At 39.4% G+C, this 288358-nt stretch overlaps 5 protein-coding genes across 8 annotated transcripts; all 5 read left to right on the top strand.

Moving 5' to 3' along the window:
• Positions 1 to 17999: 17999 nt before the first annotated feature.
• sema3ab (sema domain, immunoglobulin domain (Ig), short basic domain, secreted, (semaphorin) 3Ab) lies at positions 18000 to 41339 on the top strand. Its single transcript, XM_004553292.4, has 17 exons — positions 18000 to 18804; positions 26815 to 26975; positions 27418 to 27480; positions 29391 to 29510; positions 30335 to 30425; positions 31199 to 31318; positions 32041 to 32183; positions 33330 to 33444; positions 33541 to 33610; positions 33727 to 33871; positions 33979 to 34198; positions 34324 to 34415; positions 34520 to 34561; positions 35014 to 35171; positions 36591 to 36658; positions 37379 to 37524; positions 38477 to 41339. Exons 1-17 carry the CDS (start codon positions 18687 to 18689, stop codon positions 39002 to 39004), a joined length of 2400 nt encoding a protein of 799 aa, XP_004553349.2. The 5' UTR covers positions 18000 to 18686; the 3' UTR covers positions 39005 to 41339.
• A 9758-nt stretch (positions 41340 to 51097) lies between these two features.
• Positions 51098 to 71701, top strand: sema3e (sema domain, immunoglobulin domain (Ig), short basic domain, secreted, (semaphorin) 3E). The gene is made up of 17 exons (XM_004553293.2): positions 51098 to 52268; positions 59933 to 60093; positions 62590 to 62649; positions 62931 to 63050; positions 64613 to 64706; positions 64978 to 65094; positions 65743 to 65885; positions 65970 to 66084; positions 66514 to 66583; positions 66661 to 66805; positions 67130 to 67355; positions 67577 to 67668; positions 68086 to 68127; positions 68362 to 68531; positions 68903 to 68973; positions 69252 to 69385; positions 69689 to 71701. Exons 1-17 carry the CDS (start codon positions 52136 to 52138, stop codon positions 70187 to 70189), a joined length of 2394 nt encoding a protein of 797 aa, XP_004553350.1. The 5' UTR covers positions 51098 to 52135; the 3' UTR covers positions 70190 to 71701.
• Positions 71702 to 83772: 12071 nt separating this feature from the next.
• On the top strand, positions 83773 to 145406 carry pclob (piccolo presynaptic cytomatrix protein b). Its single transcript, XM_076887108.1, has 39 exons — positions 83773 to 83922; positions 84134 to 84201; positions 85309 to 86353; positions 92311 to 93162; positions 94296 to 95126; positions 95284 to 96189; positions 96339 to 96959; positions 97128 to 98105; positions 98772 to 99713; positions 100020 to 100862; positions 101011 to 101865; positions 101980 to 103149; positions 103971 to 104948; positions 113146 to 114003; positions 114472 to 121210; positions 123405 to 124960; positions 125051 to 125316; positions 125701 to 126511; positions 126805 to 127843; positions 129149 to 129217; positions 129547 to 129573; positions 130647 to 130735; positions 130867 to 130942; positions 131060 to 131185; positions 132444 to 132552; positions 132776 to 132843; positions 132946 to 133178; positions 133860 to 133907; positions 134029 to 134159; positions 135110 to 135136; positions 135590 to 135683; positions 136474 to 136545; positions 136836 to 137130; positions 137450 to 137644; positions 139644 to 139785; positions 139923 to 139981; positions 140562 to 140699; positions 140802 to 140947; positions 142070 to 145406. Exons 1-39 carry the CDS (start codon positions 83773 to 83775, stop codon positions 142211 to 142213), a joined length of 23796 nt encoding a protein of 7931 aa, XP_076743223.1. The 3' UTR covers positions 142214 to 145406.
• Positions 145407 to 151008: 5602 nt separating this feature from the next.
• LOC101476728 (voltage-dependent calcium channel subunit alpha-2/delta-1) lies at positions 151009 to 232269 on the top strand. Of its 4 annotated transcripts, XM_076885730.1 has the most exons (40): positions 151009 to 151287; positions 159794 to 159875; positions 160101 to 160217; positions 177569 to 177628; positions 179961 to 179996; positions 180923 to 181052; positions 190377 to 190508; positions 193833 to 193902; positions 194523 to 194573; positions 194795 to 194894; positions 198308 to 198466; positions 200128 to 200232; positions 201180 to 201258; positions 201689 to 201738; positions 201844 to 201933; positions 202061 to 202135; positions 202214 to 202294; positions 202666 to 202740; positions 204620 to 204679; positions 207584 to 207640; positions 207908 to 207979; positions 208517 to 208578; positions 208914 to 208990; positions 211599 to 211659; positions 211738 to 211829; positions 212839 to 212920; positions 214986 to 215048; positions 215643 to 215746; positions 216233 to 216322; positions 216410 to 216477; positions 216569 to 216607; positions 216694 to 216765; positions 224816 to 224968; positions 225153 to 225205; positions 225621 to 225676; positions 225802 to 225928; positions 226568 to 226680; positions 227594 to 227676; positions 228010 to 228089; positions 230208 to 232269. In XM_076885730.1, exons 1-40 carry the CDS (start codon positions 151199 to 151201, stop codon positions 230242 to 230244), a joined length of 3282 nt encoding a protein of 1093 aa, XP_076741845.1. In that variant the 5' UTR covers positions 151009 to 151198; the 3' UTR covers positions 230245 to 232269. The 4 variants fall into 4 exon arrangements, with proteins under 4 accessions (XP_076741845.1, XP_076741848.1, XP_076741847.1 ...); XM_076885733.1 differs by lacking the exon at positions 204620 to 204679; XM_076885732.1 differs by lacking the exon at positions 204620 to 204679 and having other exon boundaries at positions 207569 to 207640.
• Positions 232270 to 241352: 9083 nt separating this feature from the next.
• Positions 241353 to 260657, top strand: hgfb (hepatocyte growth factor b). Its single transcript, XM_004553294.4, has 18 exons — positions 241353 to 241512; positions 243976 to 244132; positions 244400 to 244512; positions 245097 to 245211; positions 246880 to 247028; positions 248607 to 248727; positions 249664 to 249782; positions 252932 to 253097; positions 253194 to 253327; positions 254127 to 254220; positions 255362 to 255492; positions 256458 to 256487; positions 256979 to 257084; positions 257638 to 257712; positions 257844 to 257993; positions 258084 to 258190; positions 258350 to 258492; positions 259030 to 260657. Exons 1-18 carry the CDS (start codon positions 241461 to 241463, stop codon positions 259201 to 259203), a joined length of 2136 nt encoding a protein of 711 aa, XP_004553351.1. The 5' UTR covers positions 241353 to 241460; the 3' UTR covers positions 259204 to 260657.
• The last annotated feature ends 27701 nt before the right edge of the window (positions 260658 to 288358 follow it).

Genomic DNA, 288358 nt, shown 5'->3' with positions numbered 1-288358 from the left:
GGCTGACTAACAAAACCAAGCAGGTCGAAACTCATCTCCGGCTGATACTATGACACGTAGACACCCTAAAATCACGGCACCCTCATTAATATAGGTTGTCCACAGCATACAACGATCCCGGACGAGCCCCCACTTGTGTTACGTCCCCCCCACCATGGCGGAGGCAAAGGTAGGAAGGAGACAGCAACACTGGACAACCACAATCAATGAAGGAGGAAGACCACAGAACAGTTAAGTATCAGGCAGGATTTATTGGGTGCTTGCCTGGATAGTCAAATTTAACAACAGTAAAGAGGTGGGGGAGGAGGACTGGGCGGTTGATCCAAATCAAAGAAAGTAATAAAACAAAAAGAGGTCAGTAGCTTCCAGGGCCTAGCCTAACTGAAAGAAAAATGCAAAACAAAAGGCCTACCTAGCTACTCGATAAAAGTCAGTGAAAACATACAAGGGTGGCATCAACCGCATAACCTAGTGTGACTAACAGAGTAAAATCTACAACCAGTGTATAGGGTACCCCGGCTTACCTGTCCAGCCTCCCACCACACACAACATAAAGATGCTTGTTCGCAAATGTTTGTCAAAGCAGAAGCCAGCAGCCACCAGCTGGCCAGGGAGCGGCTCATTTGTAGTGTTCCTTGGAGTGTGATTGGCCAACTGAGCCCAGACCAGCCAATAGACACCTGCCAATCAACTTCGAACTGGCCAATCAGAGGAGGCCTGACGCCTGAAAGATAAACAGAACACAAAACAGAGCACAAAAGCAAAGCCACACCCCTTGGCACGTAACAAACACCATGACTTTATGTGGTTCTATTTCTGTGTGTGTGTATGTGTGTGTGTGTGTGTGTGTGTGTGTGCAAGCTGGTAAGCTCAACGGATTGCAGTCTAGGCCCAGTGGGCATAACATTAATGATCTCTGACAGAGAACTACGCTAATTTGATGTCATGACACAGCTCTGCTTAATAGCCGTTGATATTCTTTTATGTGTGAGTGTTTTCTGAATGAGCACTTACAAGAAACAGGTCACATGAAGTCATGAGTTGGACAGTTGGGAAGGAAATATTTGCTGCTCTGTTGGTATATTCTGAATGGTTACCAGGCAGGCTGTTCTACTGTGTACAGCACTTTGGAAAGTTGTAAATCTTTGTCATTTGGGAACCACAAGCTGTACATACTGCAGCCTTTTATATGTCTGTGGCATCTGGAACTCACAGTCAGTCAGACATACTCCATGAATGATTTACTGATGAGTCTTTTTTTATTGGTTCAATCTCAGTGGTACGTTGTTTATATCCTATCACATTCTTTTTCCTTTGGGAGGCATTTGCCTGTACAATATAGTTCCCAGTCTACACTCTTCATTCACCTGCTTCCCAATCTCTTACTCTTGCTAAATACTTTGTACTCCCAGGTTCCCCAAGGAACCTGGGAGTACATGCCCAAGGTAGCAGGCGGGCATGCCCAGTATCAGCCCTCTTCTCCTTTGAGACTGGCTGACGTCACCACTCTTCTCCTCCCAGGTGCTTTTGTGACACATAACAGTTTTACACATTAGTATGCTTGTTTTTCAATATCGCCTGTAACTATTGAAGAAAGATACACAAATACAAGTGCAATTTACCTTTAAAAAACCCCAGAGAATTAGAAATACTAATGGTAAGCAATAGTAATGTAGAAAGGGCTGATATTACTGCTCGTCTAAACTCATCTTCTGTTACTCCAATCCCCAACACAAAGCTAGACTCATTGCACACTCATCCACATGCGCTCTCATTCACACACCCTGAAGGCAAAGGTTTTCACACACACTCTTTCAAATACCATGGACTCGGAGGAAACATCGATCTGGATTAATAATTGTAAGTGTACACCCTTTTGTTTGTTTCAACGGCATTCTTCCAGCATTATTAGAGGAGATGTGATATGTCAGTGTTTGGTAAGAGATGGGACACTTGTTGGTAGTTATGCAGGGAAGGTCTATTGTCTTGTCGTTGCTAATGTCACGCTGTCGGGGAAAGGAGTTCGGTGATCACATCTTTTGTCATGGCAATAAAAAAAGTCCCATTTACAGTTTGTTGGTGTTGTTGGGGTGATGGAAACTGAGCCTGAAAATTTAGCCTGGGGGGCAGAAGACGTGCTGTATGATATCATAACAAAACCTGGTGCGTTTCTGAGTGTGTACATAACATCATCATGGTAACCAGGAGAGCAACACTGTGTGTGCATGATTTATGATGCCCGGCCAGTTAATGGAATTGTGAAGAGTTCAGTGTTCAGTAATAAACCGGAGGCTTTTATGAAGTCTATGCATTCTGATAATTAACATATTGTTCTTGAGTCTGTTGTTTATAAAGGGAAACTATCACAGTACTGAGGGCCAAGACTTTGTGTTCCCCTAGCTGCTCATTGCTTATGTTTGCAGATAAATTAAAAAAAGATCAATGGAAGCTCAGTTCTTGTCTATTTTGCATTATATATGAACACTTTACCTGTATGCAACCAAAGCTTGCTCAAATTTGATTGGTCAAAAGGATTCAAAGTATTCTTCAAGTACTGTAAATTGCAAATGGACACCAGAGCCGATTCTCCATAATCACATGCAGCTGTTTGTGGAGATTATTTACTTAGTAACCTTCCAAAAGTACAGTGTCTTACGTATTTGCTATTTTAGTAATCTTTCTACTGCACACTATAAACTTTGTTGAGCATGTACATTAAACTCTCCCTTCCACAGACACATACCCAAATCTGTAAGTCCGTTCCCATGACCCATCCCCCATTGGGTATTTTTCAGATTGTTAAAGGAATTAAAACTGCAAAAGACTATATGTTGTGTAAATTTTCCAGTCCTCTGGGCAGTATACCCCATGTTTGTGTGTGTTAACAGTGGTCTTTTAAGTCTCTAATTAAAAGCTAAGTTCAAGTGCCTTTAAGTGAGTGGCTGAAAGGCAAGGAAGCTTATTTACTGTCATGTTGCATGCTGGGGACTTGTTAAGAGTGCTGACAGTGGCTCAAGTTGGTCCAAATAGCATGCCCAAATACTCTAACACAAAAAATCCATGTGCTTCGTACACTCGCACACACAGACACGCATGTACACGCACAAGCAGAGAGCAGAGCCTCATGTGTTATAGAGAGCTAGAGATTGCTCACAGCTGCCTGTCTTCAGAAGAGCAAAGAGGAAAACTAAGACAGGGACACTTGGACCACTTATTTCAGCAGGACCACTTGTATATTTGCATGCAGTAACACAAAGTAACGATTAAAAATCAGAATCAAATAAAGCAAACACCATTATTAATGTCCCAGCGCCTGCAAAGTTCTAAATGCACTCTCTAGGATTCACAACATGCTGATTCTCCGTTCTATTTGGGCCAGCATGAACTGAAAACACTTTGTCTCCTGGCATTTGGTCTAAATTTTTCCTCTCACATGGTCAGCTGTTTCAAAGTCAGAACCATGCACACAGCACTGCTTTCTGTGGGCACAATACAACAGAGTACCTCTCATTAAGTGTAGCTGACTGTTACCACATGGAGGTGAGGGTAAAAGGGGTGAATTTAACGCATCTGCTACTTCTCAACCAGGTTTAAATGGTTCAAAAGTTATATCACTATAAAGTTCAAGTTTAAAAAAGCAACTCCATTAACACTGGACAGAAAGCATTGTCTCTTCTTTGGTTTTCTGTCACTCTTCATACAAGTAGCTAAGGCTTAGTTAGCCCTGTGTTTGCTTTTACCCACAAAATGAAATGACAGCTGACCGTGCAACCTGCACAAATGTTTGATCATTAACAGCTGTTGGATGTTTTATATAAGTCAAAAATTAATCAATATGCATTTCACTGCGTTTAAAGGGCTTGCACATACTGGTGGATTTACCATGATAGAAACATAAAACAAGATTTGGGTAATTACCACCACCGTTAATTTAGGACAGCTGTGCCATAAACCTTCCATTGGATGGTGGTCTGATAGATTTGTTAAGCACTCTTTCATTGAAATAGTTTCACTGAGACTAAATAATATTTAATCACACAGTTTAACTCCAACTTTAAACAAGCGATGAAGGGGCTCTTGAAAAATTGGCCCACTGTGAGTTGTCTCCGGGTTTGTTTCTGAAAAGTGTAAACAAAGGAAATTGCCAAGAAATGCTTTGGGGTTTTGCTATAATCTACATATTAAGCTCAAAAGATAAAATGATTTCCTTCTACGTAAGTCACAATGCTTTTATTAAACAGCAGTAATTGTTAAACTTCGTCACTGTGAGCACATTATAACAGGGCAATTAAATGTTACTACATAAAATTGCTTTAGATCATATGATAAATAAATAAATGACAACATAAATTTAAAGGGGATTTACTACATTGTTGATTTACAGTCCAGAATACACTTAAATGTGCACTGCTTTAAAGTACAAACATCAGTTAGATTGGGATAACTGTGCTTTCAAGTGATAAAGCCCTCTAGCAGGCATATTAATTGTGATGTAATGGTTCAACAGTCTGCATCATGTGGAAGTCAGGGAGGAAAAAATGATCAAAAGGACTGTAGGACTGTGTAATGATAAACCATGATCTTGCTAAAAAATACTGTTCACAACTCAACAATCACTGATCACATCCCACTGATAGGAACATCAGTCATAAAAATGCTTCTGTGAGTCATTCTAAAGGAACAAAGAGACAACAGATCAAGTGATGAAATGCATACAGTACTGAGCAAAAGTTTGTTAACAAAGAATGCTTTCAAAAAGAATGCTTTCAAAAATTGAAGTGTTATTCATTTGTTTTCATCAATCAACAAAATGCAGTGGGTGAATAAAGGAGAAATCTAAATCAAATCAGTATTTGGTGTGACCACCCAAAACATAATCAATTCCTCTAGGTACACTTGCACACAGTTTTTGAAGGAACTTGGATGGTAGAAATAACCACAGATCTTATGGGGACGTAGGCTTCCTCGCATCCTTCTGTCTCTTCATGTAATCCCAGAAACACTCGTTGATGTTGTGATCAGGGCTCTGATGGGGCCATACCATCACTTCCAGTGCTTCTTGTTCTTCTTTACGCTGAAGATAGTTCTTAATCACTTTGGCTGTATGTTTGGGGTCATTGTCCTGCTGCAGAATACATTTGGGGCCAATAAACAATCAATTATATTTCTGAAAGCATTCTTTGTTTACAACGTTTTTCACACCCGCCTAAAACTTTTGCACAGTACTGTATCTTAACTGTTTTTGAAATGTGTTCCACCTTTTAACATACACCACTGTAACATTGTACTGACCTGTAAACATCTCCAAGGTTATCCTGAAAAAAGAAACAACAACCCCACACCAGCTCAAATTTCCTTTAACTCACTTCCCGACTAATGGCTTTACGTTAAACTGTGGGCTACACGGCAGTTCTCTTTAACAGCAGCTTTTAGTACAAACATTTAGTAGTGTGTTGCTGTATTTACTAAACTGCTTTCCTCAGAGGTCCTTTTGTATATTCCTATTTAATCTCCATCAGTTTCTTTCTCATCTTGCTCATCACTACCCTGCCTTTCATTTGTACTGTTGTTTGCTTCATGTTTTGCTCGTAACACTCTTCAAATCTTTTATTCTCTCTCCATCTTCTGTTACACCACTCACTTCTTTTCATGTCAGCCACACACCATCTCTCAAACCAAAATCCTCCTGGTGCTGACACAGATGGACAATTTGCTAGTTCATGCTTCCTGACCCATTAGGCGAACTTCTCTGCGCCACCGGACGCTTCTGTTTGCAAACTGTGACAAAGTATCAGCATTACCCCTTTCTCTAGATGCACACAGCGTGGAAGAACAAGGGATCTCGGTATGTTTATATTACCCATTATACCCCCACCACGCATTATACCCATTTACTGGTGCATGCAGACAAGCCTGCGCATGCTCTCTCACACATTCACCAAACAAACAAAGGAAAACGTGAGTGCTTGTCTTTATCTATAGTAAAACTTAGTCTGTGACAGTGAAGGACACAGCCCTGTTACATTAACTTAAGTGATGACTTAGCACTTGCTAAAGTTCCCTCAAGGCAAATAATTATAAAATGCAGTCTGTTTCAGTCTCACACAGATTTCCTATTAGCTTAATAAGTCATTAATTTTAGTGGAGTGTTATTAAGATAAAGTTAATGAAGGTAAGACTAATTAAGACATGATAAATTGACATGTCGGTTACACCCATTTACATATTATCTATCGCCTCCGACTTATCTGCTTTTACTGCAGAATGCTTCCTAAATTAAAATGACATCCAGCTCATTTATCTTGGAGATTGACATTTGCAGGAAGTTTGCAGTTGGTTTCTTTGGCTGAGCTCAGTACTTTGACAGATCAGCATCTTCGGGCTTCTCCAGAACTGCAGAAATACCAGCGTCTGACTTGCTGTTTGTAATTAGCAATGACATTAGCGACACTAGCCAAGATGATGAGGAAGGAGAAAAAGGCGAGGATGTCTCTGAAGCAGAACAAATGATGAAGTGATCAGAAGATGATTAGTCTACTAGCCTGCTAACTGCTGTGTAGAGCAACGGAGTCAATAAGAAAATACCAGTTCAAATGAGAATAAGGTGTATTATTAATATTCAGATAAAACATTTTGACTTAAAAAAAATGTAAATGAGTACAATTAAACAATAGTTAAACTGTTTCGGTTAGTACAAAAGAGGCAGTACAGTGGGATTTGCCTGCAAAGACGATGTAATAATCACCAAAAAATTGCTTGTTACCATAGATAAGCAAGCATGTTCTTTAAACCAAAGAACACTGCATTTCATTTCTCTTTCAGCAGCAGACATGGTGTCAACTGAGTTCAGCTTAATGTGACTCTTTTAAGTTATAATATGTTTGACCCTATGTGACTCCTTAGCCAATGCCTTCGTCAGACGTTGTGGAAAACAGGGCCTAAGGGAGTGTCCCTTTTTTAGGAAAGGAAATTGACACGTTGTTTTAACGACTCTGATGTCCTGAGGTGAGCTTCACTTTGGTTGGAGAACCCTTCTTAAGTGTGCCATTAATTTTCACTCCTCCCTCTTATATTGCTCACCTTCTTCCACGTGGAGTGCACACTCAAGGAGAAGGTTAGGGTAATCCTGTCTGTGCAGGTGTGAGTGACAGCAGTCATTTCAAAGAGTTTCACTTACACCTCAGAGAGAAAAGGAAAATGAGAATAGAAGATATAAAGTGTAGGACTTGTTAAAAACATTTTTTTTTTCATTTGTGGATAATGTCCTGTTTAGCCCAGCTGTACTTTCTCATCTACCCCTGTGTCCGAACTCAAAACATTATATTATGCAACAACATGGTTCACAGAGGGTGAGCCAAGGATAATTCACTGATGTGTGTTTGGTTAATTGCACAAGTTAACAATTAAGCTAATGTTGTGTTCTCAATTATGCTTTGTTCACTGTGTCCTTTTCCCACTCGATTTGATTACGTCAAACAAACAAGGCAAAATATTAGCAGCGGTAGGATGACTGGCACTGGATTAGCTTGTGATGCATTAAAGGAAAGCATTTCACTATTCCTAGACTGCCAACTTTTATGCAGAGTGTTCATGCACATAAAGATGACTGTATTGTTTCCGGTGAAGGGAATGTTAAAACAGTGAACGCTGTACAGACCACCCAAAGAAAACAAAAAGCTCATTAACCACCATTTAAACCACATTACAATGCTCACAGTATCATATTTATTTACTTTACCACAATAATGAACACAACTTGCATCAATACAACTTTTGCCAGTTGGACAAAAATTGCCCTTTTGTGCCATTAGGCTGGACGCTTCAACCTTGTGTGATCATGGGCAGTGAGGCAGATACACTGGATGTAGGGGCCATAGGGGCACAGGCAGAATTAGGGTGACTGTGCATGTTGGGATGGCTTGCTGGGTTTCTTTGTTTGTGTTTGTATGGAATCAGCAGTATTACCAGAATGTGTTCGCTCACTGTAACAGGGTTGCCTTCATCTTTGTTCACCCATGGGCCACTTAAAACTATACATCTATGGGAACCATGATGAGGCAACCAAGCAGAACCACATGAGGCTTGGAAGAGGATGAGATAAAGGGATTAGAGAAAGGAAGGGTGGCTAAATGAGATTTTAGACTTGGAGAGTAGTTGCTGTGTTGTGTTTGATGCCTTGGCAAAGACTGGGGCCCGGCTAATGTGGCGTGATACACTGGGTACTGAAAGCAGGGCCAAGGGTTCCTTCCTGGGCATGAGTATCTGGGTTGGAGCATAATTGGACAGCTGGACCCTTTCCTTGCATATTTTTGCAAAAGAGGATGTTGTAAGCTTATCTTACTTTCTCCTCTCTCCTCTTCTCTAATGTACTCTTCTCCCAGTATTGATTTTACTTCAGCACAGAGAGATTGCTTGTGATCAGTGTTGTAATCGAAGATTGAAAAATTGATTTTTTTTCCCTGTTCCCTCCAAGAAACTGTTTCTCACTTGACTGTGACAAGCTCAGTAGTTACTGATACTTTAACGGGGCGTCATACAATAATACCCCCTTCCCTTCCTGCATTTTGTAGAGGTTCTCTTTAGGTAATGAAGAGCAGAAGCTTTTGCTAGACAGTGAGTGCACTATATTAACTTACAGGAATGCTGTCTTTCTACTTAGAAGTGAAACTAAACACACTACCCATTCATAATGACTTGTTTTTGTCTGCAGGGGATTCGTTTAAAAAAAAAAGCCCCCTTTTAACCAGAAATTTGATCTGTTAAAAACACAGTTTGTGTAGTTTGTGTCTACATCAGTTAAATAATAACACAACTGAAAGGCTCTGATTATGGGGAGGCATTCGTAAAGTAGAATCCTTTTTCTAATTGCTCGCCCCATCATAAAACTTATTTACAAGCAGGATGTTGAGAAACCAGTTAAAATTACATTGTTGCAGCTGGAAGAAGTTGAAGGGTGTATGTCCTACAGAATATCAATGGATGAAGGTAAATTTAGGACAAAGAGTGCATGTAGAGTGTGAGTGCAGGTCTTGCACAGAAACATGCAGGATTTGTTTTAGGCAAAGAATCATTTTCCCTTTAATCATAAAGCATAAATAATGGTAAAGGACTTGTTCCATGACACATTTAGAGTCATCACCTGGGCTGACTTGGCAGGGTGACAGTCATTCAGCCATAAGTTAAAATGAGGCGTAATTTCCTCTTGACTAATGAGCTTCTTTGAGCTTCTGACCTGAGTTATAAAATGCCAGAAGGTGTCTGAGGCAATGGCAGTGTGGGCTAGAGGAAAAGCCTTTTCTACATCACTGGCAAAACAGCAACTCATAATAATCTTAGAGAAATTCTTCTCATTGTAGGCAATGTTCAGATTAATAGTGAGTCCTTGACTGAGCCAGGCTTGTAATGGGATGCTTTTTTTTTTGCACAAATCAGGTGAAATCAGTGCTAACTGATGATTTGACAGATTATTCTTTCTTCGGACAAATATAAAGCTGATTTTAGCTTCTAACACCAAGTAAACAAAATGATCAGCGTTGTATTTATTTCATTTCTTTATTTCTTTCTTTATTTATCTTTTGGTGTCTGTTTTGTTCTCTCTTCTTTCTTAGTTCTTGTGTCACCCTCAGTGATTTAAGGTTGATTGTATTCAAGGGCTGAATGGTTCTACGTCCAACAAGAAACACTGAGTTCATGTCAGAGTCAAGGTTCTGACTGAAAATATAAATCTGCGTGGATGGACGGAGGTTCACGGATCCATTTTGTTTGACCTCGGCATAATACCAGGCGCTCCATTAAAGAAGATGCTCCAAATGGATCTATCAAGGGCCTTGCTCCCTGAGATAGTGTTGACTAGGTCAGCTAATTCAGAAATGATGCTGCTGATGTGCACATTGAGGGGTCAACTGCAAAGGCATTTTGATCAAAATGTATAATGCACTACATAATCCATCAACATGTAGACAAACCAAGGTTAATGCAACTATGTAATGTTTGCTTGGTAATGAGTACTTGGATGCTCTATCCATACAAATGACATGTGGACAACCAATCACTCATCAACAATCAGTACATTTTTTAATAAAAAAGATTACAGAAGAGGTATCTCAAATGAGTTGTTATTTATCCATCAGACAATAAGCATCAGTCTATTCTTTGAGCATAATTTATTTGACAGATTTGCAGTGATCATATTAGTGGAGAATGTTTGCTGCTTACTTTAAAACATTTCAAATGTTTTGACTTCAGTGCTGAGAGATTCTGTCTTCAGACTGCTGGAGCTACAAACATGGATGTTAGACTTAACCCAGAGTGACACGTGTTGTTGACCCCCTTCCCTTTTCACCAAAGATTTAGCAGGGGCATACTCCTGTTCAGTATTGGTTTTTAATGAAATCTGACCTTTAGCGCTAAGTCTCAGCCTCACCACACGATGATAATGGTAGCTGAGTGGTGACTGAATTTGGCTGTCATGTTGAAGCTAGAGTACATTTTCTGAGTAAAAGTAGCTCAATTCTTGTTTTTTTCCCTCATGGAGAATAAAACCCACTGGAGAATATTGAATGTTGATTATTTTTTCTAGACTTTGTGTGAGTTGGCAGAGTTGTGTAAATGTGCTAAGAATAATGTATCAGCAGGTTGGAGGAGAAACAGTAGCTCTTATGTGTTTCACTAACCATTTCGCCACTGGTACTACCCACAATGAGTGGAAAAATGTTTGGGTTTGTCACATGTTAGCTTGGAAGAGGTTATTGTTATGTCTGCTTCCAGAAGGTATACCATTACATGCGGGGCTATTACTTGGGGCCTTATGGCTATTTTTCTTTTTCTCTTTCCTCATTTTCCCTTTCTATACCATAAACTAGATAAGGTTCAGTATGTTAAATACCAGGAGTGTGCCAGAGGCAAAACTTCAAGTGCATATGGGAGTTCAGTTTGCAACGGTGTCAAGGACATGAGCCATGTGATGTTGAAATGACTATCCTTCTGAGTAAAGTCAATAAACCGCACTAGTGATGAGAATCAGCTCGTCTGTCTCCACCATACAAATGCACAGAAACATTCACTGACATTGTAACTCATTCTCCTGCTCTTTCTTTCAGCCTACTTCCTTTCTTTATTTGCTGAAGGAAAATGAATGTGACACATCAGGTTTTTAAATGTGGGTGTTTTATGCTCAAGAGTTGTTGTTTTTTGGGGTACAGTAAATCTGCAAAAACACAACCTTTCAAACCTTATATATAATTAATGTGATGAATGATAGGAAATAATTCTGGAAAGTATTTCAAACAACACAAGATACTGTAATGTTTCTAGAAAGTGTAGACTTTATATTTGGAGGTTGTGAAAAAAGAAAGCGTAAATCCAAAACAGACTCGTACTTATACATGGGTTGTTTGTCAGTGCACTATAGCGAAAGGACACCTTGCAAGCATCTTTTCAAGACTTCATCTTACAGTATTTGCAGTATTTGACCACCTAAAATGAGAAACGCTACCATACCGGTGGTTCTCAGCCCACCAGTATTACCTGCACAGGGCTGCTTCTCTAAAAATGTCTCACACACAAAACGTTTTGTAAGTGTTTTCATGCTCGTCCTGCATCTAATAAAATGAACACCCAGTGGATTGCTATTTATGTTGATAGTTACTGCTCACACAACATCATGAATTCATTGTATAAGTATAATGCACGGCTAATGTGGCCACATTACCATTAGCGCTGTATACAAACAGGCCAGAGCTGTGTTAAAATTGTAGCCTAATGGTTAAGAACAATCAGAAATTGTGACAATCCTAAAAGATCAATTTGAAACAAGAATGGGATGTGGGTTAGTGTTTTCATTTCACCCTTTGTGCCGTTGTGCAACCTAAATTCAGCTTGCTTTTTTGGATATTTTTTTCTAATGTATTAGTTTTTTTGTTTTTTCTGTGGCACACATCTAGGGGACACAAAGAGCTCATCTTACACCAAGAACAGTTCTCTATTTTGCAATAGAGAGACTGGATCCAAACTGAAATTTAATGGCTTCTTGGTTTGACCTGTTCTCCCTCGTCATTCATGACATTCCACTCAGTAGTTTTTTGGTGATAAAGAGTGTTCAAGTCACACATATGTTGTTTTAAAGTGGATTTTTCGTTAGAGGAAAGGCAGTATTTGTGTACCAGAATCAGTTCTGATCATTATCAGTGATATTTTCAGTAGAAGAACAGTTTACAGTTCCCAAGTTTATTTAAGTATATTTGAAAAAGTATTACTGGATCATAGAGCATGATAATGTTTTTCCTAAGCAATAACACTAACATTATTCTCCAGTTAATGCATTAATAGATAACTAAAACAGAAGTGGTGCATAACTTAAGCTGCACTGTTATGTCTGTTTTTTTATCTCTCAGCTGTAAAAGCTTCGCTGGGAGAAATACAGTTTAGAGATGAAGCTGATTCACAATGATAACAGATCACGGAAAAGGAAGACCAAGAGTGCTAAATATTGGCAAGAAAATGAAACTTGTTTGACATGAGGTGCTGCACAGCCTTGCCAAGGACCTTGGAATTGCTATAGCGTTAAACATCTCACATATGAGAAAAATTTGAATATTTTCTATTAATTGACTTAAGCTGATGCCTCAAAATGTATTAACGCTAAAACATTAAAGAAAAGCAAGCAAAAAAACAAAAAAACACAATCAAATGAACAAACCAAAACAAAAACTAAAAGTCTGCAGTGTGCTAACCCTTGTACTCTAACCTCCTGAAAGCAGGGTAATCAAAAAGTAACACATTACATTAAAATGCTTCTAGGCTATTTGTGAAGAAGTCATGAAAATCCTGCTCACAAATATCACACACCATGCTGCTATTCATTTATCACTGTCTGCTCTCTGTGTGACTACATTATGCATGTTAAATGTAATAGTGCACTCAAAAGATCATGATAAGAAGATTTTAGGCACAAATATATGTTAATGACTTCTGCTGCATATTTTAACCCTCCTCATGTTTACTTATCCAAAAGTGTCAGAAACCAAAAAATCTGAATAAACATTGTTTATATCTCACTATTAACTCCATTACTAACTATTTCAATTAATATTTGGTGTAATGGTGCTCTTTACCTCTCACAGATCATGGTTCAATGAGGATAATTCACTTGCATGCATGCATTTTAAAACTTTTTTAATGTGCGTTTGAAAGACCTACATATAAAACACAATTGTTTTACATGGCATTGATTATTTACATTTTTTTTTAAAATAATTTTAATTTTTTTTCTTTTTATGTAGTGATATAGATAACATGTGACATCTCTTCTGTTCTGGGTCAAACTGACCCGCTGACTTAAAATCAAGACTAAGCCTCCTGTTATGATGCGGGTCAAATTGACCCATTTTAAATTTTAAAAATCTAAAAAAAATAATTCAAAGTATTTTTTCAGCATGAAGCTTCTTCTACTTGGCTTAATAAGGGTAATCAACATATAAAATAAAAGCAGTTCCTTTCACATATGTGCAACCCCCTCTGCATGTTTATATTACACAGATACTGTTTGGGTCAATTTGACCCAGCAGTCAAAGTGGAGGTTAAAGAAGCTCAACTAAATAACAGTAAGTTTCATCAGCTTTTGACGAACAACTCAATCAAGACACATCAACGAAAAAACTCCTCAAATAAAAACAATTTGAATCCAGGAAGCACTGCTTCTGAGCGTAAATACAACCACTGTCTTTTTGATTGCAACGTAATTAATTGTGGAAATGTATATTTCAAAGTTCTCTTTCACAGAACGTTGTCTTTCTTTCAGAAGTTTTGTATGAATAGAATTTAATAATGTGCCTTTATCTTTTAAGTGTGCAATCTGAAAGCTGCAACCAGTTTTCTGGATCTGCCCCTGCCCCCAGTCCATGTGTGTATTATTGGTGGGTATGTGCATGTGATTTAGAAAGAGACTGTGGGTTTTTTTGTTTGTTTTTTTGTCCCTGTGGACATGCAGGTAGGCCTAAAGGCTGAAATATTGATGGATGATGATAAATTCATGTTTTTGTTAACTAAAAAACAAGTTTTCATTGTAGTGTTTTCGTCATCTGGCAAATTGTCTTTTTCTGCATGCTGAATGTTTCAGATGAATTAGAGATTAAATTCTTGTTATTTTTTGTCAAGTTCTTAAATGCATAAACCTTTTTTTAATATCGCTGCTCTCACAAATGCTGTTTATCCCCTACGAGTGAACAAATTCAGTTTTGTCATAGTAGAGCCTCTGCCACCACAAAAAGGGTGTGGTCATCACAGGGATGAAGACAAAACCGTTTCAGTCACTTATTCATACAGTAGCACCAGCTCAGAGTTTTTGTTGCTTTATTTTTTTCATCCATATTTTATTAAGAAAGAGTCAGTCACCAACAGCATGTGGTTTATTCCATCATAAATAGTGTATTGCGTACGCTGTCTATTTATGCCATGCTCTCATGAGTCTGCTTACATGGAAGAGTCAAAGAAGAAAATGTTTAAAACTTTTTGTGGTGACAAATATACTGAAGTACAATTGTACTCTGTCCAAACTTGTGTTTTAAATAATACTACTAGTGTTCAGCCGTGGTTCGATCTGTATGTGTTTTTCTTGTCTCCAAGATGCCCCTCGGGTAATTTTGGTGAAGACCTGAACTGATTCCAGTAGCTTCCAGAGCACTGGGATCAGCTTTTTCTTTCATACCAAGACCTGCAGCTCCACACAGCTGGCTTCCATCATTGCATGTTTGTGTATGTGTGTATTATGTCTGCAATAACCGCAGTTTCAATACATCATGCATGAAAAAGGCAGCAACCCAATATCTATGTCAGTGGGGTAAACGGCATCACTGCATTGTCTCATTTCATTTGGAACACGAGAAGACAGTTATTAAATACATTTTAATTTTCCTATGTTAAAATTTAAAGATGTGAAAAACAAATGGTAAATGAATCCTTTTCTAAATCAATACTTTAACTGGCAATAATACTTTTAAAAAGATTTCTTCCTTTATTCTGGATCTCATGTATGCCTTGCAGGCTGCCCATTTATATTGCTTACTTGTATCTGGTGTGAAGGGAGTCTCGAATAAAGCTGGATGCATTGATCTAGGGGTGCAGGCTGTTGTTGTTAAAGGGTTGTTAAAGGATAGGTGGGAGGCAGATGTGGTTGCCTTTTACTTGTGGTTTATTTTGCTGAGCCAAATCCTCTCTTTTGGGATCATGCACTCTCAGGTTCGAAGAGTGGGTGGAGGTCTGAAACGATGAATAGACAGGAATGAAGGACGTGATTGAAAGGGATTTTTGTGGGCTTGCTTTCATGTCTTCCACCCTACTGCACCTATACACCCATCAAAAACTCTCCCCATCCCTTCTTTCCTGAGTCCATTCATGCTTAATGTATATTCTTGTCCACTTGGGGAGACTGGGGGAGCTCATGCCTAGAGAGAGGCCGAAGAGGAAAGCATTTTGTAAGTGGAAATTTGTGACGATTAGGGGTGTACTGCGTAGGCGGGGGTGTGTGGTGAGAAGGGAAGTCCATTATTTGAAGAGGGTGAAGTGAATTCTGATGGGGGGGGGGCAGCTTTCAAAAAGGGTATTGACAGATCTCTTCAACTGCTGTCCCCACTTCACAGCCCTCATCAGCCCCAATTCTAAACATACCAATGCCCCTCCACAAGTTAAAGAAGTCCCCCCTCCCCTGCTGTGCCCACACGTATGAGTTGATGAACTGATGGTCAGGGTACTCTGAAGCTTCTGTCTTACTGAATACAAGTGCTGCTTCAGAACAGGCTCATTCTCCTTGAAGCACACAACTCCTTTGGGGTGTATAAACCTATCAAGGACGAGTCTCTCTTTTTATTGGACCCGTGATATTCAGTGCACTTTTCAATCATAGCTAGATTTTAACAAGTCTATAAAGCTCAATAACATGTCAACACAGATAAAGAAATGAAAAGGGTAAGGGCTAATGTTTGGGAACATGCGTGGAAAGTATGAGAATTGAGAAAGATGAGGAAGATGAAGCTTTAACATGGAATTCTCAAGTCTTCGTGACCATTTTTGGGAAGAATTCATCTGAATTTTAAAAATATTCAGTAACTTTGAGCTTTAAAAAAAGCACTGCTGATGACGCACACTGTATGAGAAAGTTACTGTTACTGTTACTCCTTTAAGAATTAACCATCAAATGCACTAAAATCTTCATCTTATCAACATGCGAGAAGTATGGCCCCCTAAAGTTGGAGTAAAATTCCTAAGAGGGCCATTCCTTGCTATTTCACCCCCAACCATCGCTCTTCCTGGTCTTAGTTATGGCAGATTGGGTTGCATGATCCTTGGAATATTAAACTACTACATCAACACTGCCAATCCCAGTAGAAAAAAGGAGAGAGAGAGAGAGAGAATCTGCCTCTTCCAGCTTCTAATCCAGTCTGTTTGCAAAGCACAGGCTTTGGCGTGACACTTGTTCCCCATAGATTCTAGTGTTCTCACTGGAGAACAGCTTACATTAGCATAACCGTGAGGCCCATCCCTTCACTACAGGATTAGTTCAGCTCTCCTCCCACTGTCTGATGGCTCTTTATCCAGATGGATACAGCCTGTTAAAGGTCTTAACCACACTATTGCCACCAAAGTCATTATCATTCACCACGAGAAGGAATCAGCTCACTGAGGGCCTGCTGTTTAGACTGAGAGTGACATCTCATTTGGGATGGTTTGAAAGAAAAGACAGGGAACTCCCCTTCAGTCTCTGATGGAGTGACCAATAAATGAAGTAACTATTTTAGATGGCTAATTTGGCCCTTAAAATTTTCTTTTGAAAAGTGTGTTTATGTACATTAGGCATTGTTTCTGGGGGACGTAAACAGCTTTTCACCAAGACCGCGACGCTATGTTTGCTCATAGTGTCAAAGTTTATTCCCACCTCGGTAAAATCCCTGGATTCCATCCTAGGACCAATAGGTTTTTCAAAGGTTTGTATTTTTTCCATATTTTATTCTATAAGAAAGTCAAAAGTTTAGCTTGATGTTCATTTGGATTCTTGGTTTCTCTTCTTTATTTGTAAAACCTGAGTTGTGACATCACTAATCAGACTGACGTGATACGAGGTATCTGTATCTGTTTGTTCATAGATATTGTTTTTATCTAAACACGGAAACACTGCAATCACATCTTCATCACTAATCAGATCATCATCATCAGACTGAATCATCTGATTCAAATGAAGCTGATGATGTTACATATTACAAATGATCCAGTTAAATGATGTAGGTGGTTTTCTTCTGTGATGTAAATCACAAAGTAAAGAGGATATAAGTATGTAAAAGTGTATTATACAACTGGCTGCCTGCGAAACTGATTATAAAATGAACGAATGCTTTTTAACATGTTGTAGATTCTCAGAGAAAGATAGCAAGAACAACGCAAGAGGGTTTGGTTGATTTATACAAAAGAAACAAACAAAAAAAACCCAACAACTTATTCATACATCCATGAGTGATAACTGTAAAAATATAAGTACAGACCTTTTGCAAAAGACAATATAAGTAAAATAAAAAGAGTTAGGGATTATCTAAAATGTAAGTTTGGGCATAAATAATGCCATGTTTGACCAAAAGGGTAATAGATCTACAAACAGTTTTGCGCTCACCTGTATTGAACCAGGGCTTATTTTTGTAAGGTGTTGAAGATGCCATATTATTCTAATCTAAAAGTCTTATCTGTATAAAAATACAGCAGTTAAAAATGAACAAAGCATAAAAAATCATTTTAAAAAATTCTCACAAAGCAGTTTGCTCAAAACACTGCACTGTAATAATCAGCTGTGTTTTGCTATTTTCTCACTCTTCATAACCTCTTGGCTTGCCCTAACCTTTTCTCTACTATCCAACTCACAGTTTTCATTTCTCTCATGCTTTCTTCACTTTCTCCCGCCTACACCACACTCCCCTTATTTCTCAATCTCTCTCCTCTCTCTCTCTCACTCCCTCTCTCGCTGTCTCTCGCTCACTCTGCGCTGTCTGCCTCAGCTGTTCTCAGTTGCACTGTGTGCCTTGTGCTGTGGGGACAGGGCAGAGCTGCGCTGAGTGGGGCTGAACTAGTTTAGAGGAGTCTTAGGTAGAGTGGCAGACAGGATCACAGTGGACAGGAAAAGAGAAAGCCACTAAAGATTATGATTATCCGGCAGACAGGCTTAACAGTTGAAACAAAGTGGAACTGTTTTTCTTTTTTTTAGCTAAAGGTAGCTGTAGAGGTAGATAATGCAGATGGCTGTTTTCACTGGGTTACATACTGGTCAGGTACCAGGGCAGAAAAGTATGGCAGTCATACCTGCTTGCTCTTCCTAGCATTTAGTGTGGGCCTACTTTGGTTAACTTTAGCATTGACTTATCGGTGTGGGAAGCTCACTTGCAGTAACACTGACCCATAACCCCCAACTCTGCTTTGCAGGTCTGAGCTGGACTCTAATTTTGTCTTTTGACCCCTGGAATAGGAAAGGGTTTTGGATCTGGCAGTGAACGAGACCTGCTGTGAATCAGCCTGGACTGACCCGTCAGCATTTTTTCACAATTATTGGAAAACAATTTTTTTCTTCTTCTTACCAGAACTTAAAGCAGATCTGAGACTTTCGGCACTGGAGTTTGGTATTTAAAGGACTCTCTGGCCCCTATAGCCCCAGGATCATGGGCTTTTTCTGGGGCAGCATTATGCTGCTGTGTGGGGTGGCTTTGCTCAATACGGGGGGCAGCGGAGCCCAGCAGACCAAGAACAACGTCCCCCGGCTAAAACTCTCCTATAAAGGTGCGTTTGTGAGTTTTTATTGTCTTCAAATGTTATTATTTTAAGTGATTTGCCCTTAAATTTTTTGTCTGAGGTAGATCTTATGTCTTAGACTCTTACCTCCTTCTTACGCAGGTTCCAATCCTTTCAGCACGTATAGTGTGCTGGTCAAGCGACTGAAAAAAGGCAGTGTCTATAGAAAGTTTCAGTAACTGTGAGTCCCTAGATGTCTGTATGAGGCTTTAGTTATGATTACTTCTGAAAATGCTATATATATAAATTAAACAACAAGTACATAAATTCTTTACAAGGTTGTAAACTTTATGACTTATCAGGTTTAGGCTCTGGCTTTAAGAGGGTTGTGCATATTTGTTTTATATGGTTTCAGTCTTTTTACAGACCTGCATTCATACTATTTGGAGTTTTTTATATCCAATTATGTTTAATTTACCTGTAGCCGGGAAACTCTGGTGTTGTCATGGAAAGCTTTTGCACCATTAAAAATATTTCTGTCTTGACTCAGTAATCAGCTGAGACTAACAAATAGGAATGAGTATAAAACATATTATATGATATAAATCCAGCGAAGAAAACAGTTTAATAAAATTAGGTAAGGTAACTTTGCCAGCTTGTTAGTAAAAGTCCACAAGTCTAATGCACATGCATAAATGAACTGGTTATTAGAGAATGCATTCTTTCTTTCTGCCTCTCTGTCCTTGTTTTGATCAACTGCTGTTGTCAGTTTTGAAATAAAAGTAGTGCCAGATATGGGCTCCCCTGCAACTGAGCTTCATCTATCCTTCTCTTGCTTCCTTTTTTCCTAAATGTCATTTTTCCACTCAATTCTCTCCTGCATGGCAATTATACTAAGGATGAATGGTGCAGGTCTGTTTCAGCAGATGGCTCTCCCAAAGAGAAATGTTTCTCGCTCAGCACTGGGGGATCCATAATTATACACACAAGTATGCACATACATAAACACACACACATGCACACACATGCAACGATGCTCGCACACTTGCGCACATAAATGCATGACCATCTGTAGATAGCAAATGATACCTGTGAGGGTATCAGTCATTTAAAACCGCATGCTGTCAGACTGGTGTAACACGCCCATGTGGCGATATCTCTATTTCAAGTTAGATCCTCAGGTAGCAGTCTGGCAAGCTTGTTTTTTGCAGTCACCTCTATAATTATTATTTCTATTAGTACTAATTTGGATTTTGCACCTCTCCCATATGAGGAGTCAGTGCTTCATTTTTTGTATTTAGTGCTTAGCATGCACTTAATAATAGGAGAGTGAGCAGGTATCATTTTCATGCTTGCACTGTGGTTGAAACATTGCTCCTGTAATACTGCAGAAAAAATTTTAACATTATCCACTGTAGGTCCCATTAGGCAAGTGACGTGGGATTATTGAATTATGAATAATGTATGCCATAATATAAATTATGTATTACCCCTGTGTAGGTGAAGTACATTTACTCGTGGAGGAAATCAGATTGTTCACTGTGGTGATTAAAGAGCAGTACCTGCCTAAACAGTCTGAGAAGTTGTCCAGTCCTGAGGAAGCAGTGTCAGATCAGTGAGATACTGCTCTGTGAGGTGAAGAAAACCTGACCCCTACAGGTCTCCGGGAACAAGGGGTGAATCTGTTTATGGTCAAATTAGATGCATCTGATTATGCAGGTCTCACATTGGCACGTGTTTTGGGATTTCTTGCAGACTTCATTCATTTGAATGTAGAATGAAAGTTTTATCTTGGAATGGTGTAGCTATACAGCAGCTTGGCCCACCACAGTATGAACCCCCCAGTGGACAAAGTTAATTACTCTGAGACACACCTACCAATTCCTACCACCCACCCCCACCCCAAGACACACACACACACACACACACACACACACAGACAGACACACACATATACACATTGCTGAAACTTCCAACAGATCTTTAAAAGCAAGGGTTCAGGGGCACAAGGGCAATGGAGCAGGGGAAAGATAACAGTGGTACCCCATGGCTACCTAAACATGAGCTGAGGTCCAACTGTATCAACAACTAAGTGACTAGTTGATGATGAAGAAGTAGGAGTAGAAGGCCATGGACCTACAGTGCTGGCAACACCATAAAGCACCATGAATGTTTTACATATGTTATACTTTGGCATGAATTGATGTTAGATCGATTCACACCCTCTGGGTAAATGGGCCCTTTAGGGATTAAACATATGGCTCTCAAGTTTATGGGTCACAAGCAGCAGAGCACATGTTGTTTACTGTCCAGGGAAAGAAAAAAAGAAGGTACTTGAGTTTTATAGAATGTGGGTGTTCTGCCAAAAGTACTCTTTTTTTTTTTTTCCCCGACCTGTCCACCCCTTTCTTTAGCTGAGCCAACGGCTTGAACAAAAGCACATACACATATCTGCAGCCACACGTACAGGCAAATGCATTCAGAGGAGCACAACAAAGTCCTGCTTTGGATAGCAAGACAGAAAAGGAGCAAAGAACTGAAAAATGATGCTACACTAGAAACCATTTAGTTTCACTAACCACAAAATATCTCTTCAGCATTCATACTTCATCTGTTTTTTTCAAATGGTGTTTTTCTTGTTTTCACTGTGGTGTGACTTTTAATCAGAGTTGGAGAATGGAGAAGTTCTCCTAAAGGCCTTTAATCCATAAGCATGTTAAGAATCTTCGGAGTGGAGTTGGGTTTCTTGGGGTGTGTACAATATAAACTCTGACTGGCCTTGAATGGCCATGGAAGGTATCCCATACATTCAGTTGAATGTTCTCAGTATTCTGTTCTAACTGGATTTGGATGATTTATTCTGCAGTGTTCATTTAGCTTAATCTATATCTGAAAGATTAACTTGGAAGATGTCTGCTTGCAAAATTTCCTGTGTCTACTGACTTACATGTGTCTGTAGTGAGATATAGAGCTACAAAGTAACTACCATCTTAAAAGGGTGTGGAATTATCAGTATGAACATGGAGGGTCTGAAGTTGCTCATATTTTAGTAATTTGGGGTCCTTTTATTTCTAAATTGTAAATACAGAAAACATGCAGAAAACTCAAATTGGGTGACCAAGACAAGCCATTCGTTCAGTTTACTGGGCATGTGTTGAAAGTCTCAGAAACCAAAATGGACTAAGAGAAAGAGGAAGACCTTGGGTTTTAGTATTCCAGTGATATGAAGGGAGTCACAGAATCAGTTTAGTGGCTGCTAATTCTGTTTAATCAATATTTCTGGATGCAGTTCCAAAACTAAATCATTTATCAGCTAGACCAGAGGTAAGCAACTCCAGGCCTCGAGTGCCGGTGTCCTGCAGGTTTTAGATTTCACCCTGTGTCAACACACCTGAATCAAATGATTAGTTCATTCCCAGGCCTCTGGAGAACTTCAAGACATGTTGGGCAGGTAATTTAGGCTACGTTCACACTGCAGGTCTTAATGCTCAATTCCGATTTTTTGATCAAATCCGATTTTTTTGTCTGCTTGTTCACACTACAAATAAAATGCGACAGCAAACGCGCTCTAGTGTGAACCCTCAAAGCAGCCCGCATGCGCAAAAGAAGACGTCACACACAACGCACTCTGTTTAGACCCAGAGCAAACAATATTGTTTGACTGATGGCCCTTAATATAAAGACTTGTTTCGGACTTTACGTTTCCCAACTTTGCTTTAAGTTATAAAGTTATTTTGTTATTTACATGGCCTAATAATTATCATTATTGCTGTTTTAGAGAGGAGCGGTGCTTCAAAGGATAGTTGCAGATTTCTGTCAGAATCTTCAGATTATACAGTACAAATAAAATGTTTACGTTTCTCCAACGTTGTCTTCCCAACAATTTCACTGGATGGCCAGGAAGTGTTCGCAATGTCTTCTCCGGCGCTGATAATTGGCGTCTGTGTTGTGACAGTGACGTAAAAGATAGATTTAATGCGACCTGACCATTCACACAGCAGTCGCTTTCTAAAACATCAGATATGTATCGGATTCAATACCACATACGAAAGTGACCCAGATCGGATTTGAAAATATCGGATTAAACTAAAATTATGTTCTTTTTTCTACAATATGCTACATTCTACAGAATTGCATTTGTTTTCATGTTTACTTGAATGTTTAAATTTAATTTTGCAAAGTTCTAACTACAAAAACAACATATTACTACATTTGATTTTGTTCAGCTCTGAAGAAATCAGTCTTGTCAAGTTTGATAAATAACTTCATTGGCAAAAAAAGAAAAAGTTCAAAACCATTTTTCTTTCAGCCAACAACAATAAAGCAAGACTAAGTGTCTGCCTTCATTTCTGTTTGACACTGAGCAAATTTCTTGACTGAAGCTGTGTTTTTTTACCCTTGGGCATAGGTGAATCAGTAACTGTATACACCTGGAGAGTGTATATGATATGTTGGGATTTGACAGTGTACAACAATACAACAAGTCGTGCGAGTAAGGAACATCAGTGAAGCTACTGAACCGGGGCCAAACATCAGTGCGTTATGCTGCCATGTGTGCGTTATTATTAAGAAGTGTATTTTTCTTAGGAAGCACTTAGATAACACTCTACGTGCCCTCCAGTTGAGAAAGATGGACAGAATGTAGGGTAAAAGAGTTTATTTTTATCAGTCTCACATGGGACTGTTGATTTTTCGCATCTATTCCATCTCTCGCTCTCCCTTTGTGTCTGTTACTTGCTTGCTTTCCAGTTCCCTAACTCATTCTTTTGCACTCCCCGTCCCTGACCCAGAAGAGAATAGTTAGTACATTTGTCTTTTACCAAGCAATGTTAAGGAAGAAAAAGAGAGAGCAGGAGGAAGTAGAAAACTGCTGGAGAAACAAGAATTTATTTTTATTTTTTTTAACTAATCTATCTGTCAGTTGTAACATAAAATCTCTAATAGGCCACACATTCTAAATAATTTCCCCCAGGGATCAATAAAGTATTCTGATTCTGATTCTCCTTTTTGCATGTCTGTCTCTTTCTCTCTGCTGTTCTATTGTTCTGCATCCAAACATTTTTTGTATAGCACAGTATCAAACTCTAAACAGGAAAGAATAAAAAAAAAACAAAAAAAAAAAAACAAGTGCCGTTTAATGTATACATAAATTTGACCTGAGGGGACACCAGTTCAGACATGTATAGGCTACTACCTCCGGTGTGGCTCGTAAACACATTTTTCTTTCCAATAATACACAGCACAGTATGCTCTATAAACATACATACACACACAGATCCACACACAATACCCACAGAGTATCTGTCTCTGGATGATTAGCTTTTAATAACTTAGCTGTAGTCTCTGTTGAATGGTCTGTTGCCATGGACACGACTCCCATAGACAATTTCCACAAACCAAAGATGTGTGCGTGTGGGTTTCTGTATGTATCTGGTGGGTGGATATTGTGATGCCATTCCCCTTGCTGTCAAACAGTGATGTGGTTTAGGGAAAAGTGAAGAGTAGTTTTCCTACTGCTACTGCTAATTATTAATGACAAATAACACAGACATCCTTTTGTGCTTTTTTACATTGAGAACGAGAATAAGTCTTCATCTTCTGGTTTGACTTTGTCTTTGTCATCCCCCACACGAATGTGTCTACGGTACAGGTAAAAAAGGGTCAGAGGTAGCAGGCAGATGTTATTGTGCAGTGCAGAGTTTACAGTTGATCAGCTAATGGTTGCTCACCATGGTTACAGAGCGGGCTCGACTGTACTTTTTTATGACTTTAATCTTCTTTCCAACTGTGTTTATGAAATAAATGTCTAATATTTCAAAATAATATGTTCAATAAAATTCAACTAGATCAATCTTGCAACAGAAAACAAATGATTTACAAAGATATGTTTCACAAACTGCAACAAAAAGCATTTATTTAACAAATAATTATGACTGTAAGTTGAACACAGTGGTTTGTATTAAAGCTTTGTGTCATTTGGGTTTAGATTCAGTCGGTTATGCACCAGAAAATATCTGTTCTCTATAATTTAATGGAAACTCATGGGACTGTTAGATCAAGGTTAGATTTTTTTTAATAAGACTGTGGAGTGGGGAGTGGAGTGAAAGATTAGTTTATTATTATTTATGATTTTTCCAAATTTCTCACAGTTTGCATTAAGGAACAGGAAACAAACGAAATTACAGAGACAGCGATAATGACAGGGTGTCAGTCTATTTGTATTACCATCCAATGAGTACTGTTATTTGCATGTGTGTGCATGTGCGCGTCCATGTGTGTGTGTGTGAATTAGGCACATGTTTATAAAAATGCCATGATACATAAACCAAAATCACATAAGGACAAGTAAGTCTTCATGTAACAGGCAACTGGATTGTCTGTTTGTAGCATTTCTTTTTCACAGGTGTCTTTCAGCACCTTTTAATACTATTTTAAATTCTTCAAACCATTCGTCCATTCATTTTCTTCTACTTATCCAGCACGTGTTGGTGGATAGCCTATCCCAACTGGGGTACGGCCTGGACAGGTTTGTCGGTCAGTTTGTCAAACCAATCTATTTTTCCTGTGATGTAGATATTGTTGCCCCCCTATCAAGAGTATACCCATAAATCCACCCCTCCAAACCCCCTTAATGTCAGCCATCTGGCTTCTTCTGTGATACAAAATATTGATTGAATTTGCATTTAGGCAAATATCTCAGACATATACACATATGGTAATGTTTCCATTAAATTTAAACTTCATACTGTACGAACCCATGCAGCCTTGGACTAGGTGAATGGTAAATAATGTATAGATTCCATAGCACAATATTCATGACCATGTAGGTTTTAACCTAAAAAATCTTAATAAAATTAGAATTTATGATTGAGAAAAACACCCTAAAAGCATTTAGTGTAATGCCCTCTATTCTTTGATGTTTTTCTTCTCGTACCAGTTTCCCTCTAGCTTGTGTCTTCTCACTCTCTTGGGTTCTGACACACTTAAGAGAAGGGGCATTCTCCCTGCTAAAGCATTCATGAGAGTTTTTTGTTGTTTGCCTCACCGAGGATGAGAAAGCAAGAGAGAGTGAGAGAGGAAGGCACCATTTCTCCTCTGCTCCCATAACTCTCTGTCCTTTTGTGTAGGTGGTCAATGGGAGGGGGGCCATGGTGTGGTTGGACTTTGTTGGTGAGAACAAAATGTGAGAAGGAGAAAGAATTAATATGTGCATGTGTTTGTGTGTGTATCTACACAGATTACACAAAAGGTGTTACAATACTACAGTCATAGTGCCACCTTTAGAGGTCGTTACAGTAATTAGATCCTCAGTGTTTGTGTCAAGTCTGGCTTTCTGCTGGGAAACCAAATGTCGCTGCTAGACTTGGCAGACCATTGCGTTAAGGTCCAAAACGTGAGCTGTAGCCTGTAATAAAGTCTGCTAATAGTTTATGTGGTTTAGAGTAGTCTTGCAGTTTGGTTTATGAAATATTAGCAGAGTAATATGACATTATAAATGCTCCACAGTTTTCCACTCTGAGTGTACAAAGTTCTGCTTGGCTGCTTTGGTGAAGGTCACTTCTCAGCGCAGACTGTCTGATTATTGGCTCCCAGATTTGGCTTTACCTGCCGAGTTCAATTTGGCTTGGCAAAGGCTCTAAACTATCTGTCAGCTAGGCCAAGCTGTATAGTCTCTAGTTATGAGAGCAATTTGTGAAGGAAAAGGGGAAGCAATAACATTTATGTAAAAAATCAAAACATATAAAGAAGTGAAAAAAAGGGGTTGATAAAAATGGAAACAGCATTCTTAGGTGATACAAGCACAAACAACTCAATATCATTTGATTAAATTGGCTCAGTGTAGCTGTGGGGAATAGAGGTATAGCAGCAAGATTTTAAGATATGGAAAGACATGCAAGTGGTCAAGCAAAAAGATACTGAAAATGTAATAGAATTTCAGAAAAATATACTGATCTGGAGAATTAGATTTGACTTTCATGCAACACAAATCCACAAACCCTTTATTTCGATGAATATTTTATGCTGATTCCTGCTTTTCTTTCCATTTTTTCTTTGCAGACATGTTGGAGTCTAACAACCTTGTGACATTTGAAGGCCTACCCAACAGCTCGGCTTACCACACCTTCCTGTTGGATGAGGAGAAAGGAAGACTAGTAGTTGGAGCCAAGGACCACATCTTCTCTTTTAATCTTCTCAATATCAGCAAAGAGTTTGCACAGGTAGCTGAAGCCTATAATTTATAGACTGCATGACTGGTTTCATGCATTCTGCGACAGACTCCATGTGTGTTTGCTGTTTCTGACCGACTTATTACCTCGCTCGTATCCGTGCATCTCCATCCAGAGTGCCAGGCAGGGGCGCAGGTGTCTTGGGAATCTCTTTTCTGTTCCTACCGAAAAGTGCCTCATGAATATTTCAGAGCAGGGCTGTTGCACACGATCACACACTGTGCCAGGCATGTAAGCTGCTCTCTGCACACCTGGATGAATAATAGAATAAACCGAAACAAAGTGGATAACAAATCGCAATGTGACCCCTTCAACTCTCATATATACACATCCATGCACACAAGCTGTTCCTCTTTCGACTGACTCTGTAAAATTGATTTTGTGTGGGGGTAATTCTTTTCTAACATGTGCAGGAACTGTGTTTATGTTGCAGATCCCTTGGCCAGCTTCTTCCACCAGAAGAGATGAATGCAAGTGGGCAGGAAAAGATCTCTCGGTAAGAGCTAAAACCATCCACCTTTTAAGTGGGTGTCAGCAGTTTGCCCCTCTACTCCCACTAATTTTTTCAAATGTCTTTGTTCTCTCATACGATGAAAAATGTGCAGTTCTGCAGGTCTCAAAGCAAATCACCCTTGGAGTTACACTGGGGTTATATGAGCTTTTTTTATATGGCATTTTAATCATAGATTATATGAGATTTTTTTCTTTTTTTCAGTTTGTTTATAGCAGTTTGTTGACAATATGTTATATGGACAACTCAAAGACTCGCTATAGATCTGATAATAATCTCAGAGCCATATTTGAGACCATAATAATTTCTCTCCTCCTTAAAAGATCTGTTTTAGCCTATAAAAACGTACTTTTAGGTATAACATTTCTTTGTTATTAATAACTACCGGTACTTCCATATATTCAGGGATCACAGACAGTAGTGTTCCAGTGTTATTGGGCTTTGTTTTTCCTCTGTTTCTGCTTTAATATTTGACAGACTAACCTCAAGGGAGGCCTTTGAAGCTGAAAGACTACTAATTTGCCAAATTTAAATAAGACAAACTAGTGTCACCCAATCCCATTACATTACTAATATAATTTCTGTGGGACTGTTTTTTTTTTAAACTAGCACATACAAAACCACAGAAACAATACATTAAATCACATTATTCATATATTGAAACCTACAGTAGCATAGTTGTGGATAAAACACAACATTTCATAATTTTAGATTATAGAGTTCTCTGGATGAAAATACTTTCTAAAATTTTGCTCCCAACTAAAGCTGGTCTTAAACAAATCCAAGTTGTTCTGGCATTTACATTCAGGGCCTTTTTTTTTTTTTTTTTTTTTTTTTTAAACTCTGTACATCTTTCAGAGCTTTGGCAAGTCAAAAATCACATTTCTCTATGTCTGGCCAAGTGCAGTTTTAGAATAGCTTTTGTGATGTGGTGAAACTTTGTGCCCCTGCTCTCTGTAAGCTATGTTATGAATTTTATCTCTAAATGGGCCCTGAAGCAAAAGGCTGGAATGTAAAATCATGGAAATGCTGGATGTGTATCAGCTGTACCTGTGATCATCAGCCCTTCTGTGTGGCTGATTTGAAGTGTACTAAAGTCTTTTGTGTTATTTTATTCTATAAACATTATGTCATGGATATATAGGGTATCCTGAGGGGTGGTCTCTGTGTTATATAGTTGGAGGAGAGTAAGAATTAATGGGAGATGAAGAGTCTGTTCACTAATCTTATTTAATGCAATCAAAACAAACAAGATGAAACGGAGAGTCAATGAGAAGCAGGAAGGTCTGATATGTGTGACAGACAAGTACAAGTTAAAAAGCACAAGTGTTACGAGTTTATCACAGCAAATGTCAGGTCAGTCAGGGTCATAGCAAAACAGTGCTGCTTCCTGCTCGTGACCTAGTATAACCAGATAACTTAGTCATGCATAATTTGTGGCAGTATTCTATTTTTTTACATTTTCTGTTGTGAAAATGTGGTGACACATTCAGCTTTATTTGAGGTCAGGCTCGCTCAGGCATGTGCTGCAAGAACACGAGGAAATGTGGCATATGGCTGCAGAGCAATGCAATATTTCATATACAGTTGTGCAACACAACAACACACACACACTGTTTTCTTCGACTTTTGAGTTCAGTATGTAATAAAAAAAAACAGAATCAGATGACAGTGTTTAGTGGGCTCTTAATTTTATTTCCAGATTTATTACTCGGCACACTGGTAGGGTTTATGGGTCACTCTCTTGGGAAATACAGCAGATTACTTTAAGCTTTGCTCTGTTTTTGTCTCCAGTCTTTTTTATGCAGGCACTGGATTTTTCTGAATGACACTCTGTTCTGAATGACACTTTAAAAAAATAATAATTTTACTGTTTTCTGTCTTTGCTACATCAGAGAGAATGCTCAAATTTTGTGAAGGTGCTGCAGCCATTCAACCAGACCCATGTCTATGTGTGTGGGACAGGAGCCTTCCACCCTGTGTGCTCCTACCTGGACGTGGGCAAGAAATCAGAGGTACAGGCACACTCTACACCTCCATTGAAGTTTCCAATTTCAATTTCTATCAAACACATAATCCCTTAGAATATAAAAGCTGAGTTTCCTGACATATCAAGTATAAGTATTTAAAGCTCTCAGTGGCCATGAGGGTTAGAGAATTGTCTTTCTAACAGATGATTATATAAGTGCATAAAAAGTGGTTTTCATTCAGCAAAATGAGGTGGAAACGCAGGGTTTCATAGTCTGACGAATTTCCAGTGCATCAGTCTAATGCGCGCTCTTTTCTCCTCCAAATGTCACTGAGTCTGACTGATGTGAATTTCCAATTCATTAAACAGCTATTTACAGATAATTAGATGCAGGAAATCCATCTATCTCGTGTGTAGAAATCATGAACAAAATATGAAATTCCTCTGTAGGGCGTCCTTTGGTGTCACAGAGTTAGAGAGAAATGAAATTTATTGTTTTAATACTTGTTCTGTAAAAATTTCAAAATGCTTCAATATTTTAAACTGAACCTATTTTACATAATGACTAACATTGATATTATATATTATATCTACAGTCTCTAACATTATCACACAAGTATTTGTCAAAAACAACTTTTGCATCGTGTCGCAATATTTCCAAAATAGTTTGGACTAAAAAACAAAAAAAACAAACAAAACATAAATACTATCCTGTGGTCTCTCTAGCTTTGCCGTTCTGGAAGTTGTGAAATGCTGACAGCAAAATGACTTTCCCAGAAAACTTTCACTTAAATGGAAACTACTTTTTCCAAAAGCTGATACTTGATGATATACTGAAGGTTCTGTGCTTGTCTGTTCAACTATGTACAGGACAGTGTTTTCAGACTTGAGCCCCACGTGGAAAATGGGCGTGGGAAGAGTCCCTATGATCCCAAGCTGCTCACTGCATCCATGCTAATTGGTGAGTTTAAGAGCGGATACCCTGCGCTGTCTGTCTGTGTTAGAGTGAGGTCATATAAAAACAAGTAAGTTAAGATACACCCACTGGTTTGCTCTGTCATTGCAGCAGATATATAGGGTGCAAAGTAAAAGCAAATAACAGAACACAGGCATTCTTCTCATTCATTATAAGTGGAGCAGCTTTGTATTTAAGCACTGGGAACCCCTCATTGGCACGATTGTAAACTTCTTTTCACCGTGACTATACATCATTTAAGTAGTGGGTGTGGGGTCAGTGACACTTTATTGAGTTTTTTCTTTGCATAGAATCTCATTTTTTTGGCAAGTGAACTATGTGAGCATGCCTTTTCTCTCTTACTCCAATCATTGCCAGTCACATTGCGTTACATCTGAGTGTTTAACCTAGCAGATGGCCATTTTCCAGCCCATCACCCCTAATCCCTGCTCCCTTTTCTCTTTCCTTTCTCACCAGCTTTATTATGTACTCGTCCTATCTCACACCTCTGTCCTGTCCCTCCTCCTCTGACCTATTCATTCATCCTTCTCTCTCCTCCCTTCTTAGCCCTGCCTACGGTGTTAATGTCAATTTCACACTCCTGATGTTCATCACATCTGTCACTGTCTGTTTTCTCTCAGGACTCCAAGTTTATCTATACTGCCAAGCCCCTGTACAATCCCTCAGTTTTATGCCTTCATCATTGGGGAAAAATCCCTAAAGATTGTTTACTCATCTGACATTACTAAGCTAACTCAGTTTATTCCTCTTAATCTCAGATGGAGAACTGTATGCAGGAACATCAGCTGATTTCATGGGGCGGGACTTTGCCATCTTTCGCACTCTTGGAAAGCATCACCCAATCAGAACAGAGCAGCATGACTCCCGATGGTTAAATGGTGAGAGAGATGAGGAAAATCCCTTCTGATTATACAGTACTTTTCTTGTTTTTAATTTTGCAAGCTGACTCTTTGATCCCAGTTGTGTTTTTGTTTGAGCTCAGCTTCCAATAGATATGATCAGAGTTCGTCACTGATCTCCTCGTGGACATGGATCTCAATGTATCATCACCTGATTTACATTTATCACAGTTTGGTACTACAAAAAAAGGGGTTTGACCTTAAAACAACTTTAAATTAAACTACCCTGAGTGCTAATATATAAGAAAAATATAGAAAAATATACAAGAAATACCTATAATAACCGGAACTATCATCTCTGTTGATGGAATGGCATACCTCAAGTTTTCAAATGTAGGTTTTACTTACTGTTTTTCACCAGTTAATATTATTCCAATTCATCATATTCTGCTTCAGCTAAGGTGCTGCAGCTTGTCTGCTCATGGCTCAAAATATTGCAGTCCAGACAAAGAACGAGAAGCACATAATTCATTTAGCTGGCCCGTCTCCAGTGGAGTTGTGAAATTTAATATTAAGTGTTGTTATTGCCTTTCAGGCTCTATAGAGGGAAGTCCCTGAGTACATGTCTGCTATTTCACAGCATCTTTAAACTCTCACACAGTATCTAGCACTTGGTTTAAAACTAGATACAGAGCAGTTTTTTCCAGATTAAGAAACACAAAAACTAACATTGACTTTGTGTGTGTCTTTGTCGCTTGCAGATCCTAGGTTTTTAGGCATTCATCTTATTTCAGAGAGTGACAACCCAGAAGATGACAAAATCTACCTGTTCTTCAGAGAAAATGCTATAGATGGAGAGCATACTGGAAAGGCCACACATGCTCGCGTCGGACAGCTCTGCAAAGTACGCACGCACACAGAGGACATGCAGGATGGCCTTTACAAAGGAAAATCCCAATATACACAATAGCAGAGAGACAAAGGCACACACACGTTCACACCAGCATTATGTGAAATAGCTCCTGTATCTGGAAAAAACACTTGACGGGTGTCTGAGTGGCTTTCATAATGGTAGCTTTCAGGAGCTGTTATCTGTGATTATTTTTAGCCTGGAGAAGAGTGGGCTTTGTTTTGCGTGGTACAACTGCCCCGGAAGACAGAAACCTGAGAGAAATGTCAAATGTCGCCAGAACCTGAGAGGCAAACACACCATCAATGGCAGCACTGTTATCCTAATGCCAAGCTTTGGCACTTATTGGGCCTTTAGCTCCAGGGGATGGTTATGTTAAAGAACTGGCCTCGTATCAAATTTCACAGCCTAAATCCATTTCTTATTCATTTAGCAGGAATTCAGTAAGCTTACTGCAGATCAGTGAGCGATGTCAGCCTCAAACCCCTGTTTGGCTGCACATCATGCCTCCTTCATGACTGCCTGATTATCTAGAATGTCAAGAATCTGCTATCTTCAACACAAGACAAGCCATCCATTATGTAAAATGGGGTATTAACTCCAGCATATGCATGTCTTGGATACACTATAATTTACTGCCATAAATCAACACAAAGTGAAATCCATTTTTATGAGCCAGAGCTTTGTGCGTCTGTGTTTTTGTGCTATGTTCATGAAGACAAACACTACCCTGTAAGGCACAGAGATGCATATTATTAAGAAGTGCACTGGAACAAACAGTTCAATATGTGCTGTCCTCTTTTTGTACAGCATCTAGAATTGCATTATTCACAAAAATATATATAAAAATATACATATAAATATAGAAATACATTTTAAAAACCCAAACATGGATGCTTATTAGACTTGTTTAATATGTTATAGAATTTCTTTGGTAGTTTATTTTGTACAGAGAGTTTACTGTGCATTCACTGAATAAAAAATAGGAAATAGAGAGACTAAATATGATAATAATAATAATAATAATAATAACATGAATGCTAGTATTGTGTCTTTAGTATGCTTTAAACAGTGTTAAAAAAGTGAAAATGAGAGTATCACTAAGCATAGACAATAAAAAAATTTTGCCATGTCCAACAGAATGACCTGGGAGGTCACAGGAGTCTGGTAAATAAATGGACAACCTTCTTGAAAGCTCGACTTATTTGCTCTGTGCCCGGGAATAATGGAATAGACACACACTTTGATGAATTACGTAAGTGATCGCTCCCAAACCTCCACATATTATTTCCTTAATTTGAAATATTTGCACAATGTCTTTTTACGTCTTGCCTTTTCTTTTGGCTTTCAGAGGATGTTTTTCTCATGAGCACAAAAGATCCCAAGAGCCCAGTTGTGTATGCAGTATTCACTACTTCCAGGTACTGTGGCTCATTTGAAGTAGTTAAATGGTTTTTAGTAGTTCATGTCCATTTAATACATGATTTGTAACTTCAAAATTACATGTGTTTTTCTGTCTCATTCTTTCTTCTATTAGCAACATCTTCAAAGGTTCAGCTGTGTGTATGTACAGCATGACAGACATCAGAAGAGTGTTCCTGGGTCCGTACGCCCACAGAGATGGGCCCAGCTATCAGTGGGTGCCCTTCCAGGGACGTGTTCCCTATCCACGACCTGGCACAGTGAGTACAATATCCTCTTTACAAGAGGATGTACTGAAGCTTGTGAGTTCTTGCTTCTTTACAACCAACAATGTAACAGACACTGTTACCTTTATTTGCCCCCACAGTGCCCAAGCAAGACATTTGGTGGATTTGACACAACAAAGGACCTCCCCGATGAAGTTGTGCAGTTTGCCAGAAGCCATCCAGCCATGTTCAACCCTGTCTACCCCATTAATAATCGACCAATCATAGTCAAAACAGATGTGGACTACCAGTTCACCCAGATAGTGGTGGACAAAGTCGAGGCAGAAGATGGCCTTTACGATGTTATGTTCATAGGCACAGGTAAAACAAATAAAAAGTATAAAGTTTATGTAATTTATAACTAAACATTATCATACTGTAGTAAGGAATCGCTTGGAACTACAAAGCAGTATTGACCTAAAATGTGTACTTTCATTATATCCTAGATGCGGGAACAATTCTGAAAGTGGTGTCCATCCCCAGAGGCTCCTGGCATGACTTAGAGGAAGTCCTATTAGAAGAAATGACCGTTTTCAGAGTAGGCTATTTTCCCATCACCCATATTATTTCGTTTTGGAGAATATCAAATCAGAAAGATCTGTTGTTTGTTTTTAATTATTTTTGTTTTATTATATTTTACAGGAGCCTGCAGCCATTACAGCTATGGAACTATCTACAAAACAGGTAGAGACTGCTTATGATTAAACTTTACACAGCTGTCATATTGTAGACATTCATGACAAACAAGTGACTCTTGTTTATATAAGTGTGTCTGAAAAACCGTCCTGAGAAAGCGTTCTCTTATTGGTGACACATCTTGCTTCAGGGTAAAAAGACAGAACAAAGACATGCTTGTCTGCGCAATTTAAACAACAGCATGTTGCCACAGAAAAATCTTGATTGTTGGGTTTGTTGCAACAGTTGGGTTGTCAACTGAAATTGCAGGATGAGACAAAATGAGCAGGATAATTGATAATTGTAGTAAAATGTATCTATCTTTCTTTTCTTGCTTTACTGAGAAACAACATCTGAGACAAAAGTAGTTAATGAAACCACACTGCCCACCCAGACTTAGTAGCAAAACTAAAGCTCCTAAGACATAAAATAACAAATATTTGAAATTTTTCTGTTTACAGCAACAACTCTACCTGGGTTCAGACATCGGGGTCTCACAGATGCCTCTGCATCGTTGTGAGGTTTATGGGAAGGCTTGTGCTGAATGCTGCTTGGCAAGAGACCCTTATTGTGCATGGGATGGCACAGAATGCTCCAGATACTTTCCCATGGCTAAGAGGTAGTGAATTTCACAGTCATACTTAACATGTTGCCAGTGTGTTGAAGCTGCTTGAGATCTTTTACGTTGCAGCTAATCAGATCTGTAAGACACAGAGCAAGTTTAGGTTTGCCTACAATGTCCTGGACTGGTACTTATATAGCACTTTTGTACTCTAACTGGGAACTCAAAGTGCTTTTTACTAGCCTCATCCACCCAATCACACACACTCTTTTCCATACTTAAGAGCTTTGTTTAACATTTACATACACAGTCACATGTAGGCATCAGGGGCACTCGGGGTTCAGTATCTGGTCCAAGGATGCTTCAGTAGGCAGACTGGAGTGGCCAAGGAATCCATTCACGACCTTCCGATTGGTAAATGGCCTGCTTGACTTTCACCCCAATGGAAATGATGCTCCAACAGCACAATTCACATACAACATTTTATATATTGTCATGCATGTACATAAATACAGCATATTTTATTAGAGCAACTTGCTTTTTTAAAACACAAGTGTTGTCCTGTTAGGGTTTTAATCATGATTGTTTAATAAATTGTGTTGGTTAAATCTATGGTCTATACTTCTTTGAGGTAAAACTTGATTATGTGAATAGACTGAGGACATAGCCGCAATTCAGCACTAGAGCTAGGGTGCACTTTTAGTGCAGGCTTTGCGTATTTGCCAAAATCCCCTGAAGGTACAGGATCCTGTTTCTAGCACAAAACTAGAAATATAAACTGCCTCATGTGTTGACTGCAAATGAGAGCCAGTGTCAGTGATGTCTGGAGGCTGCCTGGGTGAACCAGGGGTGAGGTAGGTTCGGTGGTGGTTTGGTTATGCTGTAGTAGACGTGGACTGATTGATGTGCGCTTGTGTGGTTGTGCTTTTTGTGCAGCCGCCCACTCATAGCTTCATGGGGCTTATTGATTTAAATGCTAGCTCCATCCTGTGTTATATTCGACTCTAATATTTTTTAAACACCAATATAAAAACTTTGAGTTGGAACATGAGGAAACAAAGGTGAATTATTTTTCCGTTTGCTTTGGTGTCTCCATAGTTGCTTAAATTGTTGTTGGTTGAAATATTCTCATGGTAATGCTTGACAGTAAACATGAAACTCTATCTCTTTTCCATGTGAAACCGACAGAGATGACAGGCTAGAAAGATTTATTAATTTGAATTCCTGTGTCACACACCCTATAATTAAAGCTTTCCTGCTAAGCTTTAAGCTGAATGATGCTTATTTGTTTGTGTTGGCCACCAGTACAGCTGCAAATCTCTGCAAATCTCATTCAGATGCACACACACACATACAAAGTGACTGAACACCTATTTTCTTTAGCACACCCATGCAATCATTGTTTCTTTTGACCTGGGAAAATATTTATATATATATGTGTGTGTATAAAAAAATTTTGTCTGTGTGTTTTTGCAGGAGAACAAGGAGGCAAGATATCAGGAATGGAGACCCACTCACACAGTGCTCAGATCTGCAACACCATGGTATTTTTTTTCGATATATGTACATGTTTTATATCATTCAATTAAGATTTTATGTTGTAATGTAGACAATAACATTTCAATAGCCAAAAGAATGTGCTAAAACAAATTATAATCAGATTTAAATGACACTGGCCTTTCCTGACCTGCTCAAAAAGGGTGGAGAAGATAGTAGAGTTGAATGTGTGTGGTGTCGTATCTACGTCTTTTATGTGTTTTCTGGTGGTTTAAAGATTAAGGTCAGTTGACGTGAAGCTTGTAATTAACACATTAAAGAATCCTCCAAGTCTGCTTTCTGTTGCCAAACCCTTCAGTCTAATGCACTGTAATTGTACTTAGTCCAAAAGCAGGACTGGTCTACTATACTTACTCACTATCTTAATTATACATCTCTTTCTTTAATTGAAATAGACAAAAGAAGAAAATGTTAGCAAAAGCTTCCAAGTTGACAAGGTTTAACCAGACACTACAAAAAAAACCTTAATAAAAATTGTGGCGTATATATTTAATTGTATGTACAACCCAGATATTGACTAGTAAATGTCATTGTTGTTGTTGCTGCCTCTTTATATGCTGTTTGTGACTGAGCATGATGAGAAAGGAGAACATTTTGTGAATGTCAGTAACTGAATAACCTTCAGTTAATATTTCTAACTTATTGTCTGTAAATAAATCACATAGCCAAAACCTGCAATACCTAAACAAAATTCCTTTCTTTCCCAGATGAGTTAAGTGGGCAGTCAATCCTCCAGGATAAAACTGTGTACGGTGTGGAGAACAGCAGCACTTTCCTGGAGTGTAGTCCAAAGTCCCAGAGAGCTACGACATACTGGCAGTATCAATCCACAACGGATGACCACAAACAAGAGGTGGGCTTCATCACAGCACACATAATGTGTTTCATTTCAGAAAAATAGATTCAGACTGCATCTGGATCAGTTTGACTCGGATACAGTCTGTCTTGATAGAAAGTAAATAAAGAAAAGAAAGAGACACTGCGTTAGGTAACACATAATACAGGTGACAAAAAAAACCCCCAATAAAACAACCAGACTAAGTATCTAAGTACTCAGTAAAGTACTGAACTACCATATGCTGTCAAATCAGTGCTGGTATTCCTTGGCTACTGGAACGTTAAAGGGATGGAACATCCTTCTCTTAAAATGTATTTGATGTTTTGATGTTAACTCTACTTACCATATAGTCACTGTATAGTAAAGGACTCATTCCTTTTCATCACAGATGATTTCTCAAATCTATACTCCATGTGCATTTTCCCCAAAACCTATTATACTGTAAAAAACAAACCAAAAAAACCCCAAAAACTGATGCAGGTATTGACCGTTTTGCAAATACTTTGCACCTACAGAAATGCTTTATGGTTATCAAAAAATCTACTGCAATTTCTGACTGAGGCTCCAGCCCTCCATGTTGTAGTAACTAATTATTTTCCAAAATCACTTACATTGTATCTACATCTATTTGATATCTTGATACAAATTCAGAATCAACTGGGCCTGCTCAGCATTTTAATACATACTGCCAAACTAGACCATTGTTGAATGTTAATTGCATAATTGCAATCATGCAGTGCACCGGTGTAGAAGTACCTGTATCTGTTATATTTCTTATTATCTCAGGTTGTCCTTGAATCACATACCTGTCGCCTACCTTTTTTTTTTTTTTTAATCAAATACTATAGTTGATTTTTTGGACAGTATAATATGATAATAGATTTCAGATTCTGAATGCATTTTTTCTGTCTTTTTTCTCTTTGTCCTTCACTCTGCCTCTCTCATCACTGATTCTTTCACTCTTTAGATTCAATCAGAGGAGCGCTTTATCCACACCGAGCAGGGCCTCCTGATTCGCGCACTTAACAAGAAGGATTCAGGCATTTATCTGTGCCAGGCAGTGGAACATGGCTTCATGCAGACAGTTCTAAAAGTTAACTTAGAGGTCATTGACACGGAGCGTCTGGAAGATCTTCTGCATCGTGATGAAGAAGCAGCTAGTGCCCCTGCCCATGAATTTTCCTCTTCTAGAGAAACTCCCAATCAAAGGCTGTGGTACAGGGACTTCCTCTCTTTGGTCAATCACCCAACTCTAAATAGTGTGGACGAGTTCTGCGAGCAAGTTTGGAAACGGGAGAGGAAGCACAAGAGGCAAAAATCTCACTTGGTACAGAAAGTGCAACTACATCAGCAACAGCAGCAGAAGACTGCGACGAGTCCTCGCAACCACATGCATGCTCAAGGGCTGGCAGCCAAGTGGAAACACCTGCAAGAGAGGCAAAAGGGTCGCAACCGCAGGACCCATGAACTGGAGAGGGCTCCCCGCAGTGTGTGACTTACAAACCTTGACTGTTAGCACAGACTTTTAACCACACTCAGTTCTCATTCAGTAAACTCATCCTGTTTTTATCCTCTGTTCTGAGACACAGATTTCTTCCACAAAGAATGGAAACCTCAAAAAGTAGATACTACCCTGAAGTGTCAGCTGGAGTGTTCTGTGCGTGGGAAGCCATGTTTACAGTTCACCAGTATGGAGGACTGCAGGAATCAGGATGTTGTATCACGCAAGACCATTGGAGCATGTTATCGTAGTTGGCTCATGCGGTCTGAATACTGCAGAGTGACATATCCACCCTAAAGACTCTAGTGGAGGTGGATCTGACAGTGGCAGTTACATGGTATGCTTTTAACTGTCAGTGCAGATAAACACCCGATAATTTCTGCTGCAGAAATACAAAACAAAAGTAGCTGAGATTATACGAATAAAGTCTTGAAAATTAAAAGACTCATCATCAACAACGACAACAACATGAAGTTCATCAAAAGGACACGATGCCCGATCACTGCAAGAAATCCAGAGGAGCATTTATCATTCATTAAAAAAAAAAAAACTAATTAAGTAACTAAAATGTGTAAATACTGTATTCTGTAACATCTGCTCATCTGAAAGGGAATGCTTGTAGTTATCAAGTTGCTTCATGTTGCTTTCCCGTGTAGAAATTTATTTTTAAAAAAATATCTGTCAAAAGCTGTTGTAAACAAGGAGGTTTTGTACATGTCTGTGTCCTACCCCTAGATAATCTTCCAAAACAAAGACTTGTTCTGTTGTTGTTTTTTTTGTAGTTATCAGATTCCTTCTAGCCTCAACATTTAAAGTTAAGTGTCAGTTCACAGTATATGGATGGCTGCCAACTCTATCGTTTCAGTATGCCAAATCTCATTCTGAGTTCTTCCATATTTATTTAATTATACCTTGTGTACACTTTGTCTCCTTTACTTGTGTATTTATTGATAAACAGTTCTGTACATTGTGTGTTTCCTTTTTTTCATGTGCAGGAGGCTTCCTGGAGGTTAATATTTGGTTTGATTAAGTTGATTTGCAGGACCAATCTAATCAAATAACTGTATTGTCTGCAGTAGAACTAGAAGTACAGTATCACAAGTTTTGTTCAGTGTCAAATGCATTACATATCAAATGTACTGAGCAATAAGCCAGTATCTATACTTTTATTTTTCCCTTTTATTGACTCATATCCATATTCTTCACAGAGCAGTGACAGTCTTTTTTCTGAATATGATGTTAAACGATATCCACGCAAACACAAACCTGGAATGTAGCTGTGAACACCATGTAAATATAAATACTATGGTATATGTTTGAGAAATATGACAGTATGTGCTAGTGCATGTCAGTGCTATTGTAGTGTTGCTGTTTTACTATGGCATTGATAACCAGTCTGATGTTGTAGAGTTCAATTGTTTGCTTATCTAGTGGACGGTAGTTATTATTCGAAAGCTGTACATACTATTTCTGTTAGGACTCTAAATTGTATACTTGATATAAAACAAGAACTAAACATAATCTCTATGGATTGAAATGGCCACAGACCAGTGAACAACAGTAACCAGTTCAACTCTGCAGCACATTAGTATGCCAGATAACATTGTGTGTTTGTGAGCTTCATCTGCTTTTGGAAGCCAAGACAGAGGAAGATGAGAAACAGCTGGGGCCAGCCTCAAGAAATGTGAGGCTCACAAATCAAGTTAAACACCAGTTGTGAATGTGCATATATGATAAGATCATGATTATAAAGAGAAAATGTGGGGGACCTGTAGTGCACATGGAGTGGCTCTGAGGAAATGAAGTGCTGCTCTTGCTGCTTTTTGGCATGATGATGGTGATGCTGATGTATTCTACTGATCTAATAAATGTCTTTTCATAAAATGCTAGCTTCATTAAATCTGTTTTAATATACTATGCCCTGCTGCTTGCATGGTATAGCGAGCTCGTGTAGTGTAGATGATCGGATTAGATCTTGAAATACCTTTTTGGTACATCTGCATAGTAATGAGGAAAACTTTTATTCCCTCATGTAACGTATCCTTAATATTGGGATTCATTTAATGGTGTGCTTGTCTTTTCTCTGTGCAGACAAGAACTGCTGTATGGTACATACAAAACTGACTAATTAATGATTTATAGCTGAAGTAATTAACATAAGAGATATTAAAAATCAATGTTGCTTAAAAAGACAGCCCAAGTGCCTCTTATGGTGTGTATTGAAAAAGTGAAGCTGTGTACTCTTGTGTGCCTCAGGCAGTAGAGTTACTGTAAGTTGATATTAAAACCTTGATGGGTGATGTGCTGTGAATAAAACATTAGACCCCTACAGTCTCTAACTGAAGCCTAGCTGTTGTATTTGCATGCCGACATGAGCTGCAAACACTTCAACTTGGACTCTCGACATATGCAATTCAGACAAAAATTATAAAAAGAAAAAAATGAGGAGGAGAAAAAACAAGTTGCCAAAACTCACCCATGGAGGGTGTGACAGCGTAGCCTGCCACAAAATATTAAGTGTGTTGTACTACCGCCCTCTGGTGGTTATTTTATCACAGCACATATTGTTTTATAAATGGAAAAAAATATCTCTTCTATATGATTGTAAAGCATTTACTGTAGTCATAAAGGTGTTTCTTATACATTTTTGGTCCTGAAGCTGCGTTTGGAAACACAGCAGACTTGTTTTATCACTTTTGAGCATCTGGTGACACCTTTGGCCTGAGGTCAAAGGTCGGTTGGTGTATGTCCGACCTGGGTTATGACCTTGACCTCTGCAGTCAATTCAGCTGAGGCCACGGAAGTTTCAAGCAGACACTTCAAAGGGAGTATTACTATGGCCTGTCTGCTGTATTTCATCTGGAAAATAAATACAGCATATGTATATATATGCTTTTGGACTGTGGAAAGAATATTAGTGCGTGTGTGTGTGTGTGTGTGTGCTATAAATGCTCTTACATTCTCTTTCAGTATTTCAATCACATTTGAACTTGTATTGTTCCATTTGGTCATGTTATCACAGATTCAGCAAAGGGATCAAGAAGCGCTTTCAAAAAAGGCCAAAGAGCCTTGATATAATTGCTTCTGCTATTGTAGTTATACAGCACGTGACTGCCCTCCAGTGGCTGATGAGAGACATCTTTCCACCATTCCAGTCCAGTGGAAAACAGAAACTCCCTCTGACTCGCAGCCAAGGCCATGGTTGAGTGAAAACACCCCTGACACTCACACAAAGGACTACTAAACTCAGTGGAAAAACTGACATAGAAGTGACAAAGTCAGAGAGCAAGAATAAAGAAAACAGAGAAGTTAAAAACTTTCTTGCTGCTGTTTTTACTGCACTGACGATGCTTTTGAACTTCAAAAGAATATTCCAGAGAAGAAATGCATATGTATTATAGAAATGAGATAGCAAGCTAGCTATAATCATGTATAATAGCTATAATCATCTGAAACGGATTTTTCCCATAAAAAACAGATTAGCAATCACCTGGCATACAGCTGAATGCACAGGTAAGAGCACATGTTGCAGAAAACATTATACTCTTTGTAAGACAGACATCAGAAAAGACAGACTGTATTCTCTTCTATCTGGACTCGTGGGAAAACTAAAATGCACCAGAGAGCGCTTATTTTGCACTTATTACAATCTGCTAGACTGATGCTTCACTACACCCAGCAGCTGGAGACATGTAAAAACTTGTATGGATCACAGGTGCTTTCCAGCTGGTCTGTTCTGGATCACTTCAAAATACAACACCTTGGTCTATCTGGAAAATTAACATTTCCAAAAGCAGAAGATTCAGTTAACTTAAGCATAAATGCATGCTTGTCAGTATTTGCAAATCATAAGCCTAACCACACAGAGGCTCCTTGCAATTTATTTTCAAAAACCGAACTGAATATAAGGCAAAGATATTCTGCATAGTTGGAATCTGTGGAGAGAGCCGCATTACCAAAGCATCAGTGCAGCCAAAACCACTCAACCACAGCATGTCTCACATTTACTCAACCAAATGATGGCCCCTGACAGTATCCTGCCTATTAGACAGGCTGCATCAGTTTGACATACCTCAGTTTTGTCACTTCAGTACAAGGTGCTCTCTGAGTGAGGTGATAATCTATTGCTTTCCCTCTGTTACTTATTTGTGGAGTCAAAGACTTTGTAACCCTACTGCTGGGAATAGCACACTTGGAAGTGAAAATGTGAGTGGGATGGTATTTTCCATAAATCTTCCGTTTGCAGGTTGGGTTGAGGGTGGGAAGTTACTAGATCATCGATGGATAGTGCTCTGTAACACGATCGGGTTTTTCTGTCACCATATAGAGTCTGCTTCTCTCGATGAGGATATGGGAGGGTGTTAGATTTTGTAAGCATGTAGGGACATATCCGTTGCCTGGGGTAAAATAGAGGACATAGTTTCTAGCTGTGACAGCTGTGGCAGCTTAGCAACAGTGGTGCCTGGTAGTGCTCTATAAAGTTGGCAGGAATCTTGGGGGCCTTTCTGCTATGAGTGACAGCTTGGCACAAAAAAATTAAACTGGAGATATGACAAGACCTTTAGCTCATTTCCTATGTGGAAAAGACCTGTTCTAATGTTGTAATTATGGTTATTGCACAGGATGCTCATTTTGGAGTCTGCTTACATCTATGGAACTCTTGAGAAACAGGCATCATGATCTTTCCATATATTGACCTTATATCACGGTGTTTATATACTGTTTATTTTAGCACATACATACCAAGTTACTATTTATACATAATAAGTGTTTAGGTTCATATACAGATATAACCTCAAAGCAAAATATACTTTAATTCATTTATATTCATCTATAAATAAAAGAAGCACGCATCATGCGGGTGTACAAACACAACAATCTATGCTAGCTAAGCTGCCATGACATAAAACAGATATTTTGAGATGTTTTATTGGTTTAGTAAATTTGAATGACATTGTAAGCAGTGGATTACCTTCATGATTTGGACGGCTCAAAAGCATAAAACTCAAATCAGACAACGGCTTACAAATAAAGTAAATAAAAGGAGAGTAATGTCTTTTTCATCCTTTAGCATCCACACTTGACTCATAAAGTAATCATCTAAACCTGCAATCACACAAGAATAACTGTCACTAGGGACGGTACATTATACTGAGCCTGTTTGTAAGCACGTTGCATGACATACAAACTCCAGCAAATCAGTGTATCTGTACTCTGTGTAATTCTGCGTAATGTAGTTCCAGACAGTGCTTTTATTGTTTTGAAATGGCATTACTGGCAAAAATGTTTGTGGGTATTATAGAGTTTGTACTGTTGCCAGTGTAAAAATGTGGTGTATTTTTAACAATAACAAAAAAGGGGTAAGAAAAAGAAGAAGAAAAATCTGCAGAGGCTTGAAAGGAAATGCTGTTAAGAAACACTAGAAACTGAAAAAAGTTAATGAAAATAAAAGCATGAAAGCTGAAGATGAGATAGGATTAGACAGTGGGGGAATGAGGCCCATAGCTTGACCTTAGCTGACCCTGAGATGGTTTGAGGGTGCGCCAAGGAGCAAGAGGTTAATTTATCCAGAGAAAAATGTATAGGTACCCTGCTATGTGTTTGACTGTTGCCTGGCTGCTCCCTTGCACACTTCTAATCTGTAACTGATTGAAGTGTGCATAAGCTAGCTTTAGCTCAGACGCCTGCAAAACATTATCCACAAGTGGGACGGTGGGTTCAGCGCTGTGTCATTCTGGCAAGAAACTTAAAAGGAGAATAAAAATATCTGTCTCTTCATAGGAAAGCAACTGAACCTGAAGAGAATATATCAGAAACATAACAGATCTTTGTTCTGAAGTGCACTCAAAAATATTCCAGCGCTTATTCCTCTCCCTGCATAACCCATCACTTAGTCAACACAAATAGCAACCTCAGGCATAATGTTATGACTACTGTTCCGTGGAATATTTTCTCTTTTATGTTTAGTGGCTTTAATTGTCTTGCTTACATTTTTATTTTAGCCTGGAAAGGAGTTCACACAAGACTGTCAGTGATCAAATGTTGCTCCTTTATTAATGGCCAAACACTTTATTTTGGACTTTGTATGCAAAATTCACTCATGGTTGCATCAAGGTTTTAGTCATACATTTACCAGGAAAACTTAGGGATAAATTTTCCTTCACAGTTAAAAAATGAATTTTTGATCTTGTGCTGTGAAAAAAAATTAATCTTTGTGTTTTAACAAAAGTCTATATTTTATCTTGTTACCGCTGTCAAGTCATGCACAGGACAGAGTAAGACAATAGGCATGCCCTAGATGTGACTCACATTAAGCTCACATTCCTGAAGTCCATTAAACTGTTGGGCTGTTTTTTTGTATTATTTGAATTTATTGATTGTGTCAGAATCTGATGGGAAAACAAATTGTGGCATTTGACGGACGCTTCAAACGCAGGTGTGAACTTTGTGATGTTTTCTTGTCTAAATTTAACTGTTAGCTAAAGTTTTCATGTGGTGAACATGTGAAAATAACACTTCTGTTTTGTTCTGTTGCCACACTATCCAATTAGTGGTCAAGGGAAGAGATTTTTTCCGCCACCTTATAGTTCATACTGGTTGTGTGAGATGATGCTGATGAGTGTACACTGGTGGCTCAAAATATGTGACCCATAACAAGTGTGTTTTGTTCCAGGAAAAGTGTTTGTCAGTTAACATAAAGTGCAGAAATGAGTGACTTTGAAAAGTCCGGTGTTTATCTCCTGTCCTCCTCCAAGGGCAAAAGCGGATCTTGTGGAATTGTAAGTCCAGTAATTATGGACAGATGAAGTGACAAACAAAGCTGGTGGAGAAACAGCCACGCTGACACAAAACTTACTGGCAGTACTGACACGGTGGCGTCAGCCTGAAACTTATTAATGGATTTATAGCATGAGGGAGTTTATTTTTTATTTGTGAGTATTTCTGTAAAACTTTATTAGTCTGTTAAAACTGTGTGTTTTCTTCTTTGGTTACAGACAGGCGCAAGCTGAAGTTAAAAGACTAGCCTTTTAGGAAGACTGATTTTTGAAAAGATATGTCTAATACCATAGCAAAATCCCTGAAAATGTGTTTATATTATGCTTGTACTTTTGAACACTTAAAGCAAATAAGATAAGATGTGTTCAGTGAGATTTTGTCACACTGGATAGAGCCACTGTAGCATTTTCCACATTTTTAAGTCTTTGTGGTAAGCTTAGAAAACCAGCTGTCTGTGGTAACTTTGGAATGTCTCCATGAATCTCCTCATCTAGCTGGATAAGACACTGAAAATTCCAAAGTATTGCTTTAATGTTAACCCCATTTTTATTTTTCCAAGGTTTTGACGCTGCCTGCCATGTTTCTGTACGTAGGTGTGCGCGTAAAATGTCAACACAATATGTCAGCCTACACTGCATATCTCTGGAATTTGTCTCATAGTGGTCCAAACGACTGCTAACTGTTATTAATCAGTTAGGGAGCAATGTAAACTCAGTGACATCGACAGATGGATTAACAGGAGCTTTTGACACAAATTACCGACAGTGTCTTTTGGAGCAGACAGTGTGATATAGAGCAGGTTAACAGGTTAACTGATAGTTCTTCCACAATGAACAACACATCTGGAAAAAGCACTAGTGTTCCAACTCACACTTTGGGTCATTTCTGACAGTGACTAATATACACAACTTGTCACTGTGTTTGTTCATTGGGTGCAACTGAAGCACAGTGACCCTGATAGCGCTGAAGGTTCACCTCCCATCTAGTCCCCTTTGATAAGTAAAGCCCCAATTTAGACAACGGTGAGGCGTTGATTTGAAGAGTGCCTGATATTTATAGGTGGCAAAAATGTAGGAAACAGCTAAAACAGTTATTTACTAGAGGAAAGAGGCAAGCCCGAAGATACACACATAGTATGACTCAGACTCTTAAATGCGTGATGTGGATGTGGCATTTGGTCTCAATTAATTTGTTTTCAGTGTTTTTGTCTTTGTATATCAAACAACAGTGGTTGTGCAATTAAAGGAGGGGTTTAAACATAAGAGTTGTGTTTTACTGGTCGCTGACAAAAACTCCAGGAGGACGGTTTTCAGGAACTCTTACTGCTTTTCAGCCATTTCAAAGCACACAGTCAGAAAGTGCTTCTTCTTCGTAGCAACACATGGTGGTCCTGCCCTGGAGCAAGCCTGGGATTACTGATTCAATTAAGGTGTCCCTATTCATATTTCATAAACACTAGGGTTCATGGATAGATGTCCACAGTCATACACACCAAGGAGCAACGATTTTATGCTGAGGGGTTTTCTTTGAGCAAAAGATCTTGTGCATTTTGATGCAGTGCACGGCACTGCCCTGCTGCTTTTCCGCGCATCCCCCTCTGTTTTCGTTTTGCTGCTGACGGAAATGTGTCTGCCATTTCTGTATGCGCTTAAATCACCCACCAGTGAGGTAGAAAAAACAGCAGTAAGTACATGTTGAAGGCAGATGTTTAGTCTGTGCCTCTCACCATTATTATTATATGTATCTGTCAGCCAAAAGCAATCATGGTTAAACATATTTAAAACCAATGGTCAAGGCAGAGAGTATTAAAGAATTTTTTTTCTCAAACGGCCTGATTTAGCCTTATTTTAAACTTGGAGTCATTTAACTGTACAACGCATTAAACTTTGACTTCACAAACCCATGTAAACAACGCATATGCGTTCACAAAAATTCACCCTCACCCCCTCACCTGTAGGTTATGTTGATGGTTACCATGATGATGGATGAGAATCCAAAAGAGACCAGATGGCAACTTCCACACATCACTCCAGAGGCATAACCCATTCTTCCTCTTCACAGTCTGTGACCGCAGACCACTGCCTTGGTCTGTATTTCCCATTACTATACCTATAACAAAGAAATATGTCCTGAAAGCTGAATCACAGGAAGAAGAAAATGGTGACCACATAGCATTTTTGATAACTGTTTTGTAACCACCTGAGCTTTGACACATTGTGGTCTTTAGCATTAGTTTTTGCAAAGGGCGAATTCATTTACTACACTTTGGTCCCATAGACATCCATGCAAGATGTACACCCACATAGGGCCTCAGCTGAGGTTTGACAGCACACGGTTGGAGAGAGGTTGAGCACAAATGGGCTGTGACAGAGTATATACAGACTTATTTCCACTTATCTCAAGACTTAGGTTAAAAGTGGTTCCAAGTATAAATTCATATGCATGAAGGTGTGCACAGTAGGTCTTATACTGTAATACTCACACTCAGCAGACACAGCTAAGCCAACCATAACACCCCGGCTTCCCGGTCAGAAAGCGCCCCTGCTTGTCTCTCTTTCTTGGTTCATTTCTCCATGTTACTCCCTTCTCTGCGTGATATCACTCACACTGAAACTTCAGTTCTCTGACGAAATGCAAAAAGTGCATTTATGTGTCTTGCAAAGATTACTCACTCCAGTTATATCATATAGTGTAATGACTGCTAGAGGAAACAAGTACTGATACATGCCTGCAGATTCTAAGTATGTCTTATTGGCCATATGATAACCACCTGTGTAAACGCTTGGAGTGCATCATGGCTCGAAAACACTGGATCCTCAGAATGTTGCTTCTGTTGCTACGGAAGACCAGAAACATGACCTCTTTGCTCTGCAGGTGGTCAGTAGTAGACATACACATAGGCACAGTTTCATGCATAAATGTATGTATCAATCTATGCATATTTACCCGGTGCTTGATTTTAATATTTTTTATTTCCTTTTGTTTTTCTTAAATTATGACAAAGTGCAGTTCAGTGCGCATTGCTGTACAATACTTAAAAAGACAAAAATGGAGAGTTTGCATGTGTAATTTAGGAGAGCAGTGGGAATGCATGTCAATCTCTGCAGGTCAAACAGGAGGTGCGAGAGGCTCCTGTTGAACAGGGTGCATATTGACACAGCATTATCATGAATGAAAATATTTTCTGTGTTCAGCGGGCATGAAAGGAAAGCCACCAGACATTTTGACATGGCCTGTTCAAACAAACATTAGACACCAGTATTCAATCAAAAACACATTCACCCTCGCAGGCTTCTAAAACAGCAACTAGGAAGGAAGAAGGCATTTAATGATGTGAAAACAGGCAAAAAAAAATGTGACCATGAATGTTGCCATCCTTGCAATCTGATGCATTCACAGACTGCAGACATTGCAGACCAAATATCTCTGCAGTGCACTACATACTGAATAAAAATTTCAGGCATTGGTGGAATCCCAGGGACACGTGTAAGAGGACAGAATTTCAATGGAGCTGGTAAGAAAGTAGCTGCTGTTGTTAATATGTGTAGGGGTGCTGCTTTGATGGGCCCTGGGTAAAAAGCTAACAGTGAAACTGGATTCGTACAAATAGCAACATTGAGGGCTGAAATGAAACACACAAATCAAGAAAACGTAAGGGAAGCAGGGACACACTGAATGAGGATAGTACAAAAAATAAAAAAGGAGTGCAGACAGAGGTTATTTGAGCTTTTATTGTTTCTGGATTGAGGCATATTCCTGACTGATTACTGCTGTTAGACAGGGTAGAGGAATTAGATACCCATTCAGTCAATGATGGGATAATGTAAGCAAAAGAATGCATTGCCAGACTATCTACATTAGACTCTTTAAATGGCTATTAATCTTAGGCACTGGCTTAAGAGATCGGAAATGAAAATGTTCTGCAGAAGCTTTCATCTGGAGCGGAGCTAAAATATGTTCTTGCATTAATGCCTGGGTTCAAACTGATGAAACTCTGTGTCACAGTCAATCTGACGGTGCCAGCTCTGGGAACTTTGACGATGAACAGTTGTCTCATGCTCAACAACAGATGAGAGTCTATAATTGCACCAGGCAATGAAATAACAGAGATAGTATATGTTACAAGACCTCCATATACATACAAAGTCCTTCTGTTCTGCAGGGAACAGGTGCAACGTGGGAGTGTAGTCATGATATCCTAGGGTGGTGAAGGGGCGTGGGGTTGCTGGTGCAGCTGCCACGTACAGCCTAATGCAATCATTTCTGTGACTGCATGTCTTTTAATTGCTATTTGTTGATGAGGACATTTTTATAGAATCTGTAATGTTAACACTACTGTATGTGCTGTTTTCAAGCTTTCTTTCTAATTACTAAGTCACATTTGTTTGTTTTGCACTCCCCTTTTTGCTGCTGTTAATTGACTCGGGGATCTCAAATATGAATGAGTACTGTCACTGGGAAATGTACTCATTAAATCCCTGCTTCACAAATTGAAAAGCAATGCAAAGCAGACACAGATTTGAGAATAACAAAACAAATTTATTTTCTTTTTTTCTGTAGTGACTGATGGGTTACTTGGGGTGCTAAGCATGGATCAGCATGACTTAATGTTGATGTCAACACACTGCCATGAGAAAGAACAGAGAAAAACAGATGTATTTCAGAGAGGTTCACAGAAGACAGATATAGATCTGCTCCAGTGGATTGACGTCTATGTTATTTTCTTGAAGGGTATCTGCAGATTCAGTAATGACTCCAATCTCTTCTTGTACTTATTTTTGCGTGTTTCAGTAAGTTTTTGCATGTGTTTGCAAAACATGTTCAGTCAATCTTTTCCACAATGCTGACAAGACCTGGATACCTCAACTTAAACACCGTAACAGATACACAAGGGCTGCGGGAACCTGGGATAGAAATTAACTTTAGACAGACTACAGAAACAAAAGTCCTGGTAGGATAAATCAGAGAAGACGGTGCAGCATACACTAATAACAAGGTTTTAAAGAACTGATGAGTTTGATGGATGGGGAGGAAGATAAAAAGAAAGAGAACCTAAGCAAGAAAGGAAAAATCTTCATGAAAGGAACCTTGTACATGGAAACCCATGGTAACAGTGGTAATGACTATCCACATGGAAACAAGCACAAAGAGGGAAATAATTGAAAATGAAAAGAAGTGCCAGTTAACCTTGGCTGTGGTCCATATTAATGCAGAAGGGGCAGGAGCCAAATGAAGGTAGTGAAGGAGTAGAGCAAGGGTAGAGAAGAAGTGGGGGTAGTCTGTAGAGTGACATTAGAGGAGGGGAAGTCTGCCTGGGAGACACACTGCACTTAATCCAGCTGCCTGGGAGGGAAAGACAGATCCTGAGGCAGTTTAGAGGAAGGAGCAGGCAATTTTCAGCCCTTCTATCTGATACAAACTCAGTCCATTTCTAACCACACACACACAGGCTTTTACTCAAACACACCACACTGTGGCAGGTGGCCTCTGCCCAGATCAGTAGCTGTGGTAGAAACCATCTCAAGTGACTGACAGAGGTTTCAACTGAGGTTTGGAGCCTCCCTGACTGAGCGTGAGCAGAGTTAGGAGCTGGAGCTTTACTTTCTTTCCTAGTGCAGAGAGACCGCACGTCAGGCACGAGGCTCTCCACTCCTCCCCTCTTCTACTCATCCTTTGCTTGGGCTCTCGTCCAGAGAATGACTGGCTCCAGTGGACCCAAGAGGAGGAACACAGACTGAAGACAGAGCACACCAGCTCCAGCTCCAGATCTGCCTGTCTGCCCTCCTACTGGGATAGACTTATACACTGAGGTTTTACAAATTAGCATCTACACCTTTGTGGGATTCATAGATCTGATTTTTCTACCTTCTTTTCATTCATCACATCAGAAAGAGTGGATCTAAGCTGTTCATACAGACAGACAAAAAAAAACCAGACGGACTGACATATGGACAGAGGACAGTGAGCACTGCGGCGTGAATGTGGCAAGTGGACTTCTCTTCTCCCTGGTTACTAAAACCAAACAAGGATAATACCCAAAGCACTACCCTGTCCACAGAGGTAGTGGGTGGATGCAGCTTTCAGTCGACTGCTATAGGGGAAAGCAGGGGCTATATAGAAGCTGCAGAGATACACTGAGCCAATTCACATTGTTTTGATCATTAGAAAATGGACTGCTACCTCCAAGCAAGCTCTTGTTGGATTGTTATATTAAAGATTGTATCTTACTGAACAGTATTTGCAGAACGCTGCTGAGCAAACACCTGTGGGCAATTTCTTTTTTCCAAAGACCTCGGAGGCTACGTTGAGACTCTGGACTTGCATGGCTTCTAAATAGGCAAATGTAGAATGTTTATGTCAATGATGATGGTAGAGTGCATACGGACTGTGTATCTCTCACTGATGCTGCTGTATATTGCTCTGCTGGGCATGACACACACAGCACACAGCATCAACCCAAGGATACGTCTCTCCAACAAAGGTAAGAAATATCTAATGTGTGTTTCTTTTCATTTATTTTGTCAATAAATATTTATATAGCATGCTTTAAAATGCTTCCTGTGCTTCATTAATATAGAGACAATTTGATTTTTTTGACACTGTCAAAAATTAATCAGCGCACTTTGATTTTTCTGCACAGACTAATAACTGGAAATTGGAAATGAGACAGGTATAATGCAAAATCATTGTCCATACTTAATAGACTTCTGCTCTCTGCCAGTAGTGACTGTAGCATAGTTGATGACTGCACTAAAAATTTAATAGCTAATGTTAGTTTTTATACAGTTTTAAAGCATTATAGTTTCCTGCAGAAAATATGCATAAAGTTATACATAAGCAATGAAATGATGCATCAAATGCTCAGTGAAAAAATAGTGAAGTTAAAAAAAGTGCTATTCTTTGGACGTGAGTTCAGGATGCTGTTAGTTATCATTACCGTGTAATGAGATGTTTATTGAAGATTTATGTTTTAACCTGGCACTGCGCAGCGTTGGCTCAGGGAAGACTTTGGGAAGTGCACCCTTTTTTTCACCCACTGTTGATATGTAAGGAGCCTCCTTGTAGTTTGTTTTGGTGCCCCAGCCATGGTGGTTGAGAATCTAAAATGTGGCTTTCTCTCATGCTATACTGGTGGTGTGATGGAAACGTTGTTTATTTCTTTTCTTGGTGCACGGGAATGTGCGTGCGTGCACGTGCCAGTTAAAGTGTGTGTGGGAGTTTGCAATGCCCTGGTATGTAGACTGATTTTTGTGTATCTCTTAGACAATAATGAGGGTTTTATCTTTGCAGATAAAACTCTTGAGTAAACACTGGCCTTTTCTCACAGTTTCTTTGATCTCTACAGCAACAGAAGGTGATGATTTCACATAAGCCTGTTAGTCATGGTTGAAAATAGGTGTGGAATTTGGATGGTCAATAACTCCAAAATACGTGTTTGGACTCAGTTATGAAAGCTGACAAGTCTGGTTCATCAGTAAGAGGGTGTGCTGTTTTATGATATGTACTGCACGCGTTATTTTTCTCGTCTTTGCTCATGTGTCAGCAATAGCACAATAACTTACAATGAAAAGTAAGGCAAAGTTCGCACCAAAACAAATGTTAGAAAATCACCACTGATATGCTTAGTCACAAAAAGTAGGTATTAATTATGATTGTTACTTTCGGTTCATTAATTGCCCAAGGGGCGAGCTGAGACACTCACTGACATACCACCTAGCACTCTTTCTTCCTCTCTCTCTCTCTCGCTACATGCTCTGGCTAGCACAGGGGAGCTTGAAATGGCTGCAGTTGGATCCTATCATTATGGAATGAAAAACATCTAAGTCCTAATTTATGCCTCATGGGCTGTTCTGTCAGTGATTTTTTGCACACACCCTAAACTCACACATATGCATAAACAAAGAGAGACACATGTACCGGAGAAAGAAATTCTGTAAATTCTTCACACACTGACAATTTGAATGCAGTTCAGGAAGATGGAAAGAGATGGATGTGGTTTTACTAACCTATTCCTAGAAGTATGACCATATTATCATAACATTTGGTATCAAAGCAGGTTAGAAAAACTAAATTCTTCTATTTAAGAGAAGGTTTAATAATGAGAAAGAAAATATTATAATATCAATAATGAAATACTTGTATTCTGCTTTTGGTTAGATGGGCCGATCCATGATGTGGGATCAATAGAAAGCTCAATAAATGAACAGGTCAAATTTCCAGAGTTTGTGAGATTGAATTCCTCTGGGCCCATTACCATGTGTTTTAAAGATGGCATTACTGCCATACAGTATGGACCTCTCTGCGCTTTTATGTGAGCCATACTTTGCACGTTTTATGGCAGAATTATTCACTATTTCTTTTTTTGATCTTTTCCCAATGTTCTTTTCGAGACTTCTGTTCCAGTGAAGACCTCTTTAAATGCATTTAATTCACTTTAATCCCACTCATTCTTTCATGTGCTTACACATCCAGTTAACTCCGAGCTGTTACCTAAATCATATGGTGTATCGAGTTACAAACACAGACTCTGTGCTGTTTGACCGTAATCTTCTGCTGCAAAGATTTAAAAGACTTTAAAAATAACATAAAGATGTTAATGCATCTCAGTTGCTTGGGCTTTTGCCCAATAAAACCCCCTAAGTCTTGGACTATAGCACAGAAAGCCCCCATTAGCGAGATATGCTGACCATAAAACAAAAATAAAAAGATACTGTTTGTTTTGAAATTTTCGGCCACAGAGCCATGCAGTTTGGATTTGCATCATTCAAGGTGCTTGGCAGCAGGTTGTTTTTTCAGCTCTCCAGGACTGTGAAGTGAAATGAGCTCTTCCTTTAGGACAGCCATCAATTTTGCTGCTAATGAAGCTGTTGCACAGCTAGCATGTTGACAGGCTGCAGATAGGTGGTCAGACTTAGATGTATTCTGCTGCTTCCTCAGCACTTTCATCATACTTGGCCTAAGCTGCTGAGAGTTTGATGCAGCAGATTTCATAGTTTGCATAGTTCTAATGACCCAGCTGGAAAAAAAAAGTCACACCCAGAAACGTGTGCATTTAATTTATGAACAAATTGGAACAATAAATTGCTTGTTTAGCAAAGCTAAAACATCACTTTCTCCTGCCACATAATAGATACCTACACAGAACAGTAAAAAAAAAGGAAGAAAAATAATGACCATTTTAAAATAATTAAATTGACCAGGAATTTCCTCAGTCGTCTGCCAAGGACACGTTTTCACTAAAGCTGTAAGCATTTAGTAACAAAAATATTTTAATGCAGCGAGTCAATAAAGGGGAAAAAGGTGTTCTGGCAAGGTTAAAATCATACTGCATACCGCTTATATAAATAAACAGATGCACTTTCTTTATTTTGTCCAATTGGAAACTTCAAGAGAAAGAAAGTTTAAAAAAAACAACAAAAAACAACAACTTGTGAGCTGAATTTCATCATTTACTATTTCTTTCACACGAGTGAGCAAAACATGCTTTTTATTAAAGAAACGTTACAGTGTAGGTATAGATAAGTAAATACACTGGTCGAGAAATACAAAGCTTGTGCTTAGCATTGCCTTTCTTCAGTAGAAACTGTAAAACTGTGTGATTTGAGCAGAGGCAGCAGAGGTGCAAGCATCTGTGAGCACAGGTAGCAATTACTCATGTCCTTTGAAACTATAATTTTAGAGGTGCCACTCCAGACAAGAAAAAGCTTTTTCTGTGTACTTTACAATCTTGAAATGATGAATATGTGGGTGACTTTCATCTGGGGCTAAGATGGAAAACACCAGTGTGACTCTAGATGTGTTTACCTCAAAAGAAATGGGGATTTTTGCTTGTTTTTTCTACTTACATATAATGTGTTAAGTGAGGAGTCCCATTATGTTTCTTGCCTCTGTGTGTGAAGAGGCCTATAATTAGCATTTACCACACTGCATCGCGGTCACAGCACAAGTCATACTGTAGACCTTAAATCAAACAGCTAGAAAATGAAGGGAATGGTGGCGTAAATCACACCTTTTAGGCTAGCACAGGAAAAGGGATCATCTTTCAGCCTTCTCCAGTCGCCTCTACAATCACCCTTCTCATATTCTCATTTTGTGTGTGTACATCTCACCATCATTTTTTTTCACCCATTGTGTTATGTATGTGTTCTCTGGTTCATTAATGAGATGTCCAGAGGGGAAGGCAGCTGGTGAAACTCTAATATCCTTTCTGACCTTTTTGCAGTGAAGGGAGCATGAAGACTAGGTGAGTTAAGTTTGTAACAGAGAAGCATAGATAGGACAAAAATGGTGCCTCTGTAGAGTCTAAGCTGCAATGATATTACAAGGGAGGAGGATGAAGGATAGCAAAAGTGATGGATTCATTGTGGATATTGTTTGTTGTAGGCTGGTGCATCAAAGAGAGTAAATAACAGGAAAGGTCTCTCTTATTTCACTCTGCCAGCTTTTGGGGGGAAAATAAGAAGAGAGGAGAACTGTAATAAATGGTTTCACACAATATTGATCCAAAGCGTTTTTAATGTCCCCAGCTAATTATATGCAGCTAATTATGTTCAAAAGAGTGAGTGTCCACAGCCATCTGTAAAGCACATTGGATGCTCTGTCATGGTTTGGGGATGCATTTCAGCCAGTGGTGTTGGAGAGCTTAGCAAATTTTTCAACACAACCTTGAAAAAAGTCTTGAAAAACTCCATATACACCACATATCTAGTATGATTCAATAAATCGCTAGTGTGGCTAAAGACTTGTGGACAGTACTGCATTCACCGTGCTGGAATTGACATTGAAATCAGTTTGTACATTCTGGTCCTTTAACATACAGCGCCGATATACATCAAGTTATCCAGTAAGTCCTTCATTTTTATCTCAGAGGCCACATAGCCTACTTCATATATGACTGAAGGAGTAACAGATGGGGACAGGCTTTAATTACATGTCAGTCAAAGACGGCACAGTGATATATTCACAAACCTTGCAAAGAGATGAAGTACGTATGAGGTGTATGTATCTGCTTGCCTTTTGATGTGGTTTTTATCTTTTATCTTATCTTAATTTATAACTTTATTCAGGAAACATACTTGCACTCTTGTCATTACAGAGAAGCACACTCTGTCTCACCCTCCACAGACACACCATGTGGGTTTCATTTTGCTCTGTGACATCATTCCCCCTCACACAAGGGAATATAGAAACACAAGGCTGTATACCGATAATGGCATAACACCACAGTTCTTCTGCTCCTGACCCCACCCCCAGGAGTTCTGCAGTCTCACTCAGGCTTTCAGGAGAACAGACCCCCTTCTCATTTTTTTTTACCCTTTAACAGTTCACTTCAATAATTCTCTTTGTTTCTGTTCCTGCACAAGTCCCATTACTCAGTGTAATACGCGTAAGCTTATTTTGCTGGAAATACGAGCCTGTCTACCTCAAGTTTAGGTTAAATGTGTGCTTAGTCCTTGGCAATATACAAAATTATGATAGATACTTTAATTTGTGTTTTTAAGTTTCCAGGGGAATGTTCTTTTTTTCTCCATGATCTCCTGTGTGCAGTTACCTTGGTTTATGTGGCCATAGATGAAATGCTGCTAAAGTACTGCTGCACACTTGGAGACACACGCATACACATACTGTATCCCCTCATACAGCAAAACAGTATTTCCATACATGGATAAAGAAGAGATGACAAAGTTTATTTTGATTTCATCACATCAAATCTCCTTAAACATCTATCAGCACTCCTCAGACAACCGATGAAAGTGTGTGCCTTGTGGGAGTCCATTTTCTTTGTGTCTGTCATTTGAAGTGGGATCACAGTAGGGCCATGTGTCTCTTTGGCAAAGTTGCTGGTAGAGAAACACCCTCTTCCTCCTTCCAACTACTTAGCTGTTGGCTAAGGAGCTGTCACTGGCTGCAGATGGTGAGAGAGCGAGAGAGAGACAGAGAGAAGTGTGGAGAATTGTGGAAATCCCCCCATTCCTTTATTCAGCCAGTGGGGTGGCATGCACTTATAATAACAGAGGAGAAATCTTTAAACAACTCCTCTGAAACATCCTTCAGTTCATCTGTATAATCAGAAGATCCACTGATTGTATTTTTGTAACTTCAACTGTAATTATAACATTTTTTATATGTGATTATAGGTTTTTAGAACTTGCATTTTTGCATTTCCTTTTCTTTTTCTTTCTTCAAATGAACATTGCTTACTGTAAAAACATTCCAGTTCAAAAGAGGTGAACACCATATATCTACAATGTAACAAACAAATCTACACAATTAAATGTAAGTTTATTTGCAGTTTTTCTTGTGTGTGTGTGAGAGAGAGAGACTCCTACAGGTCTATCTTAGTGCCTTGTTATGTGCATGTGTCCATATAAATCAGCTGCAACTCATCTTTATTGACATAGACAAGTGAAAAGCAGATCGAAAAATGGGTTTGACTTACACACTGTTTATTCCATCATTTTAAATTGCCCTGTAAGTCAGTCATCTAAGTGAGTAGCTGCAAATTTGACATCACAAGAAAAAAGAAAGAGCTGATTGAAAGCCAGTGTTAGAGGATTGTGCTCAATGCAAGTCCAGCTTAGCACAGAGGGATTAAGGAGATAAAAAATCTGCATGTGAGTGACACAAAAACTGAAAGAATTCCGTGTATGTGTGGTGGGGGCTGTCTGTATGTGTATGTGTGTGGATTAGATAATTACAGGAAGCATGTCTGAGCCTTGGCAGAACACCACTGCCACTCTCCGTCTCTGCCACCTAACCACCAAAGATTTAATTCTACTCAAACAAACTGTCACTTGTCTCCAACGCAGAAATCTTAATAGCAACAAAACATACACAATCACCCATTCCTCTGTGGATACCTAATCCTATTTTAAACAAATAAAACTTTCCACGGAGTGGAGTACTGTTGCCAAGAGTGATCTGCAAAATAGGATAAACACTCTCTCCTCCTATCTTGGAGATCGAGTATCACTAAAAATATACAGCGCCTAGAAAAACAAATCATACAATTACCCCCTGCAGCCCTGGCACGTAGAGGCACCTCAGTATTGTTTTAAATAGTCCAAAGGCTGGTACAGTAATATGATTAAGTAGGTTATTTTTTTTTTCTCTTCTTTCAAAAGGAGTTTGATGTACAGTGTGAAGATGAACTACCATTTTCATGAAAAGTAGGACGAATAAATGTTTTGGGTTTTTTTCACAAATTCTAGCTTGTCTGGTTGGCTTGACCTAAGGTCTCAAAAAGCACCATTAACACACACCAGATCCTCTTTCTTCCTTTACGAGGGCACCTAGCCCAACCGATCATGTGTTAATGAAAGGTTTTTCAGGCCAGTGGAACCCAGAGGAAGTGCATGCCTCTGGAAGTCTGGGACTTAGTTTAAATCCCTCTCCCCCAGTCTTTCATGAAGATTACAGAGAGCAGGTATGGTGGGGCAGCCTGCCAAGCTCAATCTCAGGTGTGCATGTGCATGGGTGGTATTTGTGATGCAAACCGTGTTTGCTGGTGCGTTTATGTTTATATAAAATGACATGCATGTGATGGTCCACTGCCTCCTTTTTAGAATAAGATTTCAAATCACCTAAAGTAAAACTGACAGGGAGTGGCAGCTCATCTAAACTAATGGCTGATAAGGAGCCAGTTCGCTTTCCTGTCTGACAAAACTGCTTCCTCTCAGTACAAGAAACCATAGCCTAGTGCAACTCAAATGACCCTTCTATTATACAAAAGATTACTTCCTGAATCGTTTCAGCTTTTTTGCATTTTCGAGATGTAGCTAAAAAGAGTCATCTTCTAAGAAATCACTTATTTGTCATTTCTTTCAGATTTAGGGATGATAACCACTGTTGAAGTGAGATATAGGTATCACTGAGAAGGGAGACATAAGATGGAAAGATAACCTTTGCTGTCTGTGATTCTCATGAGGTTGGTATGAATCAAAAACACATGTTGCAATATGACCTTGGCCACTTGAGCAGTTGGACTTTAGGCACAGGTTTCTACAGTTGTTAGAAATCTCTTGAGGAAGGGTGTCTGGCTGAAATTGACTTTCACTACAGTCAAAAAGCTACATACATGTAAAGTATATCTAAATGTGTGCTGTGTTTATTATTGTAATCAATTTATTTGTATTGTCTATATAGAGCTTTGGCAGCTGAACAGGACTTGGGTGTTCCAGAAACATGGAGTGTCACTTCAACCCCAGACCATGCTGCTGGATGAGGGCCACGAGAGGCTTTATGTTGGTGCCAAGAATGCTCTGTTCTCTCTTAGCCTGGACCAGGTTAACACACACCATGCAGAGGTGAGCCTGGTTTCTTTCCTTCCTGTCAGCAACTGCGATATTTAGACCCATAAGTCTATAGACTAGCCAAAATGAATGTAAACGCTTCTTTATCCGGCATGGGTTCAAAATGATGAGCTAAATATGGAAATGAATAAATAAAGAGGACGTTTTTTAAAACTTACTGGAGAGCTACATAACAACAGGCACTGTAAGGTTAAGGGGTGAACACAAAAACAGATAAATTATTTAAAAGTTATAGAGACAAGAGGAGAGTGGGAGAAACAGACAAACCAGCAGGACTGACAAGGCCAAATGCTAATTGGGAACATTTGGAAACAATTCGAGAATGACAGAGGCGGCGATAAGAATGAGACAGGATGCAATTAACACATCTCCCCTTTCTCATTTCTGAATTTCTACATCCTCACCTCACATTGTCTGATGAGATGCGAGCAGAGGAGACAAAGAAGAGAGGAAGTGAAACAACAGGCATTTAACATAACGAGACAGCCTTGCTTCAGGGCCTCATTTTAAAGCAATGTCAATTAAATATGACGTTTGGCACAACTGCAATGCTTAGGCATCAATAAATTGTTTTGTTATAACTTAACTTCTGCTAGTTTTAATTATAATCACAGAATGGCACAATATGACAATATAAAGCTCAGTAAGAAGAGATCAATTGGAAGAACTGAACATGATTTACGGAGACAGACAAATGAATGTATTTTGCGATTAGACTCAGATGACCCATGATGGCAGAATGGAATCCCAGCTGTGATAGGATTTAGAACAGGACCCCTGAAGTCTAGTGGTGGTGAAGATGAAGACTCAGACTTGAATAGTGTTCTGGCTGAAGTGTCTGAGGTGGAGGTGGGGAGGAGGTGGGCTGCGCAAAAGACAGTCTGAAAGGGAGAGCGATGGAGAGCACAGATTTAAACTATGGCTGGCTCAAAGCGGGCAGGTGAGAAGATGAATGGTAAATGGCCTGCATTTGTATAGCGCTTTACTCAGTCCCTAAGGACCCCAAAGCACTTCACACTACATTCAGTCATTCACAATGGCACACTACATTGTAGCCACAGCAGCCCTGGGGCGCACTGACAGAGGCAAGGCTGCCAGACACTGGCGCCACCGGGCCCTCTGACCGCCACCAGTAGGCAAACATGGGGTTAGTATCTTGCCCAAGAACATTTGGCATGCAGCCAGGAGGCAGCCTGGGATCGAACCACCAACCTTCTGATTAGTGGCTGACCTGCTCTGCCACCTGAGCTACAGCCACCCCATGGACTAGAGTAACGATGTCAGTTGTAAGACTGGCAGTGTGGGAAAACGGTAGACAGGTAAAAAGAAAAGCAGCCGAACACCCAGCAAAGCAGACACATGAGTGATTACAGCTTCCTTATTCCTTCCTTATTGAACTTACACATAAGCTTCATAAAGTTTAAACATGCAGTGGATCATCACAAATGCTTAATCAACAAATGAATATAAATAGCACTTGAATAGTTGTTTCAAAACTTCTCCTCCCACCTTGGTTTGTATATTCAAGCCATGTGTCATGCCTCTTTTTTACAATGAGGGTGAAAACATTTCTACAGAGAGTACACCTTTTCATCTTTGATTTTTTTCCCTTCTAGCAAGATTGCTCTCTGCTCTGGACTCCAGATGCATTTTAGGAATTAAGACATCTTTCAGCGTGGTGTGCTGAAATTGATTTCAGTCTCAGACAGGTGGACGGTCAACAAAGGAGATGAAAAAAGCGTATTAAGTAACAACAAAGACTCGGTTCCAGTCTTGCTGGCGGAGCTATGAGCAGGGATGGTGAACAGGTGTATCCCTTTCACCCGCAATGTATGACAGAGTCTTGACGTTAAATATATAAATCATGGTAAAAGCAGGAGAGAAGTCACTGGTTATGATATATGATCAAGTGCATGATCAAAGTTTCGACTCTTCATGAATTCTAGGCGTAATAATGAAAAAGAAAGATATTTTTTGACATTCTTACCACATTTCTCTTACAGTCTCCTAAAATTAAAAGCAAACATATATATATATATATATATATGTTGTCATGGAAACAGTTATGCTCATGAAGACATCATAAAATATAGTGGGGGGTTATTACAAAACAATGGACATATGTTGCAGATGTACCACATGCAGGGTTTAATTGCAAAGTGGTTTAAAATTATAGTTTTGAAGCATGAAATGCTTGCTTTTCCAACTCCTCTTTCACGATTGATCTTCCTTGCTTTCTTCTTTTCTTATATGTCATGTGGGAGGGACTAAGATGAGGGTAGAGAGAGAAGAAGCAAATTTAAGATGTGCAAACCGAGAAATGAGAAAACGGGAGAGAAACTGAAGACACAGGGAAAAAGAACACACTCAGATACATCAATCATTGACAGAAGACAGGAAAAGACACATCAGTGGCCATAACAATTCTTTTGTGTGATATTTAAAGAGTGTAAAGAGTAAATGTGGAGGGACAATTGTGCTGTGTTTCAGATCCAGTGGGCCAGTACAGACTATCAGGTGGAGGAATGTCTCATGAAAGGGAGGGAAAAGGTAAGGCTTCTGCAATAAAATATGACTGAATATACAGATGGTTATGTTCTTTGCTATAACTTGTTGTTATTATTATTGTTAACAGTAAGCACTAATGACCAGCTGAATATTTATTGGCCTGATATGTATATGATTATGAACCTGAACATGCTTTATCAATATTATTAATGATCCAGAAACACCCTGGCATGTTTCCATTGCCCATTTTTCACTGTTTGGTCCCAGTGTAAAAGAACAACTCCCTACCGACTTTACCTTCATCCTTGTAATTCCTCCAACAGCAAGAGTGTGCAAACTACATAAAGGTCTTACAACAGTACAACCAGACCCATCTGTTGGCCTGTGGAACAGGAGCCTTCAACCCTATCTGTGCTGCGGTCAGAGTTGGGCATACATGGCAGGTGAGCCCAGAAGAAAGAACCATACAATGCCATACCATACCACTAAGGCTGACTAAAGTGCTGTACAATCACACCAAACATAAAAGACAAACTCAGGTCAAACGGTAAAAGATACAGAAAAAAAAACAAAAAAACAACAACAATCATTTTAGGTACCAAAAGTTTAAAAAACTTAATTTCAGACACTTCAAGGTCAAACAGAATTGTGAATTATGATCTTTAGTTCTGTTACATCATTCTAATTATTCACTTTCAATATTTATACTAAAAAAAGATGTTGGATTGGTTAATGGTGGATTTCACAACGAGGTACTGGCATCAAAATGAGCAACTAATCCCAGGTTCTTTACTCTTAATCCTACCCCTTATGATGGATATGAACATGAAGTGTTTTGATAAAGTTTCAGCCCTGGGTCTGCTCTGCTGTAAAAACACTGCACATGCTGCTGTAGATGTAAAGCTTTGGTTTTGGAGAGCATAAGGCTTTGTGCATGTGAGCGTCCATGTGGACACTCTCTGCTTATAAATTTAGTGAGCAGAAGGAATAAGGTTTCCGCCCTGCATTCCAGCACTTGTCCAGTAGGTCAACCAAGCCAGGGATAGCTTCCAGGCAGGAACCACACTCAGTCATCACTCAGGTCATTGGAATGCTCATAGCTGAGCACACAACTCAGATATGGCTGATTTATGTAAGCACAGAAAACTTACATGCCAAATTGCCTCCCGAAATCATACATGTAGTACTTGAGATTGTATTCAGTCTTTAGTTACCTTTAATTTTGATCTTATTAATGTATACACTAGGAAAACCAAGATTAATAGATACTATTGAAATCGATTATGCCAACCAATGGCCAATCAACGTAATATCAGGTGGCTTAGATGTTTCAATAAAAGCACAAATCACATACCAAAGTACAGACTGGAAGTAATATTGATTAGATGTATTTTTGCTCTTTTCCATTTAGTTTTGATAGGCCACTTCTTATGATGAATGAGTTTAACCCCAGAACTGGCTTCTGTTACAGTCATGCGTAGGGGGGTAGTCACCTCACAGCAGGGTTCTGTGGCTGCACATAAATCACTGCAGTATATGACATCTCCCCTGGACTGCCATTGACTGTTAAAATCACTGGTGGCCCACAGCATGTGAGCTGTGGTTCTATAGGGAGTTCAGATCTGTATTTGTAAGCATGTGTGGGTCTGTTTGTGTGTGCATACTTCAGCTGTTAGCATCTGAACGGTAAAAGTGGTGATCTCATTATGAAATAAGAGTAGAGAATAGCTGGTTATACCCATCCAGACAGAAGTCCTCCATTTGGTCATCCATCACTTGTTGTCTCATCTATCTTCCTCCCTCATTCTAATCCATCATTTTCTGATCTTTCCTTTCTGCAGTTCTTTTCGATTTATTCCTCTACACATCAGCTTAAGGGATTTGCTTAGGTGCTGTCAAAGCTTTTGCGCAGGAGTAACTCTTTAGTGTGTGTTTGTGGCCCTGTTTTGTGAATCCCTGTGAAAATAACTACACATATATCAAAGTGTTTGCATGTTTTCCTCAGGACAGGCTGTTTGCTCTTGAAGAAGAGAGCATTACAAGTGGCAGAGGACGAAGTCCATATGACCCCAACAGTTCCTGCACATCAGCGTTATCCAGTAAGAACTGCTCAACTTACCACTCAACACCTCCCCATCTGAGGTTAAAAGATAAAGGCTCAGTTGTGAAATAACCATGTTTTCATTTTAGTTCCATGGTAAAGCATGTAAATCTCCTCTGGCCAGTAAACACTGCCACCTTGTGGTCTTTTTATTTAATTTATTTTAATAAATAATTATACTTTGTATAGTTTTAATCACATTAAAAGAAACTGCTGTTATTTTTTTAATAGCACTGTTGTTACTTTGTGTCTGTCCATGTGTACATTAGGAGGAGAGCTTTATATTGGCCTCTACACTGACTACTGGGAGAACGATGGTGCTTTGTGTCGACTTAACAACCAGACCTACACACGCACAGAAAGAAACGACAGATCCCAGCTAAATGGTTGGTGTACATTACAGGATTGTAATAACATGTCCTTATTAATGCGAAGGGCAAATATGTCCATATGGCGTGGCAGTGCAAACTGTGACCTCCTACTCGTGTCGAATGTGACGTTAACTATCTGGCACACATGTTTCTTCTCAAACATAGCTTCAAGGCTTATAATCATGTTAAAAAAGATGCTCATGATTTACACTACATAATTAAAGTCAATATACACTGATTAGCCACAACATCAAAACCAGCTGCCTGGGTGTCCTGTGGTTTTGGCTCATGAGCATTTGCAGCAAATGCACTGGGTCCACTAGTTTGTGTGGTAGGGCCTCTTGATCTGACTTGCGCCGGCATGTGCCACAGGTACTCAATCTCAGTTGGACCTCCAGAGTTTAGGGGCATGCACTCTTTGTTGTATTGTTAGACACTTTTGCTGGGGAGGTGCACTGAAGTCATTTTTATGGTGTGGGAGGGGTTTTATTGTTGTGGCTGATCAGTGTAACTGTGCTAATTAGTACTAGCTTTGAGATTTTTTCATATTTATTATATGTTTTCTTAATAAATGATATATTCACATTTATTTTCCTAAAAAAATGTTCATATAACACTTTTTTTTTATGTTTCATTGTATGCAACTAATTCTTCTTCCTACAGAACCCAAATTTGTTGGGTCTGCAGTTATACCTGACAATGATGACAGAGGTGATGATAAAGTTTACTTCTTCTTCACTGAGCGAGAGATGGATGCCGAAGGTGTGACCAAGGCCGTTTATTCCCGTATTGGACGGGTCTGTGCGGTGAGAACACTACAGAAACAAAATCCAACCAAAATGTTTATACTGACCGTGACATTAAAACCTATACATGCCTTTATCTCTCAGAATGACCAAGGAGGACAGAGGATGCTGGTGAACAGATGGACCTCCTTCCTGAAAACTCGTCTGATCTGCTCTGTGGCTGGACCCAATGGCATCGATACGCATTTTGATGAGCTCGGTAAAGAAACAACAAAGCCTTACAAGCCACGTTATCTAATGATTGCTTTTTTCTTCTTCTTCTTTTTATATCGCACCCATCCACATTTACAAGTTTCAGATGTTCATCACATCTTGTGTCAATGTCTCATTCATTACTGCTGCCTTTGCCACACAAACCATCCCATTTAGAGGGAAAAATGTGATTAATGAGACATCATGAGAATAAATGAACAACTCCCACTGCTTTACTGGAGATGTCAAAGATGCATTAAAGGCACATCTAACCATCTGCATGAAAAAAAAACCTTTCTCTAAAATTTTGAACTAAATTTTAATGCCAGCATGCTAACATACTCAGAATGGCAATGATAAGAGACAAAAAAATGTCAGCTTCATGTGTGCTCAACAATATACACACTAAATCTAAATGATACATTTTGTGTTTCAGAGGACGTGTTTGTGCTCAACAACAAGGATGAGAAAAACCCAGAAGTCTTTTGCCTCTTTAGCACAACAAGGTGAGAAATGAGATGTCAGCATTTCATTAAAGAATTTCGCTCTCTATCAAATTTACTGATGAACCCTTTCTTTGTAGTACGGTGTTTAAAGGTTATGCAGTCTGTGTCTATCACATGGATGACATCAGAGCAGCCTTCAATGGGCCTTTCGCCTTCAGAGAGAGACCTGAGCATCACTGGACACCTTATGAGGACAGAGTCCCCTATCCTCGACCTGGATCTGTGAGACCCAAATTTGAAATAAATCACGTTTATGTGATTTAATTAACAGTTTCACCAGCATTGTTTATCGAGGGCACTCTCCTATTCTCACATCCAGTCTGTGTTCAGAGCGGATGTCCTTTAAAATACAGAGTGCTGAAAGAATGCAGAGCAGTGTCAGTGAATGTCAGCACTGTTGTGGCTACCTTAGCAGGTCATGCCAGGGCAGTTTGAGCATGACTAATGCGTGTCAGCTTTTTTCTTTTCAACTTATGCAGTGAGGAAGCAATAAATAGTCTTTGCTTATCTTTGTCCCATCCTCTTCTCTATTTGCTTACATCACAGTGTGCCAGTAAAGTGAACGGTGGTGGCTTCTCCAGCTCTAAGGAGTTCCCTGATGAGGTCCTGCGTTTTTTGCGTTCTCACCCAGTGATGTATAATCCAGTCCTTCCGCAACATCATAGACCAGTCCTATTACAGACAGAACCAGGCAGAAGAAAGTTGACCCAGATTGCAGTTGACAGAGTCCAAGCCCAAGATGGACACTACCACGTTCTTTACATTGGCACAGGTATAGGCACTGTACTGGACTGCATAAATCCATGCAAAACGTGCAAGTAATGAGTATTTCATCAAAAAAGACACCAAGGAAATTTAATAGGTGTTCTGTAAAAACAAATACAAAGTCATTGCATAAATAGTTTTAAAACAACATTTTCTTACCATTTCACACATAACTTGTTTGTTTGCTTTTGTTTGCAGAAGTATAATGTTTATCTCTCCTTCTGTTAGATGACTCAGTGGTGTTGAAATTTATCACCATCTACAACAAAGACACAGATACTATGGAGGAGGTGCTGCTGGAAGAGCTAGAAGTTTTCAGGGTACCATATTTTTTTGCTCCAGAATGTGAAAGCAAAGTAGACTTTGTTCCCAAGTGAATTCTGCATTATAATACGTCCACACCATAATTCAGTTGCTGCAGCGACACCACGAGAGGATAATGATTTGCTGATTTTCTTGCTTTCGATCATCAGAAGAGTACAAGTGTGATTGTTCAACCTGACAGCTGAGAGATCTTCATTATAACATGAATACATTAGCTCTTCTCTACTAAGATCAGTTACATCTGAAAATTACTCAACAAGAAGTGGTTGCTGCTGTTTTCATTAAGAGCTGATTTGGTATGGACAGAAGAATGACAAGAGGCTTTCAGCTATGGTTTTTAATAGCATACAATGAACCAACCACTTATTCAGCTTTATTCTTAAATAACAGTAAAGTTTTTCCCTTTTTTGCAGGTAAAAACACCAGTGACAGAGATCCTAATATCACCTAAAAGGGTAAGACAATAATCTGAATAGTTATTTGTGTTACTAATGCAGTTCTGCAGTTCTCCTGTTTAGCCACAAGATGATAACATTGTGACAGTATGCATAACACTGTATTGACATGATCTGCATGATTGCCTGTGCGTTGTTAAGTAGATCTGAGGAAAAGACATAATGTATATACAAAGTCTCATTTTAATTAGCCTGCAAATCAATTCTAATGGACCACATTTTTTTGGTTCACAGCAACAGCTGTATGTTGGGTCAGAAGAGGGTTTGGCTCAGGTCAGACTGCATCAGTGTGACCTCTATGGTTCAGAATGTGCTGACTGTTGTCTGGCCAGAGATCCCTACTGTGCCTGGGATGGTATCACCTGCTCCAGATACTACCCTGCTGGAGTCTACCCCAGCAGGAGGTAACAGCATATATACACAGCCTTCAGTACAGGAGTCATTTTCTTTTTATCGCAAATGTCTGCAAGAGCTATCATCTGTTTGCACCTTTAATAGTAGACACCCCCTCGGGTTCCATTTCAGGATCTTGCACTGAAAGTCACAATGCTGTGAAGCTGGTTTCCCAAGTCATTATCACAGACACTGAGAGACATGCCAGCCAGATGTTATGTAATGCCAATCAGTATGCACTTGATCACCCTCTTCCTCTTTCCATCTTTCCTGCTCTCTTTTCCCCACGCTCACGTTCTCTCTGTCTTTCTTTTCACCCATCGCTTGCACTTTCATCACATGTTCAAAATTACTCTCTTTTTGCTTCTCTCTCACTTTTTAGCCGACGATTCAGGCGGCAGGATGTGCGCCATGGCAACGCTGTCCAGCTGTGCAATGGGCTGCAAATTGATGGTTAGTGTATAAAAGAACTGTGGGATGTGCATGTTTGTGTGGGTGTGCATGGCCACTTGCCTGTATTTACTAGAATATTAAAAATGTTGTCAGACAAATATGGTTACATGTTGCAAAAACCGTTTTTAAAAAAAACTATGTGATTGGTGCACTTGTGCTATAGCAAAAGAACAATGAACAATTCAATGTACATTTACCAACTAATGAAAGGTCAAAGCAGCTCAATGTCATTTTTCTTGCCTCACTATGTTTTATGATGTGTGCGTATTGGTGTGTAGATGAAAAATGGCACAGAGCTAAAGACAGGCTGGTGTACGGGGTGGAGAGCAATAGCACTTTATTGGAATGTGTCCCGCGATCACTTCAAGCCAAGGTCCTTTGGTTCTTCCAGAAAGGAGGGGAGAACCATCAGGTAAGTCTGATGCATGTTTAAAATACAACGAACATACTTGTATTAAGTATGTTATTGTGATAAACAAGTTGTCACATTTACTTAGATGACAAGGTCCATAGATTGTTACAGATTTAAATGCGTATATCTTACATTCCATCTAATTCAGTAGTGTAGAGAAAGTCAGAAAGGTTATATTCCTAAAAATCTTTTTAAAAAAGTCACTGAGTTAAGCATATTATTAAAATACTGACATTCTGTCAACCTAATTCATAAAATGACATCAGTGGCATAAAAAGTTGTTTTATCTCTTGCTTCATGTAGGTTCAAGGTGATGAACGAGTTGTTGTGACCTCACATGGGCTGCTGTTCTTACGTGTAAGAGGTTCAGATGCTGGTGTGTACGTATGTCAGACGGTGGAACACGGATATGTGCACACATTGCTACGTATCACTCTACATGTGCTCAGAGGAGAGAAGGTGGAATCAGCAATCCACATGGTCAATGATGGAGATGGGGCAAAAGCAGCGGCTTTGTGTCACTCTTCCATGGGTCCCCCACCACGCCCCAGCATCAGCCCCAAATCTCTGGCACCATCCCTGGCATCAGGCTCCCACTCCAGGCTGTGGTACAAGGAATTCCTCCAGCTGATTGGCTATGGGGATGCTCAAAAAGTGGAAGAGTACTGTGAGAGAGTGTGGTGCTCTGATAAGAAACGTAAAAAGACTAAAAAAAAGTATGTTCCTCTGGCAGGTGAGAAGAGAGTGAAAGGAAAGGGAGGGGAGAACTCCCACAGAGCTCCCAGGCACACCTTGGACACCTGAGGAGAGCAGAGACTCACTGCACATACATACATGCACTCATACACAGTCTAAAGGTCAGACTCGCTCAGTGTTTGCACCATGTAAAAGGTTTTCACTTTGCTTTCGACAAGAGCAGTACAAAAAAAAAGAGAGAAAAAGAACAGTAGCAAGCTGCCTCGCTGTTGTAGCTACATTCATTACTGAGTAGTTTGACTGTGTTGTTTCCTCTTGTTTAAAAAACACTGCCTTTTTTTTTTGTCGTATAAACTTATTTTTGGCGCCAATCAACATTACAAACTTAAGTGTCAGTATGGAGAAAGTGACCTGGAAGCATATGGACAACAGCAACATTGCTTCAAATCTGAAGAGACATGTGTTAATATCCGCTCCCTTGGATTGATCCAGCCTACCCCATCCCAGCTGTCAATTGAAGTGCACACAGAGGCTGCTTTACTTCTAATACAACGGTAAAATCCAGCAAACTCTTACGGCACCTACAGTGCCATGAGAGGGAACAACTGCCTTTTTACCTTATTTGTTACTACGGTAACTTATTTTCGTTTTGTTTTTTTTCTCTGAGTACTTTAGCTTTTTAGGTGTCATTAACTGGAGAATATGTTGTTTTTGAACAATGAAAAATAATTTGAGCATTATAATATTGCTATTTTGATTAGACTGCAGTCATGGCTTTGGGTTGTGTAGTTACAATGACCACAATACAAGGCGTGTTGTGATGCCACTGTTATTGATATTTGAGGCATGTTTCTGTTACAGTTGCACCCTTGATGAAAATAATTATTATCTAAGCACTTCTAAAAGTTTATACATTGGATGAAATGTGATCTTAGTAGTGGATCTCATTGTTGCTCTGTGTCTGCATTTATTATGTGTCTACTATTGTGATCAAATGTACCAACAGTATTGTGTGTATTGTATACTGTATTTATCTAAAATTCAGGGTGGTCCTTATGTGCATATCTGATAATTATAACTGTGTATTCCAAAAATGATTTATCCTTCTCCGCTTCCTGACCTGTTCGCCTTCTGTTTTCTCTCGTACTGTTTCTCTTTCCTCCTTTTGACACTCTTTAAAGCCACGTTATGATTTTGTTTCTCATGAGTGATGCTGTAGATGGGCTTTACCACAAACAGTAATGTACATCACCAAATTTCTCTGTGAAGAAAAACACCAAATAAATGATAGGGTCACTAGCCAAGCATATCATTAGCAAAACTGATGAGTCGGTATGTATATTCAATTTATCCTGGAATGACAAGAAAAGAAATGATCTTACAGTGAAGTATACACTGTAGTCGTGTGGTAATTACTCCAGAGGACCATATTTCTTCTTTATTATTTATTTCTTTTCTTTTTTACATTGTTTTGATCTTTATGGTATGTGATTAAAAAAAAATCCACTTTTCTATGTCAGGCCTTAATGTCACTTATCATTCACCTTGAGTATTCTTGATAAAATGTTGTGTCTGCTATACCCCCTATAAATTCTTGTCATTAAAAAAAGATGGACCATCCTTCCCTGGTGTCACCTCTGTGGTTAAGCAATCAATAATGGCAACGCATACTCCGAGTGTGTGTAACAGCATAAACACACAAACAGATGGAGAAAGTGGTTATGCAGTAGTAGTGATTAAAAAGACAAAACATATATATATATATATGTATGTATAATTTTTATAATAATCTACTATAATATAATATATGTTTATATTTATTTTACCTCTATTATTTCTCAGCAAATAGAACTTCTTTGTTTTAATATCAACATTAAAACAACTGAAATGATCACAGCAAGATTTTCCTATATTTTATTAAAAAGAAAGCACACCAAATGTACCGACAGTATTATGTGTATTGTATGCTGTATGTATATTGTATACTATTGTATGGCAGCACACCATCTGTCAGTTCTAAGGTTTTACATATCAGGGCATCATAAAAATCACCTGGTCCATAGCAGCATAGTAGGTCTTAAAATTTGGTAAGCAACACATGGCATATTACACTGTGCAATTATTTAATAAAAATTAAGCCAACATGCAGAAGAAGTGTGTGAAAAATTAGTACACCCTTACTGCTTCCGTAAAAATTGAGAGTAAGTAGCAGCCTGGTGCTTATGATCAAATGCACTTGATTGTCCTTAAGTGTGGGCACCTCTAGGAAAGCAGTTCTGACAGTTTGTTGGTCTGGAGCTTTTAGATTTACAAACATAATCAAAAGAAGGAAAGGGAATGGAAAGCAATGACCTTAAAGGAGCAACTATTGCCTCTGATCAATCTGGGAAGGGCTATGAGACCATTTCCAAGCTATCTGAAGTCCATCATTCTACAGTGAGAAAGACTGTTCACTAGCAGAAAACATTCAAGACGGGTGTCAATCTTCCCAGAGTGGACATCCCAGCAAATTCATCAGAAAGCAAGACTGAGGATGCTCAGAGAAACTGCAAAAAAGAACTACATGTCAGACTCTGTAAGCAGCAATCAAAATATCAAACGTTAAAGTTCAGAAAAGTGCCATTTGCACTGGACAACTATGGCTTGTTTTGAAGTTTTGCCAAGAGAAGGTTGCTTCCCGATTAAAAGAAGGTGGTAGCATAGTTCAGGTTTGCCGAGCTGCACCTGAAGAAAGTACAAAACTTCTGGAACTTGATGTCCTTAAGACCAAAGTGGAGATGGCTGGCCATGAACCACAGCCCCACTTTTTTTTCTTTTCTTTTTTTTGCATTTATATTATAGTCAGTGTTGGGAAGGTTACTTTTAAAATATATTGCACTATGGATTACAGAATACATGACCCAAAATGTATTTTGTAACGTATTCCGTTACATATTCCAAAGTAACTGTATTCTGAATACCACCTTTTTAAACGGTAACTGTAACAGAATACAGTTACTCATATTTTGTATTTTAAATACGTAACGGCGGTACATGTATTCCGTTACCCCCCAACACTGATTATAGTGCAGTATGTATTTACCTGTATAAAATGTCACCGTCACCGAAAAATACATCTAGGGCAACCAATAACATCTGTTCAGGGTTCTTTTTATTCTCCAGAGTGAAATACATACTGGGACATCAGACTCATTCACATTCCGCCTGGGTCTACCTGAGTCAGTGGGGTGCTGAAGGCATTTCAGAATGGAATTCATGCTGCTGATTTATTCCACATGGCTACCATAGCAACAGACTCAGTTCAGCTCACCTCCTCATCAAAGAATCCTTTTCTCTCTTTCGGTCAAGTTTTTAACACTGTTTCTTGGGCCCCTGTAACCAGTAGTCCCTGTGGTCACTCATAAATCATACTCTACTACATGAAACTTGTTCTCTTAGTTAAGCTCCAAAGTGCCTTCCTTTCTTATGGAATTAAACCCTTAATTCACCTCCTAAATTTGTCTTCTGATCCAACACATGGATTCCATCTGAGTAGATGAAAACAGATGGAAAAGAAAAAAATAAATCTGGAACAACTCATATTAATTATGCATTTTAGGATTGAGAGGCAAATTAATTGTGCTCAAAACTCTGTAAACCAACAAAGACCCCAACAGTCAAAGGGCTCTGTAATAAAAACAGTACCCTTCCTTGGCTTTGTTGAGGATAATGCTCAGTCTTTTCCTCTGTTTGCAATTTTCCCGTTTTTGTCCCCTGTTGTCTTTGTTGTTGCCACACAGCACTGCTTCCATCAGAATCCACTGTATTTGATTACAAGTGAAAATGCCACAGAAAAAAGGGGGAGGTTATCAGGCAGTGGAAAATGAACAAATGGTAAATGATCTGCTACAAGTACTAACACTCTTTAATGTTGTGTCCCTGTGCATTTTTGCAACAACTGATTGTGCTGTGCTCAGCAAATATGAACAGATAGCTCTCATAGTTTTCTCTCTTGTATAATATTTTTTAGTATATTTTGGTTTTGTTTTGTATTTTATAGCATCTGTCAACGTATGGGAATGAATTATTAGCTATGGAAGTGAAAGCTTGTACATCTGGAAAGGCAACATCAGTGCTGAAAGGTATATGCATGTATATTATAACGACACAGTTTTGTGTTAGGAGAGTCCAGGGGCTGAACCGGCCTGCCTGCGGACCTTTCCAACTAAAAAGATTTGTTTCACAAATGAAAAATACTATAAACCTGGACTGTTGACAGTTAGAATTGTATATCAGACGAGAGTGGAACATTTCTGCGAATCCAAAAGTCCAGATATTTGCTCCATTCACAGATGTTTACAGACCGTTCTTCAAAGAAAACAGGGATGCTACACAGTGGTAAACAAGACTCTGTCCCAGCTTTTTTGTGACAGGTTGTTCCTATAAAACTTTAAATTACATTATTTTTCTTCTTATAATAATAATTTTAAAATGTGATGTTTTCTATTTTCTGTTGTGAATGAAATATGGGTTTATAAAATTTTCAAATCATTCTGTCTTATTTGAATTTTTCATATTGTGACAACTTTTCAGGAAATGAGGTTGTATGATGGATGATAATACAAAAAATGTCATACACAAAAACACTGTACACACAGCAACAGGACAACATGTGCTAATCTGCCCAGTGTTATCTCAATGACAAAGCTGTCATAGAAGTATATTTCCCCAGCAGCCACTACATTAGATAACCAAAGTGAGAGAGCTTGTACTGACCCCTGAGTGGGCTTTGTTTTTGTATATTGCTTGCAATAGCACATGTGTCACCTATACAAGACATGAAAACTCAAATTACACATTCAAGAGGATTCACTCTGATTCATGTGTCAGTGTGCTTTTCTCTGATCCCAGGAATGACTTTGTGAATAATAAAGATCCCTACCAGCCATCAGTATGGGAGCTGCGATGTTTCCCACAGCGCCCATACTTCAGAAGACACGAGAGGCTTAGAAAGGACAGCTGAGCGAGTGAGAAAGATGGGAAGTGTAGATCATCTGGCTTTTCCGACTGATAGGCAAGGGAAAGCAGAGAAAGCAGAATGAGTCAGAGAGAGATAGGGAAGTGAAGAGAATAAAGCAAAGAAAAGAGGGCACAGAGTAACGTATACCCACTGAGGTGTGTGATGGGGAGCTCTGTGCTCCCGTCACCTTTGGGGTTTGCCTCTCCAGGGATAACAAACTTTGAATTATATTACTGCCTCATCTGGAAACCTGAACTCGAAATCTTCCAAGAGAGGTACCGGATGCAAGTGAAAAACTTGGTTGCCCTAAAATATCGTGCATGACAGACAGGTAAAAATTTGTAATGCTGCTCAGCACAACTCATTATTTTTTGGCATTTATTTGTATATTTTACCAACAGAATGCCTACATACTAATATGAAATGAAATTTCTTTTTGAAGAGAGAAGAAAAAAAAAGTTTAAAACAACAACACAGTCAGGAGATAGGAAAACAAAGCAATAAACAAAAAATCAATAAAAAAAATGCATCTGTGCAGCTTTATTTAACATCTCTATTCAGTAAAGTGCACTGTTTAGCGAAAGTAATGCATGAATACTGCGTCATGAATCTCAGTGTAATCACTACATTTATGTCCCTGTGGGGGCTGCTCTCTCCTCTAATCCATCTCTTTATCCCAGCGTCTTGCTCATTACATAACTCTGACCTTTGTACCATGTCAGCTCCAACAGCTGGCCAAGGCTGTTAAACACCAAACAACATGCACTGAGAAGCAGCAAATATTGGTCGTATTGGCTTTTATATGCAGGAGTAATACAATGAAAAGTCTTGATTTACATATAAATGTAGAGATTATTATTTGGTTACAGAGAAGTGAAACAGTCTCAGACATACTATGGAGCTGCAAGAATTCATCTATATTTATTGTTGATCCCAGCTACAGAAATGCATGTACTCAAGGATTTGCATCCTGTTAAGTAAGCATATACAGTAGGCATTCAGCCTGCTTGTCCGTTGAAGCCTCTCAACCATTCATCTAATCAATATGCACAGAAAGAGAGAGAGAGAGGGAGGGAGCAAAGGAAAATAATGATGACGTTTGGACATTATTATTTGCATTATGTGATTTTCTTCTAGCCTGTTTGTGAAATATACTTAGGAAAACAAACATAAAATGAAAAAAATAGTTACGGTATAAGAGACCAAATGTAACTAAACCTAAGTGTGGTGTTTTAGTAAAGACAAATATAAAGCATCCTCTGCTGCAGACAGGTGATAAAAGATGAAGAAACCAATGAGGACAAAGATATTTTACCCAATGCTAAATGATCCCAGGGCCCCTGAGTGAAAACAGAAAGTGCTTAAGGCTGTAAGGTACCAGCATCTGTTAGTTTCATCCACAGAAAATACACGGATTTGTATGAGTGATCAAATTAGTAGTCTTAAGCAGATTGTTCAGCACTTCATGACACTTTCAGAGATATTCTTCAAAGCGTCGTGTTGTACACTAATACTTTGGAAGTGATCACAGCTTTTCTTTTGCCACACTCCAGTTCTTTCATGAACCACACATTTAAATGCAGTTTAACTTTCCAAATTTGCCTCAACAGTTCAACAGTCTGAGCTTTGAAACTAACATTGTCTAGTTGAAACATATAAAACCAATAGCGTTACTATATTTCTTCATTAATACGCATTAGTTTATTAAAGTATAGGAAGGCAGAACCCAGTATTATTCTTTCAGCTAAGAGTTACCCAGTTATATTTTTTAGTATAAATTAAACATCCTGAATGTTAGCATTAAAATACATGAACTGCTTTTAAAGCATAGTTTAATGATCTGTTTTTCATGAAAATGCCACACATTGTTGATTTGATCTATGGTTGTGAATAAATTTTAAACATGTGATTTATGTGTACACTTCCAGGGGAGCTGCAGACACTGAAAACTGATTCTCAAAATGGACTGTTCAAACATTTTACGAGGCACTTTTTTTTCAGTTGACAGCTGAATGTTCGTCAAGCACTGAATAACATAGCAATATGTGAGCATTATAGCAGCAGGCAGCTGGGAGCCTGTGGTTGCTGGTGAATATTTGATGAGAGAATAGATCCTCTCCCTGGGCAGGTTGAGTACAGTGTGCATACTCAGTCACACAGACGCGCACTCACAGACACACACATACAGATATACCCTGGTGCACACACATACACCAGGTGGTACAGTTTCTCTGCTGTTCAGCAACTAAGCGAGTGCCAGTGAAGGTGATATAAGAGTATACTGCAAAACTCCCTGATGAAAAATACACCAGAAAGTGATGCCTCTCACTCTTCATGGTGTCCATCTTAGAAATCATCAGGACACACACTACGCACACATGCAAGGTCATCGTCTCTTTTTCACTAGAGGCTTTCAAGCCGCAAGAGTTGAATACTAAGAGAGCCACACAAATAGAAAACAAGCAACTAATGCAAGAAGTGCACATCTCCATTGGTTCATATTAGTCAGAAATAATATTTATTTTAAAACACATTTTGCAGCATGCAGTATATAAATACCATATACACTGAAAACATTTGAGAATAAAGTGCAATTTGAAAATACTAATACTAATAATAAAAAATGCTCTTTTTGCAAACATTTGGTAGCAATGCTATTGAATTTGATTTGGATTTCTTTGCAAAAGAAATATACATTTTAGTTAAAGTGCCTGCATGCAAGCTGAAGAAAGGCTACCCCTGACACTGTACACTGTTAGTGCAGGACTCTCCTTGTAGTCTAAAACCCCATCTTCTTTTACACCTCTTCAATTATATACAGCTGGCTGTCTGGACCTTATCACAGAACCTGTACAAACATTCTGATGCCATTCAGGCACCGACACCATTATAGATTGGCCGTTTCAGGGCTTGTATGATTACATGCTACATAGACTGAGGTGCACAAAGGTTTATGCTGTCACATGGTTGAAATGCGGATTTCAGAGATTTGCCAAGTATGATATTGTAAGATCTGGAAACACAAAGCAAATGCACACACTCTCCATGCCTTTTATAATTAAAGCTTAATAATGTCAGCAAGATATGCCTGAGAAAGACAGCAAAATGTTTTACTTAAGGCTTTTGCCAATTCCATTAGCAATTCCATTAGCATTAAAGCTGATGTGAGTCTTTTCAGCCAAATTGGGTTTTCTAGACGCACAATTCATACTGCCTGGTCCTACATCTGCTAAACCTGTCATTGACTTTTTTCCTCTCGGCTGTAAGATATTCATTAAGGTAGTGCTTATTTCCTGTCAGACTAGAAAATAAAGACTCATTTTTATTCTCGTCCATCCTTTTCACCTATGCCAGTCTGACTCTATCAGCAGTGATTTTGTGCTCACTGATTTGGAGGATTTGGGGGCGTGAACTGGGTAATCCTCAAATTTCTCCCGTGACATGGCAGCAGAGGGAGGGGCTGGTGTGAAAAGCAAGATAAGAGTAGTAGGGGCAGTGATAAGCCCATACAGATGTCTTGTCGGTGCTGTCTCTTTAAGAGTATTTTTAGTACGGGAGATAGCAGTGGTCACTCATCAGGAAAAAGGACTGGGTGGCTTTAGAGGCTTGCTCAGTGTTCTAGCACAATGCTGAGTGAGGAAGGCACAAAGCACAAACCATTCTCCCAAGTGACACACATCAGACTGCCAGTGCTTGGTAACTCTTTATTTTTTAACTTTTTATTTTTATTTTTATTCCTATTTATTCTATTTATCCCCTTCGTATATTTTATTTATATTGTCTCTGTATTTATATATATGTGTGTGTGTATAACTCTGTAACTTCTGTCGGTGCTGTGCTTTTTTGGAAATCGAATTTCCCAGAGGAACCCACCCGAGGGATTAATAAAGTTCTATCTAATCTAATCTCTACCTGTGTCTCATGTACATTCGAACACAATCAAGTTAACGGTCAGTCAGTTGCATTGTTTGGAACATATTTTATGTGTGACACAGTTTGTACTTGAGTCGAACTGTAAACAACGCATTCAACAGGAAAAACAACTCATGACAGAGTGTGCAATTTTTGTGTATTTTTCCTGTCCACTGTTGAGCCAGTCCCTTCAGGGATGTAAGGATCTATATTCTGGCAATTAATAACATTTTGCAACGAATAACAGCCTGCATTAGATCGAATTACACACAGAACTAGATTCCTGAAATACAGAACCTGTAAACACCTTCATCTGCTGTTAATATTATATTAGTGATTTTTGCTCTTTCCACATGTGTTTCGGTTCTGTTCAGAGAGTATTATTGCAAGTCCATATTTTCCCCTCCCAGGGGCAGATATGTAAATTTAATGATGCTGGCAAAGTGTGTGTGATCAGGTTACTGTATAGATTACATTGTGAACCTGCCAGATACTCAGGCACAGAGACCTAGAGACCTACAGAGGACAGCAATACACCTCGATGCAGGTTACCACTCCACCTTGCTCCGGCTCTGCTCCCGAGAAAACCATGCCGGGAAAAAACTGCTTTGAATTCCTCAAGGGTCAACGTCAGAGGTGTGTGTTTTTGTAAACTTATTCCAACATTATCAAAAAAAGTGAATGTTTGACTGTTGTTCTTGTTGCGGAAGTAGCAGTCTCATATGTGAGAATTGCAGCTAGGGAAGTTAGAAACTGCTAGGCAGCATAATGCTCCACAGTGTCTGCTTAATTAAAATGAGAGAGAGATAAGTACTGCCTCTCAAATCTGTTTGAGTTTGTTTGTGTACACAGCCTGATAGAGAAACAGTGAGAGAGAAATAGGGACGGGTGTGTGGGTGTTGGTATCAACTGTGGAGAGAAGAATACAAGTGTAGAATACAAGAGCGTTACTACATGAGCGAGAACTACAGATGTGTTTGGTCAACTCTTCTTAGTCACGCCATCATGTTTATTTTCTTATTTAAAATTCCTATAAAAGACACATTTATGGTTTTTATTACTGGGCTAGTAACAGATAAGCAAAGTAGCAAGAAGCTCTTCTGTCCCTGTGCAAGCAGGTCTGAAGTTCAAACTGCCATATAAAACATATTTTATTCACAATACAAAATAGAAAACATATCAAATGTTTAAACTACAAAATCTTCATATTTCACAAAAAACTATCACCTCATTTTGAATGTGATGGCATTAACGTGGGAAAACTAAAATCTGGAAAAGTAAGTGGTACCAAAAAAACAAAAAACAAAAAAACACCTGGAGGAACATTTAGCAAAAAAACAAAACAAAACATCCCAAATAGGTTAATTGGCTACAGGTCAGTAACGTAGCTGAATATAAAAACCGCATAAGAGGTTTGTAAAAATGGACAAAAAGCTACATTGTGGAACAATTTCAGGATAATGTTCCTCAACATAAAATTGTCTTCTCATCATTTACAGTACATCATATCATCAAATGACAAATTGGAGAAATCGGTATTGAATGCCTGTGATCTTTGGCAGCGCTGCATTAAAACCAGGCATGATTCTGTCATAGAAACGGGCTTGGGCCTAAGAACACTTCTGTGTTTGTGAACACAGTTCACCATGGCATCCACAAACAAAGGTTAAAGCTCTATCATGCAAAGAAGAACCAATATGTGAACAAGATTCAGAAACACGGCTGTGTTTTCGGGTCAAAAGTTCATTTAAGATTGAAAACAGTGGAAAATGTTTCTTTGGTCAGACTAATTTTCATTTTGGAAAACATGGATGTTGCATCCTTTGGACTAAAGAGGAGAGGGACCATCTGACTTGTTATCAGTGCTCATTCAAAAGCCTGCGTCTCTGATGATGTGGGAGCGACTTAATGCCTATTAAATCGGCAGCTTGCACAGCTGGAAAGGCAGCAGCAAAGCTGAAAGGTATATACAGGTTTTAAATCAACATGTGCTCCCATGCAGGCAGAATCTTTTGTCAGTGAAAGCCTTTCAACAAGAAAATGGTAAACTGCTTACTGCCAACTATTGTAACAGTGTGGTTTGTGCTAGAAGAGTCTCGGTGCTGAACCAATCTGCCTACAGTCTAGACCGTTCACCTATTTGATTTAAAAAAAAAAAAGACCCAGGACTGTTGAGGACTGGGATTCTATATCAGACAAGAATGGGACAGTCCTGGAATTGGTCTCCTCAGTTCCCAGATGTTTCCCAGGATTGTTGTTAAGATAGATGTTACAGTGGTAAACATGCATTTTCAACTTTTTTTAAGCTGTGTTGTCATCACCATATCATCATTAAAGTCACCTTATTTTTTCTTAAAATGTTACATTTTCTCAGCTTAAACATTAGATATGCTTTCCACATTCTGCTGCGAATAAAACATAGGTTTATGAGATTTGCAAATCATTGCATTGTGTTTTTTATTTAAATTTTATGTCCCAACTTGTTAGTAATTGGGGTTGTACTTTCTATACATGTGAAGCCACTGAAAAGAAGTGAGCTTTCAAAGCTTCCCATCAGCAACTTGGTTTTTGTTTCGTTCCTGGATACACGTGACAGACTCTAATTCACTTTGAGGTCAGCTGGTAAACATGTGAGTGATGCAGTTAAAAATCTGCGATGTCTTAGTTGTGTGAGAGCAAAGTCTGGTCTGCCCTTATCAAAGAATATGTGGGGGAAAAAAGGATGGTGACAGTGGAGATTTTGGTTATTGTATTTAAACTGACAAGTAGGGAGGGAACAAAAGAAAAGAACATGCTCGTCCCACATCTGGTGATTTCCTGCTGTCTTACATAATATTGACTGACAAACAAATCTGTTGTGAGGAAGAGTGTAAACTGTTTAATGATAAACACTAAATTATAGACAGCCTGTTTACTGTAATGTGCTTTAAATATCAAAGCTAATCATATTATTTATCTCGTAATCATTGTCAGAAGAAAATATGAAACCTAAAGCTCACGATACAACAATGACCTAAGACATTACCTAATGGCACATAAAGGTATTAGTGTGCATTAACATAATTTTAGCTCTACTCTTTTTCTGTTCTAAAACTTTACAAAAACAAAAAGAGGAAACAGAAGGAAGCGGCAGATTGTGAGGATGAGGTAGAGATAAGCAGTTTTGAGATTACTTAATGGATTTTCAGCCCAGGTAGGAGGACACGGAAAAGTTACAGCCTATATCCCCAGATGGAGATTGTGCTACATGTTTCCTGTGTGCGTATCTGTTTGTGTATGTGTACATGTCTGCAGTGAAGCCAGATTTGGCGCTTTCCAAAGAGAGATCATAGCGATTCTGCTGCTCACACATCACACATGACGTAACTCTTCCACACGCCCACACAACACTTGCTCTCTATCCTTCCCACAGAGCTTCCTCAGGCTTACCAGACACTGAGTAGGAAATTATTGACTGTACGACTGAGTAAACATGCATGCCATGGTGGATCTATATTAGTGCTCAAAAATGATGAACTGTGGTGGTGAGTAATCGCTGAGGGTGAATTTCCTCTTTTATGGTAGCAGGATGCTACAGAAGTGATAAATAATAGAGCAAAAGTTTTGCTAAACTTTGTGATATATTCCATATCATCAGTTCACCAGGAAGAAAACTACATATTTGAATATTTTAGTAGTATACACATTTTTGCATTTACATGGTTATCTGTTTCGAATATAATTATAAATTCTGCAGAGCTGCCAAAAGCTGTGATCATGATATGCAACCTCCTTGAACTGGAAAAGTTTTCCAAAGCAGGACCAGATATGATTGTCCAAATTGTCTCTTCTCCTCACATCTGCTCTTTCAGTTGTGACAGAGATAAGAAAGTTAGTACAAGGGGAAAAAACGAGATTATGCAGTCAAAATCTTGACAGGTGTCCAGGTCTGAACCATGGAAGAACTGATATACAGTGGCAGTTGGTGTGAATTTCTTTTGTATGAGCTAAATAAAACAACACGAGCTGCTTGTGCACAGAGTTACTCATGCATTTTGCTTCACTAAGCATGTTTATTTGTTAATGAAACTAAATGAACTGATACTCTATAATGGAGGCTGTGTGGATTATATCTAGCCCATTATTACTGTGGAAGAGATCCGGAACCAAGGCTGGTTGGAACATTTACCTTAACTAAATTGACAGAGAGCACTATAAGAAGAAAACTTAGAGGCAGGTCAGATGAACTAATTTCTTCTAAGACAGAGTCTAAAGCTGAACTTTACAATATATAAGCCGGGGAAAGCGCTCTCATTCTGTCTTTCAGACAACAGAGGGTCATAGCTTGCTCACTTTCTTAATGGTGCTCGGGCATGCTCACACTGCAAATCCAAAAGAGGACCTAGCACATACATAAAGCAGATGAGGCATTATTTGCCTTTCTTGTGCTCAGTGTTGATTTAAATCCACTGTGCTTTCAGGAACAAGAGAAATAAGTGAACGTGACAGGGGAGCGTCATTTGTCTAGAAAATGCAATTAATCGGGTATAACATTTAAAGTGATGTGAAATTATCCAGTGCTGCTCTTTTTTTTTATTATTATTATTATCCAGCTATACTGCAACTCACGATCACAGCAATGACATATCAAATCTGTCAGCGGCCACTGAGAAGACGTTCAGCATAAGGGTAAATTTTCAGGTCTGATCACACGTGACTCCAGGGGAAATAAATCGCTTGTCCCCTTTAATTTCAATTTCCGTGCGTGATATATATTGTGATCACCTGTCAGATGTGGCGCATGCGCGCAAAAGTGGGAGGCGGAGTGGATGCTGATCGCTCTCTATCCGCTGCCCTGTGCTCTCTATCCCCCGGCGATCAGACAGACACGGATAGGGGATATCTCAGGAAGGTTGGGCAGGATGGGGAGACAGATCAGCTGTTGATGAAGGTACTGTTTCTCTTCGGTTTCTCTTGAATTCTGCGCTTCAGTGTTTGACATTGTGACCGTGGAGGGTGAAGGATGCTTGGTTGCATGCAGGATGGGAGGAGGTGAGCGGGGGGCGCAGAGTGGATAACAGATGGTATTTCGGGAAATCACAGGGATGACAGAGCTGTTACTGGGTTTCGTCACAGTTTTACGCTGGTTTACAATAATCTAGAACAGTATACTACACATTAAGTATAAAAAATATTCGTTAAGATACCTGGTCAAGGACACAAGAAAAAGGTGAGAATGTGTTTTCCATTTTTTCGCTCACCCGTGGGCTTGGGCTGTTATCACCTCGTACCCTCTGCGGACTAAGATGTTGTCCGGTTTAGAATGGTTGGTGGTTATACATGATGCCTTTTCATATCGGTAAAGCGCCGTGGATACGTCAGATACACCGCGTATGAGTGAACCTGAGCTGCAAGTGAGCATTGCGTAGTAAACGCCGAACGCAGCTGTAATTGCCTATTTAGAAAGATAATTGGTCATCACAGACTTGTATTGTCCTTGATGTTGCTTTTGTCCAAGAAACTATCAGTATTTACTTCCCATGCATTATTTGCTGGGCCGCTACCCGGATGTGCCTGCAGTTTCTCCAGTGAAAGCGCTAGATTTCCTGTGTTTACTCGTCTGGCTGCTGTAAAACACGTCTTGCGTGACATTTTTCACTCCGTGACAATCGGTGCCATTCGGATAATGAAAATCTAATTCTGTCACCGTGAAAAAAAATGGTGTTCTGGACCCGCGAGTCCACCTTCAATAGTCATTTGAATAGGATTTGTAGTAGCCCGGTCAATTGAGAGCAACATCCCCCTCCTGTATTGCACATTAGGCTGTATCGTAGGCTTTAACTGGCTGACAAGGATCTCTCTGATTTGTATAGGCTGCAAGCAGCAGAGCGGTTCTGGTCCCGTCCATGGTACTGAAAGCAACAGTCGGTGTGGAGTAAATCAAAGAGAATGAATCTTTAATGGCTTTAATGACAAATAATAATAGTTCTAACCAGAATGGAAATAAATATAATTTATCAAACACCGGTGTGTCTAATACACAGATTCTTACAGAATATTTATATGAAAATTTCTCTATTGAAAACCATGCAGTTAATAGGTTCAGATAAGGATACACTTGTCTAAATCGAGTTAAGTACATATTGTGTAATGCATTGATGGTCTTCAAAGTTGAGTTATTAGATTAAGCCAACTTTATGTTAATGTTGAGTGGATGGGTGAAACTACGTTATCCCTTCTTCTACATACTTGTGGTCCGCAAATGTTACTCTCTTTCATTATCCCTCCCTTGTTTCTGTCACCTCACACATCCTCTCTTTGTCTGTCATGTATGTAGGAAGTCTGACGTAGATGCTGAGCCAGAGGAGAGCCCAGGGAGCAGCAGCAGTAGCAGCAGCAGCAGCAGCAGGAGTGGGGCTGTAGATGCCCTCTCCACCGGTCCAGCCGCCCCTCAGGCATCTGTGGGAGAGCCGGGTCAAAGTGGAGACAGTTCCTGCTCTGACTCTGACAGTCCTGTAGATTCCAGCTCCTGCAAGGAGGAAGAGGGGGAGGACGAGGAAGACCCAACAATGTTCTCCTCCAAATTCCTTAGTGGGGCAAACCCCCTCAATGCCGTGTCCTCTGCTGTAAATAAGTTTGGTTTGTTTGGAGATGATGGTGAGGGGGATAAAAAATCACCTCCCCAGCAGGGGCAAAAGCAATCTGGAGAACAGAAGCCAACAGCAGGCTCTGGAAAAGACCATCAACAGCAACCGCATCCCCATAAACCAGGCCAATCTCCCCCTATGCAAAAGACCCAACAACCTCCCAAGCAAGGTTCACCACAGCTACATGGAAATGGACAAACTGGCCCCTCAAACAAACCTGCTGGGCAAAAAACAACTTCAAAGACAGGGGCTCAACCTGAAGTCCAGCCTAAAGGAGAACCCCCCAAAAACCAACCTATACAGCAAAGTTCTCCTAAACCTGGAGCTCAACAACAGACAAGGATGCAGCAACAAAACCCCACTAAGACTGGTGCACAAGGGTCAACAAAGGTTGGGTCTGAGGTTGGAAAACAACAGCAGGCATCACCAAAAATTGGGCAGCAACAGCATGACTCGTCTAAGGCAGGACCAGAGCAGAAAGGCATCAGGGCCACATCCCAACAGCAGTCCTCTGATAAGCAAGGGAGTAAGGGACCTGGTCCAACTGGCATGACACAAGCAGGGTCTTCATCACCTGGAACAGCTAAAGCAAGATCAGGGTCAACAGCAGTAGCAAAGCTTTGCCCAGTGTGTAAAACAACACAACTTACAAAAGAACCAGCTAACCATAAAACCTGTACACAGTGTAAAATGGATGTGTGCAGCTTGTGTGGCTTCAGCCCTCCAGACTCTAATGTAAGTAGTGGTTTAATTTAGTCTTAATGTGATCTATTTTATGCTTTCTCGTAATTTTGCTTCAATGCAAATGTTCTTTTATTTGATACTACAAATTTCAAGCAGTTTTCTTTGGTTGGATACTTTTGCTATACACTACACTTACAGAATTAATACATATGTAATTAAAAATATTAATGCAGTGTAGTTTTAATTGATATCATGAGACAATGAGGGCAAATGGCCAGGAGTTGAATGGTTATTCATTTGCATCTATCAATGCATCTTAAAAGTTCAGAATATCATAAAAAATGCATTTTGTCATTTAATTAAAAAAGGTAATATTTAATGCACATTTAAATATTTCAAGCCTTTTTGTTTTCATTTTGACAATCACAGCTCATAGCTCACAAAAATACAAAAATCAGTGTCTCACATTATTCAAATATTTCAGTTTGAGATTAAAACTTCTACTCAAACAGTATAAATACCGTGTATGCCTCAGTCTAATTCAGTGCACGCAACCTCAGTCACGGGGAAGACTGCTGACTTGACTGCTGTTCAGGTGGTGATCTTCGACACCCTCTACAAGGAGAGTAAGCCACAGAAGATCATTGCTGAAACGGCTGCCTGTTTGCAGAGTGCTGTATCATAGAATATTCATGGAAATTTGACTGGAAGGAAAAAGTGTGGTAGGAAGAGGTGCACAAGCAACATGTATAAGTGCAGCCTTGAGAGGACTGTTAAGACCAATCGATTGAAGAACTGAAGAGCTTTGCATAGAATGAAGTAACATGTTAGTACAATACTGTGAACAAATCTTGAGCCACCCCTCATTTCTTTATATTTTGCTATGAAAATGTGAGATATGTTCAGCTGTTTACTGAAGCTGTTGCAAAACTACATGGAAATGCAATGTAGAATGCAAAAATCGTGTTTGTATAATTCTGACAAGCATGGAAGTCGGTCTTTGGTATGACCACCTTTATTCACCAACACAGCTTGAAATCTATTAGGCAGGTTTTCTTGTAATTTCTTTAAGTAGTCTTCAGCAATAGTTTTCCAGTCTTTCTGAAGGACGTTCAGCCTCTTCTTTGGATGTTGGTTGCCTTTTATTCCATTTTATCCCAAGATGATCACACACTGTTTCAGTAATGTTAAATGCTAGATTCTCAAGTGACCAATCTATGACTAACAGTCTTCCACTGTGTTTTTCTATCCAGGTATGCTTTAGGCAGTATATTTGAGATCATTTTCATGCTGAAAATGAAGCTGTTGCCAATCAGCCATTTTCGAGTTGGTATTGCTTGGTGGAAAATCTGATGGTAGATTTCTATGTGCCAGAGGCTGAAATGCAGCCCCAAAACATGACAGAGTGTCCAGCGTGTTCTACAGATACCTGTAGACACAGTACTCACTGTTGTACTTCTCTTCTGACATCCTTTGTATGTACTGATGATGATTTGAACTAAAATTTGGTTTTGCCACTGATTTTCTGGAGTAGTTTGGCATACTTCCTTGTTTTCCTTCCTTAAGATTAACTCATTTACAGCTACCCTTCTACTGAGACCATTTCAAGATTCACTGAATAGTACATGGATCAACTTAAGGACCAGTGTCAGGTGTTTTCTTGATTTTTTTCCTATTTCTCAAGAACATGACTGTCAGATACTACTCATATCTTATTGATGGTCTAAGGAGCTTGGAAAGAAAAGCGTCTCGAATTCTTTAAGTTGCTTGAAAACGTTTCACCTCTCATCTGAGAAGCTTCTTCAGTTCTAAGGTCAAATGATGGAGAGTCCCAGATTTAAGCCCTATGGGAGTCCCCCAAGAGGGACAATGGACCCCCTAATGATCCTCTACCTAATCACCAAGGTGTGAAAATGGGTGTAGGCCACAATCAGCCAACCATCTGTCTTCTCTGTCCAAAATGTGAACATTGGTGTCCTCGATGGAGTGACCTTTGTACTTTAGATGCAGAGTCTTGTCCCGTCGAGGTGGCTCTTCTATGTTGTGCCATGCGTTTATGAAGTGGCTGTTTGCTCTCTCCAATGTAGAGGTCTGAGCATTCCCTGCTCCACTGTACAGCAGTGTTCCTCGCTACACTGTACAGCAACAGTGCTGTACAGTGTAGCAAGGAACAGTCTACATTAAACAACGATGACCTGGATGACTGAGAACCTTCACAGACATCCTATTGATGGTTTTCTTTAGTCCTGACACATTTTCTTTTTTCTCCACTTGTCAAATTTCTGCAAAATTTTAAGTAAACTCTGTACAACATGTTAAGAAATGGAGAGTTTTCAGCTAGTAGCTCTTTGGGAATCTATTTCTATAACAATTTATAACTATAGCAATTTATAACTATAGCTAGTTATAAATAAAGTATCTAAAACTTGTATTAACTATTTTATGCCTTTGAAACTGTGTTATTTTTGGACTTTTCATTGATTTAATTTCAGAAGAAATTATATAATTTTGCGATGTGCTGCTGGTAACAAACGTGCCTAAATATATAATTTAAAATTGGTTCTTGGCTAACTTGTCTGTTATGTGTATGTATATGACACTAGTTCATTCATTGAGTTAGGTGCCTTTTTATGCTTGATTGAGTCATAGGCCAGTGTTAAGTGGCTTAACAAACAAGCAAAAGCATTCCATTCATAATTGCTAGGTACAAGGACTGTATTGAAAATGGGAAAATTTAGTCAATATCTAATATCCAAAGAAAATCCTTGAAAGACCTTCACAAAGCTTGAGGAACTCTTGCTCTACTACTTTAAAATTACAAGAAGGAAATAAAATAAAGAGAAATGAGGGCTCGCTCTAGAGTTTTGCACAGCACTTAACTTCAAGAACCACTACACACAAACAGCTTCAGGAAAGGGTCTACAACTATCTAATTTCTATTATCAATCATACCAAACAATCAATACTCAGAGACAATGTCAGAATCGTCTTATCTTGGCTAAGGAGAAAGATATTTCCATTTTCAGCAGGATTTAGCTCATGCACACAGTGCCAAAACTACTAACAAATAATTCGCTGACTATCTTGTCACTGTCCTTGATTGGTCAGCCACCTCACCTGACCTGAACCTCATTAAAAATCTGTAGGGTATTGTCAAGAGGAAGATGAGAAACACCTGACCTGAGAATGTATACAAGATGAAGGTTGCTGTTAAAGCAACTTGATCTTCAAGAACACCTTAGCAAGCTGGTCTGCTGTATGTCACAACACAGCATATTAACAATAATAATAATAATAATAATAATACATTTTATTTGAGGGCGCCTTTCAAAAACCCAAGATCACCTTACAAAAGAACAAAATTAATAAAAGAAGCAATAGTCATAAAATAAGTTAAAATTGCAAAGCAGAACTTGACAACAGATAAAATCAGCACTAAAGCGAATAAGCCAGTTTGAACAGATGTGTTTTGAGCTGTGACTTAAATGTGGGAAGAGAGTTTATATTTCTTATGGCTGGAGGAAGAGAGTTCCAGAGTCGAGGAGCAGAGCGACTGAAGGCTCTGTTCCCCATAGTGGTAAGACGTGCGGACGGAACAGTAAGATGAATAGCAGATGAGGATCGGAGAGGGCGGGAAACAGTGGTGATATGGAGCAGGTCACACAAATAGGAAGGAGCAGATTTATGGATACATTTGAACGTGAGAAGTAAGATTTTAAAGTTTATCCTGACTTCTATGGGCAACCAGTGAAGCTGCTGAAGAACTGGCCTAATATGAGCTCTTGAAGGAGTACGCGTTATGACCCGAGCTGTGGAATTTTGAAGAAGTTGGAGTTTATGAAGGGACCTTTTAGGGAGACCAAATAAGAGGGAATTGCAGTAATCAATGCGGGACGTAATAAGACTATGGACAAGGATGGCAGCAGCATGGGGAGTAAGGAAGGGGCGTAAGTGGAAATATGCAGACCAGGTTATGTAATTAATGTGGGACTGGAATGAAAGAGTATTATCAAGTATGACACCCAAACTCTTAACCTGAGGGGAGGAAAGGGTGGGAGAACTTTCAATGTCAATGGAAAAACTGTGGCATTTGGATAAGATAGAGGCTGTACCAACAAGTAAAACGTCTGTTTTATTACTGTTTAGTTTAAGAAAATTGGAGGAGAACCAGGATCTAATCTCGATAAGACAGTTTGAGAGGGAGGTAGGTGGGAGGGATGAATTGGGTTTAGAAGAAATATAGAGCTGGGTGTCATCGGCATAACAGTGAAAATTTATATGATATTTTCGGAATATATGACCAAGAGGGAGCATGTAAATAATGAATAAAAGAGGCCCTAATACTGAACCCTGGGGCACACCAGCAGAAACAGGATGGAGACTTGAAGAATGGAATTTAAATTGGATAAACTGAGTGCTGTCTGAGAGATAGGAGGTGAACCAGGCAAGGGCCGTATGACTAATGCCAATGGATGCTAGCCGGTTCAGGAGGATATTGTGAGAAATGGTATCAAACGCCGCACTAAGATCAAGAAGGATGAGGATGGATAGGAGACCAGAATCAGCTGCCATCAGAAGGTCATTGATAATCCTTAACAAAGCAGTTTCTGTGCTATGACTGGGGCGGAAACCAGATTGAAATTGTTCATAGAGATTATGTTTATTGAGGTGTAAGTGAACTGGGAGGTGACAATTTTTTCAAGAATTTTTGAAATAAAGGGTAGATTTGATATAGGGCAAAGATTATCAAAGTTATGGGGGTCTGCACCAGGCTTTTTGAGAGTTGGAATAAAAGAAGCCTTTTTCAGAGATGAAGGAACGATTCCAGTGTTAAGGGAGGAATGTATAATACTGGTTATGAGAGGAGCTAATGAGGCAAGACAGGCTTTAACTAACACAGTGGGAAGAGGGTCAAGGTGACAGGTGGATGATTTAGATTTTATAATAAGATTAGATACATCAGTTATGGAGGGAAGAGGAAAGCTTGAAAAAAGTGAGGGGAAACAGGAAGTCTACTTCAGAGTTGGAAGCTCCTGCAGAGTTAAGTTGACGGTGGATATCTGAGATTTTACGGGTGAACAAAGACATAAGAGAATTACAAAAGTCAGCAGAATACATATGGGAGGGTAATATGTCTGGAGGTTTTGTAATTTTACTGAACATTGAAAAGAGAGACCTTGAGCTACCTTCATTAGAACTGATTAAACCAGAGTAGTATGTGGATTTGGCTGAAGCAGTGCAGTCCTTATAGAACAAAACATAAACATTATACATTTCTTTATGTAGTCCATTTTGATCCAATAGTATGTTTTCAAGGAGCTCCAATCAAGTATTGAGTGTATAAATGAACATATTTTTCAGAGGTTTGATATTTTGTGTTGTAAATCCTTTTTTGATTGATATTCTTATAATCTGAGATAGAGATTTCTGATTTTCCTGAGATATAAGCTATAATCAAAATTGCTATCTTTTATCTAACAATTAAAGCAACAAAGACTTGAAATATTTCACTTAATGTGTTTTAGCACATTAGCACATACTTTGAACAAAGTATATTGTTCAAAGTACTTTGCAATGTCTTTTCACATTCACACACAAGGGGTTTTACAATTTTGGGTTCAATGTCTTACCAAAGGACACGGAACCCTTACCGTGCTAGTAGTGGGCAAGCTACTTGGTGACACCAAAGTTCTTACAAGATGAAATATTGTACTATCGCAAGTATTGTACATTTTATGTCATGTATTTGAAAACTGCTGTTAGATTGTGTTTAATTAGTATTGAATTAACACGGGTTTAGCACTGGTAGAGCTAAATCAATCTGGTACCATTATTGAATCACTAGTTTTTACATTTTTTTTATTTTCAAAAGTTTCAAAACTCAGTTGTGATGTCCCTTGAATAATTTGGGGAAATGTACTTTTTTTCTTCTTTCACCTTATTACATTATGTGCATCTATCTGCACATATCTTTTAATAAATTTATTTGTCTTTGTTTTTTTGTACAGGCACACGAGTGGCTTTGTCTTACTTGCCAAATACAGAGAGCTCAAGGATCTTCTGAACTGCCAGGACCTCCCATGAAAAACCCCACACCTAACAAAATGTCTGGTCCCCAAAAACAGACACCATCAGCTGCTGAGCCTGTCAAAAAGGAAATATCAGCACCAGGTTCACCGCAGAAAATCCAGTCTAAATCAACAAAAGTGCCAGAAAAGGCAGAAGCTGCTAAAGGACCGGAGGCTCAAAAAAAAGGCAGTCCAGCACCTGTTCAGAAAATGACACCTGAGGCCCAGAGAGCATCAGGATCTCCTAAGCCACACCAAACTAATCAGACTGAACGCAAGCAAAGCAGTGCCACCTCAGCACCCCAGCAGCAGTCAGGAGGTTTATTTGGCTTTGGAGGTACTAAAACTGAAACTGCAAAGACAGAAGATTCAGTGACTGGAAAGATGTTTGGCTTTGGTTCGTCTATTTTTAGTTCTGCATCTAATTTGATAGCTTCTGCTGTTCAAGATGAGGCTAAAACAACTCCACCGGTTTCTCCTAAAATGCAATCTTCCAAGGAGACCAAACCGCCTTCTATCCAAAAGTCAGAACAAGACAAGAAACAAGAACAACCTCAACAAGCAAAGGTTCATCCAGCTGGACAGGCAAAAGCAGAAAAATCCCTGCCAGTCACTCCAAAGACAGCAACAACTTCCCACACTGCTCCGACTACAAGCCAATCCACTTGTCCTCTCTGTAAAATAGTGCTTAACATGGGCTCGAAGGATCCTCCCAACTACAACACATGCACTGAATGCAAAACCGTTGTCTGCAATCAATGTGGTTTTAACCCCATGCCAAACGTTAATGAGGTAAGAGGTGCAGTTTACTGAAGTAACTTAGGAAAATTAAAATAAAATGTATATCTTTTTAATTTTGGAGTTTTAAAGGGTCAGTACATTTGTTTGCTGTAATATTTTACAGATTTCTCAGAAGTGTCTTTTACTTGGACTTCTGAGGCATGCTTAAGAATTAAGCTTGTTGAAGCTGTTAAGATCCTTTTTTATGTTATTTCATAGATTGGAGAGCTATTATCAAAGAACCATTACATGTTAGATGATATACAAAATTTTGTTACATTTGAGCGTTTTTCACAAAGTTTTATGAACACAGAAGTTACCCGAGAAAGCTATTTTGTTTTTGTTTGTTTTTGTTTTCATGTGCAGTCCTGTTGAACGTCTGATACTTTGACTAAGAGTCACACTGAGAATGCTATTTGTCAGATCCTTTAATCATGCTGAGCAGGGGAAGGCTCACACTCCTGCAAACAGCTGTCTTTTCCATTAGACCTAGATCTCTTTTCAAGTAAAAGGGAGTGGCATTTTATTTCTTTCAATAATTTTACCACTCTTATATGGTTATATAACAGAAACAAGAAATAAAAATGCTCAGTAATGCTTGAACAGTGTTGTTGCTTTTTCACATTCATACTGTGCAAGTTCCTGTTCTTGGATTTTGGACAAAGACATTTACTTTTAAAGGTGTTTTCAAAATACATCACTGCTCAAAGTAAAGCCTTTGAGGGTAAATGACAAAGTACCTACTGTGTTGTGATACTGCCTTAAACTAAAATAATACTATCATTATTGCTCTCAGTTTTTTAATTTGTAAGTTAAACAAATAGTTATTGGCGATTAATCCTTCTTTAAGCTTTTGTTTTGCTGCACTATTTTTAGTTGGAAAACCAAATTTATTTGGATACAGTTAAAATACATTACATTGTCTCATGTAGATATTTGGTGCTACAAATAGCACCATAAAGTACTATCCCAATCTTAAGCTGATTTTTGGACCACCACAGTTCTTGCTTACTGTAGTTATAACATTTTTTGTGCATTTGTATTTCTATGGTTCTTTTCTCTTTTTGTGGTTTTTTTTCCATAAGACTGTTTTTGTGTTTTTAGGATTAATACATTTATAATGTATTTTATGCTGTTCTTTTAAGGGGAAGGAGTGGCTATGTCTAAACTGCCAGGTGAAACGGGCTGCTGGAGGAATTGAACCTCAAATTGATACATCTTTGGGAAAATCTTTCAAAAAGACTACTCCCACACAGCCTACACCACAGAAGACTAATGCACCAGGCTCTCCCCAGAGAAAAGTACCAACATCAGCACCACAGCCAGCAAAGACTAAAGAACCAGACAGTCAAAAGGCAGTCAGCCCAGCTCCTGGTCAGACAGCATCTCAGGAGAACAAGAAGACACAACCGCAGCAGACGAATCAAACTGTAGGAAAGCAGGAAAGCACCACTAAAGCTGCACAGCAAGAGTCCGGAGGCCTCTTTGGTTTTGGTGGTGCTAAAACTCAGCCTGATGCTACAAAGCCTGCAGATTCAGTGACAGGGAAAATGTTTGGTTTTGGTTCCTCCATTTTCAACTCTGCATCTACTTTGATTACCACAGCTGTTCAAGATGAACCTAAAAGTACACCACCTGTTTCTCCCAAGATGTCTGCTGCAAAGGATTCTAAACCCCCCACTTCGAAATCTCCTCTTCCAGTCAAGAAGCTGGAAGAGGCCAAAAAAACAGAGGAACTACAGAAAGCCAAGGGCTCACCACCAGTACAGCCAAAAGCAGACAAGCCATCATCAGAGCAACCAAAGAAAGCATCAGCTCCACCAGTTGTTTCCAAGGCAGGCCAGTCTACCTGCTCTCTCTGTAAACTGGAACTTAATGTGGGCTCTAAAGATCCTCCCAACTATAATACTTGTACTGAGTGCAAAAACACTGTCTGCAACCAGTGTGGATTTAATCCTATGCCAAATGTTAAGGAGGTAAGTTAAGAAGAATTGTGTCGAATATAACAATTTATTTGAACAATAACTGTGACATTATGTCTTTTTTATTGTTGTCACTTTAAAATGTCTTAACATTAAAATGTATTCCGCAGCACGACTGATTGAATTTTTAAATATTGTTGCTCCATTGTAGGTGAAGGAGTGGCTATGTCTCAACTGTCAGATGCAGAGAGCACTGGGAGCATCAGAACCTCCAGGAACTCCCATGATGAAAATACAGGCTTCACCGAGTAAAGTCACTGCACAAGACAGTGCCCTAAAGAAGGAAACTCCCCCAGTGGATAAACTTCAAAAGAAAGAGAATGTGACATCTGCTGAATCTAAATTAAAGGAGCCCTCTCCATCAAGCTCACCTCAGCGGAAAGTGCAAAAGCCAGGAGAACAGCTGGCAAAGACTGAAGATGTGAAAGGATCTGAAAGTCATAGGCAGGCCAGTCCAGCTTCTGGTCAGAAAAATGCACAGCAAAGCTTGAAGACAGGTCCTCAGAAGCCAACAGATCAGATAAATCAACCAGGATCTAAAAGGGGTAGTACAGCATCGACACAAGGGGAATCTGGATCGTTCTTTGGCTTTGGCAGTTCTACAACTCAACCTGATTCTGCAAAGACCCCTGAATCACTAGGTGGAAAAATGTTTGGCTTTGGTAGCTCCATCTTCAGTTCTGCATCGACTTTAATAAACTCAGCTGTCCAAGATGAATCCAAAAAGACACCACCAGTGTCTCCTAAGATGTCTTCTGCACGTGACTCCAAGTCTCCCACTGTCAAGAAACTGGTACAGGAGAAAACATCAGAGCAAACACAAAAAGACAAAGGTTCACCATCAGTACAGACAAAAGCAGGCAAACCTCCTGAAGAGGCATCCAAGACAGCACCTGCATTGCCTGTCGTTTCTAAGACACGCCAGTCAACTTGTCCTATCTGTAAACTGGAACTCAATATGGGTTCTAAAGACCCTCCCAACTACAACACCTGTACTGAGTGCAAAAACACTGTCTGCAACCAATGTGGATTTGATCCTATGCCAAATGTTAAGGAGGTAAGAAAATACTTGAACAATCACCTATACATATTACATATATAAATGTTTGTCAATGAACTTATTACAGTCTTTTAATAGTAAAATATTCTATTGCATTAAAACTACCCTGACTATATTTTAATTAATTTTTCCTTGCTTTAATATAGGGGAAGGTGTGGTTATGTCTCAACTGTCAGATGAAAAAACCAGCAGAGCAACCAGAAAAGCCACCGCAGAGCCAAAAGACAGGACCTCAAAAACCACCTGAACAGAGAAATCCAACTGAAATCAAAAAGAGTAGTATTACATCCACTACACAAGAGGAGTCTGGAGCTGTCTTTGGATTTGGCCGTTCCACACCTCCCTCAGATTCTACAAAGCTTGGTGAATCACGGGGTGGAAAAATGTTTGGCTTTGGTACCTCCATCTTCAGTTCGGCTTCGACTTTAATAAACTCAGCTGTCCAAGATGAATCCAAAAAGACACCACCAGTTTCTCCTAAGCTTCCTGTCTCAAAGGCGAGTGAATCACCATTTGTTCAGAAGCAGGAGCAGGAGAAGAAGGCTGTGCAAGTTCAAGAAGCCAAGACCTCTCCCCTGATACAAGCCAAAGTAGAGAAAGAGCCAGCTTCACCAGCTCTTCCAAAGGCAGGCCAATCTACCTGTCCACTCTGTAAGATGAAACTCAACTTTGGCTCAAAGGAACCGCCAAACTACAGCAAATGCACTGAATGCAAGAACACTGTGTGTAACCAGTGTGGATTCAATCCAATGCCAAATGTGTCAGAGGTAGGAGAAGCAATAATTACTCATTTTACTTTAATAAAACTTCAATAAAATGCACGGCATAAATTACATATATAGACCTGTAATTGAATTGTTATTACAACATTAATTTAGATGTTAATATTATTTTAAATGTTTCATATTTTAATAAAATATACTTTGTTTTTGCAGGTTGGTTATGCAGAATGGTTATGTCTGAACTGTCAGATGCAGAGAGCTCTTAGTGCAGCTGAACCCACAGGGCCTCCTGTGAAACACCTCCATGGAGATAAAAAAATTTCTCCATCTGCTGTACATCATAAAGCAATAGTTACTGATCAAGTGGAAACTAAAAAGGAAATAAAATCAGATGCAGCTCCTAAGATGGAGACTCCAGGGGCTTGCATACTTCAAAAGAAGGACACAGCCACCCTAGGCTCTCCTCAGAAGACACGGTCCACAGCAGTAGCACCTTCATCTAAGGAGGCTAAAGGACCCGAAAGTGAAGGACATCCTAGCCCAACTCCTGGTGAGAAAAAGCCTCTTGATATTTCAGTTGCATCAGGCCCTGAGAAACCAACTGACCAGGGAAGTCAACCGGGATTAAAACAGAGTAAGGTCACCACAGTCACACAAGAGGAGTCTGGAAACCCACTAGGTTTGGGTGGTAAAATCGTAACTGATACTTCAAAAACAACAGAATCCATCAGTGGAAAGATGTTTGGCTTTGGATCTTCCATTTTCAGCTCAGCATCCACTTTGATATCATCTGCAGTTCAAGACGAATCACGGACCACACCACCAAGCTCTCGAAAAATGTCTGCGCCAGCACAAGTCTCGCCGAAGATGTCTGCTGCAACCAAGAGTTCTCCAAAAAGTACACCAACAGTTTCTCCCAAGATGTCACCGGCAAGGGAGCCTAAAACTCTTCCTCAGAAGCCAGAACAAAAGAAGAAACCAGAAGAATCCCACCAAAGCAAAGATGATAAAGCTCTACCACAAGTAGCAAAAGTGTCTCATATGGCTCCTAATGCAGGCCAGACAACCTGTCCACTGTGTAAGGCTGAGCTTAACATAGGCTCCAAGGACCCACCTAACTATAACACCTGCACTGAGTGCAAGAACATTGTCTGCAACCAATGTGGATTTAATCCCATGCCAGTAGGAGAGGTAAGTACATGAATACAAGATTTAAAAAATATTGTCTGTTTTCCACATTGCCTGTAGTGTCAAAACAATCAAATACCACCATGCTGGCAGCAGTTATAGTCTCAGGCATGTTTTTGTGGTCATCTGTGTCCATGTCTGTGCATCTCAGACTTGAAAACATCTCAAACACACCATGTGATTTTTTAAATTTTTTTTTAGCCAAACACTGTAGTGTACTCAGAATTTAGTTATCAAAAGTCAATGCCACTGTGAGCTGAAAATATGCCTTTTGTCATAATTAATAAATCAGATGATAATTCTTATAAAATTTAATATAAATGGCTAATAGGATTAAAAGATATAGTGATGATGTCTTATAAAGAGAAGTTAAAACATTTTTCAAGCCATTATCCAATGCTCTATCTCAAGAGCAGAGGTAATATAATAATCCTATTTCACTTTGGGCCAGATACTGTGTAGGTGACTTTAATCTTTGGTACCGGCCTTTTGAATTCAATCATTAAAAGTTGCTTTTTAAAGTAATTTATTTGTAGATGTATCATCTGTGGTATTAAACTATATTTAAGTAGAGATTTGATGAATTTGTTTTGATGCATAATGTATACATTTGATGATATAATCTGTAGTTATAAAGCATCACTTAACCAAGTGTCTATTATATTTTAGGTAAAAGAGTGGCTGTGTCTTAATTGTCAGATGAAAAGAGCAGTAGGAGATTCTGAGCTTACTGGACCTCCATCACTAAAGTCACAAATGTCACCCAATAAAGTTTCTTTACCTGCTACAGTCCAGTCCAAGGAATCTTCCAAACTGACTACTCCTCAAACAAAGGACAGTCCAGACACAGCTGTACAAAAGCAAACCTCAGAAGCAGTCTCCCCACAAAGAAAACAATCAACAGCATCTGTGAAACAGGCTAGCCCAGCACCTGAACGTAAAACATCGGAAGAAAAAGCGAAAACCGCTCCTGAAAAAGTCCCAGATCAGGCAACCCAACCTGGTCGTAAGCAAACTAATGCCAAAGCAGCAACACAGCAAGAGTCAGGAGGCTTCTTTGGCTTTGCTGGTCCTAAGCCTCAACCTGAAGCTGCAAAGTCTGCAGAGTCAGTGAGTGGAAAAATGTTAGGCTTTAGTTCTTCAATCTTCAGTTCTGCATCTACTTTGATAACCTCAGCAGTTCGGGACCAGCCAAAAACTACTCCACCAGTTTCACCTAAGATGTCTCCTGCAAGGGAAACCAAATCTTCCACTGTAAAGAAACCAGAACAGGAGACGAAATCTGATCAACCAGAGCAGATAAAGGGTCCACCATCAATCCAGTCAAAAGCAGAAGAGATGAAGCCCCCTGCTTCCCAGAAGCTGGAGCAGCAGAAGTTAACTGAGCCATCCCTGCAGACCAAAACACCAGCATCAAGACAGGTGCCATTAGAATCTCCAAAGGCAGCAGCTTCCCAAGCAGCTGTCAAACCAGATCAGTCTACCTGCCCACTCTGTAAGGTCAAACTTAACACTGGTTCCAAGGATCTGCCCAACTACAATACCTGCACTGAATGCAAAAACACTGTGTGCAACCAGTGTGGATTTAACCCTATGCCAGACGGAACTGGGGTAAGACTAAGAAGAAAACAAAACATGTTATTATTGACACTTTGTATTTAACTAATATCAGCAGACTTATACTTTTGAAATGTCTCTTGTTGACCTAGATTTCAGGATTTCAAGGAATATTCATCCAGGATTTAGGAATATTAAATAATGAAAAAATACTACGTATTACTAGATGTATTACAGCATTGGAAAAGTAAACTAAAATAAAAATAACTAGTTTAATAAACAATCAGTATTTGTAAATAGATCACCTAACAGTATGTGTGTGTGTATATAACTTTTAATTTTATTTAATTTTTCTTTCAGGCAAAGGAGTGGTTATGTCTTACCTGCCAGATGCAGCGGGCTCTAGGAGTAACAGAGCCTCCATCAGTAATTTCAGTGAATGCTCAGACACCTGCAAAACCCCAAAAGAAAGATGTCACCAGCCCAGCTGAACCTGAAAAGAAGGTGTATTCAGCACAGCAGTCACCTCAGAGGAAACTATCCGTAACGGCACAGCCTGCTACATCTGAGACTAAAGTCAAGCCAGAGGTTCACAAACAAGCCACCCCGGTTTCTTCTCAGAAAATACAACAGAAGCCCCAGAAAACATCAGCTCCTAACAAATCACCAGACCAAATCAGGCAGCCTGAACGTAAGCTGAGTACTGCCACTCCACCACCACGAAAAGAATCGGGAGGCTTCCTTGGATTTGGCAGTGGTAAATCTCAACCTGATGCTGAAAAGCAGGCAGAGTCTGTGACGGGGAAAATGTTTGGCTTTGGTTCTTCTATTTTCAGTTCTGCATCCACTTTGATTACCTCAGCTGTTCAGGACCAGCCTAAGACTCCACCAGTTTCTCCCAAGTTATCCCCTGCAAAAGAGATCAAATCCCCTGCTACCCAGGAGAAAACCAAGGCTGAACAACCCCAGCTGATCCAGACACCACCATTAGTCTCAGCCAAAGTTGACAAGGCTCCATCAGAACCTCCAAAAACAGGTGAAGCCTCCCAAACCACCGTCAAACAAGGCCCGTCCACCTGTCCACTTTGTAAGGCTGGGCTCAACATAGGGTCTAAGGATCTGCCTAACTACAATGTCTGTACTGAATGCAAGAAAACTGTCTGTAACCAGTGTGGATTTAACCCAACACCAAATGAAACGGAGGTAAATAAACCAAAAATGTAGTTATTAAAATGTATGTTATGTATAATATATACGTTATGTTTTCTTAACTGTGGCGATTTATGCTTTTATTTTAAAAATCTAGTTGTTAAAGACACACTTACTCAAAATAATATGCTTTTCCTTGTAGATGAAGGAGTGGTTGTGTCTGACTTGCCAGATGCAACGAGCCCTCACAGCAGCTGAATCAGTACAGCCTCCACTGATGAAACCTCAGGCATCACCCAGCAAAGCATCCGCACCTGCCGCTGAGCAAAAAGATGTCTCTGAGACTAAAACGAAAGATATTATTCCCACACAGAAAACAGACGTATTAGAGAAAAAGCAGAAAGAAAGTCCAAAACCAGAGGCACCAGCAGAGAAAATGGATATCGTACATCGAACTCCAGATATCGTTCCACCTGCAAAAGACACCACAGCTACTGTTTCAGCTGAAGCAAAAGAGGAGAAAGTTAGTTCACTGCCTGCCAAGGATGTTCAAGCCATCACTGCACCTCCAAGCGAAGAAAGACAACTGCCTTCCCAAGGTGCACCTGTTATCACTAATGCTGAAACTTCAGCTATGAAGAAAAGTGATCTCACACCAAGTTTTCCTCTGCCTAAAGAAGATTCAGAAAAGGAAAACAATAAAGTTGAAACACTTCAGAAAACAGCTGAACAGCTGATTATATCCTCTGATCAAATACAGGAAAAACAACCCCTAAGCAAAGAATCACACCAAGTTGTTGCTCAGAAACCACAACTGGAAAAGAAGCAACCTCAGCCAGTCAAGGCTCCTCTATCAGAGCAGACAACAGTGGATAAAACACCAATAGAGTCTGAAAAACCAGAAGCTGCTCCCAAAGGGGCTCACTCTACTTGTCCACTCTGTAAAGCAGAACTCAACATGGACTCCAAAAATGTTCCAAACTACAACACCTGCACTGACTGCAAGACCACTGTGTGCAACAAGTGTGGATTTAGTCCTATGCCAAATGTAACAGAGGTAATTAAATGTTTTATCAGTGTAGAATGCCTATTTAGACATAGTTCTAGTATTGGTTTGAATTTGCTTGTGTGAGAGAGAGATTGACAGAGCTCATGTGTGTTTTTCATACAGGTAAAGGAATGGCTATGTCTCAACTGTCAGATGCAGAGAGCACTTGGAGCCTCTGAACCTCCAGGCCTACCAATGATAAAACCACAACCTTCACCAAGCAAAGAGGTCCCTGCCAGCACACAGAAGACAGACATCTTGACAGCTTCTAAGAAAGATGTTTCTAAGCCAGATGTACCCAAAGGTGACCTTGTTAGCATTCCTGCAGCCAAAGAAACTGTCTCCCCTGTCAATATTGACCTAACTAAAGAGGTTGCTCCAAAAGTTGCTTCATTGCCTGACAAAATGATTTCATCCACTATCATAAAGACGGATGTTTCGCAAAAGCCTTCTGCAGAGACTCCCAAGGGACAGCCAGACACACCCCAGCAACAAACTCCAAAAATTCAGCCTGCCGCTCCCCCTGATTCAAAGACAGAAAAGGCACCCCCTCAACAGGCTCCAAAAGCTGCATCTTCTTTAGCTAAGTCTGCTCTTCCATCAGACCAAGAAGCAAGAAAGGCACCCCTTCAACAGCCTCCAAAAGCTGCGACCCCTCCAGCTAAATCTGCTCCATCACCTGTTCAGCCTGCAAAACAGGAATCAGGAGGCTTTTTTGGTTTTGGCAGTCCTAAAACACAGCCTGCTGCTGCAAAATCCGCTGAGTCAGTGACAGGAAAGATGTTTGGCTTTGGGTCATCGTTCTTAAGCTCTGCATCCAATTTAATAACATCAGCTGTTCAAGATGAGCCTAAAACTACACCACCAACGCCACGTAAAATGTCCACCACAGCCAGTGTCACTCCTAAAACTACACCACCAACGCCACGTAAAATGTCCACCACAGCCAGTGTCACTCCTAAAACTACACCACCAGCCTCTCCTAAAACATTACCTGCAAAGGACACCAAACCACCGCCTGTCCAGAAAACAGAGGAGAAGAAACCAGAGAAACCACAGCAGGATAAGACTCCTTCAACAGTTCAAGCCAAAGTGGACAAAGTTCCATCAGAGCCCCCTAAGGTGCCAGTAGACACCCAAGGTGCTTCAAAAGCAGATCAGTCTGTCTGCCCACTCTGTAAGGTGAAACTTACAGTGGGCCCCACAGATCCTCCTAACTACAACACTTGCACAGAATGCAAGACAACTGTCTGCAATCAGTGTGGCTTTAATCCAGTACCAGATGATTTAAAGGTATGCAACTTTCTGTTTATTGTTGCCCTTTTTGTAGTTTTCATATTTTTGTCACTCAATTATTGTGGGTCCTACTAAATCAAGTATTACTTGATTTACAAAACAATCCAGCCATAACAGCTTTATGAATATTTAACTGATGTTAATCTGAATTTAATCTAAATCTAAAGACTTAATCTAAATTATTTGTAATAAATTGCCTGAATTGGCTTAATTTTTGCCATTTATCTCCAGTAAAATGCACAAATTATAGGAAGAATTTGAATACCAAATTTGAGAAATAATTTGTTAAAATATAGATGTTTTATTTTTCAAGAGACATCGAAAACATGTTGCATACCCCAATTTGAGACTGTAACTTTTGAAACTTACATTTGGAGAAGAATTATCAGATTGAGTTGATAAAAGCTACGCTACTCTGAGTCAAAAATATAAAAAATAAAAGTAACAAAGCTGGGCATTATAGAAAAGCTTTTAAAACAATACAGGAGCTCTCACAGTTCCTATTGTTTGAAAAAAAAGTTCGCCTCTGATTTTTTTTTATAATTATGCCTTATTAAAATTGCATTAAAAGAAAATAAAAACTACATTACACTGGTAAAACAGTTTGAGAAATTAAACACATTTTATTTTTCAATGATCATGATTTGTTTGTATGAATGAATCCCCTTTGAATATATGCACGTTACATTAGTAACCTTGATATCATTGGATATTTTTTGTGCTTTAAAATCATTGCACCTTCATCTGATTTCAGAACACTGTTATTGTTTTTTTATTTATTGGACAGTGATTTATGCTTTCCATTACACTTGTTCCAGGTAAAGGAATGGCTTTGTTTAAACTGCCAGATGCAGAGAGCCCTTGGAGTATCTGAAGCCATTGAACCTACTGTGGTGAAACCCCAGCCCATGCCAAGCAAGGTTTCTACACCTCCTCGCTCTGAACAGAAGGACACACCGACATTAGTCCAGAAGGAGAAAGCTGCAGAGTATGCAGATGTCCAAAAAGAGGCTACTCAAATAGTTCAACCCAGAAAAGAAATTCTCAAAGGTGAGGCTCCAGTGCCAACTGCAGTCCAAAGGATGGACAAAGCACAGCAAGATTCTAAGGAAAAGGCACAAGGACATGCTCAGGATGTGGCCAGCCAGCCAAAGCTTGTGGAAAAACCCCCACAAGGACAGATTTCACAACCTACAAAGCCAGAAGTAAAGTCAGGTTTCGCAAAACAAGAAGCTGGCAAACTACCACAACAGCCATCAAAGCCATTGACCCAATCTCCCAAGCCTGCCCCACCACCAGCTCAACCAGCGAAACAGGAGTCTGGTGGTTTCTTTGGCTTTGGTGCCCCTAAACCTACTGTTCCAAAGCCTGCTGAGTCAGTGACTGGGAAGATGTTTGGTTTTGGTTCATCAATTTTAAGTTCTGCATCTACATTGATAACCTCGGCAGTTCAGGATGAACCTAAAGTTACACCACCTACTCCACGGAAGATGTCCACTACAACAAGTGTCAGCCCTAAACCTACACCTCCGGTTTCTCCTAAGATGCCCCCAGTAAAGGATAGTAAACCACCGGCAACACAGACACCTGATCCACTTCAACAGGCCAAGGCTACACCATTAGCACAGGACAAAGTGCTTCAGGTTGCTCCTAAAGAAAGTCTGTCTACCTGTCTGCTCTGTAAGGTCAAACTCAATGTGGGAACGAAGGAGCCACCCAATTACAACACCTGTACTGAATGCAAGAACATTGTCTGCAATCTTTGTGGATTTAACCCCATGCCTCATACAGCAGTGGTAAGTACAAAAATACTCTTGAATACACATATTAATGTTTCAGTTACAATTTACAGAAAAAAGGGAGTTTTTTTCATCAGCTGATATGCCTTGTGTTCAACTGGCAGGACTGATCCTTATCATGATCATGTCTTTTTGCATTAATGTGACAAAAGCACCTTATTTTAATATTCAGTGTTTCCATTGGGGAGCCAAACATGAGTAAGAGCACCACAGAGTGATAGTGAAGTGGCCATGTTGCTCCATTTGCACACTTTTCAACATAATTTATTTCAGTGGCTTCTTATTTTATATAAAACAAATTGTTCCAGTACAAAAGTTTTGGTCAGGCACATTGTTGGCTTTCATGTAAACGTTGCATAAAATCTAATATAAGAACACTCACGTTTTGGCAATGCACCTGAGACATGTTAATGAGCATGTTAATGACTTTACAAGTGTTTGGTAGTCCTAATGCTGCTATTTATCAGTACAGTAAGTTTGTATCCTTACTACACTTTCTGTTTATGTGGTGTTTCTTGTGCTATTAAATATTGGTTTGGAGTGTTCAGGCTGCACCAACATATTTTAGCACATTTTTACTCTGAGGAATATTCCTTTCTGTTGCAAAGGGTGGAAAAACATAGACTGACTGTCATAAAGCTTTTTATTCCTTCTGAAAATAGAGCACACCCGAGGCAGCATTTTGCTCTGTTGTTTGATTTTCTTGACAAAGAAAATAAAATACAAGTGGAGTAGAATATTAGATGAAGGTGCCACAGCAGCTAGAATCTGATGAGAACTTCAATTTATATGTATTTTCAGACTTTGATTTTGAAGAGCTGTCTGTGTCCATTCAGTTTATTATGTCTTAGTGTTTGGAATAATTACAATGTAAAACAAATCATACCAAAACTACACTCTCTCTAACTGCTGTGGTTCTCTCTCCACGGAAGATGCCAGGGTTATTACATAACTGCTCATGAGGAGAGTGCTTCAGCTGGCCAGGAGCACTGAAAATGTATTAAAGTGATTGACGGTTGCGCAACCGCATTAGCGAGATGGGATCTACTGCCATAGGAGACCCGGGTCAAGGGAATCTCCATCCCCCATAAGAGATTTGAGATGGCAAAGCCCTGTGATATGCCAATAAGTAGAGTTGAAACAGATTAAGTCCAGCAAAACAGTGCAGTACATTAGAAGAGCAGACATTTCTTATCAGGCCATCTGCTCTCACACGCAGCAGTGGCTCCATGTAATTCAACAATTTCCTCTTCGTTTTGGTGACATGAATATACACGTGTACCTGCTTTGTGACTTACCCACGCACATACAACGTGTAGCTGAATGAAATGTGCAGTGCTGTCTACTCTTTCTTTGTGAAATTCTAGACTTTAAGTGAACAAATACCACAACGCTTTTTTAAATCTCCTGAGATGTGGATTTAAGAGTTGATGCTGTAATTTGTTCTGGCACACTCTGGCACACTCAGACCTGAATCTTTTTTTCTTTCATTTTCCCAGTGACAGATAACCTAGAATGACATGTGCCATTTATGCAATTGACACTTGTCACTTTTTTCGTTGACACAACAAAATGGTAATAACCTGGAGCTTGAATTTGGATTGTGTTCTGGGGGCTGGGGGGATGTGAGTCAGAGTTTGCTGCTTTGGGTGTACAATGCACATGTTTTTTCTAAATATGTGATGAAAACAGAAAAAGCTTCAGTATGACTGGATAGCACGATAGGATGCCATATTTGCTGCTGTCCTATGACCTGCTTTGTCCAAAATGGGTGTGTTCACCAGTTTACTATCTGGGTTATTTTAGCACCCTTTTAAAATATCAAAAAGTAATGTTTGAAAGAAGAGGAGGTAAAGTGAGTGCCATCAGCAAGTCTATTCATTTTTTTCCGTTTGCCTGTTCTGCTTCAGCTGATGCCATCAAAAGCCTGGGAGTGACTGTTGTCTGACAAGTAGGGCACACGTGTGTTGTGCTTTGCTAGCTAAAGCTTAGAGTGTGACAGCTGTGACAGTATGAATGATGATTCCTCTATTTTCTGTGTTACCACTGGTTTAAAATAGAATATTTGTTCAGCTTTACCAGTACAAAAGCCCCACATTATTACTGTCCATTTAAATTGGTTTACTATGAGACCCAGTAGTTGCCTCAAGGTAAGACAGTACTGTCAAGGTACAGAGGAGTACCTTGACATTGCTATGTTAAGTTGCTACATTTCAGCTAATAGGAAGAAAAAAATTAATCGTTCTAGAAAGAGCTGTGTGATATATAGCTATTTTTGCATGATTTCACAATTTTATGGTGTTAAAAAGTAATCAGTCAGCAGGCTAATTAATGTTTTTTAAATTATTATTTTTTGCGGGGTAGTTCAATATTATGGTAAATGGTCTGATTCTCATATAGCACTTTTCTACTCTCCCAAAGTACTCAACGCACTATATACAACATGCCTCATTCACCCATTCACACAAGCACTTCTAAACTAAACTCAAGTGCAAACTAATCTACACACACACTACATTCACACTCCGATGAACGCATCAGAGGGCAACTTGGTTCTTGCCCAAGAATATTTGACATGCAGACTGGGGAAGCCAAGGATCAAACCACCAACCTTCCAATCAGTAGCTAATCTGCTCTACCTGAGCTACAGTCACCGCTATGTGAGCATAATATCATGTATGAAAATCTCACATGCATAAGCTTAATGATGCGGTCCAGCATTAAAGAGGTGACAACAACAAGTCTGTAAACGCTGAAGCTGTTGAATGTTCTTTAAGAATTTCCCAGTTTAAATTCATGAAAGTTGAAGCAATGGAAATTAGTCACAAGATCCAACATTTATCAAAGAAGACCACCTTTGGAGTGCATGTGCCACCCTTGGCAACCATCAAAAAATGGTCTTAACTTAAATTTGAACTTAAATGGAAATTTAAACTTCTGGAGGCGTGATGGCTGTTTCTGGTTTATGTCAGGTGTCGAGAGTAATCGCTGGTGGGCGTATTGAATTAGTCACTGAATGTCACATTGCAAAGTAAATGCATCTCAGTTGCACCTTCACATTTCTTTTGCATTTCACTGTCAATCAGAAGACCAACTATTAGAAAAAAAACATCCACCAACTCTCGGTGAGCAGCCATGATATGTTAGAGCAGGTAAACTGATGATGTTGTTTACTATTGTGTTAGCTGGTATGTTATTCACTAACACACAGTGAAACAGAGAGCAGATGTAAGCATTTTTTTTTTTGCTCTGACTTGCAAATTATAGGGAAGGACTTTCACTAAATTTGTAAAAGTAGCTATGAAAACACCGAACAGGAAAGGCTTGGTTTACAAAACATAGAGGGAGTTTAACTCCTTGGTGCTATGTTACAAAGCAAATACTCAAAATTGTACTTACATAACCTGTTATTACTTCATTTTACAGAGTTAGTTAATAATTAAAAATTGTATTAATGCTTAAAGTATCTAAATATAAATATAGAAATGAATAATAAGTAACATGAATGAAATGCTTGTAAATTCCACATCATCTCAAGATGCGTTCTCTCTCCTGTACTGACAGTGATTAGGGGTTATATGTTAATACATGATCATTTCTAAGAGCTTCTTTAGTTCAAATGCTTTAATTCTTTTCTATAAACAAGAATCGTAGAAAATATATTTGGAATTTGGAAACACTGATGTTTCTGTATCAGTAATTCTGTGCCTGCATTTATTCATTGCTTTAAAAAATATTATTCTATTCATCTATTTGTGTTTGTAGCTTATAGCTTTAATTTGTAACATTTCCTTCTAATGCTGGAACACCCTCTTACCACTGGTCCCACAACAGTCTTTATCCCCACTGCACTCTGCCATCAAATGAAACTTTGCTGATGCACCAGTTGTCACAATGGAAAAAGCATGGGCATATTTCATTGTCTTTAGAGTGAGTCACTGTGGTTATTACAGATTAGTAGGTCAACATTCTGTATTATCAGAGTGCGTGATTTATGAGAAACCCTGCTCTGTGGGGGCTGCTGGAAGCCAAGTATATTAGCAAGCTACAGCCTTTGCTAAAGGTGCTTGCCAGAAAATCAATAAGAGCCTTACTAGATCCGACACATCAGCAGGAAAGCACAGAAGAAAGGCTGAGAAATAGTGAGTCCTTGAATCTAGCTATGTTAAGATACATTTCAGCACCACCACGATAAGTTATGATAGGTGTCTAAGAAGTGACAAATAATATTCATTATTAAAACAATATAAAAAAATTGTTTCATTCGTCTAAAAATGCAAGACTAAAACATTTTTGGTCTTTGGAGCACTTTGATTAATGTGTCTTTGCTGAACCAGTCACTTTTCATCCCAAACACTACGACGACCTAAGAGTACTGAGGATCCATTGAGAGTTATCAGAAGAGATCTGGCAAATGTTTTTATTTAACATACATAAATAACAGTAAAAGTATTTTAACATCTCACATTTTGAATGACATATATAATTTATTTGTCTTTTTGTTTAAGTGATTTGAACAGGGAAATGATTTCATAAGCTCAGCAGATCTAGCTTAATGCAGCATACCTGTGTGTCAAGAGCCTATTTTCCTTACTGCTGTCATTGTCAAGGTCTGATAATCCAGCTCAGAGGCTAATCGTGTGGAGCAGTCTCTCCCACAGCTCTCTGCTATAAGCTCCTGCTCTTTGCTCATAAAATAGATTTAATTAAACAAAAGAACGATGGCAACTTTCCAAGCCCTGTGGCTCTGATGCATGACTCTGAAGCAGTGACTGGCGCTAGTGGGGGATGTGAAGGGTCTTTTTTGTTGACGGAAGTTCTTTTTTTTCTGCCTTGCTGTCAGATTTTGCATTAGGAGGTTAAATGACTTATCAGGTTCTAGACTGGTGCAGTGAGGGGTGTACTTGTTTATCACAGCTGCCTTGTCCACCATTTAATACGCAATGCAAAAGTGAGTTGCTTTGTTTACGTTCTTCCTGCAATTTGTCAGTACATGCATTCATCACTTCGGTTGAAAAAGATCAATTAATACGATTCAGACCAGTGTAATACTATTACCTGAAGATGGCGTGAACCATATTAGATTGTCGGCAAGTAGCTTTGTCACAACCTCTGTGTTGTGAATATGTTTTAATTTCAGTTTGCAGTTATCTTTACTAAAGACAATCCATAGAGGGTAACTAATAAATTGATGCTGACTAATAGAATATCAGAAATATTACAACTGTAAACATCTCCTGTAATCAATGATTGTAAAATGTATCTGATTTTATATCCATCTTCGAACTAAAGTTAAGATTGCTTATGACTACTTGCGATTTCATCTCCTTGAAAATGACAAATGGCACAGGTGTTTATACACAGGAAAAATTGTATTCATTTTAGTATACATTAGTTATAAAGATAATCAGCTGCCTCCCATCAGACCATATTGTAATGGGTCTACAAGATGATCAAACAAACAGGAAGAGCAGAAGTTTATGATTATTAATTTATCCTCTGAATGGCCTTGGTAGTGACATGAAATTGCTGATTAGCATACACAGGCAAGAAGAGCATCTTACACCTTACCTGTGATTACATCTTGTAAGCAAGACAGAGAAGAATATGGAGCATGGAAGGACATGTTGGGATTATATTAGAATACTTGAACTAACCCTAACCTTTAGACTTAAAAGGTTTTTCAGCACATATTCTGTATTCTTGATGAATTGTTCTCAGCAAATATGGGTTTTAGATGAACCTCCTGGTAATTAGTGTTTGATCAACTTCAAAGGTAAACATCACTGATGCTGAACTCGCATCAGATCACACGAAACTGAGACTCAAATCATTTTGTGTTTAACACAATTATCAGCATCATACACTCTGCTGATGAGGTATTATTTGTTACTGTTGGTAACAAATAGGATTATCATCCTCCTGACTGAATCACGACTCACTGAACAAAAACATCTCACTGTCAGGCAAACTGAATGCATCAGTATCAGATTTTCCTCTAAGTCTAGCATTTTTTCCCCATTTTTTATGGCGTTATTTATCAAAGATTATGTTAATGTGTTCTCACTGGCTGTAATTTTGTTTTCAATTAATATTTCTCAGTTAGAAACAAAACACGCTCATGCAGTTTATCATATTCATCTTGCAGTGTTACTGCTGCCTACACTTTCTGAATATAAACACTTCCTTGCATGCTCTATTTGCAGTAGATGTACGCTATCAGTCTTCAGTGGTAGTTCTGGAAAGTTACAAGCAATAATTATACAATTTAGTGGGACAAAATATACAAACAAGAGGGGTATTTTAAAAGCTCAGTTTCACAAGTAAAATGAAAGAGAAAAGAACAAAGTAACTGTGTTACTAGTTTATGAATTACATGGGCATTGTTATGCATATATGACCACTGTATTAGCATAATTATGATATTCTAAATGTATATACACTAAACAGTATAAGTAGTATGGGTCTAATACATTAAACCATGGATGAAGTAATTAAAACTTTGTGGTGTTTCACAGGATATGTGTGTGTTATAAACTCCCCCTCTGTCCTATATGAGAGCAGCTCTCCCTGACTCTGCAGAGGCAGGCGCATTGCTGTGATTTGGTCTGCTAGGTTGCTAGTACAGACACAGTGCTTAATGTATTGGCAGCTTATGGCTTTTGTCCTCTTTAGCTGTTCATTAATGGAGCTTAGATGTGATAGGAAATGTCTTCAGAGGAGTACATTTTGAAGTAATAGCATTCCTTATAAAATGAGATTAGCTTTTTTGCAAGGTAAGCATTCTATTGCTGTTTCATGTGTAATGTACGGTCTACTGTAACAGTACTGAGCATGTTTATATTATTTTATTAAGAAGTTTAAAAATCTAAGTCTGTTTTTCAGCATTGATAGCTGATTACTGAATTTAGATCACTTAGAGTGCTATGGTATTACTCAGCATCCAAAACTGTATTGTATTGACTATAATATTTGTCTATGTGAAAACCATCAGGAATTATCATGTCTTAGTCTAAAACACATAATTTGGAACTTTTATTACTTGCAAACGTACTTAACAGGAAAAAGTCTAGACATCACACGACTGAGTTCTTCAAGTATTTTTTCTTTTTGTTGTTTTGTGCTTGTTGTTTTTCTTCAGTGTTTTTCTTTGTTTTTGCTTTTCCTTTCAGTAAAGACATAAAGCAGCCTCATTCAAGTAATTTGGCACTATTTTCAGCAAATTGTCTTTCTGAAAGCAGTTTAAAAAGAAATAAAGTCTGAGGCGAGGCTTTTGTAAAATGAGATTGATACTGATTCAACTTACATAAGCCCTTCTTTTTCTTTAATAGTTCCACTTTGTATGAAAAATAACCTTTCTGTCTAATTCAGCCTGGCCAGGTTACTTTTGACCGTGGACTCTTTTTTTTGAATGTGTATGGATGAAATGACATATAAAACACAAGATTCTGTATCATCATAACAGAAAGCAGAAAAAATGCATGCACAAGAAAACTGAGTTCTGCACACAGTGGGGTAATTTACTGTGATCTTAATGCAGGATTTTAATGAGCACCTGACATGTAACAAAGTTTAGTGTTGTCAGTGCTCAGATTTAGTCTGTTGTTATTTGAGCCGATATAATTCCCTTTCTTAAACAGTGAAGGTAATGGGCTAATAATTAGTTAGGCACAGTTATATATATTACAGAATAGATATCCTTTTTTTGTGTAATGTCTCAATGGGCTAGCCAAACAATTACTCAACAATTTCTTTGTTCTGCTAGCTTGGTTTTAGAGCGCTGTTTTTCTGTGGCATTGGTACACACATGGAGACATCCCACCTAAATACCAAGTACTAATTTAGTCATAAATTCCAGACAGTTTCATTTTAATTATTACTAATAATTTAAGGTATAATACTTTATTTAAGTAGGCTCTAAGTCAAGATTTTAAATCATTATGCAGGGCCATCCATATACATATCATCAGGTACTAGTCCAGAAGCTAATGAAAAAGCAGTGGTGTGAAGCATGACAAAGAAGCTAATTCATTCATGACTTTACAACTCTGGCATAACGCTTCAGTTATCTTTTTGAACAAATAAATTCTTTGGATAAGGACCATAATTAGCCTGATTACAATAGCTCTCATTTGGTATTGTGACTTTTTATCTTAATGTGTTTCCTAATTATGTTGTTTTTGTTTGATTACAGAAGGAATGGCTGTGTTTAAACTGCCAAACTCAGAGGGCTTTGTCAGGACAGCTGGGAGACTCAGGAAAAATGCCTCAACCTTCACCTCCACCTGCCAAGTCAGAGACCCAGGCCACACCAGTAACCACAAAGGCAGAGCCCAAAACCACCTCAACGAAGTCAGAGACCAGGCCTGGACCCACAAAATCACAACCCACCCCCGTGCCTGTTGAGACAGCACCAACAGTTTCAACCATAAAAGCAAATGTAGACTCAACATCTCTCAAAATGGAAACAATGCTTACAGCAGCGTCTACACATATTGAGCTTGAGACGACACCTTTACCCACCAAAGAAGAGGTTTTAAAGCAACCTTTGACAGAGGTAACACCAACGATTGACGTTCTAGATACAGATGTTACCAAGAAAGAAGAGGTACCAAAAACAGATTTCAGCACGACAAAATTACGCAAAACTGAAGAGTCTAAAACGGATCTTCATAAAGTTGAATTTGAAGCAGGAGTAGCTGAACCTTCTTCAGTTCCAGTTCCTGACGCTTCAGTTGTCTCTGCGTCCCCTGTCACTCCAGAGGTTGCAGTAGCTCAAGTTATTCCAGAGGCTCAGACAAAACAAGACCTGTCTGTTGCAGAGAGGATTATTAAGGTGGTAGACACTGATGATCGCACCATCCTGACAGACTCATCAAAATCTTTGCAGCAAATTATGGTGCAACCAGAGTCAAAAGAACAGCAGCAGGTGGTTATGGAAGGAGATGCAGTCACAGTAACTGACAGCAAAGAATTTACTGATGACTCTGCTGACAAAATTACCAACATCCTCTCAACCATTGAGTCGCAACCAGTCTCTCCAAAAAGAAAAGTAAGAGTTTATCCTGTTTGTTGAAAAAAAATCTAGATTATCTAAAAGAGATAAAAAATTAAACAACAAGAGCTTTTCTCTCTGTTCTTTAGTCTTGGCTATACTTTACCTGTATAAGATTAGATGTATTTTTATATTCAAAGCACATCAGATTCCAAACTCTTGTTTTGCTAATCTTGAAAACTTTGACTTTTATCTTTCAAATTATAAGAACGTTAAAGTTGTTCACATCAGTGATGGCATTTTCATGAGTATATGGAGTAATATGGAAATTTGTACATTACAGCTCCATTTGGTTACACTGATTAACTCAAAAGGGGACAGAATCTTGTTAAGCTTGTTGGTGTGTCTTCTGCAGTAAGTTAGCTCATGACAGATCTTGGGTTCCACAGCATTAAGAGTCAACTTCATTTATTAAAGAAATGTAATCACAGGCACACTGATATGTCTTCCTTTTCACAATTTTAGGATGAAGATGAAGACAAAGAGCTCAGTAAGAAACGAAAAGACTCTCTTTCCACTGCGGAGGTGCCTACAGATGTCCCTGTAACAGCTACTAAGCCCAAATCCAAACCAGAGGGTCATGATGAAGAGCAACCTCAGATTTTACCCATATTACATGAATTGAATGATGAAATAGTGAGTGGTGCAAGCAAAGATGGTGCGGATTCTTCTATACCAGCAAAGGAGCAGATAAATGCTAAAAGAAGGCGTCTGAGTTTCCAAGCAATGGATGAAAGCAGTGAAAGTGAACTCACACCCTCACCATCACCTAAAGTCCAGAGAAGGAAACTAAAGGTGAGCAATATTTCATCCAGCAGTGAGGACATCAAAACTGAGAGTGCTGACTCCTCTGTGGAAGACGAAGAGTTCATCCGCAAGCAGATAATGGGTATGGGTGATGAAGAAGAAATGTCTGTATCAGAAGATGAGAAAGAAAAGAATTTGGAGAATGTACAAGCTATAAAGGATACTGACCTTGATAATACATTGGTGACAGTCAAACCACTTTCTAGAAAAGGTAGCACAGATAATGAAGACAGCCCAGCCAGGAACAAAGCAGTCCCAAAAACTGACAGCATGACTGCTCAAAGCGTGCCTGAAACATTACCCAGAACTACTTTCAAGAAAGCAATTCCAGTCATGAGACAAAGACAAAGCACAGATGAAGAAATAGAAAGCATCACAGAATCTGTGTCAAAGGGTTCATCTAGTGTTCAAGCATCCAGTTTTACTCCAGAATCTTCACCTACATCAGCCTCCTCCCTGGAAGAGGATAGTGATAGCAGCCCTAGTCGCAGGAAACCCAGTGGGGACAAACAGTATCGCAAAGGTAAGCACAGGCAACCAACTCAGCCTCTTCCTACCATCGAAGACTCCTCTGAGGAAGAGAAGATGGGACCCCATGGACAACTACTGTCCCCACACAAAGATTCTTCCTCCACAGAGGATCTGAAAGAAGTCACAGTTATAAAGGAAACTCATAGAACATCTGGCTCGGAGTATTCTGCCAGTATAGAATCAGAATCAGAAGCCACTCAAGCTGTACAGAGAGGACGTAAACCTTCACCAACAGTCATACCATACACCCTTTCTGATCCATTTATAGAAAAGGACAGTGTGACAAAATCATTAAAGAGTGCAGAAGAAGCATACGAGGAAATTATTCAGAAGACTAAAGCTATTCCAGGAGACAGTCCACCTGATATTGAGCCACTCTATGGGGGGATGGCAATAGAGGACTATCTTTATGAATCCTTAGTTGAGGAACCTGAAATTAAAATGAGTGAATCTCTGGAAGAACCCAAAAATGATACTGGCTCTGATTCTCTCAAAAAACTCAGGTCTCCTGAGGAGGTTTATGAGGAGATGATGCAAAAGAAGAGAGAGTTAATGATGATAGAGCATGAATTTCAGCAGGCACAAAATGCCATGGAATCTTCTGCCTCAAGCGCTTCACAGGTCACTTGCCCTCCCTCATTTGCTGAAACTTGTGTAGTGACTATAGAAGAGACATACCCAACTGAAAAACTTGAAATGCCTCTTACAGAAACTGAAACTTTAAGTGACATGTCAGCAAAGAAAAAGAAGCGACCAGCCCCTCCACGCCCTTCTGAGCCCCCAAAGCGTCCTGACATAACTGTTGTCCCTAGTACTCCTAGTGGGGCTATAAGTTTTGTTAGGCCTATGATTCAACAAGATCCTGCATTAAGGAAAGCATTGTTCCCTATACCAGACCTCAAGATTACTCAGTGTTCATCTGGGGAAGAAGAGGATGACAGTCTTGCAGATGACTATGGCATTGGTATTTCCTCTGACATTACCCCCAGTGATGACTCTGAGACCAAAGAAGAACCATGCATAAGCCCATCTTTGTCTGAAACTGTTGAGATGGATCCTATATGTGTAGTCTGTGAAATTCCAGAGCCAAAACCTATTCCAACTCCAATATCAGCTCCAGAACTAACTACAACACCTTCTCCTGTATCACCAGTGTCACCTCCAACCTCACCAGCTAGTGCAGATTCCAGTTTGGCCTCTAATGCTACATCTTCATCTCCATTCCAGGCTCAAACACCTCTTTCATCAGATTCAACTCCACTGTCTACACCAACACCTTCTGCTTCATTTAAAACACAATCACCTCCAGAGATCTCCTCACCACTGCCTGCCACAGATGCAGGAGTACAATCTAATGAAAACTCAGTCTCTTCTTCTCCAGTTACAGTTATAGTTACAATACCAGATGTTGTGTCTGATCCATCCAAAGTGCAAACAGCTACAGCCATTCAAGTTCAGACTTCTACAGTAGAAGCCATAACTGCATCACCTGTTGTGGTACAAATGCCAGACTTGGTTTCATCTCCATCTCAGGTTCCTGACAACATTCCAGCTATTTCACAGGTCTCAGCACCAAGTCCAGCACCTTCTGTTGTCTCCATTCATTCTACAACCCTAGTAGCAGCCCGACCTGTTGCAGTCTCGGCTCCAACATCTGCCAGTCTTTCCACTTCTGTCACTCTAGTTTCATGTCCTGAACCAGTCATAGTGCAGATGCCTGACCTGGTTTCAACCACAGCTCCCATACCAACACATCCCCCATTACCAGTCTCAGCACTTGTTACTACCCCAGCTCAAGCTGAAACTAAAGTGGTACACTCAGTCCCTGTACAATCAGCCATCCCATCAGTCAGTCCAGTGGTAGTCCCACCTCTGGCTCAAACCGCCCAGATGCCTTCAGCAGCAACAGCTTCAACTACTATAGTCAAAAAGAAGGTCCCGCCTCCTCCTCCCCCTCGATCTACTTCGGTATCATTACCTGAAACTAATAAAGATGTTCCTTTTGTAAAACCTGTTGAGCATGCCACTCGGACTACATCACCTATGGGAACCACAGCTGTTGGACAGCCAATGCAATCTGTTGTTGTGGATATCCAACCAAGAATGGAAGCCATGAAATCAGATGGTGGAGTTGTACCTCAGTTAGTAACACCAAATAGACAGGGGCATGTAGTTATCATTGTCCCCAGTGTAGAGAACAAAGCTTTGATTGAACAAGCCAGAAACCAAGGTATACCTAGCAAAGGGCCAATATCTTTCATTGCTTCTGCTCCATATGGTAGCCAAGTAGCCCCACATTCTGCTTCAGATGTGTGCAGTACAGATATATCTTCACTTCCTACTAAGGTGGCAACAGTGCAGGAAGTTGTAGCTCCACCCATTTCACCTAAAGTTATAGACACAGTAGAAGTACCCATTACAGTTTCTAGTCCAACACCTCCATCCACTTTACCCAAACCAACTGTTCCAAAGCAATCAGTTCCCACTCCAGTGACAACTGCTAAAGCAAATTTCACACCAGTTCTTTCTGCAGCTTCTATTCCTAGTCAGACTACCAAGCCTCCTCCACCCATACCACCTAAACCTGTATCAATTCCAGCTGGACTGGTTTTCAGTCATAAACCAGGAGAGAGTGTCAAGCCACCTCCTGTAGCTCCCAAAGCGGCAACCCTCCCCAGGACAAAAGAACCTCCAAAGGCTCTATCACTTAGTCTGACAAGACCTGTGGAGTCTAAGTTGGGTGCAACATCTCCTAAATCACCTGTATCTCCTAGACATGCGAAATGTTTACAAACCTATGTAGTGATAACGCTTCCATCAGAACCTGGTTCACCAACAGAGTCCATAACTGTCCAAGCACCTGTAAGAAGAGGGTCCATCCCTTCCACAAAAGTGTCAGGAATACGGACAACACCATCAGAGCAGAAAGCACCCATTGAAGTATTCTCAGCACAGGCTACAGTAAGGAGAGCCTCGGTCCCTACTGTAAGGCATCCACCTCCAATATCTGTAGCTTCAGCTGTCCCTGAACAAATGACAACTTCTGAGGTAGTAGTTTCTGAAGTCCAAGCTAAAACAGACACTATGCCATCTGTAATGCTGTCATCGCTTCCTGTAGTTGATATCGTAACATTGCCATTAGCCCAGGAAACTTCTGTCCAAGCACATACTGTGCCTTTTCCAATTAAGAAACCATTTGTGCACCAGGAGCAATCAATGACTCCACCACTGTCACAACCTAAAACACTGTCTGAGGTCATCACAGTGTCCCCAGAGCCAAAAATTCTCATTCATCCAGTCCAAGCCACAATTACAGAGATCATAACAGTTCCATCAGAAAGTTTAAGTGAAGCACTGGTTCCTCAGGCTCCCAAACCAACCATACCTCTCCAGCCAGAGCCTCTGATTGAAGTTTTTTCTACTTCATTGCAGCCTGGAGTATCTTTTGACAAACCTGTAGCCCAAGATAGACCATCTGCAACTGTTTTTGATGCACAAGCTGCAGCCCAAATTGAAATGCCACATACAGACGAGGATGTACCTACTGATGTCGTTGTTGCAGAAGCAATTTCATTAAGATCACTGATACCAGGTGTTCAGCAAATCCCTGTTGAGCATCCACTTACAGTATCTGAAGCAATGACTCATTCGAAAGATCAAGAATTGGCCACAGGTCTTAACTATAGCTGGACCATTTCTGAACCCTCACCTGTTCTACAAACTATTCAACCTTCAGAAGTTCTGCCTGCAGTGACAGAACATCTGCCTACTCAGCAACCACTTCTTGTAGCTGAAGGGGTTTTCCTCCCTACCAAGTCTGATGTACTCACAGAAGTTATTACAACTGATGCAGCTGTTAGAATACCAGAGATAGCAATGGTACATCCATTACCGCATCATCAACCTGTGGTAAGTGAAATTACCCCTGTTGAGTTAATGCCATTAACTATAGACGATAAGAAGATATCTCCTACAGCTGCTGAGGAAACACCATCACCTCTTATCATGGAAGTTGAACACATAGTTACACATCCAAATATACCTCCTCATATATATATTCCAAAGGTCTGTGAAGGAATAACATCCTCAGTTATGACACATTCAGTGCCACCACTGGCATTGCAACCTCAATTTGAGCCTCCTTCACAAATTATAACTAAGGATGCTGATCTCATAGCTTCTTCAATATCATCATCCATGATACAACCTCAGGCTGGGCCTGGAATGCCAGTTATGACAACTGAGGAAACCACCCATAAGAGGAGGACATCCATATCTTCCATAGTACAGCCAACATATGCCACAACTGAAAGATTTACTTGTCCTACAGAGTATGAAATGCCCAGACAAGTGGTTACAGCTGAAGCCTTTGCTGCCACCAGAAGAGAATCCATAACCATGCAGCAACCATACCAATTAGCACAGGTAGTAAACCTGCCAGCTGAAAAAGATGTTTCTAATGATGGTTATGCTGTTCAGCTCCCCTACAGAAGAGAATCTATTCCAGAACGCCAACCACATGCATTGACTTATTCATCAGAATATGATCACCCTGTGGAGCTAATAACCACTGAGGAATACACCGCGAGGACCTCACGGCCCACAGTGCAAGACATTCCACAGAATGTTTCTCCAGTCACCATCACTAAAATTCAGCAAGAGTCTATTGAAAGCCAGGAGATAAGAGGAGCAGAAAAGGTGGTCTCTAGTATGAGCCATATGTATTCAGCTTCAATTTCCACCTCAGGCCAGCCACCTGAAAGCCTTCCTAGCCTAGTTACTCAAGTAGTTACCACTGAGGTCCAGAGGACCACTGTTTCTGTTGTCCATGAAAGACTTCCACAGGTCCCTCCACCTAGTGTAGCAATAACTATACAACCAGACATTGCTAAAGTCCAACCTGTACCCAAACAGAATGGTAAAATATATCCTGGTGATGTTATTGATTTACGTACAATGAAGGTTGGTATAAAGATGACTGCGCAAGGCATGGACCTGACTCCGCCTGAATCAAGTCGACAGTCTTTTTCAAGTGACTCTAGTGGCCGTCAAATTACAGCAGTACAGCCGGAGATAGTAAATCTTAGTCCAGCAATTACCCCAGCAACCACACTGTCTGTTGTCACTGACAGCATCACAATTGTCACATGCACAGCTACTATTGCTTCATATAGCAACACTCCAGCAGAGAAACCGCTTGATTTGCAAGGCCCCGTTACATCATTGCCACTATCCCTCACAACATACAAACCATTTGAGCCCTTAGCACAGATCGTATACAGACCTGTTAGCACCCAACCCATGCTGAGTGCTGTAGCATCCACAGCTCAAGATATACCAATTAATCTTTCCTTTGAAGCTCTTGTGTCCTCTGGAGCAAAACAGCCATTGATGTCAGTCCCCACACTTCTCAGCAATGGAGGGCCTGTCCTTTCTCTAGAGGCCACAGAGGCCATGGATCTGACAAACTACAAACCAATGAGAGCTGTGGTAGCATTGTCTGGTACAAGTCCAGGAGTGGTGACCACTGTTGTAGAGGATGAAGGGACCCCAATGGACCTTACAGCAGGAAGGCATAGTGTTTGCTGTGATGTAATTTACAAGCTACCATTCACGGGATCATGCAGAACACAGCCTCCAGTTACAAGCCAACCTGATAACCGTTTTGGCTACAGAGATGACCACTATCAATATGATAATGCTGGACTGTATAGTATCAAAGGAACTAATGGCATAAAAGCATCAGTGTCTGAAACCAACTTGACAGAGGCAGGACTGTTTTCCATGGTTCCTAAAAGTGACTATGACTACCTCAGTGGCTCTTCAGATGGCGCTATAGACCTCACTGCAGCTAAACTTTCTGCTGGTGAGTATGAGAGTACTTCTGCATGATTTGTCTTTTTTACTTCCGTGTTTTCTTTTTTTGAGAGGGGGGAGTGGGCTTCCATTGGCTTGAATCAAGCTTTTAAAATGCCTCTGCATGACATATAGTATGTTTTTACAGTTCAGTTCTTTCTGAAGATAAACATACTTATTTTTCCTGGAAGTTTATTATTTCATGTTTGCTTGCATACTGTTTCCAAAAAAGTTAGGACACTAGCTTTACTTTGTTGTCTGGGTCAACTTTGTTAGTGAGAGACAGAGGGACGCGCTGAAAGGTTGCTCCAATGGAGAAAAACACAAACAGAGTTTACAGTTAATAGCTTACTTACAACTGGGCTACACTGCCCATGAGGCTACATTCTTTAGGGCTATGCCTGTAACACTCTGCCTATTGCCTTCACATTATATAACTTTTTAAAATATTTCGCCGCATCATTATACGGGCTGCAAGTAGGGGTGACATGGGCTGCGAGATTGAGACAGAGGAATTAGAGCCTCTTAATACGTGTTTCGTTTGGGTTTCCACCAGGGTGGAATTACCACAAATAGAGAGGGGACAACATAACGTATGAAACAGGAAAAGATCGCCGTGTAATCCCTTTAATTCAACAAAGTAACTGTATTCTGAATACCACCTTTTTAAACGGTAACTGTAACAGAATACAGTTACTCATATTTTGTATTTTAAATACGTAACGCCGGTACATGTATTCCGTTACTCACCAGCACTGCATATATGCCAATTTTAAATTTAATGCCAGCAACATGCTTTATAAAAGCTGGAAGGACATAGTTTGAGGAATATCTCATAACAAATTAGGAAAATTATTATTCAATCAGGGTAAAAAAGATAACTCTACCAACTGTGGTATATAATATCATTAGAAGATTCTGATAATTTGAGAAAAATTGACAATAAATGCCCTTTATCTTTAAGACAGAAATAGACAAAGAACATACAAAGATGTGTTCTGTAATTTCACAAATTAAAAAAATATTTTGATTCATAGATTCAGTTCCATTTTATTATACTTATATAGCGCCAAATCACAATAGTTACCTCCAAGTGCTTTATATTGTAAGGTAAAGACAATAATACAGAGAAAACAGAGAAAACCCAAACAATTATATGAATATCTATAAGCAAGCGCGTCAGTGGGAAGGAAAAACTGTCTTTTAACAGGAAGAAATCTGCAGCAGAACCAGGTTGAGGGAGAGGCAGCCACCTATCCTGATCACTGGGGGGTCAAGCGAGAAAGAGATTAATAATAACTAATGTGTATAGACACATGGTGAGTAAAAAGATGAGTAAAGAAAGACACTCAATGCATCATGGGAAGCCCCTAGCAGCCTAGACATTGCACCGTAAGGGAAGATTCAGCCCTAACTATATGCTTTATCAAAAAGAAAAGTAAGCCTAATCTTAAAAGTAGAGAGTGTTTCTGTCTCCTGAAGATGTTGTGTACTCTAGGCTAAAGCAGCCATTGACCACCTGGCTTGTTTTCAGCAGACACATGACAATCTGAATAGTTATAGGTTCCACTGATGCACATAGCATGGAAAACTTAATTTCTTCGAGGCACCATTAATGCTGAACAATGATTCTGTCAGTGAGAAGCTTGGTTATATCAGCAAGATAATGGAAAATTCTGTACATATTACAAAGAGTCCAAGCCTGCTGCCTGAAGGCAAGACCCGTCACCCTTTAGCACATAATAAAATTAACATAAAATTCCCTGAAGTGATTACCAACTAAAATTCGATTTCAAGCAAAGAAGCATTTTGGAAACATTTTGTTTGAAAAAAAAATCACCAGTATTTTATATATTTTCTACACTTCTCTAATAAAATCTTTTATATGATTAAATCTTCTGTTTTTTATTTATAGGTTGCATGATCTCCTTAACTTTTTTGGAAATTATTTAATTTGCTTTGCTGTTTAATATGCATGATTTCCTTAAATATTAACCTGTTTTTCTTTTCTTTTCCGTTTTTTCATACAGATGCATGTGTTTGCCTACGTGTGCTCCCTCAGTATTTTGGTTTTGCATCTTGCTAGCCAAAATGACTTCAGATATGCATGTGCAGTTTTTTTTAATCCAAATTGCATGACTCATTTGGGGTTTTTTTTAATAAAAGTTTTTTAGAAGAATAAAATATATATTTTATTACAACAGGTAAAGCACTAGACTACACTAGCAAAACGACTGGAGTCTACCCTTTGATGACTACTGCTCAATACTCCCAGATCCCTGCAGCTGGGTTTGGTGTAAATAGTGCTCTAAGGACATCAGATGGAATAGTTTACTCCTCTGTTGCTGCCCCAGTTCCATCCACATATGCAATTACGACTCAGCCAGGTTCTGTCTTTAGCACAACCTTAACACCCACATCAATAGTCCACAGCCAGCCATTACCACACCCATATGGCTTTATCCCCACTACAGACCCTGGACAGATAATTCCTTTTGACTCTGGGCTATCTAAAGATTTTCTACCTACAGCTTTGGCTGACATCATAACTGGTTATCCAGAGATGTACTCTGATGCCACCCTGGAAGCTATTGCTGCTTCTCTGGATGCCCTAGCTTCTTCTCCAATATTCCCTGGCTTAGATAACACCAAAATGGCCCAGTATCAGATGGAGAGGGAATTTCTAGAGCTAGAGAAGCTTAAGCAACTATGTCTTGCAGAAGAGCTGGAATGGGAAAGGCAAGAAATCCAGCGATATCGAGAACAGGAACAGCTTATGGTCCAAAGGGAGCTTGAGGAACTTCAGGCTCTGAAACAGCAGCTTCTCCTTCAGCAAGAAGAGGAGCATCATGCCCACATGGTGGCTCAACAGGAGACCTATGCACAGCAGAAAGAGCAGTTGCAGCAAATTCAGCAGCTCCAACTGCAACTCCAGCGGCAGCTAGACGAGCACTATGGTAGTACTGGTCCCACTGGAAATCTTCTAGATGCTAAATATGCAGGTGTAGGAGACAGTGGCCAGTACTGGCCAGTCAGAGATGAGTCTACGACTCCATCTGCTGGGACACACATAGAGGAAAGTCAAGATTTAGTAAAGCTTCAAGCTGATCAGGACATAGGGAAAAAAATAATTGATAGTGGGGTGCAGACAGATGATGAAGACTCAGCAGAGAAACAACACGTTGGAAGGAGAAAGAAAAATAAAAGAAACATTGATAGCTCAGCTCAGACTGACGATGAAGACCAAGATGAATGGGATGCTCCAACAAAAGCTCGGCGACGCTCTCGAAAGCATAGCAGTGATGGAAAACATGGCTCCAAGGTCTCTAGCATTGCTATCCAGACAGTGGCAGAGATATCTGTCCAGACTGATCACTCTGGAACTATCAAGCGACCTAATGTCCAGATGGACACAAAAGTAGAAATCATTAAACATATATCAGCTCCAGAGAACTCTCAGAGAGGTGGAAGTCTGAGCTGTCAGACAGACTCAGACAGAAGACATGCTCCCACTGAGGTGGGCTACAGCACACACCTCTCAGCAGACATCCCCGCTAAGTCCAAAACCTTCTATACTACAGTTTCCCCACTGTCCCCAGAAAAGTCACTTGGAGGACAGAGAATGTTGACTGCAGACCCAACCAGATTTTCTTCTGGTCCTCGGATATTGAAGGCTGGTCAAAAATCTCTATCTGACCCTAAGTCCCTTAGTCCTTCCACAGAAGACAGGATGGGTGGATACTATGCAGACAGCTATTCTGTAAGTCATATCACATATGAATGGAAAAATATGAGCCGTCATATAGTAGTCTGAATTGACAAACTGATTGTTTGATTGTTTTTATTCTAGAGCCGAGGCTCTCCCTCTAGTACAGGTAAGAAGGTAAAGAGAACACTGCCAGATCCCCCTCCTGAAGATGACTCCCTCTCAGGACGGTCAGGCTACAGCACCAACTCTGCTCGACGCCGTCTAGCTCGCAGTACAACTATGGCCCGGGCAAAGATCCTGCAGGACATTGACAAGGAGCTTGATCTAGTGGAGAGAGAATCTTCTAAACTTCGAAAGAAACAGGCTGAGTTAGATGAAGAAGAAAAAGAGATTGATGCCAAGCTACGGTGAGACACATTTAATTTTTTTAAAATCATCGCAGTTTAGGATATAAAGTTACCTATACTTGTATTACTGTATTAAATTAATAAATAACTAATACCTCAGAAAATGATTCAAGCTAACTCCACTGCATCAGTCATTGCATCTCATGCCATCAATCTTCCTAATTCGTCTGCATGATTCCCTTCTTACCTTGATAGCTTATGGGCAAAAAGGCTGCCTTGACATCTCTCAATGAGACTTCTCAACACTCACACATAGTAACAGGTATTAATGTGTGAGAAAACAGAATATTGTTTGCCACCTCCCCTGGTTTTTATTAGAACTTTTGAGTACTAAAATTGTAAAAAAATATATATATATATATTTATTTCATTTATTTATTCAAGGTACTTGGAGATGGGTATCAACCGTCGTAAGGAGGCCTTGCTGAAAGAAAGAGAGAAGAGAGAAAGAGCCTATCTTCAGGGTGTGGCAGAGGAGCGAGACTACATGTCTGACAGTGAGGTCAGCAACATCAGAGAGACCAGAGGTGATGGTCTTGAGAGACCACGGACAGCTCCCCAGTCGGAATTTGAGCAATTCATCCCCCCACAGACAGAAGCTGATTCCCAGTACAACACACTAACTAGTCCCTACTCTCACTATGGCCAGTATGTTCCCCAGACCCAAACCACTAGCCACTACACCCAACAGAACATGTATCAGCAACAATCACTTTACCACCAACAGGTGTCTCCTTACCCAACCATGTCCCTCTCCCATGCCCAGACTCAGCCAGGCAGCTACCAACATGCTCTGCTCTTGCAGCAGGGGAAGCAGCGACAAACAAACCTGTCTGATTTAGAGCCCAAAATCACCACTAACTATGAGGTGATACGCAACCAGCCACTGCTCATTGTGCCAACTTCCACAGAAAGTGGATATGGAGTGGCTCACCTAGGGGGCAAGTATGGAAGCTTGGACTTGAGGTTAGGACTTGAGGAGAGGAGCATGGCCTCTAGTCCCATGTCTAGCATTTCTGCTGATTCTTTCTATGCTGATATTGACCACCATAATGCCAGGAATTATGTGCTGATAGAAGACATAGGGGAGCTCACCAAGGCGTCAACAGGGCTGAGCAATACTGGCTTGGGTTCTGGATTCAACTTGCCTGATAAGGAGATGTCCAAGGCAGACAGACTCAGGCGCACAGCAGAGGTAAATCCCATACTGTTAACTTAGTTTCTAGTTTTTGCTACCTTTTTCTCCTCAGACAAATGCTAATAGCTCAGAATGTTAGTGTTTCTTAGTGTTGGCTCTTTCATTTAAAAAAGCGATTCAACAATTTGAAGTGCTGATTCTCCAGTTTTATTTTATTAGGCTTGCATGAATGTAGAAAACAGTGTGACTGATATAGCCCTTTTAATTGTTCAAAACACTTCAGTGTTTTGAACAATTACACAATAACACTTAACATGTGGCGTATAATTTTATCTATTTTTTCCGTTTAGGTGGCAGAATTTTTAGGCTCATCTCGGCTTCAGAGTTATGGCAAAGGAGAAGATGATACTATGGAAGAACCTTATGAGCTGAAGCTACTGAAGCAGCAGATCAAGCAAGAATTCCGACGAGGAACTGAGGGACTCGAACACTTGACTGGTCTGGGCTTACCACAATATCTCCCCAGTGACAGCAATTTTCGCCATTTCCCTAAAGGAGAGAAATATAGCATTGGCAGGCTCACCCTTGAAAAACAGGCTGCAAAACAACTCCCAGCGGCTATGCTTTACCAGAAACAGATGAAGAACAAAAAGGCCCTTATAGACCCTAAGGCCATCACAAAATTTTCCCCAATTCAGGAGAGTAGGGACCTTGAGCCTGAATATGGTAGCTACATGGGATCTGGAGCGTCCTCTGTGTCCAGTCTGGCTGCTAGAGCTAGGCTACTTCAGGATGAGATTACATTTGGGCTAAGAAAAAACTTGTCTGAGCAACAAAAATATTTAGGCTCCTCCTTAGGGGCCAACCTGTCTGGTTCTCTTAATCTTGGTCAGTCTCTTGGACTTGGCTCTACTATCAGGGCAACTGCCCATGATGATGGCACCTACCCAAGTGGTACCCGTTCTCGCCCCTCCTCCCGACCCTCTTCAGTCTATGGTTTGGATCTATCTATTAAACGGGATCTGTCCAGTTCTTCATTAAGACTTAAATCAGAGGGAGAGGTTCTAGATGCAGCGTTTGCCCCTGGGGTAGCCAGAGCAAAACCCACTAGTTTACCTATAAGCCAAAGCCGTGGACGCATCCCCATTGTTGCTCAGAACTCAGAGGAGGAAAGTCCTCTGAGTCCAGTGGGGCAACCAATGGGTATGGCTAGAGCTTCAGCTGGTCCTCTCCCTCCCATTTCTGCTGACTCCAGGGACCAATTTGGGTCAAGCCATTCCCTCCCAGAGGTACAGCAACATATGAGAGAGGAATCTCGGACTCGTGGCTATGATCGAGACATCGCATTCATCATGGATGACTTGCAAGGTGCCATGTCTGACAGTGAAGGTAAATGGAGCCTAAGACTGCTTCAACAATTTGACCATATCGACGTGCTTATCATGCATGCTAATACTGAGTGGTCATATTGACTTTCTGGATTAACTGTTTCTTTCTCAGTTATCAGTGCTCCAGATAATTATTGTTGTCTGTTACAATATTTCCCTCTGTCACGATAAATGTAAAGTCATAATTTTGCATGATTTTTCCTTTCTTTTAATTATCGTGGTCAGCGATACATAACACTCTTTGTTTATGTATGCCACGTCTATCCATGCTTTTCTGTGTCATTTCATCAGCTTGATGTTTGTTTGTTTTTTTTCAGTTTAATTTATTCAGTGTCCTTCCTTATTCTTAGACCCAAACAGTTCTAAAAATGTTAAATTAGATCCTCTCTAGAATCTATGTTATCTGTTTATGAACTACAAAGAGATATGCTAAGCAAACATACTGCTCACAATGCAGCTGCCTTATTTTTTGTATAAATTTCATTAAAAATCTGAGCAATATTGAACAGCCTACACTGGAGCCCTTTTTCAGTGGCACAGAAAACTTATAGAAAAAGAAATACATACATTTTTAAGGTTCTTCCTTTAGTTTTGCTCGAAAACAACAGCAGTAAGTTTAAAAGAGTACTGCTGAATCATGGTGATATACATGTTCTGCAGATTCTACAGGTATTTTTGTTTCATTCTAACTAAATTGCTAAGCCAGTGCCAGGCCAATTTAGACATTTCCAAATGGATGGTTTATATAGATCAAAAAAGATGTAATGCAGTAGCTTTCTATAAAGCCGATGTTGTTGTGTATACTTAAAGAAAATTGTGTCAACTGTGTTAAGCGTTGATTCTGTAATCTTTCAGTTTCTAATCTGGTCTTATTTTCATCCTTGCATGTACATCTGTTTTCCATTTTCATCTTAATAAAATTAATGTTTTCTGCTTGTTGGTTGTTGCTGTGGATGTCTCCTTGTGGTGTGAGATGTCTGTGTTCCCCGGTGATTCACAGCAGATATTGACATGCACTGTTTCCATTTCCATAAGAATGGGACTGGTAGTGTTCCATTAGTTTAGGTAAATCCAGTGCCTTTATAATTATTTATCTTTTATTTGGTAAGTATCTTGTATATGAAGTAGCATTAAAAAGCACAGGGTCTGATGTAATTGTCAGATAGTGCCAACGAACAAGAATATCTTCCGCAACTTTAGCTTTGTTTCAAGGCCAATTTTGAGGAATCAATGTAAATACATTCTTGTTGAGACAGAAGCATTTGTCTTGACCTTACATAAAAGTGTTCATCTGCCTCAATTGCAGCACAAAGTGAGTCCATGTTGGCTTTGAACAGAGATGATGCCAGAATCTTTCATGAAAGTATCAGACACGGTAGAGTATCTTACAGCATAGTTAAAGTTACTGCCTCTCATGATAATGTGGCTCAATCTTGATATGGCTTTCCCTCCTAAAGAAACATCTTATATGTTTTGTTTGGGGGGTTTTTTCATAGTGCTTCTGCTTAAATTTGTGATCTGTCTGTCAGGCTAGTAAATGCAGTAAAGCATGCATCTCCTACTATTGCTTTTAGTGCATGTGCTGAATTTTAGCCTACTTGCAGTACAAATCTTAGTCTTAGCACTCTACTTCCTGTAGCTTGATAGAAGAATGAACATATGTTGAACAAATTTCTTAAAAACATATATAACTTTGTACCACAGCTGGAGGCCCAAACTGGAATATAGAAGGTGAGACGGCATCGCAATTCTCATGTAGTTACTTAGAGACTGTATGCCTCCATGCCGCATATCATGAATGGTTCACTTCTCTGGCTGAGTTTGTAAACATACCAGATTCATTCTGGAATGACCCACCTCACAATCGTATACAATACATATCATTTAGTGACTCTTGTAGTTGACATGTCAGTTCCATGCTGGTATGAACCCCATCTTAATGACACTCGATATCTTTTATGTGTCATACACTGCAGAGACTTAATTTATGTGTCATTCAGGAATGTTTGCACTGTGGTTTTGTAAACATATCAGACCCATTTCCAGTATTCATGTCCATGCACTAAAATAAATGTGTGTTGTGCATAAGTGTTACCAAAAACATGCAGATTCACAGCACAAAGTATTTTAAGATCTTCTATAGAATTCTGAAAACCAATGCTGCCATCATATACCGATTTGTTCAAGATCTAATGCTTTCAAGATATTTACAAGATATGTAGCAGTCTATTTTCTGTTTGTGGGCTTGGCTCGCCAATACATAGAAAATTCTATCTTTGTTTGGATTCTTTTACATTTAACACCAAAACAGTATTTCAAAGTTGAGATATTACTATAGCTTTCAATATTTTGATTATTTTTGCTCTTAAAGGTATGATTTAGAATTGTGATGGTAAAATAGAGCATGAGACTGTCAGTATCTTCCAGTCGTTACTTATAAATGAAGATGGTTTGGGGGAGATTTCCAGTACACAGTGCTGTAAAATAATACATAGAAAATAAAACGTTCCAAACATTTAAAGCATATCAATTTTTATCAAACTTGAAATTATTCATACACCATTTAGTATTTTTAGTAGCCATCTGATCTCACACTTGTGGATAGGATGGAGCAGAGTTTCTGTTTCTTTGCTTTCACCTATCCAGTCAGGACAGATCAGAGATCTTCCTGCCTTTTAGAAAATCTGGGTGGATGTGTGACAATTATTCTTAAATACAAAAAAAGAGATTGCTTGATTCTATGCTGAAAGCTTCTAGTCCCTATTTTCATGCATAGATTTTAATGCGATCCTTTCCTTGTCTAGCCTACCACCTGAGAAGAGAGGACACAGATTGGTTTGATAAGCCAAGAGAAGGGCATCCTCAGAGCGGGAGTGTTTCAGACAGGAGACAGGTGCGATTCAAGCTAATAATATTCAGCTTGGTCCTTTTTTTTCCACTCCATGTTTATTTTTGGTTTTAATATGTAAACCCGGAATGTTTTCTGCTTACAAACATGCTTCTTTTAATCCTGTGAATTTTCAGATGAAACTCGTGCCTTATGCCTTCCCTCACACTCGCATCAAGCTTAAGAGAGACATGAAGGACTCCAGTGTGTCAGGTATAAAACTATTACAAAATGCAGACATACAGTTATCGTACAACCATAAAAAAATCACAAAGATTGTCTATTTCTGTTTTTGTAATTAGGATTTGTATCCCTATTTTTACCGTTTAGGTAATGGACTTGGCATCCGTGTGGTAGGTGGTAAGGAGATTCCAGGGAGTCGTGGAGAGATCGGAGCGTACATTGCCAAGGTCATCCCTGGTGGGGTGGCAGAACAAACGGGGAAAGTTGTGGAGGGTAAGAGCAGAATGAAAAAGATTCTCAAGGCTCAGGAGAATCATGATCACAGTGCTTTTTAAGTGTTGATGATTTTAGGGCCGTTTACGCCTTCAGTAAAAATTCATGCCTAAATCACTCCAGATGGAGTTGTGACAGGCGGCTGTAGCCTACTGTGTGTTGGTTTGTCATGTGTCTTTCCTCAACACATCACGCGCAAACACACCCTCCACATCAGTGGGCTGTGTTAGTCATTAGACTATATTTAGCGTCCCTGTAAACATACAGATACAGATAGACAGGCAAGCACAGATAAACACACGCACACACACACAGTGAATTACCATGCAACAATCCCTGCTCAATTTGTTCTTGTAGTTTCTGGAATTTCAAATAATTGATGCTCTAATCTTTGTTTAGAAAGAGAAGCGCCTGAGTATTGATTGCAGTTCCACCAGTAGTTTTAATGAGATAATTGGTTCTAGCTTATTATTCCATTTAATTCTGATATAGCTTACTCCCTTTTTGTCTTGCTGAACAAGAAAAAAATTTTTTTTTAAAAAGGCAAGACAGTAGGTTGGCTGGTTTACTTTCAAGCGTGTGCTGTATGCTATGCATATGTTTATGTTCTGTTGAAAGAAACTGGCAGCAGAACATGCCTTTAGGTGCAGTGTGAATTAAAGTGGGGGAGGATACAGATTATACACAGAGAACAGAGGGAATAATCTAAGAAGAAATACTGGCTCATGCATGAGGATACGCACTTATTAATGTGAGCCTTTATTGTCACAGCAGCTGGTGAGTTGCTTCGTAAGCAGAAGTCTAATCTGAAGACCAGGTTTCAGTTGTGTAAGTGAGGCCTCATATTTCTTTGGCCCTGGGTGGAAAAATTGAGTTTGCTGTGATTTGTTTTGTGTATTACATCATAAATATGCGAATATTAGTGGTTATTTCTTGTGCTGTTGCTGTGTTTTTACTTCTAATATGCTATTTTTTCTACATTATTCTTTGTGAGAAACAAAACATCTAATATAATCATCGGCAAAACTCTTCTTTCTTGCTTTTGTGCTGGGTGTTGTTCCAACAATGGAACAAAGCCAATGCATAAACCCAACTGAGAATAAAGAAGAATGAAGACAGAGTTAATTCAGTTGAAGAGCTGTTTGCTATTACTATTGTTCTGTGAGCATGAAAACTGCACTCTCTGTTCTAACACGTTTCATGTATAGAGATGAGGGGTAGTCACTCATTTTGCATGCTGGCCTTCATCGTATTACAGGAATGCAGGTGTTGGAGTGGAATGGAGTCCCTCTAACGGGAAAGACTTATGAGGAAGTGCAGTCTATTATGGGCCAGACATGTGCAGAGGCGGAGCTTTGTGTGAGACTGTGAGTAACATCTGTCACCATTTATCCCTCTATCCCACTGAAACTCCTACATGTTTAGTCACAAAATGGTGACTCTGCAGCCATGAACACCTTCTCTCGTCTTTCCTTCCCCTTCTGTTCGTCCCACACCCCTTCATCTGCCAAATATCCACTCTGTGACTGATTACTCCTACAACGCACTGGTTGTTATTCCATTATAAATTCCCTGTATGGATCCAAACAGCGACCTAAACATGCTGTCTGACCCTGAGCACCCACAAGCCCTGGAGCACCATGTCCAGCTTAAGGCTGGTATGTACGAGAATTTGTTGCTACGTCTGCATGCGTGCATGCGCCTGCGTACATGTTTGACATAAATAAAATGTGAGTCACTATATACACTCGTCTCTGTAGGTGGACAGCGTTCCCCCGGTGTGGATCCTAAGCAGTTAGCTGCAGAATTGCAGAAGGTGTCCCAGCAGCAAGCACCTGGTATGGCTGGAGTAGGAGCTGGGGGATTGGGGGTCCTGTCTGCACTAGAGCGCTCTGCCCTCCTCCACTCTGGTACTGGATCGGCTGCCTCCAGTGGGGTGCCAAGCCCTGGCCAGCCTGCATCCCCTGCAATAAGCAAGAAGCAGCGACACAAGGTAATGGATTTCATCCATTAAAATTCTTTTTAGTGGCTTACCTCACACACATTCTTATTCAAATTAGTCTTTTGTTGACATTTCTGTGAAATGTGTTTGCTTTAAATAAATGAAGTGAAGACCGCAGGCAAGTTCAGCCAGGCAACTCGAGCTGCACTGCATCAGACAAATGAAACATTCTCCTTAAATCATATACCAAACACAACCTCTCATCTGGGCATTCTATTTAAGAGTCTGGGTTTCTCGTCTCTCCCTCTGCACAGAGCAGCTGGCTGCTTCGACCATCCTAGCATCCGCATGTAGGGTCAAGGGGGATAATTACCTATCAAACCCCAAATTCGCAGTCTGATGCTGCAATAAAGAACTCATTTTGAACACGAGATGTCTGACTAAACTAACTAATGGTGTCACACTACACCGACAGACTTTCCTTTCTAACACACCGATCAGATAGTCAGTGTCCCCCACAACGTGCATACGTTCAATGAAAAATGTTAATATCTATTCTACAAGGGCACCTCTTTCACCAGTACTCTATTAATATATACTTCAACTTAATCCCAGGTTAATGGCTAAAGTCTGTTATTGTGGGCCAGACAAATTTGTTTGCCAAATCATTAAACTATCAATCTAGAACCACTCCACCTCCTGACCTCTCTGTTTTTGTTCTATTTTTTTTAGCAAACAGAGATGATGAAGATGCCTCATCCCATCACAGGAGAAATTCAGGTTAAAACACACACACATGCAAACAAACATTAAGAAAATATCACTATTTACCCCCAACAACATAAAGATGGACCCCTGTAGTTTCTCTCATAGAGCCTCCTCTACACTCTGTTTCAAACAGCTCCAGATCAACTATGACAGAAATCTAGGAAATCTTATTGTCCACGTCCTGCAAGCTAGAAACCTGGCCCAAAGGGATAATGATGGCTACTCTGACCCTTTTGTGAAGGTCTACCTTTTACCTGGGAGAGGGTGAGCTTTTAGCATTTTAGTGCTAACTAATATGTGTTCTGTGTCTGCTTTTCTGCCTTTGTGTCTGTTTTGTTTTCTCTCTCCCTGTTTTTTTTTTTCCTGACTTTGTACTGACTTTGCTGTATCCCACTGACTAACGTCTTAAGTTTGTGTGAGAAAATGGTATAGGACATGATGATATGAGGCAGTCATTTCTGCAGTAATTTGATTCGATTTGCTTTAGTCTATAAATAAATAAAGTGAGTTGTGTTAGACTTTACATAAAGCTGTAAGAGGCGGCCTTTTTCCAAATTGCTGCATTATAATGTATCAAATTAGCTGGCAACAGAGAGTCCACATGGTCAACCTCATGTTCTTACTCTTTCTACTTTTGGCTAAAGTGAGTGCTTTGGTTTTGTCCCTAGGTGAGACTCCTTCTTATCGGTGTCGACTCCACTGTCTTCCTAAGAGCTTGTGAATAGCAAGAGAGAGGATCGATGCAGCCATTATCTCCCTTGTAACAATATCTGCTCTTAGATAATGCCTCCATCAGGCCTGTTTATTAGATTATGCGCTCTCTCCCTCAACCTACACGCTGTATAGGTTAAAAATGTAAGCTCGTTGAGAGCACCTTTGTACTGCTGCTTTATTGCAAGAATATATTTGAAATGCATCTGTCTGACATTAGCAAAAGAGTTCACAGCCGCAGTGTCTCAACAAAAGGTCAGAGTAGTGAATTTCTCATTCACCTGTGAGCCAGTATTCACTGTGAGGCTTTTTGGTCTTGAGTCATATCTACTGTGTAGGCACAAAAACAGTGATTTACCCTCAAGAGAATATTGATTGCCTCAGCTCTCTATCCTTTACTGCCTTTTCTTTGAGCTCTTTGAGCTTCTCTGACTGTTATTTTGTATTTTTGCTTTTCTTGTTTGTGATATATGCCCTCCTCTTCCTCTTCTGGACTCCCTCAGCCAAGTCATGGTTGTCCAGAATGCAAGGTAGTGTGGTGCTGATCTTTGTTTTTAGTTGGTGTTATGTTTTTATTTGTGTAATTTACCCATCCAAAGTGGTTTTCCATCCTTTTATTGTGGCCTTTGTTGTTCGTCCAATTATCTGCTCTATTTCACAATGTTTAAGAGCACTTCTGCCATTACATTTTCTCTCCATGCCTCTGACTTTGAACTCTCCTCAGCTTCTATCTCTGTACTCATTTGAAAAAAAAATTTAAAAGCATCTTACTCAGAGCAGACAATTAACAAAAATATTTCAGTTTGTTTGCAATCTTTCTGGTGCCTCCAAATAAGGATATTGACCATTTTCCAAGCAGCATCTATTCAGCCCATTTACTGAGCATTGCAGTTTTGTGAATGTTGCCATGGGATCAAGCAGTGGAGAGATTTTTAATAATGTATTATTAACAACCAATCATTCTGAATGTCATGAATTATCAGTGCTGATAACAAGAGAAGGACCAAGTATGCCCAGAAGACCATGAACCCAGAATGGAATCAGACTGTCATCTACAAGAACATTCATCTGGAGCAGGTACTGTGCAGACCCTCTCTTCCTGTCCCACACTAAAACGCACATGCACACAAACATCTTCCCACAGTCACTCTTGTGTAGTTACTGTATTTGTTGTGATCCACTTTGGGCAATGTGGAAGCCTCAGCGTCTTATACGACACTTAGAATTCCGTCCTCATGCTCTCTCCCTCGGGCTGTTTTCAGTATCCTCCATGCAGCCTCTTATCAGCACTAGCAAACCTCAAGTTAACAACCGACATTCTTGCTCTTACAGTGTCAATACAGACACTTTAACTGCATGCCTTTTTAGCAAAAAGAGTAATAGAAGAGTGTTAGGTAATCATGCCCATGTGTGCTCATCTGTGACTGCTAGAGGTATATATGGTTGCTTGTGTTTATTCTTAGCCATCTGTGTTTGCTTGTGTTGTTTGTGACAGACACCACCATCGTCTTACCACAGCCTTAAAAAAAAATCTGCAGCGCATACTTATATAAGTATATCTGTATATGTTATGTCCTCCAACATGCTTCCGAGTGTTTCTATACACGTCCACGTATTTGCACACATGCATTTAACAACTCGTGATTTCCTTGCTGATTAAATTACCCCCTCATTAGCATTCATGGCTGCACTCATTTAGGCACGACTCATTCAGTGTACACGAGCTCGTTTCTTTTGTCCTTCATCCACCCACATTCGCACAGACAAACAAGCTCACACCTCACACATTTTGTTCCCTCGCACGATCGCCTCAACGCCTCACCATAATCTGTGACCCTCTCTTTACTTATTTTTTCTTTCTTTGAAGCTGAAGAAAAAAACGCTGGAGGTGACAGTGTGGGACTATGACAGGTCCTCCTCCAATGACTTCCTTGGAGAAGTAAGTGACTTGTGAAGCCGAGTCTGCCATCTGACAATGTGAAATTTAGCTCACTTTTTCTTTTTCTTTTTTACCAATTTACCTCATTAAAGTGGTTTTTGCTATTTTATTTTATTTTATGTTGGTTTATTTTTATTGTTTTATTGGTGGACCTGCGTTTCTTAACTTAACTCTCTGGTCAGACAAACACCAAATTTAAACTTGGCTTCTATAACTATATATATTAAATTCCTATTTATTTTGTACTGTCTCACTCTTTCTCTCTTTTATTTTCTCTTATTGTCACTCAGGTACTGATTGACTTGTCAAATACCACCCAGCTGGACAACACTCCTCGCTGGCTGCCTTTGAAAGAGCAGAGTGAAAGCATTGAACACAGCAGAGCCCACCATGCTGCCCAAGGTCCGTCAGGGTCTGGGTCAAGTCAGGGACATGGCCAGGGCCAGGGCCACATTTCAGGTTCTGGACAGGGGTATGGAATGGGTCAGAGTCTAGCACCAGGGCAGGGAGATGGGAGTCATGATTCACCTAAAAACTCTGTAATCAAGAGCAGAAGCCATGGAATCTTTCCTGATCCAGCTAAAGGTAAAGAATCACCTCATTCTTACAGTTAATGATTGCTAAATATCAATTAATTCCATATAAGTAGTTTTAAGCAATAAATAATATTAATATTCTTGGCAGGTATTCATAACCATACCTTGAACACTGTAAATACATACATATCAGTACTGCATGGAACAATCAGATGACTGTGAAATATTATTTGCACCTGAGAGGGGTTGGTTTATTTACAGTGTCTTGCAAAAGTATCCTGCCCCCTTGAACCGAATACTCTTGCAAGCCACTGTATTTTGCAGTTTTCTCTTTGGCACTTGTAACCATTCATTTAATATTCCTTTAGACATGCAAATGATGCCTTTGGAAAAGTCACACAGTAGCCCAGGCAGTTCCAAGTCTTCCTCCGATGGCCAACTACGTTCCCATGGCCCTTCCCGAAGCCAAAGCAAGAGCAGTGTCACTCAGGCCCACCTTGAGGATGCTGGAATAGCAATTGCTGCTGCTGAAGCTGCCGTGCAACAATCCTGCCTGCAACCAAGTAAATCCTTCCCCTACCCCTGATAAACCACCTTCGAAATGCACCTTTTCCCCTTGCATGCAAGCTTTGTAGAGATTGTTTGATAAAGCCTTGAATTGCTCTGCATTCATCTCCTTAACAGTTTACCTTGCCTTCTGCTCATCTCATCTTGCTTTTCTGCCAGCACAAAGTCACAGTGATCTATCTCATTAATATAACTGTTAAGCAAAAAGCAAGGCAGATAAAGAATCAAATAAGTACACAAATAAAAATAAACTTGCTGTGAAATCCTATTTAATACACTATGTAATTCTAAAATCTTATTTTTAGAGATGGGGCTCATTCAGTTTACTAAATTGTTATGTGTTGTTTCTGATATTTTTCACCAGTTTAATATTTTGGCTTTCTCTTTGGGCATCTTAAATAGTTAATTAAATGGGATAATAGTTTAAGAAACTACAAACATAATTAATGGATTATTTTAACTTGTAGTATTAGTATTATTAGCTAAATTAGAAATCCAGACCCCTCTGTTTCTACATGGAGTGTGCATGTGCCAATCCCAAGCATATGGTTTCTACAGAACCCCGGTGTGGAGATCTCCAACCCCAGTACAGAAACCAAGCTAGGATGGCAATCCCTTACATGTTGTATGTTCTACTGTGTTAACATGACTTAAACAACATCCATTACCTGTGTATAATCCTCAATGTGATATCCTCAAAATGAGCTCTAATGGTCTACTTCTTTACAAAGGAAAGTAAACTCATTGTTGGAGGTTTTTATACGCATGCAACTGTAGATTCCCTAGCTATTATTTCCTGGCCACAGAATATTTTGTGGAGCTGCAATATTGCTGTGTATGTGCATGTGTGTGTCACAAGAATTAACCCCTAGAAAAGCACACACAGAGGCAGACACAGGTATGGCACACAGTCTTCTCGCCCTGCACAGTCCTTCCCTATTCCTCCCACCTAAAACAAAGGGGGCACAAATGACCCAGTCAAACCTGGAAACACAGAAACACCAAGAGGTTTCAAAAGTCAACAGGAGGTTCACGCTGCACTCACCAGCCAGTGAGTGTAAAGCGGTCAGCTAACCATGAGGGAAGCAGAAATGTCAAGGGAAGGTGAGGCAACATAGGAAAAATGTACTCTATAAATATATAAATAAATCATATTAATCAACAACTAAAAAAACTACTACTAATAATAATTATTATAATTAAATAATTAAAACTAAGCCTTCCAAATAAATGAATGTGTAAATATTGATATTTCTGTTGTAATTATTTTCTGTATGTAGCACTATGAATGTCTGGAAATGCACATATTCATTTTATATATTATTTCATTATTTATATATTTATTTTGTGTCGCTTTTATTATCGAATGATTTTGTTTTCATTAGGAACAGAATGAGTAATTATTGCATTTCAGTAACAGACTGTGCTTCAAACACATTGTGGTCACACATCATCTTTCAAAAATACACCGAAAGTCACTGAATGTGTTTCAACAGTAATCTTCACATATTTTCCCAAGTTCTTTCTTACTGCAAAAGCATAACAGAAACCAGCCAGAGCCAAGAAAGAATATTTAATTGTATGAACAAACTGCCATGCCATGTCCTACAGTGAATTAATCTTGTTTTTTTTCATTAAATTTAGTGACCTTCATTTAGTTCTAATGTAGGGATTTGCTTCGTATTACAGAGATTTTACACAGCACTGTTACGTAAATGCAAGGAGATGCTGACATTTACAGTGATGCCCTGTTATGTGATGCTTAGTCAAAGTTGTCAAAGTTATGTGTGATGGAGAGTGCCTCTGTCAATGAGTGATAGCTGGGTGTGTGTTTTGTTACATACAGCACATGTCTTGGGCACCCATGCATGTGTGGTAAAAGCTGGGTCGTTTAACATTCTCTGTTTGTTTGTTTTTTATGCAAGTCATTTATTTTGAAGGAAAAAACTGAGTGATTGATTTCCTCAGTATCACACTCAGTATTGCCACCCACAGGACCAGGACACCGGCTGAGTGATGTTTCAGGGTCAGTGGTACTATCTGCCCCAAGCCTGGTTGGAGACGCTTATGGAGGTCTGGATAGTGAAGATGGAGCAGGCACAGGAGTGGACAGTGCCATTTTTCAAGTGCCACGGATGTAAGACTGTTTGTAGCTCCATGCAAGCATATTATGCATTAACGGTTGTTAATGTATATGTCATGTTATACTCTTTTAAATGTATAAAACAGTGTTCATAAATTCATTTGTTCTGTTTTTTTTGTTTTTTCTCACAGCGGTAAGACTATTCCTAATGGCACAGACAAAAACCAACTTGAGACTGCAGAAAATGAAGGCAAGCTCTAGAAATGTCACGTTTTCAAATGTTTGCTTTCTTGGTCAGAGGGCTCCCCCTGTTGAGTGTTTTGTGCAATGGTGGTTTTGTTGTATTTTTTTTTCAATTTCTTTGTAACCAAGCCACCTAATTAACTGCCCTCTAAATGGTGTTGCTAATGTCATTATTAAGTTGCGAGGTCAAATTGTCAGCTAAGTGCTTATTGTCAATGAACAATATTAACCCGAATAATAACTTACTGCACGGCTTGAGAGAAGTGGTTGCCATGCTGTCCCACAACTGCTGTTATATCTACATTTCATGTAGCTCAGGTGTCACGATGCCTCCCTTCCCTCTCTAGTTTCAATTTGTTACAAAGAGCAGAGGGTCATTTTAGGGTATAGCCTGGCAGCTGTTACAATGATGAAGGTCGGGAGGTCATTTCCATGGTGCCTGACAACTAATTTACCAAGTTTAAATCAGCTTGTCTTGTAAAATTCTTAATTATTTCAGGACATGTAGAACTGGTGAGATACACGTGAAACTTTGGCGATATATTCCCTGATGTGATTTTGATTTTGCTCTTTCTGTTTCGTGTTAGCTGGTAAAACACAAGTAATGGGGGAGATCAAGGTTGCTCTCAAGAAGGAGGTGAAAACAGAAGGGGACCAACTGGTCTTGGAGATCCTTCAGTGCAGAAACATCACTTACAAGTTCAAAAGCCCAGACCACCTGCCAGGTGTGGAACCAATCAGTACTGATGTACATGCATTTTGATTTTTTAATCTCAATAGTCCTCTTTTTATGAATTCATATTATTATTTATCCAACTTGCATCCAGATCTGTATGTGAAGTTGTATGTGGTGAATGTGGCCACCCAGAAGAGGATCATTAAGAAGAAGACGAGAATTTGTCGACATGATAGAGAGCCTTCTTTCAATGAGACCTTCAGATTCCCCCTAAACCCAACTGGACACTCCATACAGGTAGTGTACAACAGGCACCTAAATAACTTTCAGACCCCTGCTAATTGTCAAATACGATGAGTCAATAAAACTTAATAAATCATGATTGTGTTAGAGTCTGGACAATAAAGGCTATTTATGACTGATACCAATATTTGGTGATTTAAAAATCCAATATACTTGGCAATATTCTGTTGGGTTTTTTTTCTTTCAGACACACAAAACATAAATAGATTTCCCTAATATTTGTTATGCGTATTGACAAGGAGTCACAAATATCCCATAATATGAGAGTGTTGTTTAAAAATAATCTTATTTTATTATTACAACCAGTTGTGGATGACTAGTTTACACTCTTCCCAACTTTTTTTGTTGCGATGAGTGAGAGACTAGGCTGGTTAAGCACGAGGACACAGTGAGTATTTAGAAAAAAGTGGGTTTACCCCCCAAAATTGTAAAAAAAAATAAAAAATACAAAAATACAAAATGAACTAATAATACAGGGCCTTTAAAAGAAGTCAAATGAATAGAAAAAAACTTAATCCAAAAACAGCAACTTGACATATCTCCAGATTAACTACTCAGCAAACAAAACTGAGCTAACTGCAAGAACCAAAGGGGACTTAAATACTGGCTGATCAGGCCAAGTTGATACATAAGGGGAACACAAATCCTAACAAATTATCTAACACCAAACAAACAAAGCAACACTTAGTTTAATAATTACTTCAAATCAAAAATACCCAGCAGAAGGCTAAACAAGTCACTTATGCACATCTATGGGTGGCAAGAGCTGCACTTGGTATGGCCCAATCAGCACTTCAATATATAACACAGCCCAACTGCAGAGGTGTGTGGCTGCAGGTGCGGCCATAAGGCCGTGTTTGTAGTGTTCCAAACATAGGGAAGTTGCAGAGTTTCCTCTGGTACTCACAACGTGGTTAAAAGCTGTAAATAGCTCATATGGGCTCTAAAATTTCCAGGTCTATAAAATGCATTAAATTTTAGACTTATAGATATACTTGTAACAATCTGCTTGCAACTATTAATAATCATACTGAATAACATGCACTTTTTGAGCTGGCAAAGCACATATAGATAACTTACTGACAAATTCTCTTTGTCTTTCTCATGCATTCCCAGCTTTTCTTGGTGTCTAATGGAGGGAAGTTCATGAAGAAAACCTTGATAGGTGAAGCCTACATCTGGCTTGACAAGGTGGACATGAGGAAGAGAGTGGTCAGCTGGCACAAGCTGTTCGTCAGTTCCACTCAGACCAACCCCTGAACACCACACCAAAAAGATCCAGATGCAGCAGATCAGCCAACACTAAATGCAAAGTGCATAGTTCAGAGATGTGACAAAAAAAAATGAATAAGAGAATGAGAATAAGAGCAAAGAAAAAAGATTCCTTTAATTCGTTGCTTCGGTTTATAAATCATAAAATAAAGGTTTATTATGTGCTACTAACATTGCAATTATATCAGTCCAACACTGCCAGCACATTTCCACCTCTTCCCATTTCAAGTCTCTGCTGGTTTTGGATTTAACATGCAAACATAAAAAGCTGGCACTGATAGACACTCAGCAGCAATATGGCTTTGAGGGCAGTGACGTCTTTCTTACCACAGTTCTATTTCCATAATCCACATGAGACGCCGAGATATGATTCTGCACTACTGAACAAACATATCTAACAAAGGGAAAGATGAAAAACAGAATCATGGAATTCATTTTATTTCCTTCATATGAGAGACGTGGTTGTGCTACGATCGTGATGTGTGTGGATTTAAGTGGTCTTGGAATATTAACTGATGAAGAAATGCATACATTTTTTGTACAATATTCTTTCAGTTTCATTGAAAAAGGAAAAAAAAACACAATAAAGAGCTTATGTAGGCCTGAGTCAGACAGTTGACCTTTGCTGTGGGATGAGGATTAAATGTACAGCACTTCTGATTGTAGATATCCCACATGCAAATATAAGAGCATATCAGAGAATCACATTGTACAGTGTGACGTTTATATAGTATACACAGATATCAGATGCAGAATATATCTAAATATAATATACAGTATAAGAGTTGTTCTCTTGTCACTAGATTATATATACAAATATATATAATATGGGACAGATACAGACTTGTTAGATTGAGGCTGTGAGTGGCGCACTGACAATCCAGTAATCTATGGTGTAGGCAGTCACAATAACTATTATGTGAATGTGGACCTATGTGAGCTCAAGGATGTTAATAATCATGTTCAGTAGCTCCCTTGGTTCTCTGATCACACTAATGCACCACTATATCGAACAGGGCTGTGACAGAATAAAAATAAAATCCAAGGTCAATGACAACCTCTAGTGGCTGATTACTATTTTACTAGCATGATATTGTTAGGAAAGATTAGAATTAAAGTTTAAATTAACAATGAACAGCATCTGCTGTGTTGAATGTTACAACTGTGGAAGGTGAGTTTCACACATCCGTCTCAAGTGTACAACATTTTGCTTTAAGATTGTTATAGTGGCTCAGATTTTGCTAATATTTCCTTCTGTGTAGTCCATCGTCAGACATGTAATTCATACAATATGTGTCAAAATCCTCTGTAGATCTGCAACTGTCATTACTTCAGTATGACAGCCCTGCTGTCTCTGTGTTAGTAAGTCCCTCTGGTCTGAGTTTTCCCTGAAAATTATTTCAAAAGGAAGAAAAAAAAATGCTTTACCATTCAAACGTCAAGGTTCTTTTGTGTGTCTGGCTGTACTGTAAAACACTTAACTATTTTGTGTCAGTGACTCCCATTACAACACATTGAACCAGCCTCTTTCACTGCCTGCAACCAAAACACTCAGGCCCACTGGCGTACAGTGATGTATAGGATCAAATGAAAGCATGGGGCCTAGTCTCAGTACTAAGGTGTGAGTAGGTGACCCATGTATTTATCTGTATTCGTCTTACAATGTTTTGTCACCTTTACCTGTACAGAATGAAAAATTGACCCTCAGAACTACTGTTAGTGTGTTTAGGCACATCACAAAGCCAATGCAACTATTTATAATATATCACTGGAGACTACAAACATAGAGCAAGATGTCACTTATCGCCTATAATAATTACAAAGTAAAACAAACAAGCAAACAAAAAAGAGAGTATAGTGAGGAAGAAAACAAGGTTAATTTTTCAATGCTGACAATTATTTTGTTGTGCCAACCGTGATTTATGTTTAAATTCTTAACAGTTATATTTCTTTTTTACATTCCAGATCCATTGTTTCATTTGAAGTAATTCTATGCAACATATACGTTTGAATGCATTTGTGTTTTTGGAATTAAAATGTTTTAACTGTGAACATATGTTCTCAAAATAACTGTAAGAAAATAACTTTAATTTGTACATCGATGAAAGAAAATATGAAATACTCTGATTTTTTTACTGATTTTAATATATATTGACGTTAACGGCTGTTAACATCTACATGGATCTTGTGCACTTTATTATTGCGTTGTCTCATTTGTTCCATCATGACATGCGGGATTACGTGTTTTGTGTTTATGCACTGAAATGAACTGAGTCATGGTGTATGTGATGGCAGGAAATATTGTGGTGTGCATTTTGTATCTATGTGGAAAAAGAAAAAACATGCAGACACACTGGGGTTCCTAAACGTAATGCACAATGTGGGGGGGGGGATAAATATCACTCTAAACTGCATCATGCTCTCAGTGTACTTAAAAAAGTTTGTGTACACAGTACAGTAAATAAGACATATTATCTCAATGCTCAGCCTTGACTGTTCAACCCCTGTGTTTCATTAGACTTCACCCAAGCTAAATACTGTTTGTTTAGATCAGCTGTTGCCTGTAATCGTGAATTCATTCATTTGTTGTTGTTCTGAGGGGTGTGAATGTGACTCAAGTTGTTTGACATGTGTACATAAAGTGTTTATTTTCTACAAAGATTGAATGTTTATATTGTCCAAAGTCTGAGCATGTGAGTGTTGAAAAAAAAAAATCACAAAAGACATATAATTGTACAGCAGTTCATGTCTATAGCTGTAAAAGGGGAGTTGACTGTGTAATCAAAACCTGTGCTGTCAACCAATGACTATGTGTGCAACTACGTCCCGTAAACTGCTGAAACAACACAAAGGGGGAAAAAAAAATCTACTCAACTTCAATAGTTGTCTAAAACTTTATGTTTTGGATGTTGCATGTTTTGTTGATGGTTTGTCGGTATATTTTGCCTAAAGATTACGTTTAAAAAGAGAGAGAATATGTATAGATTTATCTGTATGCTGAGTGTAAAGAAATATGCTTGTAAAATTGTCTTGTTTTTCACTCAGTGTAAAAACAAAACATATACTGTTATGGTTTTGTGGTTGTACACAGGATGTGTTGAGATATGCAAATCGTGCTGTAAAAAAAATCAGCGTTTCCCCTGAGTCTAAAAGAATAAATATTAAGAAGAGTTATATTGCACATTTGGAGTTGAGCTTTGTTTTGTTAACAGCTTTCTTTATTATTACTTAAAAAATAACTTTTTAAAGTGATAATAGACCTTGCTCTGTTAATTATTTTAAGGAACAAACTCGTTTTCTGTGTTTGGAGCAGCTTAATCATTATTTGTTAATTAGACGTGCCTACGGACACGTGAATTCAACTTCCTTTTTTTTTTTTTTATTTTTTTTTTTTTTTCTAAATGACATCAGAAACAGCAGTATGCGACATTACGTGATGGCAGAGCTTCAGTTCATCCTTTGTCTTTTTTTTTTTTTTTTTTTTTTTTTAATAAATAGGACAGGGGGAATGAATGAGAGAAAGAGGGGGAGAGAAAGAAAGAAAACCTAAGGGGAGAAGAGACGGTGAGAAGGGGGGGGAAGAGAGAGAAAAAAAAAAAAGAACTCCTGGGTCACCTGTATGGAGAAAAAAAAAAAAACAAACAAAAAAAACAAACAGAGGAGACAGCAAACAACAAAGAGTAACATAATAATAGAGAAAACAAAGCACCATCACAATAAACTAGCTAGTCATAGATATCAATATTTACTAAATAATAAACGATATTGTGCAGCACACAAGATAGACAGCGCACAGTGTGCTTTGAGGCAGCAGCCAAGAAAGCTTTAGTCTGCGTCTGTGAATACCCATGTGTGCATACCTGTGTGGATCAGCATGCTTGCATTCCAAAGGTTTCTCCATGTAATGATCTGCTAGGGAGTGTGGGGGGGCCACAGCCCCGTCCTCCAGGGTGTGAAGCGGGTATGGAGGAGATCAAATTCAACTTCTGACCGTCTGCTCCATGTGGACACTGCAAACTTGGTCTTGAAAGAAAAACCTACATTAAGTATGCACAAACTGACATCCTAGTGCCAAAAACAATTTAAAAAAGGCACCGTGATTCTTTAGAAATTGTTTAGTAGAAGTGAGTTTGGAGTGGAACACATAATCGCTGTACCAATTTGCCGTGCTTGTGATTATGATGTAGACCTATTTTCAACATCCCATTGTGGTTTATTCTCATCAAACAGATACGTGTTTTGTGTCTATTTTTTCGTTTGTTAAATTTATTTATTTAAATTCTCTCTTTTCTTAGGAGTTGAAAATATTATCACCATCTACACAGCTTTAACATTAGCTAAATATTTGGTGATTGCATATTTTACATAACTTATTACTATGTCAGCAGAAGCTGGAACTGGGATGATGAATGGCTTTGGTAGAGCCTCCTATCCTTTATTTGGCTGTAATTTCAAGGCATGGTCACTGTGAGGCAGAATTGACTCACGTTAACATCTGGGGATGAGCCACTTGGTATCATAGACTGCAGCTCTAAAATTGGAATACTTTATGAATCCCTTAGGAAATGATGTGGTTGCAGCTGCTCCAAGACAGTACAGTAACTGATTAAATTAAATAAAACAGTATAATAAAGTTACAAAAAAAGATAAATATATGATGGACATTTTACTCTAAACTGTATACTGTAAAACTTTATCATTTGTTATTTCTCATTTTCACTCTACATGTGCAAAAGGGTGTGACTATTGCACTGTGTATTATGCATTAGACGGAGGAGTTGTAGCCACATCAGGCAGCACTGATTTCCTGTGTGGTTCAGTTATGGATTTGGGTATTCTCCATCTCTCACTGAACGTGCTTCTGTGATTGGCCAGCACGTCATGGAGTGGGTGGGAGGTACTGTCCAGCATTGACCTTATGACCTTATGACTCATTGAGAGATGCTACTGACCAGCCAATTGGTGGCACGCAGTCTGACGATGTCACATTTTAGTACCTGCTCGGATTGCTTTGAAACTCAGGCAAGCAGGTACTAAAAAAGTACCTGGTACCAGGTACTATGACCTAATGGAAAACCCTGAAAACCATGCTGAGTCAATTGAGTAGGTACTAATGGAAAAGGGGCTATAGTGCTTGCCAGCTGGTCCAGATGTGCATAGACAGAACTGAGCTGGTAGATGATGGCATCCTCAGCTCTGAGGCAAGGCTGGTATGAGACCTGAAAGGTATCCTGACGTGGCCTGACAATAGGTTGGGGACGGGAAAGGATGAGTCTTTCCAGGGTTTTCATGACATGGAAGGTCAGTGCCACAGGCCTGTAACCTTGGGGGCCATTGGGACATGGTGTCTTTGGTACAGGAATGAGACATGACATCGTCCACACCACTGGGACCCTCCAAAGACTTAGATTCATCCTGAACAGTTTATGAAAGACTCCACAAACCTGGGGGCACAGGCCATGAGGACATAGGGCCACACCCTGTCTGGACCAGCAAACTTGCCTGAGCGGAGTCTTCTCATTTGTCTCTGAACCTGGTCATGAGTGAAAGTGACAAAGGGGGGAAGGGGTGTCAGGACTTCCACAGGAGTTTGAAGAGAATGTGGGTTGCAGGCTGACTACAGGTAAGTCACTAGGGGGAGAGCATTCACTGCAGTGTCAAATCTGCTGAAAAACACATTCAACTCATTGGCTCTGTCCTCACTGCTCCCAGCTCCTCTGCTGTTGAATGGACTGAATCCAGTGATTGTCTTCATGCCACTCCACACCTCTCTCATGCTGTTCTGCTGGAGTTTCCACTCCAGCTTTCTACTGTAATTGTTCTTAGCCTCTCTGATCTTGCCCTTCAATAACACCTGAACCATTCTAAGAATGAGTCTCAGTCATGGTACAAAAGAAATATGTTCTTGGGTCATGACCATCAAGAATTTCAAAGTTGAAAGAAGACTATGAGTAAATAGGTCTTAGGAAACAAACTCCAATTTAGTTTTACTCTGCAAATAGAAATATAGAATTACTCATTTACAAAATGAAGTAAATACAATTCAGAAAGCTAGAAAAATAACCTTATATAATGTTTTTCTTATACAAGGTTATTTTTTTTATAATAATACTGAAACAGTACAGAGGAGTATATATTTTTGAGTTATTTTATTTCATTATTTTAATCATTATTTTAATTATTAGTTTAACTTATTATGAATTGTATTATTATAAATATGTCATTTAGCCGAATGAACCTGCTTTTGCTTTTTTTTTTTCATAATTTTTTTAGTGAGGTCAAAATAATTGTTTTTAAATATTTTAAATGTGTCTATTCACCCATCCACTGGCTTTCCTCATGTTTGAACAGATATTAAAACTAAGATTGCATTTATTTCACTTTATCTTTCTTCGTTATTTCTCACTAAATTACATTACATACGTAAATATTTCCATTTTGAATAGTTCATTTATCAAGATCCAGTGTATCATTTAGCTGTTCACTTAATTAAATGACGGAATGTAATTGATGAAATGCATCATAATGTTCTCCCAGGTGGTCAGATACTACATCTATGTTCAAATTTAAATGTGCATGGGTATGAACACATATATTAAACACAGCCGTTATGATATCGGCACGCTACTGCATAGATGCAGAAAAAAGAAAAGAAAGACAGGAGAGAGAAAAACAAAGACTGTATTGAAGCTGGTTTGTTCTTTAATGTTTCCAGTAATTTTTGTAGATTACCTATAGGTGGCAGTATCCTCTGTCAAATAAACCCAATACAGCTGCTCTTTAACCAATTATGGTTCAACACATTATTCACTTATACTCATTATATAAATCTCCAGGTTGCTCTTGGATGTCAGTATTAACTTTGAGGTTAATATTCAAAATAAATATTCTGTACTCTGTGCAGATATTTTCAGTAAATTCCTCATATGGAGTAAGAAAAAGCCCATACAAAAATACATTTTAAGGCAAATTATTTATTGTATGTATTCCTGTTACGGAATATATGTTAATCAATCTAATCATCTAACTACATTATATGGAATACAGTACATTAGTACACGGATAGAGAAAAACTGACTTCTACGGCCTGTCTGACTGATGCCAGAAGATTTTATTCTGGTCTTTTTCCAATGATCATTTCTTAGACTATATGAGAAGGTATGTAGCAGTGACTCCTTTTCAGGGTGCACTGCAAGATCCTTGAAGTACTGAATGGGATTGTCTGCAGAAGAGGCCACCATCTCTCCATCTCCTTCTCCCTCTCTGTGCTCTTTTCTCCTGTCCAGTTCTCACTATTCGTTCCTATCCCATCATCAGGCACATCTGCTTCTTTTCCTCTCTTAGGAGAAATGAGGGTGGAAAAAGGTGTAGGGGGAGAATTTGGGAAAGGTGATGTCACAAGGTGTGAAGGATGAGAACAGTGGAAAAACTGAAGGGTCAGCGCAACAGTGTAGTACAGTAAGAGCAATGGATAGGTGGGGAGGGAGAAACAAAGAGAGAAAGGGGGAAATGGGAGGAGGGGAGGGTGAGAGGACAAGAGAGATGGTGTGTGGTTGCCAAGCAACAATTGATAACCAAATCCCCAAGCACCGTGCTTGTGCCGCCCTGCCCTCCCTCCAGGCTTGAATTACACACACACACACATGTACAAACAGACACATGCACAAGCACACACAGGCACTTTGATAGACTAGGTTTTATGGTTTTGCTTTAATTATTCAATTATTCACAGGGTGATGATACTAATAACTTAAAATATCAACAAAAACATTACTACTGCAGTTGTGCCAGACTTTGAATTTATATTGCAACTTTTAAAATTCGATGCGATGTGCAGCACATCTTTAGAAATGCAATTTTATAAAACATGATGGATAGTACTGAGATTTATTGGGCTCTAATACTGTACTTTGCTGGTAATTTCACTCGTGCACTATATGTGTGAAATCAATGCAGCTGCCAGCCTAGTATTCTCATTCATTCTCATGTGGGACAGTTAGTCTGCTTGCTGTCTAGCATAACTGGTAAAGATTGTGCAGTCAAAGGCAGTAAATTCTCCCCTATCTCCACATTGTAGGCAATGATGAGAGGTTTTGAAGTATTTTAAAGAGAAAGCCCTGAACCTGTATATATTTGACTGCATATGTTGTGTGGGTGGTATGCCAGTTAGTCCCTTCCATTGTTTTGTTTTTCTGACTGATGTTATAAAAAGAACAGAAAAATTACATATTTGCTACTTAAGCTGCCCACCTGAGAGCAAGCACACATGGTGCCTGTTTGAAGAAAAACAAAAGTTATCAAAATTTATTTCAAAAGACCACAAAAGTTATTCATTTCAGTTCAACTCAATTCAATTCACTTTATCTATATAGTGCTTTATTGTGTAAACCAGAGACCCTAATACAATAATTCAGAAAAACAGTCAAACTGAGCAAGCACTTGGCAACAGTGGTAAGGAAAAACTCCCTTTTAACAGGAAGAAACCTGTTAAAGGGGAGAAAGAGACAGGACAAAAACACACTGTGAAAGAGAGCCAGAGATTAACGATAACTAATGATTAAAAGCACCAATTAAAGTTATGCTTTTTAGTAATCATTTGTGACACCATAATTATACCTTTTCCTTTTATTGCCTACACAACTACTGTTTGTCATAATTGCATCCGGTTAATTAAGGGACAGACAAAAAGAGCGGGAACAGCGAGAACGAGAGAGTGAGTGAGTGAGTGAGTGAGAGAGAGAGATAGCGATAGCGAGAGAGAGTCTGGCATCGCATTCAGATCCAGTACCTGTTAGAGCGCTGGATGGCCGAGTGATCAGATTAGAGGTGTCAGTGTTCGTTAATCTGTGAGGGAGCGACAGGCGGCTACACGCGCTGCTTTCGCCCGTCGTTTCATTCAGCGGCGGTAGAGGGGAGTGGAGCAGATTCTATATTGACGTCCATCGGGGAATTTCCCCTCTTTTTTTTTTTACAATGGATTCCTGCGGGGTACGAGCCTGGGTGTTTCTGTTCCTGCTGTGGCAGGACGGTTGTTGGGCATCGCAGTTTCCGACACAGCTCATGTAAGTAGGCTACAGCTCTTGTAATCCTGTTTCGATCAATTGATGTTCTGGTTTGCAGAGACCTTGTTTCAGGGAGCTTTTTTGCTTTCTCTTTTTTATTCTCTCTCTCTCTCTCTAATGAAACACTCACGAGTGTATAGGCTTCATGGTGTGCGTGGGTGTGAGAGGGTGGGCAGGTCATTTCATTCATGCGGTGGTCATTTTGATAAAGACAGCTTTTTTCAGACCTCTGCCTGCTCGCGTTGTTACGCTGATTAATGTTGGTTACCCTAATCAGCAGTTTGTCACCGGTGGCTTGGCGAGCCGTGACAGCTCTTCTATGAAGTTGTAGCCTAGAGGAGAGTGGCTTTGCTCGGTCCTGCTGCTTTAGCCAATAATAAATGATAAAAGTTGGCGTTTTTCTGGGGACCCTCATTGGCCAAGAACCAGGTGATTCTACCCTTTGAGGTTTGTTCCTCATATTGTAAACTGGAGTAAAACGCCCCTATTTTCTTTTAGAATATTTTTTGGATTATCAACATAATATTTAAAAAAAATATGCTTAAGTATCGTTTACAGGATATTTAAACTGTAATTGATAATTTATTATAAATTTATGTAAAATCTTGTAAAAGGTGCTTCTTTTCTCACAAGAGGGGAAGGCCTCTGAGAGACATTAATTTTCCTTCATATCTTAAAAATACAAACTTTCGCTTACTGCAAAATAATATTTTTGTTTGATATTAAACTAGATAGCCCCCAGGGTAACCTATTACATCAACTCAAAACTATTTTTTTCTTTTCGTTTAAAAAAAAAAAGTTATATATTTGTTTCGTTATATTAAATATATTTGCGCTATTCAAACATGACCAGGCCACCATCTTCTAAGGAAAGATGAAACGTGAATGAGTCAATATATTTGTCAGAAAGGAAATTTCCGGTGGTGGGGGTGTAGAGAGGAGGGGGGATGGGGGATCTTAAACCGGTTTACCCAAGTAATAAAATAGCCAAATATGGAGAAAAAAGTATATCTCAATAATTCCAAGTCTTTTTTTCAAAAGATGTTTAAATTCAGTATTGCATTGCTGCCAGAGCATATAATACTGAACTAATAATAATCATACGCTTATCCACAACCACAAGACAAGATTCTGACTCATAGATGGAAAGGAAACATTTCTTCTTTATCAAAATGTAAACAGTATCAGAAAAGATGAAACAGTTGCTGAAATGTTCACTGGCCTAAACTGCTCTGGTCTGTTTAGATTATAGTAATGCTGCACTGTTTACTTTGGAAGACTGATCAGTGCACCCACAACAAGTGCTCAGAAAATCCAGAAGCCATTTTATTTGAAACAGACTTACTGAAATGTTCTACATTTTTTTTGTGTAGCTTTAAAAAAAAGCATTTTTTTTCAAGATGCTTTCTGCATTTGATTTGCTTGTGGATAATCTCCTCGCTCTTATTTGTAAACTTCATTTACTGCTAACCCATACTCTTTCTGTCTTGTGTTCTTTAGACCTGCTGGCAAATTGGCCAGGTTTCAATTGTAGCGATCCTCAGTTTCATTCAGCTTCTTCTCTGTGACAAGCTTGTTCTTCATCTGCAGAGAAGAGCTCATCCTGTCAATAGAAAAGAAAATGAGACTCCAGCTCCACCTTCTTGAACAGCAGCAGTCCTCCTTTGGCTCAGGTGCACTGAGAGCTAGAGGGCCACTCTAACCACAATCAACAGCAGGTGAAGAACTGCTGTTGGAGATGGTGGAGCTGGAGACTGAGTGGAGATGGCATATGATTTATTTATTTGTTTGTTTGTTTCTCTCCCTCCCCACCACAAATAGATTCTCCATCTGCATTAAACTATATTAAATAATTCAGTTTCACCACCTTTGTATCTTAATGTCCCTTCCTCTTTTTTTGTATACTTGAAAAACATTTTGCTTAGAAGTGGAGGATGCTGTGGGGATTCATTTTTGAATGAAGAGCACAAACCAGATAGTCCTTGTTCTTCATACTTCTTTCTTGCCAAATGGACTAACAAACAGTAAGCATGAAAGTGATCAGTAAAAACATGACTGTCCTTGCATGCTTTTCTGCACGGCACAATACCAACAAAGATATTTGTGAGAAATAACTGATGAATGAAAATAGTTCCAGAAAGAAGAGAAACTAAAGAAGTTTCTTTTTTTCCTTTTAAAAAAAAATTTGTTATATTGTGCAAGCTAATGAGATATAATAGAATTATTAAACATAGGCATCATGAGCAAAAGAGATATTAAAATGAACTGTATTTTACACTCTGTTTTATTAAGTGCGTCCTCCTGGATTACACTGATCAAATGGATGGAGAGAAAACATTTTCATTATGGATAAGCTGTTCTGGCAAACTGTAAACACCTGCTCTTCTGTCTCTTGACAATCCTAAATAGCTCTGTTGTTAAAGTAGCAACTCTGGAGACAAAACATCTTACATTACCTTAGTTCTCTTCAGCAACTATTTAAAGTTAACAGAAAATAAAACTGGGGCAAAAGCTTACTTTAAAGACATCGCATGGGAGTTTTTGAATCTATTACTGTGAACCCATGTCGGCTGTGGTAGGAATATATCACAGTTCTACTGTTTGTCCCACGGTTGTAGAAAAAAAACAACAACCCCCCCTCCCAAAAAAAACAGATTAAGGGTCATGAGGTGGTCAAGTAATTTTGATGTTCAAACCCTTAACTTCACATTAAAGCAACGTTTATTATCTAGGTCATGTTGAACAGGAACTGAATTGGCCACCTGGGTGTCAGAGGCTTCAGAGTGAGGGCAGGCACTGCAGGTTGTTTTGGTGCAGCTGGTGTTTCCATGCCTCATTCTGCTTTTCTGTCTGGACTGGACCTGCTTCAGTCTTTGCCTCTATAATGATGCGTAATTAGACTGTGGTTTAATACAGCCGCCTACCGAGATACACATCATGGGCCAGCTCATTACTCTCTCTAGTTCCAAAGTGATTGTACCACAACATCTGTCTCTCTCTTTCCTGCCTTGTTTCTCTTCCTCTCTTTCTGTTTTTTGCTCTCATTTGCTCTTCTTGTGTCTGTAAAACAATGTAGGGCAGTGCCTGACCCAGTTGCCATTGGTATATGCATTTGTGTCTGCGTATGTGTGTTTAATTATCCAGCATTGTACCACAGGCTACAGTAATCAAAGCCCAGAAACCAGAGTAGAAAAATGTTGCTACCTCAGCTTAACAACATCGACTTTATTAATGTTTATTACAGGCACCTCTGGATCACCTTTTTGATTTAGCCATTGATAACAGCCCACCTTCACCTTATGATGAGTGCTAGAGTGCTAGCGCTGTGAAAGATGATAAAATGACACAGATCAGAGTACTTTGCCTTTTTAGTCTAGAAATAGAATAGATCAAATTAAACAAGATGGATGGTGAATATGAGAAAGAAATATATATATATATATATTTATTAGTAAGGTGCAAGGACACCATGTTCAACCACTACAGCTTCACTGTGACTCTGCACTGATTCTACAAGTGTCTGAAAGTCTACTGGATGGATGCAACACCATTATTTCAAAAGACATACCCTCATTTAATGATGGTGATGGAGAATGCTGTTGAAAACATCAATTCAAAACTTCCCATTTGGGAGACTGGATTGAAGCAGCAAAGGTAATAAAATATGATTTACACCAATTTCATAGCATTCAGTGACACCTTGTGCCCCAAGGCTGGTGCATTGTCATCTAAGACAAGATTACTTCAGTCAGGATAGATGTACTTTATCATAGGGAAAGGGTGATCAATCTGAACAACTTTGTATTGATTTGCAGTAAATCCTAATTAAAAAGAATATTTGATTTCAAATATGCATATAAACTGACAGATATGGCTTTGGGGTGTAGCATTGTTCTATACTATTTTCCTCTGCTGCAGGAGTCTAGTGAGGTCTGTACTAGTAAGACCAATTCCCTTGCATGTTGCAGTGCTTGGTTTCTGTGTATACATAAAACAAATGAGCTTTTCATATAGGTTTCCAAACAAAGTGAGTAACAAAAAATTTCCACGCACCCATACTGTACTTGAAGAAGAGCACATGCACACATACCCTGGTTATCTCACAACCAGAAATTTACGCTGATAAGATTCCACAGAAGCTAAACTCAGGAAGTCAGGTGAAAGTGCCTCTGCCTTTCTGAATGCCAAATTCCAGGAAGCACACATACACTCTAAATCACAGTTGACTTGTCTGTGCTTCAGGCTTCAAGAGCTAAGGTCCACATAAACACACACAGTGTGTAAACAGTACAGTTTTGTTACACCCAGTGAACAACAGGATATTAAAAAGGGTCACAAAATACTTAAAGTCATGCAAACCCTGGCCTATACTGCTAAAATTACAAGGCAGAGAAAATTATCATTCTCTTGGTAAGGTTGTCAAGTTGACAATGATTATTATGAAACAATTAACAACTTATGACAGCAATAGATCAACACAAAATATGGGTAACAGGCCCATCAGCATAACACGTATAATCTGTATTATCCAATAGGCCATAGGTTCAGTGGAAATAAGCAGCCTACATGTGACAGGTAATAATATTTGCAGAGTTCAACTTTCCTCAAATCACTATGGAGTTTAAGAAGCTGTACTTTTTTCAAGTTGGAGATTGAGAAGCAAAGATTAAAATCTCCTGACTTACACTAGTAAAGCTTTCCCTAAACTACTGTATTTCACATTCACTATTCCCTGTGTTATTCCCTATCTTGCAAAGTGTCTCATCTTTCTCCACAAGTGTGCTTGCTTTGAATGTTCCTCATTCACTGTGGATTTTGTATCCCTGATGCATTTTTTCCTTGCTTTTTGATCTTCTGAACCTTTCTGTCTTGCCAACCCCCTCAGCTGTACTAAATGTCACGGTCGATGTTTTTCACGTAGTAAATTGAATGACTTTCAACACACCGCTGCAATGACAGTTTTTGAAAGTATTTTCTGAGTATGAATATCTGATTTTCAATGTTTGTTCCTGCGTGTGTGTGTGTGTGTGTCTGTGTCTGTGTGTGTGTGCATGTTGCTTCAAGGCAGCCGAATTGTGAAATGGATGTTAATGAGAACCTCTCTATGCTATATAAACTTGTCATCATTCTCATACAGTATACATGGCAAAAAAAGTTTCTACATCATTGATCTGCAGGGTCCATGACCCCTATATGGGAATTCTGTTTCAGCTCTCTGATTAAAAAGTCCTAAACTCTGATTCTATAAGTCTCTTACCCAGTAAGTAATGCAGAGTTCAGCTGGAGCCGATATATGTGAGGGGACTCACCCCTCTGACTGCCTTGTAATCATCCAAATGTCCTCCACTGTCGTCATCTGATAAGAAAAATGCCCGAGTAGCCTTGCAGGATCGGCCTTATCACCACCACTCATTACTAAACGGCAGCTCCCCTCTCAGGCTACGTACACACGTACACGGGTATTTTTGAAAACGGAGATTTTCCGTTTTCGTTTTAAAAAATAATCCCGTCCACACGTAAAGGCAGAAATGAAGAAAAACGCTGCTAGTAACATGCCAAAGCAACAGGTGGCGATATAATCCTAACCTGTAGAAATGTTGACCAATCAGAAGTCTAGAAGCCTCGGTGGGAAAAAGTAAACAAAGCTGGGGCATTGAAGCAGAACCGAGTCATATGTGTGGAGGGACAGTAACTGTGTATATGTAAGCATTTAAACAATGCAGAGAGTACAATTAACAGTAACAGTATTGTAGAAATTCATTTCACCGAAACAATAACGTGGCGCACAGTGTGACGTCAAAAAAGGCGCACACCTTTGACGCTGCGTTTTCTCCGTTTTTCTCGTCCACACGTAAATGCAAAAACGGAGTTTTCAAAAATATCCACCTTGGCCGGAGTTTTTAAAAATCTGCGTTTTCAGTAACCAAAAACGCCGTTTACGTGTGGACGAAAGGTGCAAACGCATAGAAAAATCTGCGTTTTCAAAAATACCCGGCTACGTGTGGACGTAGCCTCAGTTGGGCACTTGTTAATAACTGGGTTGATTTTAAAAGCCAAGACAATAGGCCCCAAGGGAGTGTTGTATTCAAATGACTAGAGTAACCTGTAAGAGTTATTTGGACTAGTAAAGAACGATACTCAGATTTTTACCAATACTGTTTCACAAAAGGTTAAAAAGTGAATGTCTACAATTTAGACAAATTGCAGGAAATGTTATTAAAGCAATTTAGCAGGAGCAAAGCAAAATCAAATAGTAATAATCACAAAACAACAATCAAATCACCTGAACTATAATTATCTTATTAACTGACTCTGAGCTAATGCTGATTTTATTCTTATCTTCCGTGAGGAGAGGTTGGAGAAAGGGTGAGCACAACCAGGCCTAAAGATGCACTTATCCCCGTGTTCTGAGTTGATGATAATCACCCAACAGGAAATGAGTATCCCTTGGGAATTTAGTGGAAGTATGTTGTACACACGCGCGCACACACACACACACACACACACACACACACACACACACACTGAGCAGAGAGGAAAGCCAAAAATATACAACCATTTTGCTGGTCCACAGGTCGGGCTGGGTCAGTCCCTCTAGCGTCTCTGCTGTAATTTTCAACTGTGAACATCTCAGGTCCAATCTTCTGAGCTGCTCATCTCACAGAAGACAAAGGGGAAGAACCCTATATCTCTTCTTCACTTAACTTTTCACGTTCACCCTTTCTCCCCTCTCTTACTGGATGTCACATCTTCTGAGACGACCTCTAACTGGGGACATCCAGTCACATTATTGGAGATTATGTATCGGAATTTCAGGAGCAGGACCACGCCTCCAAGCACACTCCTTCCGGTTGTCATCTATATAGGTTCCCCCAGTTCTGCAAGCTGTTCATTCTCGTTTACGTGCCCCACCCTCCCTCCCTCGTTGTTCTCAATTCTTTAACTTCTTCACTCCTATTTACTACGTGGGGATCTGCCAGGCCCGGGCGCTGCCGCCAGTCCCCTTCGAGGCCTTCCCCACACCGCAGCTCAATTCATGTCCAAGCTTTCACCTTTACCTACTAAAACGCTGTCAAACTTAAAATGAGGACGTGGGCCCAGCATTAACATCTAATCACCTGATGTCCACCCACATCTTATCTATCTCTATTTATCTATCTGACTTACGTGATTTAACGCAAAGTTTAAAGTTTAAATTTTAAAATCACTTCATTACATTTCATGTCATTGTTAACACAGAAACCCCATCACATTTAAACATTCAGTCACATATGGATATAATTCACTTCATGTTTCATTCAGTTTATGTAATTCTACTTCAGTTAGATTTGTTTTTAGCAGATTCTCAAATGAACATTTGTTGTAACATAATCCCTTTTTAATTCAAATACAGAGGAATACTTTCTTTTACTTTCTTTTAAAAACTGTGTTTGTCAATCATTTTTTTAATACAACTTCTTTTTATTAAATCATACTTTTTATCAAAAAAAGTCAGACATTCATAGACTGGTGGCTCCTGTGTGTCACTTTCACCCCTACCCTGCACGACACACACATACACACACACCCACACATACCAAGGTCAGACTCTGTAGAGGTTCTCAGTGAGGTCTGTTATTAGAATCAATGCACAGGTTACATTTTCTTATTTAATATCTGGGTTACACTTACACCTACTCATTTTCAATATACCTGATGATATTCTGAACAGTATTAAGGATAATTTACTATCAGCAAATTCATTCATTCATTACAACTTCACATCACCTGACAACATGTGATTATCCTAACAAGCCACTGTCTCATATCATGCATAATGTCTTAGGTTCTACTCTTCCCAGTGATCATCCATGGCCACTTTGTTCAAGTGGTACATAGTGAGTAATGGAGGAGGATGAGACTAAGGTATAAACCAGTGTGTGGCACAGTGACTGATGTACCACGACGACACAGAAAATAAATAAATAAAAATAAAAGGCAAGCATCAGGTGAGCAATTTTCACTCAAGCGAATGGGTACCATCATTGAGTCTGTTGTTTGGTTGCTATTATTCGTACATCAATGGCACCAGCAGGCTGGAAATGATTAAAGCTCTTTGAGGTATAGAAAAGCATGTTGGTCTTAGCTACCGTCCACCTCCTGCCTGTCCACTCACATCACTGTCACTAGTCACAACAATAGCTGGCACTTATCTGATTGGTTGACTTCATGTTTGAACTCTCTGAAAGCAATTGTATTAGTTGACATGCAGTGACACAAGCTTTATTAGATGACATTGTGTTTGTTTCTGGTGATCTGGGTTTGATTGGTTGACATTTTGCCCGACCCACAAGAGTGATTCTCTTTGACCTTGTTTGTTTTTGCATCAAGTGACTTGGTTGGTCTTTTCAGATGATTGATATACGGTAGATTGAAAGACAGTTTAACTGAAATGCATGCAACGTCTCTTCTAAACTGGTTATATCTGAGCTACAGGATTGGTTGTGTGCATTTCTTTGCCCCATAGGATTAAAGAATGGGTTGATCAGATGCAGAAAGAGCTTGTTACCCTGGCAGACACAGCCGCAGCTGGGAAGAGCCTCACTCAGGTATAAACACCGGAATATACACAGACATGCATAAAATCTGAGCATAATCCTATTCCTTTCTTAAAATTTAAGTCAACCCCTTGTATATTTTCCCCTAAATGTTTAAACTCTTAATTTCCTGTGAAAATTATATTTAGTTTTAACAATAATTTAAACAAATGAATGTGTGTACAAAAAGTCTTTTTTGTATTAAAACAGCAATTACATTTGTCTTTCTCCATGTAGATTTTTCTGAGTAACCAGCACCTCTACACTGTGGAGCAAAACGATGCGGAGGAGCTAGTGGCCAGAGCAGCCAGGAACATAGAGCAGCTGCTACACAAGAGGTCTGCTGCCTTGGAGGTAAAATTCACTCCTCTCAAAGGAACCAACTGTCAGTTTGCAATTTGTTTGTAGCTTTTGATGCTGCACAGGACAAACTCTTCAAGTGCCATGACAGCGACCAGTTTTCCATCTGTTCTTCTCTAAGACTCCACCATGGATATTAAATAATCAGAGTGTGATTGTAAAAACCTAAAGATAAACTGGAGCACATTAGGTTTTGGTGACACAGGGATGTTTGTGGTATTTAGTCATTGTAAAAGTAATACAATACAAATAACAGCAGATGAACCGATTTGTCATTCAAGTGAAAATCACATCAGGAATTCACTTTGGGTACATTTAATTCATTGCAGACCAGGGATGAAAACTGCCAACACGGATAAAAGCAATTTGAAAAAGATGATAAAAAATTAAGTTGTTTTTATGTTGTTTTTTTTTTTTTTGTTTGTTTTTTTTTTTTTTGGCCTGTCCCGTTTGGCACTTCAGAATTGTTGTCTAAAGGCAAAGAAAGATGCCCAACGGATTTACTTTACCAAACTGACCATCCCAGCCTTGCCGTAATGGTCCATTTGATTCACCTTTTATTGTTTATTTTATTTTCACTTACTGAATACGGGACAGACTTGACTGGGGGAAAGAAGGGGAGAAAGAAAGAGGGAAAGAGAAACAGCTGAGAAGAGGGACGGGGGAGAAGGGCAAAAGACAAAAAGTTGTTTTTATGTTTGATTTGTCTTGAACAAGCACGACACCCTGTGCTATGTGTAGATTTTGTGACAGTCCCAAAACTAAAAGCAATGAGATACAAAAGCCTTCTGTTTTCTGAGCTGCATCTGTCACAGACAAACTTGCAAAGTCATGATCATGTGTTATTAAAGGCAACAAAAAAGTTAAAGAAAATTCAGTCTCTATATAGCATACAAATTTAATAAAGGTAGCTGAATTATGTTTATTGATGCATATACTGTATGCATCTGACTGGAGATTTAAATCTTCACATACATTGATCTACATCCACATACAGTAAAACGAAGTTTAGTTGAATATCCAACAATCACACCTACCAGCACAGCAGTTGTAAATGGGGGGAAACTATATTTTTATGCCAAACTGAATGATTGCTTTTCCTTAAGTAGGACACAACATATAACTGTAACAGCATTATTGTGTAAAGCATGAATAGTTAAGTTGAGTAATTCACAAGTTATTGCCCAAAACGTAACACATAATTCTGCATTAACACCACCATCTGCGCATTATCTATTTGTTTGCATATTTTTCTGGCTTAGTTTTCCAAATGTGGTTGTTTTTTATTTGGTTGAAGTCCAAAGCCTTTAAATAGAGTATCATTCAAAACATTTTTAGAGTGGTTTAGTAACATGATCTTCTAGTTGTTTTAAAGTACACAACTACCCAATAGTTGTTCAGAACAACCTTTAGGAGGTCTGTATTAGGGGTGCAACGATATACAAAATTCACGGTTCGGTTCGGTTCGATACTTTGGTGTCACGGTTCGATATTTTTTCGATACAAAAAAATGTTCATGCATTTTTAATTTGTCATTTATTAAAATTATAAATATATATTTTAACTCAAAAGTACAGTTTTTAAATTTAACCCTAACCCTTGTGCGTGTTTTTTATTTTGACAGCGAATGCGCACCTGCGGACCACTTATGTGCAGCCCTGGTTATTTAGCTCATCATATCGCAGCCACAGAAATTATTTTGTCCATGAAACCATAAAGCTGCACTTTCTTTTTGCCTTATTGTCTGATTTGTCATAACTTCTCCGTTTTGTGGTAAGCTTTTCTTTGGCTGTCACTTCTTCACCCTGACCTGTCTTATTTGGCTCAGCAGAACTGAAATGCTTTTACACATGCACTCACATAAGCTCAGCGATTCTCTGCGCGATCAACCTCTCACATGTTTAAGCTTGCTGCGGGAGATTTCACTTGTCATGTTTGCATAGTAAGCTAACGATTAATAAGACGATGTCAGAGGAATTGGTGCACAAATTATCATCACTCACAGATCAGTGCTGTCGCTCTCTATACACAGTTCGCACGATTGCAAAGTGAAAGCAAAAAAACAAGCGCAAATTCAAACGCGACTTCAATATGTCACATATTGACAGTGGCTCACCGATGCCAATGACATAATTACCCAGCTACATTTCTGAAAGAATGCAAAAGCATTGACATATATTTTTCCTACAATAGCCCGACGGGCAGGGAAGAGATCGCTGATGAAAAAATCGCTAGCTCCGGGACGTCGGGCTAGCGATATTGCAAGCCCTGTATCTGATTGAGGAATCACTCATCTTTGGAAAAGAGAGTTTATTACAGAGAAATGTCTCTTTCCAAAATAAAAGCTATACTATCCGCTTCTTCTGGGCTATATTCTCAGCAGCATAAGGAGAATCATGTGCTAACAGCTGTCTAAATGACTCGGCTAAAGTTAGTAGCATGCTTGCTTTTTTTTGTCTGCTTCCACTTGTCTTTGCACTAGGATGATGTCGGCGTAAATGTGCAGTCATATTCGTTGTGTTCCCACTAGTGCTTTCAGGTTAATCTCGTTGAAATGACCTTAACGCCACAACACGGCAAATCTCCGTTAACGAGCTACCGCCGATCGCTCCGTGCATGGGGCTAGACGGCCAACACGTTAACGAGCTAACTGCGCTAACACACTAGTTCACACCAATGTAATTGAGCATTGCATGGCACATCCAACATACTGTTTTACTTTAGTCCATGACTCGCTTACCTTCAGGGTCATACGTCACATGAAAACCAAAATAATTCCAAACGCCAGATCTGAATGAGGTTCAATTTTCCTGTTGCAAGGAGAGCTTAACTTCTGTCTCGCTAGCTTGCCCTGCGCTCTTCCTTCTGACGATGCTGTCTGTGTTGAGCGCTCAGTGGATCTGCGCTCGGCAGTGCAGCCTAGGCGGAGTAGTCGAACACAGATTCACTGAGCGCTCAACACAGACAGCATCGTCAGAAGGAAAATTGATAAAATAAATTACAAATGTTGTATTGTTCGATACATATGCGTACCGAACCGAAAGCACTGTATCGAACGGTTCAATATCGATACGAATATCGTTGCACCCCTAGTCTGTATGTTATCACAGTCTAAACCTGAGGAGTGCGTATTACTTTTGATGGACATTTTATAGCCAACTAATGTTTCTGTTATAAAGGTATGTGTGTGTGACGATTTATAAATCTAATTTGGCTCCATAGTAGAGGATAGATGCTGTATGCTAAAGGAACAGTGGGTGAAGCATATACTTAAAAGAGTAGAAAGCACGGACTGAGATCTTTCTTCTTTTGGACTGAATGTGATAATGAGAGCCTCGACCCTCGGGATGTTCTCCCCCCCAATTTCTTTCTTTCTTTTTTAGGGCAGAGATTCTCATCTCCACTAGGAGTCTGAATAGCAAATTGCCTTTTTAAGGCCTTGCAGTTGTTGTCTAATTAGTAATGGAAAGGGAGTGTTTATGAATGTCCATAAACATGTGTCCTGCCAAGTGTCTGTCTTTTGTTTGTTAAGTAAAGCCACTCATGTTCTTATCAATTTTCCGAGTGCTGGTGCCACAATTTGCATCAGCAGCAAAGTGAATATTGGCTCTACTGCATGGAAAAGCAGTAGAAGAGAGAAATGGCTGCAATACTGGGCAATGTTACGGTGTATTTTCTATGTGAAAAGTTCATAAGGGTAGGTGGTGGGTGGGACGTCAACTTTATGTTGACAGTTGATCCAACCTCCACACATCGATCACGTCTCACTCTTTATTATGCCTCATCTTCTTTTATGAGTAACCTCAAGGCACACTGATATTGGATTCTCTGTCATGAGATGTATAGATGAGAAGATAAATGATAAATGCATGCTGGGAAAGAGGCAGGTCCACATGAAAATAATGGCTATGTGGATTGATGGACAGATAGACAGTGAGCAAAGGATCATAGTGAGAGCAGCTGAGGAAATAAAGAAGGCTTTTAGCGAATAGTGCGATTGGTTTCCCTTTTGGGTATAGTCTTTCTAATACTTGCAGACCGCATACAGTAGGAGTGAGAATAAACACCAGCAAACTCAAACCAGAAGATAGTATACAGGAAGCAAACTGTCCCACTAGATTTCAGTTGTGCTTTGAGATTTTTGCTGACCAATCTTCTAAGTCAAAGGAGGGCTTTTTGCTCTAAACTTTATTAGGCAAAATGCAGGAAGCGAATCTTCATTGCAACTGGGACTTCCTTTTTTGCTCAGTGCTTTTGATATGAGGTTGGAAGTGACTCGCAATGTCAATATAATTGGAGATTGCCCAAGGCACTCAAGCCATTTTCACTTACTTGACAAGTGCTTTCAAACTTGCATCCTCCCGTTGGCTTTCGTCTTTCTCTTTCTTGTGTCTTGTCTGTCTCTCTTTATCTGATATCTAACTCCGTGTGATGGATGACCTTCCAAAGGCTGCAGCTTACCTAGCCACAGGTGTGTGAAATAAGTGTCCATTTATGTGTGCCTATTCATGCTTTCATAAATAAGTGTGAGGCAGAATGTAGCATGCATTATTAATATGTACTTGGCTGCACACTGCTAGGAGAGATCACTTTATCAAAGGTTTTACAATGGATACTGTGGCTCGAAGCCCAGTGGGGAACACTCACACATTTAAACATGGAAGCATTCACCGTTTGGACTGTCCACCTGCCCACTCACTGATCCACCCACTATACATCATTTGCTACATAAAAAACTCAATAGGGGATATTGGCAGACAGTTGTTTGATAGAGCTTAGGCACTGAAATGTAGCCACCTACACACGCATGAGCCAAAGGGCCAAAGTACCAAAAACTCCTCTATAAATTTATAATAAATTCTAATGAATGCATATTTGTATCTTTAAATTCAGACCACTTACTGTTGATTTCCATCTTATTTTTATTCTTGTTACTTTTATTATTATTATTATAATACAGAGAGCATAGTCCATATGCTTAAACAGATTTCCATTATAATGGATTTATCTCAACCAAGAAAATTCTTGCCTCTTACGCTGAATAAATGGCTATCACACCTTCATAAAAAACAGTATGAAGCTGTGAAAGGGTCATTAGAGTAAATAATTCTGCTTAGGGTGATATCATAATGAAAATCTTGATGTCAAATACGCTTGACCACTCGGCAAAACTGTGTGAGACTCTCCTGGCTTGAGTCAACACATCTTGGAGAGATGAGTTGATTCACAACACATCTCTCCTTCCTACATATTCAGCTTGTTATCTGTTTCCCTGAATGCCTAAGTACACTGTAATTAAAGGCTCAATTATTGATACAGCTAAACTTGTGCTACAAAAGATAAACTAAATAAACACTGAAGAAAGACACTGATGCATGCTCACACATCAAACTCCCTCTTTAGTATACCTACTGCCCACACAAGTGCCCTGTGATTGTGTGGGGTCCCACAGTTTTTTTTGGACGTCCATTTGAGGTTTGCTTCATTGATAACATCACTTGAACTGAATGTAACATAAAGCAGATGTTGAGTTTTGGTGTTGCAGGCTGAGTTATCACTCTAAATAATATACTAGCATATTTTTAGACACTTGCTCTTTGAATGGGTTGTTCCCTACATCCAGAAACCACATATCAGCCGCAGTTATTTGTTTTTACTTGAACAGTCTGCATGGGGTAAATGTGTATGTCTACAGTACTGTATGTGTGTGTCTGCACAATTCCTCTTTTCTCCTGAGGTGAAGGGCTCTATCCAGTGACTAATGAGCCACTCCACAGCATTACTTAGAGTAATCCCTCAGCCTGCAGCACACAAAAAAGGAAAGAAAGTCTACAGGACACAGGTGGTGGTGTGTGAGACTCTGCGCTGTAAAATGGGGTGTGTTGGTACATGGATATTTGCAGATTAATGTGTCTTTGCTAAATAATCTTAATTTTACAATGTTGGCAACATGATCATGGAACTCTCTTACAGAATAGCATTTAGCAGTAAGTTGATAAAATACTTAATTTTTTAAATATTTATTTTATTATTTCGATTTAATGCAGTCTACAGACGGATACAAGAAAATCAAAAAGCCACAGTTTGTGGCACATACACTACTTGCTGGCCTTTTAAGGCTAAATGAAATAGAAATAACAAGAAGGAACAGAAGGAGCACTGTCAAGCCCTACAATGTGAGCTCTAGTAGGCTACTCATGTGCATGTTTCTGACCAAACTGTCAAAATCAGACTCATTGAAGGTGGTATGAGGAGCCAGCATCCTTTAATGGGACCTGTGCTCATGCAGCTCGATTGGCATGCTAGATAATATTAAAGCTTGTAGGTCCACCACTGGTCGCAGTTGCTTTTGCAGATGATAGTGCAGGCATTGCAACGTTTGCCACCACATCTCCAGACTCTTTCATGCCTGTGACATGTGCTCAGTGTGAACCTCCGCTCATGAAGAGAAAGATAAGAAACAAACCAGAGGAAGAATCAGTCATGTCTGTGACCACCACCTGCAAAACCATTCCACTTTTGGGGCTGTCTTGTTGTTGTCTTTGCAGTGCAACTGTTGTCACTCTGCATCAGATTAATTCACAATGGTTTTATGCTTTCCAACTGGAAAGATTTTAAAAAGATCTCTGAATTTTAACTGAGTTTGTGTTACACTGAAATGATCAAGTGTTCACTTGTTTTTTTACCAGTGTTAGCTAGCTGCTAACTAGCAGCTTATGTGTAAAACTCATCTTAATAAAAAAGAAAAAGAAAATCCTGATTTTGAGGCCCAGTCGATGTGATCTAATACATTGATTAAAACTTTGCTGTTAGAATTTCCTAACACTGTTAGCCCACTGTCTTTAATTATATACCTTGTTGGATATGCTAGCTGGTACAAAGTTTTTGTCTTGGTTATTTGACTGTCAGACTGACCAAAATACAAGCAAATCAATGACTCATTGACTACTTTGACATTCTGTAACTTTATCTATAGTAGACATAGAATAAACAGTAAAGTGGTAAAAATATTATATTTTTCAGGTAGTCTCCACTACCAAAAACGTGGTATTAGGTAAATCTGGATTGTGCAAGAGTTGGCAGTTCGTCTTGTAATCGGAAGGTTGCCGGTTTGAGCTCCAGCTCTGACAGTCTGGGTCGTTCTGTCCTTGGGCAAGACACTTCACCAGTTGCCTGCTGGTGGTGGTCAGAGGGCCCAGTGGCTCCAGTGTCCGGTCGCCTCGCCTCTGTCAGTGCGCCCCAGGTCAGCTGTGGCTACAGTGTAGCTTGCCATCACCAGTGTGTGAATGTGTGTGTGAATGGGTGAATGACTGAATGTAGTGTAAAGCACTTTGGGGTCCTTAGGGACTAAGTAAAGCGCTATACAAGCCATTTACCATTTTTCAGTGATTACTTCACTTAAAAGAGGGAAACAAATGCAAAGTATGGTTCAAGACAAACAACACAATATCATAACATTGGAGTGCTATTTTTATATATTTATACATATTTATATATTTTACGTATTAAGCATATACGGAGGAAAGAAATGTCCCAGCTGTCTTTCAGACATTTCCCTATAATGTAAGCATGATATGGTAATGAAAACATTTAGATTACAATCATATCAATAATGAAAAAAAATCATAGTCATATCTATAAAAGTGTCATTCTCAAGATTTCCAGGGTAATGCTGCAAAGTTCAGTTATCCAGTTCCCTCTGTTTAGAGATGTGTGTTAAGTGTTTAATGTGGTATTTGTAGATCTCTTTAATGGAGTCTTTGTACCCCAGGTGTTGGACCATATTTTTATTAATCTGCTGCCTGCTGTCACAATGTTAGAATAATGAGCAGAAGACGCATTTATGTGTGTGTGTGTGTGTGTGTGTGTGTGTGTGTGTGTGTGTGTGTGTACCAGTGTACAGCAATGAGTAGTAGCTATGACACGATCAGAGATATTCTAGTCTCCAGAACAGATGTTACTCTACATCCCATCACAACTGTGCGCTGATCATACTGTATTAAGCAGGTAAACGGTGTTTTTGTGTGTGTGTGTGTGTATGTGTGTGTCTTTTTCTGTGAGCATACATTTATATTTATTGTTTGTGTGATAATGAAAAGAGAAGGGGGGGAGGACTGCAAATAGGAAATTCTAACTAGACTTCTAGTAGGCCAGGGACAATAGCCTAATACGCTAATCAAGATGAAATCCAAACTGTGTTAGTGGATTACAAAATGTATTAAAGCCTTTTGTGGTCTAAAGATACTGTTCCTTCAAAATTAACACTGATCAATGCCAATTAAATGTGGCATGTAGCATTTTTCAGAATCAGCATTTCCATACTTTGTAATTATTGCAATAATTGAGATGAAACAAGGTAATTAGGATCAGCTCTTACACTAGCATGAGTGTCTCTCTGCCGTTCTGCTCTCAGCTGCGATTACTACCAAACAGTATATCTATGCTTCCTTCGCACATGTTAATTCTTTTACAGATTGTTATATATTGTCTGTAATCTAATTATAATTAACCAATAGACAGTGAAATAATAATATTTCGTAATAATAAAATGAATCAGTCTAACCAAGGATAGTAAATCCTTATCATTGTTTTTCCTCGGGAAACAAGCAGAGATAAACTGAGCAGTCAGAAAATTGCAAAGAGTAGAAAAAAAATGAAATAAATGTTTTTTTTAATACTAAGATTTGTTTAATGTAGATTTGAAACATGAAAAAATTAAATACTGCAGTTATCACCACATATGATAGTGGTGTATAAAGGACAATGATGTATATCTTCCTACATATTATGGTGTTCTGTATGCTTATGCCATAGTTTTGGACATAAGGTTTTCTCTGATTTGAATAGAAAACGTTCATAAAACCAGAAGATATAAAAGCTCAAGTTTTAATTAAATGAACATTAATAATCTAATCTTAATAATCTTTTTGTAACAGTATGGTAAGCATTGTACTCATGATTGACAAAATTGATAAGTAAATAATAGGTATATATATATATATGTATAGATCTTAACGGTAAGTAGGGATGGGTATCGTTTAGGTTTTATCCGATACCAGTACCAAACCGGTACTTCTGAAACGGTGCCGGTGCTTAAACGGTGCTCAAACCGGTGCTAAAAGAATGGAGAACACAAAATTGGTCCAAAAACCTCTCATGTTCAGCTGTTTTTCTTATAAAAAGATAACAACATTAGCCTTTTCTGCAGCTATAGGGGATTTATGGTATCAGTCTTGGCTGGAAGCAGTGCTTAAACAATGGAAAAAACACAAACTTTGTCCAAAAATGTTTAACTGTTTTCCACTTTTTCTTTGGTCATTTTAGCCTTTTTTGCCAGGGTGAAGGGAGCATCTGCCATCAAACAAGAAGACAGCCGCATGTAACTACGATGGTGTTTGCTAGTTCACCTTACATGCATTAATGTAATAACGCGGTTAGCGTACTCAACGTAAATTACACATGAACAACATTAAGCTACTCATGCAGAGAAGCTGCTGCTGCTGCCATCATCATCCCTCATCATTTCTGCTACACTGGCAGGGCAAGGGGCCAGGACTCTCCTCTTCGGGTTTTTGGGGGATGTTGCTAACTCCGGGTCCAATAACAGGCAACCCACCTGCAGTAGATGTGCATGGTGTGAGGTCTCGCAACAAGCTATCAAATACGGCGCATTTCTCGGCTTTTAACAAAATGCTATATGTCGCCAGGTGTTTTATCAGATTCGAGGTGTTACCTCCTTTGCACAGTATCACAGTATCACCTTAAAGCACTTGTTGCAGGCTGCTGAGTTTGCATCTTTTGCTGTGAAGTACAGCCAGAGTTTTGACCACTTCGCCTTGGGCATTTTTAATCTGTAGCTCTGCTCTAAAAGAACCTACATACCTGGGCCCGCCTACTATCCTTGGAAACGTAAAATGATTGGCTAGAATCTAAAGTGTATGACATATCAGGAAGAAAAAGCACCGAAATAAAGCACCGAAATGTGCGCTGCTTTTTGGTCTGGTTACTACCGTTTATGTCAGAACCGGTGCCATAATGGCACTGGATACCAGTACCCATCCCTAATAGTAAGCATACAGTAAGCACACTTAAATCTACAGTCTCTCCGTGTCAGAAATTCTATATTATAAGATAAAGCACATGCAATAACAGAGAGAAAACCCCAACAATTAGACACCCAATAGGAGTTTTTGATTGGTGACAGTGGGAAAGAAAAACTCCCTTTTAGACTTCAGGTAGAAGCCATCTGCCATGATTGGTTAGGGGTGAGGGGAGAGAGACAGGACAAAGTACACACTGTGGAAGAGAGCCATTCTTGTTGTGAAGTGGTAAGCATGCAAGGTTTCTTTAGATCAGAGTGTTTGTAAATCATAATAACAATTTGAGGTTGTACGAGAGGCTTTCAGGGGGACCGTCCAAACAGTTGTGACTGCATATCTTTGAACACAGCTGATATACTACAAGAACATGGCATTCTCCAAGTGTACTGGAAAGAAGTATATTAATACCAATTATCCATCCATGGTGTCCACATAGGGGATATAGCTACACTTAGCAATAGATCTCTGAGATACATGCATGACAACAAAAAAGCCAAAATACTAAATGGAATGGGGAGCAGGTGTACATTTACTGTTCCTATCAGCAAGGCTCTCCCATGGGTTCTCGCAGCTGCAGATACCTCAGGTCTGTCACTCTGTCTCATGCTTTCTTCCTCCTTTTACTATCTCACCTTCTTCTCTGTGGATACTTCCATCCCTCCCACCTTTTCTGTCAACTCTCTGTTCCAGTACACCCAGTGCTGTCTCCTCTTTGTTCAAATCCTGGCCTTTTGTCACAGTTCTCTGTCAAACTGATATTTAAAATCAACCTTTTAGCTATCTCCTCTGACATCTCTCACTGCTTTATCACTCACTCTATTCTTCTGCCATCTGTCTCTTCTTTCTCCATGCAGCTTTCATTTTAAACTACTACTGTCCTGTCTGTCTGTCCTTTGCCCTGCTCTCCATGTCTTGCCATGATATGAATTCATTTATTTTCTTACTCTTTTTGTTCTCCTTTATGTATATTCCTGCATATATGTAAAGTATTTATTTATTAGACACGGATGAAGGTGTTTTTGTTTGTCCTTTTCCAAACACGGAAACCATCCCGTTGCTCAGTAAATCATCCATAAGCCACCCAGCTATATGTTTTCCTCATTCCAGTGTTCATTCTGATGAGCTTTGTTTTAATGAGTTTACTTTGAAGGCAGTGATCATGCTGAGTCAGAGTATTGTTTTTTTTCCTCTCTCTAGACTGTCCTTTCTGCTAATACATCTGCTCGTTAATTATGTCCTTCCCTCTTCCCTTTTCAGAGTCATCTCTTTCTTTTCTATTATTTCTTTTTTCACACCTCCCCCATTTTTACTTTTTTTACCATCCATTTGAGACGGAGCTCATTATGGCAAGTAAAAAACACGATGTCTGGACACATCAGAACTGAGAAAGAGTAAGATAAGAGCGAATGTGGGTGTTAATGATCATTTAGACTGTTACTACTCTTGTAAGTATTGCTTTGTTGTCTGTGGGAGTTGGGCAGTGTGCACTGAACAGCCTATTGATTTCAGTGTCTGGAGCCTTTAGACACACATAAACACACACACACACACACACACATATACACAGGGTGTCTGGGATGCTCTGTGAGGTTTAGCAGAGCCTGTCTCATCTTCTCTGTCTATCCTTTAAGCTGTGCTCTGCTTTCTCACTAAATGCATGGTGGGCTGCTGGGCGGCCCTGGCAGAATGACAACTAAGAGTGGTGAGAGCAGGGCAGAAATATCTCTCTGTGGGACTAGTAGGACTACCTAGCACTCAGGTCAGCTCTCAACGGCAGTAGAACAATGATCCTATACATCAGTGAGTAATGAGTAGTTAAAAGCTGTATCTGCCCTATTTGGCTCTTAGAATATTAATCTGCACAGCAGTTGTTAGAGTCATCATGAGGTCATTTTTATGTTCATCTGAGAAAAAAGATAGAGCTCACTACTAACTAGCTTCAGTTGCGCTGCCTGTAGGTTTTATTGAACATTTTTGTCATAGACTGCATTATTCTTGAGAACTCTCTCTTGTTCCCCCTGTTCTCCCTGAAATCTCTAAACCGCCTCGTCCCCCAGAGAACACGACCCAACTTCAATGCCACGTTGAATGAAATGTAACTCGGTTTTTAGGTATATTTAGATGTCTTTTAAACTTTTAACCAGTAAAAATTTTTATCAGTACGAGTCTGAAAACAACTTCTCTTCCCAAGAATCATATACCCAATTCTCACTCTCCTGGTACCCATGCTACGCTCTGCTGCCAATTGCAGAGGAGTGATAGTTCTTCTCAGGTCTCCAGGGGTCATGAACTGAAAGAGTGAGCTCATCATGGTGTCCAACTTTCACAATTAGTGAAAGTGAGACTAAAAAACCATTAGGTCGGGCGTTTTGCAGAGTGTAATCCATTATAGTGCAAATTTGTGCATTTTAGTGGAGTAACAGTGGCTTCTAATCAATTGGCAGAGACAGCAGTTTTCAGCAGCTCTAATGAACTGTTGTGCTCATTCAGAGAGTTTAGCTGTCACTCACTGAGTAGCCTCTTCAAATCTAGATCCCTCAGTGCAAAGCACATTTGATTATGTTGTTGCTTTCTTTGGCTAGACTGATAACCTTTGTATGTGTTTGACATAAAAAAGAGAGAAAGAGAGAGAGGGATGCAAGCAAAATAGAAGGGTAATTAGGTATCTTTCCTCGCACACTCATTCTCACCCTCCCCCATATCTCCCAGGGGGTAGTGGAGACTCGTCAAAGCCCTGTCATGAATTTTTAACATGCCTGTTGGTCTCTTAGGAAGCGTGTGTAGATGTGTGGTTTCTGCATGTGCATGTTCATATACAGTCAGGCAAAAAAAGGGATTTTCACATGTGTTTTTTTCACACAAAGTCTTATATAATTCATGAATGTCACACTAATGGCTTAAGTATGATGTACGATGTATCAGGAGTTGAACAGCTGTTGGTTATATGCATGTATCATTTCTGATACAATGTTTTGCTGAAGGAGAAACCCAAGGGAACATATGGATAATGCCTATCCATATGTTTTTAGACTACCTTGATTATGTGTTCCTGTATCTTTTTGCACTGATATTATGCAAGCTTATCATTTTATGAGCAATAGCCTGGTTTTCTGTTTATCTGATGAAGCTCAGTTAGTGCACTTGGGTTGATGTGATGCTACACTGTTGACATTTGACAACTCACAAATCTCGCCAGTAGATCAAAAATGCTCTATTTTTTGCATAGCGTATCTGCTGAAGGCATTTATGTCAAACTTAGCCGAGTCAAGTTTCTTTGATAAGTGATGGTCTCATTTTGGGATCTCCCTGTTGCTAAGCAACATTATCAGGGGCACCAATGTCACACTTATCTATGACCTCAAGATGATTTTACAAGTGCATCGGCACAGTTTAGAATCAACTTCCACTGACCGACACATACAGTGGTGTCAAAAAGTGTTTGGCCCCTTCTTGATTTACTAGTGTTTTGCATATTTGTCACACATAATGTTTCAGATCATCAAACTTATTTTGATAAGATAAGTTACAATGATGATTTCATTGATTAAGAGAGAAAAGTTATCCTCGTTCTGTTTGAAAAAGTAATTGCCCTTCTTATTAAAATAATGAATTAATTGCAAAAAACTGCATTTTTTGGAAACCTGAGCTCAGTTTCACCAAACACACTCAGCCCTGACTATTGGCAGACCTGTTGAATCAAAAAATCACTTAAATAGAACCTGTTTTATAAAGTGAAGCAGGCTAAAAGATCTCAAAAAGCAACACATTATGACAGGATCTAAAAAAAAAACCCACCTGAAAACAGTAAACAGTTAAGTATGGTAGTTGTAGTGTGATGGTCTAGGGCTGTTCTGCTGCCTCAGGAAATTTAAGACTTGCTGTGGTAAATGGAACCATGAATTCTGCTGTTTACCAAAACATCCTGAAGGAGAATGTCCGGCCACCTGTTTGTGACCTCAAGCTGAAGCACACTTGGGTTCTACAGCCGGACAATGATCCAAAACAGGAAGTCCACCTCTGAATGTCTTAAGAAAAACAAAATAAAAACTTTGGCGTGTCCTGGTCAAAGTCTTGACCTGAATCCAATTGAGATGCTGTGGCATGACCTTAAAAAGCAGACTCATGCCCGAAAACCCTCCAATGTGGCTGAATTACAACATTTCAGCAAAAAACAGTGGGCCACAATTCCTCTACAAGTCTAATATTTAAATTTGTTTGGTTCATTTGAAACATTTAAGTGTGACAAACATATAGAAAAACAGGCAATCAGAAAGAGGGCAAAAACTTTTTCACACCACTGTAGAGTCAAAAAGATTCAAAGAACAAGAAATATGAAGCTGGAAATGAGCATAAGTGGCCAACTTTAACATTTTAAAATAGAGTAGAACATGCCGATCTGCAGAGTTAGGCTTCCCTAACCAAACACATGGTTTTAAAAATAGCAATGGTTTCATTACGATGTGGGAATGCTTAAAATAAATAACAAGACACCTCATGTTTGTCTGCATTGTGCAACTGCCAGTTGGACATGTTTTCATTTTACTCCAAAAACTGTAACTTTTAACAGAGCTTTTGATTTAGATATGCAGTTGGAATCACTGACAACATCTAAACGCTTTAGTGATTGGTGGTAGCAGGGAGCAGTGTCTGACTCTGTTTGACTATGATGCTTGCTACCACTAACTGGTAAATACGATTCAGCACTTGATGCATTGTTAGCACATGCAACTTTTATGTACAATGTACATCGGTCACAATGCTTGTAATCATTTCACATTTTTTTCACTGTTTTGGGTTGGTCAGTGTGTACGTGTGTATATAGCTGCAGCAGGGTGTATATTTAGCGGTTGACATCCAGTGCATGGGAGCTAGAGAGAGGTCTGGAACAGAGCCCAGGACTGGAGGCCAAAGGAATGGAACTGTTGATCAAAATGGAACGATTGCCGACAGCAGACACAGGGTCACATAAACATACTCCGTAAAAATACCAATTCAAAATAATATAAGCATCTCATCCAAAGATGTGTCCATCTAGCATGCCTGTTATATATGCTTGCACGAGCCAACAGATGGTTGTCAGACAAAGATGCAGCTATAAAAACAGTTTTTCGTAATCATATAAAAAGATTTGATTCTAACATGATTTAACTTTGGTGTTGTGAAGGAAGATTCTTTGTCCTGCTCTTTGCTTTCATTCCTTATCGCACTTTTGTTCTAACCTCTTACCTTTTCCATTTCTATGGCACTAGTTATGAAACTTGGAACAAGATGTTTTAAAAATTGATGCAGGCCTCGTGGTTAAATTAGTCCACAAATCAAAGTAAAAATGTAGAAATAAGGTATCTATCACTCTGTCCCCTTTTTGAGCCATTTTTTCCCCTTTTGTTAGCACATTTCTCAGTTCTGCCTTCCTTTCCATTAAAAAAAAAAAGAATTCAGAAGATGAAATTACACTTTGCTAAATTATAATGTAAGCATCACCTGAATTGTATAGCACAACTGGAAGATAATATCTCAAGATTTTTCAGTATCAAGACATATATATTACATTTCAACCTTGTGATCTTGGATAGATGTTTATTTCGCTGGATGCACATCAGAACTTGTTTGTTCCCAGATGGAAGACGCATTGTTATTATAGTTTGTACTTGCAAGAAGTAACAAAACAGCACGTATATGTGCAATTGCAGGAGAGATGACTAGATTAAAGGTGAGATTAATTACATTTTCAATTAAATTCAATTGCATGTATATAGTGCCAAATAACAACAGCAGTCACCTCAAGGTGCTTTACACTGTCAGGTAAACACCATATAATAATACAAGTGTGGTTAATTACATTTATATTCCTTTATATAATTCCTTTTTGATTGATAGCTTTTTCAGTGGGTAATTTATTTGTTCTTCACTTTATTCACTGATCCATCATTTCTTCCTGCACTGAACCCAACTTATTTTATTCAGTTAGCTCTATGTTTCACACTCTCTGACTCGCTCACACATTCAGCCACACACCCACCCACACACTACTTTCTTACAGTACAACCTTTTCATTTTGACATTCTGATACTCTGTGGCGTGGCCTTTAGCGGACAGTGAGTGCTGCAAGACCTTGATAGCCCTGTGGTTTGAGCTCTGCAAGTGAGATCATAATCATTTCTCTCTTGTCTCTAGGGTGGTCTCCACCGCGTTTTCTAATGTGCTCTCTTTTGCTCAGGTTTTCTCAAATGAGAGAGATGTTTTGAAGGAAGGATACCCAGTATATGTTCCAGGCTAGGGCTGGGCTGTATCATACCGTTCACGGTAATACCAGTGTAATGTTATGCAACGATAGGAAAATGAAATATCGCGATAGAATATGGGTAAAACGCGCATGCGCAGTGCCTTTGTTTACATACGCACATGGCGGCGACGCAGAATGAGAAGAGCAGAAGTGGATCGTTAAATGAAACAGATGAACAGAATTGGTTTGTAAAAATGCTGCAACTTCAGTGGTGTGGAACTGGTTTAGCTTTCATCCGTCAGATACACAACAAAGCACTATTTTTGGTAGAGCATGCCAGTGGGCTGTCATTATTACCGTGTTTTTTTGGAAAATATGGCACACTTAAAATCAATCCTTTGATTTTTCTGAAAATCGACAGTGCCCCTTATAATCCCGTGTGCCTTATGTATGAATTCTGGTTGTGTTTACTGACCTCGAAACGATTTTATGTGGTACACGGCACTTGAAAATTTGTCAAATGTTTCAGTACAACTTTGCTGAGCTACAAACCCGCACCGCTTGGTGGATTATCGGAGCATTACGGCTATCGTAGGCAGGCGCCTCGCGGAGTGATACGTACTGTGCTTCAACATAATATTACCGTATTGTGTGTGTATAACCTCTTTTTAAGTTTTGTGAATATTATACATGGTTATGCTGAGGATATGTTGGCCAATTTCCACTGGAAATGCCTTTTGGTTAAACTGTCAGCAAGGAATTTGCATTTGCACTGTTATTTTTTTTATATAATTTTAATGCACTTAAAAAAGCTGCTTGTTTAAGTGAAAATACATTGATGTTTTTTGGGGGTTTTTTGCACTAATAAAGTTCAGGAGTTGTAAAGTATTTTGTCTAGTGTCAATTATATCGTCAGTTATATCGTTATCGCAAATTTTCAAATGTATATCGTGATAAATATTTTTGGTCATATCGCCCTGCTCTGCTCCAGCCTAAATCTTTTGTCATATTTCACTTCCCAGAAACTGGCCACAGCTGCTGAAGAGTTTCAAATGAAGCATCAGTGGAAAGACGATTTCGAGGTAACAGAGAGAGAGAAAATACAGAAAAAAAATGTTTATATGTGTTTTTTATGTGCTATCTATTAGGGATGGATGAAAAAATGATACAGCATTGTCACGGTCCGCTGTGACGGACCGAGTGGAGAATGCGTGTAATGGACCCAGGTGCGAACACAAGCGAAGATACAGGAGTGGATTAAACAAAAGCGAGCCTTTTATTATGGCTGATGAAAGGAACAAACCAGAGTGAGGGCAGCATAAGAGTAGTAGCTAAACAGAAACCTAAACTGGACATAAACTATGGAAAGGCTATGGCTGGAGATATGGAACACAGGGGGTGGGAACACAGACGACGCGACGCAGACTACATGAAACACAGAGACTAAATACACATGAGGAATGATCAGGGGAAGTGGCCACACATGGGAACGCAGCTGACACACATGAACTTAACGACAGGACAGGAGGAGTGAAACTGAATACACTGACAGTGAATGCAGGCCTTCAAAGTAAAACAGGAAACATGAGACATGAACCGGGGAGACGTAGTACAGGGGGAGGTGACATAACTGACAGCATGAACTTGACAGTACAAGACACACAGACATAAACACACGAAGGGCAAGGGAGACGTAATGCAAGGGTGGTATATACAGATGGCTGGACTAACTTAATGAACCTAAACAATCAATAAACATCAAAATAGACTAAACACAAAACACTGGGTCGCACGACCCAGGACCATGACAAGCATAGTACTGCTGTATTTAGGATGGGGATAATATATCGATACAGGGACACTAAATATTTATATTTGATTAAATTAATTAAAATACTCTGGGAATACTAGCTGTCTGGGAAACAAGACGACTTGTCTCATGCACCATTATCCTGAGATAACATTAGCTGAGCAAACCTACATTAACAGGTTGTGAAAAACTGTCTGGACACTGGAAACATTTAGCTCAACAAACCTACCTCCTAATTCAGAAAAGGCTAATGACTCAGCCATACAAGTAAAAATAGGGCAGCAACCAAACAAAAATTAATGGCTGCCTGGTAATTGTATGGTAATTGTTCACATTCCTTTGCCGATTTCAACTAAGGGTAACTTAATTGTTGCCCAGAGCTTGCGGGTGTGGCACAGTAATGACCATTTTTGATTGAAGTTTTTCAAATAATTCACATCTAATTTATAAATGCAGACAGATTGCCATCATATTGGCATCAGTTTGAATGAGTCTTTGTCAGTGAGCACAACTCGAGGGGACTTGACTCAACTGGCTGCCAGCTGGTTGTATTTATAGAACAGCAAGATTGCTGAGCGCAAGTGTAGTGGTTAAATGTGAATTTCTGTCTATGCAGACAACAACAGATTTTGTGATTTTCTACGATTTATCACAGTTAACTGGTGCATTACCAGAAACTGAGTGCATGTGACGTTCATGCAGCCAACATCAACCTATTCGATCTCAGACAGATAACTAACTTCATCTTATGGCAACATTTTACCGCAGGCTTTAGTGATAGTGTTTGCATGCTTTATAATCTCATTTTGCCAAAAAAAAAAATTAAATAAATTAATTAAATTAAATTAAAAAAATATCTGAAGTGAAATCCAATTTATCTTATTGGATAAATCTGATAGTGACAAAGTTTGAGGACAAAATTTGATGTTGATTAATCACTACTGCAATACTCTACATATTGCACAATGTTAAAAATCATACTAATATTATTGTTTTGTGAGTGAATAATTGTGAAAATATCATATTGTGTTCCTACGTCTAGCAGACGCACAGATACACAAATGGTGATGCATGTAGTCTAAGTTTGCTAGACTTAGAATAATTTGATTGTGTGAATAGTTTTTACATGTTTTCAGCATCCATCATTAGCAGTGAGTACAGTTCCTTTTGTTAACTGGTTTATTGCTCATTATACACTGTGTTATGATACATGCCCCTCATTTTCAATGACAGATGCTTTGCCTTCTAACAACCCGGGTGGCAAACAATTATATAAGAGAAAAAAGCAATGCTCAGGAAAAATACTTGTCACAGAGGCAGTTATTACATTGCTATCTCAGAGGCAAAAAATGCTTACCTGGAGCATTGCAAATGGCTGCAGGGACAGAGGGACATGGTGAAATATGACCATACCTTATTTATTTAAGCAAAAACACAGACTAGTATCTTTTTAAACTAAATAATAGAATTAACAAATGGCAAAATAAAGAACTGCTTAGAAATTGATCAAATATTTAATAGTTGCATAAATGTTAGGGTTCTTTGTGCAACACCCTGAAGCATCCAAAAAGCATTTTTTGTGCTTCTTTGTCACTTGTTTACAGGATGATGAAATTGCCTACTACAACGCAAAGGACAATGTGAGTGTGCTTTTTTGCCCTCCTCTGTTAATTTATTCTCTTTCTCTTTGAGCCCCTGCAAACACATAGGTCATACATGCATCATGAATGTGCTTTTGCTACACAGCATCCCCACCCCCACCCCGCCTTCATTGCCTCATATTCCCTCATCTCCCTCATTTTACTCCTGCAAAAATCACCACATTTTCACCCCCGCTTTCTCTTATCGTCTTAGCTCTGTACTGCAGCCCCCAGTTTGCTGCTTCTTGGAGCTTTTCTTCCCATGTAGCTACCTCGCTTCTTGGAGCTTTTCTTCCCATGTAGCTACCTCTCTGTCATCCCTCCTTCCAGCCTCTCTCAGGTGAAGAGGTCTCTGCCATGTTTCTCCTCTAATTGACAGATGAGATGTATGAGCTGGCTAGGCTCTTGCTTTATTAGGAAGCAACTGTTCGCACCATTTCTCCCTCCCCCTCTGCCTCTCTCACCACCTCACTACCTCGGCCCCTCTCTACCCTGCTTTCGTTCATCGGTATCTCATCTTTTCCTCCCTGTCTCTACTGCTCTCATTGATGTAAATTGGCAAATGCACGGCAGGAGTTATAAATCTCCACAAGGGGCATAAACAATCTGAGTGTCTCCGGCTCCTCCTCCCAAATGAAGATGATAAAATGAAAAAAAGCGAGACATCATCACGTAAACAGTCAGGTTTTTTTTTAAAGCATGCAGGGTGTGAAAAGTGCAGCAATGTTGTTATTATGGTAGCGATGAGCTGTTGAGAATGTGCGTTCAGGCTGTTGTAAAGTCTTTCATTTTTATGGAGACCAACAAACCATGTCATATATGTGCAATGTGCCTCATTAATTTACATAAAGATGTCTGCTATGATTTCTTAAACCTATAGTGAGAACAGCTATAGATAGTGCTTTGAATCTTTTTTCCCCTTTCAGCTGGATGCAAATGAGACAGAGGGAAGAAAGAACAGGATTCGACCAGACTTTCAAGAGGACCCCTCGTTTAAACGTTTGACTGACTACAACCACACGGCTGTCCACATTCCCACTGACATCTATGATGGCTGTGAGTGCATCGTCACACACACGCACACATACCAAAGTGGTTACTATGGATACGGCTGACACACCAACCCATTATGAAATGTTTTTTACAGATTGTGCCTCAAGCAAAGTTGCCCTTAGCTAAAAGATGGGTTTAACAAAAAAAGCCTCATACGAGTAATAAGCTCTCCTGTAGTAATCGGTTACTTAACAAAGCTGCCTGCCCTTGGAATGTAAAAGAACAGGAGGCACGACAACTGAAAGGATTTATGTGTTTATGTTTTCTTTTTTTGTTTAGAAATATTTTTGCTATTGGTAGTTATGCAGCTTTCAGTTTAATACTCTGTTTAACCAGAACTAGAATGATAAGTATGCATTTATTAAAATTATAAATCATAAATGTATTATTCATATGAATATTGCAGCTATTGAATGTCTTTAGGAACAGATTGATATAAATAGATAGATATAGGAGATATAATACACTTATATCTATAGACTATATTATAGATATTGACTATAATAGATATATGCATGCAATTTTTGCTTGAGTGGACACTTATATTTATTCTTGGCACAGGTATTTTATACTGTTACCCATAAAAGAATGCAATGTGCAACTGAACTGCACTATAAACTGGATTGTGTGTAAATCCTGAAACAATAATATCATCTGTTGAAATATATCAATCAGTACATTTGCATTGTCAGCATTTTTTAAGAACAGAATTCATTCATTTCATTCATTTATTTATTCATTTTCAGGCACAACAAATACCTATATTGAACATAAAATACACAAAACAAAAAACAAAACTTGCCTGAAAAAGGAGTGGGACGAAGAAAACTTATTAAATCCCACCCCTATTTTGGAATCCATACCAGCAATGGTAAGAGGACAGACATTACAGAGCACACTAAAACCCATCATTGAGTATACTGTGACCAGACCAACTGTTTGTAGAGAAATTTAAATCTATGAATATTTTTGCATTGTTTCAATTGTAAACTCAGACTGTTCCAGATTTTCACACCACATACAGACACACAAAAGCCTTTACGGGTTGTTCGAGTTCTGGGTAATTTGAATTCTCCAAAGCCTCTCACATTATAAACCTTTTCTCGAATTTCAAATCTAGTTTGTAAATTTGCCGGTAAAAGTTTAGTAAAAGCTTTATACAAAATTATGGATGTATTGTAATTAACCAGATCCTGGAATTTAAGTAACTTTGCCTGAAGAAAGAATTTGTGAGTATGATCTAGATAACCAGCCTTGTGAATAATACGCAGTGCTCGTTTCTGTACTGTGACTAATGGATTAGTTGTATTTTTATATGTATTTCCCCACACTTCCACACAATATGTAAGATATGGAAGAACCAGGGTACAGTACAGAGTACGAAGTGCATCTTTATCAAGGAATTGTTTCACTTTGTTCAAAACTGCGAGGCTTCTGGAAATTTTGGTTTTTATGTGTCTGACGTGGGGTTTCCATGAAATTTTGTTATCAATTATAACTCCCAAAAATTTGTTTTCACTCACATTATCAATTGGTACACCTTCAATGATAATTGGTAATTCTATATTATATTTTAAATTACCAAAAAACATTGCTTTAGTTTTATTTATATTTAATGATAATTTATTTATGTCCATCCATTTTTTTATTAATTTTAGCTCCCTGTTTACAGTCATTACAAGATCAGTATAATCATCGCTACTGAAAAATATGTTGGTGTCATCTGCGAACAGTATGAGTTTAAGTACTTGAGAAACATCAAAAATATCATTTATGTATACATTGAAAAGTTTTGGTCCCAACACTGACCCTTGGGGAACACCACATGTAATACCAAGTTTCTCTGAATGGTAATGCCCTATGCTAACATATTGTTCCCGACCTGTTAGGTAACTTTTTAACCAGTTACCAGCTTTCCCTCGAATACCATATCTTTCCAATTTATCCAGTAAAATTGAGTGATTGATTGTGTCGAAGGCCTTTTTGAGGTCAACAAAAATACCAACTGCATATTTATTTTTATCCAGTGTATCAGTAATTTCTTCTACTGCCTCAATTATCGCCATTGAAGTGGTTCTTTGCGTTCTGAAACCATACTGACCAACATTTATTATTTGATGTTTTTCAAGGAATTTTTCTAATCTTGAATTAAAAAGTTTTTCTAGAATTTTTGAGAATTGAGGCAGTAGAGAAATAGGCCTATAATTGGTAAAACTGTGTTTGTCATTACTTTTATATAGTGGTATTACTTTCGCAATTTTCATTTTTTTTGGAAAACAACCGGACTGAAATGATAAATTACAGATATATGTTAAGGGACTAGCAATATTCAGAATAACCTGTTTAACTACAGACATATTTATGTCATGATAATCCATTGAAGACTTACTTTTACATTTTAATGTGATATTTATTACTTCTTGCTCATTTGTAGCTGAGAGGAACAGTGAAAAGGGATTTGATTTTATATTACTGATATTTTCATTTTTATGACACGGGATGTCCGCTGCTAGTTCAGGGCCAACATTTATGAAGAATTTATTGAACCCATCGACAATATTACTCATGTTGTGATTTTCACCATTTGCATCAGTAAAATATTCAGGATATGATGTTCCAGAAGATCCTTGTTTAATTAAGTTGTTTAACACATCCCAAGTTCCTTTTATATTGTTTTTATTTTCATATAATCTTCTTCTATAATAAAGTTGTTTGCTCGTTCTTATAATATCAGTCAATTTATTTCTATATGCTTTATATCTTTGTTCCACTTCTTTTGTACAGAATGGTTCATTTCACTGCACCTGCTACTTGTGAAAGGTTGGTGAATGTTCACTGAACATGTAGTCAGTTTCTCAGAATGCGAAAAAACAAAAATAGGATCATGTATACTCAAGATTATAGAGAATATTAATGATAATCTCTTAAAAACTTAAACATGTTGAATAAACATTTGGTTGTCATGATCTGGATACAGGAAAATTAAAACCTAAGCAGCTTTATGTTATAGTCATGGCTGTTTTCATCTATTCATACCATCCCATACTCAGGCTTTACTTGATGGGGCTGTTTCAGTCACATTGGATGTTAAAAGTCTTTAGCCTGCCAGCTCATACTACAAAGCGAGTGCAATATTTACTTGAAACAGTTTTAAAATATAGCAGGTAATCATTTGACGGATTCATAGTGAATGATCGTCACATATCCTGTAAGTATGTCTTGTAGTGAGAACATGTCTGAGGAGGCTGTTGGGTATTGTTGGACAGCAATAGTCGAAGCAGGAAGAAAGCATTATCTAGTAACATGGATTGGAAGATATCCTGTTAAAGAGTATTTTTGCTCCTTTTGTTATAAAAGTACATTTCTGATCATTTCAACATCATGTGCTGACATTTACCTTGAGTGATACAGCATAATTTAAATCTCGAGAGTCTCCCTGACATTAGCACAGCTCAAGTTGAATGTCAGTGACTTAAGGGTGCCTGGCTGAATAGCTTAAGTGTGGTTTGAATTATGTAATATTTTTAAGTGGCTTTTCCTTTATTCTATTTTTTAGATTTCAACTTGTGGGGTGATGTCCTTAATATAGTGTGACTTACGAGGAGAGGAATAAAGCTTTAGGTGATTTGCTCAAGTATGTGTCACCACAGTAGGCCTTGGTTCTCGAAGAACTTCAGAAAGATTCCAGTTTAATTACAATCTGGTTTTTTAAACCATCTTGCAGCAGCATTACTGAATGATGTGTGTTTGTATCTGTGTTTCTGTGAAGAAAGACATCTGTGTGTTTGTGGTAAGATGTTCAGTAATTGGTGTAGTGGAATCAGTGCAGTGGAAAGTAATGCGTCAGCAGTGACTTGGAGAGACAGCAGGATGGAATGACTTCCTCAGCATGGACCTCAGCCTGCTGGGGAACCGTCTGGCCCCAAGGTTACCTGCTTCACCTTGTTGCTGACCCCAGACACATGGGCAGAAAAGGGAAATGTAGATTGGAATGGAAAGCTGTCAGGTTTTGTTATCTGTGGGTGGAAAGTCTAGTTTATTAGCATTTCTTTTGAACTTGCTGTGAATTTGTCAATTTTTCCCTGAGATCCCTATCTGGCCTTTAATCTGGGCTGGGTGCCACAGCTACTCACGCTGCCTTTCTCTCACAAGGATGCTGTTTATTGGTAGCCTGTAATGAGTATGCATGGATACGCTGAGCTTCTGGGATCTACCCAGCGAGATGAAAGAAACTTTAGGTGTGTGTGTGTGTTTACGAGGAAGGACTCAAACCTGGCGGTACACTGTGGGCAACAATCTCAGGTATGGAAATAAAGAACCAGACCATGCAATTTTGTTTTGAGATTGAGACTTGTTTTTCAGATTTAAGTTTAAATTTCAAACTCTAGGAATATCTAGCTAAAGAAAATTATTTAAAATTAACTAATGTATTCAAAGAAGCACTGCGAATATGGAGAAAAACGTATGTCTGAGAGCATACGCAGGCTCATATATTGTGTCAGATATGGACACATGTGAAGGAGTATGTATTTGGTATTCCAGGTCAGAAGATTCATAGTTATTGAGGTTTCAACTCTCCAATTTAATCTCCACCCTATAAATGTTCCCAGAATAGCCTTTGCTCAGCTGGAGAAAATTAGATTTTCTGGGTAAAGTGGGTGACAAGTTTATGAAATCAGACTCATGTGTGTGAGGCCAGTATTGGAAAGGATACAGGCATGACAGAAAGATCACAAAAGCATAAAATGTCCATTGAAGGACATAGTACCAAAAAAAAGTATATCAGACGAAATAGAAAATAATTTAATTCAGTGGATATACAAGTGGAAGCTGAATATAAAAATGTAAAATTTAGTAGTATTTGTGCCACATTTCATGTCATCAAACTAATTTCATTATTAGACATAGATAAATGGAAATAGAAAAAAAATGATTCAAACACAATTACTCTAAACCTAAAAACTGATTGTGCCACCCTTTACGGCAAGAACTACAATCAAGTGTTTGTGACAGCTGGCGAATGGCAACGAGTAGGGATGAGTATCGAAAACCGGTTCTTGTTGAGAACCGGTTCCCACTGTTTCAATTCCTTGGAATTGTTTGCCATTTTTGCAAACGATTCCCTTATCGATTCCAGTCGCCCCGAATGATGTCACCACGTTGCGGAGTGTGTCATTTACCTGGCAGGAAACATGGCGGCTCAAACGCTCAAAGGTTTGGTTATACTTTACGAGAACGGATGACAACAGGGCAACTTGCAATACTTGAAAAGTAGATATTTCATTTAAGGGAGGAAACACTACGAATATGCAAAAGCATTTGCTCACAAAACACGGGATGACCTCAAATGAATGTCGTGTTTTTAATTCCACTCCGGACTCGTGAATCTCAACCCAGCAGCAGCGGTAACGTTTGCACGTCCTCTCCCGTTAATGCGGCAGGTAAATAATCAACTAACAGTGCATATTATGTTAGCGCGATCTGCCTTATTACAAAACCTGCCATTACTGTGCATTTAGGCGACCATGATGAGAGAGACAGAGTCTGGCTGCCTCAGATGCTGGCAGTTCTCACTGCAGTCTACCGGTAGCGTCTCCTTTCAGGCCAGGATAGACGAATGTCACCGAGCAGTGATTAAGTTTGTGGTAAAAGGCTTGCACCCATTTGCCACAGCAGATGCCCCGATTTTTGGTAAGTGAATGTGTTTAATTGTAGGCAGGGACATTACTGGATATTCTTGTGTAATTGCTACTGAATAATTTATGTTATACTTTGTTATTGCTACAGAAGAATATTTATTTTATTATTTTACATTTACAATTTTTTTTCCTGGGGACCCTGTGACACCCCATTGAAGAGCCATAGGCTGTGGATCTCTTAAGATCTCACTGTTGGGTTTGTAAGGCCATGTTACTCCTAAATTTCTATCTTGTTCAAAGAGAAGATATAAAACAAAGTTCTAAGCTAATCAACCTTAGTGTTCTCCTTTTTTAAAAAGAATTGATAAGAGAATCAATAAAGAATCGAATCGTTAAACAGAATCAAAAATGGAATTGGAATCGTGAAAATCTTATCAATACCCATCCCTAGCAACGAGTCTTTGGACCAATTTCATCCAGCTTTTTTGCAGACTTGTTTTCATTCAGCCACACTGGAGGGTTTTTGGCAAGTTATCCATCAAAGAAGTCCCATACTGTTACATCATCATAAACATGTTTGACATTGTTTAATGTCAGATGTAATGCAATTTGCAATTGCATTGCAAAGACGAAATCAGCAAGGTGACAAAATCTTTTTTTCAGAGCACTATAGAATACAGACTGTATATGAAGGATAGACCCAGTTTCCAGCCAATGTTTAACTGTCTTCCATCTGCATTCTGCAAGGCTGGTTACAATAAGAAGTTCAGCTGCAGAAATCCATAAGAAAGTGACCCTTTGTCTAATGTGATCTCTGATCTCACTAATTATTTTCCTGATGAGTTCATGGCCTTACTGGTTTCAAGTGAAGCTGAATGTAACATAATGTTCTTTTGGTAAATTATGGTCCCTAGCCAAGGGCAGCACAGTGATGTGGTGGCTAGCACCTCACGCCTAAACAGTCCTTTCCATGTTCTACCCGTGTCTATGCAGGCTCTGTCCAGGGACAGTGCTGAATGGTGTGTGTAAATGGTTGGTTCTCTATGTTTTAGCACTGTGACAGGTTGGTGACCTGGCCAGCCTCTTGCCGTATGGCAATTGTGATGTCACCACCTGTGACCCTGAATCAAATGAGCAGAATACATTGAATGGATGGTCTCAATGTGATCGCTACAGTCTTAGGAGGGAGTGTCCCTTGGTTTCACTCTCAGATCCATGCTTGATATTTAAGTTCATTTATAAAGCACCAATATGGAAAAAAGCACTTAAAACTTTACAACAGATGCTTCACTAAGCAATGAGTGACGTGTCAGTGGCCATGTCCATCTTTTGTATTCAGTCGATTTGCTTTTATTTTAATCATATATATTAAACATGCATTTGTTTAATTTTTAAAAACACCCCAATGCCTCCTGGCTATAGGCCAGTCATATAGAAGAATTTCTTGTGAGCTCAGCACAAATGTAGCCTAAAGTAAACTTTAAATAATCCCTCAGAATCAGCGCATCACTTTCTGTTTCCAGGTGTTTCTTGTGTTAATGGTACATTTCTTTTTTTATTATATATAAGAGATCACTGCATTTGATATGATTGAAATAATAAATCCTGTTGGGTTAATTAACTTGTCCAAGACTGTGGAACGAGTTTTTTTTTTATTATTCAACAATTTCACACACGTCTGTTTCTGCAAAAATGATTCCTAAGTTACAAATTCACACATACTGTAATGTCATCTTGTGTCACAGGGAGCTCAGCAGACATCTTTCACCTTTCACACTCAGGGCAATACTGCTTGTGATTGGAATTCAAGTGCCAGATTTGTGTAGATGCAAAAATCCCTCCAGTTTGCTGCCTATCACTTCTGTCATCCAAAGGCAATTTTCACCATAGCTTTTGTATGGCATAAACAAATGTAGCAGGTGAGCAAATTTTGTGCCGCTTAGAAAAACAAAGACGGTTTTTATCTCCAATGATTAGATATTTAGCCAGCAATATTTCCATATCAGAGGTTATTTTGTGACATACATTATAGTCTTTCAAATATCCAACTATTCTTTTAATTAGTAATGATGGGAAATTTAATGTCTTGTAGTTATCTCTCTCTTATGTTAAACTAACTATAAATAACTGTTTAACTGAGCATGTTGTACTGTAGCTGTATAGAACATTTTTGCTTATTAGCTTTCACTGTTATACAGTGTGTAACTGTTGCTTCTATAAGGAAAAGACTGATAATTAAAGCAGTCAAAAAATAGGGAAAATATGCACCAATCCATATTGCATATTTTTGTGAATTATACTGCACCCACGATGTCCCAATGAGATTATGTCATCACTAGGTGTGAATTCAGTGTGGCATACATGTGTATCCAGGGAATTCATTAGTGTCATTGGCAATATGGGCAACCCGAGGATAGTCTTTCCCTTATGAAGCAGCAGTGAAGTTTAGCTTATTAAAGATTATGACTAACTCAGGGATATTCACAACCAGTGGAGACATTAAAAAGAAACAAATTACTAGTTAGAGGCTTGTGGTTGCCTTGTGCCATAATTTCGTCTTACAGTCTAGTACACGTGAGTATCATCTCGCTGTATTTAACTGTCAAGCTGTTTGGATAAAACAAGATGGCTTGTGCTATCTATCCAATGGCCTAACTTAATCAGTCTTCAATAAAAAGTATACATATAGTTTGCAGTTTTATCATTATCTAACAAGTGCAGTAGTATTTTTTTGATTCTTGCCTTAAAATTCTAAAATTCAATGATTAATGAGAGAAATATATTACTGTGTGTGCACACGCTTCATGCTCTCTCCCTTTCTATAATGAAAAACATGCACTCCTGGCAACCGAGGCTTCATTAACTCTTCACTCTAGAGACATAGATGCAAATGAACACTGTTTGCTTTGCACATCAATGAGACACGTCACGCTCAATACAGGATAGCAATATGGCTTACACACATGCACACTATACTTCTAGCCACATGTCAAGATGTACAGAGTCCCATAAAAAAATATATGCAATGCCACAAAGTACAAAAAAAGTGGAAGATGGTAAAAAAAAAAGAAGAGCGGCAGAGAGGACAGATAGAGTTGGGGGCAGCATGTGTTGTGTCTCCATCCATCATCAGTCTTAATGTGGCTCTGAGCTGTCTGGGTGCTGTGTCATTACATCCATAATGCCTGTTGCCTCTCACAGCACACACTATCTGTCAAAAGCATGCACACACACACACACACACACAAAACTTCTGCACATGCAGTCATGCAGATTATTTGGTGGTTTTAGGTAAAATACTTTAATTGTGTCTGTGCAAAGCCATTACTTGTCTGAGTACTATTCCTTGATATTGATGCCTAATGCAAGCGCTTTCTGTTTGTGCTGGAAAAATATTTGGTCGTGCTCTGCTGGGCAACTGGGGTGACAGTGAGGCCTGTGTGTGAATCTTAATGAATGTGTTAAACTGTGTTGTCCATATCTTTTTGCTAAGCCTTCTAAAGATGATTGCAGAAAACCCACAAGGACATGAAAATGTTTATTTTACAGCTGCACACAAAATCAAAATGTAATTAGAGTATATAATGTATTGAATTCTGCTTATGTTGGTGGGTTCATGACGTATTTCTTTTTCATATGCATGCTTTCTTTTGATAAATGAGCTTTTCATGTGTATTTGTTCATCCAGCCACCATTGTGCTGAATGAATTAACCTGGACAGAGGAACTGAAGGAAGTGTTTAGAAAGAATAGAGAGGATGACCCAACCCTACTCTGGCAGGTGTTTGGCAGTGCCACTGGCCTGGCTCGCTATTATCCAGGTAAGGAAACAAAGGGGGGGGGGGGGACAACAACCCAAACATTGCCTTTGAATAGGTTTTTATGTGTCTGTTCATATAATTCTGAAGTTGTATGTGCTTAAATACACACTGCTTAGTAATTGAGGAGATGAGATAGCCTTTATTTGTCAGTTGCAGTTGCCCACAACCGAGATGATAGACCTTGCCGACCGTACATACAATACACAAACATCACGTTGGGGTGACAGGTCAGGCTAGGTAGCAAGGGAAAAAAAACATTGAAATGTGTAACAAAAAAGGATAATCCAGGAATGCACAGATATTAACACACCATAACACAATAAAACACAGACAAGCAACATGGGAGAATATTCCACTGTGTACAGCTGGATCTGGGACCGCTGCAATCTTCGATTGTGCCTCCAGCTGATCCACTGCCCGCATAATTAAGCTCACATTGACTTTATGTGCGTCTGCACTTGTCTATTGCTGTTCCCTCTTGTATGCGTGTTATCTTTGCCAAGCTATTTCTATTCATGAGATTCCCTGTCATCATCGACTCTATAGCTTTATGACAAAAGTTTATGTCTCATATTCATAAATTTGCATTGGCTTTGATTTATCCTTTCTTTTACTTCTTAGCATGCATGAAAGGCAGTCACTCACTCTCAGTATACTTCCTTGTTTTTATGGTGCCCTTCACTAATAGCTGTGCGTCTCCGATAAATAATTTGTGCGTGTTTTCCCTCATAAATATTTTTAGTGATTTAAAACATGTTATAATGTAGACGGTATAATAAATTGATCGATCCAATAAGCCTGTCATTATGTCACAGAATGTAGTATGTACACAACGGCTCCTGAGCAGAATATGACACTAAATACAATATGATTTTATCATATAACAATAATGGATTGGATTTATATATAGCGCTTTTCAAGGCACCCAAAGCGCTTTACAATTCCACTATTCATTCACTCTCACATTCACACACTGGTGGAGGCAGCTACAGTTGTAGCCACAGCTGCCCTGGGGCAGACTGACAGAAGAGAGGCTGCCATATCGCGCCATCGGCCCCTCTGGCCAACACCAGTAGGCGGTAGAGATGGCACGATACCACTTTTTTATGTCCGATACCGATACCGATATCATAAATTTGGATATCTGCCGATACCGATATGAATCCGATATAGTGTTTTTTAATCAACAAAACTGTTTTTTTTTTAAATATCTTGCTGCATTTTGTATAAGTTCATACTCAAGTTTAAAACAACAACTACACTAAAGCTATTCTGTTATACCTATATGCAAAAAAAAATAAATTTCATAGTTCAGCAATACTGATCAATCTAATAAACTTAAACCTACACCATCCTCCGTATTCTGGTATTTTAAAGAGTACTTAGCGTAAATATTAAGCAACCTAACTAATAGGGTTCCAACTCCCAGCAACAACAAAAATAAAAAAATAGGGAACCACCCCTAACGCTCCACCTCATGATGCTTAATCGACGTAATCAACCTTAATTTGATGCAGTGTGAAAAAAAAAGCACAGAAATCAATTATTTTTCAAGAAATATTAAATAGATTCAACATCTTTCTTCAACAAAATTGCAGACTGCACAGATGGTACCTTCCCAAAGGTACTATAGTACTTTTTCCTTCCCAAAGGAAAAAGTACTATAGCTTACTAGGGTATATATATTAGACTTAATAGTCACTATATACAGTAATTCACTTCTATTCATTTTACATCAAATTAAAACTTTGGGTGTAAGATTCGGATAATTATTTATTAAAAGCTAGACATTTTAAATGAGAATAAGAAAGAAAAATATGTCTTTGTGCCCCCTTTTCCCTGTTAATGCCCTATCGGCATTAACTGGCTAAACTTTGCTAGATCCGCCCCTGCACAGTTACCTGTGGAAGCCCGTTTCCGCCACTAAAAAAAAAAAAAAGCTAGTATCCATAACTCGAAAGTTCGAGTTATTATCTCGAAATTTCGAGAAATATAACTCGAAATTTCGAGTTACTTTTCTCAAAATTTCGAGTTAGCTCTGCCAATCAAAAATATACGTGAATGAGGTCGCTTTCTTGTTACCCGGAAGCATATGGCGCAGGACCGCGCACTCAAAAACGGATCCCAACAAATTAAAGTATGTTTGCTGATAGTAACACCATGTGATTCAGCTAATAACACAGGGATTTCATCATTTGTGAAGCCAGGCTGAAAACACTCAGCAATCTGTGCATTCACGACTGGATGTAATACCGGTAGCTTAGCTGTAGCATTTGTAGCTGAGGGCTTCAGCTTCCGGGTAACATGGAAATGACGTCATTCACGTAGATTACTGATTGGCAGCGCTAACTCGAAATTTTGAGTTGCTTTTCTCAAAATTTTGAGTTAATATGTCGAAATTTCGAGATAATAACTCGAAATTTCGAGATAATAACTCGAAATTTTGAGTTATGGATCCTTTTTTTTTTTTTAGTGGCGGAAACGGGCTTCCATAGTTACCAGCCGTCAGCTACGTAGAAAAAGATCCTCGAGTAGAAAGTAATAATAAATAAATTCTAACAACAGCTGATCAAGCTTAAACGTGCTGCTGTTGTTCAGCCGCTGGTTTCCTCTTTCTGGTGCAAAGTGGGCCAAAAACAAACCAGAGAGACGGACTCGCGACAGAAAAGCCGATCAGCTGATCGTTAAGCAGTTTTATGATTGAAGTAGCAGCCAGAAGAGGCAGTCGCTCCATATATCGTTTGGTAAGCTTAACGCAGGAATGCTTTACAAACATTCAGAGATGGACTTACACACTTGCTTTACTTCTCTCGGGGATAACTTGAAATGCCGGGTTGCTAGCGAAGCTCCACATGCTATCCAGACCACCGACAGGTCCCGCATGCCACAGCCGCTCTATCACGTGATGCATACTGCTCCGACGTGCTAACGTTCTGAGGCGAGTTACGGCGTGTTGCAAGTTTTGTGAGGTGCTTTCGTGATATTTAATGGATCGGATTACATTTTTTATTTTTCTCCGATATCCGATCCAGTAATTTAGGTCAGTATCGGACCGATACGTAATATCGGATCGGTCCATCTCTAGTAGGCGGTAGGGTAAAGTGTCTTGCCCAAGGACAAAACGACCAGGACAGAGAGCCCGGGGATCGAACCGGCGACCTTCCGGTTACAGATGCGCTTCCCAACCCCCTGAGCCATGGTTGCCCCATATTAGTTAAATATATTAGAAATTTAGCCAAAATAGTATGTAGTGTGCTGTTTTTTGTTTGTTTTTCTGCTTTAATTGTGATGAAAACTCAGTACATCTCAAATCTCGTCTTTTAGCTTCTCCCTGGATGGACGCTCGTAAGACCCCTAGTAAAATAGATCTCTACGATGTGCGCAGGAGGCCATGGTAAGAAAACTGGCTCAAGGATAACAGTGTTAGTCAGAATACAAAACTTAAACTTTTATGTCATTATGTGTCTTTGTATATCTATTTCATTGTTTACATGTAGAGCTAATTAGACGTAAGCAGGGTTTTTTAATTCAGTCAAATAATTCAATTAAATAATGCCTATTGCATTTCAGTGGAATATTGTTATGATTATTATTACTGTGAAAATTTGGTGAATACATTTTTTTAGTCTTTAATTGATTGTTCCGTGCAGGTTGTATAAATTTGAGTGCATTCACACAGCACACAAATTGTATTCACTACAGGAATAAAGATTTTTTTTGTGATAAAATTTTGTATTGCTCTAAAAATAATAATTTGTAAAAACAGCTAATTGTTGATTGCTTTGAATAGCTACTGATTTGACCTTTTTTCATCTTTAAATCATTACCATTGAGTTATTAACATAATGTCATCCATATCGCTCAGTCTTATATTAATATGACAATGAAAATATGACTCAAGTGTGTAAAGTGTTATTGTATTTTCTCAGCATAAATGATTATGCAAATGGTTGGCCCTCAGAGTATATGTGTCTCAGTCCAGAAATGTGTTTGCATTCATTTATGACCATCTAGGTACATTCAAGGAGCCGCCTCACCGAAAGATATGCTAATTCTCGTGGATGCGTGAGTTGTTTGATAATCTTACTGATCCATAACCTTCCTGCATCCATCATGATTTCCCCTGATTGAAATGCATGCCTTTCTAGCTTTGCCACATAGTGTAATGTATTTCCCAAGGCAGAAGCAGTTCTAATTACATCGAGTAAAATCTCACAGGACAAGAACTGAGCAGACAGATTGCTGTGAGAAGCTGTCAGGTATTTCTTTCTTGTTTTTTTTTTTAGGAGTGGGAGTGTGTCTGGCTTGACGCTAAAACTGATCAGGACCTCTGTCAGCGAGATGCTGGAGACTCTTTCTGACGATGACTATGTCAACGTAGTCAGTGTGAGTATTATTAGACTGCCCACTTGCTGAATGTTGGGTGGTCTGTTTATTGAAGGTGACGGGGGGGGGGGGGGGTCAGAATTTACACCCAATTCGTATCCATTCACATACATCTTTACACATACACAACAAATGCCCATACACAGACACACACATATACACACAAATAAAAGAGAGGCAGAGAGATGGATGACCAGTAACGAAATATGGATTTCTCTCTGGTCTGGCCACCATGAAACAGGCCTTTAATGAAATACCCACTGCTCTATTTGGTGTACAGGATTAAAACTCTGCAGTACATGGCCCCTCCCCACCTCTAGGCCCTCAAATGTGGCTGTGGCTGTGTATGTCCATTCCCAACGCTCCTAAAGGAATTAAAGCTGCACCTCTGAGTGGAGTGAACCCCAGGAAACATTTACCACCCTCTTGTTCTCTCCATCATTTGTTCTTTTCATCACTGAGCCATGCAATTCCTGTCAGCATTTCACCATATACCTCCATTCATCTCTTTGTGTCAATGAATGCCCTTCCTTTACACTGTATGCCTCCACTTTTCTATACACAGCCAAGAAACATTCCTCTTCTCACTATTCCTTCTGTTTTTTACCTTCATTTTTACTTTTCTCGCCCACCCATCACTTCCATTACATTCTTCCTCTACAGCTTTTCATTCTCTGGCCATCTATTCTAAGCTTTCCACACTTGTGATTACACTTGAATAGAGCCAATCAGGAGATTGTGTGATGCGTAGATGGGTGCCTGTGGAGGTGTTTATTAAGACAGGTCTTTATAGAGATTGGAGCTGTCTTCGTTCTCCTTGCAAATGACAGCCATTCCGACTTTCTTTCCTCTCTCGAGGGACCTTTTGTCTTGGACGTAATGTATTCGGTTTCATGGTGGACTTTTGATTCTGCAAAGATGTGCAATTATTGGCTACTGTTGGTGTGTGTGTGTGTGTGTGTGTGTGTGTGTGTGTGTGTGTGTGTGTGTAAAATGAGATGGTGAGAGATTTGTAGAGACACTGAAATCCAATTCAGTTTTGACTCAGTTTTATGACTTTTGAACTTGAACCCTTTAAAAGTACAGTGCATGAGTTATGATGAATCTATAGTCCAAAGAACTCACCTGGTTGTATCAAGGTACTAAAAACTTCATTTAGGTTTGTTGCAGTTTAGACAAGTATTAAGACTATGTGGCTCAAACAAGCCAGCAGTATACCTATTTTATATAGTCAAGAACCATAAACTAAAGTTTGGTTGATAATTTTAACAATAATTCTTAGGACTTATTTGCAACCTGTAATATCATACGGCTACCTGTTTTCATTGTTCCAGTCTGTCTTTTTTTACATTTCTATTTTTTAGCAGTTTTGTATTTTTAGCTGTCAACAATATTATTTGCTAAGCATAATGTCAGTATAAGAAACAGGGAGGGTATCAAAAACAACAAGACAGCTAAAGTCAAAATGAAATGGATTTATAATATTCCTGCTGCAATATATCAGTTACATAATGGTAAGTCAGTGTCAATTTCCTCCTGTTTCAGCAAAAATCATTATTCCTTCTGTCAGTCACCATATCTATTTCTTTCTGTCATTGATTCACTCATTTATGCACACACACGGACACACACACACACATGCATACACATATCCACTGCCCGATGTCTGGTCCTCAGGGTGTTGTTACCTGTCACTAAATCATTAGTCTCTGATATTACCCACAAATCCCTCCTCATTAACAGTAGCCCAGGGACTAAGTTGGCATTTGGTCACGGAAGATGCTCGCGCTCGTTCTTCACAGCAGGTCAGGTCAGACGATTGCTGATGGCTGCCTCTCTTCCTTTCCTTTTTTGCTCTCTCTCTCTCTCTCTTTCTGTTTTTTTACCCTTGTCTTCTCTCTTTCCCACACCTCTCACACCACAAGCCTCCACCACATTTATCCAACCTGCTCAGCCATGTTTTGCTGGCATCAATCTTTTAGCCAGCGTCAGTCCAGTGAGCAAGCCTGAGTAGTAAACCAGAATAGAAGACAGTCCGCTGGGATTAGAGCTTGAAGATTAGTCTTCTCTCTTGTGTCGTCACTAATCCATTCCCAAGGCCTGGACCATCACACACACATATAAGAGCTGTTGTAATAGGATCACGGCAGAATAGTGGAATTTGCGGTAGACTGCGTTCACATTCATGTGCAGGGCCAAAAAGGCAGTCTTACAATGAAAGAATATGGCTTTTTCTTAGTCATTCCACAGGTCTCTGTATAGCAGTGTTTATTTTTTTTTAATAAAGTAATTAAATCAGATAAAACTATAATTCTCTGTCACGTACCCTTTATGAGATCATTATTCTCTAAAAGGCAAACACCTCACATTCGTGCTTAGCCCCCCACCACCCGCCACCAACACCACCACACACACACACACACACACACACACACACACACACGTTCTCTTCCTCTCACTTTCTGCTCCTCACCATCCCACATGCTAGACCCACCTTCTTCACTTCTGCTTTAGATAGATTATGTGATAACAGATTCCCATCTGCTCTACACAGTCAGTCATGTGAACTTCCATTGTGTGTTTTGGTGTTTTGTGTTGTGCATGTGCCATAGCCAATATTGTATTGCTTTCCGGTCCAGCAGAGATGTGTATGTCTGTTATTGTCATTCTAAAAGGAACTTCAAGGCTGCCTGGTTCCCTGGAAACGCACACAGACACACATGCACACATACTGATCAAGGCAGACATATAGTCAGGGCTCTTTTTGCCCCCCTGCTTGTCTTTGTACATCAGTGTTTCAGCCTCCCTATCGGCCATCTCGCAGAGATGCATTGATTAGTTGAGATCGATGAGGTGCAGTATTGTTTCAGAAGAGTTCTGCTACACAATAGATGTACTGGGAATGGGACAGCTGGCTGCTCTGCTGTCCCATGCCCTTCCTGCACTATCATTAGAAGTTCTTTTTGTGTTTTTAATTTATTCTGTCTTTTTACTTATTGCCATTGGGAGTTCTTTAAAAATGCCTTTCCTCCTCACTCCTAGGCACTCCTGAAGCAAACTCAAACATACCTCATTTTTTGGGGGGTGGAGTATTTGTGCATGTGTGCACTGTGAGTTGGAAATAAGCAAGTCTCACCTTTAAAAAAAGACGGTGAGGTTGCCTAAGCTCGTTTCTATATAACAGAATCTTGTTTCCATGGGTACCAAATCGTTGAGCTCTGAGGATGTGAAGCAATTAGTGGAGCTTGATGAATGTGTCTGTTTACCACTGCCTGATAACAGCCAAGGCCAGGTGGTAGTGTTTGTGTGTCTGTGTGCGTGTGCTGCATTTGTATGATGTGTTGAATTTGCACACATGTTATAATTGTATGAATAAATTTCAGGTCATAACTCCTGTCCTGTCTGTTACCCAGTTTAACACACTGGTGAAAAACACGGCGTGCTTCGACCGTCTGGTTCAAGCCAACGTGAGGAACAAAAAGCTGCTGAAGGATGCCGTGCAGAACATCAGCGCTAAAGGAATTACAGACTACACAAAGGGCTTTGAGTTTGCTTTTAAGCAGCTCTCTGCGGTAAGAAAAACGTGTTATTTTGTCTGACTTTGGGCTGAGAGAGTGCACAAGTTGTAAAGCAAGTTTTGAATGAGTGTTGCCTCCATTTTTGTTGACAGCCTCAGATTGTTGTGTTTTACTGCCATCTGCTGGTTAAATGTGTTGCCTCAACTCAACTGCCTGGTCAGTGAAAGAAATAATGCAATGTTACATTTGATTGACGAGAACCTCAGTAATGATGGAACATTTCCAAATAATACCTCCTACTGCTATTTCCTGAACACATTTCCTTCATCTGATAGAAAAATCCATGAGGTCAGAGAAAGGTGTGAAGGAGAATTTATAGCGACTCAGGAAAAGAGAAGCAAATGCACCTGCAATTTTGCCAACTCCTTAATAATGTCCAGAAGATGAACTACAAAATGTGCGTCTTGGTGATCCAGTGTAACTCGTTTTCACCCCCTTGTTTAGAATTTCTACTAATAAAGTAAAATTCGCTCCAACCTTAAATGCACCTCAATCAATTTTATAGCTCATAATCTCGATTTGAGTCTGTATAAATCTACATTCTTCATGCATTTTTGGCAAGAAGCAGATTTTATTGCAGCAGTGGAATGTTCATAGTCCACCTGTAGGTTTAACAGCCTGCTGTTGAAAATTCAAAACCTATCAGCAGGTTGTTGCGTGAAATAGCTTTTAAAACGCTTTTAATTAACATTTTCATGATCTGTGCCACTTTGTCAGGTTTGTTGACGCTATAAATTTTGGGATGTTATTGTCTCACTTCCTGTCATAAAGGATGGTTCAGTTTATCCGGTGCCAAAGGAGCTAATAAAGGAAGCACTGAAGCACATTTCAGTGTAATTAGACATTTCAAACCTCTTATTATAGCTAACACACAGAAACGTCCAGGACAGTTCCCTCAATTATGAACTTTCCTAATTGAAATTGACTATTCAATCCCATCCCTTACTTTTTACTGAATAATATTAATGCAGGAGGTTAGAAGTAGTGCATATTTGATAGGATTCAGAGTAAGATGCTTAGAATTTCTGCCAATGAATCTAAGCAGCTGTTCATAACCTTTTCTGCTGGACAAAGCAAAAATATATGTCACTATATGAAATGCAGGTGGATCTTCATAACAAAAGGTTTTATCTATTGGGTGAAAAACGTAGGATTTGTCTACTCATTTATATATATATATATATTATATATATATATATATATATATATATATATATATATATATATATATATATATATATATATATATATATATATGTATATATGTGTCATCTTCATAGATAGAGGCTGCATTGTGGTGGAATGGTTCACACTGTTGCCTCGCAAAAGAAGAAGATCCTGGGCTTAAATCTGCTGTCTGAGACTCCTACAGTACCCAGGCTTCCTAACAGTATAAAAAAATGCAGGCTTTCTCTGGGATAGAAGAAAACTGCCTTTAACAATTTTTTTTAAGTTGTGTGGAGTATTGATTATCCAAAATGGGTGTTTTTGATGAAAATGCTAGATAAAATCTTATCTAAGCAACAATGCAAAGCAAAGGCTTTAGTGAATGCCTGAATATTTTTATCCAAAAGAGTAATTGATCCATGTGCCCACAGCATATGTGGCTAAAAACATGACAAATAATTAATCTCCATGCTTATTTTCTTTGATAGACTAATGTGAGCAGAGCAAACTGCAACAAGATTATCATGCTGTTCACTGATGGAGGAGAGGAAAGAGCCCAGGCCATATTGGAGAAATATAATGCTGACAAAAAGGTATACAAAAGACACACATACACACACGTTTCTATCATTATAGAGGACAGTTAACTTGCATAAATTCCTTACTTTCTCAAACTAATTCTGCCATACTTTGAAATTTAAGGATTAACATGTTGGGGACTCGCTTTATGTTCAGCAGTGGAAGTGGGAGCAAATCGATTTACATCACACATTATGAATAATACAAAAACACACCAACAAACTTGTGTGGTGCTACCTCTTGGAACTCCCTTTGGGTTGTGTTTTCTGTGTGCACATTCTCTTTATGGAAAATTTCTTCACAAGGCAGATGAGGGTGTGAAACTAAGGCTTCACACAGTTTCCAAAATAGCTGTGATGCTGTGCAAAATATGAACAAAAGCAGAACTGAATGCCTCTGCAAAGGAACCAGGCTAAAGTATGAAATTTCCATTTCCTGCTTTATGCTTCCTAAAAAATGTAAACTCCTAGATTAACATGCGAAAGCCAAATCATTGCATTTCTGATAATAAAACTTGAAACTCAATGTTTTTTGAGCCCAAACTCATTTAAGATGGAAAACTTTCCTGTGGTCTGACAAATTATTTATCTTATTCTCTCCTGGTCCCCACATTTTCCAAAATTCTTTGAGTTTCATCATTTCACATGTTGTTTTTGTACTATTTTCAAATAAATACAGGTTCTAAATGGTCTGTAACTCATTTCATTTATTCATACAAGGATTTACACAAGGTTGCATCACATTTCAACATGTCAAAACAGGAAAAAGATTACATATGATGCTCAAAGTCACATGATCAAAGACAGATTTCACCTTTATTTTGTGTTCAGCTTCAAATGTGTTAAATTGATTAATAATTACAAGTATTTACATTAACTTTTTGTAAAACAATTTTTCTTTGTTGGTTTTTCAACATTGTAAGAGGTAACATGGAGAGATTTTTTTTAACCTTATGCTTCAGGTTAGGATCTTCACCTTCTCAGTAGGACAACACAACTATGACAAAGGACCCATTCAGTGGATGGCCTGCTCGAACAAAGGTACAACACTGATCCCAGCATGCATCTGTGCTTAATCTGTTCTTAGTATTAGATAACATTATGTTCTACTGAAGAATTATTTCTATGATTAACTTGGAATATTTAAGGACACCATAAAACATGCTAGAAATGCTCAAAGGGCATGAGCACAGGACATCCTTGGCCAGATGACGGAAATCTTAACAGGAATGGCTGTCTTAAATGAGCCTTGTGAGACTAATCAGAAAACAATCTCATCAGTGATGCACAAGCAAGAAATCTGGATGGCAGTTATTTCATCTATTTATTTGTGTCTTGTAACTCAGCTGACACAATCAAATGTTATGATGCAGTAAATTAAACTGCAGATTTACACCCTGCATCATTTACTCCTACATGGTGTTTTATTCATACCTACACACTATCTATTGTTTCCTAATCATCTATCCAGGTTATTTCTATGAGATTCCATCCATCGGAGCCATCAGAATAAACACACAGGTGATTTTTTTATTGTGTTTAACATTAATTAATGTTAAACAATGAACAAATATGTTTTATTTGAAAGAATCTGCAGTATTAAATGATGTTATGTGTCCAATTTAGGAATATCTAGATGTCCTGGGAAGACCTATGGTTCTAGCAGACAAGCAGGCCAAACAAGTCCAGTGGACTAACGTATACCTTGATGCTCTGGTATGTATTTTGCAATTTATGTTACAAATTCTTTTTGTTTTTTTAATGAAAAAATCACCCATTTTGCTCCCAGTCTCATTTGCTCAAGAATATTGCTAAATAGGGCTTTTGCTTTATTCTCGATCAGGAGCTTGGTCTCGTCATCACTGGAACGCTACCTGTCTTCAACAGAACCAAGACCATAGATAAAAGAAACGAGGAGGTATAGTAAATGAATGCATGAACACATCACGTGAGGGCTCGTATCTGTCCTTATCTTTTCTCTCATACTTCCCATTAGCACCAGAATCAGTTGATTCTTGGCGTAATGGCAATTGACGTGTCTCTTGATGACATCAAGAAGCTCACACCACGCTTCACAGTGAGTGTACCACCCATACCCGTGTGTGATCACATGCATGGAGACAAATGCGTTTGTTGTAAAGGAGCAACTTTACACGACTTGCTCAGTTGTAAAGCACTTGCTCGGATGTTTCCCTCTGGAGCAATTAGTGAGTGATGTGATTCATTAGATGGCTTGTTCTTTTCAAGTCTGTTTAAAAAAGGTCACGCACTGATAAGACTGCTTTTGCTATCAGTTACTGGTCCTTTTTCCATTGTGTACTCATGTTTTTGGACCAGTGGAGCTGCTCTTTTGTACAGTGCCTTGACATGTCAAAAATCTAACATAATCATGGGATTTTATGGACTCACATATTATATTCTCTTTCCTCTGTACCTCTTTTGCATCAGATTGGTCCAAATGGTTACTACTTTGCCATAGATCCCAATGGATATGTGCTGCTGCACCCCAATCTCCAGCCAAAGGTATGGCGTCTGATCTTGTACATAACTTTGTGTGGCTGAGTAGGTCCATATCTGAAAGCATTAAATTATATCTATTTATCATGGTTTCACAGTAACTGTTTGCACTCAGTAAATATTATTCTGGTTAGCATATGGTGCGGTCTTCTTTCAAACTTTCCCATGTTCACCACGTCACCTCATCAGTCTTCATAAAGAGAATCTATCCCTCTGTTAGAGTATGACTTGCTATCATCAGTCCTCAGATATTGGCTAGAAGGTCACTCTCCCCTTATGGGATTAAATAGATATATAGACTTGGCAAAGAATATTTTTTAAGAGTAGCAATTACTGCATTCAGTCTCAATAAAAAATAATTTAATGTTTTAGTTTTAAAAAAATTAGATAATACATATTTAAAGCTGAAATATGGAGGAAACGCTTCCATATAAAGCAACCAGAATGCCACCGAGCATACTAACTTTCAAGCTGCTTTTTTTGACCTGTCAAAAGCTCCGATTCATCTTACAATTCCTCAAAGAAAAGCACTAGTGCTTCTTGCCACAGGCATGTATTAAGATGTGGCCCATTATGAGTTAGCAATAACCTCACAGATGGTCTCTGCCTACTTTTCAGCAAATCTCTGTGCATTTCACTACTTTCAGCCAGAGGCAAATACACACTCAGAGCCTCCATTAGGGCTTTATTCTGCCCAGAACTTTAGAAAAGCAACTCTTAAATCCTTTAAGACACACTTGCGCTATCAATCCACTGTCCACACTCAGCTCCATTAAGGCAAGGCAAGGCAAGTTTATTTGTATAGCACAATTCAACAACAAGGTGATTCAAAGTGCTTTACAGAGACATTAGAAACAAAAAACAAATAAAAAGCACGATTTAAAATGGATTAAAACAAGCAAACAAACTAACTAACTAATTAACAAACAAATAAAACAGTATATAAAATCAAAACAGATAAAATCAGAACAGTAGATAAAATCAGTAGTTAAATGTAAGTTTTGAAATTTAAGCTTAAAAGTGTGGATTTGGTGCTTTATTCAAATGCAGCTGAGAATAGGTGAGTCTTCAACCTGGATTTAAATAAACTGAGTGTTTCAGCTGATCTGAGGCTTTCTGGGAGTTTGTTCCAGATATAAGGAGCATAAAAGCTGAATGCAGCTTCTCCGTGTCCGGTTCTGACTCTGGGAACTGATAAAAGACCGGATCCAGATGACCTGAGGGATCTGGAAGGTTCATACTGGGTCAGGAGGTCACTGATGTATTTTGGTCCTAAATCATTCAGAGCTTTATAGACCAGCATCAGAACTTTAAAGTCTATCCTCTGACGGACAGGCAGCCAGTGTAAAGACCTCAGAGCTGGACTGATGTGGTCCACTTTTTTGGTCTTAGTGAGGACTCGAGCAGCAGAGTTCTGAATGAGCTGTAGTTGTCTGACTGATTTTTTAGGTAGACCTGTAAAGATGCTGTTACAGTAATCAAGCCTACTAAAGATGAATGCATGGACTAGTTTTTCCAGGTCCTGTTGAGACATCAGATCTTTTATCCTTGAAATATTCTTGAGGTGATAGTAAGCTGATTTTGTTATTATTAAGACAAACATGTATGGAGCCACTTATTTTAAATAGTAAACATCAGAAAAATAAGGCAGCCCTGGGCTCAAAAAGGTTATACCACCTCAGCACTGAGTATTTTTATGAATCTTGATGTATTTCTGTCATTGTGTTTATTGCAAAGCTATATAGTGTTTGTTTGATCTGTTTTGCAAACTTGTGTATGTTTCTTTTTTCTTTTTAGTCTCAACAAACAAAAATAATTCCTCCATCTCAAAAAACTTCAGAGAAATCAAAGTGTATCTCTGTATCTTTTTTCATAAATTTCCTAGAAAAGAATCCGTAACAGGAAGCTCAGACTCAATAATAAGTATGCTGTCACTTTTCATGAGGTGAGATAAAGTAGATGCACTGTAGTTTGCAGAAGTAGTCATGTAGTGTTTTCTGTAGATGAAGAGATTTCAGTGATGAAGAAGCAATAACCACAGGTAAATATCACCTTTTGCAGAGGGTATTACTGCTCCTTTTAGTAGTTTGCAATTCTGTCTGAATCACCTATGCGGAAGCCATTCTACTTTATTCTGTTGCTTGTGATTATTGCTCTGCTGCTATATATATTGTTTGTTTTTGCCATTATGCACCATCCATCAGTGTGGGTTTATTCTGTCCCAAGGCTGGTTCTGACAAAAGTGAAAAATAGTTAGTCGTTTAAAACATATACTATTTTTAGTTAAACTGAAAGATGGCAGCATTACATTAATAAAAATATACAGTGACGTTAATCCAAAAAATTAGACATATGATTTTTTTAACCTTTGTAGAGAGTGTATTTGCTGCATTTGCTATTCTCCAACATTTCCATGGCTGCTTGTACTTTCCTTGTATACGTGAGGTGAACAACTACACAGAAGCAGACACTGTTTTATCATTTTACTTGTTTTCTGCTTTTTTGTATCAGTAATGTGACAATATGAGTTTAGATTTCTTCAAATCTGTATAAAAAGGCATGGAAGCCTAAAGCAGTCTTACTGTAATAACACACATACTGTGCTCAACCATACATAAGCATCAAAGTTATTCTCTGAATGACCTCATGTTCACGTGGCATTCAAGCAAGCTATTTTCCCATCAGCCCACCACACACTTTTTAAATACAGTATGTAAGGCTTATTGTCTGAATGGGAGATTGTATGAATACTGATGGGGCCCTCTCTTTCTTTTTCTCTCTCTGTCTTTCACACTGCCTCAGCTCTCTCTGTATTTGATTATGTTTGTGCATATTTCATATTCATCACGCAGACCTACCCTGCTGCTAGAGTGTTTTCATTCTGATCTCACACCCCATCTCTGCTCACTACATTGTTGACATACAGCGCTCCCCTACTTTGTTAACCTTTCTTTTCTAACTCCTTACGTCTCATTTGATTTTTTTCTTTGCCGTTCACACCATCCACCGTTCCCATTTCCCTTCTCTTCATTTTCTTTCCTGTCTAACTCGTGTTTGATGTTTCATTCTGTATCACCCAGTGTTGTACCTCTTGATCTTTTATTCTTTCTTTTCTTGTTTTCATGCTGAGATGCTTCGTCGTCGTCATCTTCCTTTCTTGCTTCAATTTATTTCACTTACATGTAAGAACCTTGACTGATGCCCTTTAGTGTAAATGATTATTCTAGTTAGTTGCTTTTCTTGTCCATGTGCATTTCCCACAGTAAATAATACTTCATTTTAAAACTTAAAAAAAATCACAGTTATTCTTCTGTATCCAACATAGCCGACTTTACAGTCAAATTCTATGTGTTTTGAGCTGCAGTATGGCTTGCACAATGTATACCACCGTGCAAGAATCTATATAGAAAACATCACTTCAACACTGCTATGCTCTCACCACCCAACCCTTTATTTTGAGTGAAGAACTATGAAGGACACGCTGGTATCAGATTCCATGTACTGCTGTTTTATAGAGAAGCACAAGATTACTGCTACTATTTTATACCACCATAAAGCCACTCAGACGTATAGGGTTTTTAAGAGAGGACATTCATAGAGTTCAGTGTCACTTTGTATCAAATCTGATTTAGCTGTGTCTGATGTCAGATATGCTGTCAAACTGCTACCATATGTTAGCCTTTATTTTTTATTCCCAAGATTTAACTAGATTCATGTGTTGAGGAAAATTAATGAACTGACCCAAAAAGAACATCTCAAATAACTGATGTCTCGTTCGTATTAGTAACACCTAAATGCATATCTGCTGCCTACCTACCCAGTACTGTAGTACACCATCTGTTATACCATCTTCTTTTTCCACTTAAGGGTTTACTCCTTAACAGTTTTTTCATAAATCGTAGATCTTTAACCATGCTCTAAAAATGTTCCCAAAACTACTAAAAAGCACACTTTTGTTAATAATGTTATTAAAGTAAAAAATCCGAGGGTTGTTGTGTCATTGTTTAAGTATCTAAACACAAACACAATAATGCATATTTGCACATGTTTACATTTTTTGTTAGGGTTTTTTGTGCCGTTTATATGAACAAAACCTTTTAAAATTATGGAATAATGTGTTGTATAGCCTTTCTGACCACATCAACCCAGTCCCTTTAGACACATAAGTAGTTGTGGGAGCCAAATTCAAAAGACCAGAAGTGCTCACAACTATAAAATTAGCTTTTAAGAAAAGGAAACAAAGGGAAGTGACACAATATGAACCTATTCAGCTAAACTGCACATAAGAAAATTAACAGAAAATAATGAAGTGAAGCAGACTGTCTATGAAACTGTGCAGAATTGTTTTAGTTTGATACGTGTCACTCTTTGGGAAATTGCAGAAAGCTGTGTATAAGACAAGACAGATTTCCCTTTTTTTTTAAAGTCAGCATTAATAAAATATAATTCTTTTTGGTGACTTTACTATTCTTAGTGATACACTTTGAAAAGGTTGATGTAAATGTAGATGAAACTGTCTTACTTGTCCATCCAAGTTACAAAATGCAGAAGAATCTGTGGTAGACTGATGATGAATAACAACTGCAAAATGGTCCCCTGGAACATTTTTCTATATTAGCTCAGTAGACTTTAGATTAATTGATATGTCTGAGTGAATTTTATATTACAAAACTCATAATATATTATTTCGAGCTCAGCTAATCAAAAGTCTATAGTTAAATCAAAATTCTCTTTTGTTTTGATTACACTGATCCTGTCAGTGTGATCGATTAAGCTGTCCTTAGTTAATCTAAAACTGTGCCTCTCTCTGAGTGAAATATTATTCTTTCCACAGAATCCTAAATTTCAGGAGCCTGTTACTCTGGACTTTCTGGATGCTGAGTTGGAGAACGACATCAAAATAGAGGTGTAGTATATAGAAGCATGTCAATCCCCACCAAACAAACACTTACACAAGTCAAAGTTTGCTACACAAACATACAGATAAGTATGCTGTCATGTCCTGTCACAGGTTACTATTCCTAGTATCTGCAAGTGATTTTCCAGGTTGTCTGACTAACTTGTTTATATGAAGCCATGAGACAAACTGTTAAAATGATCTATTATTATCAGTCAATCAGATTTTTTTTTTAAAAAAAGTCTAACTGTGGTGTTTGTTTGTCTCGATGTGTAGATCAGGAGGATGATGATTGATGGTGAAACAGGAGAGCGCACCATTAACACTCTGGTCAAAACTCAGGATGAGGTAAGGCAATATGCTGAAGGGGATTAACATATTACAGTGCAGTAACTGGTGGAAGTTTTTAAAATCGGCAAACCCAGCCACAAGCTACATTATATCTTCAATGCAAAATTATATTAACTTTATGAATGAGGCACTGAGAAATGCTACAGGTACTGTAACTGAAAATGATTGAGCCATATTGACATATTAAGTCAGCCATCGGAATAAATATGTATTTCAAGCTTTCTTAAATGTTTACATTTATTACATTTAAAGAGTTACAACTTATGTAGAAACATTTTTATCTCCTGCTACAAGAAAACAGTTTTTGTTCTTGCTTGCTATAACGAAGGTCCTTTTACGTGAGGATATTTTGGACTATTTTTGCACCACAAGTGAGGCGCTAATGATGTGACAGAGCTCCTGGTTTGGGATGAAAATAGTTTCTTTGTAACAAATTTATTTATTTTTCCACAACTAAAAGGGAGCTTGATACATAACTTTACCATTTACAGAACAATTCTGAATTCTCTTTTTTGTATGCACCATCTGTTGCAGAGGTATATAGATAGTGGAATCAGGACCTACACGTGGGCACCAGTCAATGGAACAGACTACAGGTGACACATATTACAAAAAATGTTGTATTATATATATATTTTTAAGGATGCTCGAGCAGTTTAATGTAAGCTCAAACCCAGTTAGCACTGAGACATCAAATATTGGAAGATGCTGCTGTACCTAAGCCAACAGGGGTCACTCTCTTGTTTCTAACACCAGCCTCTGTTGAATGAGAAATACATTGAAGAGATCACACGTGTAGTCCACCATAAATGTATTCCGGAAAAACAACTCGTTGGAAAGCATCCTTTATTTTATTTTTTATATATTTAATGTATAATTTCGTACTTACTGTACAATTTTATTCAGATGTCTGTGGTCATATTTTCTGCAGCCTGGCTCTTGTGTTGCCTAAATACAGTGAACACTTCATTCAAGCTAAACTGGGGGATGATATTAAACAAGCCATGTGTAAGTATGACATATACAACGACGATAGCCAGCATGCAAACAAATCATTACCCCCATGCATACTGTCTTTGGGTTTTTCTCTTGAGTGTCCCCACTTGCTTTGTACTGCTTGTTCATAGCTGGAACCATAGCGACTCCTTTGTATTTACTCCTCAAAACTGCCAAATCCCTACAGAGTTTCTCTTTTCTAGTGCAACCCACTGGTCAGTCACCCTTCGCTCCCACACAAACTCTTCCACATGCTTTCCCTCTCACATACCCAGCCCAAGCACTGGTTCTTTTGATCTTATCTCTTTTTTTTACTCTTCCATCCTTCTTTACTCCCTTCATTTGGGCTTCTCTCATCTCCTCATTATCATCTCCATTACCAAACTGGTTGTTTTTCTTTTCCTTTTTTTTTTTTTTGGACATTACACTTTTAAAAATATTTCTTTGGCCAATTATGTCTTCCTTTCTGTCGTTAAGTCCAACTTTTCTTTCCTAAATTGTTAACAGGGTGATGACCTACCTTAAGCAGACGTACCTTACCCTGGATTGTTTTCCCTGACTCTCAACCTATTTCTCTGTCTCTCTATCTTATCTATAAACCTGTCCTCACCTCACACTCTTCATTCTTCTTGACACCCCTCTCCCACCACCCCCATGTTCGTTTTTTTCTTTAGCCGATTTATTTATTTTTTCACTCTGCGCTCCAAAAGCTCTCTGTATAATGCAAACTGGCTGCTTCTTTTAACACCTCAGAACATAGCGAATGTAATAGTTGCTTATAAATCATGAAACCACAGCTCAGGCACACGCTAACATGCACACATTCTGTGTGCCACTCTTTGTACAATTGCTTGCATTTTGATTCTGATGCAGCTTTTTCTGTCTCTTCTCCTGCTTCTGAACCGGGATTTTACAGCTTCTTCTTGGGGCAAGTACTCACTGTTCTGTGTCCTCTGTTTCCTTCTTGCTGTGTGATGCTCTTCCATTGCATAAACCTTTTTGTCCTTTATTGTTTGCATTATTGCATTGAGATGTTTATTATCTTATCAAAGCACAGAGGGCCATTTTAGTCAAAGGTTAAAAGTGGCTGAAAAAAGCACTGGATTGGGCATATCTGGCTTTAGTTAATTTTTTGCTAACTTTGATGTAAACACCACAAAGCATAAGCAATGGTGTAGCTATTCCAACAGATGAGATCTTGACTGACTCTTTCAGCCTTTGTATCGCTCCCTCGGTTACCGTAACGACTTTGTCACTGTGCCATAAATGCTGTCAGAACGTTTACAGGCCTGTTAAAGAAAGTAGCATGCTGTGCCTCAGTGCCACAGTCTGCACTGATAGGAAGATTGGACTCTAAAGTTCTCCATACAGCCATATTGAGTTTCCATTTGGGGCCAGACCACCAGAACACCACCTTAATCCAGTTTATCGAGAATTTCTAATATCCTACAGAACAAGTGAGTGCAGAAACCACCTTGGTTTCTGCACTCACTTGTTCTCTAGGATATTAGAAATTGTCCTTATAGCAATGGGTAAGGTGGATGAATATATGTGGGACTTTTTCTTTATCTATATAGTGGAACTTTATATTTGTTGATGTGACTGTGGTAGAGGAAGTGATGAGAGAAAAGTAAAGACATAAAGACACCCTTCCTAGTCTATAGAGACACAGCAACAATGAATCTGCTTGTTATGTTTTATACGTGAAGGACATTGTTTCATCCTGCACCAGATATCTATGACCCCAAAGAAACTCGGCGCTCAGTAATTGTTTTTGCAGACTGCACCGCACAAGTCAATATATTTTAAAGGCAATGTCCAAAAAACTCTTCATTTTAAGAGACTACAGAATGATGGCTATTGATGCCTGCCGTGTCATTTATACGATAAGAATTACCAGACTGTTTTTTTTTAATAAAATCCAGACTTGCAGCAAGTAACACCCTGGAAGAAAAATTTTCTCATATTGTTTTATATTTACATCTTGTTTCCTTGCATTCCCACAGTCTACCCCACCTTTCATTGTTTTATGTTCTGTTCTTTTCTACAAAGTGCAATCAATCTCTGTTATTTATATATTCAAGGTTTGTCTATTAGTCCTAATATCCTTTCAGTGCAGCATAGTATTTCATTACCTACTGTAGGGAATATACACATCTCAACATATTTTCCCAGGTATGACATCATTCGTCAGATGACAAACTCACTTTTATCACCCTTTGTCTTTCCTGCTTTCCCCTCTCTCCTACTCTTTTTCTCTGGGGTCACAACAGGGCAAGAAGGCAAGTATTTCTCAGTCAGTTATTCTCTCATAGCTTCCCATTCTAACTCCATTCACACTCTCTACTTTAATCCATCACCTCATATCTGTCTAATTCTCTTGTGACTATGTATGGCTATGGATTTTGGAGCTTGTCATGGAATTTGGACTCCTGTGTGTGTGTATCAACCAAAATAAATTCTGTTTGTCTGCTTATCATGTCATCTCACAGTGAATACTTTCACATATAGCCATCACACAGCTGGCTCCTATTCTACTTATCTGTAAAAATATATTTTTGGATAATATAATATTTGATACTATGAGCCTAAACAAGGTTGTTTTTTTGTTTTTCAAAAGCAATGGAGACCTTGCAGCAGGAGAGATTTGAAGAATTTGGTTATACCTACATTGCTCCAAGGTGAGTGGTCCTCACATTTACTATACATCCTCTATATACTATACAGGAGATTCCAACTGACCAATGCTGTTTCTTCAGGGAGTACTGCAAAGAGCTGAAGTTGTCACTCAACAACACCCAATTTCTCCTCGACTTCAACCAGTACATTGATAGAAACACTCCAGATGCCTGTGAGTCATGCATCTTTTTCAGTGTTATTTCACTGTGCACATTTGTACTTGTTTCCTGCACTGTTGGTACTCATATTGCATATACACCCAGAACAGCAGACGGTATGTTGCATTTCTATATGTGTGTATGTATTTGTACATTGCATATTTTACAGTTTATCATGGTCTAAAAGATTTTCCACTTGCAAATCTTGATCTCAAGGTCAGAGCATGACTGTGATCATTACTATATCCTAAGCAGGATGATAACAGAATTATCGACTGAGTTTCCTACAAGTCTGATGCTGTCATGCTGCACAATGACTCATAGTGTTTGTCATCACCTAATGGATCTCACCCAGAGTATGGCTTACCACCATCATCCAGCTAATGGATCAGTGTACCATGATCCATTTTAACCCAAGGTCAAGTCATGTACTTTGGCATCAATTCTCTTTTTGCTGTTGTTTATGCAGTACGTTGAGTCATTGTGAAATGTTATGGACATGATTTAAAACAACACTCGGGAGATGTTGTGTTGAAACTCTATAGAGAAACGTGCTTGAATGATTTCATTTTGAAAAGCACGTTTTTGAGATTTAAACTTAGCATCTTGGCATCATCTCCCTCCTAAATATACAACAGTCAATCCTTCACAAAGTACACCTGCTTTCTGAATTGCAATAGCCACACAAGCCTCCCTGCTGGATGGTTTTCGGACAGCTGTCATTTTCCCTTGATTTATTTAGAGAAGAACATTGGCTGAATACACCTGCAATTTTTTTCAGACTCTGACTTTCACCTGCATGACAACTTGTTTTATTCTAACTTTTAGCAAATTAGAAGATCTGATTGGTTTCAGCTTCTAATTGGTGCACATTCCAAAAGCATAAGTTATTAATGTTACCTGCCCAGATTTGTAAACAAGAGACTGCTTTTTGCATTACTATAATTCACCTGTCACGCACTGTTGTTGTGCTATGTTTCACTGCCTGGAATATGTAAAAAATACCTTGTCTTTAATCTATAGGTAATGTGTCCCTTGTGAGTCGACTGATCCTGGATGCAGGTTTGACAGCTGAACTGGTTAAACTTTGGAGCGAGCAGACCGTGTGAGTGCCAAAACTTTTAGGTCTTGTGTATTGAAAGCAATGCAAATAAACAAATGTGAAAATCTGCACTTCAATAAAATAGTGATAGGGAATTTAAATAAATTTTCAATATTATGTGGTGATACTCAGGCAAAAGATGATGATTAGAATACAAAATTTCAAATTTGGATTCATTACTCCATAAGACCTGTTGCAACAAATGTTCAATCCAGTTCTTGTATTATTTTCTCCCTTCTTCCCATCTTGATTTGCTTCATTCCATTGAGACCTTATCTGACGAGGCTTCGGCAAACACTAGATGTAGCAGGTGTTTGCTGGAATTGTTTCCTGTTTCCTAATTACAAGTCTTTTTTTGTCCTCAAAACATTTTTTTTTAATTGAAACACTGCATATAGTGCTGGGATAAGCCATATTTTCAGCTAATAACACTTTGAAAATATTTTTGGTGCAAAAATACTATTTCATCTATGTCAAGCCATTTTTCATATTCAGCTAAAAAGGTTAAGGCAAATTATGTATTGTTTTAAATAGGCTGCTAATGATGTGCCTGAAGATACAATTTAAAATAGGCTAAGTTGTCTGTATAGAGATGAAACAGGTTAATCCCTTGAGTTCGGTCTGTTTTTTATGCTTGAATGAGACATATGTCAATGTAAAGGGATTTAAAAAACAAACCAAAAACACCCCTGCCGTTCATTTTAAAATGCTCAGCTACAAGGACTAGAGCAGCGGTCTCCAACTCCAAGCCTCAAGGGCTGGTGTCCTGCAGGTTTTAGATATCACCCTGGGTCAACACACCTGAATCAAATGATTAGTTCATTACCAGGCCTCGAGAACTTCAAGACATGTCGAGGAGGTAATTTAGCCATTTAAATCAGCTGTGTTGGATCCTGCAGACATTAGCTGTAGCACACCGGCCCTTGAGGTCTGGAGTCGGACACCCTGGACTAGAGGGTTAGGGTTCAGAGTTGAAAATGAGCGAAAAAGCAGCTAATGTCTAAAGAAAAACTTTGAAAGACTTTTAGAAAACCTGGGAAAGTACTGCCTAACACCATCCATTCATCCATCCACCCATCCAAATTAAGTATGAGTCACAAAACCCACCCTGGAGCCAGGCCCACGGAGACATTGCTGGCAAAAGTCTGGTGATGAATGAGCTACATCATTCCACCACCCATAGGAGGCGCTGTAGAAGTCTGGTGCAGTATGAATCAGATGGTGATTGAAGCCAGAGGCCTTGGCAGTCCGATCCCCTGAAACTGCTTTGGTTACATAGAATGCCATGGCTCTGGTGCAAAAGGAAGCTTAAGATAGTGCTAGTGATGAGGCCTAGTGATACTGGCTAAATTTAATTGGACTTTGGCCAAACGTCTGATTGAATCCAGCCAGGGGTATACTTGTACACCCTGAGTTGGGGTGCTGGAAGGTGCCCCATCTGGAGACTCCATTGTCTTGCGAAATGACAGTGTGACCTGAAGGAATGTGATTGTGATGTCTTAAAAGAATTACAAAGTCTTGTGGCTCGTTGGAAGGAAAATTTAAAGAAATGAGGGGTGACTCAAGACATTTGCACAGTACTATATACATTACAGAGTACTGTGCAGTGGAAAACTTTGTTCTATTTGTACACCACTGCTCTGAACTACCCTAGCTGATGATTACTTCATGCACAGTTTATTGGCTGAGCCAACGTTTCACTTCTTTCTTGTCCGCCATGGATGATTTGATCACAACTTATGAGTGAAATATGATGAAAGCAAAGTATAAAATGCATATCACACCCAACCACATTGTGCTTTGCCAAGACGCTGTTTTGAGGGGAAAATAAAATAATTACGTCAGTGTGTTTGCTTTTATGGTATGCCCCCTTGTCTGAAATAATCCCAGCACACATTTACACACACTGAAGGGTATCTGTTTAACATTATGACATATAGAGACAATCGAATGGGTATAAAACAGTTTGTGTCTGTAGTCTGATCTCAGTTCACAAAAGCTCTTTTTCTGTAATTGTGAGTGTGATTGACTTTGATGTTTGATTTTCTGTTGCTTTCCATGTTCTCAGGGATGGGATAGCGGCCAGGTTTGTAGCTACAGATGGAGGAATCACAAGAGTCTATCCAAGAAGGTACTCTTAGTTTTTTCTTTGTATTTACATTGCTATCATTAGCATTGGGAAATATCACTGAATTCTTTCCCCAAATACCTTGTGGTGAAAATGTGTAAAATGAAAATTGATACAGACTGTAATACTCTTAGGTTGAATGGTTTTGGCTGCTTTACTCACTTGCTTCACTGGGCTATTTTACAGAACATGGAGGATTAAACTCTTTCAGCTGAACTCCCAGGGCTTGCCAGACCAGTATAGGACAGGGGTTAAGACTACAAAAACCACAGCCAAATACAGCAGTTTTTCCTCAATTTCTCCTCAATTGCCTGAACAACATTTAGGGGCTCCACTTTTCAAATATACAGCAACATTGCAACTAAAACTGAATGCACATAGTCTTTGTTCTCACAATCAAAAACACAATATACAGTTTGTTATTGCTTTTATTATAAGGACGTCACACCCTACAAAGGGTGTGAGCCTATTTTTATGAGTTACAACTGGCTATAGATTAAAATATGAGTTGTTTAGAAAGATCAAACACATTTACTTGGTGTTTTATGGCTGTAACAGACCCCATATAATATTACACACCTTTATTAATGTTTTCAGTGCTGGGGAAGAGTGGACTGAGAATCCTGAGACATATGAGTCAAGTTTCTACAAGCGGACCCTGGACAATGAAATTTATATTTTCACAGCTCCATCTTTCAACGGCAAGTTTTCTGAAAGGTTTGGATTTGCATGCACATTTCCGTGTGTGAGGATCTTCAGTGTGGTCTGGCACTGAGCCTTTTCTGTTCTCTGCCTTTGGACGCCATCCCAACCCTACTGGCAGAGATCAGGCTCTCAGCCCTCTGATATCACTCTCTTTATCCTTCTTCTTTTCCCGCTGTGTCTTAAAGTGCTCATCCCCACCTTCCCTCCCTTCTGTCCTGTATACTTCCTGTCATCTCCGCTGATCACTCTAACAGACATCAGTGCAGTGATGAAGCCATGCTTAAAGCTCCAGTACACGTGACTAGATTAACACGTGCTGGCTTTACAGGGTCAGCTCTTGTAAATTTCGGCAGATAAAAATGTATGGAATTTTGCACTGGGAGTGGAAATTGCTCTCTGCCGCATACTTCTAAACATGATTTCAATTAAATTGCAATGATAAAAGATCATCTAACCTTCTTTCATCTTTTTCCAAATTGCAGCAGAGAGTGGGGAGTCTGTGTCTGAGTCAGGTATTCTGGTGAGCAAAGCAGTGGATCTTGTCATTAATGAAGTCACGCTCAAACCAGCAGGTCAGTCTTGCTAATACCACGCTGATTGCTTCTTGTGATGAAACACAAATAAAAAGACCTCTGCCTGTTTTGTGGTTTGTTCTGTAGTGGTGGGAGTGAAACTCAATGTCTCATTCTGGATGAACAGTTTCATGAATGCCACACTGAAACTGAATGTAAGCTGTTCATTTTATTGTTTGAAATATCTAAGAAATGTATATTTTACTGAACTTTTTTTTTTGCCTCACTCAATTTATTTCCTTTTAGTGCAAAGATGAGATTTGCGGCTGTCTAAGGAATGACAAGGTATAACAATATAAAAAAAACTACCAGTTTATTTAAATACTTTTTTTGAACGCTTTTTCAGTTGTTTAACACTTTTTATCCTCCAGCATGTGGACTGTGTGATACTGGATGATGGAGGATTTCTTCTCATGTCCAACAAGGATGAGTACATTACCCTGGTGAGTTATCATCAGCAATCTTTACATTATTGCAAACATGTAAGCTTCACTAATTTGGAACATTCCTTTTTCTCTCTACAAATTGTGATCATAAAAATGTGTGGCCACATGTTCAGAAGGGGCGACTTTTCCAGCAGTCATGTTTCTTGTCTTTTCTATTCATTTTTTACTTGTCTACAAACTCAGTTCCTCTTACCTTTGACAGAGAAATTCATCAATCATATATACGGGTCAAATAAAGGACTTATGACTCATTTACAAGAATGGCCTGTTTGCTTTTAGCTCTACTTTTCTACTACAGCAGTGCACCCATGTGTCTGGTAAAGTAGAGCACTAGACTCTGGACGAAGATCAAAGGGAAGGCTCCGATGGGTCTTAGTCAATCATGGAAGCTGTACTGAACTGTTTCCCCTGTGTATGTGAGAAGTCCGCTCAACTGTGTTAACTCCACTCTTTTAGGCTGCCTTCAGCCCCAGCCTGTCAGTTGTAGGATATACTGTGAGCTCAAAAACATCTCATGTCAGTCAAGATAGGACATCGGCTGTCTTTGATCCATTCTACCATCACAAAATCTGACACATACAGTTTACTCTCTTTGAGTATTCTTTTCCACATTGTGAAACAATTGATGTCTTCAGAGACGATGCCAAGCCTTTTGTGCTATTGAAAAAAAGTAAATGTATGCAGTGACAGTAGTTCTATGATCCAGAAAAAGGATCCCTTTATTAGGCTTAACAGTACACCTCTTCACTTAGAATCTTTTCCAATCTATAATAGAAGAAGTGGAATTCTTAAGACTAAAAATCTTGTTCTGGGCCATGGATTCAGATATATAGCATTGCCTAAGATGTGTTTCAATGACAAAGAAAAATTAACCGCTCAGTAACCTAATACACACGGTTAAGTCAACATGAAAAAGTCCTGTGACAATGACCTCAGTCGAGCATCAACATGTGTAATTGGTGACTGGAGGATTCCACCACTTTCTATCTAGCGAGATCATATGCCCTCTGTGAAAAATTTGAATGGGAAAGCAATACAGTGCATGTACTTCACAAAGTACAATCTGATTGGTCCCAAACTCATCCTTCAGCATAACAGCCACAAACATGCTTTTGTAAAGAACTCTTTTTAGCCACAAGTAAAACAAAGAGTCTCATAACAGATGGCAAAGCCCCACAGAGTGCTGATCTCAACATCACTGAGGCAGTGTGGGCTTACATGAAGAGGCAGAAGGCTGTGAGACAACCCAAATCCACAACAGAACTGCAGAGAAGCAAAGTTTATGTGGAAAGGTCTACATTTTTGTGAACGACTCACCTGCCAAGCAAAGTTATGATTTTGTACTAAGTCTACAAGAAAAGTTAAAGCTAGCTGTGGAAAAAACGTTTAATTTGGAAAAAAGAAACTAATTGAAACAATATTGCGTATTTGCATAATTAAAAAATATACAGGAAATGACGTAAGTTTATCAGTTTTGTCAAATTTGCCATCACAACAGTCATGAGGACGCTTTGTTGCACATGTGTTTATTTAGACTACGATGTTTGTATAACTGTGGCTCATCTACCTCTGCAAAGTGCTGTGTTTGTATTCTAATACCTTTTCTGAACTTGCATCTTTCCCATGGAAACTTTCTACATATTAAAGCATCAAATACTAAAAATAATACAATTTAAAATTAAAAAATTGCAATTTATAAAAAAATAGGTTACACAATAACTAACCTAAAAATAACTAACAAATCATTTAATGGGTTGTAAATTAATAGTTATTAAAACAGCAATAAATACTGCTAAATAAATATTGTCCATTGTCAGTTATTGTTAAACTAACTCACACCTGATGATGATCACTGAGCACGTGTAATATTTTAATTTAAATTTATTTTTGTTGTTGTTTCTAATTATAGAAAATTGTAATTTTATGGAATATAGATGAGGTGATAAAATTAAATTTTAATTACATCAGCACACATAATTTTTAAAGCCTTATGTAGTGTTTAATGGTATCTCTATTTGTTGACAATTCCCACGTACAGTATAATGGTCATTTTGTTATAAAGTTTTTATCACTGACCTATGAGCCTGTTCTTATTTTCAGGGTATTTAAATATTTTGGTTTTATAAAAGTTGCTGGTATCGTAATAGTAAGAGCATTCTCTTATTATTACGATATTCTCAATCCCACCTATTATATATGGAAACTTTTTTTACTTTATCATTACAGCTAACATTTTTCATCCAAAACTGCATTTGTTTTCTAAACTGTTTAAGTACTTTTGGTACCTAAAGCTAACTAGTGAACAAAACAGAACACAAATAATAGTACATGTTGCAGTTATTTGACTGACTCCAGTGCCAATCTGCCCGACTTTTATGGAAACTTAAAAAGGTATACTGTAACGTAGAAAACATTTTCAGTTTTACAATAGCTATCAAGATAATATTTCTAGATACCCAATACCATTTACAAACGTTTACTTAGGCAGTATCATTCAACAGCATAGCATGCATTTTTATTGCTATGCAGATGATATCCAGCTTTATTTATCCATAAGGCCAGATAACACACACCAATCGGCAAAACTGTAGGAAAGTCTTAAAGATGTAAAGACGTAGGTGACCTTTACATTTCTGCTTCGAAATTTAAATAAAACTGAGGTTATTTACTAAAACATAGCATCTATCAAGTACTTACTCTGGATGACACTACCTTGGCCTCCAGTAACACTATGAGGAAAGTTGGAGTTGTTTTTGACCAGGATATGACCTGGTCGTTTGGAATCCTTCGCACATACAAGGTCTTGAATAATTAGGCTTCATCTTACGTTAAAGACCTCATAGTACCCTACTCCAATAAGGCAGTTTGCTCTCCAACTGCTGGGTGACTTGTGGTTCCCAAGATGTGAGGTAGAATGGGGGAAAAGTAGAATGGGAGGAAGAGCTGCCAGATTTCAGGCCAAGAAACAGCTCTCAGTTTGGATTCAGGAGACAGACACCCTCTCTGCTTTTAAGATCAGGCTGAACGCTTTCCCTTTTTGATAAAGTATGGCTGCCTCTCCCCGAGCCTGGTTCTGTCAGAAGTTTCTTCCTGCTAAAAGGAAGATTTTCCTTGTCAGTGTTTCCAAGTGCTTGTTTAAAGTGGGTTGTTTGATTGTTGGAATTTTCTCTGTATTATTGTAGGGTATTTAACTTGTAAATAAAATTAACTGAAAAAAAAGCTATTAACCTCAGACAAAAGGTTTATATATATATATATATACACGGTATGTACCACCGGCAGATAGAGGAGGTGGCTGATATCCAGAAATCCTACCAGTGGCTGGACAAAGCTGGACTGAAAGACAGCACAGAGGCACTAATCATGGCAGCACAAGAACAAGCTCTGAGCACAAGATCCATAGAGGCTGGGGTCTATCACACCAGGCAAGACCCCAGGTGCAGGCTGTGTAAAGATGCCCCAGAGACAATCCAGCACATAACAGCAGGGTGCAAGATGCTAGCAGGCAAGGCATACATGGAACGCCATAACCAAGTGGCCGGCATAGTGTACAGGAACATCTGTGCCGAGTATAACCTGGAAGTCCCGAGGTCAAAATGGGAGATGCCCCCAAGGGTGGTGGAGAATGACCGAGCTAAGATCCTGTGGGACTTCCAGATACAGACGGACAAAATGGTGGTGGCTAACCAACCGGACATAGTGGTGGTAGACAAACAGAAGAAGACGGCCGTAGTGATCGATGTAGCGGTTCCGAATGACAGCAATATCAGGAAGAAGGAACACGAGAAGCTGGAGAAATACCAAGGGCTCAGAGAAGAGCTCGAGAGGATGTGGAGGGTGAAGGTAACGGTGGTCCCCGTGGTAATCGGAGCACTAGGTGCGGTGACTCCCAAGCTAGGCGAGTGGCTCCAGCAGATCCCGGGAATAACATTGGAGATCTCTGTCCAGAAGAGCGCAGTCCTGGGAACAGCTAAGATACTGCGCAGGACCCTCAAGCTCCCAGGCCTCTGGTAGAGGACCCGAGCTTGAAGGATAAACCGCCCGCAGGGGCGTGCTGGGTGTTTTGTTTATATATATATATATATATATATATATATATATATATATATATATATATATATATATATATATATATTAGGGGTGCAACGATACTCGTATCGATATTGAACCGTTCGATACAGTGCTTTCGGTTCGGTACCCATATGTATCGAACAATACAAAATAAATTTTTAATTTATTTTATCAACTTTCCTTCTGACGATGCTGTCTGTGTTGAGCGCTCAGTGGATCTGCGCTCGGCAGTGCAGCCTAGGCGGAGCAGTCGAACGCAGATTCACTGAGCGCAGGGCAAGCTAGCGAGACAGAAGTTAAGCTCTCCTTGCAACATGGCAAATTAAACCTCCCCCACCCTCATTCAGATCTGGTGTTTGGAACTATTTTGGTTTTCATGTGACGTATGACCCTGAAGGTAAGCGCGTCATGGACTAAAGTAAAACAGTATGTTGGATGTGCCACGCAATGCTCAATTACATGGGTGGGAGCTAGTGTGTTAGCGCAGTTAGCTCGTTAATGTGTTGGCCGTCCAGCCCCATGCACAGGCGATCCACGGTAGCTCGTTAATGGAGATTTGCCGTGTTGTGGCGTTAACGTCATTTCAACAAGATTTACGCTGACAGCACTAGTGGGAACATAACAAATATGACTGCACATTTACACCGACATCATCCTAGTGCAAAGACAAGCAGAAGCAGACAAAAACAACAAGCACGCATGCTACAAACTTTTCCCGAGTCATTTAGACAGCCGTTAGCACATGATTCTTCTTATGGGGACCTGTTATGTTTAATATGCTGCTGAGAATATAGCCCAGAAGAAGCGTATAGTATAGCTTTTATTTTGGAAAGAGACATTTCTCTGTAATAAACTCTTTTCCAAAGATAAGTGATTCCTCAATCAGATACAGGGCTCGCAAAATCGCCTGCCTGACGTCCTGGGGCTAGCGATTTTTCCAGTCAGGCTACCAAAATCTATCTCTGCCCTGCCCATCGGGCTATTGTAGGAAGGAAAAATATATGTCAATGCTTTTGCATTCTTTTGGAAATGTAGCTGGGTAATTATGTCATTGGCATCGGTGAGCCACTGCCAATATGTGACATATTGAAATCGAGTTTGAATTTGTGCTTGTTTTTTGCTTTCACTTTGCAATCGCCTGAACTGTGTATAGAGAGCGACAGCACTGATTGGTTAGTGATGATAATTTGCGCACCAATTCCTCTGACATCGTCTTATCAATGTTAGCTTACTATGCAAACATGACAAGTGAAATCTCCCGCAGCAAGCTTAAACATGTGAGAGGTTGATCGCGCAGAGAATCGCTGAGCGTTATGTGAGTGCGTGTGTAAAAGCAGCAGGATACATACTGTAGCGGGTCAGGGCTGTTCGGGGTTCTGTTTGTACAGTTATGTTTTGTTTATGTTGCCATAGTGACGGGTGACGCCCTCTCGCTGCGACGGTGTGTTCTTCCGGGGTCAGAGGGCGCCCTGTGTGTTGTTGTTGTTGCTGTGCTGTTGCCCACTGAGCAGTTAGCTAGCGGCAGTGTTCTTCTGCAGATGTCAATAAACGGCTGTGCTCCCTGGCTAGCTCACGGGAAGCAAGACCAAACGACACCTCCGTCTCCTCCTTGTCTGAGCTCGCCACATTGGTGTCAGAAGTGGGATGATGGTGGCACCCCATGTTCTGACCCGAGTGACTTTTCCCCCGCCGGTCGTGACCGGTGTTGTGCCACGGCACATTACAATGTCACGAAACTAATATTAAATTCATCGAGTCTGCTGTTTTCCAGCTTTTACTCTTTATCGCGTCGACTGCAGATCAGTGACAACTAGCGTACAGAACGGAGCTGGGCAAGTTGCTCCTCCTACTTTGCGCGCTCCCTTGAATGGGGAAACAATTTTTGAGGGGGGTAACTACTTTGGCACAACACCGGCCGGTGCGCCAAAAGAAGGCACCTAGACATTTGCAGGACTTTGTGTGGGGTAATGGGGTCGTCGGGGACGACTGACCCCTTAGGTGGGGGCTATGTAGCGGGTCAGGGCTGTTCGGGGTTCTGTTTGTACAGTTATGTTTTGTTTATGTTGTCATAGTGACGGGTGACGCCCTCTCGCTGCGACGGTGTGTCCTTCCGGGGTCAGAGGGCGCCCTGTGTGTTGTTGTTGTTGCTGTGCTGTTGCCGCGCTGAGCAGTTAGCTAGCGGCAGTGTTCTTCTGCAGATGTCAATAAACGGCTGTGCTCCCTGGCTAGCTCACGGGAAGCAAGACCAAACGATACCTCCGTCTCCTCCTTGTCTGAGCTCGCCACATTGGTGTCAGAAGTGGAATGATGGTGGCACCCCATGTTCTGACCCGAGTGACTTTTCCCCCGCCGGTCGTGACCGGCCGGTGCGCCAAAAGAAGGCACCTGGACATTTGCAGGACTTTGTGTGGGGTAATGGGGTCGTCGAGGACGACTGACCCCTTAGGTGGGGGCTATGTAGCGGGTCAGGGCTGTTCGGGGTTCTGTTTGTACGGTTATGTTTTGTTTATGTTGCCATAGTGACGGGTGACGCCCTCTCGCTGCGACGGTGTGTCCTTCCGGGGTCAGAGGGCGCCCCGTGTGTTGTTGTTGTTGCTGCTGCTGCTGCTGTGCTGTTGCCGCGCTGAGCAGTTAGCTAGTGGCAGTGTTCTTCTGCAGATGTCAATAAACGGCTGTGCTCCCTGGCTAGCTCACGGGAAGCAAGACCAAACGATACCTTCGTCTCCTCCTTGTCTGAGCTCACCACAATATTTTAGTTCTGCTGAGCCAAATAAGACAGGTCAGGGTGAAGAAGTGACAGCCAAAGAAAAGCTTACCGCAAAACGGAGAAGTTATGACAAATCAGGCTATAAGGCAAAAAGAAAGTGCAGCTTTATGGTTTCATGGACAAAAGAATTTCTGTGGCTGCAATATGACAAGCGAAATAACCAGGGCTGCACATAAGTGGTCCGAAGGTGCGCATTCGCTGTCAAAATAAAAAACGGGCACAAGATAAGAAGTTGCAACGAGTGTTTGCATACATAAGATTTTCAGGAGGAGGACAGAAATTTGTTTAAAACTCTTAAAGATGTCGAAGAAGCAAGCTCCTTTAAGCAATTACTGTGATGTTCCTTCACCTCCAAAGAAATGTCAGAAGGAGTCTGAACCACAAAAGAAGCAGGTATTCTCGGAAAAGTAGTTGCAGGAGGTGAGCTGGCTTCAAACAAATGATGAACGCACAGAGATGTGGTGCGGAATGTGCCGTGAAAATTTAATAAATGACAAATTAAAAAGGCATGAACGTGGTTTTTTTTTTTTTTAATCGAAAAAATATCGAACCGTGACACCAAAGTATCGAACCGAACCGTGAATTTTGTGTATTGTTGCACCCCTAATATATATATATATATATATATATATATATATATATATGATCAATGATGGAATATATTCTACAACCCTAACTCTAATTATTACTTATTTAAGCTGGTAGAGTTATGTTGGACTAACATTTTGATGCAAAACCTCTCAAAAGTCTTCAGCTGACTTAATAACTGCTAATATCTGCTATGTGAGGGTCATACTGTAGCATATGATTTACATCATTATCATACTCATCAAACCATTCGCTGACCCTTGTGCCCTATGAATAAGGCATTGTCATTCTGTAAGAATGCAGTGATATTAGAATAGAAATGTTTTCCTCACTGGATAAAGATAGATCACTTAGAACAGCAATGTAATGATTTTTTAATGACCCATACGTCTAAGGGGATAAAAAGGGTACCTCAACCCTGCAAGCAAAACACTTACCTAATAGCGCCACTGCCTTTTCTGTTAATTTACTTATACTCCAACCAATGCTACTTTAAGGTAAGTAGGACCCAACTCCGTGCTTTGTTTACAAAAAACAAAACAAAAACAAAACAAGACTTACTTTTACACTGCTCTTACTCTCTGTTATGTTTTGTGTGTGTGTATATGTGAACCTGTCTAGATAGGTCAGTTTTTTGGTGAGGTGGATCCAGTGCTGATGACCAACCTGGTCAACACCTCCCTGTACTCCTTGAACAAGACTTATGACTATCAGTCTGTCTGTGATCCAGAGAAAGACAGCAAGGCAGCAGCTGGACCCCGCTCCGTCTATGTGGTTAGAAACCTCACTGAAACCATTACTGTATATGTTATTTGGTTTCTATTTGTGCAATAGTAATATATTAACGTAAAAAAACAGAATTTATTAGTTAATTTGATTTATGAAGCCTTACTCGTTTTTTCGGAGGCTTTTTTGTGCTTGTTTTTTCACTAGCATTTCTTTTCCTGTCTTTCTACAGCCTACCATTGCAGACTTTCTCAGTATTGGCTGGTGGGCATCCACTGCTGCCTGGTGAGTGTAGAGGTTGTGTGCTTGTGCTTCTATGTTTCATTGATTTGCGTGTGCATGTTAGAGTGGGAGCACACTTGTATTTCAGGGTGGGAGTTTGTACGGGAGTGGACTTGCATGCTGTTGAAGGATAAAGTTGGCTGGGTCAGTGTAAGACAAGGGCAGTTACACAACATGATACCGCATCATTTTCTGCTTAGCTGTCCAACTGCAATATAACCAGCTTTTAAAATAGAATGCCTGATACTTCCCATGACATTTACATCACCATTTACTCTAACTTTAGACAGATGTGTTGCTTTTAGTAAACAGCTATCGGTTGAACGTAGTTTTAAAAAACAAGCTGTTCAGGCGATTTGTTGCCTCCTACATGTGACTCATTTTGTTTTTGTTTTTACTTTTTATTGTTTTTTCCTAGGTCAGTACTTCAGCAGCTCTTCTTGGGTCTCATGTTCCCCAGCCTTCTACAGGCAGGCAAGTAACATAAGCTGTGCATAACCATCAGTCTTGATGAGACAGAGGTCTGTCACTCCAGTTTTAATCCATGTATTTCTTACTAATCCTCTTTTCTATTAAACCGTCCCTCTTATTTCTAGCAGAGTCGACAGATGACGACATATCAGATGCCATGTTTAAAGAAAGCTGTATCACAGAGCAGACTCAATATTTCTTTGACAACGACGAAAAATCCTACTCAGGTGTCCTGGATTGTGGAAACTGTTCCAGGTATGTGTATGTTAGTTCACAAGACTCCCCATATGCTTCCATCTTAGTGGCTCTTTCCACTGATGACTTTAAATGGCTGTTGTTGAAGATTTTCAGGTTCTTACTGGGCGTCCATCTGTTTAATGGCCTGTGGGGATTGATCCAGAAAAGAATTGGTTTCCTGGTTTCGTTCTGTTTTGCAGCCTGATTTCAGACAGCTGCTTTCTGATGAGTTCTGATCACACACAGATTACCTTGATCTGTCAGAGCCCGGAATTGCAGAGGAAAGCAAAAAAAGCCTTTTTTTATCTGTTTTTCTTCCTTTACACTCTGGCAGTATGTCAAACTCACTAATACACACATTTACAGGCCGCTGCACATTTGCTTTGCTGTAACCTACGTTTGTATCACTTTGGGCTGTCTGAGGGGTTAAATATGGCTGTAATTACTGGGTGTTATGAGTCCCACGTGTCTGATGCTTTACTCCCCAAAGTTAACAACTGTAGACACAGATACTTTAATGACTACCATAAAAAGTCAATCCTGTGAGGACGGAGGTGGTATGAAGTGCACTGTTTGTGCACAACTGAACACATACCTGCATGTACATGTGTGCTGCATTGGTACCACGTTATACGTGCTTTATTTTCCTTTTTCTAGGATGTACCGTGCTGAGAAGCTGCCAAACACCAACCTTGTGTTTTTAATCACTGATGCCAAAGCAACATGTTTGTCATGTGACCCCAGACCACTGCGACAGGCTGAACAGCCCTGTATCCTTTCACTCGGCTTAAAAACTGTACTTTCTTTTGTCTCTTCAATCCTCCATAAACCACATATATAGCAGCACTTTAACCTGTCAGTACGAGGACACACACCTAATAAGTGTGCAGTGGGTCCCCACTCAGTGTTCATGTGTGAACCGTAAACCAGATGCACAGCATATGAAAGGTGGTCTCACATTACTTCTAGATTAAATTTCTATGTTTATCTTCATCTGGGCTACAGGTTGCCATCAGGTTAAATTAAGATTAAGAGAAGGGGTGTGTATGTGTTCTGGATACATGTTTGACAGATGTGTCTTTAATGTAGGTTTCTGTTGATTGGACAGTAAAGGTGTCATCACCAGAGGTCACCAGGGGGCCACTACAGAGTTGTCCATTTGGTAATAGTAGCACTAAATGTTGCTGCCAGAGCACATTAAAATATTAAACATTTTATAAACAATACTTCTAATCAATGATCAAGGCTACCTTTCGTCAGATCAATAATCAAAATTTCTCTTACAGTCTCCAGTGTTTTCATATAAAAAGCTATTTTTAAAACACATATTACTAAATGATGTTTATTAATCTCTATTAGATGTGAAAAATTAAAATTCGTAAAAATTAGTCATTCGTAATTAGGTCTTTGCAGATTGTTGCCATCCATACTTCAGCAGTTCTTTCTCTTAAAAATGTGTTTTTTCTCTCCACTGTTGCTCCAGTGCTTAGTCATAAGGGATCATTGTTGTCTGTCTAACTATAATGATGCACTGTTTGCAATATAAAGTACCTCAACATGACTGGTGGTGTCATTTGGTGCTATAAAAATGAAGTGTTTCTGAGTACATAAAGATGCATTATTGAGTTTTTATTGTTAAAATGTGCACAACAGCAATTTGAATTTTCCTGAGTGTCCTTTCAGCTGAAGGTCCAGATCCATGTGACATGGTTGATAAAGCCAGATATCGCAAAGGGCCGGACGTGTGCTTTGACAACAATGAATATGTAAGACACAGTCACATATGTGCCCTTGTGCAGAGAATATTTTCTGGAAACAGCTCTATTAGCCAGACTAAACGGTTGGCTTCTGTCAGTTTCTGTCTGGTTTTCATCAGCAATGTGCTTTCTGCATAGATTTAAAGCAATGTCAATTACCTGCCCTTTGAGCTTCCTTCATCTTTTATTTATCTATCCAGTTTCCATGTTATTTATCAGTTTTTAATATTCATTGACAATTCACTCATTTGTTTATATTCCTTTCTGTCTTCTTGTCTCTCATCATTTTTTATTCTTCTTTTATGTTTCTGCTTCCCAATGGCTGCTGCTCTTGTCTGACAGGATGAACCTTTGTGCCCAGTCAGCAAAGGTTCTGCAATGAGCCCTACACCTTTACTGTTGTTTCTGGTTCTGGCTTCAGGGTCAGTGCCGTCTCACTGCTTCAGAAGGCTCATTCCTAACATATTAACTTCTATGATATTCAATGTTTCTTGGCGATTGCAAAGTTCTTTTTAGGGGCAGTGTAAATCAGGTAGTATGATGGACATTCAATCCTTAAAGCTGATTTATTTTTCCATTATGTTGTAATATGTAATATGTTGGTTATTACAATTTAAAAAGTTTTATAAACAGTAAAGATTTTAATTTCCATGAGGTATTATACTCACTAAAATAATTTAATAAGGAAATAGCTGATGAGAAAAAAGTAAGAAGTATAACACAGCTTAATAAATAGGTGAGATCTTTTCTTTGTTGAATAATTCCCTTACTCACAGAATGTTGCATCTATCTTATATTGTACATAATTTTGCACAATTTTGTTTAAAAAAATAATGTTTAAGGTATTGTACAAAGTTACTAGACTGTGACAGCACTGAGCAGCTCCTTCAGTGGGAGACTGCGGCACCCACGGTGTGGGACGGAGAGATTTCGCAGGTCTTTCCTCCCCACTGCTGTCAGACTCCACAACAAAGACTTTAACTGAACAAACACACACATCCACACATGTGCAATAACACTAAGTGCAATAATCCTTTCTGGCATCGTTGTATTTTTACTCAGTTGTATATAGCATTCGTATTCTATTTTTATCTTATTGTATATTTTTATTCTATTTTATTCTACTGTATATAGTATATTATTTTATTCTATTCTGTACAGCTGTGTACTGTATTTATTCTTATTGTATTCTAATTTTTGCGTCATAACTTTTGCACTGTCCACTTCCTGCTGTGACAAAACAAATTTCCCACGTGTGGGACTAATAAAGGTTATCTTATCTTATCTTATCTTATCTTATCTTATCTTATCTTACTAGTGGACCTTTATGTATCATATCAGCTAAATCCATAAAACAAAAGAGAAAAGCAGATAAATTATATGTGAACTCGTTGAGTCACCACCCAACTGTGAACAATTTATAAGACATCTAAATATTTGGAAAAAAAATATCTGGCATATCTTTGTGAACTCTGCCTTTCATTGTGCTATAAAGGAGTAGAACATACACACAACAGGCCACCAATTCATGTGCCTTTTGGTGTTTATATTATGAAGAGGCCATGCTGGGAAGCAGAAAGGGAGGGGAGGAATAACGTAGGAAGTAGATGAACAGAGTAAATGTAGGCCGTGTCCTTTTCCTCTCCCATCTGTCCCATTACTTTTGGCTAAGCTCCTCATAGGAAGACGGTTTGTGTCCAAGCCAGTCCATTTTGTCACTGGAGTAAACAAAGGAAGCTTCACATGGCTTTCCTGCCCTTTGAAAATAGAAGACCCCCACCTCTTTCTCCTAGGCCTTTGGCATGCACGGATATCCTGAATACTCCCATTAAATTAAAAAAACAGCTACACACTGAAGCTACCAGGTGCAAGCCATTGCACAAAGATTGAGGTCTGAAAACACCTCTAAATATTTGAACAGAGCTGTTAAATTAATATTTCAGTTTCCTTGCTTTTTTGCTGACAGTTAAATAAAACATAAGTGTATATGTTGATACCGCTCTCGCTGATTATTATAACACTGGACCGCATAGCTATTTAGCCACAGAAAGAGCTAACCTTTCGCTGCACTTATCCAGGAAACACTCAAGGAGATAACACCATAAACTGTTGTTTTTACACTTCAGGTTCTGTATGGGTAAAACTAATGATATCTAAATAAATAATCTGTATGCGCTTAGTGTGCTGGGTAGATGTTTTTTGTCAACTTGGGATTAAGCCACACAGTTTTGAGTATTTCTGCTATGCTAACTATCTCCGGTTCCATCTAGTTATAACAGATATAATGTGGCAGGTATGTACGTTGTTGTTGTATCAAGGGGAAAGGGGGAAAACATGCTTCTCTAAAAACCTGTCAGTGTGAAAAGTAGACTTGATACAACACCGACAGTAGACTATAGAATGACTGAATTTGATATAGTATAATCATAAAATGCTTATTACTGTTAGTAGCAGCAATAGTGGTGGTAGCAGTTGAGATAGAGCTTTTGAATGTCAGAGAAGACTGCTTCTAATTTACTTACACTTGATCTGTCCAACAGGAAGACGATTCTGATTGTGGAGGAGGGACTTGTCTAAGACCGAGCCTTTGGCCAGTGTTCGGGTTTCAGCTGCTGCTGTTGTGGCTCAGCACATCTTTGCAACACTCATGACCCCTACACGCGATTACATACACTCATACACTGATCATCGAGTCATTTCGCTGGAGGCCAGAAGACACTCGAGTTGCACCATACAGGATGTATGCAGAATATTTGCAACAAGACATTTTTATTTTCTCAAGACCAATATCAGCATTTCCATTTGCCAATGCCAAAGGGTGCTCATTCATTACCTCCTCATTATTTTCCAAGAAGAGAGACACATTTACTGTGCTCAGCTGCACTCATTTTCATGATATACTCCTTAATATTCTCCTATGGTGCAAGAGTAAGAGCTAACCAAACCCTTTAATTCTGCCTCATTTTCTCTTGTGTGTCTGATTTATTTTGAGGAGGTTGAAAGACGTTTTCCCACTATGCCAACTAAATCTCATTCGAAGCCTGTATGTTCACTGACAGCATTGATTTGTGTGGTTGTCGGTATTGTTTGTTGCTTATTATATTCATTGTGTATGAATAAGTATGCTGTAAGGATCGTTTATTTTGGCAACCAGAGCAAGTATTAAGAGTATCCCTTTTGATTTGTTTTTAAATGTACTTTACCAACCTATCTACATTTCATTTTTGTACTCAAAATCAGTAAGCATTTTGTGTCTAGCTAGGTGTTGTATTGTAGCAGCATGTGCTCAGTACAGAGCGAAAGACAACACCGACTTTTTGACACCAAAGCTCCACACAGTACCAATGACCGCAAACCTACTAAAGAGAATCTGCACAATAGCTTAATTCGAGATATTCCTCAGATGTGGGTGTACATCAGTAAACAAGCTACATTATTAGCTAGATATTATAGATATTTCACCAAGAGATAAGTGAGGTCAGGTTGCATCCAATGTGATAATCTATTAGGATATTGCAATTTTCAAATATATTTGTACTTCAAGTGACAGCTTTGGTTGTCTTCAGTTTGATGCATCAAATTCCCAGTGCCTATGTAGTAAATCAAACTGTCTGGTATTTGAATGAAGCAACACATCAGATTTGTATTCTTACCACGTATGCTTCTATGCTAACGCTTGCTGCAGTTTAGCAGAGAGGGTATCCCTTGCAGTAATTTGTTATGAAATAGTCCAAATCTGCTGCAGTTCTTCTGCTTTTTTGGCTTACAGATAGGTGATGGAAACAATCGTTGACTTTGATGATGAGAGAGGAATATCATTCCCCTCTTTTGCCAAAACAAAGCTAAGCCAGGCTTGAGCTTGGGTTCCAACACCTCTCTTTATTAATCCTGTTTCTGTTTCCTTTCTGGATCGCCAGACTCAGGAGCCAAGATGACTTGTGAATGAGATCAGCATATCAAAATGACTGTTTCTTTGTTTTCTTGCTGTTCTCTTTATGCTTGTTTCCTCTTTGTGTTGCTCTATAAGTGCTGTGAAGCAGACGCTGAAGGCTCAGTGTCGAAATGCTGCAATGTCATGGGATGAGCTTGTTCTGTGTTTGAACTCTGTCTATGCCTACGATCAGCATCAGGGCATGCTGGAGAGAACTTTGAGAGCACTCTTTTACCAATGATAATTTTCCATTGCCTTACTTTGTCTTAGGTTTTAGTAAGTCATAAAGATCATACATAAGTTCATCTTTTCCCTGTTTCTTTTTTTTTTTTTTAAGAATAAAAGTAATGTTCTCTCCACCTCGCCTTCATGGTGATATACTGGTGTGATCAGGTTATGCTGTCTAGCAAAGTTATGTGTTGACTTGTGTTTTACCCTGAGGGTCCCCTGTCTGTGTGCAGGCATGTATGTGTCCCTCCGATATCTGATTGTGCTTTAATACCGTACATGAAATACTCTTTTGTGGATCTTCACTAGCCTGAATAAATTTTGTATACATTTGTACACTAATACTATTTACTGTAAAAAAGAGAAAATGGAAGAAATGAAAAAAATGTTTATAATATGGTGTTAGTTATTGTGCATATATAATAAATTCACAAAAAACGTTGTATTAGTATGACCTGAGATTCTCCTTATTGCTCACATCTGGTCAGATGCTTTGGCTCCACTGGGAGCAGACCAAACATGTCATCCTTCCTGCTGACAGAGACAGCTGCTGAAAAAGAAAGACCATCTGCATTTGTGGTTCACTGTGTCTGTGTTGGTATATGAAGGAAGGGTGTGGGTGATTTGGGATTAGTCAAGTAGCTCTTTACACTACAGTTTTCTTATTAATGCCTAATTATCAAATTACTGAAAGAAAGTACAACTTAACACCTGGCCGGCTAAAAAACATCATGCCTAGTTTGTGTCTGACCACACCCCAGATCTCTGATATGTGGGATTTGCGGTTGGGTGTTGTCATAGCCAATAGCCTGTCTACATCAGTACAAGAAGGTAATAGCCTAAATCATATTTCCATGGTCTTGGGTATTTATTTCCTAAATATGCTGGCGGATGTGTGCTAAAATGTGTAAATGTTTGCAGCTTTATTTCATTTTATCTTTCATTCCAAAGTAAAGTCTAAATCTTGTTATGAAAACACTTCCTTTACTTCAGCATGTTAAATACAGTAATTGTGCAGTTCAAATGACCACTCAAAGAAGTCTAAGTGCTACCTTAAAAGACATGATTTAAGACATTTTTTTCTTGTTCCACTTCCTTCATACCTCAACTACACATATAAAACCATACACATCCATTTTTACATGATTTCTGGGGTGAGGAAGGCAGTGGCTCCTCCGGGTGGAAATCTTAGCTGTATGTAAGATGTCAAACAGAATGGCAGAGAGTGCCCCACTGAGTACTGTCAGAGGCCTCAGTGTTTTTGATTTTTGTGATGCCTGTTGCAGCATTATTGACACAGACAGCTCTGCTATCCCCTGCCTAAAGCAGCAAGCAAATGTCAGATGCTAACACCAGTGAGTACTTGAGCATAATCTACACTTTACCTGTTGGGGTTTGTGTTGTTTATCTGACCATAATATAAGAATGTGTAAGGCCACAATTTGGAGTAGTAGCTATTAAAAATATTTGTTTTTCTTAGAGATGTGTCTGCCTGGGAGGTCTTTGTATGTGTGCTACTCAGCAATGATCTAGTAGGGAGGTTGTAACAGGACACCCTTGTAAATAGGCACAAGGTCATACCCTTTAACATGCCTGGCTTAAAATCCTACAGACATAGAAGAAAAGCAGGAACTAGTTAGACATCTCTGTTTAATGCTTAACAAATCAAAAACCTTCCTTCTAACCAAAAATAAAATAAACCTGTAACAATGTATTCAAAGTCAAAAAGATCCCTCATTTTACTGGTTTAACTTACTAACTGGTACACACATGTAGATTAACAACAGCATGGTATAATATAAGGAATACACCTTGAATCCATTGCTTCTAAGGATTTACATCGGGTGGCTTCAATCCAATTTAACTTTTTTGTTTTGATTTTTCTTTCATTACTCAATATTTCTGAGGAACAGTATTAATATTAGATCCCCCAAGAAAGACCATGACTCATCTGTGGTTAAGTTAAAATCTTAGAGTGGCTTTTTAGGTTTGTTCCACTAATTGCAGGAAGTGGCACACTAGACTAATGCTGCATCAACATCGTGACCCGTGACTGGATCTGCAAGGATCAGCATGTCATCAAGTACACTCCTCCAAAGTTCATTAACTCTTTTGTGAAGTAATATAACATCTATTTGTGTAGACCTTTACCGGCAAATGGTTGTTTTTTTTGGAACGGTGTTGCAACTTAATGGCACTCTAATTTTAGCTCCAACACTCTCGACAGCCTTTGGGTCATGAGGTTCCCGGGGCAGTCAACCCACGTCTGAATAAACTTCCCTGAATCTGGTTAATATAATGTGGTTTACATTAGCTACAACATTTTTAATTGGCACTGTTTGTTTTTTTTCTAACTGTTAAAAAAAGCACACTTCCTGTAAGCCGTGACATAGAGGTCACAGTTTTTCCGTCACTACAAGGCTTCAGCCGGGCAGGGGCATCGGGGTCAATAAGGTTTTGAAGTGTAGTAAGAAAAATTTTTCCAGTATCTTCTGTAAATGCTCCCTGATTGCTTGGGTATATTTATGGTGTATTTTCCTGTGAGAGACACACTCTTCCCCCCTCCAAGCTAGGATCAAACAGTATTTGTATATAAATCTTTATGTTTATGGAAGTCCAAAAGGATTTAGCACACTGGAAAAGGAAAAGAGAGAACGTGTCAAATAAGTTGTTAATCACACGAAATGATCCCAAATAGTCTTTAAACATTTTCCTGTTGCAGTTTACTTTTTTTAATCACCTGTTTTTGTGAACCCCTGCACACAGGCTGGCAGCAAAGTCAATCAAAGACAGCCTCAACAATATTTGCAACACGGTGAGAAAGATGTGTTAAACAACCTGAAGGTCGGGCAGAACACCAAACATACACTTGGCATGGACTTTCAGGAAATGCCACAGTCTTTTCCAAACCCATAAACATGACCACACACTTGTCTGTTCTTCCTACCTTGTTTTTTTTTCTCTCAGTTTGTAATCATGTTGTAGGTACAGTACATATCTGCATGTGTGTGTCCTGAATGTAATTGGTAGCCATAGCCCGGGTAAAATCTAACCAGGTGAATGGTCTTAACATAACACATTCCACTCTAGCCCCTACTGAGTCTTGATTTGTGGATTTTCTCTGTGTTTAGAGTGGGGCCTAACATATAGTATAACTGGTAACATGAGGTGTTAAGTTTGTTGGGGCCATGTGCATTCACCGAGGTTCTTTCCATGGGATCAGATATTTTTATAAGTCTCTCAACATAAAAACTTACACTTTTGTGAATGACATAGAAACTGTACAACTTTTAAAGGTATCCTGTTAAGTTTGTGGCCACTAGTAGCACAGTGTAGTAGTGTTTTTATAGGCTCATTCCTGTTTTGCTTGTACTCTGCACATTCAAAACAGATTCTGCAACTGGTTTCCCTTTATTCTACTGATCAGCAGATATGGGTACTTAGATGTAAAGCAATGTGATGTGAGGCAGGTTGCCACATAAAGGTAAAAAATAACACACTTTAAGGGGTGGTTGCAAGCAATACAGGACTAATTAAATAACACAGTCGTTTTTTCAGTCTATTTGAGTATTTGAATAAAGAATATTTTACTTATATATATAGATTGATTAGTGTGTAATTCGATCTTCAAACAAACTGATTCTCACAATCTTAGAATTAATTGATTTAAAAAATAGGGCGCCACTTTGTGGAAGGTGCCATGTTGCTCCACTATCTTGAATACAGTGGCCAAGCTGGACACCACTGTTACACCTGATTACATTTTATATATATGGCTAGAGATCATGTAGGTAATATGCCAAAGGTGGAGGAGAGTAGAACTCGTTGGTGTACGTGTGCATCTTCAGGCTCAAGATATGAAGTATCATGCCTACACTAAACTGCCAAAAGTATTCACTCAGCCGTTCAAATTATTGAATTCAGTTATTCCAATCACTTCAGTGGCCCCAGGTTTATAAAATCAAGCACCTAGGCACGCAGACTGCTTCTACAAATATTTGTGAAAAAATGAGTCACTCTCAGGAGCTCAGTGAATTCCAGCATCGTGCCATGATAGTTATGAAATTTCCTCCCTACTAATTATTCCTGTTTGGAAGGACTGGGAACGACAGCAATTCTGCCACAAAGTGGTATGCCAAGTAAAATCGCAGAGCGGGATGTGCTGATGCTGAGGTGCATAGTGTACTGCAGATTTCATGTGGCCTTCAGTTTAGCTCAAGAACAGTATGTAGAGATCTTCTTGGAATGAACTTCCTTGGCCAAGCAGCTGCATCCAAGCCTTACATCACTAAGCACAATACAAAGCTTCAAATGCAGTGGCGTATTGCACGCCACCGCTGAGCTCTAGAGCAGCCGAGAGATGTTCTCTAGAGTGATGATGAATCACATTTCTCCATCTGGAAATCTGATGGATGAGTCTGGGTTTGGAGGTTGCCAGGAGAGTGGTAGTTGTCTGACTCCACTGGGCTAATGTAAATAACAGTATTGGTTATCAAAATCATTTCTTATATTTCTGTAATATCGAAATTAATTCATTTAAACTCAATGTTATTTATATACCAAATCACAATAACCATTGCCTCAAGGTTCTTAATATTGTAAGGTAAGGACCCCATAATAATACAAAAAACCCAGAGAAAATCCCAACAATAATATGACACCTATGAGCAAGCATCATGGTGACAGTGGGGAGGAAAAACTCCCTTTTAACAGGAAGAAACCTCCAGCAGAACCAGGCTCAGGCCACATGCTGTGTTGAGGTGAAGGGAGGCAGACAAAGACAAACAAAGACACGCTGTGGAAGAGAGCCAGCGATTAATAATAACTAATCCACCAGTACACATAATCTGTTTAATTGAAATGATATTTTTAATGTCAAAATATAATTACTGCTGTTATCTGTGAATTTTCAATTTCACCGTTTAATAAAAAAGCAGAAACACAGTATCTTTTGATTTAGATGACAAGATAGATTTGCATCACTGCTTTAAACTTAAAGCATGCAGCTACAGACAGTGTTCAGCCAAAAGAAGAATGGGACTTCCTGGAATAGACTGACTGGTCCCAAAGAGCTTTGAGCTCAGCATCACAAAGACAGTTTGGCATTACACAAAAAGATAGATTACCCTGAGACAGACTACAGCCTGCAGCAGTTCCGTGATAAGTTCTCATAGACACTTGTACTACCTGACATGTATCTTTAAAACGTATGTAATGCAATGCTGCTTCAACACAGCTTGATTTAATTCATATATTTTTGCCTATATTGCTACTGCAATCATGGCAAAGGTGTCCTCCATTCAACTCGTGCCTAAAATGTGTGCACAACACTCAGAAAACTAAAAAACATATGAAAAAAAATATTAGACAGACAGGAAGGGAAAATGTCACTTGGTTCACTTGGTTGTAATTGTTGCCCCATTGACAATTTAGCAGGCCCTCTGCTAGAAACGGGGGAGCAGTAGAACTTTGGCAGGTGGTACAAAGAGACCTCACAGAGCTGGCGTGAACATTCGACTTTTTGAACTATGTTTACATCTCAAGTTACTTGTGTGTACAGCATGTGTGTTTGTGTGCAAATCACTCAGGTAGGTACTAAGAGACTTACAGATCGCTTGCAATTTCCCCTACTCTATGCCATGTTGACAGTCACAACATAGTGACTACGTGTACAGGTCGGACACAGACACATGTGGGATGAAGTGTACCTGCTGACCTGGAGACGCTTTTCTGTCTGTTCTTTAATTTAACCAATCATCTTTCCTCCTCTGTGTGTCTCCAGTTCTATACGAATCACGTGGGGGTAAATTAGCAGTGAGGAGCAGACAAGACAAGGTGACTGTTTGCAGATGTTTAAGAAAGAAGGAAGCACAGGTTTAGGCACTATTTTAGGACCTGCTTCCAAATGTCCCCTATTCTAAGTCATTAGTTTGATACTTTGACTTTCTGTTGTAGTGGTCGGAGTGGATGTTTGTGTGTTTTTTGGATAGTCTCTTGTTGTTTAACTGGAGTTAGTTTTTACTTTTTACTGTAATCACGTCATCGATCAAAGTGGATCTTGGGAATTAAATTCATTTTCTGTGGTTACTGACAAATTTCATTTTCATCTTTGTTCACTTCCGGAGTAATCTAATTAGCGAGGCTCCACTGGGAAGAAATGGATACATCTGATCAAAAGGGTTGTTTAAAAAAAATAACCATGTGTATGAAAGAACATGACAATTGTATTAAATAGCTTGACCTTTACAATAAATGCTGAGCACATAAACATGACCCATTTGTGTGTTTTTGTTCCCCCACTTTGTTTCTGTGCTGCACACATTTGAGTGATCCACCGTCAAAGGATTGGCACAATAGACTCAGTGTGGGATGTTGATGTGTTTGTGTCACAAGCTCCTTGTGTACTATGCTAAAGGATGTGTCATTTAAACAGTTCGGGGTTTTGTGGATATACAAACTCACAAGGCCATTTTGCTTATGAATTGTTCCAAGGCTCAGTCTCAAATGTTCACATCACCACCCATAAACACAGGAGAAGTGACAGACAAAAGGCATTACAAGAATTCTGCTCTTGAACTGAGTGTGGTCTCTTGAATTGTTTAAGTAATATTTCTCAGTACAGGAATTATAGTGCAGAAATTTTCGAGTTTGAAAAATAGCTTTCTAACAAGAAACCGACTGAAGAGTCAATTTAACATCACTTTTTCCCCATAAAAGAGAGTAAAAAGTGCAATTTCCATGGTGCATCTACAGATATGAACCTCAGTGATGACTCAGCAGTTTAAGATGAGTCATATGTAAAATTTTGGTCTCTACTTTCTGTGATCAATAAGTTTCAGTATGTCCATGGCAATGACAAAAGCACTTGTTCACTGATGAATTATCTGAGAGGAAAATCAATGGCGTATTGAGTGGTTTAGAACTGTAATGGTTTTCTGATCCTCTTTAAAGCTATTTTTAGGAATATGTTGGTGACTCAGTTTGCTATTGTGCATGATAATGAACTGATGTGTTAAAACTCTAGGTTTGCATTTCTGTTAGCTGCCCACTCTGCAGCATTTCCCTTGAAATGAGAGTCAGAAATAAAAATCAAATGAAAATTTAACTTGAAGGCAGACAGCGGGGCTGGCATCACACACATTTCATCTCACACGCTGTGTTTTTATTTGTTTGTACAAGAAGTGTGTGTGCAGTTTATTTGTGCTGCCTGTAACTGTCAGTGGATCACAATTACGAGCAGTGACTATAATCGCATGCACTGACAACAGGAAATGTGTGTTTGTTTAAAGGAGGATGTCTTGACACAGTATCTGTGTTTACAGAGTCTAGCCCCAGCACTGTCATCACTAACTCCAACAGAGCTAACACAACCCCTAAATTTGACTCTTTTCTAATTAGACTGAAATACCTGAGCCACCTCCCCTCTGCACTCCCACATTTCCTCATACAGAGTCCTTTTCTGCTTTACGTCGCTCTCTGTCTTGCTCAAACTATTACCCCATTGGTACGCTATTCCCTCCTTTAATTTCTCATTCCGACTGGCTGTAATCTGGAAGAGAGGCTGGAATGATTAGAGGTCAGCTAATTTGCTGCAGATGAAAATGTCCACGTAATGGGACTTGCGGGGAAATAATAGTACACAACACAATGCACACAAAATTTCCAAACAAATCTGCAGGAAGTCTGTTAATACTCCACACACTCCGCAAATATGCACAAAGACAGCCCAGCCGTCAGTACCCTGCTCTGCATTGTACCTCCCTCATAAAGAAATTGGTTTTTATCGCATAACTCTTCATTTATACTCGTATCATATCAACTTCTTTACTCTCTATATCATCTCCATCTCTTATTGAACTTCCCCCTTCTATTGCCAGCAGGATGAAGATAGGTTTCTGCCAATAACTTGCCACAGATGTCAGGAGTCTTGCATGGTGACAGCACTCTTATGAGGAAAGTGGTGGGCTACTGGGTCTCTCTAATTTCCATCTTCTAGCAGAAGCTGTTGCTCTTGGAGTCAGTGAAAACACCCACTGGATTCTTGCTAAGAGAAGTCAGTAATGAGATTGTGGTGAAGAAGTCTTTCTGTTGGAAACTCAAACTGGTAAAGGTTATCCAGTCATCTGTTGCTCGTTATGTGTGAACATGCGTGTTTTTGAATCTGTGTGAATGTGAGTTCTGGAAAGACAAAAGAGAGAGAGAAAAAAAAGTTGGAATCAATCTCCCTCAAGCATACAGTGTGTGGTTTAGTTATATTATGTGGATGTAGATGAGATATGGTACACAAAGAAAGAGAGTAAAGAAAGGGAGCTTGAGCATTACTCCAGTGAAAGTATCTGACTCATGCCTGATTGTTTATTATTGCAAATGACTGTAGTCCTCTCAGGAAGCCACAGGAGTATTACTCATTGCACCAAAGAGAAGATAGCGATGTAGTCTGTCTCCCCTTAGACATTTATTCGTCTATTGGTCTGTTTTTGTTTTGCACACATGGTATGATTTGAAAGAAAATACCGGGAATTCCCATAATGCAGCAAGCCCCTGCCTTGTGATAACTTACATGATGTCTCTTTACTGCACTTCTCATCAGGCTCCTATCCAAGGACTGCTCTGTGACTGCTGCATTGAAGGTATTTAGAGAAAAGCCAGCTAAGTGTCATGCCTGCTGTCTTGTGCTGTCGTCACTGGAAATAGACATGTCACTCAGGAGATGGATGCAATGTCTTCATGCACCCCCACCGGTAATTTCACTACTTAGAGAAAGAAGTAAAGTAGCATAAACAACCTCACTGTCCTTTGCATCCCCATTAGGTTTATCTTTGTTGACAAGTGCCTGCTGATATCTGTTTTGTTTTGGACTCAGTGTTCCCTGGTGAGGTTGTAAAAAAGCAGAGTGAAAAGGGTCCAAAAAGATGACTGAGTAGTAAAAGGTGAGCGAGAGTGAGATAGGTAAAGAATCCGCAGAACAAAACATTTAAAATAATGGGGTTTTTTGCAGACTTGTAGGAACGCATACTGCAGTCTGTCCAAATGTATAACTGTGGTAGCACTGCTTTTCAATTAGATTTTGAGGTCTTCGTAGTCTATGAAATTTATGGATTACAGCAGAAAATGTTTCCCAAAATTTGCCACAATAGCAGAATCATTTTTCCTTCCTTCTAGACATTAAAACTTTTTTTAATTATAAGAAAGTAACCCTCGGTGGAGGGTGTTAAGGAAGAAAAAGAAAGAAAAAGAAAGAGAGGATGTAATATTTCCTAAACCACGGGTCTGAAGACGCAGATGCACGTTGCTCATATAAAGATCAGTTATTCAACGTTGTTACGGAAGAGATGGCAATGTGTGTGCGTGTGCTTAACTAATTGAAAATTGGTGGTGGTTAAAATAAAGGAAATGAGAGAAAAGAAAGAAAGAGAGAGAGGGGTGGAGGGATAAGCAGACTCACAGATCGAAAGAGAGAGAGAGAGAACAGAGGAGGGGAGGAGAGGGAGGGAGGGGTGACGCGGGGAAGTACTTAGAGAGAAGACGCATCATCTGTGCAGTGGTGGGAGCAACATCTCCTGGTTGCAGTCCGACAGCAACGCGAGCAGCTTTTCCGACTTGTTTCCAGAAACCGTTGTTGCGTGACGAGACCATGTGGATTTACAAGCTCGTTTTCGGATTCGTTTTCGTCGTTTCTTGCTCTGGTAAGTTTGCCGAAAACTACTCACAACTGCTCCCGTTGCTGCCCAACGTGTGACACCAGAGCCAGCGTGTGAGCGCACTGGTTTGCGCTCCCTGCACAACAAACTGTCAAGCACGAGTTAGGAGTGCCTTGAATCATCTGATTTTATTACTGTCGCTGCGATGTTCGGATAATAACACATTCGTCTTGTGTTTAACTCTGTATAGGTGTGTTATTAATGCAATCTGGTGGTGCGCGATTTATGGGTTAGCGTTACTTAGAGTCAAAACACATCCCTGGCAGTATTTTTTAAGACTGGACTTCAGTGAAAAGAGATGCTTTTGCTAAGAGCAATTACAGAGCTTTTTCATTCTAACTCACTCCCAGAGCTCATTGGACTATACAGTATCGCTTTGAAATTTAGCTGAATGAACACTGGGTAAGTGATAAGAAAAAAACATCTGCTTATACGCTAACCCACTGTCACCTAAAGTGACCTGTTAAAATCCAATCAATCGTGCAGTCACCCTCTAGCTGAGTGCAACTTTCGCGGTTCATTGCTTCTTGGCACTCAGCCGGTCAACTCAAGCTGACGAGCGGACAAACACTAGGCCTCTGGTACTCTGTGCTCCCCAGCTTGCTTACCACATAGTAAACTATCCAGACACTGAATCTGAAATCAACTCTGATGTGTGACGTCTTCCCTTCAAGTGATTCAACGATTTTTGTTTGTATGTTCTCTATGTGTTTGTGTGTGTGTCAGCCTCGATTTCATTTGGGGCCAGTGACAAATGACTGTGCATCCCATTGGACGCTGTAAACCTAATGGGATGCACAGTTAAAGCAGACTTCTTCACACATAAAGTATTGTGCAAAAGGCTTGAGTCACTGCTCATTTCTTTATATTTTAGCAGGAAAATGGGGAAATAGGTGCAGTGATTTATTGAAACGTTTGCAAACATAAATGGAAATATGGTTTTTGAAAGCAAGAACAGCGTTTGCACGATTCTTAGAAACTTGAAGTCAGTATTTGGTATGAGCACCTTTATTCTTCAACGCAACCTGAACTCTTTTAGCCAAGCTGTCTTGCAATTCTGCAAGTAGTCTTCAGGAATAGTTCTCCAGGCTTCGTGTAGGTCATTCAAAGCTCTTCTATGGATGCTGCTTCAAAAATGTTGAGGTCCGGTCTCTGGAGAGGCCAATCCATGACTGATAGTGTTCCATGGTGTTTTTCTACAAGGTATACTTTTACTGCATTGGGAGTGTAGTTTTGATCATTGTCATGCTAAAAAAATGAAACTACTGTTAGTCAGATGCTTTCCATGGTGACCAAAATCTGTTGGTACTTTTATGCGTTCATTCAGCTCCAAACATTGACAGAGCATCCACTCTGTTTCACAGATGGCTGTAGACACTCACTAATGTACGTCTCTGCTGACCTCCATATTTATTTGGATCTGATTTCTCTTGTCACTCATATTCAGTCCAGTTCTTGCACATTACCTATGCATTTTCTCCTTGTTTCCCTTCCTTAAATATGGCTTTTAAAAGCCAGCCTCCCACTGAGGCTATTTCAGATGAGGCTTTGGTGAGCAGTAGAGAGAGCCGCTAAAGGGCCAAAATGCATCTCTCAGGTCCTGTGTCAGGTCTTTTTTTTTTTTTTTTGCAGTTTTACAGTTGTTTTTGTTTTTTCATTCCCTAAGGCCATGGATTTTTTTAAAGACTTCTTCTTTTGTCTTCCATCTGTCCAGTTTCCTCAGTTTTTTTTAAAGTGCACATCAAGCCAGATATGCAAAAGCTTTTTGGGAATCATCTTGTTGGTGCAAAAATACTATTACAGAGTGCACAAGATGCATTTTTAAATTGTTTTGCTAAGTTGCCTGTTACATGTAGACACAATACTGTTTTATTGCTTGGTGTAAGTGCTTTTTTTTTCTAATGGTTGAATGATTCATAGTTTTTTTGTTTGTTAAGTGACTAAACACACAAAAAGAAAATATTTCTGTGAAAATGATCACAAACAAGGACTGGAGTGAAAATAACTGAAAAAGAAAAAAACTGAAAGATATGCAGAAAGTCTGAAGAATTAAGACCACTTAAAATTAAATGAAAGTCTGGCTCTTTGCAAAATAAAAAGAAATGAGGTGTTTGAGACGTTTTCTAGACAGTCTCATCAGCAGACAACAAAGAATACTTTGTTTGTGTGAATTCATTTTATTATTATTATTACTAGAAGTAGTATTTAGTATCCCTTGTGTTAATATATACAATTTAGAATGGGCAGACTAAGACTACTTTTGTCATGGATGTAGAGCCAGACAAGTCTGTAGACTGTCATAAAGCTATCTGTCCGTGTTCAACCACAACAGCATCAGGCCCTTCCTAATGATGCTCTCTCTACCTATAGTTGAGTCTCATTAATAATGTAAAATGTCTAATTAATGCTACTCAGTAATTGTGACCACATTTTGTAATTGTGTATCAGAAGGCAGAAGAAATGCTCTCCAGGACTACCAGAAAACTGACAGCATTCAACTGATGGTCCATTCTGATTCCTCCCACCTGACCAAAAGCAGGAAGCTGAGCTTATCGAAATGTGCTAAAGCCTGCAGCCGCAACAAAAGGCTCCCCTTTACCTGCAGGTTTGTCCATGCTAATGTCATTACCCTTTCAGTTTCAGGATATTACTTTGGTAACATGGGAATGGCTTTCAGTTCGTCTTACTTAATTAATGTTTGCATGATGCATGAATTTTGATGGTTAGTTTAGCAGGCCTCACCTTTGTGTACTCACAGAATCCCCATGTTACTGGTTTCCTTTTACTTCAAGATGTCATAAAACTGACCATTATTATTCTCACTCTCCCTCCTGTTTTCTCTTCCTCCTTTCCAATCCTCTTTATTCTCTAGAGCATTTGTGTATGATCATAAAAACAGGAAATGCCAGTGGCTGTCCTTCGACAGGAACTCACCAGGAGTTCAGAGCCAGCAGAACATGAACTACCAACTGTATGAGAAGAAAGGTGCTCTACATTTCCATGTTTTTGCTCACCCAGCTGATACATACACAACAAGTGTCTCTGACTCTCAGAAAAAACACATCCTTGAGGTAGCCTTTCTTTCAATAGACACCACTGCTTCTGTAGAGGTTTTGTTGATTTACATTTTTTAGAAAAAAATAATATCCATTTCATAACAATTTATGCTAGAGTGATTTTAGCTCCGTGATGATGGGAACCCTCTGGGGGGAAGACTAGGAAGGGCAAGGACTATTGGCATGTTTATTGGGTTGGGCCACATCATGGTTCATTTTCTGTCATTAAGCGGTGTTTATGTAAATATTGGAAATTCCCACCCGTTTTCAATCACACTGACCACAACTGTGAACTGTGAACATGCCGGCTGTGTAACATATTTTTTACTGAGTCCAGATTTTAAAGATGATTAGGAAAGCAGATTTGACTTTTGGCATTGTCGCATCTCCGTTAAGCTCAGTGTTTCAGATGAAAATCTCCTTCTGTCTGTTTTCTCTATTATCTGTTCTGGCTCTGTATGCAAAGCACTTATCACATTTACAAGACCATTCTCTGTGTCTGTCTTATTTCAGACTATGTTAGAGAATGCATTGTAGGAACAGGGCAGAGTTACAGGGGGCGGAGGTCAGTGACTGTGAGTGGGATCCTGTGCCAGGCCTGGGCTTCTCCTGTTCCTCATGAGCACAAGTAAGAATCTGATGTACTTTACACCACAATGTCAAACAAAATAGTGTTATAAGCTCTTTCTTACTGTTAGTTTTGGCCTGCTAGTAATGCAATTAGCTAGTAGCTAGAGGCTGGTCTGTATGTGTGCATATGTATATATGAGTATGATATATTAGGGGTTGATTAGGCTCCTGGGAGCAGTCATTCATCAGAACTGACCTCATTGTAACGCCTTACACAGTCACAGATCATTTCCTGCTGTGGACCTACTGTTTATCTAGATGTGTATGTAGTGTGAATTCAAGTGTGTGTATTTTACTTTTACTGGCATATGCCACATTTGGTTAAATCTAAGTTCTAGGTATGTCCCCTAAATGTCTAAATCTATTTTTGCTGATAAGATATTTTTCAAAGTAAGAAAAAAGTTAAAATAATAAGATGCCAGTAAAAGATGACAAAAGTGAAATTTGCACTGATCTCGGTTACATTGCACAGTGCAGTTGCATAATTTTTTACCCAGTAAGCAACAATATAGTTACATTAATCTAAGCCTATATGACTAAGATCCACTGTAGACTTAATAGCGACAGAGAGAGCTATGTGCTTCCTTGAAAATCAAAGATGACTGTACTGTACACTAGCCATACTTTATCGCTGAACCCTATGCTACCTCCTCTCTCTTTTGTTTTTAAACTTTCCTCTTTTTTCCACATTGTTGGAATTCTGTTCATTATTCTCTTTATCACTTTCATATTTAAAGGTAATCCAAGATTGAAAGATAGCCACCAATTTCCTGATTTCCAAAACAAAGAGCACATGAATAGTGTTGAACCTTCAGTAAAAAAGAAAAATCCCACTGCCCTTTCTCCTTAGAGATTTAAAACGACTTTGAAAGGCTTTGTAGTGTCGAATCAAAGCCGGCAGTGTACGTTTGCACCTCCAGTGAACCTGCTTTATCAGGCCGTTATTAACTTTTCTGTAAATCAGGTAATTAAACCCAGGCACTTTGTATGTTTTATCAGTTCACTTACAGACATGGGAAATTGACATACACGCAAGCACAGATTAATGCACGCACATACACACAGACACAAGTTCAAATAGCATTTTTATCAGTGTAAGGTTTCCCCCTCCATAGATTGCCCACCAAAGACTTCTCATTTTTGTACCTGTCATTACCAAATCTAGTGAAGGACTATTTCATAGCTTTATCTTTTCCCCATCATGTGGAAAAACACCGCTTGTCTAACAAGCTATGCTTTCTGTGTCCATCATCACAGCTGGTGACTACAGCCATGTGCTTCCCTGATGTAAAAGATATGAGTCATTTGTCAGTATGTTTATGTTACGTCCACCAACGCCAACCTCATGGAGAACTAACTTTGCTTTTAAGTATTAACCTGTTTTCCCTAAAAAAAGACTGCTGTGTCACTGATGATTCAGTCCTTTGGCATAGTTGTCAGTAACTTTTATTTTTGTTAATTCCCACTGGTGGTGTTTACAGAGCAGCACTCTTGTAAATGAGCAAGGAGAAGTCATTCTGTCAGAGATTAAAACCAGAGACCACAAACTGTGACCTTTTGGTGTTTTTCAAAAAGAACTTGCTCTGCATGCGAGCCGAAACGCTGTATTTGGCAGCAGGTCTTGGTACATGTGTTTGTTTTGTAACTGCAGCTCTGCTTCTGACAGATTCATGTCTAAGAGGTTCAGGAAGACGGACCTCCGGGAAAACTACTGTCGCAACCCAGACAACTCTGCTGTTGGCCCATGGTGCTTTACCACTGACCCTCGGCCACACTTCAGACATGAGGAGTGTGGCATACCACAGTGTTCAGAAGGTGGGTTTTACACACAGGCACACACGTTTGCAGAAATATATCAGTGCTTATATGAGCACATATTAATGTTAAAATAATACCCATTCTGCAATCTGCATTATCTCATCAATTGAGGCTTGATAGCCTGAAACGAGCTCCGGCAAACTAGGCAATCATATAGTTGGACTAAGCAAGTTCACCTAAACTGTGCTCTCTTGTGATATCTATCTATCTATATGTGTGTGCGTGTGTTACTTGCTGAGGCCAGCTGCAGCTGTTTCCAGGTGTGTGGTTTGGTTTACACTGTCCTCTCTCATTCCATCAGGCTCAGGGTTTGTAAAGGGTTTGAACCTGAAGAAGCGGGTGTTGGAATGTTACGGGATATTAATCCCCCTGTCGTCTACTCAACATCAATTGTTAGCCATTATATCCATCCCTGTGGCATACATGTGGTTGTGATGAAAGAAGAGGGCCTCCTCAGCATGTTTTAGCCTTTATGTTATATCGCACAATGTTACTGTCAGGCACTGAAGGAGGGGATGATAATGACCTCTGTTATCTAATCCTCGGGGATTCATGCTGTCAGAGGGGTTGTTTCCTCAGCATGCATGGCACTGGATCACTTTAATGAGGCGCCAGGTTGTGGTTGGGTAGGACAAAATGGGAATCCTTCTTGCTCTTTAACTGACACAAGTTGTACAACAAAGATAATGACATTTTATTTTGATAAAAAGCCTGTGCTCTCCCAGTAAAAAAATGACTGGGAGGGTTTCTCCTGAAATTAAGTGGTCCTAATAGGAAACATACACACAGACACGCAAACATGGCGTGTACAAGCACAAATACATGTGCAGCCTGTGGACTCACAAACATCTGTTTCCAATCTGGATCCTTGCTGTTGTTCACACTAGACAGTGTATTCTACTCACCAGGCAGAAAATGAGGCTTTGTCTTTATCCAAGAAACTTTTTAATGTTTGCATCCATATTTTAAATATCTTTGTTTATAACGAGTCTTCATTAAAGCTGAAGTATGCAAGAATAAAGTACTTTGATTGGCCAAAACTGATCATTATGATATACAGTGGAACCCCGGCTTACAAAGTCCCCATTTAACGAAACGCCACCTCTTCCTCCACCAAGAACTTCGTTTCCAGCCAGCATCGCCTCACTCAAAAGGCGATGGAAAAAGGTGCTTCGACTTACGAAAGACCCTCTGGAACGAATTATTTTCGTAAGTCGGGGTTCCACTGTAGTAGGTGTAGAAATCCAGTTCTTGCACAGCCCAGTTGAAAATCTAGTATGGTGAAAGGCTGTTAACGACTTGTTTGTCTAGTGTAACAAACAAAAAAATGTTGCTTATCCCACTTTAAGTATTATGTTATCAAAATGTTTAGTTCAAAATGTTGCTTAACAGTTTGGGAATCTAATATTAAACGCTAAAGTGTATTCAATTTGATCTTCAGCTCTATTCCTTTGTGAGCCCATGGCTATCCTACTAAAAAAAACACACCTCTCATTTATATTCTGGATATATGATTTTTCATTGATCAACTTAGCATTTTTCTAAGATATGTGCATGTGTTTTTCTGCTGTATAGTTGAGTGTATCAACTGTATTGGCGAGGATTACAGAGGACCAATGGACCACACAGAAAGTGGAAAAGAATGCCAGCGGTGGGACTTGGATGACCCACACAAACACCTGTACCACCCCAAGAGGTGATGCTCACAATTGCACACACACAGATACACACTTACCTCTGCAGCGCACAAAATTTGTGCAAGCTCAATCACATCTACTTGCATGCATGCTTATAGCATGAGAATACATTATGTTTTAAAAGGTTCATAAAGTAATTCAATGTAGTTTCGCTGCACTTACTTTGGTGATGAAGTGATTTGGATTCAGTTAGTGAAAACCTTCCCCGAAGGAATAATATTGGAATCCAGTGTGTGTTTATGTGGGGTTTTTTTTGTGTGTATTTAACAATAATATGTTGGGAAAATGCTTCATTTTGACTTAATTGTCCCAAATTGCTTTAAACTCTCAGACTTGGGCCTAAGCTGTTATTCATTTATACCTGTTTTAAGGTTTCATATATTTTAATCTATATTATTATTCGTTGCACGATCTTCAAAAAGGGTGTGTACACGTCAGCTGTGTGCATCTGTGTCAAGACAGCTAGTGGGATGGCAGGTGGTCTGGATTAGTGGGGACTCGTTAACACATCCTTAATCATCTCACTGTTTATGTAAACGAGGTCCCAGACTGCTCATAGCACTAATGTAATAAGAGGGTCCCACTGCCTGATACTTCATGCCTAGTGGCTACAGGCCTGAAGGGATGTAGGACTTTGGGATGACTTACTGTAGAACACCTGTAGTGGTGCAACTCATTATCTTCCTCACTCCCCTGAGCTCAGAAGAGTTATTAGTGTGTCGGTTACATGCAATGAATTGTCTCTCAACTATTTTGCACTGCTTGTGAATCAGCAGGAAAATAGAAACATGGATCTCTTGACTTTCAGAATATAGTGGCAGTTAACATCCTCATGAGTCCTCCAAGTGTGTGATAGTTGTTTTATATTTTATTTATTTGCAATGCTTTTGAGTCTTGTTTCTGCTTACATATTTTTTCTGCCTGTTTTGTATTAGGTACCCTGACAAAGGCCTGGATGATAACTATTGTAGAAACCCAGACGGACGCCAAAGACCCTGGTGCTTTACCACAGACCCAAATACACCCTGGGAGTACTGCAACATCACAGTTTGCGGTGAGCATATATTCATGTTTGTTTGTGTGTGGTTGAATCCATTACCATTTGTCATGCATGTTACGGAGCAGTCTATGCCCTTCTGTTAGTGGCAGTGTTGCTGCTCAGTGCGGGTCGACAAAGTATGACTGACTGCAGCAAAATTTACTGCTTCCTGTACCTTTCATTTTACCATTCCTCCCCTCTTCCTGGCTAATGCTAAAGAATATACAAACACACACTCACCCACCCACACAAACAGATGCAGAGCCCCCCTCCCCTCCCTCTTAGGGTTGGCTCTCTGTTATGTCTTCTCTGATAGCCAGAATGTTTATTTTTTTCCCTGCACCACTGGCTTTCTGTTTATTGTTCTATGCCAGCTCTTATGTGTGGTAGTCAAACTGCACAGGTCTGAATTACTGCTCTACATTAACCTCGTGTTACACATGCAGACACAACACCAGGGTCACACACACTACAAGCAGATCATTTACACCTCATACACTTAGTGCAAACGGTGTGATTGATGTTTAAGAGATCGTGTGTGCGTCACATCTGGCTTTGGCTTTGTGTGTCTTTGCACTTGTAGTAAACCAGCAAACACTGCGTGCTTGGAGTTCACCCTGCAATCAGTGACAAGTCAGACACTGGATTCTTCAAGAACATAAAATAGAAACAGAGCTGGTGTTGTTGTTGGACTCTGCTTTATTCTCTTTAGTCTGTGACCGGCCTGCTTTCCTGCTAGAAGCATCAGCAGTCCTGGCTCCATGTTTACTAGATGGCACTCCACCATGTGGACCCAGTGATTCACTGTTCTCTCCCCCTTATTTTCTCCTCTCTAAAAATTGTCTTCTACCCAGGGCATTCAACCCTTCTCTCACTCTTTCTCTATTATGGGAGCTTTTTGGGAACAGACCAAGTTTACGACCCAGTTAGTCTTAATCAAAACAAGGCACACAGAGACAAACAGATAAAGTGTTCATTTGATAAGGCCCCTTCTTTTGTTTACTGTCAAACTAGTTCAAATCTATTTTTATGCATCTACTATGCACAGCAAATCTCTGTTTTAGAGACTTGAAGATCTGGCGCTTTGTACATTTTCGGGTACAGTCGTGTAATGCTCAGGTTAATGAACTTGTAGCACTATCTAATGAGGATCTCCGTGAAGACAAGTACAGCAGACTCAATTTCGTGCCTTGGTTATCTTTTTGAGCCTAGCTAAACTGCATTCTTTCAAAACCACAGCTATTCTGTTGATGTCAGATAGTCAGTGTACTAAGAGTATTTGGCACCATTTCAAATACACTGTCACACTGAATACATCTATAATCCTGGCTGTTTGCTACTATTGACATCACTGTGCACTAATACAAAGTGGATGTATCTTGAGATCAGGGAATGATAAAACCTGGGGATGAGGACAGTGTCATTTTTAGGCCAACTAATTTGGCTGCCATCAGAGCAAATTGTTTGTTGCAGTCTGAATTGTAGGTGTTGGCAGTTGGGAGACTGAATTCTGCACAGTGAGGGTCTAAATTTACCAGGAGGCAATTTACCCCACAACCCCCCAAAAAAGTGCCCCATTGGCAAGCTGTACTTTTCTGAACATACATACAGTTTTATGGCAGAGCATGCAACATTAATCAGTGTAATTGTATCTATTATATTAATGTTTTCCACAGCAATGTTACACAAACACACTTTTTGTTTGACTTCAGTTCACAGTTACCAATTTTTTTTTGCAGAGGATGGCATTCAGACTAACATATTTTGATATATTGGTAGACTCATTTGTTTATGTTTCGTGTGAAAATGTAAATTACAACAGTGGCAGAACCTTGACCCTGTGGAAGTTCCTGAAACATCTTCCTGGAAAATCATTCATGGAGAACGAAATACAAATTTCAGGCAAATAAAAAACCTCCTGGGGGGTTTTTCAACTTTCTATACAGTTCAAAGTTACCATAATTTATTCAGTTTTCATCACTTTTTTTCTCTTACCGCTCTCATTTCACTGATCTGTAACTCACAGCAATTGTTTTCAAAATTTCTTCATACACCATTTAAACTAAATAAGCTTTTATCAGTTCTTCACCATCTCTGTGCACAGTGTAAATTAGGTGGCCAAACTTTTCACACTGTCTTTTTTTCTGTTAGTGCAATCATAAATGGTAAATTTGAGCAGATTCAAACTAGCCCCATTCAGTGTTGCCAACTCCTCAGTAAGGAAAATCGCTATTGGTTGTCCTAAAAGTCGCTAGAAGTCGCTAAATGACGTTATCGCCTAATTTGCATAATTGGTCATGCTAATCTAATTGTAACCTATGTCGTTGGAGAGAGAAATAACATCGTGGAAGAGACATAAAGTGAGTAAAAAACGTCCTAAATGCATTTAGAGTTTATTTAGAACTACAAATTAAATTTCTTTTAGCAATTATTGTTTTTTTTTAATGTCACAATTCCAACCCTGCTCCTTTACCCGGGCTTGGACCGGCAAAAGTGACCCGAAATAGGCACTCTGGTGGAGTTACTTTGTGTGTGTGTGTGTTTATAAGTAATTATATTAAACCTTGTGATCCACAAAACAGCATAAGAGTAAAAGAGTAAAATAAGAACTGACTGCGTTACAGCACCCGCTGCTTGTTGAGAGTAAAAGTGATATGCGCTTTCACGTCTTTTTTAGTGACTTTTTTTTAGAGAAAAAGTCGCTAAGGGGTCTGAAAACTCGCTAAATATAGCGACAAAGTCGCTAAGTTGGCAACACTGGCCCCATTTATACACTGTAGTTGAGGCATTTAAAATTAATTTTCATATGCATTTCATATTGCCTTATGCGTAAATTCCTTTTTTATTTCAGCATTACATATGTTGAGGGAAACAACCACGATTTTAAGAGTTGGGTTAGCCCTCAGTTGTGGTTGGTAGTGTTTAATTCTCCTCATATACCAGAGATAATCCTCATATCGAAGAGGATTTGTTTATCTAACATATGTAAATAAAGATTGACTTTTGGGGGTTATGCTGAAACATCTTTAGTTGCAAGAGCACAAGATCTTGAGCCTAAATTACTAAGCTTTCTATATACTATCCTATCCTTGCTATATTTTGGTTTGCCTTTTGGTTTGTTTAAGAACATGTGTTATTATTAATTTTTTGTCTATATTTGTTAGAAACCCCTCCTAAAAGTAATGTGGTGGAAACAACTGAGTGTTACCAGGGCAGAGGAGAGGGTTACAGGGGAGCAGTAGATATGACGCCCACTGGACTTACCTGCCAGCGCTGGGACTCTCAGTATCCCCATAACCATACATTCCTGCCTGAAGCATACCCCTGCAAGTGAGTCAGAAACTTACATGATACAACCATCCACTCACTCACCCTTGCACTTACATTTTAGCAGATTACAGCATGACTTTCTCTTGTGTTTTCCAGGGACCTGAGAGAGAACTTCTGTCGAAATCCAGATGGCCAAGAATTCCCCTGGTGCTTCACTACAGACCCAAGAGTCCGCACAATGTCCTGCATTAATATCCCTCAGTGTGGCACCCAAAACAGGCTTGTCAGCGGTGAGAGACTCAACGGATTTATTTGGCTTTGACAGGAGCAAGGGAAAAGACAATTTTCTCTCCATCGGAAGCAGATAAATGCGCATATTCTGAGAGAGATCTTGTAACCACACACATCCCAGCGGAAAGCTGTTGCCCTGTAAGAGTGTGGGAAGGACTGACCACCATGTATCACACAAATAAAATCTGACAGCAACTCAGGATGGTCAGTTCTTACTGGTCACTAAAAAAAGATCGAAAGATTAGTGCCATTTGAGATTCTTTTCGAGGTAGATTTAGAAGTTCTACATGCAGATCTATAGCTGAGTAGGCAAATTCAGATTCCCTAAGGGATTTTAACGGATATTCTTTCGAGACTGAGTGGGCTTGAATTGGAATTATAAAACCACTCTAAGGCTATCTTGTGGTTTACGCTTGAGAGTTCAATACATTCCCATATACAAAATACTGTAAATTAAATGAAGGGTAACAAACAGCTAAAAAAAATTATGAACGGCGGTATTTTTCTCATTTATCATTGTCAAGGATTACTTTTGTGTTTCCAGCCAAGCATAAAGTAGGACCACTACAACAACTACGATAGCTCAGCTAAGGGTTGTGTATTCTTTTGCTCATATATGAACACAATTCACAGTTTTTTTTTTACTCTAGCTTTTCAGTTGAACAGCACCACATGCATAATTGTACATTTATAGAGACTGTTTTGCATGTTTTTGTTTAAAGCCCTTATTTGTTTGCACACGCAGTATGTGTCCAGACAGCCTATCTAATTCTTCTATCTCATTTTGTCCAAATCCAGACTGCTATGAAAGATTTGGAGAAAATTACCAAGGACAGCAGTCAAGGACTAGATCAAACCTGCCCTGTGCTCCCTGGAGAGACCACAGCAACAGGTCGGCCCACTGGATCTCTGCTACTTCCTAATCACTTTCCCAAACTTCACTATGATGTAGAAAACAGACTTGCACCATTAATAAAACTGTAGACAAGCACTACTGGCTAAAATAGACATTTAAATTGTCACACCGGTCCACAACATGTTAACCCACAGACCCCAACAAAGTGTAAGAGATTTTAAGGCACTCAGTGAGACAAGAAGAAGAAAGAAAACACAAATTTTGAACAGAAGACGACCTTGTGCACGACAGTCCTGCTATGCAAGTGTATCTGAGTTTTCTAGAACCATGTGTGCAAATCTGAAACATGGTGTTGTTTTAGGGAGGCACTTTGTAAGTGACCTCTACTTAAGTCTCGCTGTTGTTAGTCAGTCAAGGCAAGCCACTTGTTCTCAGAGGAGAAAACAACTCCTAGCCTCCCCTACAGCTTTTTTATGGCTTGAGAAGCGTTTTCCTGAAAATGACCCAGCTGAGCAAGAAAGACTCCCAGAGATAACTTGGCTGGGCGATGCACTCTTTACAACTCACCCTTGACCCTAAATTCGCTCCTTTACAGGAACACTTCAAAGCCACTCAACCCCACTGTATGGCTCCTTCTAATGGGTCAAAAGCTGGGGTTAGGAAGTCAGAGAGAGAGCTGGCTACACCAGAAGGATAATATAAATAAACATGAATTTTAAACCCTTGATTGCTATGATTTCACCACCTTATTAGTTAAGGAATTTGGTGTGAGAAGGGATTTAGTTTGTGGTTTTAAAATTGTAGCGAGAATGCTTCATGTGTGGGATACGTCTGCATGAGTATTAGATATGTGAATGTAGGTGGGAGCATACTGTCTAAGTGAGTAATTCCTTTGCAAATCACCTCATTATCTTGTCTGGAGGGAGAGAGCCTACACAGCTGTGTATTTAACGGTCCAAATCCTATCTGGCTAAATTCATTCAGCTTTTTACACATAGTTATAAATCAGTAGAAATCCTTTTTTTAACTGTCAAAACAAGACAAATTATCTGCTTAAACTAAAAGAAAGAACGAAAGCAAAGGAGATGTTTCTTTTGTTTTCACATTGTCTTTGGGGCTTAATAAATGTTGATGAAAGATTTGTTAAGGGATCATTCGGGTTTCTGTGTTTGCTCAGTGGTGAGAGGGGCATGCCGACGGCTGGCCTGGAAGGAAACTACTGTCGAAATCCTGATAAAGACAAACATGGTCCCTGGTGTTACACCAACAATTCTGCCATACCCTGGGACTACTGCAATGTGAAACCATGTGAGTGTCAATCCATACAATATGAGCACTGACACACACACAGAAACATAAAAGTCACTTAGATAATGTGTAATTGAAGCTTTATCATAGTTCTAGAGAAAAGACTGAGCTAGTGTTTTTTGTTTTCACTTCTGTTTCTTTCTCTCTCACTCTAACACACACACACACACACACACACACACACACACACACACACACACACACACACGCACACACACACACACACACACACACACACACACACACACACACACACACACAGAGAGAGAGAGAGAGAGAGAGGGAGAATAATTTGGAGTGGGTAAGTCTGTCTATACTCACAGGAGATCCATAGTCATCAGGAAGCCTGAGGGTTTTTGTATGGAGCCAGAGGCATCATGCTTGCAACTAGCTTATAAAAGTTTATGAATCTTTTTCTTCTTTTTTACACTTTTTTACACTTTTAACTACAAGACCATACCCTTGTTGTATTTCACGTTTTAGGATTCCTTCTCATTTACTGTTTTGTAAATAACTGTGTTACAATTCTGATTTGTTATTTAATATATTATCCTTACCATCTGTTATCTTGCCGAGCCTCCATTAGTGGTGTGAATAATGCATCCATGTTTGATTACTTGACATGAGCAGATTATCAGAATATAAATGAATTCATGACTCCTGACCTTAAAACTATGAGAAAAGTGCTTTAAAGTATATAAATAAAACATAAGCAGTTGTGCTCTTGTGGCGTCTGTTACATCTAAAAATCTAAAATTAGGAAGCAGCTTTAACCTACAGACACACTGCAACCCTTTTAAGGCGTGTTGCATTCAATTAAACATGACATGGAAAACAAACTCATTGGCTCTGGTAGCTGTTGCTCTATGCTCACTGTGAAATGTACACCCCTGTGTGAGGTTGGCTCTTACCTTGTATGAGTTAATGCGCCCTGATCACTTGCTTGTCTCCTTGCCTCTCTGCAGGTAATGCTTCACAGAACACCATCCAACTGGGTGAGAGTCTCTCTGTGCTCATCTGTCTGCCTGTGTGTGCGAGTGGCTCAGTTGCTGAACTGTATTTGATTGGCTACAGAACTTGATGGGGTGCTTTTTATGTCCAGCTATAATGATGCATGAGATAATGAGGTTGTGGTGGCATCTGTTTCCCTTTCTGTGTGTCTCTGTTGGTCTTTCTGTGTTACTTTGTACTCTTTTTCACATAGTAATTGAAGAACAAATGATGAATCCTCTGCTCTCTTGACATACAGAGTTCAGAATACAAATGGGTTCTGTTAACATTTTCAGTAATCACCTTAATTATCGGCCTCATCAGTTAATGTTCTTATGATGATGATTGAGCTGCGTCGTTAGGCAGCTCGAGTGCCTCTTGTATTGTGACTATGTAAACAATATATGTCCGTGTTAACTACAGTGTCATTGTGTCTGTGACCGTGTCTTTATGGCTAAAATTTAATGTATATTTTATTTGCGCTCTCACTTTCCAGGTGAGGAGGCTTCTGTGAGCTGTTTTGTCCATAAGACAACGAGGATCGTAGGAGGAAGTCCAATGAGCATATCAGAAGGCAGCTGGATGGTCAGCATACAGAAAGGGTATGGGATTTAGCGTTCGACACATTTTCCTCTACTAAAGAACAGTGGAGGATCCTGCCCAGACTATTGATTAAAAAAAATCTGAAGGGTTGCTTATTCTTTTTCTTTTTATCTTGTCGACTGGGTTTTAGGATTTATGTACAACATATGTTTGTTTTTGCTTTGATCCTTGACATTTATGATCAGTCAGCATGTACATATAGAAAAGAAACAGGGTTAAGAAAACAGATTACCACTGTAAGAAGTTCACTTATAATACTCTTATTTCTCTGAACAACATAAGGATTAGCCTATTAAGCCAGATTCATTAAATACAATGACTGTCTAGAACATAATTATTAGTTGTGTGCTTATATATTGGTGAAGTTTCAGATGTATTGACGAAGAGCTTGTGATGTGATTCTATTAATTGTATTGTCAGGTTGTCATAGTATGATTACAAGCTTTTTCCCCGAGATTTTCTCCCCAAAGTGGCGCAGTTTCAGGTCATGTATGCTGTGGGATGTCATAGATTTGACCTCAATATAATATTTGTGTTTTGTGCTGTTCTCAGATCAATGCACTGGTGTGGCGGTTCACTAATACGAGACGAGTGGGTGCTTACTGACAGAGAGTGCTTCTCCTCATGGTAATGTTGTCTCCCTTTTTGGTTTTTGGAGTAGGGCGGTAAAAAGTTAAAGGATTTGAGCAGTTTTAACCCGAAGAATGATAACTGTGCAGTATTTCCAACTGTATTAACTTTTTCTTGTGCCTGTTCAGTGTTCCGAACCTCAGCGAGTATCGAGTGTGGCTGGGGGTCTCTGATATTCGAGAGGGCGCTCCTGACTGGTCTAAGAGGCAGGAAGTCAGTATAGCCCATGTAATATGTGGCCCTGAGGGCTCCAGCTTAGCCCTCCTAAGGCTCTCTAAGTGAGTGCCTGGAAAAATAATCTCAGTGATATATTGATATATTTTTCTGTACTTGTGATGCTAATCATATTTTGTAAATATGTTTTTCAGGCCTGCCCTTCCTGCAGACAATGTCCATACGATTCAGCTACCTGTGGCTGGGTGCAGCATCCCAGAAGGAACAATATGTAAAATGTATGGATGGGGAGAGACCAAAGGTACTAATATTATATATTGGATTATAGTATACATACCTATTTTCTGGTTCTTATGCTTGCAATATGTTAACCCTGGGTTCTTCTTAACATTGTGTTGCACTGTATTATATTTACTACAACAAAACACAGGCAATGAAGTGCAATTTTTAACTCTTTCAGGCACTGGCTATGAAGATATGCTAAAGGCAGTGGAACTGCCCATTGTCAGGAATAACCGGTGTAGAGAAATGCACAGAGGAAACCTTCACATCACCACCAACAAGATCTGTGCAGGAGGGAAGAGGAATGAGGGAGTGTGTGAGGTAAACTGTTGTAAACAGTTTGTATTGTTTTCCTAAAGAAGTGTTTTGGTATTTACACACAGGGCAAATAACTGTTTTAGTGATCAGAAGGAAAAGTGCTCACTAGAATTCATACAGTGCACTCAAACCGTGTTGGTAAACAAGAACAGGGTTTTACTCCTATGGATAAAGTAATTGTTCCCAGTGTGAATCTACGTGGGCATTAGCGCCTTTGTTTAACACAGTGCTTCCAAAGCCCAGTTTGATCTAAATCTCAAACAAATGTTATGTGAATCCGTGGGCTTAGTATTCAGTCAGTTGTAAATAGAGCAGCTGGAGACTGTTGCGCTAAATTTCATCAGCTATCAAAGACTTGATTTTGTGGTTTCTGGCTTTAGAAAAGAGCTGCCCATGTTTGGATATAATATCTATAACAGAACAATTTCATTTGAGTGTCAGAAACGTAAAACATTAATGTTAGCTGTTTAAAACTACGGACAAAGAAAAATGTGCTATAAATTTAATCTTTCTTCTTCTTTTTTTCTTTTTTTTTCGCAGAGGGACTATGGAGGCCCTCTGGTGTGTCAGGATGGGTATATCAGGGTTATTGTTGGAGTAAGTGTCCATGGCAGAGGCTGTGCTCGGGCCAACCAGCCTAGCATCTTCATTAACGTGCCCTTCTACACGCAATGGATCTACAAGGTTTTCAAATATTACCCCAACACCGTCTAGAAACGTAACCGAGAATGAAAAAAGTTTGGGGGACTAAATCTGACCAAGACCACCAGTGGTGCACGCAGGATGCCTGGTTTATATGTTTTGCATACTTACACAGTCCAGATCAATAGGAAATTGATCCAAGGATGTACTTACACTATGATGTAATATTTAAAGTATCAACAAGAATATTCAGATTCCAAAAGGCACTGATGGCAGTAGAGTGGATGTTTTATCTTAGACATATGGTAAGAAAGTCAAGAAACAACAAAGTATGGCTTTGACTGAGTTGGGAGCAGAACAGACAAACATACACATATATGTATATATCTTTTTTATCCAATTCACATTTTCCTTTGGGTAGCAGTTCCACCATAAATTGTGTATGTGTGTATGTAATTACTCTTGATTCCTGGCATTACTTGAATATTTTAAATACCAAATTCGGTGGTTCAGCAGCTGCTTTTGTAGAGTACGTCAATGGGCCACTTAGAAAACTATCCAGTGGTAGGGCAACGTTAAGGACACTATGACGAGCTTTGATAAAGTGGTCCTTACTGTACATACTATTTTAATGAGTGTGTTTGTGACACTCTTAATTCATTTAGGTCTTATAGATCTATTATAAGGGAACTCAGATGTTCGGGTGGATATAAAGTGTGCTATCTCCGTGTTTTAGCTTTTAGCCACATTTCTGTTTCATTGTGGTGTCAAATAAACAGAAATACCTAAATAAACTGCATCTTCAGTGTTCTTCTCCTAACACAATACACCTGACTGAAAGATGCTCTTTGCTTTCTGTGTAAAAAAAAATGAGTGTATGGTTACCCAGTCTTCACAGGATTTGAAAAACATGTATTTTTTTTCCTTTTATGTGTGCACAAAAGTTCTTTCTGTACAGAATATAATATTTCGTTTAAAAAAAAAAGTTGAATAGTCATTGGTATGTCTGTTTTTTATGTTTGTTTTTTATGTCTGTGTATGTGCAGAGGGAGAGTGAGTTTTGCCTGTGAGCCTGTGCACGTTTAAACCAGAACTGAATCCACTCTCATACCTTGGCAGACCCTTATTTTAATTCCACCCTAGATATTAGCGTGTCAGAGTCTGCTGTTTCCAACTCTTGTGGATGGGATGTGGTCTTTGTAACATTACTGTCTGTGATGGGTTTCACTGTGATGACTGAACAGCCCTTGAAACAACTTGACACACTTCTTTTTCCAGTGTCAGTGATTGAGATGGCTTTACAGCTACATTATTTTTGCATGAGTGAGAAAAATGGTCTGTGTGTGAATGTGTGCACACTAAAAGATTCTGCAAGCTGCTATATTCCACAGACTGTACAGTAATGCCTTATAATATAAAATGTGTATTGTATTGAGTGCATTTACTATGAGCGTGAAATGTTAAACCCAGTTTCAGCATTATTTTCAAATGATGCCTGTCATTATATTAAACTCTTTTTCTACTTATCTGTGAATTGAATTTTAATTTCATGTTTTAAATGTTGCATTCTTTGCATTCTGAGTACAAACATGCATAACTGCAGTCAGTTTGCTGCATAATTAATAGAACAGAGGTTGGTTGTTGTATTTCACTACCAGAAGATGGCACCATGGTAGCATAGAGACTATGCGGACGAATTTGTAATCTTGCTAATCTCTCTTTCTCCCTCTTTCTCTCACACACACACAGACACACACAATCCATACAGCCACATTCACTTTCAATTGCACACACAAAGTGGCATATACTCACACACACCACTGGTTCCAGCCATGTAGCTGTTCCTGATAAAAACACTACACCAAAATAGCCGAATTTTGGTGTCACCACATTCAGAGTTTAATAGAGTGGGAGTGTGAGATAAATATGAGGGGGCACGAGAGTATATGTGTGAATGCGAGTGTTAGAAATAGAACGCATTAAGGTGAAAGAGAGCAGCTACTGCGAGCTGGAGATTAAACGCTGAATCCATTGATGCTGTATTAAGAAACTTATGGAGCAAGCAGAAAATGCTCTGGGATCGACACTTTCCGTTGCAACGTGTGTGCTGCTTGCTGATGCTGAGACAACACACACAGACACGTGCGCACACACTCGTACTTATGGCTGGGACAGTACAGTATCTGTGATAATGCATACTGTAGGCATCAAAGAAATATGACGTGTAAGAAGTTTGCTTTCATGTGCAGGTCAGCAGGGTGAACGGAAAGACATGGAAATGTAGATATAAATGAGCAGATAAACACAAGGACACCGGTCCCCTCCCCGCTCACCCCCTCTGTGCTACAACGTGCAGGAGGCTAATGATCCACTGAACATGGTTTGTGTCACGGCTGTTCGCTCTGGCATGGAAGCACAGTCTACAAGACATAGGGTAAAGAAAATGATTAAGAGCAATAATCAATTTTCAAACAACGATTAGTTGTCGACAGTGCTGCGATGTGACAACTTGAGGAGTAAAATGAGACACTTTTATCTCTCTCTATCTGGCTGGCCATTGAAATTCAAACACAGTAGCAGGATAGTCTCACATGCTGCCACAGTTGGCTGACGACTCCAGGCAGAGATCTGCTTCTCAATCCCTCTGTATGTGTGTCTTACGTATGCGACTAAATGAAAGAGAGGGAGTGGCTAGAAGAGAAAGATGGAAAATGAGAGAGGGATTGATTATTCCAGAGAAAGGCTTTTATAAGCCACAAGACTCCCATTACAGATCATTATGTTTCAGATTTAGTTAAGAATATCTTTCGTAATCTAATTGGGTTGTCTTTGTAATGTCATTTAACCTCTTTTTAGGCACTTTCACTTCTCTCTGTGGAGTCGTCGGTTTTGGGCCTCTGTTATACCTGTGTGTATTCGAGTATGCTTGTGCGCGCGTGCGTGTGTGTGCCCATTTCCGATTGTCAGATTATTATTACTTCCAAGTGTAGGCTTACAAGAGTGTAGAGAGGAAATCTGATCATATCCAAGCTTTTGAAAGTATCTTTCTCCTGTCAGGATTTCACCTTGTAAAATGACACACCTTTCCATCCCAATACCAACTCTACCTGATACTTTTCATAGTATGTTCAGTTAAAAAACACACAAATGCACCCACACTGGACAGCCATACATAGCAAAGCGAATAGTAAAATAAATCTTTGTCAAATAAATTTGAATAAAGCTCATTTTTATTTAATTACTAAAACTGGAAAATTCTCATTGTTATGAGTCCCACATTAAAAAAAAAAAAGATAATATAAGAAACATGGGATGCAATTGAGTTTTCCAGAAATTCTGACAGGTACAATGGTCTACAAACAATCAGCGAACACAGCAGAGCACATTGCCCATGAAATTAACTCTCCACATCAGCTCAGCTTCTGATCTTCTAGACACTGACTGAATAACTGTTTGATTCACATCTTATTGTAGAAATGTTTGAAAATGAGCGAGAAGAGGTAGTAGCAAGCAAACTACAAGAAGGCACAGATTATTTTTCAATCAATTTAGTCAAGTGTTTTCTTTCTTAAAGCAAGTACACAATCTTGTTATACTTACCACTTGTATAGTTTTGCTCATTTTTGACCTGGATTAGCATGTTTGGAATCATCTGCTGAAGGATTTTCTTTTTTAATTTTACATTTAATGCTAATTTGTTTCATTCAGTGTTTCATTAAAAGTGATGGGAATAACGGTGTTACAACTAACGGCGTTACTAACGGTGTTACTTTTTTCAGTAACGAGTAATCTCACTAATTACTATTCCTATCGTTACAACGCCGTTACCGTTACTAACAAGAAAATGCGGCGCGGTCGCATTACTATTTTTCAACAAACAGACGGCTGAAGCTGTGTTCAGCCTAATGCATCTTATATCAGTTGCACGGAAGTAGCTGTCTGCACAAGTAATCTGGGTGCAACAGCTTTAAGCTGCCGCGGACAGCAATCACGATCACTTTTTGGCACAACACCTGGAGCTAATGGGGCAAAACAATCGCATGGGTGCTGCTGTTTGACTGAGAAAGAATAAAGTAGTCGTGGTAAGCCAATCACATGACCACTTTAGGATGACAAAGCAACAATGCGATATATATACCAGTTTTTAAATTGTGTTGATAGGCCACATAAAACCAGAGTCATGATAAACAATATATACGCGGCGTTTTTTCCTCAATAGTTTCGTCACGTTTAACGTCTAAGGACAGCGCTAGCAAGCACTCGCTGCTTAAGACCAAAAAATACAAAAACAAAACAAAAAACAGCCCTTTCGTGTTGGTGGATAAATGTACCATGTCGACCAATCAAAAAATGATATGGCAACATGACATTTGGTTGTTTAGGAAGAGGGGGAAGTTTTAGGAGTGACGGCGAGATCTCCTCAGCTCTTTCTGGGACAGTGGCGCGGCTGCCCCTCTGTTGGTCTTCCTTGGTCTCTTGTGTTCTGGGGGCCTCTGGATGTCTGGAGTTTTGATCTCCTCCATACCTGCTTCATGCCCTGGAGGACGGGGTTGTGGCTCCCCCACACCCTCTAGCAGATCATTACATGAAGGAACCTTTTAAATACAAGCGCGCTCATGCTCACAGGTGTACACACGGATGCTCACACACACAAACTACACCCTTTTTGGCTCCTACCTCAAAGCACACTGTGTGCTGTCGATCTTACGAGCTGCACAATAATGTTCAATATTTAGTATTTACTGTTATATTCCCATAGATCATCGTGATGTTGTTTATTATATTGCTCTTTTTTTTTCTTCTGCTTGTTTTCTCTTTTTTCTTTCTCAACAGGTGATCCAGGTGATTGATATATGTGTTTTTTGTCTGCTTAATTTGTTGGTTTTTGTTGTTTTCCCTTTATCACCTTTCCTCTTCCCTGCTGTTTTTCTTTCCCTCTTTCTTTCTCCCCGTTTCTTTTCCCCAGTCAAGTCTGTCCCGTATTTAGCAAGTGAAAATAAAATAAAATAAACAATAAAAGGTGAATCAAATAGACCATTACGGCGAGGCTGGGATGGTCCATTTGGTAAAGTAAATCCGTTGGGCATCTTTCTTTGCCTTCAGACAATAATTCTGATGGCAAAAGAGCCAAACGGGACAGGCCAACAAAAAAAAAAAAAGAGAGACGGCGAGTGAGAGAGAGAGAGAGAGCAGAAAGAGAGAGAGCGAGAGAGAGAGAAAGACAGCAGAAAAATGTTTGTGGTTGTTACAGTAAAAATATTACTTTTTCTACTTGGATTTTATGTTTTTTTGTCTGATTTTAGATCAATTATGTTAATACAGTATGTCAAAATGAAAACATAACTTTAAATTCAGACATTTGAGGTTGTGCTGAAAAGAATGATACCAAACAAGGCAAAGTAAATAGTTTTTAAAGGTGAAATGTAGAGGTAAAATCAAAAGCAGTCAAAAATGGCCAATTATACCCTGGACCCCAGAGGGTTAAGTGTTTTTTTTAAAGTAACGCAATAGTTACTTATCAAGTAATTAATTACTTTTAGAATATTGTGACTCAGTTACTAACTCAGTTACTTTTTTGAAGAAGTAACGAGTAACTATAATTAATTACTTTTTCAAAGTAACTAGCCCAACACTGTTTATTAACAACAACATGATTATGTGTAATATGAGAGGAGTGACTTGTGGCAATGAACAGAGAACCTTAACCTGATGCTGCATTTCTTCCTAGGCTACGTCCAGGGGTATTTTTGAAAACAGAGATTTTCCGTTTTCATTTTTAAAAAAAAATCCCGTCCACACGTAAATGCAAAAACGAAGGAAAACGCTGCTAGGAACATGCCAAAGCAACAGGTGGCGATATATTCCTAACCGTGTAGAAATGTTGGCCAATCAGAAGTCTAGAAGCCTGGGCGGGAAAGAGTAAACAAGGATGGCGCGTTGAAGCAGAACTGAGTCGTATGTGTGGAGGGACAGAAACTGTGTGTGTATATGTAAGCATTTAAGCACTGCAGAGAATTTCACCGAAACAATAACATGGCGCACAGTGTGACGTCAAAAAAGGCGCACACCTTTGACGCTGCGTTTTCTCCGTTTTCCTCGCCCACACGTAAAACTGAGTTTTCGAAAATCTCCACCCTGGGAGGAGTTTTTAAAAATCTCCGTTTTCAGTGACCCAGGTACGTGTGGACGTAGCCCTGGTGTTACAGTTTCCAGCCTACCTACAGCTTTGTTTTGATTACTTCTCACCTGTGTTCAGTTTGTTTTTTTAACAAATTAGCTCCACTCTTCCTCGCCTTTCCAGTTTGACACAGTTGATAAAATTAGCATCAACCGATGAAAACAATGAGGCATTTAGCAGCTAATAGGAAGCTACCCCTCCAAAAAATTTGTGGAAACCAAAATAGACTTACAAGGAACATGGAATAATACTGCAGCGATTGTGTGCTGCTGAATGTGTAAAAAAGTCATTTTATTTATGGGTTGGTTGCTGTTTTAGTGTTTGTCTGTGTGTGCAGCTTTCCAATTGTATTGGCGTAATGATTGGATTTGTTCTAGATGGATAGTGACAGTGTTGTTGGAGAGTTTCACTACACTAAAATTAGTAGTGCCATTAGAGCCATTAAATAATGTGTTAATTATATCTATAGAAATGAAAGCAGAGCAACAATGTCTGTATAACCAGGACCTTTAGAACCAGTTAAGCATCCATATTTTTAATAATTGTGATCACAAATGTTTTAAAACTGTACAGTGGCAAAATCAGTGTGGCAACAAAACAGTGTTTAGAAAAGTTAGCTAATATCCAGATACTGTCTTTCATATTTTTTATTGAGAAATCTGACAAAGGCTCTATTTTTGCTTAGCAACTGCTTTCTCTCTTTTTTTATAAGTCCCTCAATAAGCAAGTCTTGACACTTCCCAGTCGTCTTTGTTAAAGTCACAGGGAATTTTCTTTTTGGCCTAACAAGACCAGGCCCTAACTAAATGAATAAGAAGTTCCAGTTCAGTGGTTTTAAAAAAAAAAATTATTATATCATATCATCACATGTTTACTTGATTCTCAAAAAAAAAAAAAAAAAAAAATGCAACCCTGTTAGATAACAGATTTTAAAAGTTTTGCCTTGAGCAGTGTTTTTTGTTTTGTTTTGTTTTTTGCCAGCATACACAAATTGTGAAGCTTAGATAATGTAGTTTTATAAGCCTTTCATGCCATTAATTCAGCAATTTCAGGACATCTCAAGGTTTGGATCAATGGATATGGTAAATCAGTTGCTAAGGCAGTGGATGTGCTGATATTAATCTGGGGTTGTTCAACCAGGACCACAGGAGGCAGCATGACAGACTAAGGGACAGACAAGCAAGAGGCAGGAAGGCAGACACGAAGCAGGGTGAATCATCAGAAGGGGGGAAAAGGCTGGGGGACATTAAACAGTATAGTCTGGGAGATCACAAAGTCTCAAAGTGACAACCAACTTCCAGGTTTATGCCCAGAGGTTTCACATCAAAAATGACTTTCCATATTTAAAAAACACTGTGCACTTTCTGATTTGATTATGAGATTCTCCTTGCCTGCTGCACATTGCTGAAAAACAGGGTCAAGACTCTATGTGAGGGCAACTACACAAGCAGAAAAAAAACATAAGCAACACACAGTATATGTAGAACATGTGTGTTTAAATCCTTAACCCCATGCATTTGGATTTTCTTGTATACACATACCCGGTTTAGACTTCAAATAATACACTTTAAAGTTCTGTACAACACAGCAAAAATATTTGATTTCTTCTGGGACCAGATGCTAGCAGTGCCTGCACTGTCTGTCATATAGTGTCAGTGTTGATGCAAGGATTTTTCCAAATTATATATCCAGCAGAATCTTGTCCATTATCCGGAAACGTGAATTTAAAAGAGGCAGTCTGTTACTGCACCAATCTTTAGTCTGTCAATCTGTCTGACAGTCTTTCTGTGTCTTTCCCTTTCACCTTGCCACTATCTGTCTGAGTCTTTCTATCAGCGACACAGGGATGCTTTATCTGGGTAAAGTACACCACAGTGCAGTAACATCTCCCAAGACAGCCAGGGAGCTGATAGGTATCACTCTACAAACAGGCTGTTCCTCCTAGGACTCTGCACACAGATAATGCTCTGCTTTCTCTTCCACCTTTTTCTCAGTTCTGTCTGCCTGTGTCTCTGACTCGGTCTCTCTCGGTTCCCCAACCCCCACCTACCCAGTGTGTCTGTGTCTCTCACTACATGGATCTCTTTCTATCTGCTGGTCTCCCTCGTTCTATCTTTCTCTGTCAGGATGATCTCATGGGGATAGAGGTGCATAACCTCTCCCAGTTGGAGATCCTGCAGATATTAGCCTTCTGTGTTCTCTCTAACCCAAGATGGAATTAGAAACACCACCCTCTGAGTGAGCAACATTAGTGCTGGATTAAGGTGCAGTGAAATTACACAAATGCGTTTTCATTTGCGTGCATTTGTGCTGGATGCCAGCTGTCCCGCAGTGTGAGTGTGTGTCTAGTGCGTCACCCTGCTTTCTCCGGCCCAGGTTCCCAGTGGCGTTCGGCATATGGTAACCATGGGATACAGGCCACAGATAAAACTATGTATGCTACCAGCTACCCTTTTACGTCACAGACCTCCTCTCCTCCCTTCTACTCCACACCACTTTGTGCTTATTATGCTTTATCAATAGATAGCATTGGTTAACTTGATTAAAACTACTTGCAAACAGGCAAAATACACTCACAGACAAATACTCTTAACTAAATGCTATTTTTCTCACAATGATGCAACTTATGTTTGGAGTTCTGTTTGCCTGTCCCAGCTTTATACAACTATATTACTACAAATTCTCATTTTATATCCTTTTGAAATTCCCTGCAGTATTTAAACTGGAGAAAATAGAACTTTGCGCACCACAAAGGGGTAACTGACTGTTACGTTACCAAAGATGGAATTTTTCGCAAAGAGCTCTGAAGATAAGACCCTTTCTCCCCAATAAAGAACCCACTGACAAATAAAAGAAAGAACAAAGGGAAGGTACTAGGAAGCAATGCCATCTTAGAAGCAGTAAAGCAGTTCACTGACAAGGTGGACACACCTGCTGGAGAGCATAGATGTGGCAGCTGAGTTAAAGCAGAGATCAAAGACCTGAACTATAGAAGTGGTCCTATAACTTGAACAATGAGTGGCACTAAAAGTTTAGCATGAAGGTAAAATAGGAAAAAGAAGGTAAAGATATATGTAAGGTTGCTCCTACTAAAATTCTGATATTTTCAATTTCACTACAGTAGATGTGTGATCAAAGATGCAAGAAACAAGAGCAGCTGCAAAATGCAAGTATCAAATATTTTTTGCTGGGTGTACATAGAAGAATATCTACACAGTTAATGAGTAAATCAGGTCTTTTTATTCTATGAAATATATTTTATAATTCATTAGGAATATTGCATATTTAAGGGACATTACTTTCTTTGGTACTTAGAAGTAATTAATAATGAATGGATTAATAATTTTCCTCAAAAAATCTCAATACGTCTTCAATAACTCTATTCCATTTCACAACTTATTAGACTCCTGGTGATTGAAATATCAAGGCAGCAAGCACGATTCCTAGCCCAAACCAAATTTTGCAGCAAAGTCAAAAAATTGATTTCTGGATAATTTCTCTCTCTGTGATGTACCTTGTTTCTGATTGCTGCATGTCAGCAGTGCCGCTCACAAATCACTTTGTTATTAAGTTTATTTTTAAATCTCCTGGTGTTCGCAGCACAAGGGAACTGGAAATTCAATTCCAGTTTATTAAAATGCCAATCAATTTTTGATGGCTCTGAAGCCATAATATCTAATGCAGTACTCTTAAATGTGTATCAGGCTAAAGACACTTTTGCTAAATGATATGGGTACCCCCACACATATACTGCATAAAAATGTGTTGCATATTAAACTTGATGTGTAACACAGCCTGTTAAATTATGTATGAATTAATCTTTTCATGCATGCAATACTATTATTTGCTTAAACATAACTATTTGTGCATGGCACATATTCTTAGTGAGATTTCAGACTTTGAGGAGTATCACAGGGTAGCTGGAAATTGTCTGGGAGAGAGCCTCATGCCTCAAGCTACAGTCTTGACCTGTGCTGACTCTGGTGAAGGAGGAAAACTCACATAAATTCAAAGCAGTTAACTGCTTTTCCTGTCAATTGTTGGATTTCTGTTCTGCACTGTAAAACACATTAGTGTATTCATGTAAACAATATAAGCACTTTTTTAAATTCAGTAAACGCACCAGTAAAAGATGAACTGAATGATTTAAAGGGGGTATAAATGAACTTAGTTGCAATCTAGACCTCAGTGCAATAGTTGATACTGTTTACCATAATATTTTATAACAGAGAGTAGAGCATACTGGGCTGCAGTGGTCTGAATCAAACCTATCGTTTGTTACACACTAAGGGTTACATAAAGCTTATAGTTAGGGCTGGATCAGGTGACTGAATCCTCCCTTAGTCATGCTGCAGTAGGCCCACATTGTTGGGGGCGTCCCATGATGAAGTGTTTCTTCTTTACTCACCTCTTTTCGCTCTGTGTGTTTAGTTATCATTATTCTCTGGCTCACTTTCATAGCATGTCCTTTTTCTTGTCTCACTCGTCTAACCCTTAACCATTCGCGTTATATGGCAGTCTCTCTCTGATCCCGGTTCTGCTGGTGGTTTCTTCCTGTTAAAATTGAGTTTTTCCTTCCCTCTGTCACCAGTTGCTTTGGGGTTTTCTCTGTACTCTTTACAATATAAAGTGAATGCTGTGATGTTTTGCTATATTAATAAAACTGAAGTGAAATAAACTGAACTGAATGCGTTATCTTAAAGCTTCCATTAGGATTTATCATGACAGAATAGCAGGACCAGCTTCAAATCTCGTTGCTGTTTCTCATTTCATTTGATGAAACCTTCAAACAGATATTAAAAAACACACACGAAAACAAAAACTTTATTTAGTCGATGTTAAACATTCATAATTGTGTACGTGTTCCTGTTCATTCATTTGTCTTTCCATTAACAGCAAAAATATTCAAATAACAATAATAATAATAATAAACTTGTATTTCTGGATGTTTAATTGACAATTTTTCATGGTAAACAATAACACAAAATATTTGTGACATTTTATGAACCAGCTTCCTTTGTTAATATGCTGGACACTGATAGACACACTTATGATGTGTAACATGTAGCAGACAGATGCATGTCCAGTGCACATGTTGTCTATAGTTTTCTCCCCACTAGACACAGAAAAAAAATGTTATGGCCACTGCCAATAAAAGAACCATTCCTTAGCACTGGAATAAAAACTGTGCATCTCACTGAGATCTGTGAGACATTAAAACCTGGATGACTGACAACATTGTGTGTGTTTTAAAGGAAAGTCCTGCAGGCCGTTTCTCTTCATTGACCACTGTCACTGGAGCCACTGCTCCCTTACGGGCTCCCACAAAATCACCCTGGAGAGTAAATTCATGTTTATTAGTGAGAGAGTAAAATGTCATTAAACCAATGAAACAGAATGATAGTTTGAAATAATCCCACTAATTGTGCCACTAATTAGATATTTTACATGTGAATAGTTCTTCACAGTTTGCAAAATCAATGCAAACAGTGCACAATTATTCTGACTGATCAATGCATTTGTTGTAGTTTTTGATCAAAAGAGATAAAGTAGCGATAAGCTTAGACATATGCATTTTTAAATGCTTAAAACGTAATTAAGGCCATTAAGGAAAGTTGTAAGTAATGTGAACTTATAGGGGCTTTCTCAGTTGACTTGAGCTCAAAGAAGGGAGAAAAAAAAGAACTCACAATGCTCTGTTATTTTATAAACATTTCCTTAATATATGGAGCAGAAAATCTGCTAAATTAAATGTGTGTTAAAACCAATATTTGCACAGGACTCTCATTCCATATGTCTATTTAAAGAGTTACTGATGTGGATAATCAATTTACCTCTTACATTCAAATGAAGATAACTCCAGGCTTCAACAAGTGAACACCTTGCAGCATTAGTGTTTATTGCAAAATCCTATCTTTGCATTTCCCTTGACAATAATCCCTTAATGAGCTGTGTGAGTCACATGAAGGTTTTGCTATCACTTCACTCATAATAAAGCTTCAAGTGACTCCAAGAATAAAGACTGCTTATCAGTTATTTATACTATAATGGGATGATCTTTGGAAGTCAGTTTTACTCATAATAAAGATGCAATACAATTTTGTTTACCCAGTAAATATTACAAATATTACAGCCTTTTCTCGACATTTCGTCCAGGTTGAAAAACAGCTCCAAAATGATGCATCAAAGACAGAGTGTCGTGCTTTGCTTCATATCCTTTTAGCAAACCAAAGTTTACATTCAGCAGTTTTTTAATATATTAACCTTTTAACAATTAAAACTAAATAAAGCCAATGACTTCTTCTGTGAAGGAACAAAAAACTCAAAAGATAATCCACCAAAGACTCAAACTAGCTCTCCAGTTGAGCTAAAAGAGCTGTGCACTGTGGGTAGCTCTGCCACACAGAACGGCAGGGAACCAGACAAAGACAATGTGTTTTTCAAGGCTAACAGGTGTTTCTCTTGACAGAATCATTTGTGCCGCAGAGAATAACTCCAAATTGAGTTATTCTTTGTGGCAGAATAACTCTAAACAGAGCACCACTTCACTCCTTTGCTGTGTACATTAATGGTAAGATGATACACTACCAGTCAAAAGTTTGGACACACTTTCTCATTCATTGTTTTTCCTTTATTTTTCCTACTTTCTACATTTTAGATACATACTGAAGACATCAAATATATCAAGCAAGATATATGGAATTATTTAGCAGAGAAAAAAATTAACAAATAACTCTAAATATGTTTTATATTTTAGATTTCCCAAAGTAGCCACCCTTTGATTTGTGGACAGCGCTGCAAACCCTTGGCCTTCTCTCAATGAGCTTCATGATGTAGTCACCTGAAATGGTTTTCACTTTACAGGTTTGCCTTGTCAGGGTTTATTTGTGGAATTTCTTGCCTTCTTATTGGGGTTGGGACCATCAGTTGTGTTGTCAGCTTGGTACACAGCTGACAACACAACACAACAATAGAATTCATATTATGGCAAGAACCAATCAGCTGTGAGACTGTGGCTCAGGGGGTTGGGAAGCGCATCTGTAACCGGAAGGTCGCCGGTTCGATCCCCGGGCTCTCTGTCCTGGTCGTTGTGTCCTTGGGCAAGACACTTTACCCTACCGCCTACTGGTGTTGGCCAGAGGGGCCAATGGCACGATATGGCAGCCTTGCTTCTGTCAGTCTGCCCCAGGGCAGCTGTGGCTACAACTGTAGCTGCCTCCACCAGTGTGTGAATGTGAGAGTGAATGAATAGTGGCATTGCAAAGCGCTTTGGGTGCCTTGAAAAGCGCTATACAAATCCAATCCATTATTATTAGTTTACAAAGAATTGGCATTTTGTTTTAAAAAAAATTCCCACATAAAAAACTTTTCATTTCTGCAATCTTACATAGATTTGTTTTTAATCAACAGATATACAGTTTAATTAAGAAAGGTAACATGGAAGAAATTATGAAAAAAAATGGATTGAAAGTCTTGAAGTCACATGACTACATGTAAAGTAAACCAGACAAAATATGGATCTATCTGCTCAAAGTCATTATGAACCTTGTCTATCCCCACAGGCTCAGCAAAAGTGTGCTGAACGATTTCAGCTGTTAATATGATAATCAATTCTACATGTGTCAAAACTAATGGCCTTGGCCAACACAAAAGGACATCAATGTTGAACTGCAAGACCAAAAGAATTGTTACAGGAAGTGTAATTTCCCTCCCTAGGATACTAGAAAGGATTAAACTAGAGGGCTTGTGGGAGACTGGAATTGTTTTTCCTCTCAGTGGGGTTGTCTCAGGTAACAACTATTCTAGTATTATTAAAGAGCTAAAAATGGCCCATACAGTTACGGCAACCTGAATTCAGCTACCATAGGGTATTTGTGTGTGTATGTGTGTGCAAGTGGTGTGTGTATGTGCATGTAGATGACATGAGTGTGTATGTGTCTTTGCATTCATGTGTGACTGTCCCTTGGAGGTGTATGCGTTGTGTGTCCGTACAGTGACGTGTGTGCTGATGGAGGCAGTTGGTAGCTGTGAAATGTGTCTAAGAAGAAAGCAGGGTGAGAAGTCCTCCTTAAATGTGCACAGCGCTGCAGAAAACAACTCTGGCGTTTGTGCTGGAGCACTCCAAATAAACACCCGATAAGTAGGTCTGTTTTGTCATTTCAAACTCTGCATATATTTCACTGTGTTGAGCATTTTTTTTCGACTATATTTCGTTTGCTGTGCATTCAGAAGGTGCACTCTGCTCCAAATGTGGTTTGTGTCTGTCACAGGATATATTCACATCAAGTCTTTTGTCTCGCTCGCTGCCTTTTTAACTGCAGGTTTTAGCAATCTCGTTACAGTGCCACTTCTGTATGTTGTGAATGCAAAAGTTAACAGACCCATACATAAACACACACACCCTCAGATATATAGTACACGGCATGCACTGACAGTTTTAGCAGTACTCCACAACTACATGCATAATGCCTTCCTTCATGTGGGCTGACCCCTTTCTTTTCCTCTCTGCTCTACTCTTCTATCAGCCTGCACTTCCATTTCATTATGAATCCGTCATACATTGCTGCTTTCACTGGGCTTTCTCTAAATGCAAACAAGATTTAATATCTTTTATGCATGTTCATGTGTGGTGGTCCTGAGAGCCAGAGTGCTCTCAGCATGCAGAAAATCAGGTCAATCAGTAATACTCCTCATTATCCGGTACTATAGTGGCAGACATCCACAGACGTGGATGGCATTTATTGCAACTCTGGCGACAGAGCGAGCAGCTGTGTCTTTCTATCTGTTGACACTTGTATGATTTATGAAATGTCTCTTTACACTGATGCCTGTGTTGCTCTGAACATGCAGTAAAAATGACTAGATTGTAAGTTCATATGTGGGCACACACAACCTTCGCGGTTTTGTAGTATACAGTATGCATCTACTTACAAAGTGCCTGTGACATTGATTTGTATGCTTCCTGATGCCAAACATACACCTGAATTGATTAAAACATCAGCCACATTCACTGCTAGCTTCTAACCAACCTATGTGTATTTTATGTCTTCCATCCAAAAAAATCGGTATGGGAAGCCACTAAAAATATGTCACATGCCAGTGATTTCCCCACCACAGGGTGCAAAAGCTTCTCATGCTATTTTAAGTGACTGTTTCTGACAAATAAACAAATTTGTTCTTTCTGGTGTCGCTAGGTAGACATGTGCCCCACTGAGTCCTGACTGTGTGTGACTGAAGCTAAAGTGAGTTTTAGTACACAACTCCACAGCTACCTGTGTTCATGTCCCTTTTCCCTGGGTCCTATCCTGGGGAAAGACAACAGACATTTGCTGCACTCTGACATCTGTTTTGTGATTAGCCTGCCAAGCTGCACAAAGGTGCAGACCCTTGAACACTTGCATTCCCAAATACCTGTCGCTCATAAGTTTTTTTTACCCCAATCGTCCTACCTGCTGCCTCCTTATAGTATTATCTTCTTATATTTGCTCAGGTTCCACTTTTAAGGAGCCGATTTATGACAGAATTATGTTTAGCCTTCTTTTAGACTTAAAGTTTGGTTGAAATTGCAAAAGATTCAATTAGAGAAATGCTCATTTAATGTTGTCTCTTATCTCTCTTTGTTTTCATACAGTTTTGATGTGGAGGACTTAGAATCAAAGAAGCAGCTTTGCCATTCATTAAGCAGGATGACACACTTGTAGTGTCAATGTGTTATGTTTATGCAGTATATAGCAGGAGACTATAGACTTTTATATTGTATTATCATATGTCTGTGTAGGTTCTCAGTCATCCAGATCATGGTAGGCTGAGGAGTTTGGAAATAAAGCGACTGTTTTACCTCTGATCTAAAAGGCTTCTTCAATTTGAAAACTAAATGGTGAAGAATTCCAGGTATTTAAACCCTAATGAGGGTTGTCCCTTAAGAGGGTCATTGACCCACTATTAATCATGTACCTCATCACATGTGCCAAGGTACGAAAAAAGGCGTGGGTCTGTACCATCAGAGGTTTCTCTGATCTTGCCTCACCATATCATGCGACCTATTGAGGTCACCTGACACAAGATGTAAGTGGGGGTTGAGGGTCTTAGGAAGGGATCTCAAGACTGCATCGTAGGTGCCTCACAGTCGGTGTCAAATGTCACTAACTGTATAATATATTTCAAGAAAAATTATTGCAACAAAAATAATAGTTTACACTATGCACACCAGTAGCTTTAGCTGGGACCAATTGGGTACCTATTGCAAGATTAAGAGTTACTATATGCAGTCTAACAGTTCTGGTAGCCAGATACATGTACCACAGCTGAGCAAGCTGCAGGCTAGTCAAGGTTCCTTTAATCGGTAATATATATACAGTGGGGCAAAAAAGTATTTAGTCAGCCACCGATTGTGCAAGTTCCCCCACTTAAAATGATGACAGAGGTCAGTAATTTGCACCAGAGGTACACTTCAACTGTGAGAGACAGAATGTGAAAAAAAAATCCATGAATCCACATGGTAGGATTTGTAAAGAATTTATTCGTAAATCAGGGTGTAAAATAAGTATTTGGTCAATAACAAAAATACAACTCAATACTTTGTAACATAACCTTTGTTGGCAATAACAGAGGTCAAACGTTTACTATAGGTCTTTACCAGGTTTGCACACACAGTAGCTGGTATTTTGGCCCATTCCTCCATGCAGATCTTCTCGAGAGCAGTGATGTTTTGGGGCTGTCGCCGAGCAACACGGACTTTCAACTCCCGCCACAGATTTTCTATGGGGTTGAGGTCTGGAGACTGGCTAGGCCACTCCAGGACTTTCAAATGCTTCTTACGGAGCCACTCCTTTGTTGCCCGGGCGGTGTGTTTTGGATCATTGTCATGTTGGAAGACCCAGCCTCGTTTCATCTTCAAAGTTCTCACTGATGGAAGGAGGTTTTGGCTCAAAATCTCACGATACATGGCCCCATTCATTCTGTCCTTAACACGGATCAGTCGTCCTGTCCCCTTGGCAGAAAAACAGCCCCATAGGATGATGTTTCCACCCCCATGCTTCACAGTAGGTATGGTGTTCTTGGGATGCAACTCAGTATTCTTCTTCCTCCAAACACGACGAGTTGAGTTTATACCAAAAAGTTCTACTTTGGTTTCATCTGACCACATGACATTCTCCCAATCCTCTGCTGTATCATCCATGTGCTCTCTGGCAAACTTCAGACGGGCCTGGACATGCACTGGCTTCAGCAGCGGAACACGTCTGGCACTGCGGGATTTGATTCCCTGCCGTTGTAGTGTGTTACTGATGGTGACCTTTGTTACTTTGGTCCCAGCTCTCTGCAGGTCATTCGCCAGGTCCCCCCGTGTGGTTCTTGGATCTTTGCTCACCGTTCTCATGATCATTTTGACCCCATGGGATGAGATCTTGCGTGGAGCCCCAGATCGAGGGAGATTATCAGTGGTCTTGTATGTCTTCCATTTTCTGATGATTGCTCCCACAGTTGATTTTTTCACACCAAGCTGCTTGCCTATTGTAGATTCACTCTTCCCAGTCTGGTGCAGGTCTACAATACTTTTCCTGGTGTCCTTCGAAAGCTCTTTGGTCTTGGCCATGGCGGAGTTTGGAGTCTGACTGTTTGAGGCTGTGGACAGGTGTCTTTTATACAGATGATGAGTTCAAACAGGTGCCATTCATACAGGTAACGAGTGGGGGACAGAAAAGCTTCTTACAGAAGACATTACAGGTCTGTGAGAGCCAGAGATTTTCCTTGTTTGAGGTGACCAAATACTTATTTTCCACCCTAATTTATGAATAAATTCTTTACAAATCCTACCATGTGGATTCATGGATTTTTTTTTCACATTCTGTCTCTCACAGTTGAAGTGTACCTCTGGTGCAAATTACTGACCTCTGTCATCATTTTAAGTGGGGGAACTTGCACAATCGGTGGCTGACTAAATACTTTTTTGCCCCACTGTAAGTACTGTAGAAAACTCTTGAGTTGCTCCTCGTTTCTTTATATTTTTTTAATAAGTTCCTTCCAGGGGGCCAGACTTTCTTGTAATTTTTAAAAGTGGTTTTGAATATTAGTTCTTCTAAGTTTTTCTTATTCAAAGTTTTTCTTTGGCTGCCTTTTCAGTCATTTTCAATCCAGCTATACTGCCCAAAAAGAACACAAAGGCTTGTCTCACATTTGCCAAAAAAAACCCTCTGAAGACTCCCTGAGACTTTTGAGAAAACAGCCTGTGGACTGACAAGGCAAAAGTTAAACTTTTTGGAAGTTTTGTCTCCCATTACATCTGGCATCAAATTAATTCACCATTTGACAAAAAGAGCACCAAGTCAGCAGTCAAACATGGTGAGGGTAGTGTGATGGTCTGCGTTCTGCTCTGCTATTTCAGAAATCGGTGAATTCTGCTCCATACCATTAAGTCCTGAAGGAGAATGTCATCAGTTTGTGGCCTGAAGCTCAAGTACAGATGGGTTAATGAGGAGAATAATGATACAAAACATGTAATGTAGAAGAAATGAAGAAGAAAAAAAGAAAAGAAAAAAGAAAGCTAAATGACAGTTTTGGAGTATTTGCAGATGTTTCAATAAATCATCATCATCATAAATCAACAGCAACAGCTTTTGAACAACACTGTAATAGCTTACTATGTGAATATAAAAAAGACTCTAGAAACACTAGCACCCTGTCAGCATGGTCTTAGAAAGGTAGAGCCATTTGAATGATTTTGTACAAGAATGCAAGCGATATATCTATTCATATCAAACATGATTCAGACATTGTAAGACCACAGTTTCTTATGTTGCTGTTTCACTTGAGGCAGCTGCCAAAATGCAGCTAAATTCCAAAAAAGAAAAAATCTGACCTTCAAGCTTTATTTTTTTAATATGTTAACATTTGTGTATGTTATTTATGTTTATCATATTCATACGTGAGGACTCACATTGGTCCACTTCTCTCCTCTGACCAGCCTGCACCCTTTAGACCATTTGCTTGAAATTGTGTTTTGTGTATTTCTGCCTCAGCCTTCTGTCAAATTGAGCAAGTGGACTCCAAACAATTTCACACAATAAACAAAACAAATATGACCTTTAAACACAGAAAGGCAGAGGAGTAGATGGTTATGCAGGCGTTAAAAAACAGAGAAAGGGCAGAGGATACATTCTGTATTCATGTTAAGTACCCTTAAGGATAATTCCAAGTAAGAACATAATATTTAACTTCACATTTTCAAAAGTGCAGCACCAACCAGAACTGTTTGCTAGAATGAAATTTAAATCATCTCTGCCATTGCTTGGGTCAGTGTCATTTGGAAGTTTATGGGGGGTTGACTGCAACAGATGCACAGTAACAGTGATCTGGTTTGCACATGTGGGGTGTAGTTGACCACATACAATATTTGTTGTTGTAATACAAAACAATACAGTACAAGTTACATATTTACTCCATTACATTACTTTCCCTTTAATCCACAAGATGGCCTGAGATGCACTGTCAGACAATTAGCACTTAGCTATATAGATGTGAGCCTATATCCACACAACCACCTATCGCAATTTGAAGGCACAAAGAAAAACTTTGTGTTGGTGTTTAAGTATCAAACACAAAGCTTTCAGCAAAGTTGACAAAAATCAGTCCCTAAGAGCACTTCACAGAAAAATGTTAGTGCAACAGTGATTCTCAGGAGTAGGTCTTTTGGCTGGGTTCTTTGCTACCTTTGTGTTAGCATATTCTCTTTACTTACATGGAAAGACTTGATGTCATGTTAGCAGCAGAGAACTGTTGTTAATGTCCTGGAAGATGGGTACACCGTGGTCATAAAGGGAGGGACACAGTATGCATCTTCTGTCTGCTTTTTGGTGAGCCTCTGCAAAAGGCAGCCTTAATTTCCTGATCTTCGCTTACGGCAGTGGCACTGGTGTGCCCTTCTTCTGTACCCCATCTGCCTCAAAGTTCAATATGTCATGCATTCAGAGATGCTCTTCTGCATACCTTGAATGTAAAGACTGATTATTTGAGTTGCTGTTCCCTGCCTATCATGTTGAAGAAGTCTGGACATTCTGACATCAAAACCCACAGAACTGCCAGTCGGTGGATATTTGCTCTTTTTTATACCATTATCTTAGTTTACAGAGTTTAGTTGTGCAAGAAAATCCATGTAGATGAACAGTTTCTGGAATAGACTAGCCAGTGTCTCACCAACAATGCCACATTCAAAGTCCTTTAGATAATCTTTCTTCCCCATTCTGATGCTTAGTGTGAAATTACCGGGCTGTCTTGACCATGTTTACATACCTAATGTATTGTGTTACTGCCAGGCTATTGGCTGATTATGTATTTAAAATGTGCTGAAGTGTGAGGAAGTCACTCTATATCATGTGAAAAAAAAGGTCTGTCAATTTAAACATAGGGGAGTATCTGGGATAACAAGCCCCATTTGATTGAGGGAATAGCTGGAAGTAGTACTTCAATATATCTCTCCATATAGTGCTCAGTGACTTTATCTAGGTATCCATTGAACACAGAGAGGCACCAGATTATGCCATTGTGTAAAGTAGAAAGGATGATAAGCATAACAACAGGAGAGGATCCAGAGCAGTTCAACTGCACACTGCTGGGGCTTCTTCCAACCGGCTCAAAGCATTATTGTCAAATAGCCTATCCCATAACTGTTTTTAGAAGGCCTTTTAAGTATGTCAACAACTGCAAGTGTAAGTGCCTCTTTTTATCCTGCCTTAGTGCACTGTTTTAGATCTGTCACAACTTCAGAGTGACAGCTCTAAAAAACATCCTTGTATATTTGAGCCGACACAGCTCAAAGAGAGAACACCAAAATGCCATCCTTACTTTAAAAAGGTAGCCATGGTCAGATTTTATTTCATATTTGAAGTTCAAAGTACATCACAAGGACATAATATTTCCTCACCCTTTTTTTAGTGGAAACACACTGCACATAAAACAGTGTTTATTTTCTGTAACAGAATTGTATTTATTTTTATTTTTTCACAAATACCAGCAACAAAATGTATTCAGGTATTGAAGATGTGAAAAGATGTGGACACCAGTGGTTTGAACTGGTGCATGCAGCATGAGATTAATCATATAGACTAAGAAGTGATAAAAAGGCCCCAGGATACTCTAGCTGCAAACCTGAATAGAGAATGAATCTATATGTCCTTCACTGTGTCTGGTAGCTTGTGTGCATTGGCGTGCACCAAGAAGTGCCTCACACATTGTAAACACTGTCTACAACCTTTAGTGTTTGTGTTTGAGATGGTGTCTCACTGTGTATATATCGGCTTGTGTAGGTGTGCGTGCGTGTGTGTGTGTGTGTGTGTGTGTGTGTGTGTCATTGACAAAGGTCATGTCCGAGAGAGGATTTTTATCTGTCTAATCGTGTCCACTAGTTTCTGTGACACTATTCAAGATAATGCCTATCTGAGCTAAAGAAGAAAATGTGGCCTAGATTGTATTCATGGATCGGATAACAGAGGATATTTTAGATCTTTCAGGATTTATACATTTATGTGAGCCAGTGCTTAACCTTGTTATTTTTGACATGACAAAACCATTGCCTGTGGCAGGAGAAGCATTTTAGTCGAGTTAAGAGTTCAGACAGTTCATCACAACAGTGAAGCTCCTCTGAGACTGAAGACTTGCCCCCCCCCCCCACACACGCACGCACACACACACACAAATCACAAAGTAATAACAAAAACAAGCCACTGTTGTTGGAGGTATGCCTGCGCATGTCTCTGTTTCAGAAGTTCTCATGTCCTTATTAGCGGTAATGAAGAGTTATGAGCGTGTGAACGGTCGCAATAGCAAGGCTACAAACATCAACACACTATTAGTCCACCAAAAGACCAAGTATAATATATTCAAAATACAGCCACCGGGTCCTTGTTTCCACAGTGGTGTTTTAATAGTTATATCACTACTGTATGAAAAAGACAGCAAGCTGTCCTGTCTTTCTTAAATGACCCCTGACTGGATCTTAGTGACCAACGCAAGGAGAGGAACGCTTGTTATTATTCATTAGAGTGGAGGTCAGATGAGGCCAGACTACTGAGAAATAGAACTTGAGAGTGGGTGGAAGAACAGAGAGTGAGAATGTTTTGAATGAAACAGAAAAGCTAAATTGCAGCTGAGCCTTAGAGTCTGATGAGTCATACATCTAGACAAATAGACATGAGAGAGAAATGAACGTGAAAAGTGAGACAATGAGGGTAGAAAGTTTGGAAATGAAAAGTGTTTTCGAATCTTCTGAGAAATGCCGGTACAGGTTTTGTTTTGGTCAACATAGCCGTATTGTTTTAATAAACCCAAACCCAGAGAAAGAAAAGGAGCAAATACAATAAGCAGATTTCTATCAGAACTTTTGATAAAATACCGTCAACAAGTAATCAAAAATATAAATAATATCTTTTGAAAAGTTATACTGAACTTGGCAAGTCATAATAGTAAGCACATTCATATTTGTTGCATCAGACTGCAGATTCAGTAACTTGATACAGACAGAGTTAAAACAGATAACCTGAAAAGAAGTGACAAAAATAAATAATGAAAGTCAATATCAAAGACAAACACTTTGCAAATATTTGATTAGGCACAGAATATTCACAGACACTAATTTCAGGATTCCAGCATCAATATTTGTCTTTCTTCAGCATTAAATGTGATTAATGTAGTTTATGAAATGCCATATATATTGTTAAGCTGTTAAAAGAGGAAAATACTGTGTAGTTGTCAAACTGTTATCAAGCATCAGTTCAAGTGGCTCTGCCCAATAAGTTAACAGTGACACTGAAGAAGCAAAGTGTGGAAATGAGTACTGTACTTGTGGTAATTAATACACAAAGTCTGAATTTTTCTCTAAATGCTGAACAGTTATTGCTGCCATAGCAGAGAAAAATTAGACAAGAGACTGTGCCATATGCCTAAGAATGACCCTGACATTTTTTTTCCATGAGGCTAGTAAGCCTGCCACCTGGGGCTGAAGGGTCAGACCTTCAGTATGCTCTGTTCCGCAGAGAATGATTATTATAAGGTCCTCAACTACAGGGACAACCTGAAAGTAAATGTTGTGGCCCGGGTGAGGAAAGAATTATTGCAACAGCAGAAATGGGATTTTGCTGTTTGAATCCATGGTAAAAATAAATAAATAAGACTAACAACACTCCTCCTTGAATCGCTACCTTATCGCGGTGGAGGGGTTTGTGTGTCCCAGGGATCCCAGGGGCTATGTTGTCTGGGGGCTTTTGCCCCCTGGTAGGGTCTCCCATGGCAAACTGGTCCTGGGTGAGGGACCAGACAAAGAGCGATTCAGAAGACCCCCATGAAAAGAATATCGAGGGAACAGTTTACCCTGCCCGGGATAGGGTTACCGGGGCCCCGCCCTGGAGCCAGGCCCGGGGAGGGTGCCCGAGGGCGAGCGTCTGGTGGCCGGGCCTTAGTCCATGGGACCCGGCCGGGCACAGCCCGAAGAGGAGACATGGGCCCATCCTCCCGCAGGCCCACCACCCGCAGGAGGCGCCATAGGGGTCGGGTGCATTGTGAGCCGGGTGGCGGCCAGGAGCGGAGGCCCTGGCGGACCGACCCCCGGCTGCCAAGACTGGCAATAGGGACATGGAATGTCACCTCTCTGGTGGGGAAGGAGCCTGAGTTGGTGCGTGAGGTTGAGAGGTACCGGCTAGATATAGTTGGGCTCACCTCTACGCATTGTCTGGGCTCTGGAACCAGTCTCCTGGAGAGGGGCTGGACTCTGTCTCAGTCTGGAGTTGCCCCTGGTGAGAGGCGGCGGGCTGGGGTGGGTATTCTTATATCCCCTCGGCTTGCTGCCGGTACGTTGGGGTTTTTCCCGGTGGACGAGAGGGTTTGTTCCCTGCGCCTTAGGGTCGGGGAACGGGTCCTGACTGTCATCTGCGCTTATGCGCCGAGTGGCAGTTCGGAGTACCCAGCCTTCTTAGAGTCCCTGGGGGGGGTGCTGGAAGGTGCTCCACCTGGAGACTCTGTTGTCCTGCTGGGAGACTTCAATGCTCACGTGGGTAACGACAGCGAGACCTGGAGGGGCGTGATTGGGAGGAACGGCCTCCCTGATCTGAACCCGAGCGGTGCTTTGTTATTGGACTTCTGTGCTAATCACAGTTTGGCCATAACGAACACCCTGTTCGAACATAAGAGTGTTCATAAGTGCACGTGGCACCAGGATGCTCTAGGCCGTAGGTCGATGATCGATTTTGTAATCGTATCACCAGACCTGCGACCATATGTTCTGGACACTCGGGTAAAGAGAGGGGCTGAGCTGTCAACTGATCACCACCTGGTGGTGAGTTGGATCAGGTGGCGGGGGAGGACGCTGGACAGACCTGGTGCACCTAAACGCGTAGTGAGGGTGTGCTGGGAACGTCTAGCAGAGGCCCCAGTCCGCGAGATCTTCAACGCACACCTCCGGCAGAGCTTCAACAGCATTCCGAGGGAGACTGGGGACATTGAGTCCGAATGGACCATGTTCAGCGTCTCCATTGCCGAAGCTGCTGCATTGAGCTGCGGCCGCAAGGTGGTTGGTGCCTGCCGTGGTGGTAATCCCCGAACCAAATGGTGGACACCAGAGGTGAAGGGAGCCACCAGGCTGAAGAAGGAGGCCTATCGGGCTTGGTTAGCCTGTGGGACTCCGGAGGCAGCCGACAGGTATCGACAGGCCAAGCGGAATGCGGCTCGGGCAGTGGCTGAAGCAAAAACTCGGGTGTGGGAGGCCCATTGCTACGGGCCATTCAATCCCTATACAACCGTTGCAAGAGCTTGGTTCGCATTGCCGGCAATAAGTCGGACTCGTTCCCGGTGGGTGATGGGCTCCGCCAAGGCTGCCCTTTGTCTCCGGTTCTGTTCATAATTTTTATGGACAGGATTTCTAGGCGCAGCCAAGTGGCGGAGGGCTTTCGCTTTGGTGGCCTCAGAATCTCATCTCTGATTTTTGCGGATGATGTGGTTCTGTTGGCTTCATCGGGTGAGGGCCTCCAGCTCGCACTGGAGCGGTTCGCAGCCGAGTGTAACGCAGCGGGAATGAGGATCAGCACCTCCAAATCTGAGGCCATGGTTCTCAGCCGGAAAAGGGTGGAGTGCCCACTCCGGGTCGGGGATGAGTTCCTGCCCCAAGTGGAGGAGTTCAAGTATCTCGGGGTCTTGTTCGCGAGTGATGGGAGAAGGGAGCTGGAGATCGACAGACGGATTGGGGCTGCGGCTGCAGTAATGCGGACGCTGCACCGGTCAGTCGTGGTGAAGAGGGAGCTGAGTGTAAAAGCGAAGCTCTCAATTTACCGGTCGATCTACGTCCCTACCCTCACCTATGGCCACGAGCTGTGGGTAGTGACCGAAAGAACGAGATCGCGGATACAAGCGGCGGAAATGAGCTTCCTCCGAAGGGTGGCTGGCCTCTCCCTTAGAGATAGGGTGAGAAGTTCGGCCATCCGGGAGGGGCTTAGAGTAGAGCAGCTGCTGCTCCACATCGAAAGGAGCCAGCTGAGGTGGTTCGGGCATCTGGCAAGGATGCCCCCTGGGCGCCTCCTGGGCGAGGTGTTCCAGGCATGTCCCACCGGGAGGAGGCCCCGGGGCAGACCCAGGACACGCTGGAGAGATTATATCTCTCGGCTGGCCTGGGAACGCCTTGGTATTCCCCCGGACAAGCTGGAGGAGGTGGCTGGGGAGAGGGAGGTCTGGACCTCTTTGCTTAGGCTGCTACCCCCGCGACCCGACCTCGGATAAGCGGATGAAGATGGATGGATGGATGGACTAACAACAAAGCAACAAACAGATAAATACAGATTCTGTAGAAAATAAATAAATAAATAAAATGCCCTGATAAGTTTCTGCCAGAACATTATCTTTTCTTTTTTGAGGTTCATGGGCATTTTCGTAAACTTTAAATGGTAGAATTGAATGCGCAAAGCATCCATAAAGTATAGCACAGAAAATTCCACCATTTTAAAATGGTAGATTGTACTTTTAGTCTCTAAAAGGAATAAAGGACTACAATGAAGTTTGAATGCAGCTGTGGAACTATAGAAGAGTGGAGGCTTGCAACGCACAAACAACACATGTAATCGTTCTGTTTGTGCATGTAATTCAGTGCTGAGCACTTTGGAGTACTGACCAGGAATAACATATCTATATACATCTGCTGACTTAATTTTGACTTTTCCACATGACTTTATTATACAAGATGTCCCTGTTTGAGGCTTGTTTAATGTATTTTTCCATAATTATTCAAATCATTGAAAAAGAAATGGGGACATCTCAGGCCCTCCAAGGTTTGGAGGCCTATCTCCCCCCACCACCACTTCCCCTGCCAGTGGCGGACTCCCTCAGGTATCGGTGCATTGGTGGTTCTTTGTGTCTGGGGGTGGGCGTCCGGGTACACACCGGCTCACTCCTTGGCGGCCGCTTATCGGGGCCTGGAGCCTGGGGCTCGCTCGGGCCACTTCGGAGGTGGGGTGCCCCCGGCCTCTCGGCCTGGGGCTCGGTCACTCAGGCACAGCTGGCTGCAGGCGGAGCTCATGGGCGCGTCACTGCAACTCCCCCTGGCTTCTGCTCCGCGGCTGCTGAGTGAGCCCTCATCTGGGACTCTCCTCAGCTCTTACTGGGACAGTGGCGCGGCTGCCCCTCTGTTGGTCTTCCTTGGTCTATTGTGTTCTGGGGGCCTCTGGATGTCTGGAGTTTTGATCTCCTCCATACCTGCTTCATGCAGGACGGGGCTGTGGCCCCCCACACTCCCTAGCAGATCGTTACATGGAGAAAACTTTGGAATACAAGCATGCTGATCCACACAGGTATGCACACAGGTGTACACACGGGTATTAACAGACGCGGACTACAGCTTTCTTGGCTGCTGCCTCAAAGCACATTGTGCGCTGTCTATCTTGCGTGCTGCACAATATCGTTTATTATTTAGTATCTACTGATATCTACTGCTAGCTAGTTTATTGTGATGGTGCTGTTTTTTTTATTATGTTGCTCTTTGTTGTTTGCTTTCTCTTCTGTTTTTTTTCTCCATATAGGTGACCCAGGTGTTTTGTTAGTTTTTTTTTTCTTCCCCTCCTTCTCACCGTCTCTTCTCCCCTTTGGTTTTCTTTCTCTGCCTCTCTTTCTTTCATTCTCTCTCCCTGTCCTATCCCCCAGTCATGTCTGTCCCGTTTGTAGCAACTGAAAATAAAATAAATTCATAATTATAATAAAGGTCAATCAAATGGACCAATATGGCAAGGCCATGATGATCCACTTGGTAAAATAAATCCGCTTGGCATCTTTCTTGGCCTTAAGACAACAATTCTGATGGCTAAAGATCCAAACGGGACACAAAAAAAAAAAAAAAAAGAAAAAGAAAAAAAAGAAATTTTATCTTAAATAATAATTCTATAGTTTGTTAAGATTCTTTTTTTTTCTAATTACAGTGAAGTTTACCACAGGGACTTCAGTATGTTTTCTTTACTGACATTTGTATAATGCTTTTCTGGTCTTATAGTGAGCTGAAAGGTGTTTATTTACAACTCAGGTTCAGATTTTTACACCTGTTAATGTATACATTGATGTATTGTAAATAGCTTGAATTTACATATAACATAGCGTAACATACAATGCCTTTGGATTGTGGGACTGAGTAACTGACTACACACAACGGCACAGAAAGAACATGCAAACTCCACACAAGAAGGGTGTAAGACAGATGGTTCTTCCAGGATCTGAGGTACAAGCCTCTGAAGCTGTGGCTCAGAGGGTAAAGCTGAATGTCAACTAGTTGGAGGGTTAGTGGCTAAATCCCTGGCCTTTCCATGTTCCCTATAACACCGAACACCAAGTTTCTTCCTCTTCTACTGTAATTTCCTTTACTAATAATTTACTTCATAGTTTATATTAACAATTACATCAATGTATTGACACTGTCATCAACAAATAAAAATTAGATGAAAATAAGAAAACAAGATCCAATCTAATTAAGTTCTTTAAAAAGGTGGGACGAGTGATACACTGAGGAATAATCTCCTTATGCAGTAAGGTTAGACATGCATACGTGACCTGCCTCAAGAAACTGTATAGCGTTTTTTTTTTTTTACTCACTGGTATAAACATGACAAACTTTTACACTTTATAGATTTATCAACTTTAGATTTATCAACTTTAGATTTAGTCAACTATAATCTTATGATATTTAGTGAAGTAAAGCTAGACTAAAATGAAAAGAATTTAGATTCAATTCAATTTTCAATCCTCCTGAGAACCGAGGCATAAAGAATCTTCCCATTTAATTTTTTTTTGTGATTTGCTGCCTCTTTGGAGCTATAAGAGGCCACCCCACGCATGAGATATCAATGGATATCAATGTTAGGACTCATCAGGCTTATTAGGGTAGCACAATGAAAGTCAAAAGATATAGACCAAAACAAATGTCTATTATAAAGGACATAAATGAATAGGCTGGTTCCCAGGAGGATGTAGCGACAAATTTACAACACAAGTTGCTTGAATGCACTTCCTATTGTAAGGTAAAGATCTACAATAATAATGAGAAAACCCCAACAACTGCTAACGGTGGCTACATTACCATCGGCCACACCGACTACAGGGGCCTGGCTACTTATTGGTTTTAAGGGTGCAGAGCGAGGTCTCCAATTCAGTGATCATGGCCTCCAGAGCTGTAAACAGGTCGTGGCAGATAGCCGCCCCTCCCTGAGCCTGGTTCTGCCGGAGGTTTCTTCCTGTTAAAAGGGAGTTTTTCCTCTCCACTGTTGCCAAAGTGCTTGCTCATAGGGGGTCATATGAATGTTTGGTTTTAATCTGTATGTATTATCGTAGGGTCTACCTTACAATATGTGCCTTGAGGCAACTGTTGATGGGATTTTGTGCTGTATAAATAAAATTGAATTGAATTAAAGAGGTTACATTTATTACAACTATCATTATTGCTAAAATAGAGAGTCGAGGAGTAAAACATATTATACACTGATCAGGTAGGTACTGTAAACAGGAAATGATACAGGACAGTGATACTGTACCACAGACAGAGCC

Source organism: Maylandia zebra, linkage group LG7, assembly GCF_041146795.1.
Source record: "Maylandia zebra isolate NMK-2024a linkage group LG7, Mzebra_GT3a, whole genome shotgun sequence".
In the NCBI taxonomy this organism is placed as follows: Eukaryota; Metazoa; Chordata; class Actinopteri; order Cichliformes; family Cichlidae; genus Maylandia; species Maylandia zebra.
The sequence above is the reverse complement of the archived record's forward strand: the minus strand, read 5'-3'. Positions and strand labels throughout refer to the sequence as shown.

Coding starts and splice junctions, on each gene's coding strand:
- sema3ab (XM_004553292.4), top strand. CDS start 18,687: ATGGGCTTTTTCTGGGGCAGCATTATGCTGCTGTGTGGGGTGGCTTTG. Junction 33,872..33,978: donor CCTATCCACGACCTGGCACA/GTGAGTACAATA, acceptor TTGCCCCCACAG/TGCCCAAGCAAGACATTTGG. Junction 36,659..37,378: donor CTCAGATCTGCAACACCATG/GTATTTTTTTTC, acceptor TTTCTTTCCCAG/ATGAGTTAAGTGGGCAGTCA.
- sema3e (XM_004553293.2), top strand. CDS start 52,136: ATGTTTATGTCAATGATGATGGTAGAGTGCATACGGACTGTGTATCTC. Junction 62,650..62,930: donor TCATGAAAGGGAGGGAAAAG/GTAAGGCTTCTG, acceptor TTCCTCCAACAG/CAAGAGTGTGCAAACTACAT. Junction 63,051..64,612: donor GAGTTGGGCATACATGGCAG/GTGAGCCCAGAA, acceptor TGTTTTCCTCAG/GACAGGCTGTTTGCTCTTGA.
- pclob (XM_076887108.1), top strand. CDS start 83,773: ATGCGCGCAAAAGTGGGAGGCGGAGTGGATGCTGATCGCTCTCTATCC. Junction 104,949..113,145: donor CCATGCCTCATACAGCAGTG/GTAAGTACAAAA, acceptor GTTTGATTACAG/AAGGAATGGCTGTGTTTAAA. Junction 129,218..129,546: donor TCATGAAAGTATCAGACACG/GTAGAGTATCTT, acceptor TTTGTACCACAG/CTGGAGGCCCAAACTGGAAT.
- LOC101476728 (XM_076885730.1), top strand. CDS start 151,199: ATGGATTCCTGCGGGGTACGAGCCTGGGTGTTTCTGTTCCTGCTGTGG. Junction 202,741..204,619: donor ACCCCAATCTCCAGCCAAAG/GTATGGCGTCTG, acceptor TAAATTTCCTAG/AAAAGAATCCGTAACAGGAA. Junction 215,747..216,232: donor CACAGCTCCATCTTTCAACG/GCAAGTTTTCTG, acceptor TCCAAATTGCAG/CAGAGAGTGGGGAGTCTGTG.
- hgfb (XM_004553294.4), top strand. CDS start 241,461: ATGTGGATTTACAAGCTCGTTTTCGGATTCGTTTTCGTCGTTTCTTGC. Junction 249,783..252,931: donor CTGCAACATCACAGTTTGCG/GTGAGCATATAT, acceptor TATATTTGTTAG/AAACCCCTCCTAAAAGTAAT. Junction 257,994..258,083: donor GCCCTCCTAAGGCTCTCTAA/GTGAGTGCCTGG, acceptor TATGTTTTTCAG/GCCTGCCCTTCCTGCAGACA.